Genomic DNA, 286883 nt, shown 5'->3' on the forward strand with positions numbered 1-286883 from the left:
AGAAGATCTGTAGGGCCACAGTTTCCCCACCTATAGGACTGAAACTGTTGGCAATATACCAGCTCAACTAATTCCTCCCTCGGGTAGTCAACTGCCCTAAAAGTCATGTTAATCAGTGTTATGACATGTTATAGATAGACTTACTGATTTCGGCAGTCTCAGGCCCTGGGAAAAGAAATTGGATAGGTTACAAATTGTGTATAACAGTAGACCATAACCACTTCACTGTGAAATATACAAGTGGGTCCTAAAACAAAATGTTTTGGTGTATCCTCATGTTCTAATAGAAGTGTTCCTGTCTAAGATTCTCGTCAGCCAGCCATGCCCTTCTTTGCCTCACTCCATTCCATTCCCTATGTAGTTTCCCCACCACCACCTCAAATGGCAGCCAACATTCCATAGCTATTCCAAGCCTCATGGGGCTGCTTTAAGGCATGTGTTTTTGTTTGTTTGTTTGTTTGTTTGTTTGTTTGTTTGTTTGTTTTAAAGAATTTGTACTTCTGGGAACCTCAGGGGTTCACCAAACACACTTAATACCACCCTCTTGTTTCTCTGTTGCCCCATTTTGGTTCCTATTCTGTCACCACACTGGCTGCAGTAATTGATTATCAGTTAAAGAAATTCATGAATTAAAAACATTTAGTATTGTGAATCAATAGTGCGGAGCACTTTATAGTGTTCAAAGCAGTTCACATAAATGATCTTCCTGCAATCCTTACAACAACTATCTAAGACTGGCCTGCACAATTGTCCCTATATTCCAGATGGAGACACACCCGGGTGGGAATTAAACTGGAGATTTTCAGTTGATTTAAATTCCTCTCAGACTTACCAGGTTCTTGCGTCTGGCCCTCTGAGGGAAAGAAATCAGATAGGTTAATGTGAGTATAACTGCACAAACATACAAGCACAAGAAGAGTCTGCTGGATTGGGGCATTGTCCCATCTACTCCAGCATCCTGTTCTCACAGTAGCCAACCAAATGCCTGTGGGAAACTTGCAAGCAAAACCCAAGCAGAAGAGCAGCACTCTCGTCTCCTGTGATTTCCAGCAACTGGTATTCAGAAGCATACAACTGCAAATCGTGGGGGCAGAGCATAGCCATTACGGCTAGCAGTTGCCAATAACCCTCTCTTCCATGAAAGTTTTAAATCCTGTTTTAAAGCCATCGTCACCTCCAGTGGGAGTGAGTTCCAGAGGTTAACTATGTGCTGTGTGAATAATTACTTTCTTCTACTCTGTCTTGAATCTTCCAGCATTCAGTTTCAGTAAAGTACAGCATTTTAATCCATCTATCTTTCTGTCTATCTTTCTGTCTATCTATCTATCATCTATCTATCTATCTATCTATCTATCTATCTATCTATCTATCTATCTATGCAGTTTATTATCAGAACTCCTGAACTCCTGTTCAGGATTCCAGCCAGCCAGCTATGCACTTTTTCAGGTTGCTGCAGTCCATATCCCCTCCCTCCTGGTATTCCAGATTTATTTTCCAACCGACACTTAATATTCTCTGGCATCTGAGCATGCAGTTTGGAGATTTCTTCCTCCCTACCCCCCACTTTAAAACACACTTTAAAATACCTCTGGGTTTTCCTGAGCATGCTGATAACACTCTCTCACACACCGCTTTCCCTGAGCATTGCCCTTTTTCAGCTCCATTTCTTTTGGCACCTACCATCTGAGTTTGCTATTAGAGTGGCTTAGGTAAAGTGTATGCTGGAAAATGGATTCATTACTGGAAAAGCTTTCCGCTGCTCAAATCTATACCCACAAAGATATATCCACAAAGGTTCATTTACACCCATTGTGTTTCATAAATGTATTGCCACTAAAACTGCATCCAACAATCAGATTAATTACTCAGTGATGATGACACTAAAACTTCACTTGATTAATACAGAGAGAAGTTTTAATTAGCAGAGCTGTGATTTATGTATTTGTCAGCCTCTTTGGGCTTTAGTATAACACTGCAATAGGAAACGAAATTTCCTTTGAACAGTGAGTTGTTGCTTCTGCTTATTAATTCATAAATTACTTCATACTTCCTTCAGTATCTTTAAAACGTACTCATATTGAGCTTTGGGTGAGATGTAAGTGCATTTAAAAATCATTAATGAATGAATTAATAAAGCTTAGAATTTAGACAGCCCTCTATAATTTTCAAGCTCTTCTCATAATTTAATTTTGTAATTCTTACAACAAGCCTTCAAGGTAGGCCATAATTATTGTTCCCCATATTTCAGGGCTGAGGCTCAGAAAGATTTAAGCATTTTGGGTCACTTAACAATACTTAAACAAGGAACTTCCAGATTTTGCAGTTCAGACACTACACTACACAAACTCAACTAATCTCTTCCCACCCTACCCTAAGTGGTTGACTATCATGCAACTTCAACAAAGGTACTATGATGATTTTAAAATAAGGTTAGATTACTGATGAACTTACTGTATGGAATCTTCTGGCACGCTAGAAGAGAGAAATTGAATAAGTCACAATGTGAGTACTGACAGCAGAAAATAACCTTCTTCTTTTGCTAAACTCTACAGAATTCTGCAAAAGGATAATAGTAAAAGCAATTGCCGACTTACCCACAAGGGCGAACAGGAGGGCTAGGACTATTCCCCTCATGGTGAAGGCGAATGATAGCCCTCAGCCACAGTGGGCATTTTATAGGGAGATCAGCAGTGTCACATGATCCATACTGATCAAGATTTTGCTGAGCATGCAGATGTTTATCTCTCTCAGCAAACTTTTCTTTTGGCAATTGCTGATTTTTTAAAAAAATAATAATTTTGGGGGTGTAGATTTCCTCATGTCCAGCAGTCATCTTAGGCATCACTTTAGGTGAGAGAGACATTGACCTGGTCATTCTAACCTAACATATGATGCAATGGTTTACCTACTGACAAATACGGATAAGTTATTTTGAACCTTGCACCTACCATTGTATAGTCAAACATCTGGTTAACCACTGTGAGAGCAGAATGCCATACTTTCCAACATTTCTCTGATGAAAATAGGGACATCCTATTATTATTATTATTATTATTATTATTATTATTATTATTATCATTATATTTATACCCCACCCATCTGACTGGGCGGCTTCCACCATATAGAAAAGCAGAATAAAACATTAAAAATTAAAAATTTCCCTATAAAGGGCAACCTTCAGATGGCTCAGGGGTCAGATAACTTCATACCCTCCAACATTTATCTGATGAAAATAGGGATATCCTAAGGAAAAGCCAGACATTCTGGGATCAAATCAGAAATTGGGATGGCTTCTGTAAATCCGGGACTGCCCCTGGAAAATAGGGACACTTGGAAGGTCTTGGATGCTGGATTAGATGGGCCTTTGGCCTAATCTAGCAGGACTCTTACTCTGCTATAATAATAATGTTATTATTTATACCTCACCCATCTGGCTGGGTTTCCCCAGCCACTCTGGGCAGCTTACATCATATTAGTATGTCCCTCTCACTCCACTGCAGCCAGAGCTGGGCCAAGACATTTTGGCGCCTTAGGAGAACCCACTCTGCCAGAGAAGAAGGAGCGAGCGATGATCTACACTGAGAACAAGGGTGGGGGAAGACCAGCAGCACCTCCTCTTTGCCCAGAGGCAACATTGTGGAGGGGGCTGCTGATGTGGCAGCAGATGTGGCCTCCAAGGAATGCACCACAGCTGAGATTGCCACTGCAGCAGCAACAGGGGGCAATACATTCCTTAGGGGGTGGATCTTCTGCCCCTGAGGCAGTCACCTCACCTTGCCTCATGGTAAGAGGTAGCCTCCTTATGGAGAAGGTGCAGAGCTGTTTGATGGAGCAAGATCCTTTTCTTAACATGTTGAAAGTGGAGGGACTGAGAAATACCAAAATATAAGAACTGAAAGGTGTGGCACAAATAGATGGACAAGACCATGGAGGGCTTTGAAGGAGCCTGTGAAAGATCTGGGAGATGGCAAGAAACCTGTGCTGGGAACTTCCTGCGACATCTTGTAGTCTAGACCATCTCCTGTCTGAGGCAAAGGTCAAGATGGTGCTCTATCCACTCCTTGTTCAGAAGCCGGCTGGATTAGCAGTTGATTCTTACTTGAATATCTGGAGTCTCTTCCACCACTACTGAAGACAGCAGGTTAGGTTAGGGGGAGCAGGTCAGGCACACAGCTCTGTCCTCTGTCCTCCATTGCTTCCCGCCTCATTGCACCCACCGCCTGAGGCAGCTGCTTGACTCTGCCTGATGGTAGGACTGGCCCTGATCAGCGCAACACAATAATTATTTTGGCTTACGTTCTGGACAGAGGCAAGAAGACTGAGGTGAGCTAATGGATTAACAGAGAGGAGGAGGAGGTTGCAGGAGTCAAGGGTCAGGAATGAACAGGAGATGTCAGCTTGAATGGTTGGTTTTCTTTAGAGGGGTGCTAAGGGAACAGGTGGTGGGGCATATTTTGCTATGTTTTAAGGAGAGAAGTGACAAAACTTGTTACAAGGAAATAGTGGCATTAGACATAGAGAAAGCCAAGTCAATGGTGTCATTCTCAAAAAGGATGGAGAGACGAGTGGAAGCCTTGTGCGTAAAAAGGAACGTTGTAGTTTGGGACATAATGAGTCCATACTCTCCAACATTTCTCTGATAAAAATAGAGACGTCCTATTCCATAACAACAACAACAATAATAATTTTATTATTTCTACCCCGCCTACCTGATTTGGTTGCCTCAGCCACACTGGGCGGCTTCCAACATATATAAAAAACATAATAAAACTATACAGGACTGCATTCAGATGTCTCCTAAGTGTTGTAGTTACTTAACTGCTTGGCTCAGGGGTCACATAACTCCATACCCTCCAACATTTCTCTGAGTAAAATAGGGGCATCTTATCAGACCCTCCAACATTTCCCAGTTGGAAGTCCTAAGAAAAAGCAGGACATTTCAGGTTCAGGTCATAAACCGGGATGGCTTCTGTAAATCCAGGACTGTCACTGGAAAATAGGGACACTTGGAGGGTTTTTGAGTCTGAGGCAGGCAGTGGACAGGCATTCAAGGACCATGTTAAATGATGGCATGGCCAGGCAACTGCCCAGACCCACAGTCCAAGAATGTCCACCACTGACCATTGGCCATCCTGGCTGGAGCTGATGGGTATTGGGAATTCATCAACATCTTAAAGGAAGATTTGTGCATTAACTTGTTGTTGTTGTTTTTCTAAAGAATGTACTTTAGATCTTCTACAGCATTCCCCTCCCCCAAAAAAGATCCATCAATAGTACTATTGCAAAAATATGAAGATACAGGCAAGGGAAAGGGGGTGAACAGATATTTACATGATTTTAAAATTTGATATATAAATTCATAATCTGCCTCTCTGGGTTATTTTCCTCTTCAGCAACATTGCTGCAATTTGCAGTGTGTCCTTTTATCACCGGTCACAGTGACCAAGGGATTACTTTTTTGTCTACAAAAATATTGACAGTGATGAGCAAATATTGTATCTTCCATGAATGCCAAGTTATGTAGGTTTCCAGAAGAAAGGGGTATTGGGGCAATAGCAGGTCAGTGAAAGCTTTCTCTGTCCCCCCAAAGGCAGGTCATTCCAGGGAAGCAAAGAACCAAGACAAACCAGAGTCGTTTGTCCATCCAGCTTCATTGCAGCTGAATATAATTGCTTGCGGATTATTCAGTGTTAATAGTATGGCTAAATTAAAATTCCATCCCAATATACAGGACTCCTGTTAGAAATATTCCACCTTTAAAATGAATGTTTTAACTGGTTGAATTGGCATCAAGTGGGTTCCTTTATTAGATAGGAACATGTTGAGCAGCAATTCCTGAAGGATCATTAAGCTATTGCATGGGTAGGCAAACTAAGGCCCGGGGGCCGGATCTGGCCCAATCGCCTTCTAAATCTGGTCCGCAGACAGTCCGGGAATCAGCATGTTTTTACATGAGTAGAATGTGTCCTTTTATTTAAAATGCATCTCTGGGTTAGTTGTGGGGCATAGGAATTTGTTCCTTTTCTTTTTTTCAAAATATAGTCCAGCCCCCCACAAGGTCTGAGGGACAGTGGACCGGCCCCCTGCTGAAAACGTTTGCTGACCCGAGCTACTGTTTCCGAGCACTGAAGGTGAAAGGAAGGAGTTGGTGTCTTGTGCTTAAAATTTACTTCTTGGCATTGATATTGGCTCTGAAGAGGGCCTGAAACAGATGTAAGAGTCCAACTGGAATATTTTGATCGAAGACCATTGTTAGAATTCTATGTGGTTAAATTTCTCATTTAAATTGATATAATCTAGTACGTGGGAACAAGCATTAAAAATAGAGGTCATATATCATTTTTGCACTGTGAGACAGCTTCCACTGGCTATCTCTAATTCAAGGTTGTGTAAGGAACCAGGAACATTTCAGCATATGTGGTGGACTTTAAAAAGAAAGAAATGTTGCAGTTTTGTACTGGGGTCTTTGCAGAAATTACTAAAGTGCCTGGACAGCAACTACTGAAATCTCTGGAACTGGTGGAGTTAAAGATTTTTTTCAAAACAACATGGATTGTCATTTCAAACCTCTAATGGGTTGTCTTCTTGTAGCTACCTAGCTGGTTGTTGCTCAATATTGGAATATTGGAAGGTGCCACATTAGCTAATGGTTATAAAATGGCTTGGCAAGTCGCTCTGGTGGGAGAAGTAACAAATATGTCTGGTTAAAGGAGCGAAATATATACTTTTATGACGAACTGGCACTCTTTTATTGTTCATACAAGCAAAGATGAGATACAAAGACTTTCTGGCTGGTGTGAACATTCTGTACTTGAATTTTAGTCCTTCCTGATGGGCTGTATTGACAGATTAATGGCCAGGGGTAATGGACCTGTAGCCCACATCTGCATACATCCTCTACCTCTGGACTAAAGTGTGACTAATTTACAGCGACATCCTACACGTCGATTCAGAAGCAGGCCCCATTCAGTTCATTGGGGTTTACTCCCAGGTTAACTGGATATAGGAGTGCAATCTCAGACTGTAATTCTTAGTGGGGTGGACTATTGTTGTTAATTACATTTATATACTGACCTTCATCCGTAGATCTCAGGGAGGTTCAAAATGTAAAATTACAATATAAAAACCACCAAATACATAATAAAAATAAGAACAAAGGGAAACCAGTAATCCCCCTGCACTCCCACAAACAGATTTGAAAGGCCATAGGAAATTAATCAGCCAAAGGCCTGGTTCAAGAGGAACATTTTTGCCTGGTGCCTAAAGGTGTATTATGAAGGCGCTACTCAGGCCTCCTTGGGAAGAACATTCCACAAGTGGGAAGCCACTGCAGAAAAGACCCAGTCTCATGTTGCTACCCTCTGGATTTTTCGTGGATGAGGCTCATGAAGAAGGGCCTCAGATGCTGAACATAGGGCCTGGGGAGGTTCAAATGGAGAGGCGTTATTGCGGTCCTGAGCCGTTGAAGGTTTTATAGGTCAAAACCAGCCCTTTGAATTGGGCTCTGAAACTAATTGGCTGCCAGTGCAGCTGGACCGGGATTGACATTATATGCTCTGTCTTGCTCCTGTAAGCAACCAGGCTGCTGAATTCTGCCCCAGCAGGTTTCCAAGCTGTCTTCAGAGGCAGCCTTATGTATAACACGTTGCAGGATTCTAACCTTGAGGTGTGTGGAGCAATGGATTGGCAACTGTATCTGAAGTCCTACCAGCACTTGCTGGCTAAGTTAGAAGATGTGATGGGGGCGGGTTGAGGTGTCTTCACTCACCATGTTTCCATTTACCTTTTGGGTTTATCAAGTTTGCAGATTATCTGAGAATGACCTAAACTGAAAGTTTGACTGATGTCAGTGTTGTGTTGGCAAGTTGGGGAGCTGACAGGTCAAGAGTGTCAGTTGACCAGTCAACAGATTGCCCGTTGTTTGATCACTGTCAAATATTCTCAAGCATTCCATGAAGCCAAGAATGTCACTGTGTCAAAAGCAGGCAATGTGCTTTTTTTATTTAATGTTCTGAATAAGGAGCTTCCCTGAGCACGATGATGGGTGATGTAGCTGCCTTTCCCCCACACCGGAGGGTGAGGCATGTCCACAACACTCTGCTGCCTTGTCTCTTGTGGTGCTCTTTCAAGATGTGGGTGTTATTTTGTGTTACAAGTCACACCCTCACAACTGCTATTCCAAATGTGGTCATTGGCCCAATACAGTGAGTGACCTCTGCAGTAGGTATATGTCTGCATGCACACCATTAAAAAAGTATATCGGGTCTTCTCTCATGTAGAAAAAATAATTTTGTGTGAATTGGCTCCAAGTCTTACATTTTAGAAACCCTGGAAACTTGCAAAAAGAATCGCGTAGTTCTTGTTTGTTTTGCTAAAATGCATTACATAATGCAAACTGTGTAGCGGAGAGATACCGCAATGCCTTTTCACGGAAAGAATCAATTCTAAAAATTATATTGCATACAAACAAACACAACTTTGATTCTTCAAGCATAGATTCATGAGCTGGTGAAACACTTAATGCTTAGCAGTTAGAATTCAGAGGCCAGATGGAAAACCTTGGCAAGCCAGAAGGAGCTCCATCATAACCTACCTCCGATTTGGTACAGTGCTTCCAATTGATAAATAAAACACCAGAATCCATTCATCTGTATTTTGTAGAATACGCTTATTACATTTATTTTGCAGATGCATTTTAAGGTTCTTTTTCTCTGAGCATTAAAAAAAATCCCCCATCTGTAAACATAGTTATCACAATTTAAAAAAACAACACCTCTGTGACAATTGGCATGTAAAATACTATGATTTTTTGGGACCTGTGAATTTAATTTCATGGCATTGACACGTTATCATGTTTGTGTGTGTGTGTGTGTATCCATCTATGTGCAAGCTAATACCTTGCTTTTTAATTTATGAAAAGAGGTAATCCCAAAGTCACACAATAAATATAGAACCTGCCGTGTTAATCACCTGCAATATGCTGTACATTCAAGTTGGGGGGGGGGAGAGTTTCAATGCCAGTTACACTTGAGACGCAAGTGAATATTCCCCCATACTAGTGCTAAAAGCACTACTAGTACCTGAAGTAAAAAATACAATTTCACTATCAGAAGATTCAAACATTCCTTCCATTCAAGAACCTCTTCTGTTCTAAGAATATAATTTGTTTCAAGACATATATTTTTAAACAGCCTTTCAAAAGGGTACAGACAGGAAAGGTCCAAAGTGAGGGCTGGGATGGGGGGAGGGGAGAGAATCCTTAAAAAGCCACACATACAGCACAACCGCTATCAATGTCCGCTGATTGATTCCATGAAAAACAAACACCCTGTTTCGCCAAACGAAAGTTTATGGACACATCCAGTTAAGCAAAGAGAGAGAGAGAGAGAGAGAGTGTGTGAAAGAGGTCCGAGAATCTAAGGCAAGTTATCTATGTGCTCTGTGCATAAGTTTGCTGGCAGTAGCATGTGCAAGCTGTCCACATCGTCTTGCGCAACGGGACTGGCATCAGTAGTCTGCATCTTCCTCAACTGTTCCTTTCTAACCTGGCTTGGCTTTCGGTCATCGGGCGTTTTATCCAGAGGAGCACTTGAGGCGAAGGAGAAACAGAAACAAGAAGAGAGGGTCAAGCACATTAATTTGGAGGAGGAGCCCTGGCTCACGCAATTTATGACACCTCCCCCAAGACAGGCACCGTTTACCAATTCTATACGGCAATTATATATGGCAATGTACCATTGGGTTCTTCATTTTCTACCTCCATGGTGCAAGGAATGGCCCATGCCACGCAAAACACAGGGCTGGTGGGATACAATCGGCTTGGTCTACATTGTGTAGACCTGCCCTGCCCTGAACAATTCCAACGACAGCTCTATGGCCAGGTGTGCGACAATAAACTTGAGGGCCGCTGATGGGAGTTTCTGGCCGAAAATGTATGACACCATTGTTAAAACAACTGCACTGACTGCCCATTTACCACCAAGCCAGGTTCAAGGTTCTTGTATTGATTTACAAGTCCCTGAACAACTTAGGTCCACTCCAAGGCAACTCAGGGAACACCCTGAACCCTTATATCACAGCTCAGTCACTGAGACCCTATGCAGGAGCATTGCTGACCGTTCCCCAAGTTGGTGAGGTTCGTGTGACAAGAAGAAGAAACCAAGTTGTGAGTGTCATTGGCCCAGTATTGCGGAATACTCTGTCAATAGAGATTCATCGGGCGCCTTCTGTGACAACTTTTAAATGCCTGCTGAAAACTTTTTTAGTCTGCCAGGCCTCCTGTGCAGGCAATTATCAGTACTCCCCCCCCCCACAATGGTTTGTTGATGCTTGTTTTAAACTCTTTTTTTATTTTATATCTTTTTAATATTGTAAAACCACTTTCATGTGATTTAGTGGTATTTAAATACTTTTATAAGTAAATACAGTCGTACCGCAGAAGTCAAACGCCTTGTGAGTTGAACATTTTGGCTCCCAAATGCTGCAAACCCGGAAGTGAGTGTTCTGGTTTTCAAAGGTCCTTTGGATCCCAAACATCTGAAACAGGTTCCGATTGGCTACAGGAGCTTCCTGCAGCCAATCAGAAGCCGCGCCTTGGTTTCCAAAAGTTTTGGAAGTCGAACGGACTTCCGGAATGGATTTCGTTCGACTTCCAAGGTACGGCTGTAATAAAAAATAAACTTATGTTGGAATGCCCCAATTCATTGCAGAATTAACCCATCTCCCCGTCAGACTTCTTGCAAGACCTTGTGAGAACTGTTAGGGAGGGGTTGTATTATATTTACTATTATATTCATACCCCACCTTTCCTGAAACGAGTTCAGAGTGGCAAACGTGGGTCACCAACCTTCCCATTTTAGCCTCACAACAACCCCCCACTTGGGCTGAGAGAAGGCAACTGTCTCAAGACCATCCAGTGAGCCTCATGGCCGAGTGAGAATTTAAACCCAGGTCTCTCAGACCCTAATCCAACTGTCTAACCATTATACTTGTTGAAGCCAAAAAACAGCTAAGAACAGATTACATAAGAGAAAGAACAAGGGTGCCAACTTGAATAAATATTGTGGGGGCCCAGGGAAGCATAACCAATCACATGACACAGTGCACACACCCCATTTGGGAATGCCCATCAATTTTATTGGGGGCCAGCCCCCTCAAATATTTTATTGTGGGGGTGGAAGCCCCCACGGCCCTTAGGAGTTGGCTCCTATGCAAGAGAACAATTATTACACAGAGTCAAGTGATTCTAACATCTCTTGGAACAAACATCTAATCCAAAAACTGCTGAGGTTCGTGAATATTTCTACCACAGCCTGTTAACTTTTTAATGCTGTAGGGAAGGGAAGGCAAAAGTGACAGAATAAACGCGGGTACCTGTTCTCAAGGATATGCAGAGCTGCCTGACAAACATCTGAGAATTTGGAGGCATTGGTCATGTGGTTCAGTTTCTTTTGGCGATACCTGAAATTTGCTAATGGATAATCCGAGTCGGTACCTGCAAAACAAATGTTGCTTCTTAGGAAACAATAATGCCAAATGCTGTCAGAGCTGGGAAGCTACTAGAGGTTTGTTGGTGCAGCGAGCAGTTCATTAGGAAGCAAAATAAAATCATTGCAGTACACCGCCTTGTCCTTTATCATGTCCTTTACTTAGACTAAGTGTATACAACAGAAATCCAGTGAACAATATTGCACTTATCACCACAAATTTAGTCGTAGAGATTTACAGCTAAAGGTAGGCATTTCTGCTGTTAAAGGGAGAATGAGTTTGTGAAGAGTTTTTTATAAAAGTCTTACTTCCCCAGAAGGCACTTTGAGGTTTCGTGTGATCGCATTTATTTTGGTCAGGAGTCATACTCAAGAACTGTTGCTTCAGCCAAGTCCCGCGATCCTCCTCAAATGCCTTCCTCTACACCAAGAGAAAACCCAAAATTACCACAACAAATCAACATACATCTTGGCACTATACTTAATAAATTAACTGAATGCAGGCTGTTAAAGAAGATCATAACATTGGTCTTCAGCTCGAGGTCCCCTTCTGCTTTGGTTAGTGGAGGTATCAAAGGTGGGTTATCTCCCACTCACACAGGAAAGCATGGACCATGCAACTTCAGGCACTGAACCTAAGCTCTCCCCACCCCACCCCCCATAAGTTTCACATCATGGCCAAGTCTGCAGCAGAAAAAGCAGTTTAATAACGTACATAATGACCTGGCTAGGAGACCATGAAAGAGCCTTCTGCGCAATTTGATAGCCAATTTAAGCTTAATACATCTGCACCCCAATCAGAAATGAACTTCCCTGCAAGTACCAACATTCCATTCTCTGTTTGGTGAAGGAGTTCTCTCTCCCAAGATGGAATACGTAACAGGCTCTATTAAATACTGGGTGGACAAGTGGCTATTTACAAAGGGAGGACAACTCTGGGCTGAAAACACTGCCTATGGCAGCGGTTCTCAACCTGTGGGTCCCCAGATGTTGTTGGACTACAACTCCCAACATCCCTGACCACTGATCATGCTGGCTAGGAATGATGGGCATTGTAGTCCAACAACATCTGGGGACCCACTCAACACTGGCCTATGGGGAGATGCCTGAGTCCTAATTGTAGCATCTTGTGAAGGTGCTTATCCAAAGGCCAAGTTGCTGCCTGGCAGCTTTCCAAGATGGCAGAAGACATTTGATTGAGGCGGCAGCCACACTGGTGGAATGTGCCCCTATATTCAGAGGTGCTGGGATGTGCTGTGCTTCATAGGCCAAAGCTAAGCAGGCTTTGGTCCACCTGGCAATTGCGGGGCTGGTGACCTTTTCCCCCAAGGAGGTGAGATGGAAGGAAGCAAGGAGATTGTCTCTTTGAATGATGTGTGCCAGGTTTTGCTCAGCAGCAAGAGAACATTTGGGGCAACAGAAAAGGTTCAGGACATGAGGGAGTAAGAGCAAGCTCCTTTGAAAAAGAAAAATGTCCTGTGAAATATGGTGTCGACTTCAAAGACGAAAGAAGGATCCAATCTAAGGACTATTCTGCTCTTATGAAAAACACACAAGTTGATCATAGTCTTCTAACTTGAAGGACGCAGAAGCTTTAACATCACGGATTTTCATAGGTTCAAAAGATTATAAGGCAAAAGGAAAGAAGAAATGAAAGAGGGAGAGGATGCCTGAGAACAAGCAGCAAAGAGAGAGAATTTGGATCCACTCTGAGCAAGCGCAGGAAAGAGTGAGAAAGGAGCTTCTAAGAGATGCTTAGTTAAAAGAAGAAGAAGAGGAGGAGGAGGAGTTTGGATTTGATATTCCGCTTTATCACTACCCTAAGGAGTCTCAAAGTGGCTAACAATCTCCTTTCCCTTCCTCCCCCACAACAAACACTCTGTGAGGTGAGTGAGGCTGAGAGACTTCAGAGAAGTGTGACTAGCCCAAGGTCACCCAGCGGCTGCATGTGGAGGAGCGGAGACGCGAACCCGGCTCACCAGATAACGAGTCTACCGCTCTTAACCACTACACCACACTGGCTCACTGGATCTAAACTCACACAATCTCTGCTTTCCTGTAGTAAGAGGAAGAAAAAAATCTGCTTGCATACCTCCCACACTAAACAGAGAAGGAATGCTATCGCAAAGTTTTAGAGCTTTTGCAGAGCTTCGCCTGGAACTGTGGTGCTGCTGAGCACGAACTGTACAGTGGTACCTCGCAAGACGGATGCCTCGCAAGACGAAAGAGTTTTCCGTTTTTTGAGTCGTTCCGCAAGACAACTTTCCCTATGGACTTGCTTCGCAAGACGAAACGTCTTGCGAGTTCTTGCGAGTTTGTTTCCTTTTTCTTAAAGCCGCTAAGCCGTTAATAGCCGCTAAGCAGCTAATAGCCGTGCTTCGCAAGACGAAAAAACCGCAAGACGAAGAGACTCGCGGAACGGATTAATTTCGTCTTGCGAGGCACCACTGTAAGCATTTAAGAGCATCCGAGGTAAATCAGGTCAATGGCTCTTCTAGCTCAACATGCCCTAGGCCAACCCAGGGGAACCCACAAGCTGTAATACTTGCGATGGTTGGAATTAGAACCAAAGGCTGACCAGACATCATACAGCAGGCATGTTTTAGTGGGGGGTGCAGATCTATAAATACAAATAGATAAATGCAAAGAAGCTGTAGCTAGCTGCAGCTCCCCTAAACATGCCCTGCCTGCTTTTGCTTTCAAACATTTGAGTGTTCATTCTGTGGTAAACAGTGGACACAATATGAACAAGGCCTGCTACACAGATCAGCTCTAGTTCCTGGTAATTTGATTTACCTGAGAAGCACAGAAAAAGGCTGCTCTCCAGCCTTAGAAAGCACAGAATCATTTTGAGTACCTCAAGTCCTAGCCTGATAGCAGCCTCTGTAAAACTTTTGCGCTCTCTCTCAAAGTTCTTCTTCTGTTCCCGGAACAGTTTCCACTCCTCCTTCAGCCTCTCCTTTTCTTCCAGCAAGTAACAGTCCTTTAGCAACATATTGGTGTCATCATCACATGGAGAAGTTAGCTGCTGCTGCACGTAAGTATTGGGGGGGGGGGGGGAATGAGAAGTGATTATTTGGAAGCTACTACCTGGGCCAAAATAAAGTTATCTTTAGTTGCCAGAAAAAGTCAAAATAAACTTGACAATGATAATTAACTAGGTGTTCTACTAGGCCAAAAACTCAGAAAAGCATGTGTTGGTGGAAAGGAGGAATCTATAAACTGAACTACTGAGCATAAGAAAAAGATTCCATTTCAATTCAGCTGCTCTGTACTTGGAACATTATGTAACCTGCAGCATGCACAAAAAGTTCTAAAACTAGTCAATTCAAAGTGCAAGGAAGCAGGGCAGCTAGAGTTTTGTTTTCCTTGCCCTCCTTCCTAAAATTAGTTCTGAAGCACACCAGGATACAAAAGCCTGCATAATCCCCTTCAGGAATTTGTGATCTTGTTCTTTTCCATTTGTGCCAGGATCCAACAATGCACAGGCAAGGCAGACTTCTTAAAATCATGTTAAAATGTGCACGTTTTAAAACTGTTTGTAGATTTGTATTATTATTATTTAATTACTACAGACCTAAAAGAACATGAGGAAATTGTTAAGTGGAAAGCTAAGGCTGAACTACTTGATACCTCTTGCATACTTCATCTAAGACCATGCATCTGAGAAGATGCTTACCTGTAAGAGCTGCTGCTGAGTTTTTACCATCTCTTTGCACTGCTGAATTTCCAACTGCAGCCTCTCGACTTCTAGCTCATGGCTCTCTCTTGAGATTGTATCTTTCTCGTTCGGTGACCCAGAATGCACATGCGACACTGCAAGTTTGAAAAGTGCCTTCTGTTAATTTCTGCCTTTTTATTAAGAAATACCGTATTTTTTGCTCTATAAGACGCACCAGACCACAAGACGCACCTAGTTTTTGGGGGAGGAAAATAAGAAAAAAAATATTCTGAATCTCAGAAGCCAGAACATCAAGAGGGATTGCTGCGCAGTGAAAGCAGCAATCCCTCTTGCTGTTCTGGCTTCTGGAATAGCTGTGCAGCCTGCATTCGCTCCATAAGACGCACACACATTTCCCCTTACTTTTTAGGAGGGAAAAAGTGAGTCATAGAGCAAAAAATTCAGTAGTTACTGAATTCGTTCTAGAGGAGAAAAATCTAACTCTACAAAGAATCGACCATTTTTAATAGAAGTCAATAAATTCCGGAGGTATTGCAGCACAGATCATACTCACCAGTCCTCTGTATAATGGAAATAGAGAAAACCAACACTCAGTTGTCTGTTAAATTGCTCAGGTTCTCTGGGGCTACATGGACTCACTTAGTCATTAGATAAATAGCCAGCATTTCTTTCAAAGCAATTATGCCAAAAGTCCAATGAAGGCATTAGCAAGGCTCCAAAAGACTTGAATGGAATCAGAATTTGATTGTTTACTTAATGTACAAAGGAAAAATCATAAAAAAGATGGGCACTGGACATTACTGAGTTTGTTAGGGGCTGTAATATACAGAAGGAGAAAACTTTAGAGATGGAAAGCAGAAGAACCCAAAATGCCTGAAAATACAGGATAACAGAAGTGCTATTCTCAAAACTTCTACAACTGAAAGAACTGAGATAAAGTGTCTGAGGACAAAGGAATTTTTTCCATTAAAGTCAAACCTGCTAATAATGCTTGTGTGATTATGAATTAAGTGATTTGTAAATAGACAATGGTGTAAATTTCCCCCCCCCCCCCAATTCCTGAAGGGCATAACGAAATTTTTCCGTCATAATATATCTGAAATAAAATGATTGTACTAAATGCAACTTTCTTCTAGCTGTTCCCCTGTAGTAAGGAAAATCCAGTTTCTATTGCTTGAGATGGTTTGTAGTGAGGGATCACAGCACCACTAGAAAACAGTATTAAATAGGTATTTCCATAGCAAGTGCTCAACCAACATTACAGAAGGATTGAAGATGTCACAAGTATGATGCAGGTCTCTACTTTTACCTTGGTTGTCCAGGTTTTCAACATGATTTTTCAGCATTCTCCACTGTTTCCGAATGCTGTTAGCAAGCTGTTCACGCACTGTTTCACAAGAAAGTTCCCACACATTCTCTTTATTTCCTTCTCCAGAGTCCTCCTCCACGTCTGAGAGAACCTGAAAGGAAATGCCTACTTTAGAAGATATCCATGAAGCAACAGTGGTTTCCAAAAGTGTATGAGCTACCGTATTTTTCGCTCTATAGGACGCACTTTTTCCCCTTCAAAAATGAAGGGGAAATGTGTGTGCGTCCTATGGAGCGAAGATGCCATAGCCCCGCAACCCTCTCCCGGCTGGAGAGGTGACGCGCGGCTATGGCAGGAACCTCTACAGCCCCGTGTCACCTCTCCAGCCGGGAGAGCGCGCGGGGGGGGGCTAAAGCAGCCCCCCGCAACCCTCTCCCGGCTGGAGAGGTGACGCGCGGCTATAGAGGCTCCTGCCATAGCCGCGCGGCTATAGAGGCTCCTGCCATAGCCGCACGTCACCTCTCCAGCCGGGAGAGGGTCGCGGGGCTATGGCTTCTTTAGCCCCACGCGCGCTCTCCCGGCTGGAGAGGTGACGCGCGGCTATGGCAGGAGCCTCTACAGCCCCGCGTCACCTCTCCAGCCGGGAGAGCGCGCGCAGGGCTAAAGCAGCCCCCTGCGACCCTCTCCCGGCTGGAGAGGTGATGCGCGGCTATGGCAGGAGCCTCTACAGCCGCGCATCACCTCTGCAGCCGGGAGAGCACGCGCGGGGCTAAAGAAGCCATAGCCCTGCGACCCTCTCCCGGCTGGAGAGGTGACGCGCGGCTATGGCAGGAGCCTCTCCGCTGCTCCCTGACCTGCTCTTTGGGGCTGGTGGTGGGCTTCCCCCCGCCAGCCCCAAAGAGCAGGTCGAAAGGAACCTGAAGCCTGGAGAGCGAGAGGGGTCAGTGCACACCGACCCCTCTCGCTCTCCAGGCTTCCAAGGTAGCCGCCTGAACGCACCTTAAACGGCACCTTGTTTTAGAGTGGGAAAACAAGAGGGGGAAAGTTCTCCCCCTCTCTGTGCAGCGCCTCCTGCTGCTTCACTGAAGGGGCGCTGGGCAGAGAGGGGGAAAAATTTTTTTTCTTGTTCTCCCCCCTCTAAAACAAAGTGCGTCCTATTGTCCGGTGCGTCCTATGGTGCGAAAAATACTGTAATTGTGGGGTTGTTTGGTTCATGTTATCCTACTTTTAATACTGTTGATTTAGTTTGTGTTTTAACGTAGATGGTTTACTGTAAATATTTTGATTTTAGTGCTCCTCTCTATTTTGAGAACTTTTTTTGAGTTGAAAAACAAAGATAAATCTTCAAACAAATATACATAAGTTTATTTCTTCCAGAAATCTCTCTTACAGTTACAACATTATGCTTTCCAGCATAGGCTATTCATCTACACAGTTATTTATATGCACAATGTGTACACCTCTTCTAGAAAACCACTTAAATAAAAGGATATTTCCATAGCCTTTAACCAGCATCTCCTACCAGTTAAGGCAGCTCAGAATTCTAAAATCCTGTTTTTCTGGACACGATGCACTCAGAACTGGTTGTGAAATTGCACTGGCTCCAAAAACTTTTTTTAAAAAACATGTTTATCTCAAATATACTGCAAAGGCAGCATAGAACATTTCAGGAAAATAGTACTTTGATCATATATTTTTTTTAAAAAACACACAAAATATAATTCTTCAAAGAAGATACATGAATTCAGTCCCCAAGAATCTCCCAATTTCTCTCATGCTTTAAGCCTGGCACCCTAAGTCACTAGTTCCAATCCTATAAACCAGGGTGTTTCTCGTGGCAAAATAAAGCAATAACTCCATCTACTGAAAGTAAAAAAGAATGACACAATGTGTTCAAATGTTATAGTGTTAAATGTTATGAAGACTGTCAAGTGACGCTTTAATAACTATGGAAGCAGTGAAAGTAACTGGCAGATACAAACACACAGAGTAGATAGAATAAGAGGAGTCAAATACCAGGGCAGTTTAGCTAGAGTTAATCTGTTTTGCAAATCTAATCTAGCTCTGAAGTTTGTGTAATAATGGGAAATATTTTTAAAAATGAAATGCTGCTGGCAGGAATTTAATTTCTGGTTTAAGAGCAACAATTCCCACATGCCCAAGTTAATGAAAACACACCCGTATATATAAACTATGCTCTCCCACAAGGAACAGAAATCTGCTATTCCTGTCTTGCAGAAAATAAAACATGTGGAGTTAGAGCCTGACTATGGCACATTCTGAAGTCAACAGGAGAAGTTAGGTTATTTATGACTAATTCCCATTGATTTCAACAGGACTGTATGGTTATCTTAGTTCGGAACTACTCAAGTAGCACCTGGTGGAAGATGCAAGTCTAACCATTTAAAAGATGAATCACAGAAGACAAAAGTGAGAAACAATTCATACGATCTCATGATACAACACCTTACGGTGAGATTTTGTTTTTGTGTGTGTGTCTCTGTGTGTTAAAACTTACAGTTCCATTGCCATCTTCAGACTTCTCCTTGGGTTTCTGCTTCTGTGATGGAAGGAGAGAGATTATCTCCTTCTTCATTTGCTGAAGCAGCTTTTTGAGCTCAGCATTTTCTATCAGAAGCTGTTTCTGACGCTGTTCATACTCGTTTAAGAGAGCTTTGAACATCTCCTCTTCATTTCTGAAAGCAGAACACGCATAGTAACTAAGCATGAAAAATGCAAAAATAAAACTGTGTCGTGAGCAAAAATAAAGCAGTAAAAGCTCTTTATCATTAGATGGTGACCAGCTCACCTCGCTTCTGTTTTCCCAGTTCTCCATGCACCTCTTTTGCCATCAACTCTACCTACATAGTTTAGAACATCCATGGCTGCAAGAAGGAGAAATTAAAAACACATTTCAGACACCCTAGAAGATGACAATTGACCATACATTTTGTATTGCATTACGCTGTGTGAAGTACAGAAGCCCAAGTGAGTGAGACTGTGTCATTACACTGTCCACTTTCAGCCTCATGCAGATAGACATTGGCAAGTTGGCACTGGTTGTCGTCCTTGCTATGTCCGAACCTAAACATACCAGAAACATCCAGTGCCGTCTACCTGCCAACCCCGAGTTAGGCTTCATATCAAGTTAGGTTCTGAGAAAAGCAATATACAGCCGTACCCTGGATCCCAAACACCTTGGTACTCGGATGTTTTGGCTCCCCCAACTCCGCAAACCCGGAAGTGATTGTTCTGGTTTTTGAATGTTCTTTGGAATCTAAACATCCGACGGGGCTTCCGCAGCTTCCAATTGGCTGTAGGAGCTTCCTGCAGCCAATCAGAAGCTGCACTTTGGTTTCCAAACGTTTTGGAAGTCGAACGAACTTCCAAGGTACGACTGTACTGTGTTTCTTCGAAGGTACCACTTTTCCTGCACTATACATCATGATGTTTGGACAATGCAACCTGAGGAACAGTCTTCCCTAAACTGCCAGAATTTACCAAAATTTAGGAGTTTCCATGCCTATCAGTTTGGAAACAAAAAGGGTAATGACTGATCACTTAAAACTAGAGTGCGAAACAAAACTGACCAGCCCCACCCCTAGAAAAAGATTTAGAAGACATACTCATTTTTTTATCTTTCTTGTTCATAAGAAGTTGATGAAAGCGCTCCTTCAGTTTGTTGTATTCTCTTTCTTTCCTCTTCATATCATGATTGTACTGGGTGGCTCGACTTGCAACAATGTTCTGTAGTTTCTGTACCTACAAAATGCATATTTTTAAAGAAAAGATTACTCTTGATTTTGAATTAAAATTCCTGCCTAATATGAAACTCTTTAGATCAGTAATTCTGCTATTGATGCAGCCAGAAATTCCAATTATTGGTTTGGATGCAATTGTGCCACTGATTCTGGAAAGCTCTTTGATACAGTGGAAGCTTCCTTATGCCAAATAAAAGGGGAGGGGTGACCCACATATTCTCTTTTGCCTACACAACCTTCCCCACTGTTCCAAGGGGTCCTTCAAAGTAAAGTTACCAGACTTTTTTCAATGAATCTGGGGACACTTCTCAACTTCAATGGATTTTTGTATGGGGACTGATTTGTAAATCCGGGAACTGTCCCCAGGAAACGGGAACATCTGGTAACCTTACTTCAAAGCTCTTGAGCAGATTTAGAATAAAAAACTAAGATGCTAATAACCCTTGAATCACCTCCATTTCATTTCAGAGTTAATAATCGTGAAAACAACTTCACTACCTTTGGTGTGAAACTGAAGATGAAGTGCAGTTTCCTAGAAATGTGTTTATTTAACACAAAATAGGTGGGCTGCTGGGTTGAGTAAAGGTAAAAGGTAAAGGACCCCTGGACAGTTAAGTCCAGTCAAAGGCGAGTATGGGGTGTGGCGCTCATCTTGCTTTCAGGCCGAGGGAACCAGCATTTGTCTACAGACAGCTTTCCAGATCATGCGGCCAGCATGACTAAACCACTTGTGGCACAATGGAACACTGTGACGGAAACCAGAGCACACAGAAACACCTTTTAGCTTCCCACCACAGCAGTATCTATTTATCAACTTGCACTGGCGTGCTTTCAAACAGCTAGGTTGGCAGGAGCTGGAACAGAGCAATGGGAGTTCACCCCGTCGCGGGGATTTGAACCGCCAACCTTCTGACCAGCAAGCCCAACAGGCTCAGTGGTTTAGACCACAGCGCCACCCGCATTGAGTATGCCAGCTCTAGCCCCTGGTCGTGTCACCTTCCAAATTGCAGAAGGCAACCATGTGTACTTGTGTGGGAAGCTTTCGCATTTTAGAACCCCAGAAAATCAGCAGCCAGTGCTGGTCAGTGATGATAGGAGTTGTAGTCCATCACCATCTGGAGGGCTACAGCTTCCACACTGTCAATTACACAAGCCTGCTGCAAACACAGGTTTCAACAACTCCACACCTAGTGAATTTCCTTTTAAATGAAAGGCTGGCAATATTCTTTAAAAGTTCACTCAGTCTAGCAAAAATTATCAATGCCACTGGCCATCAACGTACAGGCTGACTAACCTCATCTTTTTCCGTTTTTAGCAACTGGTGTAGATTCCTGTTTTTGCATTGCAATTGCCTGTCCCTTTCTTGAAGTCCAACTATTTCTCTTCTAGAGGTTTCCAGCTGCTCCTGTTAAAAAAAAAAAAAGAGGGAGAGAGGAGGTGACCCACAATTCACTCTCACAAGTTTACCTGAAACACAACTGGCTGCTGCCAAACTACTGAGATTGTAGTGTTCGGTCACAGAAACAAACACTTAGTATTAAGCGATTGGCTTCTATTAGTCTGAACCCCAGGGCATTAGCACAACAGCTTACCTTCACGGAATGCATTGAAATCAAGTTCTATGTTCTTCCGTATTTTAATGAAGTTATTCAATTTGCCTCCAACCTGCAGACCTGGAATAAGGAGGGACTAATCCTAGTTGCGACCCTGCACGTTGCACAGCACACTCTGCCTTCTGGAATTAATTCATTAACACAAGGCTAGAAGTGGTAAGGCTGAGAGTCATTTATACTGCATGCAAAGTGTGCTGTGTTAACCATGCTGTGTTAAAGAGAGAACCACCAGGATATCTACCATAGCAAGTGGTTTTTTAAAAAAGAGAGAGAGATGACCATGCTCATATAGAGATAAAAGTGCCATGAGTGCCTCCATAAAATGGCTGGCATAGGCAGCAAAAAAATAAATATAAAATATAAATGTTCCAGTACTCCTTACCCGTGAATATTGTTGCAAAAAGGCCCTGCCCGTAGCGCTGCTCTGAATTAAATAAAGCGCAGTGCTATGAAGACCCAACCAAAAGGATATGGCAGTAAAAGGCCCCCTGATGTGAAATGCAACTTCAAAAATTTGCTCTAATCGCTATGAGTTTTTCATCTGATATACACACAAAAAAATACATGCCTATATCGTGGCACACAGGGGAGCTAAATGTTGCGTCCATGACAAGGCTGAAGCGAGTTCCCTTACAAAATACTGAGGGCATTCTAAGTAAGTCAGTTGACATCAAAGCACACATTTAAAATATTCTATTTACCTGCAATAATAAATCCAAATTCTACTTTAGAAAATAAATAGAAATCAGACCAGGTGATCAGCTCGGTATCTCAGAATAATCTTCGCCTATTGTATGCTACCAAGCCCAATTCAAGGAGTAAGCATTAAAAGCAAAATGACTCGGGGCACAAATATTTGAAAGAGCCACCTCTCCCTATTTGTGCCCCTTGTGCTAAGGTTATCAGGAAAGGCCCCTCTCGCTGTTCATTTCTTAGGGAGCAATCACTGCACAATGGCATGAGAAAGCACCTTCTCTAAGATGGCACCCTGCTTATGGAACTTCCTTCTCCTTGGAAAACAGTTTGCACCATCATTAATCTTTTGGTGCCAGTTAAACACTGAGTTGCCTGGGCTTTAAGAGGGGGTTGATCCGAGGTGGACAGTGGTAAATGGTTGGTTGTCCGCTTGGACTACTGCAATGCGCTCTACGTGGGGCTACCTTTGAAGGTGACCCGGAAACTGAAATTAATCCAGAATGCGGCAGCTAGACTGGTGACTGGGACTGGCCGCCGGGACCACATAACACCGGTCCTGAGAGATCTGCATTGGCTCTCAGTACGTTTCCGAGCACAATTCAAAGTGTTGGTGCTGACCTTTAAAGCCCTAAACGGCCTCGGCCCAGTATACCTGAAGGAGCGTCTTCACCCCCATCGTTCAGCCCGGACACTGAGGTCCAGCGCCAAGGGCCTTCTGGCAGTTCCCTCATTGCGAGAAGTGAGGCTACAGGGAACCAGACAGAGGGCCTTCTCGGTAGTGGCACCCACCCTGTGGAACACCCTCCCTTCAGATGTGAAGGAAATAAGCAGCTATCCTATCTTTAAAAGACATCTGAAGGCAGCCCTGTTCAGGGAAGTTTTTAATATTTAATGCTGTACTGTTTTTAACATTTGAATGGGAGCTGCCCAGAGTGGCTGGGGAAACTCAGCCAGATGGGTGGGGCATAAATAATAAATTATTACTATTATTATTATTATTATTATTATTACTGTTATTATTATTATTATCTGCTGTCATGCTGCATTCTGATATGTTGGTGGCGTTTCAATGAATTTTATGGCTGTAACCTGCCATGGAATCAAGAGCAAACGAGCAATCCAAATAAAATAAAACAAGTAATAATAAAATGTTGCACCTTTAACTTAGTATAGCTGTTCTGCAGGTGGTCCATGTCGCTACCCAGTTTTAGATGCTGGGTTTCTGTTTCTTCCTGAGCTCGCAGAGTCTTGCGCTGAAGCAGCAGCATGTCATTCACACAGTTTAAAACCGATACCACGTTTAACTCTTTGCCTCTGGAGTCTGCATAAAGCGAAGGGAAGCCCAGCGTGGTCAGCTCCTAGCGCAACAGAACAAATTCCTTTTAAACCAATCTCTGGCAACATTCAGGTCTTTATCAAACAGAGTACTATTTCTGCCATAAGGAGCAAATGGTGGGTGGGTGGGTGGGAGTGGCACATTCATTCCTCAAAGAGCATGCTTATATTTGCTACACAATTAAGTCAATTTACCCTGTTAAGATAGGAGAGGCTCTGTTCAACATTCTCTTCTGTGCAGAAGGCACTGAAAAAGCTGTGCGCACTTTTGGACAAAGGCAGTGGTGAGCAATGCGCTTGCTGTGCACTTAAGCTTGAGGGGGACATGTTTCTGCCTGAGGTATACCAAGTGATATTATCTGGAGAGGAAAAAGCAAAATATTACAAAAATATTACCAATCGTTTTTGTTTTACTCAAACATGTATACCCATCATCAGAGACCATTCAATTGGTTTCAAGGCAAGTGTAATTCCTGCGTAACAAAAATAAACAATACACAATTGAAGAATTTGGATGACTAACCAATGGCAGCTAAACGTTGGAAACCGAGAGCTATGACATCCAGCAAGCTAATTATAAGAACAATTCCAAAAGATTTGTGGCAATCTCTCTCTCTGTGAAGCTTTGCATCTGATTAAATAACGAATGTGCTTTCCTTCTTTCTTATGTATAATCAATACGAGTGACCCTGTAGATACAGTATCTTATACCTTAACTTTCCCCAACAAAGCTTACTACGTTAGTCACAACATTCTGAACATACAAGACATTACAATAAATTTTCTGTTGATTGTTAGATGGAAATACTTAGCTACCTCTCTCTCTCTATATATATATCTATATCTCACAATTCTGCAAAAACCAACTTTCTTCAGCAAAACACATTAGAAGCAGTTACATAGTTATGCATTTCCATTTTAAAGATTAATTTAACTATTTTGTATACAGACGGTCAGTCTCAACTATCAACTGCTAAGATCTTTTAATAATTATAATCAACCCTTCCTGCATTAAGACATCCAAAATTTAACTTATGACTTCAATAATTCACCTGGCGACAGTGCTGGCACTGTAACAGTGTTCCAATCTCCCATAGCAACTAACGCATCCAGAGAAACAGATCAACTGCTTCAGCAGAGAAGCATTATGAGCCACTGCGGGTTAAATCTCCTACGTAAGCATCTCCTAAAATAGCAAGAACGTTTTAGATTAACGTGAGTATTTAAATCAAATGAGAGGCTAAAGCAGGCACAGAAGGCATTCTATGTAGTTAGAAGCCACACTCTTTGATTTTCAGATCCATGGGCCTGGCTAACAGTTTATAAACGCATCACCATACAGAGGTTTGCGATAGTTAGGTAAACCTCAAGTTACAAATCAATACTTAATCATCCATGTGAAGAAAAGGAAAAGTAACAGGGTTGCGTTAGACAAATTGCCTTATCATCCGTGTACGGCAAATGGGCTCTTTAAGCAATGAAAGGGTTTTATACATTGGAAGTTTATCAATATGCAATCACATCAACTCTGTATTATTCACAGAGGGGGGAAAATAGAAGCATTCAGGAATCGGTGTTAATTCCTCCCCCAAAAAGTGTGCTGCACAAAGAGGGAAGAGACATTACTGACAATATTTCCATGATTTTCAAAACTGGGAAGAAAATCTGATTCACTCGAGGTCAGAATATCACATCAGAATTGAACAAAGTTGTTAGTCGATTTACCTCTATTCTTTTTTTTATGCTACCAAGCCAATTTTGCGTGGTGATTACTTCATCACTCCATGTAGCAAGAAGTATTGACGGCGTCAGGGTATAAACTTCAGAACTAGCTCCCTGAAGTGGAGAAAAACATCAGCTTAAGCCACATTCATAGGAAAGAGGAAAACCGTCTTAAGGAAAATAACCCCGTGGTGACTTTATAATATGCTAAAAGTGAAAATGGAAATCATGAGCCAATCCTCTCACAAATAAAAGTTTATAGGGTCCAAAGTCTCCTCTACCCAGCTACCTCACCTCTGGTTGTAGCAAACTCTCTCATTTACGCATCCATGCTCAAAAGATGCATAGTGGCTACCTATATTTTATGTAAGAGAGATGCTTTCTTGACATTGACATGCCAGTAGCTATTACATTTCTAGGCTCACTTCCTCCAAAGAGATCAAATTATAGGCGAAGAAGCAACCACTGACCCATGGTGACCCAGCAAGTTTTGTGGCCATACAGTGATTTGAACCCAAACACCACACCACACTGGCTTTCAATAGCCCTAGAATGAATTTATAATTTTGGGTAGTACAAAATTCAACCCAATTTAACAGTCACCAGCACTAGATGTTACTTAACTACATTTGTGTTGTACTGCCCATCTATGTTTCCTGTCACTCTATATAACATACAACAATTGATTGGTTTGCGTCAGTGTGGATTTTCGATTTGTGCCTTAGGATTCCCTCCCCAGGAATAAATATTTTCACAGAACAGAGTGAACACAGGTAAACACAAGGTTGAATTCAGACTATGAGAGTTGCAAATTTTAACTGTAGGTTTAAAAACAAATTCATATTGACAGCTTTACTGCAAGCCTTTCCATGCAGACCAGCTTGATTATAAGCTCATATGGTGCTGTAAATTATTTAGACTTGATAAATAGGTTTAAAGTGAGATTTTGGAACCCCGGCTAGTTCAGAATTAAGTGACAGAAGATAAATAGGTTCCTACAGCACTACAGTGCAATCACATTACACCATCTGCCTTTTCAATACCACATGCTGTGTCATCCAAAAAGAAAAGAGGCTTGCTCCAAGTTCTTAAAAACACAACCCCCTTTCCGCGGCAGCATATGTACCTCCCCTAACAGGGTTCAGATTATTTTGCAAATGTTGAGACAAAGCATCCATAAAAGAGTTGACATCACGTAACTTTATTTCAAATCTCGTTCACAGCTGCTCATGGCTTCAGAGATTAACCATGGGTAAGGATGTATGTTAAGTCATTATAGGAGACGGTGTTGCACACCATAACTAGGAACAGCACATGGAGAACTGTGTTCTAAGATTAGATTGCAAAGAGAGTTTATAAAAGCTTAAGCCTTTCATTTGGCAAGTAATCTCCTTAATAGACAGCTCTGTTATCCGGATGAAACAAAACCAATTTTGCAAAGGATGATTTAAGGGGCCACAGAAACGATGCAATTATACAACTCTATAACTAACATTAAAATTTTCTAACAAGCTCTTTGTTTGTCTCCCGTATGTTTTATACTAGATGTCTGGGGAAGCATGAGTACTAAGCATAAGGTAGCAAGAGGAGGGGACAATAAACAGTTTTTCTGCAACTGATGGACAATGTCTTTGCTCTATAACAAGAATCAGCATGCAATCTCCGGAAAGATCTGGGGAAACTGGACTGCATAAAGGCTATACAACCACACTTTTAAAAAAGCCTGGTGGATAAATATAAGTTTAGTAAGTACAACACTATCATTTCCATTTGTCCTTCTAATGCTAGATGATGTTGCTATTTTTTCTTTCCACCAGAGCTAAGAAAACGCACAAGAACCACACTTCGCAGCTCAAGCACAGTGTGAACTGGAAAACAACCAGGTGTAATCCCTGTGACATACCAAACTAGCAGACAACCTTGACTGTCCCAAGCAATGATTAACCAGATCCACAAACAGCTCGCATCAACTTAAGAGGGGGGCTGGACTTAAATCTCCAAAAGCTCGGGAGTGGGGGGGAGGAGAGGCAGGGAATCCAGTTTGGCTACTTACAAGCAGACAAGAGATCAGAACTGGACGAGATAGACAGAGCGAAAAAACAACACGTCACCACAGGGGATTTAGGGATTAACGCTCTAGGCGGAGCCCCACCCCATCCCACCCCGTGGGCGGTGGAAGCGCACGTGGGTGCTTGAGACCCCTGTCCCCAAATTCTTAACCTCAGGGTCGTGAGGGTTCTGCATTGCAAAGAGAGTCCTGCATTGCAGAACGGGGTTGGACTAGATGACCCTCGTGCTCCCTTCCAAAATCTACAATGCAGTTGCAGCTCGAGCTAGCACCCCCCCCCCGCAAGGCCCGCTTCCACGTGTACACCGCCTCCCTATGCATCTGTCTCTCCCCCCCCCCGCCCTTGGTATTATTTCCTATTCTCCTTCCCTCCCTACCCCCCACCCACCTCGGGGTGGGGCGGGTGAGCTGCCGCCCCCCAAGCCCAAACCTGCTCCTGGGGCAACTCCGCCCCCCCCACCCCACCCCCCGCTGGGCTGAGTGGCAGCTGCCCTCCCCTCACCTGCCAGGCACCTGGCGCTGCCCACCTGCTGCTGCTGCGAGAGGACAGGGGGGCGGGGCAAGCTGGCGACCTCGGCTGCTTCTACCTCCTTCGCCGCCGCCGCCGCCTCCGGCACTAACCGACCTGGCCCCGCCCACGCGCGGGCTAACTGCGCGGGCCCCGCCTCCCCCTTCCCCACGCGGCGCCCCATTGGCCGGGAGGTTGCTAGGAGACCTTTCAACAAGAGGCCCTGGGAGGCTCGGCAGCTGCTGCTGAGGCCGCCGCCGCCACCGCCCACCCTGCGCGCCAGAAGCGCCTTTCTCACCTGTTGCAGCGTTCCTCTGAGAAAAGGGGCCGCTTTGCATTGGGAGGCTAAGGCTATATAGAGTTTCCCAGGCTGCAGTCAGAAGAGATGAGTGTTCTGGGAGGACTAGGGAGCGTTTTAGGGGGGGGGTTGGGGGGGGACCACAGGATTCAAGTGATGGGGGGGGAAGTGTATTTTTATTTTATTTTATTGAATTTATATACCGGCCTATACCGTCTCAGGGCGGTTCACAAAATAAAATCAAGATGTAAAACCACAAAACACATAATAATAATAATAATAATAATAATAAACACAAGCCAACAGCCCTCACCCCACAAAAAAAGGAATTTTAAAAGGGCATAGGATGTGTATGTGATGTGCTCGCAGTTTTATCATGATTAAAAGCTCTCCAGGGAGAAAGGAGAGAGGTGGTGACTGATTTCTGTAACCGAAACTCCTCCCCTCTGAGAAAATTTCTAATAATTTTTGTTTCGCTTCCCAATATAAGTACAGTGGTACCTCAGGTTAAGTACTTAATTCATTCTGGAGGTCCATTCTTAACCTGAAACTGTTCTTAACCTGAAGCACCACTTTAGCTAATGGGGCCTCCCGCTGCTGCCGCGCCGCCGGAGCACGATTTCTGTTCTCATCCTGAAGCAAAGTTCTTAACCTGAAGCACTATTTCTGGGTTAGCAGAGTCTGTAACCTGAAGTGTATGTAACCTGAGGTACCACTGTACAGCCGTTACCTTGAATTTTATTTTATTTATTATTATTATTGCATTTAATGATAAACTTGTAGAGTTGGACAGGAACCCCCAGGGTCATCTAGTCCAACCCCCTGCAATGCAGGAATCTCACCTAAAGCATCTGTGGCAGGTGGCCATCAACCTTCTTACTTAAAAACCTGAAGAGAGTCCACAACTCAGCCACCCAGTTCACTCTTTCACACATATAAGATGCTTTGCACCAGTTTTAGTACTGGAGCATTGCAGCAAGAGCAAAATGCTGGCCAGGTTGCCGACTGTTGCCACTCTAGTTGCTTGCAGTGTAGCAAAAGCAAACACCACTAGCCTGGTGGGGCATTTCTGTGGAATTACTGCTGTGTTACCTGGGCAGGTGGAAAAGTCAGTGCAGTGCTGGCACACTTCTCAGGACCACCAGATTTGGCTCCAGCAGTGTGTTCCCTCCATCCTGACCTTCCCCTGCCCACCTGGTCTCTCAGCATCCAGGTAAGTGGCAGCCACAGCCATGGCAGCTGCTCCTGCATTGGGGGGGGGGGAGGAAGTTATGCCAGTCACGCTGTTTAACACTGAGCCCTTCCTCCAAATAACAGTTTGGCAAAACTCCCTCAAATTTCACCGCCCATAAAAAAATGCAGAGAATTTCAGAAGGTTATTTTTTGCTCTGTTCTAAACTGAGATCCAGTTTCTGAAGATCAGGACCACATCCTACTTTTGACCTGGCAACTGAGTTTAGTGTAAGGTAACCAGATTTCCCCCCCAATGAATCCGGGGACACTTTTCAATTTCAATGGATTTTGTATGGGGACTGATTTGTAAATCCGGGGACTGTCCCCGGGAAACGGGGACGTCTGGTAACCTTAGTTTAGTGGGAACGACTTCCGAGTAAAGCTGCAATCCTATGAAGTGTTAGGCATGCTATGGGCTCTGAGATGCATCTGAGACCCACATGTCCATAGGAATGCAATAAGGGTGCCAGCTTTAAAAAACAAAAGAAAAAACATAACATAACCATCTTTTGCATAGTGCTTGATCTGCAGCAGTTAGCAGGTGGTCTTGTTTGTCTCCATGCTATGGCAACTTGACTTGCTAATCTCTGTATATCAAACTCCCTTTAAGTGGGCAATGCTATTGTTTTCTTTGTTTTGTCTGGCAGCTCTATATATGAGTCACCCATTACATTCTGGAAGAGTGAATAACTAAGGTGTGATCCCTGTTTTCCTTAAAGAACTTTTATTTCTAGAATAAAGGAGAATGCTTTAATGTTCTTCAGTCTGAGAGCCACCTTCAAGGTTAGCCAATCCTGTGAGAGCTGATGTATGTGTACACACTACATATAGGTTAAAAAAAAAGGTAAAGGACCCCTGGACAGTTAAGTCCAGTCAATGGGGACTATGGGGTGAGGTGCTCATTTCGTTTCAGGCCGAGTTAGCCAGTGTTTGTCTGCAGACAGCTTTCCAGGTCATGTGGCCAGCATGATTAAACCGCTTCTGGTGCAACTTGCACTGGGTGCTTTCGAACCCCGTTGTGTGGACTCAAACCGCCGACCTTCTGATTGGCAAGCCCAAGAGGCTCAGTGGTTTAGACCACAGCGCCACCCACTCCCCTTATACACTACATATGCACACCACACATATGACACACACACGCCCTCTAGCTGGTAATTTTTCAGGGTTTAAAATATTGTAAGTAACAGTACTTCTCTTGCCACATGTCTGCGTGGCATTTAATAGAGTTGGAAAGTGTAGGAGAAATGGCATATTACTTCAGTAAGAAAGGGTACCAGAGAAGGCACTGGCAGGCAAGCAGAGGTGCCTCTGACATTCAAGCAACCTTGTGCTCTGCAGATAAAAACTAATTTGTTTGGCTGTGATTCTGCAACTAGTGTTTCAGTGTTACAGCACTGAGCCTCTGTTATCTTTAAGGTCATGGCTGCTTGTTCTTACAAAACATAAGGGAGTTTACTTTTCCAGAACTTTTTTTAAAAAAAGAACACAACTCATATAACAATTAATTAATGGATTGCGGACCATACAATTAATCAACTAAGATTTATTTAACTGGTTAATAGTCTTATACTTTGTACATAGCAAATTTCTGCACCACCCCATGGCAGCTGCTTTGTGGCATGTTGCAAGTTCCATCTTGTACCCTATGCTATTTAAAAATCTGCATGAAATCACTGGGTGAGGTGGTCCGGAATTTGGGGGTAAGGTATCATCAGCATGCTGCTGTTACAAAGCTCAGCTTCTTCCTTGGTCTCATGAGACCATCTTGGTTCTGAGTCAGGTTAGGGGTGGGCTAGATGAGGTCGAACTGAGTGAAACGTAATCCAGAAAACATGGGTGCTGATGGTGGGAGTTGCCTTGTTCTAGATAGAATTGTATTTGCCTTAAGGAGCAAGTCCACAGTTTAAGAATGTCTGGATCTGGCATTGCTTCTGAATAGCTCACATGGCAATTAGGGCTAGGAACACTTTTCACCATCTTTGTTTGGTGTCTGCTGCTGAGAAATAATGGCCCTCTAATGTCACTCATGCCTTGATATTCTTCACATTAGACTATCGTAATGTACTACACACACACACACACACACACACATATATGGCTGCTTTTAAAAACCATGTGGAAACCGCAGTTGGTCCAAAATGGCTAAGACATAACAGAATAATCAGTAGCCTTCCTTCTACATACATAACATCTGTGTCTGAATATTTGCACTGGCTCTGAATTAGTTTCAATCAGTGCTTTTTTCTATTAAAAAAAAATGTTTAGGGGTACTCTCATTTTGACTCAAGAAAATCACCATTTTATAGTTCAAATCGGGGAAAATAAACACAGTAAATGGACAAAAGTACAAAAGATTCGCAAAACGCTTAGGGGTATGCGTACCCCTGCGTCCCTCCAGAAAAAAAGCACTGGTTCATATGCACAACAAACATTGAAGAAGCTGATAAAAGGGAAGAGGGCAACTATGTGAACACAATGTGAAATTTAATCTGTCTCTTGTTCCACACTAGAACTATTAGTTTCTGTTTCTTAATTAAAAACAAAAACAAAATAGAAAATTTGTCAGCATGTTAGTGCATCCCTCCCCCCTCCCCACCCCATACATACATTTATGTATGTGATTCTGAGTAATATACACATTTCGGCAAGCAATTTTCACTAATAACATGCATTATTATATTTTATTTTCATTAATATCTGCATTTTGTGGGCATGCACACTAATACATGCTTTTTTGGTAAATGTTATTTGGCTGAAGAACTGCATCACAATCTGGAGAAGAGCAAATTTCAAAGGATAATTGTGTTTTACTTTACCTAATTCCCACTTCTCCAACCAATATGCAGTTGTTATTAAAATTCCAACCAAATCTAATTTCTTCATCATCACTACTTTCTGCTAATAAAAAGCCTCCACAGAATGCATCTCTGTGGTTATAAAGAAATCCCAGGCTTCCGGGTTGAAGTCAGGATTAGAAATTCAGACTGTGAAGGGTTTGTATTTCACAATCGCTGTCTTAATCTGAGTGTGCATGTTTTATGGTTATAGTTTAACTCTACCAAAACTACCTAGGATTTCATGCCCCTTGCTGAGACTGTGATATTAGTGATGAGAGTGATTTTGCAGAGGACAAAAATTATTGTCCAAAAGGCCAGTTGAATAATTATTCCTAACAGAATAGCATGAGCAAGATACACTTGAAATAGCAGATTCAGTGAAATGCAATCAGTGCTGGCAAAACAGACTTCAAAAATAAGAGGCATGTGGCACAGAGAACAATTATTAACTGTTCTAAGTTTTCTCTTGCAGAGGCTGAGGTCCTAAACATGGGCACTCAACCATTGAGAAACTAATAGAAGGCTTTTGCATTTAAACTGAAGAAAGGAATCCATATAATCCTGCGAAAAGAATGCACTTTCAGAAAGTGCTCTGCTCTGTGATCAGGGGGTCAGTATCGTTTATAAATGCTTCTGCAGTAATCTAGAAGGCTATGTTCATTTTACAACCCTAGAGATTAAATATATGGCCTCATGGTCTTGCAAATGGAAAATCCATACAGTATTTTGATAGGGTTTTTAATACTGCAGAAATACTAATCTCCTGGAATGGTCATTGGATATTAAATGCTTTGCTCTCTGAACTTACTCCCTGAGCTACACAACATTATAGCTATTCTTGCACCAGAGGCAAGAATTTATGCCCCAGCAGTTTGGACCAGCTGGCCTAGTATATTTCTATGAAGTAGGGTATCATAACCTGATTCCTTCCAAAGAAATTTGCGAAAGCCTCACAGTTCATTGTGCTAGTTGTGTGATCCATAGAAACATTCCTTTCTAACCACTGTTATCAGCTTACACTGAAGTGTAAGATTTGATTACCCTTGTGGTACAACTGTATGGGAAGCCAGTGAGTTAATACAGTACAATGTGGGGGTGCAACAGGGCATGTGGACAAAGTATTTTGCAAGTCCCTTGTGTCTTCCACCTGTGTTCTGTCACACCATAATTATTTCAAATCATACTTCTACTTTCTTGTTTTCTACTTCGCACAAAGCCATTTCAAATGTTTCCTTAACTTTACTGTGTGACAAGGTTTTGTTATTTAAAATAAGCTCTTTATAACAGCCGTTGAAAGAGCTCTTAGGTTCACCGGTACATTTGATCTGTTGAATGTGGCTGTAGGTTTCACTCTATGATCATAGCACTGCACTCTGTTCGAAGGCTGCCAACCAAGAGGGAAGACTCTGGAGTTGCGGCGCTCATCTCGCTTTATTGGCTGAGGGAGCCGGCGTACAGCTTCCGGGTCATGTGGCCAGCATGACTAAGCAGCTTCTGGCGAACCAGAGCAGTGCACAGAAACACCATTTACCTTCCCGCCGGAGCGGTACCTATTTATCTACTTCCACTTTGTGCTTTCAAACTGCTAGGCTGGCAGGAGCAGGGACCGAGCAACGGGAGCTCACCCCGTTGCGGGGATTCAAACCGCCAACCTTCTGATCAGTAAGCCCTAGGCTCTGTGGTTTAACCCACAGTGCCACCTGTGTCCCTTCCTTAGGACATCCCTATTTTCATCTGAGAAATGTTGGAGGGTATGGAGTTATATGCCCCCCCCCCCGAGCCAAGGAGATAAGTAATTATCTGGAATGTTTGTTGACACAACCTTTCAGATCTTTAGTCACATCCTTAATTGAAGCAGCATAATATACTGCATATGTCTCGTTATAATTCCAAAACTAAAATATGAAATATGCACAATATCGTAAGATACCATGGATATCTCATACTTTAGTCCTTGGTTTAAGAAAACAAATCTGTGTAGAAAATGGGGAAAACTAAGGAATTTCATACAGTGGCCAAATAACAAGCTGCCAAGGAAACCTTCATTATAAGCTCCCCGGGGTTACGAAGAAACACTCCACAAATAGTTTGTTACCAATTATGCTTTGTGAAAAGAATACATTGTTCAAAAATATACCACCGCCACTAACCCAGTTAATAGAATGGTCATTCCTTTGCGAACTTGGCTTCTTACAGCATTTCCTATTGTTCAATTAGAAGTTGCAATAGACACATTCCTCAAATATCTAAAGGTCTGCCACATGGAAGATGGAGCAAGCTTGTTTTCTCCTCCAGAGCCTGGGAGCCAGTGGATTCCAGTTACAGTGGTGCCCCGCAAGACGAATGCCTCGCAAGACGGAAAACCCGCTAGACGAAAGGGTTTTCCGTTTTTGAGTTGCTTCGCAGGACGAATTTCCCTATGGGCTTGCTTCGCAAGACGAAAATGTCTTGCGAGTCTAGAGATTTTTTTTTCGCTTCCCCCCCCCTTTATCTAATCTGCTAAGCCTTTAATAGCCTTTAATAGCCTTTTAGCAGCTAATCCCCTAAGCCTTTAAGCCTTTAATAGCCGCTAAACTGCTAATAGCGCTAATCCGTAAAGCCGCTAATAGGGTTGCTTCGCAAGACGAAAAAACCGCTAGACGAAGACTCTCGCGGAACGGATTAATTTCGTCTTGTGAGGCACCACTGTACAGGAAAGGAGATTCCAACTAAACATGAGGAAGAACTTTCTGATAGAAAGAACTGTTTGACAGTGAAGAAGACTGGCGTGAGAGGTGGCGGACTCTCCTTCCTTGGAGGTTTTTAAGCAGAGGTTGGATGGCCACCTGTCATGGATGCTTTAGTTGAGATTCCTACATTGCAGGGGGTTGGACTAGATGACTCTTGGGGTCCCTTCCAACTCTACAATTCTATGATTCTTCATAATGCAGTATTAAACTATTTGGGGGGTGGGGTAGGTGACAGTGCAAATCTACAATGGGATTTCTCTTCCCACGTGCACCCTGTTTTGTTCCACAATCTGCTCCCAGGGCAGGTGGAGAAGAAGGGGAGTAAGTTTGCTTCACACAAATAAATCCCTGTTCTGAGGGAACATTTGCCTGAGTGGCACATTGGATACACACCATACTCACAAAATTACTCAGTCAGATTCTAAACCAGGTTTGCACTTGGAATTTTCATGGAAGTGCAACACTGAAGACTGGACATTCCTAACAACCCTGGCAGCCCTACCATTATTAATACTTCAGGGCAAAATATTGTTATGAGTTTTGGGGGAGGGGGAGTAGGCTACATGTGAGAACCTTCCAAGCCCTGGATCCAGCAAGTGTTAAAATATAAGCCAGGCTAGCTTCCTTTTTTGAGGTGATTGCCTGGGTGATGGGCCATTAAGGGGAACAAAGGAAAGGGGCTCTCTGTGAGACGGCAAGGCAAATGGGTGGTTACAAGACAAAACCAAGGTTTAGAGTTGAGTTGCAGTGATGTGACTTAGAAGAAAAGCAGCAAGCTGGAGAGAGAATCTGAGCAATGTTTGAGAGCAATGCTTGATTTCTGTTTGAATCCAAGGCTGTGGCTATGGGAGAAACAAGACTTTCTTGTGGTGTTCATGCTGCGAACCCCTCCATCGTAGGCTCAGGTTGTATATCTGTGTAAATAAACCATATATCACAAAGACACCACAGTCTCTACTGTGTCTTGTTCCAAAGAAGGTTCAAGGGATGAATTCCTCCCTTCCTGCATGCATTCCTATTTCCGACCTTCCCTCAGTGGTTGCTAATTAGATTTTTATTTTTTTAAAAAAAAGGTGATAATTGCATTCCCACAACTAATGCTACGTTTATTTTGGTCCTTGGTTGAGGAATGAGCAATCAATAATATATGTGTAGCTTTGGCTCTGACGTGACAGAACTTGCCGGTAAAAGGTGTAAAAAGTTATGCAAACAATTAGATCTTTACACTTACACTTGGCAATAAAATGTTTTCGGAAGTGAGAAAAGATGCTTTTGTGCATCTTGTTAGATTTGGCATATTTTATCATGTTTGTCATGCAGATTTAGAGCAGCAAAATCAAAGCATTGGAGAAAACAGACAATTATTATTCTTATTTTTAAAAAGACCTAACTCCTAGAACAACTAAAATGGTGCTATTAATAAATTTTACATTGGAAAGGTATTATAACCTAAAACGTGTACAAATCAAACATATCTAACAACTGACCTTTGAGCCTATGACATGTCCCATCATAGTACACATGACATAATTTTGGTTAGTACTGGAAGATAAAAATACTGTGTAAACAGAATACTCAGGGCAAATTAACTTGGGACAAAGACAAACTTTTCAACATCAAAACCTCTGGATACATTCCATCAAGTTCATTCCACTGATTTGATTGGCAATTGGTGGAATAGCACTTCATATCCATGACTGAAAAACAGGAATATATGGAAGCGAATATGCCAAATTTGTGTGCCTAGTTTTTGCATGAAAAAGGCCATTTCCCCCAGTCTGACTTGGGTTCCACTAGTGAACAGGGTGTTTAAGAGGAAAATGCCTGGAGGAATAAGAATACATGGAGTTTAGGAAGGGTCCAGGTGTGTGTTCAGCTTCCATCGCCTGCATGTCTCTTTCTCCAGAGTAAAGATACCCAACCCCTTCCATTTCCCCCTCATTAGACTTGGTCTCCAAGTCCTTCATCATATTTGTCGTCCTCTTCTGGACATGCTCCAGTCTGTCACTATCCTTCTTAAACTGCAGTGCCCTGAAATGGAAACAATCCTATAATTTGGACAAGGTCTGAACAAAGCAGAATTGAAGGACCTTTTTATCTGGGTGTCTTTTCCTAGCATTCAAATAGCAATTTACTGCAGTTGGGAAAGTGCTGCTTCTTACCCAAAATTGCACATCCATTGCACTCATAATATTGCATTGACTGAAGCTGACCTGTTGACCAGCGCCTGTGATAGCATCAGTGATCAGAAGGACACTTATTTCGCTACCACCAGGCGTAACTTCCCCCTAGGTAAAGGTTAAGGGACCCCTGACCATTAGGTCCAGTTGTGTCCAACTCTGGGGTTGCGGTGCTCATCTTGCTTTATTGGCCAAGGGAGCCGGCGTACAGCTTCCAGGTCATGTGGCCAGCATGACTAAGACGCTTCTGGCGAACCAGAGCAGTGCACGGAAACGCCGTTTACCTTCCCACTGGAGCGGTACCTATTTATCTACTTGCACTTTGATGTGCTTTCGAACTGCTAGGTTGGCAGGAGAACTTCCCCCTGCCACCCCCTAAATATTTGGTTGCACATTTCCAGCAGCAGAGATGGTGACTGGCACCCAGATTCCATCCAAGCAAATGCATAACAATGTGGTGAAATGTTGCCTATTCACTTTTTAGGAAAAATACAGTGACGGAATGAATTTCTCACAACACACATATTCGCTTCTGCATCTGCAGACGTGGGCAAGCTCAGGAAAATAACCTGTACAACTCATCTATTTTTACTGGAGCAACAGTGGCCCCCTGTGGCCAGCAAGCATCAATGAGGCTGTCCATTCCCCCTAGGGATCGAAGGAAATTCAGAGCCTTAGTCATCATTGCTTCATGGTTTATGGAACCCTGCATATCTCAGCCTCTGCTTTTTAAAATAAGGGGAGCAGACGTTAGACAGGAATGAAAAGGAAGTGATACTTTATTGAGAACGGCAGTCCGATAGAGGTTATCTTTGGAAGAATTGAACATTTGTAAAGGGGACTGTTTCTCAGTTGTGTACTGCTGGCTTCCACTAAGATTAGGTGGAACAAATTTCAGACTGCCAGAAGCAGAGATGAGGGAGAAATTTGATTCCGTTTGCATTTTAATGAGAAACTATTTAGTTCACACTTTTTAAACTGACGTGGGAACCAAATCACAATTATCCTTTGAATTCTCTAAATTTTGCAGTGCAGTTTTTAAACCAAACAATGTTTCCAACCAAAAATACACATACTAGGGAGAAATGTTCATTAAAAATTGGACATGAGTGAAAATAGCATACAGATAATCATTACCTTGGGGGGGGCTGCTTGGAAAATGTGTATATGGTCAAAACAGCATGCAAAAAATGTGTATATTGGGATAAAGCCACACGAAAATGCTAGTGAGGATTAATTTACATGTAAATTACTGCAGAAATGGAGTGAAAGATACCATGATTGTTGTCAGTTGGATGTAACACTGAGGAATGCTTGCACAACAGGTGGAGCAAAGGCAGAAGCAATTTTTGTGATTAGAATACAGTGGTACCTTGGTTGTCAAACTTAATCTGTTCCAGTAGTCCATTCAACTCCTGAAACTGTTTGAAAACCAAGGTGTGGCTTCCGATTGGCTGCAGGAGCTTCCTGCACTCAAGCGGAAGCAGCGTCAGACGCTCGGCTTCTGAAAAACATTCACAAACTGAAACAGGGTTTGCAGCATTCGGGAGCCGATTTGTTTGGGAGCCAAGCTGTTCAAGTACCAAGGTACCACTGTAAACCATAATCTGTGGTTTTCTGTGGCATGTGAACTGGGCCAAAACAAAGAAAAATCTGATTCCTAAGTCTACTACTAGGGCCCTTTGCTTCAAAGCGTTGACATGATGCAGATTCCTTGGAGTGTTTGCACAAATCTCTTCCTCAAAAGTTTTCATTAAGCAACTGTCATATATAGTAAAGGGGTAAAGGGACCCCTGACCATTAGGTCCAGTCATGGCCGACTCTGGGGTTGCGACGCTCATCTCGCTTTATTGGCCGAGGGAGCCGGCGTACAGCTTCCAGGTCATGTGGCCAGCATGACTAAGCCGCTTCTGGTGAACCAGAGCAGCGCACGGAAACGCCGTTTACCTTCCCACCGGAGCGGTACCTATTTATCTACTTGCACTTTGATGTGCTTTGGAACTGCTAGGTTGGCAGGAGCAGGGACCAAGCAACGGGAGCTCACCCTGTTGCAGGGATTCGAACCACCGACCTTCTGATTGGCAAGTCCTAGGCTCTGTGGTTTAACCCACAGCGCCACCCGTGTCGCTGTCATATATACTAAAAGGCTAAACAGGCTGATCTGAATGTGCATCCTCTTCCTAATGTAATCAATTGTCTTATGCCCAAATCTGTTTTTCAGCAGGGAAGGAATGCCATTATTGCTTGCTACACCCTCATATTAGTAACTATCGCTGAACTGAAAAACAGAGTGAAGAACAGCATGTACTCCCTTCTGCTGAGTTAAAATGAAAATAAAATCGGATCATTTGCATCCATCCGTCACAGTTAACATTTGTGAGACTCAACTAAGGCAGCGATCCGAATCTTATTTTGATATCGAATAAAGCAGCAGACATGGCAATCTCCTTGCCGCGCAGAGTAAGGAAAATTGATCTGACTACACATCAGGATCAGAGGCTAGACAAGAAAATCATTTTACACAACTTTGAGGGTGTGTGGGAGAGAAGATAGTACAGGCATAATATATGTAATAGTTCTTGTCGTACTTTGTGTAAAAAAAACCCCCAACAACCTCCAAAATGATTTCCCTGGAGTTGTGGAGCTGATCTTTCTGAATCAGAGTGACAATTATCCATTGCTCTTATTACGTAAAGAATCAGAGTTTGTATTACTTCCCTATGACTGTAAAACTGAGTTGAGGTTTAGTATGGCAATATTCCTTATTTATTTTTAGAGCCCATAAGTATGAACTAATCCAGGACATGTTGGCACTGCTGCAGATAGTACCACGATAAAATAGCCAAAAATATAGCAAATTCTTTGACTTCCTCCCACCCCAATGTGGACTTTAGTATTTGTAAATGATCATGACCCATATGTATGTCTTGCCCGGAAAGTGCTGTTTATACCTGTTGTCTGTATTATGCCCTCGGACATAACACAATTCCTCTGTTCAAAAGAAATATCTTCCCCAACTCCTGTCATCTTGTTGTTTTTATCAGTTTCAACCTGTTTGTGTTAAGGGCTAGTGTTCAAACAGCCTCGGTCCAGTACACCTGAAGGAGCGTCTCCACCCCTATCGTTCAGCCCGGACTCTGAGGTCCAGTGCTGAGGGCCTTCTGGCGGCTCTCTCACTGCGAGAAGCGAAGTTACAGGGAACCAGGCAGAGGGCCTTCTTGGTAGTGGCACCCACCTTGTGGAATGCCCTCCCATGAGATGTCAAGGAAATAAACAGCTACCTGACTTTTAGAAGGCATCTGAAAGCAGCATTGTTTAGGGAAGCTTTTACTGTTTGATCTTTTATTGTGTTTTTAATATTCTGGTGAGAGCCGCCCAGAGTGACTGGGGAAACTCAGCCAGATGGGCAGGGTTTAAATAAATAAATTATGATGATGAGTATTATTATTCCCCAAACTTTTCATACTTAAAAAAACACACGATTCTTGCGTAATATTTGAATTTTAATTAACTCAAAAAATCAAATCAATATAAAAATTGTATTTATTGAGATGCCAGGTAAACTGTGCAAGTGTCGTTGGCATGTGTCTGTCTTGAGAGACAGTGGAGTGCTCCTCTGAGGGTGAAGTCAAACTGCTGCGTTAACAGCACCAAAGCAACCACTTGGGGGCGCAAGCCTGGGCAGTGTGATTGGAGGTCCTAGGCTTCCCAGATAACAAGACCCCACTCCTGGCCTCACTGATGTGGTCCAAAGGTAAGCAGAGCCATACGTTTGGCACCAGCTTGGCTGCAGGAGTTGCCAGAAGGAGGTGTACAAGACGTCATCCAAGTGTGTTAGGGACTTTACTCTGGTAGGGGTTACTCCTTAGGCTTAGCCTGTTCTTCTCCTGAAGATATCCCTCAAGGCAGTGGAGGTTTAGGGTCAGAGTTAAATCTTCTCAATTTGATGGGCCCCGTCTGCCCATCACTTCCCTCTACAGCGCATGCAGAAAATGCCATCTTGACCATTGGATCCACTACTGATCTCATCTACTCAATCCGCCAGAGCCTGTCTTCGCATGCAGGGGAAATCCTTAGCTCAACGAGGGTTCAAGACCCATCAGGTACCTTCACCTGGTTTTGCTGGCCAGTTCCTGGGGTATGGCTGCTGCTGCTGTTGCATGATGGCAGCTTCTAGAAGCCATAGGTGAGAACTGAGTGCAGCTTGAGGACCAAAGATGGACAAACTACCCCACCAGAGGTACTACCCCTCCCCATACACCCTGTGGAAGTTGTTGCATATATTCCCCACTTTTCCAAATCAGCGAGATGTTCCAACAGAGTCACTACTGTGGAGTTTAATTTCCCAGTAAGTTCAATGCTGATTCTAAAATTATACTGTTTCCCAAGAATCTGCACAAAACACCCACATACCTAGAAATTAAGGACCTGGGCTAAGGCAATATACACGAAAAGGGGGGGTTATAAACATCACAGTATATTTATTAGTAACATAATAGAGAGTGGAAATACTGTAGCTTCTAAATTTAGACTGGATGAAGAGTGGGAAATAATTCTCTCTAGAAAAAGGCAACATGAACATGCTTTTTAAAGAAATTACGGTAAGCTTAATTCAAGGAAATGTTTATTTGGGTCCATGCACTTTGGAAATTATTTCATTTTAGCTAACTGGGAGGGGACGGGCTGTGCCTTCTCCTTGCTCAAGCACTGCAGAAACTAAGCTTTCAGTCCTCCGTGGTGCCATGGTGATGTTCAACATATGCATTCAAATAGATTAAATTAGGCAGATAAGTCATAGTCAGAGGAGGAAAATGAAATGTGAGGTTAAAAATAGCAACATAAGATGAGTTACGGGAACATAACACTACAGATCTATTTATTACCTGCCTTGGTTTCATGTTTTTTTAAAAAATATTCTAAAACTGTGCTATTGCCAATCTCATGCCAATCTCTATGGCAACAAGAAGCAATAGCTCTCAGCAAACTTTTCACAATGCCTTTTAGATTCCTTTGGGGTGACAGGTCTGTTGGTGGCATCCGAACAGCAGCAGCCCAGGCAATTATGGGGTTAATTTCCAGTACAAAGGCTTCTGGCTCAATACAGACCCTCCAAGTGTCCCTATTTTGTAGGGACAGTCCCAGATTTATAGAAGCTGTCCTGGTTTCTTATTTGATCTCAGAATGTCCCACTTTTCCTTAGGATGTCCTTATTTTAATCAGAGAAATGTTGGAGGGTATGGAGTTATACAACACACACCCCCCCAGCCAAGGAAATAAATAATTATACAACCTTTAGAAGACATCTGAAAGCAGCCCTGTACTGGGAAGTTTTTCTAAAAATGTTTAATGTTTTGTTATGTTTTTATATATGTTGGAAGCTGTGCAGAGTAGCTGGGGCAAGCCAGTCAGATGGGCAGGGTATTAATAGTAGTAGTAGTAGTAGTAGTAATAATAATAATAATAATAATAATAGGCCATATTTGTTTGGGGGTGTTATAGAATATTGCGTTAAGCAAATGCTCTCCCCACTTCCCAATGTATTTCCCCACCACTTCTGACAAAAGTCCAATTTTAGGGAGAAGATGGTTTATTCCGCAAGAGCACCAAATCATTTTCAAGTATGCAACCTGAATTTGCCAGTTTGTGGTGGAATCTCACTGAAAATCGAGGCAGTCTGGAAGTGCCCCAACTTTTCAGTATAAAACATTTAGCACCCCAGAAAGAGCATAGGGTTTCTGTCAAATATTGGTTTGCACTGTTTTTAGATTATTGTCTTAGCACATATTGTTTTTTCAAAAAAAAAACCCAGCCTCTTATTTTGAACACTCACAGCATTTGGAAAATAAAGATTTAACGTTTTAGAGATGCCAGGTATGCGTAATTTTAGTGGAAGTCAATGATAGTTGTTAAGTACATATTTGCGTGTTCAGACCCAGAAACCTCCCCCCTAAATAAATTCACACTTGACTCAAAATTTTGGTTTTGGTTTTTGGCAGAATTTAGGCCACAATTTTATTGATTACAGAAGGTGATTGGTTGCATAGGCTCTGGTTCGACTAGCTCCCTGCCATGCAGGTAGCGCTGACCCAGGGTTCCAGCACAGGTCAGCCTAGGGTGAATACCTGGATAAGCAGAAAGCCGGGAACGGGCTAACTCCACCACCCAAATGTCCCCCTGGACTCAGGCACAGAGACAACCGCATCTCAGGAGTTGACCAAACTATTGAGTCCCTGGATTCCTTTTAATGGAATACCCTACACATAGGGATGGCAAGAGCGTTCTCCCATCCCTAGCACCTGAACCAGAGCCTATCCGCAACCTTAAAAGTTGTGAATTGCTACACGGCAGGCGAAACCCAAATGGCACTTTTTTTCTTTTCTTCTATGTGATTAATCAATAACCCCTTCTCAAAAAGAACCATTGCATAACCGACCTAAGCAGGATGATTAAAAACTGTGTGGAAATAATTTACTACCAAAAGCTTGACATGTGAGATCAAGAAAAAGAACAAGGGCTTTTGATGGCGCAGCAACAAAAAGGGAGTCGCCATTTTGATGGGTCTTGTCGAAAGATTTATCGGGAGGAGGAAGCTTTGTTTTCATACTGGATTCCTGGTAGAAACTGGTAGAACCTCCTCGAGGACTGAGAAAGAGGAACAGACCTGCAAAAAGTGAATAAGTAGACAGCAAGAATGCTTTTCTTTATGGAAGCGATGAAATACAGCGGCTGTCTGAAATACGACTCTTGGACAAACGGAAAAACCCACACAGGAATACAAATTTGTTTGAACCTGTTTATGGAGACAATCAGAGGCCACAAAGACAAAGAGAGAGGAAAAATATATGAAAACAACTAGAAGAGATGTGGAAAACAGCAAGAAAGGATTGGACAGAATTTTGAACATTATTTGGACAGATTTGTGGACTTTTAAAGCAGTAGCAATAAGAGGATTGGACCCCTTTCGGAACTTGAAATATGGGTACCCCCAACAAAATTTAAAATTAGGCTCTGTAATTCAGAATTTATGTGATTTGATTTGATATGATTGGTCTGTTAATAAAAATTATTTAAAAAAAAACAACAAGGTCAAGCGCGAGCCCTAAATATAGGGAGAGGTGGGCGGGTTTTCTGAATGCACACGCTGAAAGAGGAAGCTCTGGGTCACGTGCATGGGCATAAATAGGTCCCTCGAACTGTTTGGACAGCGTCCCATTGGCCAGATTGCACCCAGCTTCAAGGGACCTACCAATCAGGTGTTCTGGTTGACCAATTGTACCCACCCACAACACAGGGTGTTGGTTTTCCAGGTCTCACCGCAATACGTGCCTTCTTTAAGGGAGGACCCGATTAATCCCTTCAGATAATTTATGAACCAGAGATTAGCATGAAAAGAGAAGGCAGAGAATACCACATGGAAATTGCCAACAATGTAAGCTTCTCTCGGAAGTGAATAGCTTCATAATGTCATTTAGAGAACACCAAGAAGTTAACAGATGTGTGAAAAGCTACCAGGCCAAAGTTTATATTTCTATCCCGTCTTTTTAATGTGATACATTACTCAGTGCAACATACAGCAAATAAAAATATCACAATTCTTCATAAAGCTACAGTATAAACCACAAGCAATTACTATAAAATAGAGAAAGGCTTGGGACGCAGGTGGCGCTGTGGTCTAAACCACAAAGCCTAAGGCCTGCCAATCAGGTCGGCGGTTCGAATCCCCATGACAGGGTGAGCTCCCATTGCTCGGTTCCTGCTCCTGCCAACCTAGCAGTTCAAAAGCACGTCAAAGTGCAAGTAGATAAATAGGTACCACTCCGGCGGGAAGGTAAATGGCATTTCCGTGTGCTGCTCTGGTTCGCCAGAAGCGGCTTAGTCATGCTGGCCACATGACCCAGAAGTCTGTGGACAAACGCCGGCTCCCTCGGCCAATAAAGCGAGATGAGCGCTGCAACCCCAGAGTTGTCTGCAACTGGACTTAACGGTCAGGGGTCCCTTTACTAGAGAAAGGCTCAGCAAATTAAAAGCAGTATTTATAATCTAAAAGGTTTAAACCAAGAATAGTTTAAATGTAGGTATTGCTGGACTACAATTCCAGTGGGATGATGGGAGTTGTAGTTTGCCCAAATGTATCTGGAAGACCACAGGTTCCCCACCCCTGGTTTAGATACCAAGAAGACACTTCATAATGAAGACACTTTGGGGGATGACCAAAAAGGGTTAAGTTCATTACACAGCCTTTCCCAACCTAGGGTTCTCCAGATGTTTTGGACCACAACTCCCATCAGTCCCATCCACCATGGCCGATGGTCAAGGATCCTGGGAGTTGTAGTCCATAATGGTGGTGGTGGAGGAGAAGCTCCATTAATGTATATATGCATTCATCTACAAAGGACCATGCCAACCACAAGGAAGGAAGTTTAGGAAGTGCACCCACCTTTCCCCTTACTTCCATAAATGCATTATCCCAAAGTCCTCACGAAGCAAATAAGCCTGTTCTTCCTTCAAGATGTGGCGAAGAACACCTTGCACTAGGCTGGCAGGACGACCAGGCCTTTGTTCCTTTCTCGAATCCATCATTCTGAAAGGCAAAAGTAAACAATTACACCCACTCTCCTTTCCCTGGCAATTTCATGCCTGCCGCCGGGAAGTTAATCACAAAGTTACATAGTGGCTGAATGGCCTTTTGCTTTCATGAGCAGCTCCCACCATGCAAATCTGTCAAGGCTGCGTTCTCGTTCCTGACATATGAGCTTTCCATTCTTTCTGCAGAGCAGCCACCGTCACTGAAACTCCTAAAGTTTCAGAGCTTCCGTCGGGCAAATTCACAATGGAAAAATACATGCACAGAGAGAGATAGAAACACACACATTGTCCCCCATCAGTATAGTCCTGTTTTAACAATCTCATGCTTAATCAAGTCATTTTTATAAATATTGAACTGGCCATCCTCACTGATGCAGAATGACTGCATCATTCCTTTCTACTTGCATCCCTCGGTTTTAGGTTCCAGCGATGCAAATGTTTATAACGGGTGTAAGTTTTAGGCTCTTCATAACCACGAACTGCAACTGATGTAAGCAAGGTAGCATTTACTCAAAACATTCTTTGTTGTTTTCAGTTTTATTTATTTATACTTATTCAAAGGTATTCAAAAACACAGACCCATTGCAAAGTATCTTTTCCAATTTACTGAGATAAAACAGTACTTAATCCAAAGAGAGAGAGCAAAGTCAGAAGGAATAAAATACAAGAAAAAGAGAAATCTAAAGAAAAGAGGAGAACAAAAGCTGCTGTGTCAAAGCTGCTGATTAAAATAATTTAAAATATATTAAAATTGTCCCAAAAAACCTTTTGCAGAGACATGGTAGCATGCAGGGTGACACCCCCCCCCCCCATGTCCTTTCAGGGTTATGTATGTGGGCAGGTGGGAGAAATAGGTATAAGTGCAGCAACTACATGATTAGGAAATATGATAAGGTTTGCCTGATATCTGTGGAGCATCAAATTCATGTTCTCAACAGGATGAAACTACAAAGGTCTCATGACAGAAATGACCATATGTTGCAGCATATATTCAAAACAACAAAGAGACAGTTCACAGTATGAATATCTGCAATGAGGTGAAAGCTGGAAGATATTACCATCCAAAACATCACCGGGTACCAGTGATCTCTGTGTGATTACTTTCCAACAGATGTCGAGGAATGACTATGCCCTTCCGCCTATGATGTTTATCCGAAAAAGAAATGTCAAGCAAACATCCTCTTAGAAGTGGGAAAATTCAGCCTCACCATATTTTCCACCCTCTCCTAGATCTGCCTTCCTCACTTGAGTGTCATCAGGATTGACCTTCATCTTGCATTATGTCTCATCCATGAGTCATTCTCCTATAAACACTGGGCTACATAATGACTAGATGCTGACAAGAGGTTGTAACGCAAAGGTCGTCAACAGCTTTTGAAGTATTGTCAGACAAATGGCCTCAGGTTAACTCGCAGGGCCAAGGCACTTTGGCACCTGAGGCAGGAAATTAAGTATCTACTACCATTTAATCCTGGCTTCCCCAATATGGTGCCCCCTCTGGATTTTGTTGGACTGCAAGTTCCATCAACCCCAGCTAGCATCGGGTGCCAAATTTAGGCCAGTGCGGGCGGTTCCCTCACACAGGGTGCTGAGCCGAGGTGGCACACAATTGAGAAGATAAATAACTGAGAAGATCCATTTGGGGATGCCAAATTTTGGCCTCACACAGGGCACCATACTATGAAAGATTGCCAGTGTCCACTCAATGTGTTCTGTGTGCTGAAAAGGGGGCTTACATTTCCAACGAGTGGACCTGAGTGAAACCTGTCTGTTCCGCTCCACCTCTCCAAGGATGCTTGCCCCTAAGCCTGCCTGCCATTGGCCAATTCAGCAGGCAAGCTAAATTCAAACTTCCTGGCTGCTGGAGTGCCGGATTGGCCAGGATTCCCCTGACTGAGGCAGCCCTCCACTGGGATGCTTCAGGTGAGGTAGTGCCGGCCTGCAACACTGCCCCACCTTGCAGGAGGTAAACGGATTTACTTTAAAAATAATCTGTTCCACTCTTCCTCCCAAAGGAACCCAGGATGGCAGAGTCTGCCCATTAAGTGTTTGTACACCACCATCTACAAAGCAGCTCGTAACTATGAAAGCCCGTCAAGAGAGTATTAATACAATCTTAAAATAATTGAATACAGAAAAGCAGCAGTAATAAACACAGTAAAACAGAAGCAAAACCCACAACTCAGCTTGCATCATATGAACCAGGGATTCCTCTTCCTGTTCCTGTTCCTTTCTTAAACCAGGTTTATATCTGGTCATTCTGAATGACAGCCTTTTGTCATGTTGCTGTTTGGAACCGCCAAGGCTGGCAAAACCTCCTCTGGTGGATCAGCTGTCAGGCAATCATTCTTAGAGCTAATGCCTTTCCCAACAGCTCGTTGTTTGGGGGCCTCTAATAGGCCTAATGAACCGAGTCTCCCAAGAGAGCTCCATTTACACAGCCACTGAAAACTAAACAGCACTGAGAAAACATATTACAGGGAGCTGTCCATTGCGTGAGGTGAAAAGAAATGGTGAAAAGAAAAGGGTTATTATTCAAATGAATAAAATTCACTTTGATTTCTAATGGTTGCGGTCTTTATGTTCCTGTTGGCTATGTCCAACCTCCAGGTTCAGATTGAAGCAGCATACAGCTGAATATAGGGGATGCGGGTGGTGCTGGGGGTTAAACCACTGAGCCTAGGGCTTGCCGATCAGAAGGTTGGCAGTTCGAAACCCTGCAACGGGGTGATCTCCAGTTGCTCAGTCCCTGCTCCTGCCAACCTAGCAGTTCAAAAGCACAAAGTGCAAGTAGATAAATAGGTACCGCTCCAGCGGGAAGGTAAACGGCGTTTCCGTGTGCTGCTCTGGTTCACCAGAAGTGGCTTAGTCATGCTGGCCACATGACCCGGAAGCTGTGTGCCGGCTCCCTTGGCCAATAAAGCAAGATGAGCGCCGCAACCCCAGAATTGTCTGCGACTGGACCTAATGGTCAGGGGTCCCTTTACCTTTACAGCTGAATATCAGCTGCCAGGGAGCAATTGCACGAGACAGCCTTCTGCCTTCATGTCCTATTTTTGTGGGTTCCACCAAAGTCATCCATTCAACTATTTCAACATCTTCCACATGGTGCTTCTCACCTCCCTGATTCATTTGCAAAGGAAACCATACCAAAGCCATTTTGAAATCATTGCAGGCCTGCAGGCTGGGACTGTCTTCTTTCAATTAATTGCCTGGAAGCCACTCTGGGGGTCTTTGGGCCTGAATTGTGGGGTACAAAAGCTCTAAATAAATACATATAGGCAAGAGCATCATTCCAAGCTCTTAGAGATAGCAGCCTGCCAACAACAGGGGAATGGCTGTTGCTCATAAGGAAAGGATCTGCCTTGCATGCTGATGGTCCTAGCAGTGGTGTTGCATGGGTATCCGCTGCCCAAGGCGAGGCAAGCATTGCACCCCCTAGTGGATGGGGCAGCTGGGGTGGAGGCACGCACCGGGGTTTCTGTGCGCAGAGCCCGCAAGCCACGTGGCTGCCACTGCTGATGGCACCTTCTCAGCTTGCCGACCCCCGCTGCCTCCCGGCTCAGCCATCCCAGGAGTGGGGTGTGTTGATGTCCCTTCATTGGCCAAGAGGAGAAGGAAGTGGCGCCCCAGACCCGAAGGCCCAGACTGGGCTCAGCTTGCGTTCCTTTGGCTCTGGAAGGCGGCAGGAGCTAAGCCACGTGGCCTTGATGAGGGGTGCCTGGATTGTGTCCCTTTCAGAATTTTGTGCCTGCGGCCACCACCCCTCTGCCCCCCCCCCCGCCACTGCCTAGCTGCATCACACCTGATATCCACTGAGGACAGAAAGTCCCCTGAGCACGCAGGGTGGGTGGGTGGGTTTTGGAAGTAGGCACCCATTACGATGTGCATTGATAGTACATGCCTGCTTCTGGTGCCCCACCAGGCACAAAGAGTGGCTCTCTAGTGGCTTTGCAAAGGAACCCAGCGTTCCTTTGTAGTCGTTGAACAAAAACATGCAGTGGTAGACTTTACGCACTGACTGAACACTCCTGAGTTGAGAAGTAGGAACGTGGCAAGGCGTGAGTGCAGCAATGACCCTACACCCTGCAAAGGTTATGTGTGAACTGACCCACAACTTGTGATCCATTTTTAATTCCATTAATACGTAAGTATTCTAAAATCTGTTTTGCAGAACGAGAAACTCAAACGTGGATAAGGTTTCTCCAGGTCTTGCTCAAGCTTACAGAGACATCTTGTGGCTAAGGTTGGAACAAATTAGAAAGGCAAAAGATGGTTAGTAAGTCAATAGGTTCCACCCTTCTGGTGGAATGTTATGGCACTTTGATTTTTTCAAGAGTTAAAAACTGGATATAGAATTAAGATGGCGGTTTCGAAATAGAAGCGAATGAGCATTTCACTCCAAAGGTTCCACCTCTCTTGTTTCCTTGAACATATGTATATTAAGTACAATCTACTAGGAAGATATGGGAAGATATGGGCGGCGCTGTGGGTTAAACCACTGTGCCACTTGGGCTTGCCGATCGAAAGGTCGGTGGTTCGAATCCCCATGATGGGGTGAGCTCCCGTTGCTCGGTCCCAGCTCCTGTCAACCTAGCAGTTCGAAAGCACATCAAAGTGCAAGTAGATAAATAGGTACCACTCCGGTGGGAAGGTAAACAGCATTTCTGTGTGCTGCTCTGGTTTGCCAGAAGCGGCTTAGTCATGCTGGCCACATGACCTGGAAGCTGTCTGCGGACAAACGCCGGCTCCTCAGCCTATAGAGCGAGATAAGCACTGCAACCCCAGAGTCGTCCGCGACTAGACCTAATGGTCAGGGGTACCTTTACCTTTACTAGGAAGATATGCACATACAAATGAATTTAGTTAGACTGTTCGACGGCTAGGATGAATGGTAGAGAATCAGAGAGCGACCTCAATTAATTTCAATAGGAGCTCTCCTACCCATTATCTGTTCCTATATATTGTTTTATTGTTTTATTTTAATGACAAACCCAGCTTTATGAGTTATAATATACAGGATCTGAGTGTTTCCAGCAAAAGTTTGATTCTCAAGAATTGGCATATCATCGTAAACACACAGGGATTTGATGATAGAAAGAATAAAATTGTAAGATCGTGCATCACAGCAACAAACAACAACAACATCTGACATCTCCAAGAAGGTAAATGCTTTGTGTACTTGATAGCAGAGCTCGTTTTGAAATTTCAAGTTGTAGCTAAGAGGATAACGTGCTTTCCACGTAAACAGTTTGGGAGCCAAGAGTTTTAAAGATGTCCCTCTGTTTGTTCTCCTGTAAACAAAGAGGACCACACTCATCTTTGCTAAATTGAAGAGTAGAAGGCGAACTCTCATAGAACTATTGTCCACATTTAGACACGCCAATAAGTGTCCGTGGAACTTAAGGAGGAAATGTGTTTATGACTGTTTGATATTGTGCCGTGACCTCGAAGGAACATCTTTATAAACATGCATACATCAATAAATTATCTGTCTCGCGCGTGCTTGCACAAAGATGCGAGTAACCAGGGGGGAAAAAATCCCATCCCTCCTCGGCAAATTCTGTAGGAGCAGGCATATGGAAATTGTATAAGGTTTTCTCTACCATCTCTGGTATGGCCTCCTTTAAGGGGATATCCACAAACCAAAAATAATAAATAAATAAATTATTATTTATATGCTGCCCATCTGACTGGGCTGCACCATCCACTCTGGGCGGCTTCCAACAAATTAAAACACAGCACAACATCAAACATTAAAAACTTCCCTGAACAGGGCTGCCTTCAGATGTCTTCTAAAAGTCAGATAGCTGTTCATTTCCTTGACATCTGATGGGAGGGTGTTCCACAGGGTGGGTGCCACTACCGAGAAGGCCCTCTGCCTTGTTCCCTGTAACCTCACTTCTCACAGTGAGGGAACCACCAGAAGACCCTCAGAGCAGGACCTCAGTGTCCAGGCTGAATAAATAATTCTAGTCGGCCTACTAAGTCTCCACTCCTGTGGCAACAGGGAGTGGGGGGATAAAGGTGGTTGAACCACCACATCTAATGCTCTACTAGGCTTTTCCCAACAAGGTGAAAGTGTGTGTGGAGAAGAAATGCTTTCCCCTCCCCTTCTCATTTTGCTATTTCATTCTCAGGGTCATAGGACTGCAACCTAAAGAACTGTTTTTCTGGGCATGTTAAAATTGCCTTGAGTTAAACCGGCTGGAAATATATTCAGGATCAAAGCAAAAATAATGGTCTTATTTACTCGATGGGGGGGGGGGGCTCCAGAGGAATGTTCTTTCTACGAAACCTCTGGAGTCAATTTGGGGAGGGTGTGGGGCGCACATGAGGGAGAAGAACGGTGGAAAGTCGCTCAGTGGTACCTCGGGTTAAAAACTTAATTCGTTCTGGAGGTCCGTTCTTAACCTGAAACTGTTCTTAACCTGAGGTACCACTTTAGCTAATGGGGCCTCCCGCTGCCGCCGTGCGATTTCTATTCTCATCCTGAAGCAAAGTTCTATTTCTGGGTTAGCGGAGTCTGTAACCTGAAACATCTGTAACCTGAAGCATCTGTAACCCAAGGTACCACTGTATTGTGGTAGCAGTAATCCTTGCAGTAACAGGATGACTTAATTGAATGCTGCTCAGAGAACAGCCAGGATATCCATACCTTGCTTGTGGACATCTGCAAGTTTCTGGCTAGTGCTCTTGGACACAAACCAATTCCTTTCCATGGACCTTGGGTCTGATCCTGCAAGGCAACTCTTGCGTGAGGAGGGACATTCTTGTTTTTGTTTGGTAACCGTTGGGTATTTGATGAATAATGTGCAACTTGGGAACTATATGGACTGTTGGATTTTTTATATATATTTACTGAGGATTATATTGTCCTCTTGGGGATTTTCCTTTTTTAATGGGAAACTCAATTATGAACATAATAAATATATTACAACAGAAAGAATTTTGGAGTGGCAGATTTGGAAGGTGCAAATGACAAGAGAAAGATCCTAGGGAAACAATGAGAGTCATGGGGGGGGGGGAGCAGAGCACCTAGTCCTAGAAATGGCAAGGCAAGGATGCAAGAAATGCCCAGAATCAGGGTGTACTACAAAGAGAACATTTTGTGACCACTTCCTGGCCAGGACACGAGACACACATCCCTTGAGTGCACACAAATGTCTCCCTGCATCTCACAGTGCAGACCAGAGCTATTTTCTCACATCCGCATAGCACCGCATTCTTATTTTCCAGCAAAGAACAAAGGGTTTTCTCCCCACATCCTCCCGCTTTTGCTAACCGGCTCCCTGGGCTGAGCTACCAGAACGAATGCCGGACCTTGTGTGGCAAACTCCTGGAAAGGGTTGGCTGCTCTGGCAGGCCTCCCGGTTTAAGAAAGAGTAAGCTCAGCAGGCTTCAATGCTCTTTTGGTGTCTCTCCACACACACACACACACACACACACCCCATTGCTTCAGGGAAAATTATTACACCTTGACTTAGTGAAGCGCTGGTGGACAGAGGCTGTGTGCACATTACTGACTTAAAACACAGCAAGCCTGGTTTTTCACTCTCTTCTGTGTTTCAAATCACATCTGCATGTTGCTGTACCCACACAGGTAGGCAGAGAGCAGGGCCGTCTTAGCATATGCACCGCTGGGGTGCAAAGATCTGCCTAGCACCCCGAAATTTAATTTAAAAAAGGTAAAGGGACCCCTGTCCATTAGGTCCAGTCGCGGACACTCTGGGGTTGCGGCGCTCATCTCGCTTTATTGGCCGAGGGAGCCGGCGTACAGCTTCCGCTGTTTACCTTCCCGCTGGAGTGGTACCTATTTATCTACTTGCACTTTGACGTGCTTTCAAACTGCTAGGTTGGCAGGAGCAGGGACCGAGCAACGGGAGCTCACCCCGTCGCGGGGATTCGAACTGCCGACCTTCTGATCGGCAAGCCCCAGGCTCTGTGGTTTAGACCACAGCGCCACCCGCATTTAGTTTAGCTGCCCCCAAATTAACTTTTTTTAGGGGGGGCGAACTCAAAGTGGTTGAGCTTTTTTGGGCACTGGGAGAATCGCTCACCTGTAACAACAACGACGCAGCGGAAAAAGCTGCTTTTGTTTCCTGCCTTGTCAAAAATATTTGACACTACAGAGTAAGAGAGCGAAAGGGGGGCGGGGCAGGGACTTTTGCGCCATTGCTTTTCACTACCACCGATCAAGAGTGACCGGTATACAGTAGGTATACATTTGGTGCCCCCCAGAATTTGGCGCCCGGGTACCCCAGGGTGATGACAGCCCTGGCAGAGAGAGCTTGATAACGACTTCATGTGACTTATGCATTCGTATCAGATCAGATTGGGGGAAATGCATCAAAACTCAGTACTTCTCAAGAAGCTACAGGATAGATGCGGATTGTGGCTAACACTATGTGTACATACTAGCGGTGGAGTGAAGAGTAAACTGGGAGTGCCAGAAGCCAGACGTACTTCAGTGGGGAGGGAGTTCCAGAATTTAGGGGCTAAAAGGACTTTGGGAAATGATATATAATGAATTGAAAAAAATGTTTAAAATAACTTTTTCTAAAAGACCAGAAGCCTTTCTTTTAGGAATTGTAGGTGCCAAAATTCCAATGGAGCAGAAAAGACTTTTTATGTATGCGACCACAGCTGTGCGGATGTTATTGGCCCAGAGATGGGAAGAAGACAAAGTCCCGACCAGAGAAGAACGGCAGATGAAGCTGATGGATTATGCCGAAATGGCAAAAATGACCGGAAGAATCAGAAATCAGGAAGACCAAAATTTTAATAAGGAATGGGGAAATTTTATAATTTATCTTAAAAACCATTGTAAACAGCTAAAATGGTTGTTAGGATTGGAATAATACTTGTAGTTTAATGGTGACCTTTGGAAATAATGGAGATATAATAGATTTGGATTATTATAAAAGATGCAGGAGGAAATGATTAACAACAGGATCCACAAGGGGGAGGAGGGAAGTCTAGGAGATTCTTTGGAATCTTGTTTTCATGGTGTATGTTGGTTATACGATTGTAAAACTTTAATCTGAAAAATCAAATAAATAAACTTTTTAAATAAAGAATTTCGGGGGCTACCACAGAGAAGGCCCTATCGTGGGCCGCTTTTGTGATCCTGAAATTCTGAAGACAGCGAAACTACCAAGAGCAGAGGCGCCAGCTTACAAGGGCGATTAGGGAGGTTAATGTCATATGCGTGACGTCAGGACATTGGGAGGAACTGAGGGTGGAGTCCAACATGGCAGCTGTGAGGTTTCAATGGCTGGTGGCTCCTCCCCCACCTCCTCCTGGTACTACCACTGGTGGGAGGCTGCTTCAACCCTTCTTCCCTTCCACAGAAGGAGGAAGAGGAGAAGGAGCCAGCCACAAGAGTCAGCTCTGTGCTTCGCCTCTGCCCTTTTGGAATATTGAGAGGGGCTGGCCCAAACTCAAAAATATAGGGGGGCCAAATAGGCTCAGCCCCCTGGAACTGGTGACCCTGACCAAGAGGGACCCCTCGGCTACTCTTTACACCATGAAATAAGGCCACCTCTGATAAATTTGATCATTTAGGCATTGCGCCTTAAATTCTGTATGTAGCTTATTTATTTTTTTAATATAGCAAACTAACAAACTGCTTGCTCAAAAAAAATATCTCTCTCCAAGTGATGTACTAATCCAGTGCTTATGGTGGAAGAACAATGACAGCATAGCGATCAAAGCTCCCACTCTGTTCGAATGGAAGAATCCCCCACAAATGTATTTGCATGTGATATATATTGTTCCTTATTGTCAGTGAAGCAACAGGGTGATTAAGGCATGATCCCTGCACACAAGTAAAACTGGTCTGGTTGGCGGATTGGATTGCCCTTTTTGGAAGCCTTCTTTTGTTTCATTTTACCTACCTGTAAAATGGCAGAAACTCTGATGGTTCTATTGTGCCCCATACGTGATTCATAACCTTGTCTGCAAACGTGCAGTCCCAACAAAAGCAGGCAGTAAGTTCCAAAACAGTGTCTCGACAACAATGATATAAATTGGAGCACGAACTTAATACTGGTTGCTTGCAAAAGCATTAGGTAACCGAACATCAAACTCTTTGCTCTTGGTTATTTATTTTCACTTAATGAAGGCAGGGAGTCCATGCTTAGATTTCCCACAGAGATCTAGCCAATGAATCAAATGGAGAGGTGTTGTCGAACCAACAATACACAACCTTCGACGTTTTGCATTGTAAGCAGACGCAAGTCCTCGGAAGTGGGGTTTGTTTCTGGAAAGGCATCTTGCAGATTTGCCTGCAGAGGAACAAAAAAGAGGCAGAGTTTCCCAGGAACAAGGATGAATAAAAAATGGAAAATTGATTATACAAATGTGTCCGACAAGGCAGGGAACACACGGCTTCCCTCTTTCTCTGTGTCTGTTTTATTCTTTATGGGGCAACCTACCTTTAGAGGCAATACATGCATTCGGCATTGCGAGCCAGATTTATATAGGGGATATATATTTAGAGCTTGAAGCTAAACAACGGCCACCCCACCACTTATATTAGGAGTAAGCAAGTAATTCTGTTTACAAATATGGAGCAGTTGCTTCTGCAAATGGAAGCCAATGGCCTGCATGATGACTTGCACCCCGCGAAGCATCTTTCCTAACCGCTAAACTTATGTTATTGTTTTGGACAGGAGAGGCAGTTTTCTCCTCATCGTCTTGAGCTGCCCTTTAAAAAGGCATGTCTACCGTCAGAGAGGGACGCGGGTAGCGCTGTGGGTTAAACCACAGAGCCTAGGACTTGCTAATCAGAAGGTCGGCGGTTCAAATACCCATGACGGGGTGAGCTCCCGTTGCTCGGTCCCTGCTCCTGCCCACCTAGCAGTTCAAAAGCACATCAAAGTGCAAGTAGATAAATAGGTACTGCTCTGGCAGGAAGGTAAACGGCATTTCCGTGCTCTGCTCTGGTTCGCCAAAAGCAGCTTAGTCATGCTGGCCACATGACCCGGAAGCTGTATGCCAGCTCCCTCAGCCAATAAAGCGAGATGAGTGCCACAACCTCAGAGTCGGCCACGACTGGACCTAATGGTCAGGGGTCCCCTTTACCTTTACCCTTACCATCAGAGAGGACTTCTCGGGGATAGGGTTGTGGGAGAAGGGATGGGGGTCTGTGCTCTGCAAGGAGGTGGTGGTGTGTTGGCAGCCAAAGTTCCCACCAGATAGTTTTGCGCACACACACGCACGTACACACACACACAATTATGCATGGCATGGAGAAAGCAGATAGAGAAAAGCTCTCATAACACCAGAATTTGGGGACATTAGAATGCTGAAGGTTGAGAGATCCAGGACTGACCAAGGAAAGTACTTCACACAGCTCATAAACTATGGAATTCGCTCCCACAGGAGACAGTGAGGGACAAAAGCTTGGATGGCTTTGAAAGATTAGACAAATCCATGGAGGAGAGGGCTATCGATGGCTACTAACCTGGATAGATAGGTTCCACTTCCACAGTCACAGGTAGTTTATAGAAACCACAAGAAGAGAGGTTGCTATTGCACCGAAGTCCTGCTTGCGTGCTTCTGCCTGTAGGCATCTGGTTGGCCGCTGTGAGAACATGGGGCTGGACTAGATGGTGTGCATCGGCCTGATCCAGTTGTCTTTTCTTATGTTCTTACACGCCCTCAAAACTCAAGCTCACCACAAATACGCACACTGCACATTATTGTTCGGTGGCAGGCAGAGAGACAGGGCTTTGCCGGTTTTCACGTCTAGAGAGTGGTCCTCTACTGAATCAGCACATTGGTCCACCTAGCCCTGTACTGCAAAGTCTGACTGGCTACCACTCTCTAAGGGCAGAGCTCTTTCCCACTGCTGCTGATTAGAGAAGCTCTTTACACCCCTGTTAGCTATTAACATCCCACAGGGAATAGAAGTGGCAATCAGGAACGGTAAAAAACACCATTTTCTCACTCAAGAAGCATCATTTAAATAAATATTTTGCCCCTCTGTGGTTAATCAACTCATTTTTTGCCCTCACTTGGACTCTCCAACACTGAACACGCTCCCTTAAACATGCCCATATTTCATTGGATGCCAGGATAAGTCACTCATTCTCCATTCTATTCCAGAGGGAGGCAGTGAGTATCTCTATCAATGAACAAGTGTGATGGTGGCTGATGAAGGTTTCTTTGCCCCAATCATGGGAGACCGGGGGGGGGGGTACACGTTCACACCATTTTGCATTCCTGTCTCCCTTTCTGCTCTTTTTAAGATGTAGCAGCCATTTGTGTGGTGTCACTCGCAGTCCCTTTGTGACTAGCGCCTGTGGCGTTATCACAAAATTCCAAATGTGCCCATAGGTCCCAAAAGGCTGGCGAACCTTTATCTGTCTTGTGTATGAAGACTTGACTATTTAAAGACCCAAAACAGGATTTTGACAAATCAATGCAAGGAAGTAGAAAATCTTTCTGAACAGCAGAGGAGGGACACACACACACACACACACACCATTTAAGACCAGGTGGAGAAGGCTGTTCTGAGGAAGGGAGGTGAAGTGTGATTCCATACCCTTCAAGTGTCTCAGAAAAACTGGGACATCCCCTTTTTTCTTGCAGGAGAACAGCAGCCAATTTGGGTGCTGCGTTTTTGGGCACCATGCCCCAAAAAGCGCTTTTTGGGTGGAAAATTGCGGCGTGAAATCATGCGAGATCACGGCTTCCAAAATGGCCACCGTACTCTCACAAGAAAAAAACAGGAAGGTGGCGTCCAGGAACTTGGTGTCCCACATCTTGCTGTCACGGTACTGGAGGGTATGTGATTCTGCTGAGTAATAAGTCAACAATTCATTAACAAAGAGTGTAGTTTTTTCTCTTAAATAAAGAGTTAGCTCTTGTAGCATGGATATATTTTTATTTCCGCATGCTTCACCATCAGTGTGCATGATGGCACCTTGCAGATTTACACATGCAACATATATGAGTCCCTGCTCCCAAGGAGCTTACAACCTGAAACAAACCACATGGAAACCACAGACAAAGGAAACAACAGACAAGAGAATGGGAGGGAAGAACGTGGACAAGTCTCATTGTTATGTACTTGAAGCTTGGTTAAGAAATTTAAGAAGACAAAGGGCACACAGAAAATGTTGGTTTTGAGGAGGGCTTGAGCCAAGGGATAGAGGCAAGGCCATGCATATGTTCATGGAGCATATTTAAGGAACAAGAAATCTTATCACTGGCCAAGGGTAGTAAATGTGGGAAAAGTCATAGGGTGGGCCAATTGCTCGCTCCACCCTATACTTCAGCTTTGTTTCTCATCATTAAAAAAAAGTTTTGCATGCTGGTTGATCAAGAACAAACCATGTCCTCTTACCAGAGCGAGTCCTACATGGCAGTCAGCAGTGATTTATTTGATGGAAAGCACAGCCAAATATTTGAAATTGAGACTTCCTGCTCCCACCTACACCTGCTGCACACATTCCAGTGGTAGAGCCCTCCGGGTGTCTTCACTGGGGTGGGTGACATTTGGCGCGCTGCCCACCTGCGACTCCCAAGCCTACCCTGAGCTGTCGGGGTAAGGGGGGAGCTGTGCCACTTTCATGGCAGAATTTCCCCCTTCCCCTTTCGTTTTGACAGCTTGGGAGAGGCTTGGGAATTGTGGGCGGGTGGTGCACCAAATGTCCGCCATCAGCGGCTTGCTCTGCCCCTGGCTGCAGGGCATGCGCACCACTCCGTGCACCCAAGCTGCTATCCCGCGCCTGGGAGGGCACCCTCTGTGCCCTGCCCCCCTCAGGTCACACTCCGCCCCCCTCGGGAGCGCACCCACCCTCAGCAGTGTGGGCATATGCATGTTCCAGCAGTTTGGAGGCAAAAGGGAGAGGCATGACCAGGCAGTAGTTAAGAGGATGAAAATCCATCATGAGAGAGGATGGGATCTTTGTACAGCAGGCACCTGAAATGGAGAGACAGGTTGGTGATGCTATAGGACACGGGTGTCAAACACAAGGCCCGCGGGCAGAATCCGGCCCGCCAAACCTCGTCATGTGGCCCGTGTAGCCGCCGCCGGCCACCAGCCTTCACCTTTTATTCTCGCTTTTCTTTTCTTTTTTGACACAAGAAAGCCGCCTCTTCAGCACATGCGCGGCAGCCTACAAGCCAGAGAACGTCTGCCCTCTAGCGGCGCCGGCCATTCTGATGCGGCCCCCGATGAATTTGAGTTTGACACCCCTGCTATAGGATAATAGTGAGTGATATGGCAGTCAGGAGAAACTGGACCTGCAAGGGCGTGCACAGGTATCAGATGAGAGCAGCAGACTGATACAGAGATGTATACAATTTTAGATCTTGGTTACACTAATGCGAGCCAATGACATGCCTAATAAAATAGAAACGGGGCATCCTGCAATTAGGCTTTCAAATTTTCACATTGCACCGTAGGCTGGCGTTGTTGTTGTTGTTTTTTGACTTCTAAGTTGGCTAGCTGTGTGGAACTGGGCAATCTGTATCATGAACAATGGACATCATTCCTTCAAGGCTTAGCCTTCATCTGCTGGGCCCCAGGAGATCTAACATCAAATTCCGGTCTTAATTCTTCTTGCCACAATGCCCTGGTGATAATTATTTGGCAGCAGTGACTGCAGATATCTCTGAACACAGATAATCATTTTTCAAGCAGGTGTCGTTAAGAGAAAAATACTGGGCTGATGGACTGGTTTAGGCATGCTATTAAGCCAGACCTAAGTAGGCCTGGAACTTTGTTTATTTTTGTTTTCATACAGGGAGCATGCAAGAAGAGAAAGTGCAGTTTTCTCTCATTTGACATACTATTATTTTGCAATCCTAGGAGATGCATAATTTTAAACATTCATGAATTTGAATAAATTAGCACATGCTAATAAGAAGTGGTATTTCTCTCCCCAAGGTAGGCGGCAAATTCTGGTCCTGTTTTCTGGCAGCGTTTAGAGGAAAGGTGTCTGTATTGCTTCTAGAAAAATCCCAGTGTCTGAATATGGTCCCCCAAACAATGAGGTACCCAAACTCAGATATAAAGCATTGCATTTATTTACAATTCTGGACCATCGCCTGAAGTATACCACTGATCTCACACACAGTCCACAGGAGATAAAACCACTTAAAAAGTACAGTGCGAAAATTAATCTATGCACATAAAAAAATACTTTGAAATAACAAAAAGTATGATCCCATGCCTTTGCAAGAAGTTTTTCCCTCACTAACTTGAAAGGATTCAATCCATAAATCACAAAGTGCACATATATTCTTGCTTATGCCTCTGTTATACAGGTCTAACTTTCACCACACAATAGTCTAAATCCTTTTTTTTTTTTAAGCCGGGATTTTTCAGAAACTCAAATTTAATAACCAAACTTCCAACGTCTTTTGTGCTAGCAACTCAGGCCTGAACTTGTGACAGCTGAAAGGTAAGATCAGAGGCTTAAAAATACCGCCATCAATCCTCATTGTCCCACCTTCAACTGAAGCAGTCAGTGATTATTTGGCTTGTTTCTTTAAGAGCAAACAGTTCTGTCCCTACAAACAAGTCACAAATGTTGCATACGCACGGAATAATATGTTATTGGGGGACTGGATGCCTTTGCGTGCAATTAGTTTATTGCAGAAATCTCCTGAACTCCCCCACCCCATAATCACAGCTTGGAAGGAAAATCAGGATGCTCAGAAATCATTACATTTACTGGGATGGGGCAGGGGAGCCAAATAAGACCTGTTTTGGTTTTGCAACCCTGTTACGCCATAAAAAATATTTATAAAAATGTTTACTGGAGGAGCACAAACACCATACCACACAGGAGACTGAAGAGCCCAGTCCAATATATGGTTACTCAGGAGCAAGTCCCACTAAGTTCAAGAGGGCTTTAGGGCTGCAATCCAAAGCAATGAATATCATTTGGAAGCAAACCCCCACTGAGCAAAATGGCACATACTCCAATGTAAACATGCGTAGGGACAGGCTGCAACTTTGGTCTGGATCTCACAGTATTGAATAGCCCTCCATAAAACAACTAAAATAAAATAAAATAAAAATATTTCCACGGAGAGAAATAAAACATGACTCAGAAAGCTAGTTTACAACTCTTCTGCCTGATATCCTAGTTCTCTATGTGGAGATGATAGACAGATAGATAATAGATATAGATAGCTAAGCATTTAGATGTGAGAACCAGCCTCATCTCAGCAGTCTGTAGTGGTATACGCCACACACAGCGGTAACTTGGCCTCTGAAGAATGAGGACTCCACAATGCCGGTTGTACAGTTTTCCAACTTTAAAAACACACACTGCAGAATAAGTCCACTCCTTCTATTCTTCTCCATCCCTTCCAGCATATTCCCCCTCTCATCCAATAATTATTTACAATGATGTCAGGCCACACTGGGGTTTGGGTTTCCTGGCACACAGAGTATACACTTCTGCTGTTTCGGGATTACGAACTCAGCTGGTTCAGTGCTCAGTCTGCTTGCATCCGCTGCACAAGCCACAGTCCACTTCTTAAGGAGGAAGAACGAGAGAGTGTGGCTCAGGTGTTTCCTTTGCCACTGACTGTCCCTTGGGTGATGCCATTTTCTAAGTATTGACTAGAGGTGTCCATACTCCTGTTGAGCACCGTGGAGGGGATCCGCGAAGACCGGCGCTCCGGCCTCTCCTCAAAAGAGCAGCAGATCATGCGCCTCATCGTGCTCGACATCTCGTCGTCTTTGTACGAGTAAATGATGGGGTTCATGACAGAGTTCAGAAGGGCCAGGAGGAGGAACCACCGCTTCACATTCTGTACCTCACAACGAGTGCAGTTCAAGCCGTCGAGAAGAAGGACGACGAGGCCGGGAGTCCAGCACACAACAAAGGCACCTATCAGAGAGAGAAAGAATGGATGTGTTTGTTTGTTTGTTTGTTTGTTTGTTTGTTTGTTTGTTTGTTTCAATTTGTTTGGATTTGTTCATTTGTTTGCATTTTGCTGCATTAAGCATTTGGGCTTAGGGCAAGACAAAGAGGACTACATAGCCTCCAATCTTCCTCAGATGAAAACAGGAACATTTCTCACTCGCCCCTGAACTGACGCCCTTCAACCTCCCATTTTTTGCCACACAGACCTCCCCCTGCCACAGAGCATTTACATCACCACTACACCAATGGGACACAGAACACCCACCCCCCACTGTCTTGAGAAAACCACTTAATCCAGATTTTATTTCATTCTTTGGTAGATTTACAAAACGAAAAACATGTACCAATAAAGTGGTACCTCGGGTTAAGTACTTGATTCGTTCCGGAGGTCTGTTCTTAACCTGAAACTGTTCTTAACCTGAAGCACCACTTTAGCTAATGGGGCCTCCCGCTGCCGCCGTGCCACTAGAGCATGATTTCTGTTCTCATCCTGAAGCAAAGTTCTTAACCTGAGGTACTATTTCTGGGTTAGCGGAGTCTGTAACCTGAAGCATCTGTAACCTGAAGCATATTTAACCCAAGGTACCACTGTACATAAATTTTAGAAAGGAGCAAGATTAGACATGGACATACAAAGCATTAAAAGAAGAAAAGAGACTCTGCTCTACTTCCCCTTTCTTCCCGCCCAGGGCAGCCCTACCCTCTGCCTGCCCCTCAGAGCCAGCACATTAAGCGGGACTGGGCCTTGCTGACGATGGCAGCCTCTTCTCCTCATTGCCTGCACTCCAGCAGTTGCTTCAAGCTGCCCAAGGGAGGAAGCTGGCAGCAGCGGCCATGGAGAGACCATGGGATGCTTCCTTCACAGCCGTCACTGGAGGAGGCAGCTGCTGCTCAAGACAAACACTGGTTTATCCGTCTCCCCAACCTCAGCAACCCTGGTATATGCATGGAAAACCACGTTGCAAAATTCAGAGAAATTTGGATTTTGAAGGATGGCTGTGTTTCGATTTGAGCATTGTTTCAAAAAGTGCAAATTTGGGAAGTTCACCTTCAAATGCAAACCGAGTCGAATTTCTTTCTTGCAATAAGTTGAGAAAAACTGTGGTTTGTCGCCCATTTGTGATAGAGCAACAACCCGTTTGCAATATTTATCTCCTGTCTCAAAACACCTCCCAGAACAATGTGCAGACCAGCCAAGCATGCAGGTTGGTGACGCTGGTCAGAATCTATGAACCAACACACAAGAGCACTGCATTTCTTTTATTTCATAAATTTGTATTTCGTTCACCAACAACCAACAAATCAGAAAGACTAAAACCACACAGTAAAACAGACAAACTCAATTAATATTCATGGAACAGGCTAATTGTATCGCTCTTTCATCTCTGGTGCCGGCATTGCCGGTTTGTCATTCCATGCTTCTTAGTGCAAAAAGAGAGAGAAAGAGAAGGAGGGAGGGAGAGAGGCCAGAGCTAATGCACAAACCAGCATGTGCTTAGCTCAAGCCACAATTGCTGCCTATTTTACAAAAATAGGAAAATTACAGCTCTGCACAAAAGACAGGCTGCAGAGGACGCACAGAGGAAGTGCTGCCCATTTATGTGTTGTTGTTGTTGTTTAAAAAAATCAAAGTCAAAAGCTTACATTTTAGGAAGCCTTTTCCCTTCTCCCCTAAAGCCGGCAAAGAAATATTCCAGCAAGTTATGCCAGCGCTCTGTTTCCCCGCCCACAAACCATGCAAATGTAGGGCAATGGAAACCTAATCTGAATGGGGACAAGAGTTCAAATCCCAATCCTGCAGTCACCTTGAAATAGGCAGCTTTATTTCAATTCCCCTATCAGTGTTGCAGGCATTGTAAAAAATGCGTATGGCGGTGAGACCTAACTGTGGGCAGATCAATGCCGTAAATTCAAAGCACATGCCGTTCCTCAAAGAATCCTGGGAACTGTAAGTTTGACACGGGTACTGGGAACTGTAGCTCTATAAGGTGAAAACTACAGGATTTGGGGGGGGGGTTGAGGTGCTTTAAATGTACTTTAACTGTATGGTGTGGCTCTGCCCTGTCCCTCCCTGCCTTCCACGTACAGGACAAGTCCAAGGCCAAGTACATCTCGATCACTTTTGAAACAGCTACTCAGTTCATTTGCACAATACAAAAAATGTCAGTGTAAGCTATATAGACGTAAGCGATACGAATTTATACGGAGAGAGAGACCTTTTTATTTGCTTTTTGGTTTCTGCAAGCATCATTTCTGCTCAAATATAAGCATGTTAGGACAGACTGCCGATCACTCTTCAGCTTAGCAAAAACCAAGGTCATGTGTGGACTTGCCTGGAATGTCACCTCCTTTCCTTTCAAAAGGCTGCTTTGCATTTTTCACTGGGATGCTTCTGCGCAAGCTACATGCAGTGAAGCATCTAGAACATGAAAAAAACAACAACACTGTGTTGCTGGATCAGACGAAATATTCATCCAGTCCTGTCCTGTGTTTTTAAGAGCAGCCAACAGGAGACCGCTGAAAGCTCACTCAACATGACCTCCTATTCATCCTTAGATGTGAATTCCTACCATAGGTGACATTTCCATTTACAATCATACCTTGGAAGTCGAGTGGAATCTGTTCTGAAGGTCCGTTTGACTTCCAAAACGTTCGGAAACGAAAGCAAGGCTTCTGATTGGTTGCAGGAAGCTCCTGTAGCCAATCAGAAGCCACAGAAGCCCCGTCATACGTTCAGCTTCCAAAAATAGTTCGCAAACCGGAACACTCACTTCCAGGTTTGCAGCATAAGGGAGCCAAAACGTTCGAGAACTAAGCTGTTTGAAAACCAAGATACGACTGTAGCTGCACTGGCTAAATAGACCTTTCCACCATGGATGTGTAGCTCAACGAGGTCTGAGCATGCTCACAAACTTTTGAGAGTCTAGAAGAGTATGGAAGAGTAGTGAATTTCATGAGACAACAGCACACTTTATTTTCTTGCCTGCAAACCTATAGGCAACTGATTAGGTGATCCTGAGTTCTACTATTATAAGAAAGGAAGAAAATATTTTATTTTATAAACCTCTATATCATGATCCAGCCGCCACGTAAAACACCTACTTGTTAAACAAGCCAGCCACGTATCAACCCATTGTTGGAAGTTGGTTTGTTTTAAAACTGATGAGTGTGCCTTTTAAACCACGTTTCGTAGTTCACATGGCAAGGAATGAAACTGAAAGCACAGTGAATTCCTGATCACCTGGACTGCTTAAAGTGCAACTGAATACTGGTTTATTTCTGCCTCCTGACTGCAGGGGTAACATGAGAGGGGAGTGCTTGAGCCCAAAGTATCGCCTAGGTTTGCAAAGGCTTCTGAACTACCGGTAAACCATGGTTTGGCATTACGTGCACATTGGACCACTGTGCCTCTATTCATAGATTACTTGTGCAATTGATTGATTGTACTTATTAACTACTTTAGGCTTCATTTCAGAGGAAAAAGCAGGGAACAACACAACCATCAAACGCAATGAAGCATCTGCTGAGTGGATATTTGAATAGACAAGCGGTTATCTGTATCACTTTCTGCTAAATCTGGATCTGATCACGTCAAGGACAAAGAAAAAGCTGGGGACTATGGAATTGTGGGTTGGGATCCATGCTGTGTTCTTAAGGGAAACTCAAGTGGGAGCGGGGAATCATATGGGGAAGGGAGCAAGAAGAAGAACAAAAGGGTCGATGATAGGGCTCTCCTCTATCTGTCCAAGGGTCAGAGTAACACAGACATTGCACACGTAGGTCAATGGAACTGGCAACCACAGCAAGTAATTTCTGTCTAACGTTATCTAAATTTCTCTACCACTCACTTGGGTAAGCCTCCCAAGAAGACAGCTATCATTATCCAAAGATATGAGAGTGCATGATAAAATTGACTCGGTGGAAATATTTGCTAGTCAATCATAATAATAAGACAATGAGCGGATAAGAGTTTTTCTTCTTTTTATCGTAATTCTGGGACACGGGGTCAACCAATAAAGCTGAAAAGTGTAGATGTGGGCCAGGACAGAGGAAGTGCCTCTTCCCACTGAGCACAGCTAAGCCAAGGAACTCACCACCACAAGATGTAGTGAATGAGGACTATCAAATTGGAAAGTTTTTTGTAGGGGAGGAGGATACAACTATTGGTGGCTGTAAAACAAGATGAGAGGCACCATGGCTCTGAATGCCAGCTGCTGGAGAGCAGTAGAATAAGAGGGTCAGCTAGCCCTTATTTATGGATCAGGTTAGCTCTGGAAAACAGGATGCTGAAAAAGGCAGCCTAGAAAGGGTTCTTGTAATCTAGATGTTGGTATCACGTTGGAACAGAAAGAAGCAGGCAGAATGGCAATAATGCAGAACTATTTCTGGTCTGTTTTCTAGGAAATGGAAATATGAAATGAATTCTCACACAGGCTACAAGTCTAAACATCTTCAACGGCTGACAACCAGAAAACTGTTTCAGATAAAAAGGAAGGCACTCAAAATAAATTGAAGGCATTGTGACTAAAATACGTAGTTTCCAGAGAGTGGAAACTGTCATTTAAAGAAACCCAGCTAGATTCTAATCTCCCAACATAATAGGAAAAGGAATCAGAAACATCTGAAAAGCAACTGGCATGACGTCTGACTGGAGTGAAAATGCTGCTCTCCTGAGCAAATTAATAGGCTATAGCTTACTGTGAAACTAAGCCCTTATCTGGCCCTGCCAAAATTTATGGAGAGCGTTGCCATCCATTTCGGTATGAGCTGGGTAAAGTCACGGCAGTGCATTATTTTACAAGCGGTTTGCACCAGCGGGCTCTGCTTTCCCACTGAAAGGCAGCAAAACATACTTGAATCAGTGCAAATATGTGCACTGGGAACCTTTCATCCAGAGGCAATTGCAATTCTTGTTAGCAGTACTTATTTGAGGAAGGCTTATTGGGTATTCGTTCTACTTGCTTTCCTGCTCAGGTATCTTTAAAAACTTAGTAATAAAAACCAATTGCCGCTACAAGTTTTCAGAATTAGGGTTGAAGCCCCCTTTCCCTGGCAAGACTCTTTGCCCCTGTAATGACTGCAGAAATTCAGCAACTGAAGTTCTCGTTATCACTGTGTATTCAGGCCAGGAAAACAGTATTCGCTTCTTAAATTTCAGCCCGCCATGCTGCTGGTAAAAAGTGCAATAGTTTTGTGGGTGGGTGGGTCATAGATATATAGAGTTCAAAAGCTTACGGTAGGTATTTAGGGTTGGATCTTCTCTGTATTTAAAAACTAATTTTTAAAGGTTATGCCTCACTGTAGCACAAGGGTAGCAGTCTTAATAGGATCTGGAGGGCAACACGTTGGCGGTCCCTGATTGGCACCACAATCTGAAATGGCATCAGAAGGCCTCAGGCTATGCAGAGAAAAGTTAGCTCTAAGCAAGGATTCTCCACTGACAAAGTCAAAAGGGCACAATCTAGGTCACCGCCAAGATACAGCAAAAGCTAGCCGGAACTCTAGGAACCGGAATCACCAAAGGCAAGTTTGATATTGACCCAAAATAGTACCCCACTCCCCACTAGGTGTACAGTGGTACCTCGGTCTATGAACAGCCCTGTTAACGAACTATTTGGGCAACGAACTCCGCAAAACCGGAAGTAGGTGTTCCGGCTAGCAAACGTTGCCTTGGAAGCCAAACGGTGGAAGGGCACCAGCCTCTGTAGGGAAAGCGCACCTCGGTTTACGAATACTTTGGGTTAAGAACGGACTTCCGGAATGAATTAAGTTCGTAGACCGAGGTAGCCTGTACTTCTTTGTCCTCTCCCTTATAAGTGAATGGATGACGTTCCCTCATACAGGAAAAGAGGAAGTACTGCACTGAGGGGGTTGAAGATATGCCCCTCACAGTGGACATGTTCCAGCCATCAGGAGATGGGAGGCACAATGCATCTGTGCACATGCGCACGCACACACACTCACACATGAACAAACAAACCACAAAGCCCCCGAAATACAATTATCTAGGTACATACACACAACCAAACCATAAAGCCCTTCTTCCATTTGTAACCTGCTCCTTGTAGTAGTATAGTTAAAAGTCACTAAAAAGAAATTCCACACCCTCTAACTTTAGAAAGTCTTTCTCTGATATCAGAAGTGTGGCCATTTATTGTGGATTACTCAGCAGTAAGAGAAAGGTTGCTTTTTACTGTGACTTCGGCATTCCTGAAGAAAAATTATGGGGCTAAGAAGCCTGAACAAACCATGGCTCAAAACACATCTTGATGCTATAGATGCGTAAGATTTGACAAATAAGAGAGCAAAGCTTTTGCTGGGACTGTGTTGGTTCTGGTATCCTGTAACCTGTCTCCCAGCATGTCCAAACAGGCAGGGAAAAGAAGGAGAGGAAATGTAAACCACCCAGGGAAGAAAAGAGAGAGGCGTGGGAGGATTTCTAACCTCCCAGAATGCACATCATGGTTTTGCTTTAAGCAAACAGATTGTGTTGCCTCCTACCAATGGTAATAGTCAATAATATAAGACTATATGGGGTAGGGACATAGCTCAGTGGTAAAATGGTAAGTGTGTTTTGCATACAACAGGTCCCAGTTTCAATCCAAGGCATCTCCAGGTAGGGCTGGGAAGAATCCCATCTGAAACCATGGAGAGCTGCTGCCAGCCAGAGTACACAGTACTGAACTAGATGGGCCAATGGCTTGACTCAGTATAAGGCAGCTTGCTATGTCCATCTACCCCAGTGCTTCCCAAACTTAGATCTCCAGCTGTTTTTGGACTACAACTCCCATCATCCCTAGCTAGCAGAACCAGTGGTCAAGGACGATGGGAATTGTAGTCCAAAAGCAGCTGGAGCCCCAAGTTGGCGGGGGGGGGGGACTGCTCTACCCAAAGCTATCGTTTTGTATCTACTAAAGTTAGCTGAATTGACCCAGTGGAAAAACAAACGTGCCTCGCAATGGGACAGCTGTATTGTAGAAGACAATCCCTACTTTGAATTCACTATGTCAACCACAATGTATTTGTTTAGATCTAATAGCTGGGTCCCCGTCCCCCTCCGCCTTTCCCACACATACTTTGTGTTGCGCTACGAGAAAACAAGGCCTCCTTGAGAAATTCTGATGCCAGACCTAAGCAGCGAAGTCCTTGGGTCTGGCATTCAATAGATAAATGGGCGAAGCATTCGGACTATGAAAAGAGAGGCCGTCCTCCATGTTACAGATATCTTGCAATGTTACAATAGGGTCAGTAGCGGTCTCCCCCAAGGCACAGCAATGCTTTCTTTTGTTACCTCCTGTGAAAAGGACATGGCATGGTTATGAAAGAAGCTATTCGGTGCCTGACAGGCAATCGCAACATGAATAGCAGCCATGGCAAGATGCTCAGGGTCACCTCATCTCACTTAGCATTCCTTGACTGTTATAATATTTGCACTGCACACTGTAGATGCCCAAGCCGGTGAGAATGAAAATTCAATACTAGATTTGGTTTGGATATAAAGGCGTTCTGTATAACAGCCTTCCCCAACCTTCAACGTGGTGCCCTCCGGATGTTCTGGCTTGCAGCTCCCATCAGCCCCTTAGCTAGCATGGCCAAGGACAACAGGAAGTTGTAGCCCAAGATAAACAAGAAGGTACTACATCAGGGAAGGAAGCTGTAGTTGGAGTCTTCCAATCATGGGACAGGGTTCACCTGCCAGTAATTAGAATAGAGGCTCTATCTCAGCAGGTTTTCAGAACCTGGGCACTAGGGACAGAGCAATATAATGATTGTGAGGAGAATGAGCTCTGGGGAGAGGGAATGGGTAGAAGGTGATACGCTTTATAAACAGGGGAAGTTAAGATCTATCACAGTGCCAATAAACCACCAGAGAGATTCTAGACTGGCCTTACTTATAAAAGGACTGCATTTCAAGTTGGAAGGGACCAAACCTTCCTCTTAATACTGTGGTTGAATTGCGGTAAAAGGCACTTAATGAAACCCCCAAGTTCCACACACACCCAACTCCCATCCCCATTTTACTCAAATCATACCCATCCTATAGCCTTCCTAAAGCTGTAGCTGAAAGGATAACCACAAAAAAGGGTTAAAGGGCCAATCTATGGAGTAGATTGAACCCATCTCAATATTTTGGGACGCAGTGAACAAAAGTTAACAAGCCCACAGATTGGTTGGTTTATTTATTTTTAAAAACCAGGGCATCAGCCCAGCCACATCATTTATGGCCAGGACATTAGAGTGAAGGGTGTGTAAGAAATTTATTATTATTACTATTATTACTATTATTACTAGCCTGACAGAAAGAGTGAACTAGCTTCTCTTTCCCTACCCACCCACCCCCCAAGTTTACAAGAGTTGATGTGCCTGGAGGCAATTCCAACTCATCTCAGATGACCATATATTTAGGTTAAAGCCTGATTCCAACCTAATTTTTTTCCTTGTACTACTACCAAGTATACTAACAAGCTTCATATAGTTTGTGAGACTTTGGGCTTCCTCTTGGGATCTTTTGCTCTTTGTTGCAAAGCTGTTGGTGCCAATTAATGCAATCAGACATATTGCTGCTATTCCTAGTTCTTAGGTTTCCCGTCAGTGTATCCACCACCTGTGCATGACCTAGGGATGGGATTAAAATTCAATTCAGCTTGTATTTAAAGCTATCAAATTCACACTTTATGAAACAATATGAGAACCAAAACGCAACTTCTACAAATTTTGTGATGCAGTTCACTAAACAAATGCTGACTAAAATGCATATATTAGAGGAAAGTGCATAAAATGAACATACAATATTAATAAAAGAAAAAAACACGCAAATTATGCATTGTATTAGGAGAAAATGATTGCAAAGAAGTAGTCAATACTGCATGTAAAAATGTGTTTATGAATTCACACTAAAATGCTAGTGAATTTTCCTGGTGATTTTATTTTTGGCTGCAGAAATGTGGAGAACCGAATTTAAAACTGGAAAAATGAGGAACCGAGAGAGCCAAAATTGACAGATCTGTCCATCCCTGTGCATGACTACCACAAACCCTAGAGCAGAATAGTAGGGTTGGGTGTGAAGTCAAGCTATCAGCATGAATGTCAGAAACCCTAAAGGAGGAGAAATGCACAAGCCACCTCCTAAGATATTGCATTTGAAGAAGGGAGGGTGTTGTTACCATACCTCACATTTATAATTTTTCAGCATGCTGTGAATGCAAGAAGCTTGCAGGTAGATACATCCTCCATCTGCAGTTTAAATGGCTCTGTTTACCCACTTTGTAAACTAAAGCTGGTTATTATTCATAAGCAGCCTAATGATTCATAAGCAGCCCAAGGCCAATAATCAGGTCAATGGCTGTGTAGGCCTCCCATGGCACCACGAACATAGATCCAAGAGAAAGGATGAGGCGTGGAGTAATAACACCCTCTTGCAGCTGAAGACACATGGTGAGTTTCCATCCCAACATCCCAGAACCCCCATCCTATGATAAGGACAAAGTGGGCCCTAATCACTGGAAATGTAACCACAGGTGGCTCAACCAAGATCTACCATCCTTCTCAAACTGAATGATGATGATACAACACAAGCACATCTGCCCTCCACATCCTCTTACCTAAGACCGCCATGACTGTCTTCATAAGTTTCATTGGAGTCCTCCTGCGGCTGATGGATCCACTTGTGTGTGGAGATAAAACATTCGTTTTCCTCTGGACGTACATGTAGATTCTTATGTACACCACCACCATGATGAAGAAAACCCCCAGGTTGGAGACGGTCCAAAATATCAAGTAACTCCTGCTATAAATAGGAGCCAGCGAAGAGCAGGTTGAGATGTCACACAGGCAGTTCCAGCCCAAGGTGGGCACTGCGCCCATGAAAATAGCTATGGCCCAGATCAACAAAATGAAAAATGTGACCCTCTTCTTTGTGAGGTTGCTGTGGACCCTCATCCGAACAACAGACAGGTGGCGCTCAACGGCAATGACTAGCAAGTTGGCCAGAGAAGCCGTCAGGCTAGTGTCCAGAAGGCCCTGTCGCAAAAACCACCTGTTAACAGTTAGCGTTTTGGAGACTGGGCCAGTGTTGAACATCAAGAATACATAAGCGATGCCTGCAAAGAAGTCCGCAGCTGCTAGGTTGGCTAGCAGGTAGTAGAAAGGGAAGTGGAACTTCTTGTTTTTGACCACAGCGGCTATGACCAGTGAATTGGAGATGAAAATGAAGAGGCAAAAGAAGGCCCCAAAACATAAGACAATGACGAGAGTTGTCCCCGTCCACTCATCTGCTGTGGCTGTGTTACTCATGTTATAGAAGAAGTCCATGCGTTTATCATAGTGACATTCATTCATCCTGGATTAGAGTATGGCATCCTAAGGGGGAGAGAAAAAGAAAGGTTAAAAAAAATGGAGGATAGGAGTGGTGCCATCTTGGAATTGCCATGGATAAGGAAGCTGTCCCAAACAAATATTTCTCACCTTCAAAAGTCAAATCATGCAACTACACAGGTTATGCGAAGCAGGCAAGCTAAATCCATTTATGTGCACATTTATGCCTTTTACTCCGGTTTCAGAACCTTGATGTTTTTAGGTAGAGTCCTTATATGGAAATGCCCCATTTTAAGAGTTCCTACACGCCACAAGCAAGCCACGTGTCAGACTCCAGATCCAAGCATATTCAACACTCTTCCAAATGAATCAGATACTCTTTGTCATTTTATGGCAAGACATTCTAAGTGCCCGTTAATATTTAAAAAAACAAAAACCCAGAGTGTAAATTAAATATATAAATGCCTTTACAAACGGCTTATTTATGTAATTAAATGTCCCAAATGTCCCGTCCATGGATTTAATCACATGGAATTTACTAAATTTATTACATTTCTATCCCACCGTATTGGTCGCAATATCAGGCACATATATTTGATGTGATGAGCAAGAGGCACCTGAGCCTTTCCCAGTTTTACTAAGGAGTCCTGCCCCGTTCTTTAAGAACTCCCGAGCCTCAGGGGAAACATTTGGAAACCCTTCAGGGCAATCAATCAATCAATCAATCAATCAATCAAATGTTTAAGAGATTAGGAGTGGCAATTCTGCCGCAACCTTAAAAGCAAGTTCTGTTTCACTAGGAGTCGTGTTTGTTATGTATATTTGCATATATTCTCTATAATTTGTATGCTAGGTAATAATTTTCACTCTCCTAGGTTGCTAGCTTTATTTAGGCACACAAGAGTCAGCTAAGCAGGCGTCGCTCGCCGCTTCTAACTTAAAATGTGCACACTGTGTGCTAATTGTGACACAGTCACTCAGGTTCTGCGTTCCTCCCAGAGCACATGGGCAGTTGGATGAAAAAGTTGACAGAGCTCCCACACTTCCAACAACTGTGTGGAACAGAGGTGAGGGCAGCCTTCAGCTTGTGAGAACCAACTTCATTTCACCGCCCCCCACTGAACCCCAAGATCTAACTGGAGCCAGGTACAAAAGATGTCCACTTAGAATTAAAGAACTTTGTGACCAGGAAATAGTTCTAAATCCCAGAACTGAATGGACCTTGCAGCTCTTCCACACAACAATCCAATCCTGGTAACCTTTGCTTCCGCTTCCTTCATTTCAGCACTGTAATGTGGAGGGACGGGGGCATTTTGTTGTTGTCATTGTTAAATACTGGGAGTCTAGCATCCTTGATGGTCAACTTCAAATCATCCAAAGATCTACCACCCTACCTTCTGTCCACCCCAAGTATAGGAAGTGGCATTTCAGCAGGTGTAGTATATAAAGCCAGGTAAACCTGCTGAAATCCCTTCTGGTACACAGTGGTGAAAGGTGCAAGAAGGAAATGCTTTGCTAAGCTTGAAGCCGTCACCTTTGAGTCAGGTAGGCCATTACTTTTGGGAAGAACAGCAGACCTGCCACAATTTATGCAACTAAGGCCTCTCCTTATCCCTCTATCACTTGCGAACCATAGAACTCACAATTTTCCTCCCTAGTTGCTATAGCTACTCAAATAGCACTAGTGTTGCTCATTCCCTACCAGTCTGATCCTGTCCTCTTCTTGTTCCTGTCAACAGTGTGTTGGCAAGCGCATGAAGAATCAGGTTCCCTGTGAGGTAACTTCAGAGTTTGAAGACTTAAAGGAAGAGGAAGGAATACAGTAGCCAATGGTGAGGGAACCTGTGTCAGCCAGAGGACTGCATTTTTTTGTTTCTGGACAAGCTTTTGTGCAGAGCCAGAGGCAACAAATTTACAATTTACCTTTGTATCATATGCTGGTTTCTACACAGACCTCTCATCCCTCATCTAGGCGAGCGAAAGATATCATCAGAGTTCAAGGGCACATTCCAGTCAGGCAAAAAAAAACACACTCAAGGAGGCTGTGAAGCAAGACTGCTGAGGGACATGGCCTCAGGAGAAGTGGTGTGGTCTGGGGAGAGTCCTGAGGGCCAGACAGAGAGGGCAGGAGTCTCCTTGGGATACGAAGCCCTCTAAACAGAGAGGATGCTTTGCTTGATTGAGCAACCTATAAAGCCTTGCCCAAGGTAAATGAACAGAGGAAGGAGGCCTCCAACAACCATGTCAAGAATCACATGTGTGCTGTTAAGCTTCCCTGGGTCAGTCCACCCAAACATTTTGGCCCTTTTTCTGGGCCTCAAAACAACTGAATCAAAGACTAGCTGGTGACCTTTGGGGCTCCTCTGAGCCAGGCCCTTCCTTGTTGAAGAAGAGCACTGGACCTCCATGACTGTGATCCATTGGAGCTCATCTCCACATGCTCCTACTTACCCAAGGAAGAATTGCAAGGTTGGAAAAGGACGGGCTCATTTGTTTCATTGTGGGATTCCATGAAAAATCTCTGCCACCCCTTAATTTATATAAAAACATAATAAAGCATAAAACATTAAAACAAACTTCCCTATACAAGGCTGCCTTCAGATGTCTTCTAAAGGTTATACAGTTACTTATCTCCTTGGCTCAGGGGGGTCGCATAACTTCATACCCTCCAACATTTCTCCAATGAAATAGGGATGTCCTAAAGAAAAGTCGGACATTCCGGGATCAAATCAGAAACCGGGATGGCTGCTGTAAATCCAGGCCTGCCCCTGGAAAAGAGGGACACTTGGAGGGTCTGATATTGGTGGGCACCAATGTTACTTTTTCCAGAGGTGTGTTTGAATGCACAGCCTTTAAGGTCAGGTGGAACTTATGTTATTTGCAGAGGAGGGTATAAGCAATCCCTGTCCTGTCTAGTTTTCAGGACTCTGGGTAATTCTGTTGATATTGCCTGACCAGAACTTTCCCATGGCAGAAACACCTTGCCTGCATTGTTATTCACAGGAAAAAGAACATGCTGCCTGTTCTTTACAGACACTGTGTACTCAACTTCCTGCTTTGCTTCTGCTGTATTCTCACAGAGCCACCGACCAGGATTTCAGCTGAAGGTGTGTGTCTCACCACCCCACATGCGTTTCAAGTCCTGAAGTGCACAATGGATAATGATATCATCTCTAGAAAGGTGCTCATCTTGCACAGTAGTGCTTCATGCCCCTCACATCCCCTGCAAAAGGCTTTGGGGTGGGGGGGCAGAACCCCTAAAATGGCATACAGGGTGGGTGGGTGTATCATTCTGTCTGGCAAGCCGAACTGCTTGCACAGATGGAACAAATGCAATGTTGAATTGCACCCCGTGACTTGATAAGGAGCCTTCCCAAGATACAAAACTGGGAGATGGGAAACAGCTATGAGGATTAGTCTCCTTGCATTCTCAGCAACATGGCCAAGCTCATGGGTGCGATCAGGGGCATACGAAGGGGGGCGGAGGGGTGGTCCACCCTGGGCACCACTCTAGGGGGGTTGACAAGATGGCCAGCTGCCCCCCCTCCAGCTGTAGAGCAGCCGAGGGCGCACACACAGTTAGTATGGGCGCCGCTCGCGTGGCGTCTGTACGGGTTGCCGCGCATGCGCAGTCCATATGGACGTGCGCTGCCAGGTGGTTCGCCCCATCCCTCGGTGTCCCACCCTGGGTACCAGAAAGGGTTCCTCTGCCACTGGGTGCGATCACACCTTTTAAGTCAATAGGTAACTCAGAAGAAGCAGCTGCGTGGAACTAGAGGAGCTACCAAGAACGCCAAGAAAACAACAACATAAATGTGAAATATGAAGACAAACGTTTTGATTGGGGTTTGATAATGTTCCTTTCACATAAAGAAGTGCTTGCTGGATCAGGCCAAAGGCCCCCCTCTTGCACAGCATCCTGTTTTCACAGTGGTCAACCAGATGCCTGTGGGAAGCCCTCAAGCACAAATAATGTGGTCATCTTATACACACAGCAATGAATCATTAACTTTCCATTTAGTGTAACAATGCAAAATGCAAATTGATTTGTAGGGAAAGGGTTTGCAACCGGATCTCTCTGATGGAGTGCTGGTTCACAAAATTAATGGCTTTCTTTTTCTTTCTTTCTTTTTTTAAACACTAGAACATGCAGGCTTATTCTTTAAGAAGAAGAAAAAAAGATAAGTATATCTTTCCTGCACTGGAATATGCAAGATTTCTGGTAAAAATGAAGACACAAAACATTTCTGGATTCCATACATACATACATACATACGAATATCTCAAGGGCTGTCACATAGAAGAAGGAACAAGCTTGCTTTCTCCTGCTCTGGAGGGCTGGACTTGAACCAACAGCTTCAAGTTACAAGAATGACCGCTCCCCACATTAAATGGGGGCGCCCTTTGCGTGGTCGCGCGCAGCCCCCTGGACCCTATGCAGCACCATTAACACAGGCTTGGCTTCACCTTCCCCAGGTGGGGTACCTGGAGGTCTCCACCTACCTCAGCCAGTTGCCCAATCCCGCCTGGGGAGGTGTTGCCAAGGTGATCAGGCCAGGTAGGGGGAGGGACCACCCTGCCCACACACTAGGGGGAGGATCTTACCTGGGAATCGTGACTAAACATGTGGGGAAACTTTCTGACAGGAAGAGCTGTTCAACAGTGGAACAGTCTCCCTTGGGAGGTTGTGGACCCTCCTTCCCTGGAGGTTTTTAAGCAGAGAATGGATGACCATCTGTCATGGATGCTTTAGCTGAGATTCCTGCATTGCAGGGGGTTGGACTAGATGGCCCTTGGGGTCCCTTCCAACTCTACAATTCTATGATTCTATAATTTATAAAAAGATAGAGTTGGGGGGAAATACTTTGTGCAATATTTATTAACATTTCCAAGAAAAATAACTACCTATGAAAGTGTGCCAAGAGTAATAATAATAATAATAATAATAATAATAGGAAAAATAAATTTATAAACAGAAATAATGGAAAGCAATAGCATTTTTTTAAAGCTGGTTTTCAAAGGCAATTCTGCCAAGTGGGCAAAACCTCAATTGTTCAAGCATCATCAGCTGTTTAAAAGACTGGATAATATTTGACCATGATCACATAACATCTGACAAGTTAGTTTGATTGGTGTGTTGGCCAATCGTAACAATGTCTATTGAATACTGCAATTATTTAAATATATTGTACAGAAGATACCTTTGAATAATCCAAGTGAAAAGCAGTCCACAAGTGTGTCTTATCATCACTTTATTACTTCCCAGGCGTGAGTAAATAATTAAAAGTCAACAGAGGCGAGCCACACACGGAAAGACAATATTATGCAATGCTAATGTTAGACATTGTGGGCCATTTTTGTACCATACTCCTCTAGTTCAAAGCTACTGCAGCCATGCTAAAACCTGTTAAGGGCAGACACCCAGTACATCTCTAGTTACCACAAATTTAGACTCTGGAGACTTTCATAATTTAAGATCTTCTGAAATTACGGTTTAGGAAGTCTATACATGGTATCTAACCTAGAAACGTCATGACAAAGCTTTCATTTAAAGACTCCCGGAGTTGAGGACTAAATAAAGAGTTGGCATCTCAGCCTGTAATGAGGAAATATTCTCAGCATTTAAGACATTATAAAGCCGGTCTCCATACTATTTACTAAATATGTATGTGCCAACTCCTTTCGTCACCATCATATCCTTTCCCCCTTAAGCTTTGCTCTTCACCCGGGCAGTATATACCAAGAGCAGGATTGGAAGTCAGCAGAGATTACTGGATTGAGCCTTGATTGGGATGACTGGATACTTCAATATGTCGGCCAACAAAACAATACACAGCTGTGCAGAGTCACCATATCTCAGCCTCTTGTCTTCTAGTCTAGACAATTCAATACAGAATCAGTTGCAAAGATATTGGTACTGGGAACACAATGCAAATGAAGCTTTCCTCCCCCCCCCCCCAAAAAAAAGCATAAAGGATTTCAGAAAAGCAGTTTCATTGACCTGTGGCAGCAAAAGCACACTTGCCAAGATCCAGAGGGGACATTCCATGCTCAGAAACTGGGTTGTACACCTGGGGGAGCCATAGTTCAATGGTAGCGCATCTTGCTTTGCATGCAGATGGTCACAGGTTCAAATCCCAGCCATACCTCCTGCACTCCGTTCTGCAGCACTGTTTGGCGCCCCTGCAGTGTGGCACCCAGTGTGACCACACCGGCCTTGTGGGGATGATTGGGCAGATAATTCAGCAAATAAAAGTGTCTTCTGGAGGGGTTGGTGGGGAGTTGATGAGCAGAGTGGGCGGGGTCACAGCCCCTCCGGTATTCCTATATCTACACTGCCCTCATTACAGGAGTTTGTGCATGCATGTTTGGGCCACTGCAAAAGTTGCACCAACCACGCCTGCAAACGTTGTTTGCATTCTGAAAGCAGGAAAAGAGCCAAAGTGATTTTTGATCTCGTAAAGCCACGAGCAGGCGCCTTCAAAGTCCCTGAAATGTCTTGATTACAGTGGACTGAAAGTAAAATAAGAGTCCAACCTAGACAAATCTAGGATTTGCAGCCTGGTACAGGGTATATTTTCGTTTCGCTTTCCAGTGCACATCCAAAACTTATATAAAGAGAGGAAAGATAAAAATACCCATGTTGCTATCAATAGCCATCAAGCCATAAGCACTATATCAAGCATGTTTTCCTCTATTTCACACATTGCATAATTAAGTAGCTGGAATGAGTTGGGAATAATGTCCAGAATATTTCATTGGAGAATGTGACACGTGTTGTAGAATTTTAATTCAGAATGTTCCTAGTTTGTTGTTGCTTTGGCTTTCAGACAATATCTTAATTCAAATCACAGGTGAGACACATTAAAAGTCCAATATCAATGGAGCTGATAACAGAAAAACTTCATTTGAGTTGGTTGGGCATATCCACACCACACATGGTATCCTGGGAACTGCGGTTTGCCAAGGGTGCTTGGAATTGTAGCTCTCTCTGGGTGGGTAAACAAGAGTTCCCATAATTCTCTGGGGGAAGCCATGTGCTTTAAATGTACGCCATGCATGTGACCAAGTCTGAGTCTTTTCTCATGGCAGAGAATGTTTCTTCCAGTTGAAACTATTTTTTACACGTGTGACTAATCTTCTGCTGCCCCAGTAAGTATAAACAAGAATAAAGATAACATCAACTGTTCATCTCTAAGGTGCTACTGGAAGGAATTTTTTATTTTGTTTCGACTACAGCAGACCAACATGGCTACCTACCTGTAACATCAACTGTTCTGACACAAATTAACAGTATCGGAAGTACTCTTGTTCAGATCGCTGTATGCAAAATCTTATTCTTCCTACACTGGAAGAATGAAGGGCATGTAATTTAAAGTGGAAAAGTTTACACTGTTGACTTGTTCTCTTAAGCCCTCTTGAAGCAGGAGAGGGGTGGGGACCCTTCTTCAGCTGAAGCACCACATTTTTTCTCACAAATAACCTTCTGAGCGTCAGAAGCAAACGGCTGGCAGGGCCAGAGGCCAAGTGGGTGGGATCAGAAGCAAAAGTGGGTGGAACGATGGGGTTGACTCTCACCTTTGCAAAGGAGGTTGCAATCAAGCCACACAAAAGCTAGACGCTTCCACCTGCCCGCCAATCTTGCACCATGGCAAACATGCAAACGTGAATCATTGTCATAGTTTGGGGCGTATTCCATCTTGAATGTGGGCTATGATGAGATCTGAGATCTGGCCAGACGGAACTGGGGGCCACATTTGGCCCATCAGCTACAGGTACCTCAGTCAGTAGAGCATGAGACTCTTAATCTTGGGGTTGTGAGTTTGAGCCCCATGTTGGGCAAAAGATTCCTTTCATTGCAGGGGGTTGGTCCTTGTGGTCCCTTGAAGCTCTGTGAAAATTGTGCAAATCCTGATGTAGAAAAAAAGGCAGGAAAAATATGCTCAGCAGTAAAAGGATGATGTGCATGAGGAATGCCGAATCCTGACCCAAACCAATGGCTGCCTCCTCACTGCGCTCTCTCTCCAAGCACTTTATTCGCAGCTGGAATGAGGAAAAGGAGCACCTTGAGACATAGACTGTAGGCAAGTGAGCTGCAGGCAAGGAATGAAGTCCACAATCCCTGAGGCCAGCTAATTATGCTACCAAGTTCTGTCCCCTTTTTGTTTAAAAAGAGCCCTGTTTAAACGAACGGTTCCACTGCCATCACATCTAGCTTGGTCCTCAGACTTAGGACTCAGCTCCATTAGTCAGAAAACAGCGTTTTGAATGCATTATAAGCATGCAACACAGGATGGCGCTGAAGAGCAAAAAACATTCTTTGCGATTTTCCATAGTGTTTTTTTTCTTAATTAATTTCTGACTTATTTATAGCGTCGTGTCCCCCCGTCCCCCCGTGTGTAGATCCACCCTTAGTGAAGGGACAATTAATGTTGTAAAGAAGTAATATCCAGCCATTCCCAGTAACACACTTACAATGAAAAGCCACCACAAGCTGCAAGTATTGTGTTACAGAAATTTTACTAAAAATTTCTCAGACAAGCATGTACTTTATTTAGTTGTTGTTTTTTTAGGTCATTTACGCACCACCCTTAATTTGGAAAATCTCGGAACCGTTCTCAAATCCAGAGCAGTTTAGAGGGTAGACACAATGCAAGTAGCAAAACACACACAGAGAGAGACTTTAGCTCCTGGCTATATCTGATAACACAGTGAATTCATCACTGTTATCGGCCTCAGCAGTGGCGAACCTTAGAGCATTTAATCTCCACTTGGTGCCACTCTATTTCATGCATCGATTAGCCAACAATTTGCCTTGCAATAGGCATTTGCCCACAAGGCTCAGTGACTTCAAACTCTGGCTTATAATCAATTACGTCTATTTGTTAGCTTTCCCGCTCAACAGTAAATGGAAAAGATTGCCGCGAATTCATTGGCGTTATTATTGTTGTTGCAGTCACAATTATTATTTTATGTTATGTACCATTAGCCAACTTCCAAATGAATGTAGGTACAGAGGTTAGGGTAGCACGGCTGCTTAAGTGTATAATACTTTGCATGGCTGACAAAAAGAGTCTCATCCTTAGGGACACCGTTCCTTAAAGAGCCGCCCTCTGATTGTCACAAGGGAGGTCCAAGATAAGGGAAGAAGCCAACCCTTTGCATCTTATCTGCGGCCTGACAATGCAACGAAGAGCCCCGGCTCAATCCCAGTCTGCAGTCACCCAAATGAATGATTAGGTTTCAGCCTTACAAGTCACCCAGGATTATTACTGAATCCTGGTTTAAATATATCTGGCTGTCCAGGCACTCTTGTAAACATATATCCCGAAAGAAGGCAGTTCCACTCCTGTTAGTAATATTATCTCTCAGGGTTGGAGCCTTATTGCAATTCTTTCCACTCTCCAGTAGCCAAGGATTCAGCCTTTTCCAGTGCTACTGCCTGCCCATGAAGTGAGCTGGCTAGCGATCACAAAGTGATTGAAAAGGCGACTGGGACAAGGCACTCAGCGCAAAAACAAAGGCAGCGCCGCAGCCCTAACTTAAGACAACCTGTCTATTGAGCATTCATTCTGACTGGTTTGCACAGAGTTTGCAGGGAGGTTATACAACATCAGCTGTTTATTGAGCATTTGCCAGTACAGTGGTACCTCGGGTTAAGTACTTGATTCGTTCCGGAGGTCCATTCTTAACCTGAAACTGTTCTTAACCTGAAGCACCACTTTAGCTAATGGGGCCTCCCGCTGCCGCTGCCCCGTTGGAGCACGATTTCTGTTCTCATCCTGAAGCAAAGTTCTTAACCTGAGGTACTATTTCTGGTTAGTGGAGTATGTAACCTGAAGCGTATGTAAACCAAGGTAACACTGTAGTTCTGTTGTGCAAGAGCACCATGTTCACTTTAATTGCACAAACTGAATTTGCCAGTACGTGGTTGAATACCACCCTCAAATTAGCAACCGTCTGGAAGGACCCACTGTCTGGATTTTGAAGAAGAAGAAGAAGAAGAAGAAGAAGAGTGTGTGTGTGTGTGTGTGTGTGTGTGTGTGTATTCTAGCCAGATTAGCATTGCAGTCAAATGATGGATGCAGGAACTGCAAACAGAGAGAGGGAGAGGGAGAGGGAGAGGGGAGAAAACACTTTTACATTGGCCCCAAGGCGGTTGGATGAATAAAGCAAAGGTAAGAGCTTATGCCAGAATGGCTTCATCAGAACCAAACATGTTGCAGAGGAAAATCGAAATGGTGGCGCTCAATGGATTGTGGATTAGGATTACCAAAAAAACCCCAAACATCTGCTCTAGCTTGGCTGCATCAGAGTCAGTCACAACAACAAACAGGCATTTAGTAGCCCAGAGACCTGAGCGTATGAACATGGGCAATTGCCTGCTGCAATGATACACTTACTCTGAAGTCCATACATTAAATTAAACACACTTCTTCTTGGTGGTGGTGATGAGAAGTTCATTCTTCCCTTGTTGGCAATCCTGCCAGCTTTGCTAACAAGGCAAGGGCAGGTCACGGCTGCTCCCATCTCTAATTGCACACCTGCCCTCTCCCTCTGAACGCAGGGGCGGATTTGGGCAATACGGCAACCTGAGCAAGGACAAATTTTGGCACACACACCCAATATGACAAATAGGTTTCGTTATTATTTTGCGCCCCCTTGGCTCGGCGCCCTGTGGGGGGGGACGACGACAGCCTGCACTGCCCTAAATCCGGCACTGCTGGAAGGCTCTACCTCAAAGGTGAAGAAACCTGTGGCCCTTTAGATCCAACTTCTCCCATCAGCCTCAGCCAGCATGGCCCATGGTTAGGAAAGATGGGAGCTGCCAGTCTGGAAGGGCCCACAGGCTCCCATCTTCGCTCTACCTGCTGGAAAAAAAGCCTTCTCTCTTTGGGCAGTGCTGAAAGGAAGCCTGGTTCTAGCTGGGTCACCTAGAGGGAGCGAAAGGTGACCCCAGGAACTCCACCAGGAACTCCAACGGAGGAGCAGCCACCATTTCTGTCTGTTCACTCACACTTTCACGCTCTGTCCGGGCAGGGTGATGGGGCCCAATCCCCCAAACAGCACCACCCAGAAGCATGGACAGAGGCAGGGGATGGCTGCCCCCATCACCACCACAAAAACCAAGTAAATAAATAAAAATACTTAGAAATTGTAGAAAGATTTTGACAGATTTTTCTGAGCTGCCTTGGGTTCCAAAGAAAGTAATTTGAAACAACTGCTGTTGAGACATTTCCTTCCGAATCTGCTAGACAGAGGAGGGCGACCGATGGGTGTCCTGGCCCCCACCCTAACATAAATCCTGGCTACACTCATGCTCAGAGGAGAGTGCATGCAAGCAAATCATAGAATTGCAGAGTTGCAAGGGGTCCATAAGGGTCATTAAGTCATGCAGGAATCCAGGCACGGTCTCCCATCCAACTTGGAGCCGCACCGGACCCTGCTTAGCTTTGCAACTGTGCTAGCATCGCTAGGAGAAGAAGGGAAGCTGCTCCTTCCGTGACTCAAACTGCGGAGAGGAGAGAGGCGTCCCGCGTTCCCGATCCCCGCTGTCCTGTCGCTCCCCACTGTCCCGGAGAAAACTCTTTTTCCTTGCTTTGCACGTTGTCCACCCACCTCCTCCTCCGCGCGCGCCTCAGCTGGGCGAAGCAACAGTTTGGTCTCCGCGCGAAGCCAGAGGCGCTTGAAGAAGGCGGCGGCGGCGGCGGCGCTCGAGTCCGGATCCCCGGGCAGTTCCTAGCTTCCCACGGGGACCTCGCTTCCACAAGTGGAAAAGGCGCCGAGAGGGGAGCCACAGGCGTGTCAGTCACCCTTCTCTCCCCCCTATTACCTCCGAACCCTACTCCCTGCCCGTCTCCCCTCACGGCAGGGCGCAAGCCCCTCACTCACCACAGCAGCCTGCGCGCGCGCGCCTCAGTTGCAGCCTGCCCGCATGCCCGGCTGGCACCCGCCACGCCGCCCGCCCGCTCGCTCGTTCTCCGGCGCCGGCTCCTTCCCGTCAAGCCGGACGGTGCACGGTCGGCGTTTTGGGCGGCTGCGGCCCCCAGAGCCGCCGGCGTGGGCGTGGGCTGCCTCCTTCCTCCACCGAAGGCGGCGCGAGGGCGGGAACCCTTGGGCGAGCCGAGGCGCCCTCCGTCGGTCAAGGCTGCCTTCTGGGCCGGCGCTGGGAACGTCGCCGCGCGGTTTCTTTCGCAACCTGCCGCTCTCGGGTCCTTCCCATTGGGCCCTCGGTGGTTTGTTATGGTTTCATTCGCAAGCGGAGGCCTGAGGAACTTCTCGCGGCGCTGCTCCCGAGCGAATGTGGAGCAAGGCGCAAGGGCAGCAGCGGCAACGGGAAAGCCCAGTCGCTGCTGCTTCGCTTCCCTGCCTGCTCCCGCCTCTTTCCTCCTCCTCCTCCTCCTCTCCCAGTCCGTCACAGCCACGAGGGAAAAACTCCTGCTCCTCCTCTACATTTTCTTCTTCTTCTCCCTTCCCCGCACTTCACATGCGTGCATACTCAGTCAAGACTAGCCCCCCAGGGCAAAGGGGGCAGTGCCCCACCGAGACCTGGGCCTGCCCTCACCTTCTTACCTCCAACTGGTCCAGGGATGGCACTTCCTCGGCGTTGGTGTTTCACTTGTGAAATGGGCCTTGGTGAGGATGGGGGCAGAATTCGAATGTGTGCCCATGGCTCTGGCGCCACCTCCTGTAGGGCTTCCTGCCTGGATGGGGCATCTGTCATGGACGCTATAGCTAAGATGCCTGCATCGCAGGGGGTTGGACTAGATGACCCTCAGGGTCCCTTTCCAACTCTTTAAGATTCTAGGATTCCACCCTACCAGCCCCCGCAGCTCAAAAGTTAAGCCCCACGGCTAGGGCATGGGAATTACTTCATGCGACAGAAGGGAGGAGGTACCTTCAGTCCTGTCTTAGCCTCTGGAAATTTGCATGGATGGCAGGTGTGCCTTGCTGCCCCTAATGCAGCAAGATTTGCAGCCATGTGGAAAAGTTATGAACCAGACAGGGGCTGAACTGGCCACCCCGGTGCAATCACCTATGCCCAAAAGGCACTCTGCTCCTTTGCACCTTGCCAGGACTTTGAGGTCATCAGAGGATGCCCTCCCCAGGTGCCACGCTTCTCTGGTGCGCAGTATTTGGGGACCCATGCAATAGTGACACTTGATTCTGGACTGCCCTCCATTCTCAAGTGCAAACAGCAGCAGCGCCCATGCAAGTTTTGCCACTAGGTAAACATGGCTACTCACCCAAGTAGTTGACTAAAGTGATACCCTTCGCTTGGCTGGTGCAGATATTAGTATATTGTCTGTTTTTACATTAAATTGTATGTAAATGAAATGTTGTTTTATTGCAGAGGTGAGGAACCTGAAGCCCTTCCAGATGTTACTTGCACTCCAGCTCCAATGGTATGGCCAATGGTAGCCCAGCAATATCTTTGAGTGCCACAGGTTAGCCACCTTTGTCTTTTTGTGTTATTTTAATGCTGTTTCTCATTCTGGGGGTTGTATGAACAATGAATAACATGTTACAAATAGTGTAAACAGATAAGCAGAGCAGCCATGCCCAGAGGCAGTATGGCTCTGAGTACCAGATGTGGTGGACCAACTACTGGAACACAGAACGTTTCACTAGCTAGACTTTGGTCTGAGCCCTCACACAGCTCCAGTCAATATGCTCAGGTACTTGCTACAAGCAACCTCTGCCTGAGACCCTGAGGAGCTGCTGCCAATCAGTGTAAACAATATTGGGCTAGGTGGATAAATAATCCAACTTTGGCCCTGTTCCCCACTGGAACCCTTTTTATTTCTCTGTGTTAGTTCTGTTACATAGAGTTGCCTTGGCAGCTTCCAATGTTCCTAAAGCAATTCTTATGCCTTTCCTCACCCAACCAACACAGCTATCTCCTTTCTTTGAATTTTTACTACCCCCAACTCCCTTTTTAAAAGCCACTTCTGTTTTCTAATTCCTTTCCTGCTTTTTACACAAATTACAATTTTGGTTCCGAGATAACTCTTACTCCCATAGAGACTCAATGAACGAAGGGAAATGAGCGCACATTCTCAGAAAACTTGCTAAGTGGCTATATTGATGTCTGCCTCCACTGTGGGACAGCTCACAGCATGAGCTAACAGCAAGCTGTCTTGCTGGTTCTTGCAATGGGCAGAATTAAGAGCTGATCTAAGCGCCAGGCATCTTTTTGACTTTGTACCACCACAAAACGTAAAGAGCTGACACGAGACTTTTGGCAGCCTACCTCTCGATTTTCTTTCTGGTTGTTGTTATTGTTACAAGACAGACAGCAATGAACATGACAAGTGTTTTCAGTACAGCATTAATTTCCAGCTCTTCCACAGTATGCCTTGAAACATTAATCTTGCCAATAAGCAGCAAATCAAATCAAATAAAGGAAGATGCTGTGTCTTCGCTTTTCAACAAATTCAATTAGGAAGCACTGAAAGTAAGTATCGGACATTTGAGCTGAAATATTCATGCGCTGGAGTTTCAAAGCAAATATTTATGGAGACCATCCGTAACTTTATCTAAGCAAGAAAACCATGAATGCTAGAAACCTAAATAAATATGAAAGCTGTGCTCTCACAAAGTTCAGCAAGAAATTTCAGGTCTCATAAAAGTGTCAGCTTTTCACATCCCACTAATATAGAAGGTCCTTCTCAAGTCCAACATCCAGTGCTTTTTTCTGGGGGTACACATACCCCTAAACATTTTGTGAATCTTTGTACTTTTGTCCATTTACTGTATTTATTTTTCTCAATTTGAACTATAAACGGTGATTTTCTTGAGTCAAAATGAGAGTATCCCTAAACATTTTTTTAGAAAAAAAGCACTGCCGACGGGCTGCAGGAACATAGAGCCAGCAAGAGAGGTTTCAGCTCCCCATACCTGTGTGCCTCTTTTTGAAGCTAACAACAGACTACACCCTATATATGACTAGGCCAGACATGCAGTTAAACAAACACTGATACAACCATCAAGCCCAGTTAGCCCCGTTGTAGACCCAAACAAAGACTCGCCTACCTGACCAGTATCTCACAGTGATCTTGCCCTTGCGTTTATTGCTCTTATAAAGTCAGCAAACTGGATTTGATATCTTTGCTGTTAGGTTAATCTGTAGTTGAGTCGTGATAGAATCATAGAACTTGTAGAGCTGGAGGGGATTGCCAAGGGCCATCTAGTTCAAACCTCTGCAGCAGTGCAGCTTCACCGTACGGCATGTGAAGCTACGGAGAATCAGTGGTGCGTGAGCTGTACCTCTGCAAGATTCACTCTTGCTCGGTTGGCAGCGAGCAATCTTGCCCACACCAGTGTTTTACCTTGCATTATTACATGCTTTACCTCGGAAATGTTTTAAGGCACTAAAGAGAAATGAAACCTCTCCATTTATCTCTTCAGTGGAAGTAGCTTCCAGTAAGTTGGAAAATAATAATAATAATCATAATTCTTTATTCATACCCCACCCATCTGGCTGGGTTTCCCCAGCCACTCCTCAGATACCTTTTTTTGCCGTTTGTTGAGGATGTAATGCTGTGGGCAGAGAACCTGCGTGTGACTGCTTGGGGGGGGGCTGAAATTCAAGGGGGCCAGAACCATCCCAAGCTATCCACTTAGGATCAGAAGATGGGTCAGTGTCAAACAGGCTCCAATATACACCCAATTCTGGTTGCCACAACATCCTCTTCTTGTTGTTTAAAACATTGTGCAGTCAAGGTATGTCCAGCCAAGCATATGCATGATTACAGTTGCTCAATTTTATTATTTTTACTTTTAATATATATTAACCTTTTCTGCAACAAAGTGGTGCTTAATCTCAGCTACGTGTCCATGAAGTTGAAATGAAGGTGCAAACATGGTGTGGTTTTTTTGTTAATCTGTATATACACACCACAGGGATGCGGGTGGCGCTGTGGATTAAACCACAGAGCCTGCTGATCAGAAGGTTGGCGGTTCGAATCCCCACGACGGGGTGAGCTCCTGTTGCTCCTAGCAGTTTGAAAGCACATCAAAGTGCAAGTAGATAAATAGGTACCACTCCGGTGGGAAGGTAAACGGCGTTTCCGTGTGCTGCTCTGGTTCGCTAGAAGCAGCTTAGTCATGCTGGCCACGTGACCCAGAAGCTGTACGCCAGCTCCCTCGGCTAATAAAGCAAGATGAGTGCTGCAACCCCAGAGTCGTCCGCGACTGGACCTAATGGTCAGGGGTCCCTTTACCTTTTTATATACACACCACGAAATAGCAATTGGAATATATACCAAATAGGAATACTCAGGTGGATACTAGCTATGTGTATGAGAACTCAGAATCTACATTGAACTTCAAATCAAGGAGACTCTGTCTTAACACAGACATAGAGGGGGGGAAACCCCTGTGTGCTATGGTACGTAATTGTTCCATTACATATTGTAAAACAGAAGGTCATTTTAGTTATTAAGATGGAAGGGCTGAGAAGACAGCTTCGTTGCCAAGGTTTGTTCAACATTCCATATATAATTTAATTGCCCCTGAGAACTTTGTGGAACTTCAAAAACAGAGCAAAGCCAAATTTAAGTCACTTGGATCAGCCGAATTTATGAGCATGTACTTCACTGAGACTACTTGGCTCAGATTTTAAAAATTAATCTTCAGCATTTCTTAAAATAAAATAAAAAGTAATGCAAGTCCCCACTTGGCGTTGTGGAATCCAAAGACCCTCCCCTTTGGAAAAAAACAACAAACTATAGCACAGAGGTTTGATAAAAGTCACACACACCCCCGGGGGTGAGGGGTAAGCTTCACAACTTTAAAACCTTATACAGCTTGAATTCACATTCATTTTCTCTTTTGCATTTGAAAATGTAATGACAAAATACTAACTAGTTTGTGAGGAGCAGGTAAATAAGTCTAGCTTGCATTGTGGTTTTCTCCATTATCACCTCCAGTCTCATCTGTCAAGTTTGCTTTCAATAAGCACCATTTCAGCCACTTTAAAAAAAAAATCATTTTCTCTCCCATTAAGCTGAATAGTGTAGCTCACATTACTTAAAAGCTGTGCAACTGCAAAGCGTTTTTTGCTTGTTTGTTTGTTTCAGCAGGATGAGAACTCTGGATTATGAATACTTCTCAGTGGAGACAGACTTATTGCAAACTTATCTGCTGTTTGCTTATTATTATAGGCAGGCTGGCAAAAGGCTCATGGATTACACAGTCAACAGGGCCACTTTCATGCCACTCTACATTTCCTGTTGCAACTCTGATGCCACAGCTTTCCTATTTATTTTAATGTTTCTAGCACTCATTGTTTCCATATCTTGCTTGATAAAACTGACAGTAGCAATACCAAAAGCTGGAAGCGAGAGGGTATAATGTAACAATAATTGAAAAGCCATAAGCCGTACTGTAACAGGGCTGGATAATATACTCTTTTGGTATGTATACATTTAGAGGTAAGTGGAATGCTCTCCCCAGGGAGGTTTGCCTGGCGCCTTCATTATACTCCTTCAGCCGCCAGGTGAAAACATTCCTCTTCAACCAGGCTTTGGCTAACATCTTAAACCCTTTTAAAATGTGTTTGTGGGTGTGGAGGTTATTGATTTGTGGTGGGGGTTTTTTGGTTATTGCTTTTATCATGTATTTTGTGCTTTTATATTGTGTTTTTATGTTGTGAACTGCCCTGAGATCTGCGGGTGGATGACAGTAAATAATAATAATAATAATTTAATCATAATCATAATCATAATGTATCTGTTCAGATATTCTGTTCAGAAAAAATTCTTAATAATGGCAACAAAGAGAGGGCTTCGTGTAAATTTATCTCTGAAATTTCATTCTGTTCGTCCCTACCCTGACAACAACCAGTCAGAATTCTGTGGCCACTGAGAATTCTCAGTCATGATTAAGCTGCTGCTCTTTTTCTGAAAGATTTTTGTAGTTCTGCAAACCTGGCATTTTCCTGAGCCTGTCAGAACCTTCCTCTTGTGCACGAATGCTGCGACTCTGGCTACATTACACTATCAGCGTATAGGAAACTTGCTGTCAATATATACAATAGTATTTTGTAGTTAGTTAGTTGATAAGTGGTCCAGCCATAAAGGTAAAGGTAAAGGTACCCCTGCCCGTACGGGCCAGTCGTGTCCGACTCTAGGGTTGCGCGCTCATCTCGCTCAAGAGGCCGGGAGCCAGCGCTGTCCAGAGACACTTCCGGGTCACGTGGCCAGCGTGACAAAGCTGCTCTGGCGAGCCAGCACCAGCGCCGCACACGGAAACGCAGTTTACCTTCCCGCTATAAAGCAGTACCTATTTATCTACTTGCACTTAGGGGTGCTTTCGAACTGCTAGGTGGGCAGGAACTGGGACCGAACGACGGGAGCTCACCCCGCCGTGGGGATTCGAACCGCCGACCTTGCGATCAGCAAGTCCTAGGCACTGAGGTTTTACCCACAGCACCACCCGCGTCCCTGGTCCAGCCATACTACATCCCTATAATTATATCTGACAATGACGAAATCTGTGTATGTCTTGCTATATGAGAAATATTCCTGGAGTATTTTCATTTGAAAAACTGGAAGCATCAAGCAGGTTTCCAATTTGAAAAAAGACACAAGAACGACTGAGTGAATTAACAATGTCTATTCTGGAGAAAAGGGCTACTGTGGAAGCAATCAAGTCAGTAGAATACTACATTTTTCCAGAGTCTTTTACAAATATGTAAGATAAATGGACAGTTATAAGAATATATGATCAATACTGAATCATTTGAAGTCTGAAATTCCTAACTCTGGAGGTTTAGGGTACTCAGACTCTTATGGTTAATGTCTTCGTCCTGAAGATAGCTTTTCCTCTGTCATTAGGCTTAAACCCAGATCATTTATCATTTCCTTTCTGCAGCTGATCCAGTAAAAGGCTTTCAATGAAAAGGCGGGGGGGGGGGGGACGGGACAAGAACTGGACTAGACCAAATGTACTCACAACAAAGAGCGTCATAGAATCGCACTCCATCACTGGAGTGGAAACTTTGCACATTTATAAATACAACCGATTTGGGACACACATGTGGTTGTGCTACACCTCCCCATCTAAAGCTACTAAAATGAAACTGTCTAGAAGTAAATAAGTGGCAGAATGACACCACCCACCCAATCTTGCTACTTGGTTATAACACTCACCTGTACTGCTCACCTCACTAAGGCCATGAACCGGTACATTAAGTTTGTTGTGTGTCTCCCCCACCCACCCAAGATGGCAAATGACAGCATCCCTTTCTGGTGTAGCAGCAAACTAGGAAAGTTGGTTTGCAGAGTTCAAAGCGGTCTTGCCTCTCCCCTCCACTGCATCTTAGGCCACAGTTAGGGCTAGTTCTCAGATTTCTTGCTGCTACAGAGTGCTGAGTCATTTCCATCATTTCAATTAAACTAACGACTTTCATTCCCTCAACCTTTGAAGATGATTCATAGTAGGACTGCAACACATTTCTCCACAGTGGCCCTCCAGCTATCGAAAGCATATTCCATGTGGAAATTCACAGCATTTTCATTGTGCACTGGGGACAGCATTTTTTATTATTATTATTCCTCCTAGTTTTTAAAGGAGGACACGCAATGCTAACACTAAATTAGATTTTTCTTGGGGGTAGGAAAAAAATTGTATACTCTTCTTTGCTAGATTAACCTGCACTCACACTTGCCCAGATTTCATAAAACAGAATCATGTTAATTATTCAATAGTGTGTGTACTCATTATCCTAAGTCACCATAGACAATATTTACATTGGAGGGCAGGGATACAAGTTTATAAAACACAGTAACAGATCAACCCATCACCCAAACATTATAAAACATAATATTTCCCTGAAGAACATACCAATAATTCCGTCTTAGAAGTCTCTGGACTGCAATTCCTAGAAATTATAGTTTGGAAATAATCTGAATAAAAGCAATTGCAAAATTGTTGATTTTTCTTAGATGTGATCCAGACCAATATAGCTAGAAATTACTGAGTTCAACTCTTCTCCCAGATTAATGTAAAGAGTTAAGTAGCAAGATTGGTCAGTATGATGAAACATGCTCTCAGCTTACCCCCTAGTTTAGGTTATAACTACTCTTTTGAACCACAGTCATGTTTCTAGCACGCCCTCCTCTGTCTATTAAATAAGGCATAAGGCGCTCTAAGTGCTTTGTAGAAAAGCACTCAAAAACCGATCAGGTCAATGAGATTTTCAGCTTATTAATTGCCTTTGCACTTTCTCCAATGTTACTTTGCCATTTAGGTAAGTTACGATCCTCCAAAATACATTCGAAATTAACTTGGAACATTTCATTTCCCTCCTGAGTCACTGCTTTTATATAACGGTGCATAGTACTTGACAAATCTTCCATTGTTTTCGAATCAAAAGTCTTGGTTCCAATTTTTGCATTTCTTTTTAAGGGCAGTTTCCTTCATTTATTCTAAGGGCAGTGGCATGTTTATTTACCTGTTTAAATTACTTCTAAGATACAACTGAAATCTTCTTTTATCCTTCAGTTCTGATTTATCTTATCTAGTTCATATATTTTATCTTCCATTATTTTACCTGCTGCTGGAGAACCAGGTAGATTATGCCTTCATTTAAGATCCTAATAGTTTTTATTTTTCATGCTGTTTATAATTGCAACTTCACTACTAATTGCTGCAACCCCCTTGTAACAGATTTCATTGTAGTCCCATACCACTGTTGCCTTTAAGGTAGTATAGTAGTGGATTGTCTCTTCCATGTTCTTGCAAAGTAACTTAAAATTAAATCTCCAATTGGGGTGTCATATGGAGACTGAAAATACAGAATTGTGCTGTCATGAGGCATGTACTAATATTTTGTATACCCTGGATGCAGACTGGGCACACAAAAAGGTTTATAGAGGAAGAAACATAACTTATTTTAGAAAAGGAGCTGTGAGTGCTGCATAGAAGGTATACTACTAATGATTTGGACTGGGAGCCCTCGTATGGATATCTGCCAAATCAAAGCAGCACTTTTGTAAAAATAAAATAATAATAATAATAATAATAATAATAAATAAATAAAATTGTAAACATTTCAGCAAACTACCATTCCTCATTAGGACTGGGCAATATATTGATACCTATATCATCCAAAACTGGTTTGAAGTCCATTATCGTGATATCAGTTTCATAATTTTTGACCTAGCAATATATATCTCAAATCATGGTGTGTGTGTGTGTGTGTGTGTGTGTGTGTGTGATGCAAAAATCACAATGAGGGAAAAACCATGAAGCCAGCCAATGTTTCTCTCAATTTTCCCATTAACTCTTGTTGGTTCAGCTCTCCCCTGGCTCCTACAGGGGGCAGTGAATCATAAAAGCAGGTGCCAGCAAAAATCACAATGCGGGGAAAACCGTGAAGCCAGCCAATGCCTTTACATAGCTCCATCCTTATTTCAGACATTGTTTATATGGAGTTGTTTAACTGGCGAAAAAGCACGATGTTGAAAACCAGATATGGCCCAGCCCTATTCCTCATTCAAGGTTAGTCTGCATGTGGTCTCCAACCACCTTTAAATCACCTTCCGTTAATATTAGCAATTTTTGTCAAGGTCTTTCTGAGAAAGTCCCATTGTGTTACATTGGGGCTCTATACCACAGCTATTGTGATGTGCTTTCCCCCATAAACCCTTGATAGTGACAGGTACCTGTAGGGGTGCCAATAACTATATGGCACTTAAAAGGGGAAATGACAGTATAATATGATTGCTATCCCATGAGACTTTTAAATGCCAGATGCAGAAAAGTGAAATCCTAATTGTTTTTGTTTCGATGAACATTGCCAACAGTTAACACGGCAAATTTCCTGAAGGCAGATCATGCTAGGTTCTTTCCTTATGTACTGGGCAATAGGATCTCTCTTGGCTGGGTTTCCTAGACCTTTCATTTTCCAATAAACCCGTTTTCAGTCGCTCTATCCACTGTCATTATTGGGAGTTGAACTGAGCTTGAACATAATAAAATCTACAAGAGTTCACTGCCTGATATATAGCAAACTTAGAACAAACACCCACCCATGTAACAAACAAAACGGAAAAGCTATTTTGCTCCAAAAGATACCAAGGGCTATCACACCTCTTGCAAGCATCTGGCTAAGCATAGGCTAAGCTAGGCTAAGATCAGCAGGTCCTGATCTTTCCACAAAGCCAGTCCCACCTGCTATGCAAGTCCGACTCTCAGATATTAGCGCGTGAGAATTATCATCAATACATGTGTCGTTTTCACTTCAATAAAAGGTTTTATGTAATGGGAAGGTCCTTGCATTCAGGGTTTCCTAAACTAATTTTCTCGAAACAGCTTTTTAAGCTCGTTGCCTTTTAAAACTTTTAGCAAAAGCACGGGTTGTTTTGGAAAAATCTGGTACAAAACCTGGTTATTATTCACCTCACTCCGAACTGTCATTCCACTCTACCTAATTCAAAGGGTTATTTAATGGGGGTGGCCTAAGGAAAAGAAAAGAAAAATTCACCCCCTGCCACCAAACGGATAACAAAGAAAAGGGCCCCAATTTGGCTGGTTTGCTTGCCTCCCTTCCTTCTTAGGGTGCAGGCTGTAGCCTGTGCTGTTGGCTCCCCCTCTTTTGAATTTACTGCTAGGAGTCACACAACCTGCCTTGACTTGCCATTGTTTCTACTGCAGATGCCAGGAAAGACTTGGGTCTCTAATACCAGCTTTGAGGGTTTATAATTGCCTTAAAGTTCAAGCGGCTCACCCAAAGTTCCACCCTCCTTCTCAATCCCGCATTGTCCTCACCTGCACTACTGCTTTATACCTGGTGGCCAGTGGTTACAAGCAGACAGTGAGAGGTGAAGGAAGGCTGGGTAGATCTTGATAGGAGGCAAAGCCCCCTAGGCCTTCCTGGCTGAGAGGGTCCTGGTGGGGCTCTATCATCCACCGGTGGTTTTAGGGTGCAGCCTCTTTTCTGCTTCGGAAGCCAATGAAGAGCGAACAGGTCTCCCATTGCAATGGATTTGTAAAGGATTTGCAGGCAAGTTTCATCTCCTGGCCAATGTAAAGAATTGCAGCCTCATATAGATGCAAGGGGACAATAGGGATGACACACACAATGATTGATTCTTTGTTTGTTTTAAAGGGGGGGGGGAATGCACACCTGGCTGAGTGAACCTCAAATGACCAAACAGATTTTTAGATCAATTTCATGAAACAAAATCCAGAAAGAAGAGAAAGCATAATGGTACAAGTTTTGCATAGGTTTAAAGGGAAAACCTACATTTGTAATTCCAAAAAAAGAAACCTTAAAAATGAATCTCCCGAATGGTACTGTCACCAAGAACCGCAATATTCTGTGTTCTTTTAGGAGGTGAGTTTCATTTAAATATTTTAATATAAAAATACCTAGAAAGCAGGTTGCAAATCAAGAAGTGACCAAATGATAACCGATTCTCTGAAGTTCATTGACCACGACTTGCAAGATGATCTATTTACAACTGAAGCAAGAAATGGGCATCAGCTGTTGATGAAATGCTAGCTCAAGATGTACAGTTTTTGAGCTTTCCAACTGTGGACTGCAGGACGACTCCACCACTTCTCTTTATAAAGTTGTAGTCGTTGGTTCGTAGAGGGGGGAAAGAACCACATGGCGGTGGTTCTACTGCAGTTCAGGAGGCTCAGCTTTTCCCAGCAGTTACCTCCACGTGTGCAAAAAATTATGCCAGCACCACCCATCTTCAGTTAATAAGTATCAAGTTGTCATCGCTTTTCCGTCTGCAGAAAGAAGAAGTTCACCGTTTCAGATGGATAATAATGAAAAGACAAGATAAAGCGCTAAAATCTGTAGCTGCAGCTGTTTTCTGCGCTTCCAACCTCCTCAGTTATCAGTTCCTGGCAATGATGAGTCCCAAGCTCTGCTATCATCAGTCCCTTTTCATATATTTACAGCTCTCTTTGGATGTTCCCTACATCCAGAGTTCATGAAAAGAGGCAAGAGGGTTTCACAACACATTCCAGATGTTCAGCAGGAATCGCAGGTGGAACATCGGAAAGTTGCCAGTCAGGCCATCGGTCTATGTAGCATGGAGTAGTCTGCATCAAGTAGCAGCAGCCCCAGACTAGGTTACCTGCCAGCAACTAAACCTGCATACAAGGCAGATCCTCTCCCGTTGAGCCACAGCCCTTCTGTTATGTACTAAGCTTGGATCCTAGAACAATAGGCAAGTAGGATCCTAGACTACAACAACTGATTGGCTTGCAGGAAAAGACCAGTCAGCCTCCAGGAGGAAGTTAACCAGCCTATTAGGCTGGTAGGATCGTAGAATGCAACAACTGATTGGCCTGCAGGAAAAGACCAATCAGGCTCCAGGAGGGAAGCAGAATCAGCCAGTCAGACGGGACTCATTGTGTAAATAATGTATATAAAAGCCTGAGGTTTGGGGGCCAATTCAATCACTGTTTTACAAGCTGCAACAAAGAGCATGAAATCACTACAGGACTCCAAGTATATTTCACCTTCCCTGCTATGCACCTACTATGAGGAGCCAAAGACTGGCACGACACCTTGGTGTAAAGAGAGACAGCCAGCAAAGACTGAATATTGGACAACATGCATCTCCAGGGGGCATTTGTGTGCCCTCTATTTTAGTTCAAGGCTAGCGCATACATGTTCGGTGTCAGCAAACAACTGCTATGCTCGAGAGAGAGAGATGCAAGGAGAGAAGTAGGGCAGGAAAACAAGTCCGGTGTGCTCTGCCCTTAACCTCAAGCTGTCCTTGGACAATAAGTACAGGACGTGTCTATATGCGGCTATTTAAAAAGTTATCCAAAATGGTCGAATATTGCTTCAGTATTGATAAGCATTTCCTTTCTTTTTTTAAAAAAGAAAACTAGTCTTTAGGCAAGCTTCCTCAACCTCGGCCCTCCAGATGTTTTTGGCCTACATCTCCCATGATCCCTAGCTAGCAGGACCAGTGGTCAGGGATAATGGGAATTGTTGTCTCAAAACATCTGGAGGGCCGGGGTTGAGGAAGCCTGTCTCTAGGGATATTGAAGGGGTTATTTTAAATGTGGCATTTTTCAGCTGCCGTTTGGAAGTCTTGCTTGATGGAGGCGAGTTGTAAATATTAATACTCAAGACTAAAAGACTTTAGAAGAAAAAAAACTGGTTGGTTCCATATGTGAAATCCAGCACTTACTTCCATTCAACCCTTCTGCTGCTTGGTCCTAGTTGCTCCTGGAGCCCCAGTGCTAGAGCAATAGTAGATGCCACAGCACTCTTAAATTTCAGGGTCTTGGGTTTTGAGCCCTATGTTGGGCAAAAAGATTCCTGCATTGCAGGGGGTTGGACTGGATGACCTTCATGGTCCTCTCCGGCTCTATGATTCTGAATAAATGTAACTGAAAACAATCCTTTTTTTCCTATGCAATCACTAAGAGAGGTATTCTGGACAATACACCTCACAACCTGTTAGCTTCCTGGTGGGCAGCCATGTCCTTAGCACAGTTGCTCCACAAGAGGAGAGATTTGCATGTGATCCCTTTCTTACCCTCCATTGCTAGAAGAAGCCACTTCCAAATAGTTTTATTACTTATTATAAATATTTATCTACCGCTATACCAGCCAAACCTATCAAAACAGTTTGTAACAGTGAGATAAAACAATACAAAAAAAGTTAAAAAAACAACAAGGTTCAAAACAAAGACCAGTAACCCACTGTGGAGAATGTACTCTTCTGTCATGGAGACTTTAGCTGCGATCCCTGCATTGCAGGTGGTTTGACAACATGACCCTTATGGCTCCCTTCCAACTCGTATGATTCTTAACTGCTTGCATAAGCTTGGAGGAATTTAAAGTTTCCAGCAGGTGTTTAAAAGCTGGCATAGAAGGTACAACAGCAGAAAAGCCAGGTGGATACCTTAACCTGAAAGCTCTTTACAAAGAACTCTTTACAAAGAATGTATTTTTCGCTCCATAAGACGCACCTAGTTTTCAGAGGAGGAAAACAAGAAAAAAAATATTCTGAATCAAATGTTGTTGAAGAGGAAGGAGGAGGGAGGATCAAGCTAAGGCATCACAACAAGAGGCACTGTGCAGCTCTCCCTCTTGCTGTGCTGGCTTCAGCAGAGCAGTGCAAAGCCTCTTCAGCGAAGCGGGAGGAGGAACGCTCCGACTTCACTGAAGAGGCTTTGCGCAGCTATCCCTGAAGCCAGAACAGCAAGAGGGATTGCTGCGCAGCTCTCCCTCTTGCTGTTCTGGCTTCAGCGATAGCTGTGCAGCCTGCATTCGCTCCATAAGATGCACACACATTTCCCCTTACTTTTTAGGAGGAAAAAAGTGCGTCTTCTAGAGAGAAAAATACGGTATGCAGAATTTAAAGGAATCTGAAGAAACAACACACTGACCTCTTGCAGCAGCAGAAACTCCTGAACGTTCGTGGCTCTGTGCTGTATTCTTCACTGTTACATTCTTTTAGGAATTCTTGTAGGTCTGTGTCTGGGAAACCAATCAGTTGGTATTTCTGAAACAGGAGTTGGAGGGAGGGGGGACAATCTGTTTAGGAAGCCACTCTCCGTTTCATACTGCTCTCCCGACTCTGTATATCACAGGTGGAGAGGAATGGGTGAAGTCACAGCAGAAGCTTGCAAGGCTAAACCAAGTTGTAGGGTTGCGATCAATTTTTTTTCTTTTTATAGTGCACGCTGTAAGGAGGGAGATAAAAATGCTCTCCCCTTTGCATCCTCTTATTCTAAATAAAACAAGCTCAACCTGCAACATCAGTACAAAACTACTAATGTTCTTATGCATGGGCTTGACAAAATATCAAACAGTTTGCTGTTCCTGCTCCCTATATCCTTTCCAAGACACACTCAGCCAGGCTACTTTAGTACAGGGTTTTCAATACTACTGTTCAAAACAACCAGGGCAGGGAAGACAGCGGTATCTTCTGGCTTTCAGTGTCTTTTGAGGCTGTGCAGCCAAAACAGGACTGCCCAGGCCCATGCAGAGGTGGGGGGGGGGGGCAGCCGAGTACATTTGCCCTGGGCCACAGAGGGGTAAGCTGGCCGGGGGGCTCCCGTCAGGGACACACCGCTTTTTTTGTTTGCGTTTATAACTTTATTCCAACAAGACTTCCGCCCCTGGCCTCAGATAAACTCTACATGGGCCTGGGACTGCCTTTACCTGCTTCCCGCCCTGTGGAACGCCCTCCCACCAGATGTCAAAGAGAAAAACAACTACCAGACTTTTAGAAGACATCTGAAGGCAGCCCTGTTTAGGGAAGCTTTTAATGTTTAATAGGTTATTGCATTTTGGTGTTCTGTTGGAAGCCGCCTAGAGTGGCTAGGGAAACCCAGTCAGATGGGCGGGGTAAAAATAATATATTATTATTATTATTATTATTATTATTCCTGCCTTATTATTACAGCAAAAGTTGGAAGAGCTGAAGTTTCATATTCAATGTGGAGAAATAGCTGTCAAATAGCTTAATAAAATGGAACATTAGCATTCCCAAAAATAGAGAAACCTTAGTTTTGCAACTTACTACAGACAGAGATTTGAAGGTTCCATCACCGTCACATATGGTGCATGCCAGGGCAAGCGAGTGAAATTGAGAGGAAGCCAATTTTCATGCCCCTTTTAACAAACTCTACCTACACAGTTACATACTTTTAAGGAGCAACAACAAAAGTTAGTAAACGTTATTGAAGTCCAGCTCACCATCTGGGAACTTCTTGTTACTTCTTGAGCTATAGCTCATCTCTCTTGATAAACACAGACTCAACAAATTTACCTTTATTGTATCATATGCATCCGTAATAAGGGCAATGAAAAGGCTGAGGATCATGTATATGAAGAGGCTAATGAAGGAAAACAAGTAGAGTCGGCTGAAGAGCCACACCAAAGTACTCTTTTGCTGGATTTGAGCAAATGTCGCGAACATGTCATCGCCGTTGACCAAAGAAAACAGACACTCGGCTACCGTGTTCAGGTCTTCAAACTAGAACGCATGAAAAACTGGCATTAGAGACAACTGCACTTGAAAGAATCAAAGGCTCGCTTTATAAAATCTTTCTTTAAAACCACTATAAATTGACGTGCACAGGCCTAAATATCATTCATACCTCTTAAGTCTGAACTGAAAAGCCAAATGCCATCATATAAACGGTGTAAAAAATAAAATCTTTGTTCAGAAACCGCCTACTGAGTTAGAAAATAGTGCTGGGACTCTGTATAATGCACGTGCAAAGTCTTATAAAGAACAATGCGCCTTTTCTGTCAACGATTTCAGCAAGATCAAATTTAAACTGCTGTTTGAAGGTATTTTGGACCAAAGAAGAGGATGAAAACGCTTGAACTTCTGACCCAACTACCAAGACCGGTCTTCTTTCAATGAAGAGATCATGTTCACAGTCAATGGGCAACTGTGATACAAGACTGCCCTCTTGTGAGAAACCTGAGGGTGAGCCACAGACAAAAAGCCCTAGTAGTTTTCTGTTCCTTCCTGAGCAAACTTCGTTATTTCCTTCGATTTTCTTTTCCAGTAAAGAGGTTTGCTTAACAAAACCAAGTGTTGCGAGTTATTTGGACTCCAAGACATACACGCTTCATTCAGAACGCAGAGTGAAGCATGCATATACAAATAAGTATCTTGAATGCAGAGTAAAGGTAAAGGTAAAGGGACCCCTGACCGTTAGGTCCAGTCGTGGCCGACTCTGGGGTTGCGGTGCTCATCTCGCTTTATTGGCCGAGGGAGCCAGCGTACAGCTTCCGGGTCATGTGGCCAGCATGACTAAGCCGCTTCTGGCGAACCAGAGCGGCGCACGGAAACATCGTTTACCTTCCTGCCGGAGCGGTACCTAGTATTTATCTACTTGCACTTTGACGTGCTTTCGAACTGCTAGGTTGGCAGCAGGAGGGACCAAGCAACGGGAGCTCACCCCGTTGCGGGGATTCGAACTGCTAACCTTCTGATCGGCAAGTCCTAGGCTCTGTGGTTTAACCCACAGCGCCACCCGCGTCCCAGAGTATGCACAGCTTAATTTTTTTTAGTGGGCTTTGAGAACTGTGCTTCAGCCACACCTAGAGAGCACTGTGTTTGCTTACATGTACTTTTTACATTATCCCAGTTACACAAACTGAGACACCCACATACCTTGTCGTGGTATGGTCCTAAAACGATCCAGCCACAAAAAGTATATCCGAGGTATATCATCCCAGCACAGCAACAGAACCTTAGCACTTTGGGCAACGATGCTTGCATTGTTAAAATGAGCACCTATGAAAAGAGGAGAGTGTTACTTTCTTTTCTTGGAAGAAAGGCGGAATCTAATCCATCATTGTACCCACGGTTGTAAACATGTTTTTCCCAGGTAGTCTCCCATCCAGACATTGACCAGACCCGGACCTGCTTGTCTGAAGTAAGGTGGTGTTCTCACACGCATTAAAAGAAAGGAAAACTCCACTACGGAATTTTTTTACTCTAGTGCTTACATTATAGGTCTGGAAGTAGCCTAAGTACCGAATGACTCCAACCCAAACGAATAAAGTAGACGTGCCAAGCAAAATACTGCAGACATCATAGCTTGTAAGATTCTGGAAGAAAACAAAGGAAAACAAGATTTTGCACAGTTGATTCCTCCAAGACCTCAAAAGCATGGCTTGGCAATTTAGGATTCCCACAGCAGCTGCTCGAGAACAGGCCAAAATATTTGTGACTGGTTTTTTAGGGTTTTTTAAGGCTCACCTTGGCTTTTATTTCCATTTTCATGATGGAGCCTATGATAGTCATCACATCACTGATAATCACCAGGACGTACCACCCGTTTAAGAACTCCAGGCGGTCTGCGTTGCACACGTGGCGATTATATCGCTCCAGGAAGAAATTCACAAATCTCTGTTTTTAAGCGTTGAGAAGAACGATTAGAAAACTCCCACTCTTTCAGAGCAGAAAACCTACTTACTTCACGTTACTAGAGTCCACCAAGTGACTATAACAGGTATTGCACTAAATTATAGAGTGGTTTTGTTTCACGACTATGGATGGCCACCAGAAGATTGCGAAAGATAACTAAATTTTATATTTGCCATAAATGTGTGGGCAATAATTCCTTTACACAGCACATGGCCCCTTACTGGTCTTGTTGTCTAGTCTAGCATACTGTTCTTACAGTGGCCAACCAGATTCCTTAAGCCCAGAAGCAGGGCATGAGTCCAGCAGCAGTACTCCAATTCTGTTCTAAACTCCCCAGTTGAAATATACTCTGAGTCGAGAGTGGATTTCATGCTCTTTATTCAGCTCACAGTGGTGAGGAGGAATGGAAGTTCCCCCAGAATGTCTGCTTTACAGTGGTCCCCGCAAGACGAATGCCTCGCAAGACGAAAAGCTCGCTAGACGAAAGGGTTTTTCGGTTTTGCATTGCTTCGCTAGACGAATTTCCCTATGGGCTTGCTTCACAAGACGAAAACGTCTTGCGCTTTTTTCTTAAAGCCGCTTGAAGAGGCGCAGTTGCGACGGACCGTGCTTCGCAAGACGAAAAACATCGCAAGACGAAAAGACTCGCGGAACGAATTATTTTCGTCTTGCGAGGCACCACTGTATATACATTATTTACACAATAGGCTCCACGTGATTGGCTAATTCCAGGATTCTCCTGTAGGCCAATCAGGTTGCAGATTCACTTCCACCTGGAGCTGGATTGGATGGCTCCTGTGGACCAATCAGACAGCTGCATTCTAGATCCTATTGTTCTAGGACCAGACTGCTGCATTCTGGATCCTATTGTTCGAGGACCAATCAGACTGCTGCATTCTGAATCCTATTGTTCTAGGACCAATCAGACTGCTGCATTTTGGATCCTATTCAACTCAGTACATAACACCAATTCTGTTCTAATCTACTAGTATTCAAAGGTATGGTGCCTCTGACAATGGATGACAGCCTTATCCTCCATGTTGCTTGAGAGACAAATCCAAAATTGCCAATAGTACAGCCACCATAGAGAACTCCTGACTAAGCTACAAGGCAGATAATGCCAGACAAATTGTTCTTACTTTATTTCTTGTAGGTTCAGCCCATCCTTCCTGTTTTAGGATAGGGTTTTGGGGTTTTTTTTTAAGCCAAGCACACATCTACCACAAAGACAAAGGTATGCTTACTTTTTGCAGTTTCAGAGCAAGAACGATGGATCGCGTGCAGAGGATAAGGGAAGCGATGCAGATGACAATGACAGCCCCATCAAAAACCAAAAGATACTGTGTGTTTTTCTGAACTATTAGAGGAGATTAAAAAAATGCAAAATTTAATCAGCATAGGGGTGCTCAAGTAATTTAGAGAGAAAGTCTAAATTACATTCCCTTTTCTTTCAGTAAGTCTTAAATGAAACAGAGGGCTGAGAAGCAAAAGAATGAACAGGGAAAAGTTATTGCACATCTGTAGGTAGACCACCTCTTCCAAAAAGCAAAAGTATTTGTATTCAACTCTAGCTACACTTTGATTTGCAACAAGGGTGGATAAAAATTAATGATTTATTTTTTAAAAAAAAATCAGGATTTTTTATTTAAATCGGATTTTTTAAAATTTAAATTGGGTTTTTAAAATAAAATGCTTTTGGAGGGAAAATCTTTCTAAAGATAGTTTTCTATTTAAGTTACATTATACACTGGTGTCACGGGATGCGAACGGGATCCGTTCCGGAGCCCCGTTCGCATCCCGAATGGAACGCAAGATGCGACGGCACATCTGCGCGTGCACGGGTCGCGTTTCGCCGCTTCCGCACATGCACATGACGTCATTTTGAACGTCTGCGCATGCGCGAGCGGCGAACCCCGGAAGTAACACACTCCGATATTTCCGGGTTGCCACAGAGCGCAACTTGAACGCGCTCAACCCGAAGCACATTCAACTCGAGGTATGACTGTAGTTCAAAAACTATTTATCAGGAAATAAGAATTGTTTTTCATGTGTGCTAAAACTCTGTGTAAGTTTTTTTTTAAAAAATTGTTTAACCACATCAGTTAACAAACATGGATACATATGCCACAATGTTATTGTTTTAGTTAAACAAATTGTTAAAATTGTTATTAAGGAAATAATTGATTTTCCCCTTCCAATATAGTACAGTGGAACCTCAGGTCGTGAACGTGATCCATTCAGGAGGCACATTGGCAAGCCGCAAGGTCAGCAACCTGCAGCACCCGTCTGCGCATGTGCAGGTCGCAATTTGGCGCTTCTGCGCATTCACAAAGCGCGATTTAGCTTTTCTGTGCATGCGTGAGCGCCGAAACCCAGAAGTAACCTGTTCAGGTAGTTCCGGGTTCGGCACGGTGCGCAACCTGAAAACAAACAACCTGAAGCGTCTGTAACCCGAGGTACCACTGTACAACAGAAAAGTTGTCCAAATATAAACAGTTAACTTATTAAACCGCACAATAATTTCATAATTATCTGTCTATGTATTTCTAACAGTATAACCAAATCAGTAATTTTTTATATAACTGTAAAAACTACTCTGAAAATTTATTATTCTAAAAATGAAACCTTCACCTGGTTGTAAATATTAAGATTATACCAGCAAGAATAAGTCTTTCTGCAAGTGATTTAAATCAAGTCTTACTGACTAGTGATTTAAATCATGATCCACCCTGTTTGCAACCTGCATCCAAACAAAATATTCTTTTAACGCCTCCCCCTCTACTGCACTACCTCAATTTCAGATGGTCAGGGCTGATGCTTCTGTAGCCAAAAGCATAAGACAGAGGTATCAGAGCAAGCTTAAGTTTGTAGACCCAGCAAGGACTAAGCCTCTGCAGAGTATATTCCCATTACAGACCCAGAATTTTAAACAGGTCGCTCTACCACCACCAGCTTTTTTTAATTTCACATAGTTTTAAAGGTAAAAAATAGTAATTATGATCTGCTGTCCAGGTAAGAGGTGGTGCGTTTTGCTTTCGGAACAGTTAAACCAACTTTGCTACAAAATTAGTTAGGATTAGCCCACCATTGCTGGGCTAATACAGTGTTTGAGAGCATACTTGCGTAGCAAACTAACTCCATATGCCCCACTGGCACAGACAGGCTAGCAGGATCACCTTTGCTAGCTGCATCACAATGTCGCTGAACAAGCCTGTCCCTGTGTAAAAACTGCTACTTGCAAGAAAGTTAGCTCTGCAAATTGCCACAGTGCCACCAGCCCCTTCGCCAACTCATCAGCGAGACACACACGAAAATCCCAGGCTTCTTTGTGTTCATCTTCGAACATGGATATAGTTCTCTCACACAGAGATACTTACGAGAGCCAGTTATGTTCCAGTCTTTACATTCTTCAATATCAGCATCCGTATCAAAAAATATTTTCATTTTACCACTGTGGGCTTTATTGTTAAAAGTAATCTGTTGAGATAAATGTTGTTGTTTTTAATTTACTTGCTTGAAGCAATACAGCATCGGTGTGCATTACTCACGCACAGTGCTTTTTTTCCCCCCAGAAAAAGAGGTGCCAGAGCTCACCATGAACTTCTCCCTTGTTCTCTTAGAAGGGCAATGGTGCCCACATGAGATGTGTCGGAACGGCACTTCTGGAAAAAAAGGCCCTGCTCACATGTATCAACTTTTACACATCTGAAAATTTTAAAATCAATATACTTTGTGGGCAAAGACAGACCCGCACCTTCCAAAGGCCTGACAATCATGTCGTCTCAAACCTACTGTGGCCGGAAGACAGAACCAGCCATTAATACCCTGCAGATTGGGAACTATAAATTGGATGCTAGGTTAGACCTCCTGTCCACCAAACAAGGCAGAGCATACGTGTAACACACACACACACACACACACACACACACACTGCTTTCCCAAGGGGTTTGGATAGAAGTAAGAATTGAACTGGGATCTTTTTAAACAAACATGATTTCACATGGTGTCTCCAAAGAACCACCATCCAATTTAAAGACTGCGCACTAATTTATTTATTTTTAATCGCACATCCAATGCTTGCCAATGGCACATAAGCACCGATCCAAGGCACATATACTATGTAAAAAGAAAAAAATTGAGGATCCATGAGGGTAACAACAAGGCACAGAACACATCTGTGGACACGTAATCTATAAATTTGATGGCAACCCTTGTAAATAGTATGGTGATCTGTAAGGATCCATGTCATTCATTCATTCATACATACACATTACACACACACACACACACACACACACACACACACACTCTTTGGCAGCGCTGGAAAACACCACATGTGCTATTTTTTTGAAGTGACATTACAAAATAATTTTTTACATTTTTGGGGGGTACATGTCTAATAGGGTCCCTTTCGAAAACAGAGGATGCTGGCAATAAAGCTAAAAGTTGTTCATTTCTTAACAGGTGTAATAGAAAAATACAGACAGAACCTTTCAGACACTCTGTGCCCAATTATGGCAAATATGCATTTGGAATAAGGACTAAAACTGAATGCGACAATATTTACAACAAGAAATGGGTAGAAGTGTTCTCATCCAATATTATATCACAAGGTTGGTGTAAATATCAGTGATTTTTACTGTTCTGTCAATGGAAACAATTGCAACCTGTGATTTGACAGTGGCTAAGGGAAATGTGTGGGCAGGGGGAATTATGCACTTTATGTTACAAATGTTTCATTGGATCCAATGTGTGCATGTTCTTTCTTTCCCTCACCCCACCCTGATTCTTCTGGAATTCAAATTCCTACCCACCCATCTCCTTTTTCAGTGTCCCATATTGCTCCCCTTTACCTCCTGTCCATAGCTGTCAACTTTTCCCTTTTCTTGAGAGGAATCCTATTCGGAATAAGGGAAATTCCCTTTAAAAAAGGGAAAAGTTCACAGCTATGCTCCTGTCCTCTTGGCCACTCTTTGCTGATCCAAACCTGGAGCTAAAGAGGAAGTGTAGAAGACTGCCACTCTACCAACTTCCTCCTTCAGCTCTATGTACTTTTCAAGGTGGGGGCGGGGAGCCTATGGAACTGAAAAGGAACTGAAGCCCATCGTAAGTAATTTAAGAGACAGGATCCCATTGTCTATGTGTATAATAACAAGAACAGCACTTACAGTATTTTCAAACTCATAGCAGTCAGGCAGTTCACGAGAATGGATGGTTTGTAGATCAATGCCTTTCAGTTTGAATGAAATTATCACTTGTATCAGCCTGGGTGCAAGAAGATACTGTATTATGTTAGGTTCCCCCCGCTTCTTTAGAAACACAAATAAAACTGGTGTCCCCAAACCGCACTTTACCTATAAAACTCAAAGTTGAAAAAAGACGAATTCTTAAAGTGGCCCGTTTCGTCGTGTGGTTTCACAACAATGCATTCTGGAAGTGAAAGGAAAATCCAAAAGACATAAATGCATTTCTAATTGTACCACAAGGAACCTAGAACTGTGATCCTAGAGACATCCACTTGGGAGTAATTCATTTTAGGACTATTAAGACTATGGAGGATTATGCAGCAAAACAGCAACCTTTTTGACCCCAGGGTTTAACCCCACTTTGCAACGCCATGCAATGGCAAATCTCAAAAACAGTCTGTGTCATCTTCTGCATGTAAATAGCACGCTACTTCTCTATCCATGCAGCCCATAGCCTATGCATGTCTAATTCCCACCAAATTAGCAATGAGGAACAATAGGCTCTGTCTCTATATAAAGCGAGTCCATGCAGACAGTGAAACTGCTCCAAGAATTTGTTCATCTGTATTAGTGTGCCACAATGGTAAGGAGTTTTAATATACATTGGGGGCAGAATGGTCATATGCACGGGCTCACAGAAGTATACTGTAGCTCTTGGTTTTATACTGGCACCTCCATCAAGACACAGATGCAACTTTTAGTGCATGTGTTCAAATATAAACCCCAAAGAAAGAAACCTATGGTGCTGGAGACTCTTGAGAGTCCCATGGACTGCAAGAAGATCAAACCTTTCCATTCTTAAGGAAATCAGCCCTGAGTGCTCACTGGAAGGACAGATCCTGAAGCTGAGACTCCAGTACTTTGGCCACCTTATGAGAAGAGAAGACTCCCTGGAAAAGACCCTGATGTTGGGAAAGATTGAGGGCACAAGGAGAAGGGGACGACAGAGGACGAGATGGTTGGATAGTGTTCTCAAAGCTACCAGCATGAGTTTGACCAAACTGTGGAAGGCAGTGGAAGACAGGAGTGCCTGGCGTGCTCTGGTCCATGGGGTCACGAAGAGTCGGACACGACTAAACAAGAAAGCAAAAGCAAATTCACAGGAATACCTGGAACTTCTCTACAGGTTGGTAAATTGTAGTGTGCTGTAATCACATCAAGGAATGGAAGACTTGTGGCAGAGAGATGCCACAGCTGCATATTTTTTAACAGATAGGAGCATTCGCAAGAAGTAACAACATGATAAAAGCACTTGTAAACAGCCTCAAAGTATAAAATGTGTTCCCTGATGTAATGGGAAGCCTTGAAGATTCTACACCTTCATACACCTGTTTTTTTAAAAGCATTGGCAGCTAAACTGTACATAAAGAGTACAAAACCTGTATAAAAACAGGAGATATAATGGGATTCAATTCCTCCTTCATTAATGAAGTTAGACCGATTTTCTCCCAGAGAAAAAAAAAACATTAGCACCGTACCTTCTTCAACTGTGCTGTCTATGTGCAAGGTATCATTGGAGGAAAGTACTGTGCCTTTCTTATACTCTTCTTTACAAATCTTTAAGCCTCGCAAGTCATCTTCATCTTGCTCATAACCAAGGGTACCCAGGGATATATTCTTCAGTTGCCGGTACTAGTTGAGAAGCAAACACACAAAACGAAAACACTTCTTCAGAAAGGCTGCAAACCCGTAATTGCAAAACCGTATTTTCAAGTGATATGCTAAGAGTACCTGTTCACATCTGGAACGAGTCGCTGGTGAATATGGGTTTGAAAGTGGTTGTTGCTACAACCCAGAAACTGGCACATCTAAAGCAATGTGAACTATGATGTTAAACTCTGTGTGTGGATGCCATAAGACGGATGCTTACCTGATCGACCACAAAATGTATGCTATGATAAGCATCTTGCTGTGTGTACACACTGCAGCTGTAGTCATCCTCATCAATGCCAGAGTAGTTTCTCAGAAACAGGTGCTTGAAAGCCATAGTGTTCTCCTCTTTGAAAGAAACCACCAACTGGTTGCTCAGACCAAAAAGGACGAGCTTTACATAAATGAAAAAAGAAAGAGGTAGATTCTGTCATACATAACACAAACCCTGGCTCACTAAAACATGATTCAGTAATGTGGGAGCAAACATGAGGCCTGAAAGTTGCTGCTTCATTTCATGTACCAACATCAACAATTCAGTCCTGCATATACTAGCCAGGATATTAAACTAATTTGCTCCTGATTTAAGAGCCTGGGGAGTAAGCAGACTTTGTAAAAACAAGGATTCCCCACTTAAGAACCCTGATGTGATCAGAACACAAGGTAAACATGTGAAAGGGAAAACATGCAATTGTTTTACAGCTAAACTATTGTTCTACCACTGAGAGAAACTATAGTTCAGCAAGCTTGGATTGTGGCACATTGTTTAGGAATTTGACCACTGGTGACTGGAAACACAGAGGGAATTATATGATCAGGTCGTTCATTTCTTGACCTCAATCCCCATTATAATATATTGTAAAACAAAATGTTGCGTCTCATCTTAAGTTGCTGTATTATTTGCTATGGCATGAAAAATGTCAAGATTTTGTTAGAGATTGGGTGCCGCTTTATGAAGAACTGTATTTACCTTACTGTAAAGTCTTTACCGTTAGCGACTGTAAATGCTTCCCTTTCTCCCCTCATGCACACAAATCCAATTAGCACTCCACAAAGTTCCATGTAGAGGCCATGTCTAGCATGACTGTCAAAGATCTTTTAAACTGGAAAAGCATGGGAATGTACCATATTTTTCGCTCCATAAGACACACCTGACCATAAGACACACATAGTTTTTAGAGGAGGAAAACAAGAAAAAAAAATTCTGAACGAAACAGTGGATGTCTGATTTTTGTGGTTCATGCTGTGGCCACAGACATGATATGTGATTTGATGGTGAGTTTGGGGTAGCCCAATGCAAAAATCCTGAGAATCCATGTGGACCTGTGCCATTGCGGCCCCACAAAACAGTGGATGCGTGATTTTTTGATGCAGGCTGTAGCCATGGGCATGCTATGTGATCTGATGGTGAATTTGGGGTGACCCAGTGCAAAAATCCTGAGGATCTATGTGCTTTTACCTCCCCCCTCCCAGGCAGCCTCCTTTATCTCTAGAGTCCCTTATCCCTCCCGATCGCTTGCCAATCAGCTGCTCAGTGGTTTTGTTTCAACACCCGCTTCCCTCTTTCTAAAAAAAAGAGGCATGATCTGCCTTTTGCCCCTGGGCAATTCAGCTCCAGGGACCACGCATTCGCTCCATAAGACGCACAGACATTTCCCCTTACTTTTTAGGAGGAAAAAAGTGCATCTTATGGAGCGAAAAATACAGTACTTGGATTCTAATGAACATAAACCATGAGCTATGGCTCCCCCCCCCCCCCCCCGAATCATCTACAAATGATCTGAAGGAACATAAGGAGTACACACAGTGTCGCGTATTAAATGAAATACGTGGTTTTTTAAACCACTTTAGGCATTTAAAGTTGCTGGCCTTTTAAAGTTTTCGTAAGGGTAAAAAGATGCTTGGTTGACATCTCTTTGATGTTTCATGACCAGCGAGAAGTGAACATCTTCAGAGTAGCAGGGAGGAAGTTTTGTGAATCTAGAGAGGCTTTTCCATAACTAAGTCTTCAATAATTCTGAACGTAATCATGTAGGCTTAAGAATCCGATGAATACTCCCAGCGATCTTAAATATCTATGTAGAGCTTAAATAGATAAACCAAGCACTTGGGAGAATCCATCTCTACCACGGGGCAAAGCAGCTGGGGAGTTGAACTGGTTCTACTTCTGCTCTTCGCAGTGGCCAACACAAGCTAAATTAACTCAGGTTTGTACAGCAGCTTCTACTAATCTCTTTCTATCTCCCCCTCTCTTCCATCTTCAAATCGCCACCAATTTTCTGACAGTAAAGAGGTAAAGGTAAAGGGACCCCTGACCATCAGGTCCAGTCGTGACCAACTCTGGGGTTGTGGCGCTCATCTCACTTTATTGGCCGAGGGAGCTGGCGTACAGCTTCCGGGTCATGTGGCCAGCATGAATAAGCTGCTTCTGGCGAACCAGAGCAGTGCACGAAAACACCGTTTACCTTCCCACCGGAGCGGTACCTATTTATCTACTTGCACTTTGACGTGCCTTCGAACTGCTAGGTTGGCAGGAGCAGGGACTGAGCAATGGGAGCTCACCCCGTCACGGGGATTCGAACCGCCAACCTTCTGATCGGCAAGTCCTAGGCTCTGTGGTTTAGCCCACAGCGCCACCCGCGTCCCTCTTCTGACAGTAGCAAGCAATAAAAACCGGAACATCCCACAAGAAGCAGACTTGTTATAGTTGTTTTCCTAAAATTAGCATTACTTTTAAATTATCACAATGCATTTGAGAACATAAGAGCCTGATGGATCACGCCAATGGCCCATCTAATCCTGTATCCTGTTTGCACAGTGACAGCCTGTGTGAAACTGGCAAGAAGGACTTGCGCACAAGAGCACTCTCCCCTCCTGTAACTAGCATTCAGAAGCATAATGCCTCCATGGTCCATGGATTTTACATCTTTCCTGCCCATTCAAGAACTGACAAGTAGGCAGAATATATTTTATTTTTTTGAACTCTAAGAGGAGGCCTGAATGTGCATTCATTTTATAGTTCTAGGTTTATAATTCCAAGCAGCACATGCTAAACCAGGGCAATCAATTCACTTGACCACAAAAGATTAAAAAACACTTTTTGCAATACAGTGGTACCTCGGGTTACATACGCTTCAGGTTACAGACTCCGCTAAACCCAGAAATAGTGCTTCAGGTTAAGAACTTTGCCTCAGGATGAGAACAGAAATCGAGCTCCGGCGGCGCGGCGGCAGCAGGAGGCCCCATTAGCTAAAGTGGTGCTTCAGGTTAAGAACAGTTTCAGGTTAAGAACAGACCTCCAGAACGAATTAAGTTCTTAACCCGAGGTACCACTGTACAAAGGCTGCAAGAAAGTGACCCCAGGTGGAGAAACACAAAGTACGGTATAAACTTCATCCTTCATACTTACATAGCAGCATACTGCAATCCAGCATGAAGGGAAAAGGGAAATATTTTATTACTGTAGTGATACATCAGCACTGTACAGAACGCTTCCCTCAAAACTGTTCCAAGACTAAAACTCAGCACGTTCTTAGACAAACTGCTCCTATGACCCTTTAACTTCAAAACTCAGCACTTGTATATTCACATAAATACGTTGCACAAACTTCTGAACCCTCTCGCCTTTTGTAAAAGTTTGATGTCCCTGAGAAAGTGCCAGGACAATAAATACACTCAAGTGGGGGGGAGGTGCACAGAGAAACACAATGAGAAGCTACAAGGGGAGAAAGGGGTATTTGTAGGATACATGAGCTCTGCTTCCCTAATGGGAGGAGGAGGAGGAGGAGAAGAAGAAGAAGAAGAGGGGGGGGCTTGTTGCAAATTCCTCACCGGCGTTTTCGAGACATTCTCCATGGCTGCTGAAAACAGGGCATGAGTGCAGCAGCAGTACTCCAATTCTGTTCTAAACTCCCCAATTGAAAAATACTCGGAGTCAAGAGTGGATTTCATGCTCTTTATTCAGCTCTTAGTGGTGAGGAGGAATGGAAGTTCCCCCAGAATGTCTGCTTTATATACATTATTTACACAATGGGCCCCACGTGATTGGCTAATTCTGGGATTCTCCTGTAGGCCAATCAGGTTGTGGATTCACTTCCACGTGGAGCTGGATTGGGTGGCTCCTGTGGACCAATCAGACTGCTGCATTCTAGATCCTATTGTTCTAGGACCAATCAGACTGCTGCATTTTGGATCCTATTCAACTCAGTACATAACAGCTGCCATTCTGTTGACCCCACATGTTTACAAAAGTGTGCAGAGCCTTCTAAGAAACTAGCATAGCTCTATCTTGGGTTGATTCTGTGCTGAGCCACTCCCATGCTGTCAAGAACATGGCACTGCTCGCCATCCGTACATTTCAAGGCAAGGCTATCAAGACAATCCTTCGCAACATCTAGCAGCTTATTCTTACCCAGCATCCAACACACAGGTTACTCCAATAATAAGGGAGGTGCAAGGCTGGAGGTCCCCCAAATGTGGAAGCCCATCCCTGTATGTGGAATACCTTTCAGGCATAAAGCACAAGGAACTATCAGGAACTAAGGCTAAAGTTCCAGCAGAGTGAAGTTAAAGGAAGAAGGGAAAACATGCATAAACAGACAAATTATCATGATCTTAAGCTGAATGCCATCCAAAAGAAACATTAGCAACCTGGAGTCACCGATAGGACTGTTCATTTACTTATTCATTAGGCATGAAGAAACAATATCCGATTCCGTGCAAGTAAATTTTTTAAAGTTACCTGGGTAGTAACCAAAACTATCTTCAAAATCTGAAGTCCCAGTTTCCATGGTATCTGACGTCTAGCTCGATATTTATCACACGGATTCATGAAGTAGAACTTTAAATCCTCTTTTAGGGACTGTTCTTCTTTAAAATCCATATCCAGCTGCGTCATCATACTTCTGCCACAAACAAAAGGTTGAGGATTTAAATTTAACACATCTTAACATTGTGCATACGGATACTCCATACCATCGTTGAAAAGCATTAAAGAATAAGGCCTTCGCATTAAAGAGAATGAAGGCACATTGCCCCAGGTTCCAAAGGGAAGGTTTGTTTCATCACACCTTGTCAGCCTGCTTATACATCTCTGCTGGCATTTTAAAAAATAGCAGCTAGTAAACATTAACATAAAGTAAATCAGATTAACCCAAGATAAGCCGAAGTCTTCTGTAACCTAGATACCTTTGTAAGAAGACTTGAATTGTTCTTAGGATTTTTCAGACTTCTTTCTGCAAAGCAACTTCAGTATAACCAATCTGAGCTATGGGCTAAGGTCCAAATTACGTATTATACACAAGGGGAGGGACGCTTCAACCCATTTCCCAATCCAAGACAACTTCCAGCCCTTGCCTGCAAGATTCCATGCTTCTGAGGGTGTGCAATAGGGGAAGAGCAGAAGAAAAGCAGAACAAGGGGAATGTCATTCTGCTCTCCCTATTTCGCCACTGAGAATCATGTGCATTGTTCACTCCCAAATCTGAGGTTTAGCAAAAAAAAAAAAAAAAAAAAAAAAAGGAAAAAGAAAGCAGGCTGTGAAAAATTTCCTTGCATACAATTGCATAAGGTACAGTTTGGTTCCTAAGACACTGGGAGGAAGGGTTCTCGCAGCATGTTGTTGACACCTTACCAACAGAAAAGCAGCCGAGACAATTTCGTTTCCTCTAACCTTTTTGCTATAACTAGCCCTGTAAAGCTGCACAAACGTCAAAGCTATAAAAACATCCCGCTGCCATAAAAGGAATTATTGAAGCCAAAGGTCTCTGTGGTTGTGCATTAGCCAAACAAACCCAGAACTTGCCACCTATCTCACGACTAAAAATAATCACACTGAAAGACCCACTGTATTCTCTGGTGTGAGAGCAAACACAGCCTTCCCGGAAAGTCCTAAATAAGTACTTAACTCAGTTCTGCCCTGCCAGTTGCAGAGCACTGAGCTGTGAGCACAGGAACAGCACCGTCTGCATGGTGCTCTGGGCAGGAGATATGCATGGATGGAGTCTCAAGCAGAGTTTGGTATGTCACAAAACACCAGCTGGACAACTACAGAATAAGCCAAAGCCGTTTTGAAAAGTCTGTGGGTTCCTGTGTAGTTTTCATCTTGTAATGCCCACGTCACTTAGCTTCAGAGGCAACCCCATCCATCCAAACCCACCGGTTTCAAAGATGTGAAATTATCCAAGATGCCAACTCACGGCTTGTAGTAAAGATCTGTGGTGGCATCACGCTACTGTGTCTTCTGATGGAGAATTTGAAAGGTTTGAACAGAAGCATTCACATGTTACATTCGTGACTCCAGTCCCGATCCTGTTACAACTCTCACCTACTTGCAAGACACCTATTTGAGTAACATCACTTGGTGCAATTACCGTATTTCAGTAAAGCATTATATAAATGCCCAAGTCTTAACTATGGGAGCAAGATCTTACAGGCCTCCTTGTGGGTCTTTTGCTTCTTCTGCCTTATCAGGCCAGACCCAGATGTCATCAGCCTAGTTGGGTAAGTTACCATTCATTTACCAGCTTTCAGGAAGGCTGCCAAAATCTCTGAAGCAGGTAGCTTAAGTTTGCTATACTCTCTGCGTCACTTTTTTTTTTAAAGAGGAAAACAGGAAAACAACCACCAAAACAACAGCCAACTCAGTAGAGCAAAAGGCTGCTAATCTTAGAGTCGCAGGTTTGAGCCCCACATTGAGTAAAAGATTTCTGCATTGCAGGAAGTTGGACAAGATTAGCCTTGTGGTCCCTTCCAGCACATGGAAAGCATAATGCTGGTGGTCAACAAAAGAGGTTTAAAGACTGTCGCAAGGCAAATCTAAAAAAATGTAGTATAAACACTGACAACTGGGAAACACTGGCCTGCGAGCGCTCCAGTTGGAGAACAGCCTTTACCAAAGGTGTCATGGGCTTTGAAGACATTTGAACTCAGGATGCAATGAGAAACGTGCTAGGAGGAAGGCACGCTTGGCAAATCCACACCGTGATCAGCTCCTGCCCGGAAACCAATGTCCACACTGTGGAGGGACGTTGGATCCAGAATTGGCCTCCACAGACACTTATGGACTCATTGTTAAAACCGTGTTTATGGAAGACAATCTTACTCGGCTACGAGTGATCACCAAAGAAGAAGAAGAAGACAATTCTATTATTGAAACACCAGGTGAAGTTTGGCACACTTTTTCTGAATAGCCCCAAAACACCATTGGCTGCCTGCTTTTGAGCAACAAGACACTAAAATCAACATCTGGGGATTGTTATAGATTTGGGGGAGACCCCTCTAAACCCTAGAAATTAATAAATGGGAGGATTTTGATTAATTGTGAAATAGATGAAAGTACAAGTTGCAGAACTGTTCCAGTTGAAATAGTATATTAAAATCAGCTAACTTGAAAAAGGGTACCTTAGCACCAAACCTTTATTAGGTTTATTTATTAGCTGTCCTTGCACTTCAAAATTCTACTGCATTAAAAAAAAAATTTCCCTCTCCCCATGGACCAACAGTATTGCCTACACAATTTGATGAACCCTTGATTTCAATTTGGAGAGGGTGGGGAGGGCAGTTTAAAAATAATAAACGAGAACAGATCACAGCGCAGCCCTGTCGACGTCTACTCCGGAGTAACCCCGCCAAGTTCAAGGGGGCCAACTTGCCGCTTCCGCCCCTCCGCTTCAAGGAGCGTAGTTTCCGCGAACCCACCTCCCCGCGCCCGCTCTGCGCTCACCTGGTCACCCCCGTGGGCAGGTAGCCCAGCGCCATGCCGCTGCGCGGAGACGGGGGCTGGGCGCCTCCTCCTGCGGCTCTGCCCGCGGAGATGTACTCAGTAAGCCGCGCGGGACTCATCGCGGAGGAAGAGCCCGGCCGGCGAGGGCGTCACGTGGAAGGAGCGAGGAAAAGCGAAAGCTGCGGGCGCCCTCGGCGGCCGCGCAGCCCCGCGCCGCCTGCGCGCTTGGGCGAGCTCGGAGCGTCGGAGGACCCGCTCCGTGCGCGCCGGAGGGGACGCTCCGCCATTCGGCTTTAAAGGCGCCCTGCCGCCGCCCAAGGTGAGGAGCTGCTGCGGTCAGCTGTGGGCGAGACGCCGGCTTGGGCTTCCCTCGACGGGGCGGGAGGCCTTTTCGCAGGCGAGAGGGAGATCGGAAGCCCGTGGAGTCGGGAGAAAGGACGGATCCCCAGCGGGTCTTGGCCCGTCCTAGGCGTGCAAAGGCGCAAGCAGGGGTGCCAACTGGAATAAAAAATGGTGTGTGTGTCAGGTAAGCCCCACGCTGCATGATCATCACAAGGCACAGCGCATGCACACCTTTTGAATGGGAATGCCCATCAATTTGCTCCCCCCCCCCTTAGCACATTTTGTCAACTAATGCACCTTAACTGTTTGGAAGGGAGCCCCCATGTTATGTAATGAAGTTCTCACCCTGGGCCAGCAGGGGGAAACTGTAAATAGTTTTCACTCAGGTCCACATATGCAAATAAGGGATTGAAAGTGACGTTCAGTGATTGGATAGTTACAGAAAGTTGTTACAGTTGTGTTGTAGTGGAGCTCTATATAAGCAGGCTGACTGAACCCTTTAGTTCTGTTCTGGCCTGTGAATAAACTAGAGCTGTTTGAAGAATCGCTGTGTCCTCTGATATGTTCACCCACAACTTAACTTAATAAGGCCGTTTCAGAAGCCAGAGTCTAAAATGTCCTAAGGGCACGTCTAGAATTAATTCCCATTTGGTTTAATGGGGTTTGCCATAGTGGGTGGGAGAGGACTACTATCTTGCAACCTATGTGGGAGCTTGCTGGACTGACTGGTAGATGGATCTTGTGTCTCCGACAACAAGGCTTTTGCATTCTTCCTTGGGCCCAGGACTTGAAGACTTTTAAAGTGCAGAGATAAAAAAATAAAGATCCATATGCTTAAACTGTCCACTCCTGCCATAGATGCAGCTACGTTAAGAAAATCAATTTAAAAAGTATAACTGAGGTCATGCCCCGCTTGCATAAATCCTGTCTACACCCGTGGCTCCTGGCACCGACGAAATAGGTCTAAGCAGAGTTTCCCAAATGTAGGTCTTCAACTGTTTTTGGACTACAACTCCCATCATCCCTAGCTAGCAGGACCAGTAGTCAAGAATGATAGGAATTGTAGTCCAAAAACAGCTGGAGACCCAAGTTTGGTAAACCCTGAAAAGACCTAAAGGCCCCAAACAGAGCATAACATTGGCCTGTTAGGCAACTCTCTTATGAATACTTTGTAGAAATCACAGGGTGTTTTTAAAGTCTTGTGTGTGTGTTTTGGAGAACCCAAAAATAATTTTTGTGAATGCAATGGTTAAATAAGATAATCTGTTTATATATATATATATATATATATATATATATATATATACACACACACACACACACACACACACATACATATGTATATATATATCAATTTGTATTGGTATGCCTGTTAGGAGACAGGATGTTTTGTGTTGCTGTGTTCCATGAAGTGGGACTATTGTCTTTTGTTCTTTCTCTCTTTGATGTCTGATGAGAAAGAGGAAGGAGCTAAGTCAGAATGCTACGAGTGTATTACAGTGGTACCTTGGGTTAAGTACTTAATTCGTTCCAGAGGTCTGTTCTTAACCTGAAACTGTTCTTAACCTGAAGCACCACTTTAGCTAATGGGGCCTGCTGCTGCGCCGCCAGAGCACAATTTCTGTTCTCATCCTGAAGCAAAGTTCTTAACCCAAGGCACTATTTATGGGTTAGCGGAGTCTGTAACCTGAAGCGTATGTAACCTGAAGTGTATGTAACCCAAGGTACCACTGTATATGTAAATAAAGTAGATTAGCCAAAATGCTGAGCTACTGAGTTCTGTTACGCAAACTGCGAATACTCTGCGAATCCCTAAGTGTGCTGATGCTTCTTGGTATCAGCCGCTGTGATGTTTGGAGAACACTTTTGAAGCTCCGACCGACCAGGAGGGAGAGAACATGCCAATCAGGCATGTGTCTCTGCCAGGGTCCTACATGAGAGTAGGACGATCTACACTGTCTACACGATCTATACTGACTGGCAGCGCTTCTCCAGGATTTTGAATAGGGGATCTTTCCTAGTCCTTCTACCTGGAGATGCCAGGAATTAAATGAGGAACCTTCTGCATACAGAAGAGATGCTTTGTCAAAGAGCCGTGACCTTTCTCTGATTAGGTAAGTCCCATGGACTGCAAGAAGATCAAATGTATCCATTCTTAAGGAAATCAGCCGTGAGTGCTCACTGGAAGGACAGATCCTGAAGCTGAGTCTCCAATATTTTGGCCACCTCATGAGAAGAGAAGACTCCCTGGAAAAGACCCAGATGTTGGGAAAGATGGAGGGCACAAGGAGAAGGGGACGACAGAGGACGAGATGGTTGGACAGTCTTCTCGAAGCTACAAACAGGAGTCTGACCAAACTGCGGGAGGCAGTGGAAGACAGGAGTGCCTGGCGTGCTCTGGTCCATGGGGTTACAAAGAGTCGGACATGACTAAACGACTAAACAACAACAACAATACAGCTGCTGTGGGACAGGATGGTTGGACAGTGTTTTCAAAACTACCAACATGAATTTGACAAAACTGCGGGAGGCAGTGGAAAACAGAAGTGCCTGGCGTGCTCTGGTCCATGGGGTCACGAAGAATCGGACATGACTAAATGACTAAACCACAACAAAATACAGCTGCATCTAAAAACTGCACATGGCAAGTGCTATTTTATGAAATGCCAGGATTAATGCCTCTTCTAAGATGCTGCAGTATGATGTATAATTCATCACGGAACTCAAATGACACAAGATGTGATTGCAACGGCTTTCCAGATGGATTCCACAAATGATGGTCTGTGGCAATGCTTCTATTCTTCTGCTTAGTGTATGTATGTGTGGGGTTTTGTGTCAGCATCACTTGTGTGGGTTCTCTTACTATTCGCTTGTTGTATTTCCTGGTGGTAAGAGAGGTTGGGGGGTATCCTAGGGTGTGGTTGGTTGTCTTTGGTTGGGTGTAGTGAGATTTGTTTTTGTGTGAGTGGGGTAATGTATGTGTGTGCTTTTGGTTAGCCGGATTGATTAGTATGGTGCCGGCCGATTCTTCTTGTTGTCTTGCTGGGTTGTGTACAGTGGTACCTCGGGTTACAGACGCTTCAGGTTACAGACTCCGCTCACCCAGAAATATTACCTCAGGTTAAGAACTTTGCTTCAGGATGAGAACAGAAATCGTGCAGCGGCGGTGCAGCAGCAGCAGCAGGAGGCCCCATTAGCTAAAGTGGTGTTTCAGGTTAGTTTCAGGTTAAGAACGGACCTCCGGAACGAATTACGTACTTAACCCAAGGTACCACTGTATGTGTGAAACGGGGACCTAACCTAACAATGTATGCGACACTAATGTCTCAAAACAAATGAAACTGATCCGTAGAAAACACAACTTGAAAAAAGAGACAATGCACGTATTTTTGTAAACTAAGAAATCTTTAATAAAAAATATATTAAAAACAAAACAAAACAAAAAGCACAAATGATGGTCGTCAACAGCTAATAACCATGATAGGCTAACAGAGCATTTCTGCTTGAAAATAGAATGCATGGGGGCAAACAAATAGAGGTGGTGCATTTAATTCCTTGAACAGGGCTTGAAATTGTGTGTGGTGCCTACAAGAGTAGAACGGACTAACTTGCCCCAGAACATACAGGACGTTAGCATGAGTTCATGTTGCCTCTTTGTAATGCCTGAGTAAGGCATTTCCTTCCATTCTCAAGGTCTTAGTTGGAGTAAATAACCTGTAAGATACCTTCTCACTCTTTAAGACTTCTATGACAAGCAGGATTCAGCAGGTGACACTTTTTCACTCCATGGTAGAAAAAGGCACATCTTTTTTTACTTTTAACCTGTTGGATAGGTGTTAAGAGGCACAAGAGCTGTGTCAGAAAGTGGGTGAAAACAACCCTAAAATTGGCAGTGGTTAAGTGATACGTGATGAGGCTTAAGCTTGCCTGGAAGACATGACTTTGAAGTCTTGTTCCTTCATTCCAACCAATAGAGGCAGCTCGGCTTACTTAGTGATAAGATAAAAGTTCTATAGCCTTAAAAATCTAGTCAAAAGAGGAAGGTCATCAGGAGGCACCAAAAAGACAACAGAGAATGCGGCTGCCTAATATTCTGCAGGAAGAAATTCCAGAGGCTAGGTGCCAGGACTTGCTCCCAAATAAAGAAATTCTGGTGCACAGTAACATTAAAAATAGAAACAATTGTTTTTGTTCACTGTTGCTGCTTTCTTTTGGTGGGCTGCAATCTGGATGATAGGCATAAAGGATTTTAGTGGTAGGTGCAGCTAATGTTCTTTGTAATAATGCAACCCTGCAGTTTTATGATTCCGCTTTCTTTACCATTCTCTACAAACTTGGGTAGATTCATTTCAGCCAAACTGCAACGATAAATATTTTCCAAAATACAAGAAAGAAGCAACAAGAAAGTGCAGGTTGAACAAAAATTTATTCTCAGTGTCAATATTAATTAACGTTCAAGTTAAATACTTAACCATAGCATCCTATAAAATGTGAACAAACAACACATAATGTTTTCCAAAGTTTGTACACAGTACATAAAAAGTCTTTCTGCTCATTCAGTAGTACTCTGTCATGATTGTTGCTTTTACATCTGAAATATTTAAAAGTCTAAAAATAGATTTCCTTTATTTTTTCACATTTGCTTTCCCAGTAAATACAATTTAGCAAATAAGGCATCTATAAAAGTCGGGTTCCACATAAAGGTTTCGGACCAGTGTTTAGCAGTTCTAACATCTAACACAAGTTGCAGAATTGTTTTAAGAGCTATATTTAGAGTAGTTCTATGTGCTTGCCCACTCTTATGTTATTGCAAATAGTCTGCAGTTGTTTAATTATAAAGGCTTGAAAAATTACACTACATTTGCAATGGAATGTGTTAGGGATTTCCATTACTTAGTGTTCACATCTCTGACCACCTTGTTTCGTGTTAATGGATGTGAAACACAGGAATGTCCCTCCTTATTTCCAGCGAGTGTCTATCCTGGACTCTTTGTCAACTTAAATCAAAATAATGGCAGGGAACATCAGCCACTAAGACTTTGTTTACACCACATTGAAGAAACCTGAACATGCGTGTAGCAAATTAGAAAGATTTTTATGTGGTTTCATCAACTAAGCTGATAAAACTCCTTTTTCAGAAGGATGGAAATCCTATTTTCCAGCTACTGTTCCTGCTAAGTGCTATCAATTCATTTGAGTGTTTGAGCGGAACTGTCTCCTTCCTGTGAGTGGGACCCTTCAGGTGGGGTATCTACCAGCAGAGACTGGGGACCTGTAGCCCTCCAGATGTTGCAGGACTATAACTGGAGGGCCACATGTTCTCCAGGCCTGCCATAAAAGGAGGCAAATTCTATCTGCGTGATTTCTGGTGGAGTGTATAATACTCTGCCTTGCCAACCCAGTTTGCTAGTTCTCACTGTCATTGGTTTAATCTTTTCTGTCTAGCCAAAGACTACAGCAGTTTCCACTGATATTAGAAGATTTAAAGGGGAGAGCTTTTCTGTACCTAACACAGAACTTTCTATAGGCTGGATAATACCCAGGCTGTCCATCGTGGAGCAGTTTTTTCTGCTCTGTTGTCTGAAACAGCACATGCTCGAGACACCAAATTTGCAGATGTGTTAAATATAGAACTATTTTCTGCACACACACACACACACACACACACATGCACGGACCTGCTGGGTCACACACTGCCATAGACCAAGTGCAGAGAAACATTGAATTGTAATTCTTGTGCTTTGCAGTTATATTTTTAGCATGATTTTTTCACTTTTAATACCATGTAAACTCTTAATTCTTCTAAATATATTTTCTTTCTTATTTAATTATGCTTCTTTGTCTGGGGCAGGAAAGGCCAATATGTCGCCCTCTCATCAGCCCCAGCAAGCGAAGCCAGGGATGGCAGCAAACATGGGCTGGGGATGGTTGGAGGTCTAGTACATCCAGAGATTACCATGGTGGCTAGCTCTGGTCTAGAGTCTTTCCATTCAACTCATCCAAACAACTTCTAGTTTAATGCACTAAGACACTAAGCTACATCTAAATACTGGGTACTTTTCAAAGTGGGGTTTTATCAGACTGAAGCCCAGTGCTACTTTTCTAGAAAAAGAGGTGCCATAACTCACCATGAACACCTCCCTCATTCTCACAGAATGGCAACAGCACCCACCTGAGAGGTGCTGGAACTGAGTTCCTGTGAGTTCCCTCTGAAAAAGGCCCTCCTGAAGCCCATTAGGTTTTTACAAGTTTTGATAGTCTCTGCACCCTCACTTTGGCCCTGACCCATTGGCAGCATCAAGAAGGCCACTGCCTCAACTTGTAATGCAGATGTGTACACAGAACTAAAACAAACAAAGCAGTTTTGAAAAACACCTAGTGTCCTTAATCATTAGTGGACAGTATTCACACATGGTGCCTGTAGGACTATGATAGTAATATACCTATATTCAACAATGCTTCTAAACCCAGGCAATTCTGCTTTGATTTTTGCTGAAGTTCTAATGAATGCACTAGGAAGTAATTAAAGTTAGCTAATCTTGCAAGGACCTTCGTGGGTGTTTTGTGCCTTGTGTACAGGAATTTTCTCTTTGATGGTTCAGTTAAGTATCTGTAATGAGAGCGCCGTCCAGGAATCTCCGAATATATTCAAGAATTCTTGCTATTCTCATTAAGACCTTGAAAGGGGGGGGGGGAGGAATCAAGATTAGTTCCTTGGAACACAACTAATGGAACAACTAAAACTATAGCATAGTTACCTGGAAATAAAGTCTCAGTGAACTCAATATTTATTTCTAAGTAAACTTGCTGTAGGGTTGTACTGCATGTCTGATAACTGAATTGATTGTGCATATAAGCAGTTTCGGCTGAGCTTGGTGTCCTCAAAACACCGTATCATTTGGTTTCATGAAGAAATACTTCTTGTTTTGTGTGAAAGACATTATGTGTAGTGATACATGCTGTGGCCCATTGTTATGGCCCTGTATTAAAACCCTTCCCACAACATGTTTCTTCTTAATGCATCGTCTGGATCCCTCATGAACGTGCCTTAAGTTTGGGGTCATCAATGTGGTACCCTCCACTCCTTTCTTTTGATACCTGCCAATCCCAATTTTTGGATTTTTAAAAATTTACCTCAGGCTACCTTGCTGGAAAGCTCAGATTTCCAGTGACACACCCTTTCCAATTTGTTTCCCCCTGGATGCCTCTTGGCCCCCCACAGGCCCAGAGATATTCAAAGAACATAAAGCAGACAGGGCGATTTGCTGCTCTGTTTGTTGGCAGCCCCAGTTGCCTTTGACATGGGGGTGAGGAGCGAAATGTTGTTGCGCTGCAACTCTCAACATCCTTGAACTATTGACCAGCACCGGGGGAGGGCAACCTGCCACTCAGGGCACATTTCCCCATTCACACCCCCGTACCTCATTCTGGGCCTGCATACACTGATGCAAGTGGGAGACTTTCGCTTTCCAGATACCCAAGAATCCTATCCTGCCCAATGGTTAATTTTTTGCTACTCTCAGATATGCTGCTTCAATGCAAATCTGTGTGAATACAGGTATAAATGACTATGGAGCATATGTTATGCATTTCTAGCTAAACCTGGTGTCGTTTGGAGCTGCCCAAAGCACATTTCTGGATGGTTTTTAAATCCCCAGGCCCTTATAGCTACACTAAATCTGCCCTGGAGGGGGTATCACATTTAATAGCATAACAGGCAAATGCAATAGTTCAGGCATAGGCCTGATGTTTGGGGACTACAACTCCCATCATCCCTAGCTAACAGGACTCAGTGGTCAGGGATGATGGGAGCTGTAGTCCCCAAACATCTGGAGGGCTGAGTTTGCCTATGCCTACAGTAGTTGGTATTCGAGGAGAACTAAGTGCATCTTGCAGAAGGTGTATAATACAGGGTGGCTCAATGCTTATTTTGGAGTATAGAGTAATACAGGCACTCCCCCCCCCCACCTCCATATGTTTGACTCGTGCATGACCACGCATACACGCGGCACCAGGAAATAATTCAATTCATACCCAGAAATGGTAGGAGAGAGTGTGAGAGTCCTTGTGGCTTGCAGAGACACCCTCCCCAGAGCCCAAAGAGTACATCAGTGTGGGTGGAGGAAGCTTATGAAAAGACAGTGGGGCTTTGTTTATGCTGCTTAGCCTCCCCAACTAGCAGCTGGCATGCAGGGAAGTGCAGCAGCAGAAGCTGTTTCCCTGCATGCCCCCCAGCCTCCTGAGCTTTAATTCTAGTTGTGGATATTTCTGGATACGGTATTTTTTTGTTGTGGATTGAAGAGAGAGCAGCAGGGAGGGCTTTTAGAGGGTGCTTCCCCACTTCACGCAGGTTCATTTATGTGCGTGGGGGCCCGGAACGTAAGTGGGGAGTTGCCTGTATAAACTTCAGTTCTGTAATCTGGCAACTGCCAAATTGGAAACTGTAGCAGCCAGTTCAGTTTTGCATAATCGGGGTGGAGCAGAGAGCACAAGCTAGCAGTGATACTTTCTTGAAACAACTCTCCATATGGGTTTGCATTTAGTCACTAACCTTTTACAGCAGCAGAAGATTGTTACAGGGCCTTCGTCTTCTAACCTGTACCTCCCCGAGTTTGGTAGATCTTTGCACTGTGCTACGAATGCACGGAGCTCTGTCTCTGGAAAGCCTTCTTGCTGGTAGTGCTTTTTTAAAAAAGTGGTGTTGTTAGCATCAATGCACGGAATCTCAAACAAACCACTGTACGCAAATCAGTGGAGAGATGTAATTTTAATTGTTATTCAGCATACCATTTCACCTGTTGTTTTTAAAAAGGGGGGGTTGGAGTGCTGTGGGTGGACTTGCTGGGTAGAAAAATTGGGCTAGGGGAGAAGGATAAAGTGGTTTATTTTATTATAAAATATTTTTATATACCTGTCATGTAAACATGCAAAATGCACTTTCTTCAAATCCATGGGAGACGAATCTTCAAAGTATGAAGGAAAATCATATTCTTGCAAATGCTTTCCCACCTCCCCACAAAACTCCAAAAACAGGCTAGAGATTAGGGCAGCACATGCACAGTGCCTTGATGCTTGCCTAAAAAAATCTGCTGGTACTAATTCTCAGCTGCAGACTCCAAGGTCTTTCTTTATAGGGAGGCAATGTCTGATGCAGATAGATGCTGGAGATATAATGCTGAAAATGCACTGCATATGATGCAGGTGTGTCCAGCGATAGTTTCCTTTGGGTCTGAAGTTACTGTTGGTATTAATTTTGTCCTGGAGAAATCCTAGATATTTGCAATGTCCACGTACTTTTAAATTATATCCCCGTGGTATGGGAACCAACAGCAGGACAACAAAAGTGTATTTAGAAAAACCTTCTGGTTGCTGGGACTTAAGACTTCAAGTGTTTGGGAAACCCAAGATCTACTATGCAATTCTCCAAGTACCTCACTGCAATTGTTGCATTGGAATGTATTCCCTATAAACATTTGAATTCATTTGGATATCTATTGGGATGTTTGGATGGCATATATAGAAACATATGTTTAAACTGAGGCTGATTTATTTTGTGGCCCTTGACTGCTTTATGTGAGTTGGTGTTTTCTTCTACGGCTTCTCTTTTTCTTTCTCAACTCCAACGCTAGCAGATGAGGATTTGTATTTAAGTATTTACATTTTTAAATGGCAAGTTTAATTAATAAAGAAAAGAAATAAAAATTCTCAGCTGATAAAGAGTTGGAGGAGTCTGAAGTGAAGCAGGTGGCATCCATCTAAGGTAAAGGTAAAGGGACCCCTGACCATTAGGTCCAGTCACGGACAACTCTGGGGTTGCGGCGCTCATCTCGCTTTATTGGCCGAGGGAGCCAGCGTACAGCTTCCGGGTCATGTGACCAGCATGACTAAGCCGCTTCTGGCAAACCAGAGCAGTGCACCGAAACGCCATTTACCTTTCTGCCGGAGCGGTACCTATTTATCTACTTGCACTTTGATGTGCTTTCAAACTGCTAGGTTGGCAGGAGCAGGGACCGAGCAACGGGAGCTCACCCTGTCGCAGGGATTCGAACCACCAACCTTCTGATCAGCAAGCCCTAGGCTCTGTGGTTTAACCCACAGCACCACCCGTGTCCCTTCACCTGCCATCTACTTCCCTTCAAACCTAGAGCCTATAGAGGAAAAGAATGGGGCTCCTTCCTTCCACAAGAGACCAGCTGCAATCTTTTTGCTGAAACAAGATGTTTTGGCTCAAGCAGCCAGACTGCAGCAGTTGTCCCCAGGGCTGGCCCCCTCTATAGCAGTGCACCCCAATCCAATTAAGGGAGAAGTTTCTTAATAACTGGGGAGTGGGAGAAAAACATTAACATTAGTTCCCTACAAGGAAATAATAATAATTAATTAATAAAATTTTATTTATACCCCAGCCATCTGACTGGGTTTCCCCAGCCACTCTGGGTTGCTCCCAACAGAATATTAAAAACATGATAAAACATCAAACATTAAAAACTTCCCGAAACAGGGCTGCCTTCAGATGTCTTCTAAAAGTCAGATAGTTGTTTATTTCCCTGACATCTGGTGGGAGGGCATTCCACAGGGTGGGCATTACTACCGAGAAGGCCCTTTGCCCGGTTCCCTGTAGCTTCACTTCTCCCAGTGAGGGAACTGCCAGAAGGCCCTTGAAGCTGGACCTCAGCGTCCGGGCAGAACGATGGGGGTGGAGATGCTCCTTCAAGTACACTGGGCTGAGGCCGTTTAGGGCTTTAAAGGTCAGTACCAACACTTTGAATTGTGCTCGGAAACCTACTGGGAGCCAATGTAGGCCTTTCAGGACTGGTGTTATATGGCCGCTGCCCGTCACCAGTCTAGCTGCTACATTCTGGATTAATTGTAGTTTCCAGGTCACCTTCAAAGGTAGCCCCACATAGAGCGCATTGTAGTAGTCCAAGAGGGAGGTAACTGAAGCATGCATCACTCTGGAAAGGTTCACACATACCTTAACTGTTTCATAGGTGTCTGTAATGAGGGCAATGAAGAGACTCAGAACCATGTAGATAAAAAGGCTAATGAAAGAGTAGAGGTAGATCCGACTAAACAGCCAAACCAAGTAGCTTTTCTGCTGCATCTTTGCAAAAGTAGCAAACATATCGTCTCCGTTTATCAACGAAAAGAGACATTCGGAAACCATGTTCAAGGAACGGAACTGGAAGAGAGGAACCAGAACAAAACAAAAAAAGATAGGTGTTTGTTTTTGACAGATTAGTGAAGCAATTTCAAACAAACATGTTATATACCTTATTGGGGATGTGTGGGTCCCTGCCACACATAGTGTACAGTAAATACAGTGGTACCTCGGGATACAGACGCTTCTGGTTACAGACACTTCAGGTTACAGACTCTGCTAACCCAGAAATAGTACCTCTGGTTAAGAACTTCACTTCAGGATGAGAAGAGAAATTGCGCAGCGGCGGCAGCAGGAGGTTCCATTAGCTAAAGTGGTACCTCAGGTTAAGAACAGTTTCAGGTTAAGAATGGACCTCGGAACGAATTAAGTTCTTAACCCGGGGCACCACTATAGTAGATCATTTGGACAGTACTTTAATACTATCTCCGTATACAGGGCCATACATAGGAATGGACAGGCAAAATTGGAGTCCCAATCAGAGGTAAACTGGGTGTTATGGGCATAATCTAATTTTGTGCAGACTGCCACTTGTGCAACAGAACTCCTGTCCTTTTCTGGTGTGCCTCCAAAATATGTTACAGAGAGTCCTCCAACTCTTCGCAGCAGATTCTGAGGCTGCACACAAGGCTGCAGGGGAGAGGAGAGGACAGTGAAATCTTGTTACACAAGCTGAATGGGATTCTTCTTCTGCACAGACAGCTTTGGAAACTACTCTGTGTTTGGGGCACGCTGCCCTAAATAAAATCCACGCGTGACTTTTTCATCTCCCTCAGTAGGTATGGTTTTTTATGGGGCAGAAGGAGCTAAATAAATTTATATGCAAGGCTTAAACGAACAAACAAAAACCCCTAGATTGCAATACCTTGACGTGATATGGGCCCAGCACAATCCAGCCGCAGAAACAATAGCCCAGATAAATCATAGCAGCACAACAGCAAAATCGGATGACGTTGGGCAAAGCCGCACGTAGTGTCAAAATAAGCAGCTGCAGAAAACAAAGCAAAATGCAAAACAATCCAGTATTGCCAATCAGACTTCAGCCCTGCATTCAGTACAGCTAGATAGCAACAGGAAACAAAATAAAGACCAACAGCATGGAGGTCCTAGGTAATCCTTACATTGTACTTCTGAAAGAAGCCTAGGTAGCGAATCACTCCAAGCCAGACGAGCATGGTGGAGGTTCCCAAGAGGATGCTGCAGACATCGTAGCTGGTTAGACTCTGTACGAAACAGAATTTTGGAACGTTATTAGCTGTTTAGTATAACTACCCAGATTAGGTATAATAGCATTGAATCTTAGTAGCATTATGGTGGTGATTGGGAGGATGGGAGCAAGGTAGATCTGGATCACAACCTGCCTCCTTATCGAACACCTGTCTTGGTGAGAGGTAGCATTTGATAAGATACGTGGACTGCATTTTTTACAAGCTGTCCTAGATAAAACCCTCTCTATTCCCTTTAAGACAGGAGGCACCCCAGATCTGCCAGACAAAAATCAGGGGAAAACATCAACTACTTTTGCAGCAATAGCAGACAGGTAAGGCCATTCCTTTTCTGAGGGGTGTCACTATGACCCAGGTGAACAAGGAGCCTCCAGAGACTCAAGGTGCACCGGAGAGATGAGTAGAGCTGCTTCTAGATCAGGGTTCCTCAGCGGTTTTTTGGACTACAACTCCCATCATCCCTAGCAAGCAGGACCAGTGGTCAGGGATGATGGGAACTGTAGTCCAAAAACAGCTGGAGACCCAAGTTTGGGAAACCCTGTTTTAGATGAAATTAGTATTTGGAAAGTGGTGTGTATTAGAACATTTATTTAATATACATGCACAACTGACGATATTCCTCCACGTGCCCAGAGATGCTTCCGGCTCCCACTTCATACCTTAAACTATGGAACTCGCTCCTACAGGAGCCAGCGATGGCCTCCAAGTTGGATGGCTTTAAAAGTGGATTAGACAAATTCATGGAGGAGAGGGCTATCTGGCTAGCAGCTATGACGTCTGCCTCCACAGTTATGGAAGCAGCAATGCTTCTGAATACCATTTACTAGAATCTGGTCAGCCTCAATGTAAGAACAGGATGCTGGTCTTGATGGGCCATTGTCCTGTCCAGCAGCATCTTCTTATCATCACAACATGAATGGGGAGAAAAGCAGGCAAAAGATATTTAGGCGGCAATCCCTAGACCTACAAAGCTGGGAGTGCGCCCCATTGAACTTAAGACTTATTTCTGAACTGACATGTATAGGATTGCTGTTAACCTAGGATGCCAAGATATTAAAGGCCAGTTGAAGAGCAGAGGAAACATTTGTTTCCTGTTCAGCATACAAGCCTGCTACCTACCTTAGCCTGTATCTCCATCTTCAGCGTAGAACCAATTAGGGTTAGAACATCACTAACTATGATCATGATATACCAGCCATTCACAAATTCCATCTGATCCGTGAAAGAGACTTCTTTCTTATAGTGTTGTTGGAAGAAAGATACAAATTCCTGAGAGAGGGGACACAGACATAGAGAAAAAAGGGGAAGAATTGTATTATATGAGAAGCTGCAAACGACAATACACTGGAAAGTGCCGTCCGGCAAACCCTAAACTCACCCTCTGCAGACGTACTCCTTTAATCACAGATCGTGTGCAGAGAACCAGGGATGCTAGGCATGTCAATATGACAAAGGCGTCAAAGATCATCATGTAGTGTGTGTTCTTCTGTACTGGAAGAGAAAGAGGGGGAACCCCTAACAAACTTGTAGGTAATAATCATTCCCTCCTCCACCCCATTCTCATTCACACCAGTATGTTTGTGTAGGTCAGAGTAGTATCTTACAAACATAGACTGGCCATGGAAGGATATAGCAATATTTGGAATTCATTTTTATAAATACCATATTAGGCTAAGGGCTAATAACTTAACCACAATAACGTTTCATTTTATTTTGTAATGTATTGTAATGTATACAATTTCCTTTTCATTTTTTGTTCTTTTCTTTTCTTTTGAAACAAAAAAAGTTTATAACAATTCCAAATACATATCCATTTAAAGAGATTTCTCTGACTCTTGTGACCACCCCAGCCCTTCCATGTGAACATTTTCACCTACATATTATTTCCTAATCTATATTTTGTATTCATATTATCCATAATACCTTTTACATTACAAGTGATATTAAAATCCTGCTAATGTTTTCATCGGCTTACAGTGGTCTCCTAAGTAAGTTATAAATTTTCCCCATTCTTTTATAAAGTTTTTGTCCTCTTGGTTCCTGAGCTTTCCAGTCAGCTTTGCCATTTCAGCGTAGTCCATCAGCTTAGTTTGCCATTCCTCTCTGGCAGGGACTCTTTCTGCCTTCCATCTCTGGGTTGGTAGCATCTGTGCGGCTGTTGTCACATACATAAATGTTGTTTTCTACATGGGTACTATTCATTTTTGTGTCTTATCTTACTCTGTGCACTTGTAATTATATACTTTTCATTTTTCAATAAGGTGTACATATATATTCTCTCTCTCTCTCTCTCTCTCTCTCTCACACACACACACACACACACACACACAGTTAGTGTGTGTTTGCGTATAAAAGCCAGAGAGACCTGCATTGGGGGCCCCTTCTGCAATCACTACTGAGAGAGGTCCTGACTTCAGCCCCAAAGCCAATGGCAACAGTTTTTTTATTTTAAGAGAGTGTTAAATGTCATCTTGCTAAATAGTTTTATGCCTTCCTTCTCCTTCTCAAATATGTAACACCAACAATATCCATAAACTGCTTATCTTTAAAAAGTGCTATATGAAAAGTAGCCCTTAGCAATGATGCTAAGTGAGAAGTCTATTTCCTATTGGGAGACTTGTCCTCAATGGAGATGAGGTTTCTATTTTTCGTTAATATTTGGATCATGGTGCAATTTGGGGTGGCCAAGCAATTCTACTAGTTTTCAGCGAACTTGAGGGAACATGCTCATGAATATGAAACCTTCAAGGAAACAGTCAAAGCTGATACAGGGTGGAATTCATCCTCTCCCACCTGTTGCGCTGATTGAATTTGCATTTTTTTAAAGACCTGGACATTAGATGCATAGAAAACCTTGAATATGAGGTTTTTACTTACGTGATCCAGAAACATGCCAGTCTTTACATTCCTTAATGGCAATATCGTTGTCTAGGCTAATTTTGATTCTTCCACTGTGTGCTTTGTTATCAAAGACTATCTGTGGGGTCAGAGACAAAAAAGCAGTTATCTATTTAGAGAGAAAGCTCTGAAGCCATATATCACACTGACGTGCCATTAAGACAGACTGGATCTGACAAACATTCTTCTAGCAAGAACACATTGGATTGAAACATCTTACGATTCCCAATTGTTTGCTCAAAAGAAAGAACATCTGGTGTCTGCCAGATGTTGTTTGCTTATAGCTTCTGTTGGCCCCAGCTAACATGGCTAATGGTCAGAAATGATGGGAGATGAACCACATCTGGAGAGTGCCACCTTGGCTATTCCTGGTTTAGCTATAACTGCTGCACCATGACAGCCAAAATTATATTCTTGAAAACAGGCCTGTAGTTGGCGCCTAGACTCCTTGGGCAGCTGGCAATGCCCACAATAGATGATTGACTCAGAATCGTCTTTTTCAAAAATCTCTTCTGTGCTTCAGTTGGCACCAGGCAACTAGGCTTGGAAGCCACCATTTTAATTTCCCACAGTGCCTTGGCAAAAACCCAGCTCAGGGATAGTGGGAGGAATTAAAATAGCAGCTCATTGGCTAGCACTGACTGGAGTGCCGCTGCCCAACACCACCAAGTTGGCCTGCCAGGACCCAACATATAAGTGGTCCCCCCTTCCCCCCTCCCCCTCAGCACTTCTGCAAGGATGCCCTTAGCACACTGATGAAATCTTTGAAGTCAAAATAGCTGAACTGCCTCAAGGAAAATGGGGCTTCGGTACTCTTCACATCTCCTCAACTCCTCAACATCTCCCTTGGCTATTATCACTTTGTCCATGTCTCATCCTCCATATCCTCCACCGGCAAAATCCAAGTTGTAATGGAAAAAGAAACATAAATTTATACTTCATAAACTGGATATCCCTGGAGCGCAAGTCCATACACTTTACCTGTGTTCCATATGCTTTAATATTGTTTAATAAGTATTTGCAAATGGTGAACCAAACTATTGATGTTAAAATAACAGAAATGATCCTTACCACATGACTTGGCATCTGGTGCCCCTTGCAAGGGATAGCTTCAGCCCCATGATTTGCTAGGCCCTTTCTGCCTCGCACATCTTCTTGAGGCTTTGATGGGCTCCTGGGTTCACATCACCCCTTCTCCAACCCACCCTTTGGAAAAGCTGGTTGGGGCCCTACAGCAAATGGGAACATTTGAACCTGAAGCCTGTACTTACTGTCAGTGTGAAATCATAGCAATCTGGTAGTTCGTGATGACGAACCGTCTGGAGATTGATAGCCTTCAGTTTGAACGTGAGCTGCAGAGTCACAAGTCTAGAAGAAGAGTTTGGGGATTTTATTTCACCATTACCAACAACAACATGCGAGCACACCAGCAACTGAGAACTCCCGCCTCACCTATGGAAGTCTAGAGTGAAGTTGAAAACATTCTTCCCCAGTGTCCTGTTTTCCAAAGGCAGCATGGGTTCCACATAAAAGCATTCTGTGAGGAAAAGACAAGACAGATTTTGTGGGAAGTACTCGGCATCTCACAAGGCAAAGAAGAGTCTAGATCAGTCTTTCTCAAACTTGGGTACCCAGCTGTTTTGTGACTACAAATCCCATCACCCTTAGCTAGCAAGACCAGTGGTCAGGGATGAATGGGAACTGTAGTCCAAAAGCAGCTGGAAACCCAGGTTTGGGAAGATCCTGCTGCCCACAAGGGTAGGCATGTTTGATTTGACATGCATTGGGAAGCTCTCCCTTTGATTAAGTTACCCACCGTGTAACCTTTTCTCCCTGCACCGTGCCCCAGGAGAAGGAAGAAGGAAGTGGTGGTTGTGATCTTGGTATACAGCCACCCACAACTTCATTGGGCAGTTAAGGATAAGCCCCTCAGTGTCAGGACTGCCAACATGTTTTTCAAATGTGGGGTAATGCTGAATCAATGTGAAATGGGCTCTTATTTCAGAATGAACACCAGTTTCTCAATCAATAAATAAAAACCAGGGGAAAACAGCAACACAATGGATCTAGATTATGTATTTGGGCTATATAGTGGGGGAGCAAACCAAGTACTTAAGTCTCCATTGATTCTAGAATGAGATGGTGTGTGTGTACAAACCTCAAGAGTAACAGTTGGTATTGCATATGAGTGATGACAGGAAATTGACCTCTCCCCCCCCTTTCTCTCTCTCAAACACAAGACTTGAGTAATAAAAATATATATTACCAGTTTCGATTTCTGGATCAATATCAAAAGTGTCATTTCCAGGACAAATGGTTCCTCGCTTGTAGAAGTATTGGCATATGGCCATCGGTGTCTCTTTGGCTCCTCTCTTCTCGTAGGCGTGATTTCCAACAGATATGGTACGCAGCTGTAAATACTAACCCAAAACTGACAGATGGTTAATGAACCCATATGAACCTGCCTGACAATCAAGAGAAAGCTCAGGTGACTCTCTCTCCATCCTGTTGATGCACGATATCAGATAAGCAGCTACTGGAGGCAGGATCATCCCAGTGGTGGTTCCAAATGTGTGTGGAACATCCTCCCTTTGGAGATATTCTGGTCCCCTCTCTTGGTTTTTAGGTGATCAACTGGAGTCTAAGTCTACAAAAGTTTATGCCATAATAACATCGAGGTGCCACAAGACTCTTTGTTGGTGTTCCTGCAGCAGGCCAGCACAGATCACCTCTCTGGAAATATTATTTAAAATACCTTCGTTTCAACATGCTTTTAATGTTTAATTTTAAATGTGCAGCTTTGAATGCATTTTATGTTATTGGCTGCATTAGGTTTTTGTAACTGTAATTACAAAATAACATTTTCTATTGTCTTGTCTTTGGTGTTTATTCATTTTGTAAACTCTTCTGATTTTCAGAAATAGGTCATCCTCCTGTCAGGTCAAGGGAGCATCTGAGGGCATCCAGATAAATGATTAAATCTACATAGATAAATTTAGTGTTTTCTGAGCTATGTTTGGTTTCACTGGGTTTAGTTAAATTTGTATGGACAAAGTCGAGATCAGAATCTGCATTTTATTGAGCTTCTGTTTGCCTGCTTCCCATAAATAAGGGAAGAACAAGCAATTAGGACAAAGATGAGCAGTTTCTTTGCCCTTTAAGGATTTTTCACAGGGAGTTTCACAAGAGAAACCCAAATAGTTGAAAACCAGCAAGTGACTACAATTGTCCTCACAAAAAGCACACTAAGGCATGCACCAATTTGAATGAGACTGTATCTACAGGCTCTTGAACTATGGTAGTTTATCAGTGGGAAGGAGTTTCTGGAATTCTGACTTGGGAATTAAGTTTGGCTTGTGAGGATGATGTTATCTATTAGCTATTACTATGCTCAGATGCTGAAGACAAATAACAGCCTGCCTGTGACCCTGCAGAATTACTACAGAGCCGGCCCTATCATTAGGCAGGATGAAGTGATCACCACAGACAACTGGTTTGGGTTTCTTGAAAGGCCAGCAAATGGTTAGGTATTTAATCATTCTTGGATTTTTACAGCCAGAGACAAGGAGGAGCGCTTTTTTGGGGGGGGGGGTTGCCTTAAGAGCCAAAATAACTTGACTGGCCTTATGTATTCTGCACCTAGATTGGCAGCATTTGCTACTCTGCCTCAGGCAGTACAGTCTCTTGGGCCACGTGGAAACAAGATGGGATACAAGGAAATCCTTATATTGTTAGCCTTGCCAAACAGGTAGGTAGCCAGACAAGGACGGAAGCAGGTTCCACATCTTAGCTCCCAAATGTTGCGGTGAGAAAATGGTTTTCAAGCTGCTATCAAAACAAGTGAATGTCCCAGATTTGGGCTCAAGTAGACTTCTTCACCTAAGCCAGGGGTGGGGGACTGGGTCAATCTGGCAAGGGGGTTCCTTCATCTTGACACACCCATCCATGAGCTAAGCTTAACAGGTGGGTGGGGCCACACACCTGCCAGTCACCTGACATCACGTGGTCCATTTTTAGCCTGCATGGTTTGAAATCAAACTCTGAGCGGCAAAACATTCTGCAATGCATTCATCTGACTGTCAGCACTTGAGAAGCCTTGTGCAATATGTTTTTCAGGGACCACGGATCAGCCATTATCTGCCCTACACCATACAGCTGACCCAAGTCCTTTTTAGCCATTATCACTTGAGGAGTGAACACTGGTACGGCAGAACTGCAGGTACATTCTTTTGGCCTCACTCTCTGTAACCATGCAAACTAGGTGAGGGTCCCTACTTCTCTGTGGAATGTGCAAGACACCTCTGCATGATTTTGCTGAAAACAAAGCAAAAAGCTGAATGAGTCATGCAGCTCTGGGGAAGGGCTAAAGGTCTCCCTCTTCAGACAATAGCACAGAGATGGAGGAACCTGTGGCGCTCTAGATGTTGCTGGGCTCCCAACGCCCATCATCCCTGACCATTAAGCTCTGCTGGCTGAAGCTGAAGGGAGCTAGAGTCCAAGAACACGGGGACAGGTTCCCCATTCCCTGCAGAAGCACCTGAAAATAGGTTTTGTGTTGAATAATTTTGTTGTACGATTCTGTCTGTACAGAAAGTCTGTATAGTCAGTGTAGTGTTGGACTAGGAGCAGGGAGACCCAGGTTCAAATCTCTAATCTATAAAGCTTAGGTGACCTTGGGCCACTCAACCCAGCCTGTCTCACAATTTTGTTTTGAGGGTAATGTATGAAAAGAACCTTGTACTATGTCAGTCTTGAGCTCCTTCAAGTAAAAGGTGGGAGAAAGGTGTAAATAATAATAATAAATTTTATTTATACCCTGCCCTCCCCGGCCAGAGCTGGGCTCAGGGCGGCTAACACCAGTAAAATTACAATAAAAACATAATGGGGGGGGAACCAATTTATTACAATATGGGTTAAAATACAATTTAAAATGCAGTCTCATTTTAATAGTAGCCCATAGATCAAAACCATAAGGGGTGGGAAATATAAGAGTCAGACTGAGTCCAAACCAAAGGCCAGGCGGAACAGCTCTGTCTTGCAGGCCCTGCGGAACGATGTCAAATCCTGCAGGGCCCTAGTCTCTTGTGACAGAGCGTTCCACCTAGTCGGGGCCAGTAAAAAAACCATAAAATTAAGACAACAGATTTGTCCTACTACCCATTTTCTGTGCAATTAATGCTCACAAATGATTTTAATATGGAGTAGTTGCTTGGGTTTTTTAAGCTAGCTTTAAATTTCATGGGAAACGGCACCCTTGGAGAATAACCCCAGCTGCTATATTTATTGTATTGTAAATTGTAGATGGCTCATAGGAAGTGAAGTTACCTGATTTATTGCAAAATAGATCTGATCATAGACATCCATCTGCGTATAAACTGCATAGGTGTCATCCAGTCTGTCTGTGTAGCCTTTCAGGAAGAGATGTTTAAAAGCCACTGTGTTCTCCTCTTTAAATTCCACTACCATTTGGTTGCTTAACCCAAACACTACCAGCTGAAGGCAACCGCACACAAAAAGAAAGAAAGAAAGAAAGAAAGAAAAGAGAGCAAAAGTTGTTGTTTTTTATATTCCAAATAATTTCAGCTGGTTAAAAACTGCACATTTCTACACAGATCATTTCCCTGCGTGGACAGCTATGGCTAAGACCGTATTTATATTTATCAAATTTATATCCCACCCTTCCTCCCGAAAGATCCCAGGGTAGCAAACACACATCTGTAATTTAAAATAAAAATGTATTTAAAAACAGTGAAAAACATCCTTTTAAAAAATGAAACACAATAAAACATGTACCGGTAACCAATGATGTGTCTGGATAGGCCCATTGAAAACGTTTTCAGCAGGCATCTAAAATAATACAATTATGGCACTTTACCATAAACATGGGACGCGGGTGGCGCTGTGGGTTAAACCACAGAGCCTAGGGCTTGCCGATCAGAAGGTCAGCGGTTCGAATCCCCGTGACGGGGTGAGCTCCCGTTGCTCGGTCCCAGCTCCTGCCAACCTAGCAATTCGAAAGCACGTCAAAGTGCAAGTAGATAAATAGGTACCGCTCTGGCAGGAAGGTAAGTGGCGTTTCCGTGTGCTGCTCTGGTTCGCCAGAAGCGGCTTAGTCATACTGGCCACATGACCCGGAAGCTGTATGCCGGCTCCCTCGGCCAATAAAGCGAGATGAGCACCGCAACCCCAGAGTCATCCGTGACTGGACCTAATGGTCAGAGGTCCCTTTACCTTTACCATAAACTGCAACCTTATTATTCTCTTCGGTTTTTAATATGATTTGGCAAAAAGTTGGTAAGGTAGGAGTATATTCTCAGTTTACTGGGTGTATCCCTCCCTGGTTCCAATCCGCTGTTGGGCATTGAAGGCAAGCAGTGGATTTCCTGCAAATTTAACCTTCACATCTCTCACTCTCTATTTGCACGTAGAGCTTATTATCTGGGATCTGCAAAGGTGAAGACAGTGCAATGGCTATAAAACTGACTCTAAATATATGTCAGCCGGAGGCGCTTTGCAGCCTGAGACAAAGGACAGTATGACACCCCCTCCCCTCTCCATGTGCAGAAACTGACTGGCCTGGAGGTTGGATTTTGCTCCCAACACTGTTGTGGAAGGGTCAATTTTGCAACCAAAAAATAACCATTGGTGACAATACAGGCTACGTACACGCCATATATTTTAAAGCACATGGCTTCCCCCAAAGAATCCTGAGAACTGCAGTTTGTTGAGGGTGCTGGGAATCTCTCTGAAGATACAGTCCCTAGGATTCTGTGAGGGGGAAATGTATGGTGTATAGTTGTATACTGTCCACCATGCTTGACGCAACAAGACAGATTAGGAGGCCCAGGGCAGGGCATGTGACAACAAAAGGAAGTGTCTAGATCATGGTTTCTCAAACTTGGGTCTCCATCTGCTTTTGGACTACACTTCCCATCATCACTGACCACTGGTCCTGCTAGCTAGGGATGATGGGGATTGTAGTCCAAAAGCAGCTGGAGACCCAAGTTTGGGAAACCCTGATCAAGAGGGCTCCGAAAGAACAACCGGGGGTAGCTCCCACCTCTCACTTTGCTTAGTGGCATAGCTGGGTGTTTATTGGTCCTCCAGTATCAGAGGAGATTATTTTTCACCCAAACTTCCATAATTTGAAACACTGAAGCCATTTCCCTTTTATTTCAAGTATTGACATTTTCCATCAGTATTAAAAGTACAGTGGTACCTCCGGTTGTGAACGGGAGCCATTCCGGAACCCTGTTCGCAACCTGAAAGGAACGCAACCCACATCTGTGCATGCATGGGTCGTGATTCGCCGCTTCTGCACATGATGTCATTTTGCGTGTCTGCGCATGCGCAAGTGGCAAAACACGGAAGTAACCCTTTCCGGTACATCCGGGTCGCCGCAGGACGCAACCTGAAAAGACGTAACCTGAACCAAACGTAACAAGAGGGATGACTGTGGTTCCGGAAATGTATTTCTCAAATGGGTATCTCAATTCAGTATCAATAGCCTCTTGTAGTCACGTCCAAGCAACATAAGATGGTTTTGGGGATTTCTAAAAGGCAACTTGCAGCTTTCCCATTGTCTCTCACCTGGATAGTAACCATGGCAATTTTCAGAAGTTGTATCCCAAGTTTCCAAGGCTTCCTCCCCCGGGCCCAGAATTTTTCACAGGGGTTCATGAAGAAAAATTTAAGTTTCCTTCTCAGCTGATCTTCCAGAAGCAACTCCTGACACATTGAAGGGCGCCTCTTGTAGCTGTAAACGTTTTCATCATCATGGGAACTGCAGCTGCTTACAACCACCACTTCAGGGTTTTCCATTGCTGGAATGTGCAACCCAGTGATTAAACCAAAGAGACATTAGCAAGCTCAGAATTACTAACAGAAAATATTATACTTGTGGTTAGGAGCATCTCTACTATATGAGCTGGACTGTCGTCTCCATGAAGGAATCATACAATCATAGAGTTTTAGAGTTGGGAAGGACCTTTGAGGGTCATCTGGCCCAACCACCTGAGGCAGTGGTTCTCAAAGGGTGTGGCATGCCACACAGTGGTGCAGCAGGAGAGGATGGTGTGGCAGGAAGATTCAAGGACCATCAAAGAAACTTTTAAACATTTTGGTGTAGCATAGTATCAGAATTTTATTTTATTTTTTAATTTGCAGAATCTGGACAGATACATTTTCAAAATGAGAACGAGAACATCAAATGATATTGAGGATAATTCTCGTTTTGACCCTGAACTGCCGTGTTGTGCTGGAGAGAGCGGGAGAGAATGCATTAGCTATTCTGCTGCAGTTCTCCACAACATGGTGTTGTGAACAGGGATTTTCAACTCTTGACAAATATGAAAGATCAGAAGAGAGAAAGCCTTCTTTGTGCTGATGAGGAGATGAGAGTTTGTCTGTCTCAAATTAGACCTAATATAAATGAGATTACCCGGCAAAAGCAAGCTCATGCCTCTCTCATTCAGTTTGAATACGTACATAAGGTACATATGTAAGAGGCTCGTTTATAATTATATTTTGGGAATGGTCCCATGTTCTTATGCAGCTGCATTGTTTTTATACTTTCTGGATGTCCCATGATCATATCATAAAGTAGTTGTGTTCTATGTTATACATAGTGAAACCTCGCTTTCACTAAATACAAATCGGTATCAAGATAATTATTTGCAGAATACAGATTCTTTAAAAGTGAGGAAACTAAAGGGAACTGCCAGGAGTTGGTTTCTTTTTGTTTTCCAAAGTATTTCTTATCAATAGAAAGATTTGGTGTGGAACGAGCAAATTTTTGTTCTGAAACTGTGCCCCAGAGAAGAAAGAACTACTTTGAGAACCACTGCCCTTAGGAATGGCACAGCCCAGATGTGTACAGTGTAAAACAGAAACCAGATATATACACTCATCCCAAGGACCAGCCAACCCATATGATCAGGCTTATTAGGTCATCAACTAAGCACAGCAGGGAAGGGTGACTTAGTTAAGAGTACAGAAAAACTAATTCACACACAGTTCCCATGCTTCACTCACAGCACTATTTTTAGAGATGAGCAACAGAAACATTTTCCATAAACGCTGTATTTCCACATCTTGATTTTTTTCTGGTTTTCCTACTAGAGTTTGGATACAACAGAAGACAGATTTCTTAAAGTGGGTTTAAAAAAATAAAAAGCTATGCAAAAAACACACCCTTGCATATAAATTCTTAATTGGAACGTATCTGTATTTCTTGTAATACGGGTCATCAGATCAGAGTGTTCTTTATTTCTTACCCGCATACAATTCCAAGATACGGATTGACTAAATCAGCAATCCTGCTGTTCTCCAGGTATTTGTTGTGCTCCAGTTTCCATCAACTTCAGCCAGCATAGACAATCATCAGGGGATGCTAGGAGTTGTAGTCCAGCAACATCTGGAAAGCCTCGGGTTCTCCATCCTTTCACTCGGGGTTTCTGAAACGTGGGTCCAGCTGTTTTTGGACTACAAATACCATCATCCCTAGCTAGCAGGAACAGTGGTCGGGGATGATGGGAACTGTAGTCAAAAAACAACTGTAGACCCAAGTTTGGGAAACCTCGCTTTCACTAAATACAAATCGGTATCAAGATAATTATTTGCAGAATACAGATTCTTTAAAAGTGAGGAAACTAAAGGGAAAGTCTCTCTTTACCCCTGAGTTTTAAATTACTAACTTATTTCTGTGACCAGCAATGAGGCTGTCAAGCAGGGAGCCTGGTGCCTTCTGGATATTGTTAAGGCTAGGGTGGCCTGTAGTCAGGGATGAAGGAAGTTTCCGTCCAGCAATTTCTGGATGGGCACAGGCTCCCCAACACTGCAGTAAAGGGAAGGAAGCTCCTTGGAAATCTTGGTTGCAACTGTGCAGCTCTTTGGTCCTGCTTTAGATTTAAGGTCTCCAGAAAGTAGAGTACATCTGGCCAATGGAGAACATCCCCTTTGCTCTACTTGTTACACAAATGTCATAGAAGTGCTTACAGCTTGACCGATGACATTGCTTCTAGTTCTCCTGCCCCTATCTCTTGCAAATGGTATGTGAATTATTTAGCGTTTTACCTGCAGCAGTGACCAAAATATGCCAAGAGCCTACAAGCAGTGTGCAGTGCATTCGTTTAAGAACAGGTATAGTTCAATCCGAACGTATGCTTAGAAGTAAATCTGATGGTGCTTTTCCCAAAGGAAATGCACATTGGATGACGGCTTTCAGCAGGGAAGTAATCCCACTAGGGGCCTTAACTTTCAAGTAAACATACATATAATCAAGTTGTGAAAAAATCACAAAACGCTGACCTGATCTCTTTGGGTCATTTAGGCTGCAATTCTATACACATTTACCTGAGAGAGTATGTTCCATTAAACCCAACAGGACATACTTCTGAGTAGACATGTATAGGGTTATTGTAATTGCCATTATAGAAAACAAGAACAGCTCAATTTTTGGAAGAAAATTCTGCACATGTGAGAAAGCAGCTGCTAATCTACAAAGTAGTGACTTCGATTCACTTTTTGCCAAACCAGGGTCTGTAACTACAGACAAATGCAGCAAATTTCTGCACTAGATAGAGGTGCCTAATTTAGCTCTTTAAAAATATGTTAACATGCATGCAACCTGGGCTTGAAAAAACCCACAAGGCTGGCTATGCAGCTGATAAGTGCCAACCTATGTCAACTCTCTTGTCTCCCTCACACACCAATTGATGGAAACAAGGGCATTGCAAGAGTGGCACACATTTACACAGGAATTGATGTTCTGTTCATTTTCACGGTTGATAGCATGACAAGATACGCAGCACGGATACATGCAAAAAATTGCTAGCTAACAGGAGCATCACACAGCGTCCCTAATGTAGCCATAAATGACTGCAATTAAAATTGCCAAATGTGCTGATCAGGAACATTTTCATGTCCAAAGTTTCCACATTTTGTGTTACCGTTTGAATGAGAAACTTTGTCATGGCCACATGGGCCACATGGGTAAAATCATCAGGCATTTGGAGTGATTACCCACATTTCTGCAAGGTTACTGGATATACCCATATCAAAGTCCCACATCTACTGATATAGAGATTGTAGGTGGAGACAACAAGCATGTTTCTGTTGACTTCATCTTCACCATCCCAGCCTCTCTTAGGAAGGAAGCAAGGAAATCAATGGGGCATATTCCCAGGTAAGTGTGGTCAGGATTGCAGACAAACTTTCAAGTATAAGTCATTGTACGAATGAATCAAATTGGTTTTAATCAGATATGTGATTAAATCTGCATAAGCTTACATGACTAAAGAATAGTTTTGAAACAAAGGAAAAAAGCCTGGGTATAAATTATCCAAAATCCATGAATAAAACAAATTGATACTTAACTTTCATTTTTAATTGTCCATTTAATAGGGGTCTCCTTTTAGTCAATTGCAAGACGCTGAATCCAATATATTAACCAGTTAAAGGTTGCAGCCCCATCTATTTCCAGTGCCACCCCTCAACCCTGAAAATCTGACCAAGCAGGCTATGCCTCTGAACATGCACAAAGTGCCTTTCCCTCTATCAATAAGTTCCCTCCGAAGCACTGGAGAAGAGAAGCAAGGATCCCTGGGGGCATCCTAGTAAGCACCTTCCATTTCATAGAATCATAGAATTGGAAGGGACCCCAAGGGTCATCTAGTCCAACCCCCTGCAATGCAGGACTATCAACGAAAGCATCCATTTCCATATACCAACTGATCATGGGAAAGAGATTCATTTAAAAATCCTTGTGCGCGGCCACCTGCCTGTCTGATGCTCAGCTCCAAAATCCAGCATCTTTGAAGAAGGGCCACAAAACGAAGCGGGGAAGGTCTGTCTCTCCTCCCTGCCCCCACCCCGGTTATATGACCTCCGCGGGATCTTCAACCAGGAGGAGAGCCTTTCCTTGCCTCGGAGAGAAAGCAGGAGCGCCCGGACTGACCTTTGGAGGGACGGCGAGAGAAGCAGCGCATTGGGGCGCCTGAGCCTCCCGCGCCTCTCCCTTCCATGCGCTCCCCCCATCCGTGAACCAGCCTCTCCGGGCGACTTACTCATTGAGGCGGCCCCAAGCGCTTACGGACGCCGCCGGCTGAACACGACACCACCAGGGACGCCGAGAGAGAGAGAGACCTCCTCGCGCCCGGGCGCAAAGCGACACCTGATGCCCGCGGAGAGGGCAACGCGCCACCGCCGCTCGCTCACCTGCCCTACCTGCCGGGGAAGGGCGCGCGCATCGCCAGGAGGAGGAGGAGGAGGCGGCCGGCGCCTCAAGGGGAGTCCGCTTTCATCCCTGCTGCCGCGGAGGAGGAGGAGGAGAGGAGCGTCCTCCTCAGCAGAAGGCGGGACGGCGGCCACTCACTCCGAGCTGGTGCCGGCGAAGCTGCCCGGGCGCAGGAACTGCAGCGGCGCAGGCGGCGCAGGAGGAGGACGCGCCACGTGACTGGCGAAGCGCGCTCCTGCAGCAGCAGTAGCAGCAGCAGCAGCAGCTTGGGCCTCCGCCTCCCTCAGGGGAAGATAGCCAGTGTGTGCACAAACTAGACCAGAAATGCCGCCCTACTTACCTCTCTTCATCTACAGCAGCAGCAGAGGTCCAAGTTGAGACACACACACACACAAATGTTTGAAGGCCCTGGGTCCCCCAAAGTTAATGGGCATTGCCCAGTGCAAAATTTACCTATAAAATTAAGGGGGAAAACTGGATGTACATTTCCAAGTGTTTTGTGTTGTGTATGTAGGCTCCTACGACTCCTTCATGGATCACCGCCTTGTCGTGGTGAAGGGGCTTGAATAACTCAGAGAAGCTATGAGCTATGCCGTGCAGGGCCACCCAAGACGGACAGGTCATAGTGGAGAGTTTTGACCAAACTTGATCCACCTGGAGCAGGAACTGGCAAGCCACTCCAGTATCCCTGCCAAGAAAACTCCACGGACAAAGACAACAGGCATATAAAAGTTACGACGCAGGAAGATGAGCCCCTCAGGTCGGAAGGCGTCCAACATGTTACTGAGGAAGAGCGGACAGGTGGGTGGGAGAGAGGAAATTTATAGCACCCTAGGAATACACCCATCCTGGCAGAATGTGAGCTGCATTTACTATTGTAGACTAATTAAAAGGTACTTCCAGCAAGTATCGAGAGTCAATACTTTAATAATAGACCTCTGGGAGAAGGGAGTGCCACAATGGTTGTTCAGCTAAAAATAACTTTCTAAATCCCTTTTGCTGTTTGAACTTGTTGTACTGATGTCATAAGGACACTTGTGGTAGAAGAAATGAGGGAAGGCAGTATCTGTAGTATACATAGTGCCTAATAGACCAAGATCTGCCCCTTCTTGAACGGTGCCCAGGGGGTTAAAGGTGGTCAGATGCTGGAAGAAAGGCAGTGTGTCCCCTGTGACCTGTCTGGGTGAGGTGGCAGGCCATTAACCTGCCTGGATAGCTCAGTTGGTTAGAGAGTGGTGCTAATAACGCTAGGGTTGCAGGTTCAATGCCCATATGGGACAACTGCATATTCCTGCATTGCAGGGGATTGGACTAGAGTCAGACGATCCTCAGGGTCCCTTCCAACTCTGCAGTTCTGTGAATGAAACATATTATAGCTATGGAAATTCCATATCAAGTTATCAAGGGCATCCCCTCGTGTTCTGCATTAAAGCAGTCAAGCCTCTAGTTTATGGCCACATAAACTCCAGGTTTTAGATTATGACTGAATAGCATTACACACTTGCACTTTTCTCATAGGATACGGGCTGTGGAATGCATATCTGGCCATCACTGCCATCTGAGCTTCTTCCAGGCACACCTGCAGACCCAGAAGCACTCCAAAATAGCAAACTTGGGAACATCCAAATCCTGTCTCCTCATCTACACACAATGATTCTTATGACCTCTATTCAGCTTTAGTTATCTCACCTACAGCTGGTGTCCCACCATGGCCAGATTTATTGTTAAGCTCATAATGTGCAGTATATTTCCACCTCGTAATTATTAAAATCCCTGAGGAATCCAAGAATTCCACAGGGCAGAAAGGTGTGATTTCAAGAGGGCTGAAACCCCCACACTTTGTAGTTTAGAAATTAAGCACAAGATGGATAAGTACACAAAACTTCCTGTAGTTCTTGCTCTCTACCCAGGAAATTCGGATATGGTTAGAGTTATTGAATAGTGAAGGAAAGGCTCTCTACACAGTCTGTATTGGCATTACCGTTACTTCGTAATTAATGTATCAATGCAGTATAGCTTTAGGGAAACTTTTAATGACTGTAAATCATCTTCTTTTTTAGCTGTAGGTTATTGCATTACCCATGACAATCAATTCAGAAATTCAAGATCAGTCTCACTGGTACCAAGATGTCAAGATTTATTCATTTTATTCGTCATAGCCACCGTTTTAAAATGATGACCAAATGATAAGATTAGAAATAGAACCCAAAATAAGTATCAACCTGGGCACCTTGGAATTTGTTTTTGTTATTAAAAAGTCTCTGGAAATACATTGGTGTTATAAAGATGTCTGGAGATATGTGGTTTTTTTAAAAAGATGTTGTACAGTCTTTGTGAAAACATTTTATGTAACAGCAATTGTGTCAGTTGTTCCTCGTTCTCTCTCCCTCCCAAATTCAGGAAAGAAAACTGCATGCAAGTTTAGTTCCTGAATCTTTAATGAAATCTCCTCTTCGGTCACAAAGTAACAATTATAGGGAGCAATCTCTTGCTAGGGGAGAGCTACTCTGAATAGCTTCCTTTGACTGCATCTCCGCAGATGTAATCCAAATAACGCTCAAGTATAATTAAGCTCTTGAAAGTTATTAGATGAGCAAGTCAGCGACAGAAGCGAAGGCATATTTTGCTGCAGTGATCCAGCCGCCTTCTCTTTTTTTCCCAATGGCTCAGCACGTTTTATCTTTCGAAATAAAATTGAAAATAAAATACAAACGCTTCAAGGATAGAAAAAAAAGAACTGCAAGCTGAAAAGTGGACGTTTGGTACTTCAAAGGAAGCGCCAACAACGAGCGCCAATGAATCGCACCCCAAAGCCTGCGCAAAAAGAAAACTACGATTCCCCCTCCTCTTTCCACCTGTGGTTGCGAGAAGGCCAAAGCAATTGCATGCTGGGAGTTGTAGTCCTCTCGATGTTTCCCAGCGTCGTTTGTCAAAGCGTCCAATGGCTCTTTCCTCCAGGAGGGGCGGGTTAAGCCCGTCGAATGCTTATTGGCTCTTGCAACTGCCAGTCTTTAATAGCAACTGTTGATCATAGCAACTGAACGACGCCTGCTGTAGGAAGGCGGCATTCAGATTGGGAAGCGGACGGAGGGTGGGGGACGCTGCAAAGCAGGTAAGGAGCGGAGAGGAACCGGGCCAGTGCAACTCCGGGCGGGGGGACAGCTGCGTTGGGGCATCCCAAGTCGCCCGTGGAGCCAGCTAGGTCGCTGACCGGGAGCTTGCAGGTTGCAGCCAGAGTGTGCAAACATGCCCTAATTCTTTATCCGTGATATTCCTTCAAAGGCTTTCGTTTCATGGCAGTCTCATCTAATTCCTTAGAAATGCACCTTCAGCAGTGCTGTGCATGCCTGGTTACCAATCTGAATATACTATTGCACCCAGTGCTATTTTTCTAGGGAAAAGAGGTGCTGGAACTCCTCATGAACGCCTCCCTTGTTCTCTTATAATGGCAATGGCGCCCACCAGTGAGTTCCAGCTGGGGGGAAAAAACCCTGATTGCACCCACTGCATAGATGGGGAACTGATGGCTTGCTCTCATCCTGTCCTGATCTAAACACTCAGCTAGCCCATAATTATACTTCAAGTTTAGCTTGGCATCTGTTTATGTGAACTCAGGGCCGACCTACACTGTGCTACTTCCGTCTGGCTTAAGGAGGAGGAAGACACAGAATTGCTTGATTCAGGGTTTCCCAAACTTGGGTCTCTGACAAGAGCAGGAGACTCTTCATTCATCTGGCAAAGTCTTTTCCAGAGCTACTGACTGGGAAGAGGCTATTGTGAAGGCTTATTGACTACAGTGGCAGCACATTCACACAGGGAATTTACCGATTAGTTCAAGACTAATCAGCTGCACCTGCAAGTGAAGTGATCATTTTCAACACATGTGTCAGGGTAGGGGAATTACAGAGTCAAGAAAAGTAGTAATCTGCATAGGGCAGATTTGGGGAACCAGTTCCTCTCAAAATGTTGCTGAACTGCAACTGCAGTTATCCCTGGCCATTGGCCATGCTGACTGGGACTGATGGGAGTTGGTGTCCAATGACTTCTGGAAGGTCACACAAGTTCCCCTGTCCCTGACACTGAGGAATACTACACAAAACCAGGGTTTTTTTCCACTGCAACTCAGTTCCAGCACCTCTCAAGTGGGCACCATTGCCATTATAAGAGAAGAGTGGAAGCATTCATGTTGAGTTTTGGCACACCTCTTTTTCTAGCACTGCACAAAACTGATCCTAAAGAAAGGAAGGGAGGGGGAAATAAATAATTAAATCACACATTATGGTTGCGGGATCAGTAATAGGTCAGGAGATATAGCCTGATAATGGCCCAGAAAAACTGGTTGATGTTTTCTCAGTCAGAGTGACTGGTTGGGAGAGATATGAAGATTTCTCAAGCATTAATTTTGCATGTGACATATGCCTGTCACAAAGATGTTTCAAAGAAGGCAAAGTTTTTTTTTAAAAAGAGAACTAAAGAATCTAAAAAAAAAATTGTTTCGATCTGCACTCAAAAACCCTTACTATTCTCTACCCCACATGGCATCTATAAAACATATATCTGTAGTGAAAGTTGCTTAAATTTGTTTCTGGGTAAATCTGAAAAAAAATGTACAAGCAGATTACTTCCAGAGGGTTAGTGATATTTTGCTGCAGCAAACGAAACCAAAGAAACCTGTGGCGCTTTAAAGTTTAACGAAAGTATGGTGACACAAATGTACGTGGATTGCAGTGCATTTCATCACATGCTGCTGCTTGTCTGGCAGTGATATTCTGAGCATATTTCCTGTTGCAAAGGCACAAAGTAGCACAGCAGTCCAATGCGCAATGTAAATCCATTCAGTAACAAACATGTAAAATGATTATCACCTGCAGGATTACTGTGTGCAGTTGTGTAGAGAGCTACAGCCTAAAATGATATGACCATGGTCTGCAGCCTCTGATATTTAGTACTAAACCCTCTCTTTCATACAGACCATGGTGAAGATCCCCCACTTTCATTTCCAAATGATACAGGATTCCATTCCACATGATGCAAAATATTGAAAAGATTAACCTGACTTGAGTACTGTTATCACCTTAAGTATATTAGCAGCAAGGCCTTCCTAGGGCAAGTACACAGCAGTTGTCTTCACAGGAAGCTCATTGGAGGGGCTGGCTGGCTAGTTAAAGGACACCTGTCTTATTTTGTAGTTTTCTGCTTGTGTAGAGATTATCCCCATAGCAACCTTGTGAGGTAGGCCAGGCTGAGAGACTGTGGCTGGCCCAAAGTCACCCTGGTTGAAACCTCGTCTCTCCGGTTCTGGCCAACACACTAATCTCTACATCACACTGACTCTCTTTACCCCAGTTTTTAACAGCGCTCTCTCTTTCTCCTCTTCCATTCATGATGCGCTCACTGAAATTGTTGAGTTTCTCCCCATTCATACCTTCATTTCCCATTACCTGGATTCACAAACTGGGTTTTTAGAAATTATGGGCTTTCAGAAAAAAATACCAGAGGAGTCATAGAAATATATTGTGTGACTGCTGTACAAATTTCAAGGTTAAAATTAAAACACTCAGATATTAGATCACTTCAGTACTCAGATATTATATCTTTTCAGACTTTAGCTGTAAAAATACGAGGCAGTTTGTTTTCTGACAGAAGCATGGATCTTCAAGGACTGAGATGTCAAGTACATTTGTTAAAAAGAACTTCATGTTTTACACCTGTGTATTCTGATGATTCAGTTCTTTCATAATGAAATAAATTACAGTCTTTAATGGGTACTGCACATAAACGTGATGTTTAAATAGTTCAATCTGGTCACTGATTAATCGTTCTTTCTTCTTGGTACAGACATCATCCATGTCTTTGCTGATAACTAATTAACTTTCCTCCCCTTGAGCACCTAGCAACATGGTAGTTTAGTTTCATAAAGCTAACTATTTCAGCCCATTAGATAATTAGAAGAACATACTTCTCTGTTTTTGTTACTTTTATGTCAATACAAAATACTTAAATACAAAGTTAACAGCCGCCTGTAGTTCTGCTAATGCACTGTCAGTTCTAAACATTATTTCATGACTCAAGATTTAGGTTGGCCAAATGCACAACTACAAACACCTGGGCTAAAACACTTAACAGTTACCTTTTGCTCAGATGACAGTGTCATGGAAAAGTGTTTTTAATTAGCCCAAAGCTGGGGGGGGGGGTTGAGCAAAATATAATTATATTTTTGAGCTGCGGTTCCAAAAGACCAAACATTGTCTACCTAAATAAAGGTTGTAGGGAAACAGTAGAGGCCCTTAGGAGCCTTGGTCACTACCTATTGGGAATTTTTTCCACCTCAAGTGAACTGCATTAATTTTTATCATTCTGTTCCACAGCACTCATGTCAAAGAGTGCAGGAGGAGTTTAAAGAGCTGTTCCCTTCTATTGACTCAGAGTAAAAAGATTGTGGCAGGACCTTTTCATAAACCACACCCTCAGATCTAGTTGTTCTTCTGTAATCTTGGTTGTGTCATGTCTGGCTGTGGTTACTGAACTAAGGGAGTTATTTAACATGCACAAAGCTATTGTGATTATTTCGCATATTACAGGGCAGAAGTTCTAGCACTTAAAATAGGTCCTGATGGTTGAGGGTTCACATATAACCCTGTGAAGATGCTCCTTTGTGCCTTCCACCATGGACCAAAATCATCACGCTTCTAGAAGGCTATGTCTGTATTTGAGCTTTTGGGGTGTGGTTCGTACGATCATGCAGTTTCTATTTTGCCCTACTTTACATAGCTCTGGCTATTTCTTAACACTGTCTGCCCAGCCATCCAACATTATTGATTGTAGCCATTAGCTACTGATGCTGTATTAATGAGCTCCTCTGACTCATTCTTGATATCTGGTATTTTCTTTCCGCTTTCCAAAGTTTCAGCACTCAAAAAGAAGGATCAGAGTTACATGCATTTTTTAACAAGTCAACAAAAACAACACACCATAGCTTTAGGGCATCCGTTTGATAAGTAGCTGTTTTTAGGAACTTTCTGCCTTGCCTTGTAAACCGCTTTTCTAAAATTAGCTCTGTGATTAATCTCAGAAACGCCAGTGTTGTCTTTGTTCATGTGACTAGACTGTTTGGATGACTTGAGAGAGAAGCAAATCACATGTTCCAATCTGTGGTTATTCCAGTTCTCTGTAAAGTGGTGATTGACAGCTTCCCTAGCCACCAATTTGATGCTTGGGTCATCCTTTGTGATTTTTCCGGACCCTGGAAGTATGGTTGCCATCTTTCAAAAAGAGAAGATCTGGACACAAAAGTTGTTGAGCTTTCTTTGGCAAAGTTTGTCTGAGTTTTCCTGGACATTTCAGCAATTTCCACTGTTTCTGGGGCTGGATACCACCTATGTCTGGGAAATTCTGGACATATGGCAAACCTACCTGAAAGTCACACAGAGAAAGAAGAGAGTATTTGCTCAAATCTCTCCCTGTGACATCAGGCTTAGCACTTAACTTGGGTTGGATTGCATTCTATATCTCCCATCTCTTTTGTTATCCGCTTGTTAGAATTCGGTTTCTGGTATAGCGTTGGGTTAAACACGGTGACACTTTGAAAAATAAATAAAAACAGTGACTCAAATTATAAAGCTGCTATTTCGTTTCCTGTTATGCACATCATTTCCACATGATGGTGCTGGAGTTATTCCCCCCCCCATACACTTTAAAAAAATCTTCCTCCATTCATCTTTTCTGTATAAGCAATTCATTAATGCTTTGTTCTTAAGAACAGAAGCGGCTGCTTTAGCAGAGCTATGATTTCTATTCAACTAGCTTGCTGACTTTAGCAGCCCCTTGCCTAGACCCCTGTCTTATCATCGTGGAATCACTGAGTTGTAAAGGACTGTGCAGTCAGTCATTTAGTCCAACCCGGCTTTGCAATTAGGTGTGTTGATAGTCTCGGGAGTGTTAATGAAACAGCATGTAACCTAATATATTTGCCCTAAGCAACCTTGCAAGGTCACAGAGGGACACTCAAATAGCGCATAGCTATGCTCAACCCAAGGAGCATCCTCTGTACTTTTTTATTATTATGCAACCCTGCAAGCCAAGGAGATAAGTAACTAATATGGCCTTTAGAAGACATCTGAAGGCAGCCCTGTATAGGGAAGGGTTTTGGGTTTTTTTAAGTTTAATGTTTTGTTATGTTTTTATATATGTTGGAAGTCACCCAAAGTGGCTGGGGCAACCCGGGCCTCTGATGGACAGGGTATAAATAATAAAACTGTTGTTGTTTGTTGTTACGGAATAGAATATCCCTGTTTTCATCAGAGAAATATCGGAGGGCATGTTACAGTTGTACACCACCCTTCCTCCAAAACTAGCCTAGAGTGGCAAATCTGAAAATCAATTTCAATACAGATTCAGACTCGGAAAAATCGGAGGGAGGCAGGAAGGCTTGTTGGAAGGTATTCAGTAGGTGCCAAAAGAAAACAAAGATGGTGCCTTTCAGGGAAGGGGGAGGCATTGCACAGCACTAAAGGCCCAATTTCTTGTGCAGAGCCGACCCGCTGTTAAGATGGCATCTGCAGGAAGCCCTAGCCTGTTGAGCACAGTGATCAGCTGGGTATATAAAGAGTGAGGCTATCTTTCAGCTATTCTGGTCCCAAGCTGTATAGGGCTTTGTTCACCAAAGCAGTATCTTCAGCTTGACCTGGCAGCTAATTGGCAACCAGTGCAAGTCTTTTGACATTGGGGTGACATGTTGGCAATGTCCCGCCCCAGTGAGTGGTCAAACCACTGCATTTTGCATCAGCTGAAGCTTCCGGACCAACCTCAAGGGCAGCCCCACAAAGAGTGCATTGCAGTAAACCAATCTGGAGGGGACCAGCACATGGATGACAGTGGTGAGGTAAAATGTACTCCTAGTCTGGGCCTCTAGCGATAGAGGTGAAGCCAGGAGCACCCCCCAGACTATGAACCTTCACTTTCAGGAGGAATATGACTCCATCAAAAGCAGGGAATGCACACTCGGAAACCTCAGAGTCAGTTTATTGGACCTCATCCAGGCTGAGTCCAGGCTCCTTTGCAAGGAATTTTGGGGTGCAGGTTTTTGGATTTTACCGCTTGGAGCAGCAAAATTACTTGGGCTAAACTGAAGCAAACATCGTTCTGCCTCAGTAGCACAAAAGGCAACCTTTGCCTTTCAGCTGTTTTGGACTACAACTCCCATGTCTCAGCCAGCACTGTCACGCAACTAATGGGATGTAACTATCATGTTATGAATGAGTTTTTAAGCCACCCCCCTGAATTCCGCCTCATTATCCACATTGATGTGCCATCTATTTTCCAGGCAGAAATCTTTCAAAATGGCTGAAAGCGCAGAGACTCCCGTACCGCGTTCTGCTCCTGGTTCAGCGAAGAAACCTAAAGCTAAAGGATCGCCGAAACCTAAAAAGTCGCCCAAAGGATCGCCAAAAGGCTCACCCAAAGGGAAGCAAAGAAGTGCTGGTAAGTATAATACTGCAGAACTGTGGAACTAAAGAAAGTAATTTGTCGGGAATTTGGATGCCAGGCAACAATACGTGTGACAGTATGCCCAACAACATTTCTCTGTGATGTTTTCATGTACAGTCGTACCTTGGTTGTCGAACGGAATCGGTTCCGGAAGTCATTTTGACTTCCAAAAATGTTTGACAACCAAGGCACGGCTTCTGATTTTCTGAGTCTCCTGCAGCCAGTTAGAAGCCATGGAAGCTGCGTAGGACGTTCGGGTTCCAAAGAACGTTCACAAACCAGGACACTCACTTCCGGGTTTGTGGTGTTCAGGAACCAAAACGTTTGAGTCGCAAGGCATTCGGGATCCAAGGTATGACCGTACTCAAAAGCTGAAGGTTTTCAGTTATTGTTGATGGCTCCCCCACCCCTCCATTTCAGCTAAGACAGCTCCTTGAAAAGGCCGGGGCGAAACTCAACATGTTGCAGAAGCGAAAGTGGTAAGTTCAGTGGGTTGGGTCCTCAGAATAATCAGATGAAGGAAGCACACGTGGAAGTAAGTTGCACCTTCCCCCAACCCCCTCTTCACCACAATCCCCTGCACTTCCTGAAAAAGTTGGAGGATTGGGCAAAATTGGGTAGCTTTGCATTGGCTTTGTGGTTTTAGACAGTTCTCCCTTTTCCCCTACGGAGTCTACCATACCCCATCCCATCCCAAGCCATGCCAAGTTCTGTGATAGGAAAAGAGGGCAGCAGTAGAGTTGGGAGGGCAGATGCACACATGACTCGCCCCTCCCCCCAAAAAAGATCCTGGAAACTGTGGCTTCCCCTTCACAGAACTACAGTTGCCAGTACCCTGAACAAACTAAAGCTCCCAGGATTCTTTGTGAGGGGTGTCACCTGCTTTAAATGTGTGTTGGTTGTGCTTTAAATGTATCAGTGTAGACCTGCCCTCCCGAGTTTTTAAAACTTTCCTTCCATGACTTTTCTTCCATTGTGTTTTTTGGGATCCAATGCGTTGTTGGGAATTATTAGGAAAGGGCTGAAAATGTATCTGCCAGTATTATGTACAGAGAGAGAGAGAGAGAGAGAGAGAGAGTTTGGCCACATTTGGAGTAATGTACATTTGGCTGTTATTATCTTGTCTGGGGAAAATATATATATATATCATACAGCACTGGCTATGAAAAGAACAACCGAAATGATAAAAGTGCAACTTTAAAGTGTTTGGGGGCCTTTTAATTCAGGAAAAAATATTTTGTGGGGAGCATGAGAAAGGTTTATAAAGTTGCGAATGGAAGAGATTTTAGCAGCCGCAGCCCCCAGGCTAGAGCTCACCCACTGAAATTGATTGACGAAAGGAGGTTTTAAAATGGAATTCAACAAATTCATGGGGTATACTAGTCCTCATCATTTTATGAAACCTCCAAGTGGAAACAGAATTATAGCTTTTTTATTTTAAAGCGCCTTAAAAATGTACTGTACACAGATCAGAAGCATGAGATCGTGTCCACAGGCTTACAGTCTAAAAGTCATGAGGGAAAAAAGGGATGGGGAGAGAAAAGGAAAACAAGCAAACTCAGATAGTGTAATACAGTGTGACCTCTGAATAAGAGATACTGGAGAAGACAATGGTGTGAGTGGGTTGTTCATGCCTTCGGTTCCAGAGGATACTTGACAAGAATTTGCCCTTGGTCTGCTTCAGCAGGGCTCTTCTTAATGTTCTTATGCTAAGACCCCACTTTATCTCATTTCAGCAAAAAAAGATGAAGAAGTGGATTTATCGATGGCAAGCATGGGTAAGTTCGACACGGAAAAAACAGTTTTTGAAGAATATGCAGCAGACATAGAGTCTTAAGGCCATAAGACTAGCTGTGAAAGGGAAAAAGAAATATTTCTCTTCAGAAGCTGCATCTTCTGCCTTTTAGCTATGGGGAAAATAACACAGAACACATGTCCGTTTGAGAAGTTGTAGGAAAGAGGAGCAGATCATTAGCTGGGATTCATAAGTGCTAAGTAGAATACAGTAGAATACAGTGTACAGTGGTACCTCAGGTTAAGAACTTAATTCGTTCTGGAAGCCCGTTCTTAACCTGAAACTGTTCTTAACCTGAGGTACCAATTTAGCTAATGGGGCCTCCCGCTGCCGCAGCCACGCAATTTCTGTTCTCATCCTGAAGCAAAGTTCTTAACCCAAGGTACTATTTCTGGGTTAGCGGAGTCTGTAACCTGAAGCGTCTGTGACTTGAAGCGTCTGTAACCTGAGGTACCACTGTATCTCATAAGACATTTAGTATGTGCAGCGCAATGGTTGGGCTGGGATCTCAGAGACTCTGGTTCAAATTCCCTTTTGATCATGAAGCTCAGCCGGCGACCTTGGGAAAGTCACTGTTTCTCAGCCTAAACTACCCTACATGGTTGTAGTGAGGAAAACATGGAGAGGGGAGAACCATGAACTCCTTGGAGGAATGGTGGGATAATATCCATCTATCCATCTATAGGGCCCACCATTTTTGTCCTACTCCATTTGCAGAAGGTTTCTGGCCATTTGTGTGGGCTTGTGGGTACTTTCTGCCTCAAGCGAAAATATCTCCAAGCCGATTTCTCTTGGGGCTCCTGGTGCCAAATTTACGAAAGCGCCAGATATCTCTCTCCCCCTTTTGTAGGTTTTAATGAATAGCTGCAGTTGAGCAGGTGCAGTGGAGGACCAGAAATGACAGGGCTTAAGGGATAAATGTAGGGTTTATGAAATGTAACATATTAAGTGAGAGACGTTTGCTGAGGGATTTAGATTTCTGGATGAGCCGGATTAAAATAGGATTTAGCATTTTGTCAGTTCAAAAAAAAAAAAAAAGGGATTAAGTGAGTGAAGACTTTCTCCCCAAAGCATGTGTACGTAAAGCTTATCAATATTCCCAAATTTATATTTGTAAATGCCTAAAAATTAAAAAAGCCTGTCCTTGACATCTTTACGGACATAAATTCCTTCACCCTGAGCCACTGAGCTCTTTTCCATCCATAATATATCCACGGTGGTTGCCTCGTTAATTGCAATAAAGGGGTTTCGTTTTAGGGCAGCGTACATCAAGTATGGAAAGAGTATATGGCAAAAGAAGTAAAAAGGTATTGCTCTGAGGGGGTGGGAATCTCGTTTAATTTCACTGACACTTGTAAGGGTACTAAAAGTATCTAGTTATACTTGTTGAAGAATTCTAGAGTGTGTGGGACAAATTGGTACTTGAAATACAGCGAGCCTTTTAAGAAGAGGTGTTTCTGTATTGTTCTTTACTCTTTCAGGCCACCCGGAAATCTTCCCCTTGGTCCTCACTGAGAAAACTCAGGAGATATTTAATTGCCGTGCTGACATCGATGTCACGGCGGAAAACCCTCACAAACTTTTGAAGAGAGAGGACATCATCGATGACATGAAAGCAAGAGCTGCAGTTTCTGACTTCCATCCTTTCAAAAAAATTATCTTAGTGAGTTACCCTGTCGGGGCATGTTGTATACCGGGGGTTGTGCTGGAATTCGGTAAACTGATCGCCTAACTTCATTTCACTTAAGATTTGTTACTCCTCCTGGCAAACAAAGTCCTTTTGAGCACAAGCTTAGAAGTGGCTGTGATGGAGGCATGAGGTTCACAAAAGGAGTGCCCAACATTAACACGGATTGTGGTGTATGTGTTGCCCACAACAGTTTCTCTGGTTTGTAAATGTACCTATGGGCCCCAGAAATGACCCCTAGTATATGGTGCGGGATGAGCAGTTGTGATCTAGAAAGAAATCAGTTGCATTGGCAGGCAGAGGGCATTCTAGAACGTAATGGGAAGAAGGAGGATACATTGAGGAAGAAGCTTAAGGGACCCTGCTCCTCTGAAGCAGTTAGTGCTAGACCAAAAACGTAAGCAGAGAACCTTCCAATCCATCAGTATTAAAGTGATGTCATAGAATCGTAGAATTGGATGGGACCCCAAGGGTCATCCAGTCCAACCCCTTGCAATGCAGGAATCTAAACTAAAGCATCTATGACACATGGCAATCCAACCTCTGCTGAAAAACCTCCAAGGAAGGAGAGTCCACAACCTCATGAGGGAGGCCGTTCCACTGTACCAAAATGATTAAGGTTTTAAATGACAATTTTAGTGATCAAGATTTAATATATATTTTAAACTGCTGCTATATCTGAATTGTCTCTGTTATACCCAATTGCAATTCAATGTATTCCTGTTGTGTTTTATGATTTTCCTGATATTGTAAGTGAGCTGGAACTGGTCAGTGACCGTAATAATAAAATTAAAATAAAAATTCAAGTCTTGTAAGGATTCAACCATTTAATATCCATTAAAGCATGCCTAGTTTTGACAGGAGAGATTATCGTTTGGAGAATGTACTGGGCCGTTCCACTGTTGAATACCTCTTACTCTCAGAAAGTTTTTCCTGATGTTTCGTCGGAATCTCCTTTCTTGTAACTTGAATCCATTGGTTCGAGTCCTAACCCCGCAGAGCAGGAGAAAACCAGCTTGTTCCCTCTGCCATGTGACAGCCCTTGAGATATTTGAAGATAGCTATCATATCTCCTTGGTCTCCTTTTCCCTAGCTTAAACCTATCCAGCTCCTTCAACTGTTAGTTATAGTTGGATGTAGAAATCATTTAAAACTGCTTAAAACTTTTCAACTGTTTGTATTCACACAGGAATATCCTGGGGAAGAACTTCTGGTAGTCTTTGACAGGGAATTAAAATATGGGCAAATATTTTATCTTATTGCGACTGAAGAGGCCAAGGAAAGCATTTTACATGTAAGGCATTTTTTTAAAAAAAAACAAAAACTGCATTTATCTTTATTTGTATCGTATTGATACACTTTGTATTGATACCTTTGCAAATATTTTTCCTGATAGCCTCCCGAGCCAGAGGAAGAGGAAGGGGAGGTCAAAGAGGGCACCCCAGAAGAATATGTGTACAAGCCTCCTGTATGGAAACCTTGGGTCTCGCTTGGAAGTGAAAAGGAAATTGAAGAAGAATCGGTTAAGGAAAGAACGACAAAGGTCAGTCTTCCTAACAGTGTCTTATACAGTCATACCTTGGAAGTCGAATGGAATCCGTTCTGGCAGTCTGCTTGACTTCCAAAACGTTTGGAAACCAAAGCGCGGCTTCTGATTGACTGCAGGAAGCTCCTGCAGCCAATCGGAAGCTGCGAAAGCCCCGTTGGACGTTCAGCTTCCAAAAGAACGTTCGAAAACTGGAACACTTCCGGGTTTCGATTGTTCGGGAGCCAAGACATTTGAGAGCCAAGGTACGACTGTCTACTTTAAACAACAGTCTTAAATATACTATATTTTTAAAAGCAATAAACTGTAGGATCCTGGATTGCCCAATTTTGACTAGAAATCTTTCAGATTTCAAAGCCTGAGTAGGGAGTGGATTTAAAAAGCATCTAGAAAAACAAAAACCTAACTCTTACAGAATCTTTGCTAGCCTTGGCCAAAGTGTGGATTTTAAGCAGAGAAAATGAGGTGGTAACCTGTGAAATACTCCACAGAAGAGGACCTCTGGATGTGGATGAGAAGGTTTGGTGAGAATACTTGAGACTACTCCACCAACAAACTGGTCTCATAACAAGCCCGTCCCAAGAGTTCAGTTGTTTCTTCCCATGGGGGAATGATGAGCATGTTGAAAAATGGTCGTAAAATCAGATCAAACGCAGGTCCTGTAAGAGATCTTAAAGATCTGTTATTCTCTATTTTATGGCTGTGTGCCATACCCTCAAGACAATGCACAAACGTATAAAAACAAGAGTTTCCATTGAGAAATATTTTGGCTGAAATTTCAGGTTAAATATAAGATTTCTCGGCGGCAGAGAGAATTTGGGGCTCGGGTTAAATTTCACAACAGAAACGCTTCGGCTGACCCTAAACATGGCTACGTGGAATGTACGAGTTATTTCGATAAGAACTTTACCATTCGGCAGCTTGAGAAAAATGTTGGCACTCAGGTTGTCCCGATAGTAGAAGAAACAGGAACTCAAACAAAATGGTAAGTATAAGACCCTTTTTTATATATTAAAAAACCATTTTAAATAATTTTAAAAAAGAAACAATGCCCCCATTAATTTCGGGCCAGGAAATTTTCTGTCATCTGAATGGAGGGAAACCTAGAATCAGGCACCTTTCACTTTTTAAAATTTACTTTCAAGCAGAGCAGTATGAAGCAGAGTGCGCCATTTCAGATTATTTATTTTTATTACATCATGCCTTTCTTGCCTGATGCGGTTCAAGGCAACATACACGGGCTTCCTACTTGGCCGCCCATCCAGTTACTGACCAGACTTATACCTGCTTAGCTTTAACAAGGATTGCTAACCACAACATGCTGTTATAGCACTAGCATAGCACTTTAATAGTCATGGCTCCTCCCCACCCCCCCCATGAATCATGGGAACTGTAGTTTGTTGAAGGTGGTAGGGACTGTAGCTCTGTGAAGGTTTTCCTAACAACTCTCAGCAGCTTTAACAAACTATATTTCCCAGGATTTCTTTTGGGGGGGGGATTGGGGGGGTGGAATCCATTACTGTTAATGTGGTATAATAGCACTTTAAAGGTATGGTGTGGTTGCAATATTATGCAACTTCAGATCATTCCCAGGGATATGTCTTCTGACTATTACCTGAGATTATGTACTTCAAACATCACTTCCTAACAAACGACTACATTTTCTTTTGTGAGGATGGGACTAGGCACAATATTAGATGGGTCTAATGCAAAAAAAAAAAAAAGTTCTTCTCCACTCCTCATATTTTTTACTACTATTATTCATTATTTATTAAATTTGTATACCACTCTTCACCCAAAGATCACAACATAAAACTACAAAATGCGGACACAAAACACATAACGAAACAAAAGCAAACCAATACCGCCCCCCAACACATTCAAAAGGCCATAGAATGTTAATCAGCCAAAGGCCTAGTTATGTAATGAGGGCACCAGGCGAGCCTCCCTGGGGAGAGCATTCCACAAATGGGGAGCCACCGCAGAAAAGGCCTGTTCTTGTGTTGCCACCCTCCGGACCTCTTGTGGAGGAGGCGCATGAAATCCTTCTCTCCGCTGCCACCGGTGAGCCAGGTTTGACAGGTCCAAGCATGGCTTTGCCTGCCCCACAAATGATGTCTTATATGCCTTCAAGCGTAGGCCTAGTTAGGCCTACAGGTCAGAGAGGCTGCCCACAGCTGGTTTAGCCAGACTTACCTGTGTGCTTTCTCATCTCCCATCAGTAACAGATGGTGCTGTGGAGCAGGAATGCGGGAACACTGGGAAATGCGTGGCATACACAACTCTGGCTAAAGGAGGAAACACTCTGTGAAGTTTCGTCAATTCTGCCTTCATTGTTTTGGATTTTCCTTTTTTCTTCCCAAATTTTTCTGAATAGTGTGTTTTCACTCGCCTTAGGACCTACCCCAAAAATGCAACAACACAGTATTTTCCAAGGGACTTTTCAGATGAAGAAAAAGAAAAGTATTTGTCATCGGAAGACCTGAAAGACTTCATTGTCTCTGTGGCTTTAAGGTGAAGTATCAAGGTCCACTGAAAGTTCTGTATGGAGACGTAGGCAAGATTTCTTGCAGTCATAAAGTATCAGGATAGGGTGACTTGAGGAATACTCAGCCCAAGAAATTATATATAAAACTGTTGATCTTGAAGACTTCCGCTTTCCCTCCTTAGGGTTCTTAATCTTTAAACCAGACAGCCCTTCAAACAGGGAACTGTCCTCTGTAAAGGAGGACACATGACCACTCTATAAAGCACTTGGACATATTTTTATTTGCAGCATCTTGAGCAGCTCCTGGTGTCATGTAGAATATGTCTTCCTCTCAAATGTGTGCCCTAAGATCTGTGTAATAGGTCTGGAGCAATGTTTCTCAAACTTACTGGTAGGTCTCCAGCTTTTTTGGACCACAGCTCCATCATCCCTAGTTAGCAAGACCAGTGGTCAGGGATGATGAGAATTGCAGTCCGAAAACAGCTGGAGACCCAAGTTTGGGAAACACTGGTCTACAGTATCAAATAAAGAAGCCACGGCACATAATCCTTTCGTGCTAGTGACACTATTTTTTAAAATTAAGAGTGCATCTTCCCCGAAATAACAAATCTACGCTATACCACGATTTGAGATGCAGTATCTGATTTTTTTTATTAAAAACGAAACAAAAAAACATGTCCCCGTTCCAGAGTTGAAATAGCACTGCAGCAGAATGAGATCCTGAATGCCTTCTTTGACGACTGGAAAGCCCTTGCAGAAGACGAAAGTGGCTTTGCAGGCAAGTCCGACGTTTCCCTCAAGGAGTACCAGTCATTCACAGACTTGCATTACCTCAAGGACAGGACCGTGAGCTGCGTCTGCTGGCACCCAACCATTTATGGTAAGGTTTGCAGAGCGTTCGGTTTGTGGGCAGAAACTTTGTGAGGGTTGTTCTGAAGTCTTGGGTTTAAAGATTAGCCACTGTGCCCATTCCACTGGCCCTTTCTCTGAACAAATCAGCAGCACAAAGGAAAATGAGATGAGGAAATATTTTGTAACGTACTAGCACAAGGGTAGTCAATGTGGTGCCCTTCAGATCCTGTTGGATCTCAACTCTCCCATAAGATGCAGCCAGCAGTCAATGGCTAGGGATGCTGGGAGTTGGAATCCAACACATCTGGACTGCACCACATTGGCTACCCTCGTTTTAGCAAACTTGGGTTACCTCACACTAGGCAAGCTGTAACAGAAATGAAAGTGAAACGGATGTTATTGCTGCAGTCTCTTAAGAGTCAAGCTGCATGTTAACACCAGTGACGTAGCATGGGGGGCCCACAGGGTGGTTGCCCCAGGCCCAAAATTGTTAGGGGCACAAAATTTCAACACCCGGCACTGCCTCAATACAGGTGTGGGCTTCTGTTGAAAATGGCTTCTCCATGCAAACCAGGAAGTGAGCTCTCCAAACAATGGAACGACTTCCTTTTCTTATTCCTGAGGCTGCAACTCTTGGGTGATACAGACACTGTTAGGCCATTGAATGTGCATGTGTACTCGCATCCGTTTCCCCCCCCCTCACAACCCACCTTCCACACGGCCCCGGGCACCGGCAACCCATGCTACTTTAAGACTCCTGCTGCAGGCAGGCTAGAGCCCTGAGCAGAAGTGCTCCACTTAAAGCAGTGTCTGTAACGACTAGAAGACTGTGGGCAGAGTAGACAAGAGAGTTGTTTCTTCACTGCCACCCCCACCATCGCATTAGGTGGCCCAGAAACTTGATTAGTAAAAGGCTGAAGACAGCCAAAAGAAAAACATTTCTTCACGTAACACTTGTGGAATTCACTTCCATCAAGAAGTGAAGGTGATGATTAGCTTTTAGGATTTGTACCTCTTCTAAAACACCCCTGGGCAATTCTTGCCGCAATTTCTGACAGCGTGGTTGAGTGTGGACATGGACCACTTTAAACAGACGCAAAGTTTTACCCTTGCAAAAGGTGAAATGACATTTGTCTTCAATCAGGGATTATCGCAGTGGCAGTAACAGAGCGGCTGTCTTACGAGGAGCGGGTGAACAACTCTGGGCGACTGCTCTTGTGGAAAGCACCAATTCTCTTTTGGAGCTTCGCAGACCCAATTCACCCCCAGGTATTTAAAGGAGGGCTTGGGTGTTTCTGAGGTGTTTAAAGAACAGAACCAATAATTTCAGCATAAGACTGTCCTCAGATCTGATCTATTCCTCCCTGGATATTTATGTTTTCTAGCTGATGCTGGAGTGCCCTGAAGATATCTACTGCTTTCAGTTCTCCCCAAGCAATCCCAACATCATTGCAGGAGGCTGTATAAACGGACAGGTTAGGATTCCATTACTTTTCAGCTCCTTATTTGCATTCACAACATACCTCTTCTACATCGGTATTGTGGAATAAGATGCTCCGGCAGGTTTGCAGATATTTGAGGGACCAGCAAGGGCTAAGGCCCATGCAGGGTCTGGTCATTCTCATCTAACCCTCAAAATCTGAGGTTGCCAACCTTTTTTGGGGTCTGTGGTCACATTTGCAAACTAGAGAAAATGCCAGGGGCATCACATACACGCCACAACCAAGCACACACTGCAACCTGTTCTTTTGGTGACAGCAGAATGCTTCCTTCAAGCCTAATTTCAGCACAGGAGTAAGATCCTATGGCTGCCAGGGAAGACCTCTGTGGGTCCAGGGGTGCCTGGGGGCGCCGCATTGGCCAAGCCCTACTCAGAATGCTAACATTGCCTACTTGAGTACTTTGAGGCCTCACTAGATGTTGCATCACACCCTCGTTTGGATAATTCAGGGTTTATTGAAGTACGCCTGGAATCCCCATGCCACTGTGTGGGACTCCTCAGTACCGGAGACATGTTAATGCTTTTTTAAAAAATAAAATGATTCCCTTTCTATTAGTACAAAACAGATTTCTCCCCGTGAGCTCAGCTGGCCCTCTCTGCATATTCTGTAGAGTCCTATTCTACCCTTCCATCACGTGGCACATTAAAGTGTCCATTAAAACAGGACAATCTGCCTTCTAACGTGTCGTTTCCCCTCTCTGCCCTCCCATTCCAGGTTGTACTGTGGGACATTTCAGCATATGAAGAGAGGTTACGAAATGCGAAGTCCGGTACAGGCGGGAGCAAGAATACCACAGTTAACATGGTTGGTACTTGTAAAGATTCTGCTTTTAGCGTTCCGTATCATAAATTCCTCAAGGAACCACTGAGAATTGCTTCACATTTTCTTCTGTGCATGGATGAAGTTGCAGGCTTTCCAGAGCACTCGTTTGTGTGCACACAAGGGTAACATAGGAATAAGGGGCTGGAAGTGGCGCAGATCCACCACGCTCGCTTTCTGGCAGGTGGGTCGCTGTGGCTTGCCAGAAGGGGAGAGGAGGTGGCGGGAGAGAAGCTAGCATGCTGCAAATGCCCCGCCAGGAGCATGAGATGGGCTGTTTTGGTGTGCTCATGTCACACTGACGTCCCTGCCACCACATTCCCTTCCCTTTCCCTTCTCCTTTAAGCAACAGCAGCCCACCTGCCAGGAAGCTAGTGTAACTGCTCTGCTCCCTCCTCCCAGCAAGATGCTTCTGCAAGGCACCCCAAAGCTACAGCCATTAGCAATTTCCATTTTTGTGACCACCAGGGAAAGTGAATGCCCAGTTCCCACATTGCATTTGTTTATTGCATGCAGTTGCTCCACACTTCTAGGTGGAGAAAAGTACCATAGGCCTGAGAATGTACACATTGCACCGTTTATTATAGTTTATTGAAGAAACAAGTGTTCGAAATTTGTAATGATCCTTTCAAGGGATCTAAAAGGGACTAGTTCAGGTGTAAAAGGAAACTGTGGCTTTTAGTTGCCCCTGAAAAACATACACTCATACAACATAGAAGTATTACCCTATTTTTCTATGTATAAGTTTTCCCCCTAAAAAATAATGTCAATCTTCCCCCATTTTCTTAAATCTGAGTCTCCAAAAATAGAGGGCATCTTTATACATGGGGGCATCTTATAGACGGAAAAATGTGGTAATTTTTTTCACTCAGTTCCTAGAATATGGGCTAGCTAGATAGGTCAGGTTGTATCAATGAATTCTTGGCAGTCCCGCCCCCCCCCCCCAGATGTATCCAAAATTATTCACTATGTAAACAGGAATGGCAAGTGGATGCAGGAAGCAATGTCCACCAGGAAAGCATGGAAAAACTAGAAAGAGCTGGGTCATGCAGTGGATGCAAATGACAGCTCAGTCGGTAGAGCATGAGGCTCTTAATCTCAGGACCGCAGGTTCAAGCCCTGTGTTGGGGGAAAGATTCCTGCATTGCAGGGGGTTAGATTATATGCAGGGAGTTGGATAACATATGACCCACGTGTCCCTTCCAACTCTCAACATTCTATGATTCTGTCATGTATGGAAATTAGTGGACACTAATTTGTGTTCAATTTCAGCCAAGTTTCATGCTGGAACAACAAGTTGGGAAGGAGCCGCACTTGGTGAGATACTGTGCAGTCTCTTCCATTGAATATGGCCATAAATCAGTAATAACAGATATACAGTGGTTGCCAGAGTTTTTTGAGGTAAGAGTCCATCGTAAGTATTTCATAATGCAAAAGAGAAAAATTACAAATAATGCCTTGTTACATCTGTATTACTGTCTGGGACCAACACAGTGATCTACACTAAGCAACCCATGCATCTTAAGCTCAGTATTAATTACCCATGTAATTTCAAAGGGCTGCTTCACACCATACTACTTTGTTTTGTTTTGATGAACGAGATAAATTTAATTATTGCATAAAAAACTCTGCATATGCTTGTAACTCGTGTGTCTGTGTGTGTGGTTTCCCTTGTGCCCTTTAAGAAAAACGCTGTGTGATATGGATGTTGAGTGTGAATTTCTAGCCTGTCCTCATTATGACAGCGGCTATAGATAATTCCCGTGTTCCAAACACTTTTTACATACATTATTTCAACAACCCTTTCAACAGCTTTGTAAGGTAGGCCAAATGATTGTCATGCTGCAGTCGAGGGGGTATGGCAGTGGTTTGTCTTAGGCGGCCTAGTATGTTTATGAAAGAGGCAAGATTTGAATTAGGCCCCATCTGCTCTATACATTGACAGCAGCATCATGCCAGTTTAAACCTTCACGGCCTCCCCCAGATAATCCTGCGAACTGTAGTTTGTTAAGAGTGCTTGGAGTTGTTAGGAGATCCCTATTCCCATCGCAGAGCCGCAATTATGTTCTTAACAGCTGGAGGGCCACAGTTTCCCCATCCCTGCTGTTGAGCATGCCTGCTCCAAAGTACTTGTATAGCTACTGCATTTTGTATTTTTGTTTCTAATAAACATTGTTTTACTTGCTATTTCTAAGGTCAACAGAATGGGCACTATGTTTGAAAACAGAGCTGGAGTTTGTGTACAGCTTGTCACCTGCTCACCAGACTGGTAAGTATTTCTTCTTCTTCAAGGTTTATTACGCAAGGCCCAGTTAAGCTGTCACAATCTCCGACTTTTAAACCATGGTTTATTGGTCCAGGAATGAGTTGTGTGCCTGCAGGCTCCCTCCTTGCCCATCCTCTTTGCTCCTGCTCTCCTGGGGCTTGCTTTGGCAAAGATATCCCGATTTCCTAAATCACACTTTCCTGTGATACCATAACCAGGAAAGTGTGGTTTGGCAGTGTCTTCAAACAGATTGTGACTTCTGAACCAGGTTGATAAGGTACTGTCTTCACTCTTTCTTCAATTCCCTCTATTTCTTTCCATTGTTTGGTGTAACAACTACTCCTTTTGTGTAATAACTACAGAATACCAATAGACGAGCGAAGAGAATCCTGATGTCCCATACTACCAATTAAGCTGTTGAAAAATGTTACCTGCAAGGTTTCGCTTTATGGAATCTTGCATAACTTTTTTAAAAAAACTTACTTTAGCACGAGCATTTTCACATAAGAGTATTCTTCAGCAGCTCCATTACCATTGAGTTTGCACATGCCGTGGAGTGTCTAGATGTTAGATTTAGTGTGTTGGCAAAGGAAGACTAAGAGCAGGAAAGCCTCTCTCTTTCACACTGGCATGCGGAATAGTCCTCTAAATAGGAGAGGCTTCAGAGACTGACTTGCATTACCTTGCCCCCCATGCGTTCAAGGTTAGAATTTGTGACGTGCACCCAAGCTAACCACAGCCAGCCTGTCACATATGGAAAACCCATCAAGATGCTTGAAAGATATTTTTTCATGCTACCTACCTGAAAACTGCAAAAAGAGGATTATCAGATAGCTAAAATGGGCTGCGTTTGGCTTGGAGGATGAATCACAAGTTGCTCAGGGCTGGGTGAGAGTAAGAATCCTCCCCTTTTATTGTACATTAATCAGTGGATTTAGGGTTTTCTTCTGCTCATTTTGGATTTGATATCCTGCTTTATCACTACCCGGAGGAGTCTCAAAGCGGCTAACATTCTCCTTTCCCTTCCTCTCCCACAACAAACACTCTGTGAGGTGAGTGGGGCTGAGAGACTTCAGAGAAGTGTGACTAGCCCAAGGTCACCCAGCAGCTGCATGTGGAGGAGCGGGGAATCGAACCTGGTTCACCAGATTACGAGTCCACCGCTCTTAACCACTACACCACACTGGCTCTCATTTTACTTCACCACCACCTCCCAACTTGACCTGTTTCTGGTTGGCACCCCAGTAGTGACTCACCTTTTACCCTGCCGGATGCTCTCCGTTTGTAGCTTATTGTAATCCTTTTGACACCCCAAGGGGCTCCTTTTTCTGTGACATGTTTACCGGATGTATTCGGCTGTTCCTAAACAACTGCTATCTCACTGAAAGCAGATGAGGCAGGCTGGATCTGCAACCTAACTTTTATATCATTGTCTATTCCTCCACAGCACAATATATTTTTGGGATCTTCGAGCCCACAGGCCTACTCTCCAGCCTTCAAGTGAGAAGAAAAAGGAGGATAAGCTGATTTTGGCTCCCCCTGATGTGCCTACTACCTTCAAACACCTGGATCTCTGCTGGAGGCCTCTCATTAAGGTATGGGGCTGTGAATTTAGGAAAGCCGCCAAGGTGTATTGATAGGGATGATGTGGCTACAGCATATAGTTTTATTGTTAATTTCTCCACCGTACCTTTCAATCTCCTCAAGGCACTGAGGTTTCTCTCTGAGCAATCTTATGTTTCGGGAAAGAATTATTTAAAATTGCATGTTCAAATTGTCCCACTCTGCAGCAGGTGGATAAACATGATTTATTTAAAAACAAGCCCTACCCAATCCACACGTTCCAAAAGAAAATGCAAACTGAAACGCAGCCATTCTTCGAAATTCGCACAGCTCTGAATTTCGCAGTGCAATTCTCCAGCCGGGGAATGTGTACCCAAAAAAATTGCATCCCTAGGGTAAAGTGTGCATTCGTGAAAATAGCAGGCACAAATGCATTATTCTGGAGGGAAACCTGCATGGAAAATGGTGTATATTAGGCAAAATGACATAGGAAAACGTGTTCATGGGGAGAAATTCATAGTAAAATGCTGATGAGTACACATAAGGACTTTCCTTTTTTAAAAGAAAATGCAATCTGATGTGGAAATGGAAAGGAACTGAACTTATGAATGGAAAAATGATTTGGACAGCAAGTCCCACAGGGACTGATGGGATTGTAGTCCAAATCGCCCGGCAGTCACCAGGTTAGTGAGGGCTCGCGTGGCACAACTATCGCATCTGATCTCTTATCTCAGTACCACTGAATGTGTAAGCTGCCTTTCTGTCTGGTCACACCTGAAAGTGATGTAACTTTTAACTCAAGTTTCTTTGTGGAGTATACGGTCCAACACTCTTTGTATCTTAAAACAGGTGAACCTGCCCAAGACAGATACAGGTGCAGAGTACAGCCCTATAAAACTTAGCTTCAGAGAAGAGCATTACCATACCAAAATTCAAGGTATATATATATATATATTTACATTATATATACATGCATTATATATAAATATGGACTGATGCCAGCACATCTCCCTCCACCTGGTTTCTACACCATTCAGGGTTGCCCCGAACCCTCTGGGGAGAGGTTTGGGAGGGGGCACAGGAAGCTAAGCTTTCTGCTTGCAAAACCTCTGGACCCTACACTATACCTGTAATGTGGGTGCTTATTAAATCTACTTTTTGTGGAGAGAGGGAGGGAGCTAGGGGTGCAAACTTGAATATAAAATTGGGGGCCCAGGTACACCCCACCCCACATAATCGATCACAAGACATGTCACACACACAACATTTTAATGGCAATGCTCATCAACAGGGGGAGGCTGATTCCCTCAAATATTTTATGGGGGGGTGTCCTTGTTCCCTAAGTGTTCGAGAGAGCACATTCATTAAATGCCATACATGCTTCCCTCGGGACATGTCTATTTGCCGTAACATAACCTGGTGAAATTGACAGCAATTTCTCTCATAAAACACGGAGAAACATACCCATTGAGGGTGTTAGATAACAATTCTCTATTGAGAACTCCTCTAACTCAGGGGTGGCCAACTCCCAAGAGACTGCGAACTACTCACAGAGTTAAAACTGGCAGTGATCTACCCCCTGTTTTGGGGGGTTCAGGTCAAATTTGCTGAGGTATTTTTGGGAAGGGCGAAAGCCCAGATTTTTAGGGGTTCAGGGCAAAAATGTTGAGCTTTTCTTAGGGGAGACAAACTTGTTGAGCTGCTTTGGGGGAGCCAGTGATCTACCGCAGACGTCCAGTGATCTACCGGTAGATCACAATCTACCTGTTGGACGTGCCTGCTCTAACTGAATAAACTGCAGGACAATGACAATTCTGGAATGTGGATTTCCCACAGCTTGCCACGAGGCTTTCACCTTCTGCCCACCTGAGCAGGTGGTAGATGGTAGATGAAAGGCATTAATTAATGGGAACGATTGCTGTGCTTAGTAGTTGTTGTTTTTATTGCAAAACAGGTAAAACGATAGCAATGAGTGAGTAGGAATGTGGAAAGTTTCGAGAGTTTTTGTTTATACGATTTGCATAGTGATTTTATCCACATTCTTCCAAAGACAAAACACAGCCCCAAGTCAAACAGGAGGCACTTGTGGAAAAGTTGCCATATAGCGAGATACAGGCCACGTCCATGAAACCTCTGAAGCTGCTAGAAAATGTCACCAGCAGCTTTTTTGTTGGGACTGAGGTAAGTTGGACATTTGGGTGTACAATTGTTGTTTACAGTGGGGGAGATAAGAGACAACTGGAGAATGCAGGGCCTGAACTTAAAGGAAAAGTAATAACCACACCATAAAGTGTTTTGTTTTTTTCAAAGCGCCTCTTAAACCATCCCAACATTTCTTCTGCATTCTCTCAGTTTGCGGCCCATCGTAAAAACAAGGCATCATGCAGGAAATTGTTTTGATTTTGCAAACACTTTTGTATGCTTCAAAAGAGATCAAAGCTCAGCTAAAAAAATAAATAAATTGTGACCAGTATTTCACTTTATGGCATTGCAGGATGGTGAAGTCCTTTATACTGACTGGAAGATGGAGAGAGATGGGGACTCAGGAAGACTGCTCAGTATGCTTTGAATTTCTCTGGGTGGACAGGGATTTGGGTGGCTTTTGTTTTGGTTTTTTAAACTAACCAAGGACAACACAGTTCTGAAAAAAATCTGCATGTAACAGTTTCTTCAATCAATGTTAATGTTACTCAACTGAACTGAGTTTAACAGGATATAGTAGTGAGTTTGGCATTAGATAGGTGTTGCTGAGTAAAAGAGAGAGGGAGAGGTAGAAAAGGCGAATAAATGCTGAGAACACTACTACTACTAGCAATGGGGCATGGGGGATAAATTCAATTCTCTTCGCATTTCCAAAGCAAGAGTTAAATCAAAACGAAACCACTGTTGAAAATTTACACTTCCCCAAATTGTGCTGTGTAGTTTTCCAGCCAAGCGATGCTTTAAAAAGTGCATGTCTTCAGGGTAATATTGCTTTGCCAAAACATATCAGGAGAAATCACATGGGTATATTGGCAGAAACGCCTCACAAATTTTCATATGGACTTTAAATTCTCTTCGCACACTGCAGCAAAGGTTTATTACTCAAGGAGATACATGCATGTATTATTGTGCTGCAGGGTTCAGATGAGAACAGATTAACAGAGGAGATTTCAAAAACTAGATGTAGGTAAAGGAACTAGTTAGATTAGGTTCAGGGGCGATGCGAGGGGGTTGCCTAGGTGGGGTGTCTGAGTCCTGGGAATTTTTTGTGCAGGGAGGACCTAGATTTCCTGACCCTCCTTTAAAAAATAAACAAAAAACTTTTGAAAAACTTTGCTTAAAGGGCAGTAGGGCACACGGCAATGTGTGGGGCTGGTAAGACCCAATCTACCTTCTTTAATTTGCACAGAGGAACTATATGTATTTGTGCAAATATGTGGCTTTTGGACCTGTACTTTGAGACCATATTCACATCTGCACACTTATGCCACTTTAAACAATCGTGGCTTCCTCCAGAATCCTAGCAACTTTAGTTCATTTAGAGTCCTGGGACTTGTAGCTCTGTGACGGGTATCCTAGCAGTTTTTCTCTTTATCCTGACCTCTTTAAAAGGCACAGAATAGTCACTTACCAACTAGTTCAACACCTTGCAAGAGCCAGATAAAATGTGACAAAGAGACAAATGTATGCACATACAAAACAGAGTCTTTCTCTCTCTCTCTCTTTCTCATAAGGTCAAAAGCCATCCAACACGTACATCATCCATGATGGACTTGTCCATACTGTACAGAGGTCTCCGTTTTTCAAAGACATAATTCTCACTGTTGGAGGCTGGAATTTTGCAATATGGAAAGAAGGTGTCACGGTATGTTCCTCTGGAATGGGAAATCCTTAAGAAAGGGGTGACAAGTCCATTCCAAATGTAGCACAAGGTGATTCAGAAAGGTGTAAGGAACAGGTAGGAACGTGTTTTCAGCTGTTTGTTTGGGGGGGGGGGGACATTGACCTGTTTACCTATTTCCTTTGATAATTCTTCAAGAGAAGTTTCCTGCAGATTGTTTATATGTATATGACTCCTCTCAGTGAATATAACAGAATATTTTAAAACCAGCCATGATTCTCTAATCAAGAGCTGTTATAGCTCAAAACATATTGGATATTTTTTGCAAGAAACAAAAACATGAAAACACCCCTATTTCTTGCACCTGTTTGAATAATGCTGTGCCCCACTGATTCAGGACATACTGAAGGATATTCTTCAGTTCCCCACAGGTGTAGAGGTTTCACTATTTCAATGTATATGCATAAATTCACGATGCAAGCGTAGCTTCTTCTGCCAGCAGAGTGGAATTTATCAGTGATGAATATCTGATGAATTTATCAATTTATCATATCCTCATGCACCTGCCATAAACTGAGGATACAGATCCCCAATAAATTTCTATTTTAATCTTCCTGTATTCTTCAATTGCGGTTAAGCTACCCAAATATAACAAAATCCTTTAAAAAGCACTCTCACGTAGAATTGCAACTGGTTGTACAATGTGTAAGACTTGTCAACATAATGATTAAAAGTTGATGAAGAGTTTAATGGGGATTTCCCCGCAGCTCCCATTTTAATGGGATGGGATGGGAAAAGGCAGGAATACTCAAAAAAAAGACAGGAAGATGGAAGTGTTAGGTGAACAATTTTAATCTGGTATTTGTTTCATGCAACTATTTTCCTTTTGGCCTTTGCTTTTTTAATGAAGAGCGGTCCCCTCCTTGAGTCAAGTTGCACAGCAAAGAGATACACTGTTGGGCACTGGTCCTTATCAAGGCCAGGTGTTTTCTTCATTGGGAGAGAAGATGGAAATATTGACATTTGGGACCTGTTGGAGAAGACTCATGAAGCGTCTCAGACCCAAAACGTCTGTATTGCACTGATTACTTGCATCAAACCCTGGATTTACTCTTGTATGTCAGTGTACCGTATTTCTTATTTCCTTACTTTGAATGTAACTTTGCAGTGGGTCGGCCAGGTTAGAAAGAAAGGCAATGTTTAAAAAAAGGAAGGCAATTCAAATGGACATAACTTGTATCACATGCACAGTTGGCCATAAGATGGCAAGGGAAAGGAAGAATAGGGAAAGCAGCAATGAAATTTTGCCTAAGTCTGGTAGTCTAGCATTGCCCTCCGTCTTCAGCAGCTGAAAGTGGAATGCGTGTTGAAAAAAAGGCCTTGGGTGAACTACACATTACAAGCAGATGCATGAAACAGAGTCCAGGTGCCATTTTTTAAAATATGAAAAGCTGCTTCAGGAGCCACTCCCAGGTGGCTTTCTAGGGAAAATCATTTCCTGACACCCCGTGTGGTTTCACATTCCTGCTCTCCCCCTTGTTTTGTCAGCACCAGTTTCCAGCCTACCCAAATGGCCTTTTATTTTGTTTTTAAATAGCACTGGGACTCAGTTGCACATATGTAGAACATGTAGTTAGCTCTGCAGTCAGACACGTAGAGAGTTAATCTTTTATCTTTGGATGTTAGAAGTCGTAACGTTTTATTGTGATATTTCTGTACAGTATGTATGCACAATGAGATATTTGCTCCTGCTTTTAGCTCTCTCGTGCCGAACCATAGCTGTCAACCTTCCCTTTTTTTTGCGGGAAATTCCCTTGTTTCAGCGCCGTTTCCCGCTGCTATCCCAGATTGTTAGATATCCTGTAGACTGTCTCCGGGACAGGTGAGGCTACTGATCCCTTATTTTCAAATCTGAAAGTTGACAGCTATGTGCCGAACTCTGAACAAATAGGCTTATAAACTGTATTTTGGGATTCCAGTTTAATAAGGTTTGGGGGAGGAGCAAAACAGGACAGGCAAGGTGGCTAGGAAGAACATGCGAAAGATTGAGTTCCCAAATTGACCCTTACAGCTCATTTGCTCTCTGCCATAAATACTAAACACAAAAAAATCCTTCTGTGTTTTGTGTACAACTCCTTCTGCATTCTCTGTCTTCTCTTGCAGCGAAGCAACACTTCTTAGCAGTATCCGACGACTTTGGCACCCTGCATGTTTTGGAAATTTCGTGGACATTAAGCCACCCTTCCCTCAATGAGGTTTGTAACATGTTCCAGAAACTTGGCTGGGGAGTGGGGCAGGGGAGCCGCAAACAAGATTCCTTGCATGGGGTTCTAAGAGTTACATGTTGTAGTTGGCTTGGCATTGCAGGGGGTGGACTGGATGACCCTTGGGGTCCCTTCCAGCTCTATGATCTGGTGGCATAGCAGAAAAAAATGGATGTGCCATTCATTTAGACAAGGTATGATCGGAGGTGCAAACACAATGGTTTGTTGCATTTGTGTAACAGTCATATATCACAAAGCTGGCAATTGTGTAGTGAGGCTGGAATAATAATAATAATAATTTATTATTTATACCCCGCCCATCTGGCTGGGCTTCCCCAGCCACTCCGGGCAGCTTTCAACAAAATATTAAAATACAGTAATGCATCAAACGTTATGCATCAAACAGGGCTGCCTTCAGATGTCTTCTAAAAGTCTGATGATAACAGAACTCAATTGGAAAACAGGCAATTACCTTGGCCAGCCGCTTTGGTCGGGGAAGAAGACCTAAATGCAGCCTCTGATTGGCATAACTGACAAACTTCTGGCGGCTGGATTGAGGGAGAAACTACATTACCAAGAAACTCATTCGTTCTTTTCTTAAATTAAATTTTAATCCCACTATTCTTCTGAGCAGCTCAGACTAGGGAAGGTACATGGCTCTCCTCCCCCCCCCCCCCCATTTTTCCACACATCTGTAATATGGAAACCTGGTTTGGCTCCCATAGCTGGAAATGGGGCAACTGTGTTTTTTTGTTGATGGATATTTAAAATGTCTCTGTCATAATCTAAAAATGTCTTGGAATATCAGCGTTCTAGTGTCCTTCATTACTTTGAGCGAGAAGTCAAACATCTGGAGTTTTCTGAAAAGCGGCGAGAATTCAGAGAGGAAGAAAGAGAGAATATGGAGCGTGAGAATATGATGAAGAAAACGGTAAGATTCTCTTAAAGTGACAAAAAAAGCTAGGAGTGCTAAGGTTTTGAAAAATGTGCCTATTTTTCATGTATTCTATTTATTTTCCATTCCTTTAGTTTATAAGCAGTCCAACCCTGTGCAGTGTAGGGCAGCTAAATTTAACCAAAATTATAATTTAAGGAAGGTTTGGTCTTCCTCTTCCTTCATTTGGACGTTACACAAAACCATGGTTTGTGATAGCCACAGTTAAGAGCACCATAGTTAGTACTAACAGTGCTTTGTAAACTGGCTTCAATTAATGGTTGGCTCCAGTGCTATTTTTCTATAAAAGGAGGTGCTGGAACTCACCATGAACACCTCCCTTGTTCTCTTACAGTGGCGATGATGCTTACTTGAGGTGCCGGAACTGAGTTCTGGCTGGGGGGAAAAGACCCTCCACAAAACATGGTTTCAGCATTAAAATAAGCAATGGTTTTGCATTGTGTCTGAACCCAGCCTCTGTGGGAAATGCTTTTGGAAGGGCATGTATTGTATGCCTTTGCCAAAATGTAATAACTATAATGTAAAACATAATAAACCAGAGAGCGGTGGGGATTTACTGTTATGTAGAGATAGTATTTGAATTTGTAACTCACAGCCCACAAAGGCACAAACGAATTTGTAACTCACAGCCCACAAAGGCACAAACGATGGCATCTGTACAAGGGCATGTGACATGCCCCCCCATCACAGAGAGGTCTGGAGGGTGGCAACAAGAAAACAGGCTGTCTCAGCATGCTTTTCATTATGTTTTTATCATTGATGTTCTGTAATGTATTCTTAATGTTGCACACCATCCTGGGATATTCTGATAAAGGGTGGCGCTGTGGTCTAAACCACTGAGCCTCTTGGGCTTGCCAATTAGAAGATTGGCAGTTTGAATCCCTGCGACGGGGTGAGCTCCCGTTGCTCTGTCCCAGCTCCTGCCAACCTAGCAGTTCAAAAGCACACCAGTGCAAGTAGATAAATAGGTACCGCTGTGGGAGGAAGGTAGATGGCGCTTCTGTGCACTCTGGCACTCGTCACAGTGTTCTGTTGCACCACATGACCCAGAAAGCTGTCTGTGGACAAACACCAGCTCCCTCGGCCTGAAAGCGAGATTAGCGCGGCAACCCCAGAGTCGCCTTTCACTGGACTTAACCGTCCAGGGGTCCTTTATTATTATATATCATTGTCTACCTAATAGGCTATATTTTAAGGCTTTGAGAATTAACTTTCTCCCTCCAACTCAGAAAATGTATTTATAACTTACCCCCTCCTTCCTTGCAGAGAGCGATAGGTGGCCAGCGGTCAAGAGAATTAATGGAAGAACAGACAAATCAAGATTATACAGAGTTTTTGGATCTAGAGAAGACCATTCTGACTCGTCTTGGGGTACTGAAGGTGCCAGACAGATACGCCTCCAGGACCAACTAGCTGCGTAAGACACCACTGTCATATTCAGGACAGCGTAACTTGTTGTAAGCAACATATTTAGAATGACACTGAGCCAAAGACATGGGAGCACCTGAGGAGACCCTTGTGTGGCTTTGAAAATTTGCAATGCAGGAGAGCTCCCACAAGCCAAAAGGACCTGCTGCTGTACTGTTCAATTTGCAGCTTGTCTTTTTTTTTTTACTGTAGGACTGTTGAAAATGCCCCCCTCCCCAATATGGTTGTAGGTGCTGTTCCTCCATACCTCTAAACTATGTATCATAATAAATATACAGGTAAGCAACATTTTCACACATGGCTAAAGGTGCGTATTGACAATAAAATAATAATTGGTTTTGCATTAATTAGAACCTGTAGCGCCTTAATGCAAATATTAAAAACAACACTATGTTAATATGTATGCCCATTAAGTGCCCTGGAATACAGCATAATATGGAAACAGCAGCAATGCGAGGAAGCATCACATGTAATCATTTCAGACATCTGGAAGTGCACACAAACATCAAGCTTCTTTCCAGATCTACTACATATTCAGTCGTTATCACATAACATTCTCTGTGTATGCTAACAGCTGACCTCAGCAACACTTCAGTTTTCAAAGTGACTAAGGTTGATTTAGGCCAGAGCCTTTCCAAACTTTTCACATTGGTAACACACTTTTTAGATCTGCATCATTTCGCAACACAGTAATTCAGTTTTACTAGCAAACTGGAGGTTAAACGAATGCTGAATGAAAAAATGGGTGCCGTAACAGCCATGACTTAACGATTAACAGTAAGCAACCAGCCACACAAAAGTCAGCGGTTGCTACAACCCCTCCACAAATACATCATCTCCCCATGTAGCCAAGCAAGAGGCATAATCACCATTCAAACTCACCTGCAGTCACTGTGCCATCAGCTTGTTTATTTACATAGTTCTTCTGTCCAATACACATTCTCAACATATGAACATCAGGATGCACAAACTGCAATAGTAAAAAGATTTGTGTTGAAGGGAGCACCTTTCCCTTGACACACAAAAGCAGGTCACCGGCTGCTTGTGCTGCAGCAGGAGAGCAGCTTTAACCCCTGGAGAAGTTAAACAACAGCTTGACTATTTACCTGTGCAAAGGAACAGCAGCTGATTAATATTAATGTCGCTCTCTTATCGGTTGGGGTGACATTTTTCATCATGCAGTGCTATGTTACCAGGTCAGGTGCCATCAGAGACCATTAGGCAGAAATGAAAGGCTTCAGAGAAGGGCAGGTTAGACTCTTAAGAGGGTGAATCCACACTTTCCACAGCCTGCTGTGGTAGCAGAGGCTCCTGTCAGACAAGTATCCATACGGTCAGGGCAGAAAGTGGAAAGACACATGGAGACGGTTTGCAAAGCGACTCTTACCGGTCTGCAATATTCACTGCTCCTGTCTAGCTTTGATCAGTGAAAATAACAATTACCGTTGGGAATCATAGAGTTGGAGGAGACCTCAAGGGCCAACTAATCCAACCCCCTGCAATGCAGGAATCTCCACTGAAGCATCCATGACAGACGGCCATCCAGCTTCTGTTTAAAAGCCACCAATGAAAGGGAGTCCCCAACTTCCCAAGGGAGACCATTCCACTGCCAAACAGCTCTTCCCCTCAGAAAGTTCTTCCTGGTGTTTAGTCAGAATCTCCTTCCTTGTAACTTGAATCCATTGGTTCGAGTCCTACCTTCCAGAGCAGGAGAAGACAAGCTTGCTCCACCTTCCATGTGAAAGCCCTTTAGATATCTGAAGATGGCCATCGTACCTCCTCTAATTCAACAATCCATAGTAGATGCTAACCTGCTTGGGGCACAGGAAAGTGATAATTAGAAGCTGGGAAGAAAACATTTTTTTTAAAAAAAGTAACAGAAGATCTAACAGTATACAGTGGCCAAAGACTGTTTTAGGTCTCCGTCCTTTTCTCCCCAGTCCAAATGATCTTTCAGTCACCAACTCTTAGATCCTCTCTCACACACCTGGTAGCAGCATACCTCTGAATGCCAGCGGGGAGAGGGAAGGGCTCTTGAGCTCAGATCCTGCTTACAGGCTTCGTATAGGCATCTGGGTTGGCCACTGTGAGAGCAAGACAAGGTACCTGTTGCTCTGATTTACCAGAGCTCTTTTTATGTTCTTACATGACCCAGACTGTATGCCCAAGGCATGGTTCCAGACAGCACATTCAAATATCACGAGATGATGAACAAGTAACCCCTTAAAATATGTTTACCCACCTTTCTCTTACATACGCAGGCAGGCTAAAGAACAGCAAAGGTGGATTCCTGCCACTACCTTTTCAATAAACTCTGAAGTATTTGCCACAATTATATATATATTGTGAGAAACGTGCTTCAAATATCACACATGCATTTTGTGTACTAGACTAGCCCCCCTAAAACATTAGTGGCCTTGAACGACCAGATGTGTCCCCAGCTTATCAGATTTAGAGATTTGTGCTGCAAAAATCCAGAGGATCTATTTTTATACGAGAAGTTACCAGCTATTTTTAGCATACCAATGTAGCTATCTCTGCCGCCTGCCCTCCACCCACCCCCCAACCCCAGGGCAGTGAGGAGGGGACTGGCTGGCTCACCAAACACTAGCTTCCTTAGTGTATTTTGCAAAATAAGCTACCAAGGGCCCCCAAAAAATGAGCTGGAAGGTTCAGCCTAGGTGAACAAACTTGGGGCCTCCATCTGAACCATATGGTGGAGGCAGGGTTAGATCAATAAACTTGTACTTGACAATGTTCCATCTGTCAGCATTCAAATATGAAAGGTGGACAGAGACAGATAACAAGAGGCCACAGTTCAGTAGTCTCTGTCAAATGCACCTCTCTTTATTCACGAGTAAGGAATATGGGGTGGCTGCACTTAAGGACTGAAGAACAAAAATGCCTGCAAACAAAAACTTCACTATTGTTGGAATTATTGCACTGCAAAACGCTTCCACACCAAAAAAAGAGCATTTTTTAAAAAGTTTATAAAAAGCACATGCACCCCTTAAACTGCAACTTTAAGAATGATCACATGAACCATTCATTTGCACTGTTGCATAAACCCAGACAAACCTGCCGAAGATGCCAAACACAGATTAGCTCTGCTGGCCTGTTTGCACCATGCTGACCTCAAACCCCCACCCCACCACCTCCCGCACTCTATGCCTGCCTGCCGCAGTAGTAAATCAGCCGGATGGAAGGCAGGTAAACAATATGGGTTCACCAAGATATCCGCTACTGGCTGACCGAGAATCTTCTCTTGAAAAACTGAAAATCCTAGACACGTCTGTTAGAAGATGATGTTCATCTTCTTTCCTAAAGCAAGCAAGCAAGCTGTAATCCTTGCATTTATTGTTGTTTGTTTGCAATCTGAATCCTAATCCTATTCTTTATGGGGGGTACGACTATGCCTGATTGCAATATGTACATAGAGTGTATCCTATTATATAAACTGTTACATAATATAACAAGGAACAGCTTACACAAACATATATCACCAGTTTAGGTGGCTTGAACAACAGACAGAAAGCTGACATTTGGTACAGGTTTGGGGCTCTTTTGCATTCACACACTTAACCAGCTACGGACTGAGGGTGGGGTGGGGGACTGCAATACCAGTCAGCAATATATTTATGCTGGTAAAATGTAAGCTGTATTAACCAGGGTAGAATCCAGGCATTCCTCTGTTCTTAATAAGAGCAGGAAACATTTACATGCATGTCACAGAAGGTTCTAATAAAGTGAGCAAAAACCGCCAAGTGGGTCATCATCACAGTTCTTAATTTCCACACATCTAATTTGTAAATCATGCAGGCACACAATCTACCTCTAAGCAGGGATGTGCTGAAGCCATTAATTTAAAACAGATTTGAAGCCATTTAATACATGCTCTCAGATTGCATTTCAATTTAACAAATGCATCATTAAATTGTTTCCTGACAGATGATGAATTCCCATTTGGGAGACACAAGTTTTCACATAAATCTTTTATCATTTGTGCTTTCTTTCAGTTCTAAAATAATGTATATGGAAAACGTGCATCTCTCCCAAATGGCCACAAACAATTGCTACAAAGAAAACAGATAGAAATACCTCTGACGTGGTGAACTTAATATTAGGCTTTCTTAAAACTAAAGTTTTTTGTTTACTTGTAGTATAACAGAAACTACTGGCCAAAATGCCAAGACGACATGAAATCTTGAAATTTGCTAACAGAATTAAATTCAGTCACTGCTCATACATTACTGAGTTCCACAGCCTGTTCTATGGATGGGAGAACAACCATGAACTTCCTGTCATGCAAGGCAAAGGCCAGGGGTAGTGGCAAACAGTGGCGTAGCGTGGGTTGTCAGCACCCGGGGCAAGGCAAGTAATTTGCGCCCCCTAACCCGTGGATTTGCACCCCCTAACCCTAACCCCCAGAAGTTGCGCCCGGTGCGGCCGGCCCCCCCTGCACCCGCTACGCCATTGGTGGCAAAGCAGCCATTTGGGCACCTGCCAAGCCTTGCTCTCCTGAAGAAGGTCCGTTTCCAATCCCTAGAGCTATCCCCCTTCCATGCTTGCCCTGAGCATGGTAGCAACAGCAAAGGTAAGTTGCCTTGAATTCTCCCTGTAGGCCAGTAGTGAAGAACCTGTGTCCATCTAGATGTTGTCAAGACTACAATTCCCATCATCCACAGCCAGCTTCATCAGAAGGGATGGTTGGAGCTGGAGTCCAGCAACATCTGGAAGACTACAGGTTCTGCAGCCCTGCTTATAGGCAGATGTACAGGTTAGGCCCAATGGAAAAGTGAAAGTGAATGGCAGGTGGGCACAGAAGTTCAAGGGGGGGCAGTGAGTGCATCCCCCACCACCCTTGGAAATGGTCTGGATGAGAAGCATTTGCATGTACAGTCATATGCACAATGGCCTAATTTGTGTGATTATTCCCCCTTCTAACAGATATGTTGCAGCAGGAAGGGGGGGGGGGACGATGACAATAGAGTCCTTGTGTGCTTGTAGCTCATTAGGCCTCTGGGAAATTGATCAAATTACTCAACAACATGATGTTCTGGCTCAAGATACAATGTGGATAGAGTAGAATTTTACTCATTTTCTGTTGGGAATTTGTATGTTCAAAAGCTGTTGGAAAGCTAAACATTCTGATAGCATGTCTGTGTGTGCTAAAAGGGCACTGTGATTTTCACAACGCGACAAAGTAGGCTACTTCCATTCTCATTATGCAAAAGGCAAGCATGAAAAACGCAAAGCCCATTATTGAGCTAGGCTCTCTCTCTGGCCCAATTCCAATCATCTATCCACTGAGACATGGAGGCTTCGTTTGTACATCCATGTTCATTGCTAGACAACTGCAACATCAGTGGCTTTCCTGTGTGAATGAGACACCACAGGCCCAAAACTACAAAACAAGGTTTTGCTACTTATTCTGACGTACAAAAACTAAAGAGTTTTCCAATGTTGAAGTTCTCATTTATCTAAAACTAGTCAGCGGAACAACACAAATGCAGAAGATCAGAAGCAAGCAGATCAGACAGGCAATGGGTTTTCAAAGGTAGAAATGGTAAGTTGCCTCTGGGAAGATGTTTGGAAGGAGACAATACTGTACTCCATCTCTAGCAGGGTATCCCAGAGGATCAAGATGGTAACAGAGAAGAAGGCCGTAACATTAGGAGCACTTTCACACTGTAAACTTCAATGACCAGGCAGGTCTATTATAGGAGACACATCTTCAGCTGAACTCATTCCATAACAGCAAAACATTAAACCTGGCTTGGTAGCAAATGGCAAAACACGTGCTATAACAATGCAACAATTCACACAGTGAGCTGGAAAGAAATCTGTTTCTGATAAACTACCTCTGGCTGGGAAGAAATAGCACTGAAATCGCCACTCAAATTCCTGCATGAGATTAGGCCTTCATCCTCCCTCTCAGTTGCTGAGCGCATTGAACGACTAGCCCTGAAAAATATGAAGGAAAACTTATATTCACAACCACAGCAGATTCTGTGTGGGCAAATACATTTTCAAGGTATTATGTGGAATCAGAAATGCATCCAACTTATCTTCAAATAATGGCAACCAGGGGTTTTTCCAGCTGGAACTTGCTGGAATTCTGTTGCGGCACCTCTCAGGTGAGCACCATTGTCACTCTAAGAGAACGAGGAAGTTGTTCATGGTGAGTTCCTGCACCTCTTTTCCTAGAAAAATTGCACTGATGGCAACCTTTTACAAAATGCAACCCATTTTTATTCTTAATCCAGATTTTATTCAGAATTAACATTTATATTTTTAAAAATAATCCACTTCCTGTACATATATACTTTTAAAAAAATACATCAGCTTATCAATAAATGCTTCAGGTTAAAATTTCCAAACAGTACCTTTGTTATTTAATTGCAATGACTGTATTGTGTACTGAGACACTAACGATAATAAATTAATAAAAAGGACACTGGATAAAAAGTGGAGATATTTAGGAAAAAACGTGGCAAAAAATTCATGCACCAAATTTGTGCATCCTATTGTAAATAAATAATAACAATAACAACAACAGTAGCCAGACAAAATATAGGAGGGAAACAAACAAGTTAAAATAGCATTTACATAAGGTCCATAGGCCAAGAGAGCGGCCGCTAACATAATACAGGAGAAAATGAAATCTTACAGTGTGTCAAGATCCAAAGCACTATTTAAGAAACCTTTGCTGACTTATATTTTTAAAAGCATTTCCATTTAAAAACTTACTCATCTGCATTATTAATAATGCAGCCTTTTTTAATGAGGCAATTGGTTGTATAATTTTTATTGCTTGGGTTTTATTGCTAGACAGTGGACAGAAGTTGAGTTTTCATTTATATATTTGCATAAGACCTGCAATTGCTTTGGTTAACTACTAAGATAGCCAACATCCGAGGACAAGCTTAATAAACGTTTTGTCACATTTATCCTTCTAAGGGAAGGGCTGAGGAGCTGTCAATAACACTCATTTAAGACAACTGGCAAGATAAACAGTAAATTGATAGTCTCATTTAATACTTATTTAATATTTCTGGTATGAGAGCAAATATTAAGAACTTCAAAATGCATTCAGGACCTAGATACATTATTTTTAAAAGGCACTTTCTCAATTCACATGTCAACCTTTAAAAATAGGATGGACTTTTTTGGGGAGGGGACTACAGCCATTTAGCATCTACTAAGCTTTCAGAACATCTAAAATATCCCACTCAAACCAATATGACTACTCTCCTCCTTTTTTAAAAAAAAACAACAGGCTCTCTCTGTTCGTATACCTTTGCATCAGATACCTAAGAGCTATAGTGTTTACTACACGAGTAGACCCAGGAGGCTACATTCTGGAGTCCTATGTGCTCTCTTTCCAACAATTTGTGTGCAAATGAAGAGCCCGTTGACACCAGTCTGGCACACACAATTTATATGCAGTTGGGTGTGGGAGCGTTGGGATTGTGAATACTTATTATGCAGACATGTATAATATGTGCTGCAATTGGATTTGTACCCCCTATAAACATATCTCCTACCGTACAACCTGTGCCCAGATTTTCAAGTGGTATGGACTACTTGGTAGCAGCTATATATATTGTCCTAAGGCCCATTCTACATGCCTATTATAGGGCTGCCATACGTCTGGATTTTCTCGGACATCACTGGGATTTCAAAGGCAGAAATGACGTCTGTCCAAAAACGCATCTTTGTAAAAAGCTCAACAACTTTGGGGTTTGTCTAAAAAAAGCTCAGCAAGGGTGTATGTGCCCTTCTCCTAATAGTAGGCAACCCTACTATTAAGAGAAGGGCACATACACCATTGTAAGACAGTCCTCCCACAGAACCTCTACTTAACGAGTTCGCATCAGACAAGAAGGTAGACCTGCATTAGCTTCAACACTATGGCTGAAATCCTAAACATTCACCACTGAACTCAGCAAGATGTAATGTCGGAATAAGAATGCCGGGGGTGCTGCCACTGGTAAGCTATGGAATACAATCACAATTCAACGGGAGTCCCCCTACAGTAGTATCGCTCTCTACTTTTGTGGTGATGGCAGGGTGAGACACAGAGATTTTTCCTGACCTGATCCATGCCAAGGTCTCCTTTAAAATCCTATGCAAGCTCTAGACACAGTGGATGGTTTTCACCACTATGTGGGGAGCAGTGGCCACATCCCGTACTTCTGAGTTCTAGCAGCCAGTCTGGCTAACATGAGACACTGGCAAAACTCTAGACAGGGGAGAAAAACCCCAAAACATTTAGAGTGCCTTCCTCAACTTGATGCCTACCCAATGTTGTTGGAGTCTGACTCCCGACAGATGTAACTAGCATGGCCAATGGTTGGGGATGATACAAGTTATAGACCAAAACATCTGGACTACAGATGCTGAGGATGGTTGATTTAGAGCAGGGTTTGGGGAGCCTGCAGTCCTCTGGTTTGTTCTGGACTACAGTTCCCATAATCCCTGATCACTGCATTTGTAGTCACAAGGACTACAGCTTCATAAACATGGTTCAGCATAGGGATCTGCACTCTTGAATTATGTTTGCTACTTGAGGCTGAACCAGAAAACATGTTCAGTCTTTAAATCCATCCCAATTTAAGTCTCATGGAGTTTTTTTTGTGTTTGTGTGCATCTAACTTATTCTGAACGTTTGCCATTAACAGAGCCTTTGATCATGCATGAGATACTGCTCTGTCCATTGTTTGCATCTGGCTGAACTTTGGAAAGGGTTACAGGGATGTATATTTGGGGGGAAATTTGCATTTTAAACAATATGCATATTTGTGAGCCACCACAGTGTGAAATTTGGACTCTGGGAAACAATCGTTCCCATTGCCAAAGCCTCTCTAGAAATTCTCAAAAACGTGGAAATTGCACGATGAGACAAGGACACATTATCTGGGAAAGTTACGCACTTGTACATCTGAGAGATATCAATGTCGACTTCCGGGGTGGCGCCACCGGCAATGGCGGACTCCCTCTGAACTGGAGGGACTAGCTCCGCGGGAAACGGGTCTTCTCCGCTACGGCAAAGCAGGGACCCTTTTAAAAATCACAGGCGGATGAAGCCTGTGACCATTGGACTCGGCGGGCACCATTAGCGCCCCCCCAACCCACTAAGGAACCCACTAACGGGCTCCGAAGTGAAGAGGGGGAAGTGGCGCGGTGCTGTGAGTCAACTGCTATTTCCGTGGAGCGAAGCCGCATAGCCGTTGCCGGAGAGCGCTGCCTTTTTCCTGGGACAATTTGGACTTTAAAATAAGCACCCGTGAGTACTTAGACTTTGAACAATTGGACATCAAATAAGGACTAACGAGCAGAAAAGAATTGGATTTTAAAAAACTTACTCTAATTTGGTACGGAACGGGAAGGTCTAAACAGGAAGTCAGCCTTCCGTTCCTTTGTAAACAGAATAAAGCAAAGACAATTTAAACTAGAGCTCAGAAAATCGTCTTTAAAGGATTGGATTTCACCATTTAAAATTGTGGAACCCCCCTTCGACAGCAGGAGAAGGGGGGGGATCTTTTTGGACCGTTTAAAGTGACTTTAAAGTAAAGTAACTTTCCTCCGTCCTGATCCTGGAGTGGGGTGTCAGGACTGACATTTGAAGTTCATTGACCAAAGACAAGTGTTTTTGACAGATAGCTAAAAGAAGAGAAACATAGTGATTTCACTGTTCCCCTTCACATTTTAAAAGAATATATATTGACAAAGTATCTCAAAAAGGGAAACTTTGTTGCAAGAACAAACAGAAGTTTTCCCCCTAGAGGGAGTCTGTGAAACTGTAACTCCAGGGAGCCGGCAGCTGTTACAGATTACAACCGTGGGAACAGGCATCTGACCTTGCAGGACAATGTATTCAGAAGCTTTGTTGTGTGCTCTCTATAAAACAAATGCCCTACTGGAACAATTACACGAGAAGGTGAATTGGATGGCGACTTCGACTAGAAATTTTGAACAGGCAGTGGGAAATTTTGAACAGACAGTGGGAAAATATGTGGAGCCCACTCAGGAATTAAATCAGGAGTGTGTCTTGACAGAACAGGCCCAACAGGAATATGAGTTTTCGGATTTGACAAATGAACTTGGAAAAAGCCAGATTTGGAAAGGAAAAGTTTGGTTTGGCTTGGAAATGGGGGGCTGGATTGACCCCCCTATGCCGGGACGTTTGGACTTTTCAAATATGGCAATGGGCCGTGAGATGTTTGGGTTTGTGGGGGCTCTTAATTTTGGAGGGTCTTTGAAACATGCTTTTAAATACTACATGGAATTCAGTGTTGAATATGGAAAAGGGGCTGATCTGTCGAGAAGGGTTAAGAACATTGTCAAGCTGGAGTTACCACGAGCAGGAGACAAGGGAAAATACAGTTACAAATATGAAAAAGAGCTGCAGAAGGGACATGGAAGAGACTTGAGGGCCTCGGATATAAGGTTGCCAGGTTAATGGGCTAGATCGACGGGATAATAAGGACTGACAAAACCCGGAACCAGGAGGAAGGGACGTTGGATGAAGATTGGATTTGTTTGTATCTCTTTTCTCTACCATTGGAACTGTTTTATAAAATTGATGAATGTTAGAAAAATGTTGGAATGAAATTACTTGGCTTTAGCAAAGATGTTTAAAGAATTATGAAAGAATATTATGGTTATGAGAAGTTGGTAAGGATAAGATTTAAGCTTTAAGCTTTAAGGTTTATTTTATAGAAAGATAAGATTAAAACAGTTTAGGGTAATGTAATGACAGAATATTATGAAACATGGAAAGGATTTGCTGGGATAATTAATAACTAGGATACAAAGAAAGGGAGGAGGAGGAGGTCTAAGAAAGAAGGCAATGACAGTTAAGGATTTGAAAATAACGAATTTGTTTTTAAATGTTTTTAACGGTTTGTGATGTATTTTGTATTTTTCTCTTTTTGTGACTTTTTTTAAAAAAAATTTTACTCATATGGTGGGAAGGGGTTTGGTGTCCCCCCCCCTCTTTTTCTACTTTGTCAACTATTTTCTTCTGCTTCTATTTTATTTTTCCTTTTTTGTAACACTTTGAAAATTTCAATAAATATATTTTTTTTTATAAAAAAAGAGAGATATCAATGTCATCTGTGGCCTTCAAACTCCTCGCAGGTATTCAGCAAGTCCCTTCTGGTCCGACCCATATCCACTGCTGCTTAGCTGGCCATTTATTTTGGCATTGCGCGACACACATTCCTTTTAGAAGTTGTGTTCGTATTCAAATCTAAAACAGCCCTTTCCTGAAGTACCGATGATTACAAAGGGTTTGAGGCAGGCAGCAATTGCTCTTCACAATGTCTCATAGAAATTGCCCTGCAAGGCTCTCGTTTCTTGACTTGCGGCGAGGGAAAGGGAAGGCTGGAAAGGAAGGGGAGGAATGCAGTGTCCTCCTATTTCTGACAAGCCAAGTATGCTGCCTGTAGATGCATAATGCACGTGTCTTGCAGGAGAAGGCATGATCTCCTATGCTATGTTCTATAGGAGGGATAGGGAACCTTCCGCCTGCAACTGAACTTAATCTGGCTCCTTCCTGCTTATCAGCTGGAACAGTTTAGCAGGGGGGAAGAGAGGGAAGACAGGGAGGGCTATGGTGAACTCCCCATGCACAAGCATTGTACCCCAAATGGAGTAGATCAAGCCCAGTGCTTTTTAATATATGTATATAAATATGTACAAAACAAAACAAAAAAGTTAGAAAAATATTTAATTTCTTTTCACTTTTAAATAATTGCTGGAAAGTGTTAATGCAGGAATACATTAATATTTGTACATTTAAACGTTTTCATATATAGCTATATAGGTATATATAAAAAGCTTTTTCTTTTCATAGCAGCCTTTGCATTGCAAGTGAATAAGGTGTCAAAATATGGTAGAAAAAAATGATCTACCTACAGTTTGCGCTGCAAATTATCAGGTAAGCAGCAATGTTAATCCTCCCTTTCTGGGAAAACATCTGTACCAGGGCTAAAGTTTCATGAACAAATGAGTGCTGTTCCTGCTGTAACGTAGACAGAGATGGTGCCTTGCGTACCTTGCATAAATTGTCCAAACTTCCTAAGTGCATAGTACCGTGAAAGGGAAACGGAAATTCTGCAATCATCTCACGAAAAGTAACGTACCATTTTAAACCCAGAAGGGTCAACCCGAAACCATCCTCAACAGAGAAGAAGGAAGGGGGAGGAAAATTACAACAAAGCAATAAACAGATTGTGTAATATGAATGCACTAAGCCCACGGTGGATCAAAATCACTGCACGATGCAATGGAAATAACAGCACCCGTCTCTCTTTTGGGGAAGAAACAGGGGGTGGGGGGAAGAGGCAGCAAAAAAAGAGAGAGGAGGTATTGCAGAGGGAAATTACTTATCAGTAACTGATGTTGAGCTTGTTTTTATTGAGTTCCCGTTCCAGGTTTCCTATCAGAGTATCAATGCTTTCCTGCAGATCTTTGAGGTTTACTCTGTGGTTCCCTGCAGAATCCATGGCTTGCACCGTCAAATAGGCCTGAAAAGTGTGTTCTTTGGACATGCAATGGGGCCGTTCAGTGAGCTTCTCCGAGCCATCCACTCTGCCACCGTCATCGCCACTTTCGGCATCTTCCGAAGGAACATCATCATAGTCTGCTTCGTTCAGGGCCTCCTTGGGGCTGACGAAGTAGCTCTCCCCACAGCCACTCCAGTCTCCGGCATAGCGGTTGCTTGAAGGGCTATCCAGTCTGGCTGGCCGGGACCTGAGGATGCCTGACATCTCAGTACTGCTCAAGTTCAACATCTGAGGCCGCTGCTTCTTAGGTCTCAAGTAATTCACAGACGACTGCTGCTCAGACAATGCAGATTCCTTGACGGCTGAATGTTGCACTAAGACAAACAGCAGTTTTAAGACATGTTAGATGAACGGTGTATATTACAAGAAACCAACAGTGTTAACATTTGCATTATTTCTCTCTATTTATCTACAATTGGAACATGCATGTATGCATGCACACTTAACAGCCAAAACATTCTACTACTGGGGTAGTGGAGCTAGCTAGTAGTCCTATATTAGGAGGGGGAAGCCTGGGAGAAAACGTTCCATCTCAAAACTATCATGCCTTAGTCCACCTGCAACCGCAGGAGTCTGTTAAATTTTCTAAGCGCCTCAATGAACTCTGCAAGTTAATCACAAACCCGCAAACGCAACACAGTTCAAGTGAGGGCTGGGCTTTCATCAGCCATCCACATTCAGCTGTGTAAGACAAAAGCAAGGCCCGGCAAGTGTTAAAACAGCTTGCAAATATAGCCACCACTCTAGAAAGCTGACCATTTTGGATCCAAGTGTGTGCAAAGCCAGCCGAAGCTTTTCAAAGGTTTCTTTCCCCCCCACCTCTAAGCAGCCATATACTCCAGCTCAGAGACAGTGGTGGGGAATACATGCAGCACACATCTGACAATTTTTGTTACCTGAACTCATGGATCTACACCCCAAGAAACTAAGTCTCCTCTGGTTACTGGCTCCCTATGGTTAAATAGTACAAATGCTTTATTGACAGCTGACAGTTGAATATTTCAACTGTAAAATATCTTTATCCCATGGTGCTTCTACCATCATGCCATTTTTGTTCAATTTTAGCTGTTTGCTGGCTGCAATACGGAACATGAAAGGGGCATAATTCCTCCCCCAAATGCTTAAATACTTGCTAAGGTTAGGGTTGGGCGACATATCGTCCAAAACTGAAGTCCATATCGTGATATTGGTTTCATAATTGGTAATTATAATGTGCGTGTGTGCGCACGTGCGCTATACAAAAATCACAATGTGGGGAAAACGTGAAGCCAGCCAATGTCTCTACATAGCTCCATCCTTATTTCACGAATCATGGTATGTTGGTATATTGCGAGGTTTAGCTGGCGATATATAACGCAATGTTGAAAACCAGGTATCACCCTGGTGTGGCTAAAGGATGAGGGAGAAGGAAAGGCTATCAACAGAGAACGATGGAAAATATGAAGGTTGTCATGAACAAGAAGAAACTGAGGGGACCTGGTAGCAGTGCTTGAATTTGGGAGTGGGTTGAGGGGGAAAGCGGGCCTGTCGCCACCACATTTTGTGACAGGGGCCGACTTCCCAGCTTCTGTATTTAGAAGTCTACAGGAGTGGGGCACTGTGATTTGGAGAAAACTGATGAAAGTCTGGGGTGGGCCTTGTGGATTTCATGAGAGGCCTCTGCTACCTTTCCCCTCACAGTTCAAGCACTGAGTAGGGTAGACTAATCCAAGTCTGGGGAAACATCTTATTTAGGCATGAAGATGGAAGATAACTGGGCTAAGAAAAAGGGGAGGATAGGATCATGCATGGCATGGCGGACATATGGAAGGGGAAAGGGAGAGAGTTAGACCTTGTTATGCTTTGACAGTTTGATAGGCAGAAGGGGTTTTCTTGCATTTCATACTTTAAAACTACAGTTTGAGCCTCTCACATGGCATGTGTGTCAGATATGATTCTTGCTAATATGGGAAAGGATGCAGACGTTAACGTGACAGAACATTCTAGCAAGTGTAGGTTTGGCAACTGTATTACAGAAAGCCAGTGTTTTTTGAACTAGTTTTTCCAACCGTGCAAACTCCCCATCTGACATCCCACACTGAAAAAAGAAGACAAATGAAAACACAGGGACCATCTCCCCATAGATACAGTACATGGCCAGACAGTCCAAAGGCCTTTGCATCAGTGGCGTGCCATGAATTTTTTTGTACAGGAAGAGTTAGGGCCAGAGGTGCCAGCTTGCCAGGGCAATGGGGTGACATCACACACATGACGTCTTGATGTCCTGATGTCACACACATGGGCATTGTGGACAGAAGCTTCCTGGGAAGGGGATGCCAGGGCTCTGACAGGATGCTGGAGTCCTCCTGCCTGCTTCCCAAAGCTGAGAATTAAAAAAAAAACAAAAAAACAACCCCACAACAAAGCGGCAATTCTGCAAAAGCTGCTCCTTCGGCCAGATGACTTAGTGGAGTCAAAGCAGAGTGATGTTGGCAGTTGTGTTCATTGTGCTCTGCAAACAGCAGAATGGTCTCTGCCAGAGCATTCCATATTGTCTGCAGAATCAAGTTGCCAACCAAGGAGCCTTTTCAGACGATTTCCAGATGGTCTAATTCAGACACACTTCAGGCCCATAGTTGGTCAATCTGAAGGGCTTGACTAGGAGATGGAGGAGTTTAGTGAGGAAAGCAACAAGGGACTGAAAAATCTGTAGTAGTTTTCTGGATTGGGGTATGGAGAGGATCCCTCCTCCCTTCAAGTTCTCTGAAGATGAATATTCTCTGTGTCTCTCATGTTTTTGAGGGAAATGGTGAGTCTAGCTACCCTTCCAAGAAAAAAAAAGGGGGGAAATGTTTCCACTGATGAAATATTGATGTTGACTTGTGTTGAAAGTACGCGCTCCTTCGCTTTGCAAGACAAGGTCAGATTCTTTGCAGGGTCACCAGATTACAAGAGCACACTGCTGTGATCCTCAGCCACGTAAGTCACCGAAAACCACCAGAGAAGTCACCACCAAGAGACTCAAAAGTACAACCGTAGAGGTCAAAAGTAAAAAAGCAGGACATGTTACCTGCACAAAAATGGGGAATAGGAGATTCTCTCTTTTTTTAAAAGTAAAAATTGCAGACACAGCATTTGCAGTATTATGTAAAGAGTCAAATCCTGCCCATAAACAGCACACTACAAGCTGGGAGCCCCCTGCAAAAGCAAGCCTTATTGGTGGGGATATGTCTTGTTATTAGTCTTTAACAATTCGGCTTTTTTTCTTTAAGAAACCGGGAGTGGGGAGAACTCTTTGCAGCAACAAAAGCTCTTCTGTTTAGGCTTTGCTCTCTTAAGGCAAAAGGGTCATGTGTTAAACCTTAAGTGCCAGCGTTGTTGAGCCTTCCTACTGAACAAGGAGCATGTGTTTTCCATTTAAAATTTTAAAAAACCCACGAGGAGCACAAACATGGTTATCTAGTTTTTCAAATCCATCAGAGCCGTAATCTTTGAGAGTCCAAGCTCTGGCTTTTGGCTCCTTCGTTGGAACAGAGCTCACTCTACAATGTTTAATTAAATTCTTGAAGAGCCGAAAGATGCTGTACAGTATCATGCCTCTACAAGGAGTTTTTGCAATCCTCTCGTTTGTGCCATGGTTAGCTTCCTTGACAATAATCACACACAAAAAAAGCATTATATGGCAAAGCAGTCTCCATACATTCTGTATGTTTATAACTCCGACATTCAAATCAGAGATTTATAAATCCTAGGCAACCAGCCATAGCCCTCATTTCCTGGGCAAACATGAGGATTTGTCCAATTACGGAGACTATCTCAGCTTCCACTGACAGCACGGCCACATCATGGTTGCAACGAACAGACCTTGAAAGCAAGGCTGCGAGTTATAGCTAGCATTATACATGTGACCACCAGAAGATGCTGTTGCTTAGGAGCAGACACATTACTCTGAAGGCACTTCCTTCTTTCAGCCTGGCCTGCCACAGCAGTTCGGGGAGTAGCTGCCTTGAGAGGTTTCCGTTGTACCCATTGTGGGAAAGGTGGTGAATGAACTTGTACAGCAACTAGGGCGTTGCAGAAGCTCTCAGTGGTAAGGAAAGACAAAAGCAAGAGCACCAAGAAACAGGGACCCAGTTGGGGGGATGCTCCTTGCGCTTAAAGAGCAGCAAACAGGGAACTTGCACTTATAGAGCAGCTCAGGGGACAGCATCAACAATGGTATTTCGTGGCACGTGGACAGCAAGTGAGCGCTTCTAAACGTTTGGGGTCAGTTAAATATTTTTGTCTTCATTGCATTCGTGCAATAGTCTCCTCTACCCCCAATTCAGTGAAATTTAATTGCAGATCTGCACTGCGTCCTGCTTGCTGGACTCATAGAATTATAGAGTTGAAAAGGACCCTGAGGATCATCTAAGTCCAACCCCCCGCAATGCAGGAATATGCAGATCCCCTTATGGGGATCAAACCTGCAACCTTGGCATTATCAGCACCACCCTCTAACCAATTGAGAATGTTAGCACACAACTCCAGACAGCTACGTTGCTATGCACTGGGTGGATCAACAGATGGATGAAGAATATTCCACATTACTGCACAGATTGGAAATGGAGATATTGTTGCTACATAATCACTGGAAGGCCATAAATATCCATTTCTAAGAGTGGGCTGGGCTTTCAGTACATTACCAATCGACAGCCTGTAGCACAGTGAAGCTAGGGTTCTGCCCTGAATACCCAATCTTTCCTACCATCAGGGATTGATGGTAGAAACTGGTAGAACTGGTAGAAACTGGAATGGTAGGAGATGGAAACAATTTCTAAATGTGGTCTAGGCACCCAAAAGGCAGTTGAAGCAGACTTGCCCCATCCACTCTATGGTCCATATCAGCAACGACTGGAACCAGTGGGTAGCACAGGGGGACCCTCCATCTCCTTAGGAAAGCTTCAGATGACTCATCTGATCTGGCAAGTGATGCCACAAACCTATCGTGAAATGAGTTTCACTTGATCACAGCTGACCTTAACAGTTGTCATTAACCAGTCTTAGGATCAAGCCTTCTTAAGTGTGGCTCATTCAAAACTACAAAAAGGCAGACAATCGAAAACACACTTATGCAGAAAATGAGACAGTCCTCCCAGTACACAGCCTTTCACAGACTTGCCTACTTAATCTGCTGCGATCATCAGCTTTATTCCTGACTACTGAAGCAGTTCTGCTTGAAATGGGATTAAGAGCTTGATATCAAATATTTCTGGCTCCGGAAAGCATTCTGGAAATATTCCTAAGGCATAAGTTATTTGCTGAGGCACCAGTAATCGGCGATGGAGAAAAATACTGAGAGAGTGTGTCTTTTGCTGCAACCACTAGAACTATATGGTGATGATGAGCATTCTGAAATATCACAAGCAAACTCTGGCTTCATACCTAAAATGGCATTTTTTTGCTATGCTATACATTGGGGGTGGGCGGGGGAAAGGAACACTTCAACATTCATATTCTATTTATCCACTTCCTTTCCTCTAGTTGGCATGCCAAAAAATAAAATAACCACCACCAATTTTTATTTAAACCCTTTTGCATCACCTTTCTCAAATAAACTCAAGAATAATATACAATAAATAAGTGAATACATAGGTTAGAACATTTCAACTTCCCCATAACACAGTTACTGACCTTAAGGTGGCCATTCTCAAGCAAAGGAACTTCAGGTGGGAAACTCCAGCTTGATGCCTGCTGAATTACAACTTATGAAGAAGTTCGGTTCTATCACCAGCAGCCTGAATCAAGGTAACTCTGCTATAGGTGTGATTAGCTTACTCATGCCTGGATTGTGTATTTGTGTTACCATCAACACTGCTTTGTGAACGGTCCTTGTTATGACATTACATACATTTCGACTTTAATGTAATTGTCACACTATGTAATTTGTGATTTTCATTTGCCCCTGACCTCATTGCTTATAATACTGTTTCCTTCTCTACAACAGGTGTGTGTGTGTGTGTGTGTGTGTGTACATACATATATACACATATATATGTACCTATACTTTCCCGTTTAGGGTAATGCTTCATGCATCAGATGAAGTGGTCTCTACTCTGCAAAAGCTACCGTAGTTTTCGCTCCATTACACGCATTTTTTTCCTCCTAGAAAGTAAGGGGAAATGTCTGTGCGTGTTACGGAGCGAATGCTTCCCTCCTCCGTGGTTTCCAGCGGGAGAAGAGCCGCTGAATGGGGAGGAGAGAGGGACAGAGTGCCTGCTTCTTTAAAGGAGCAAAGCGGGAGGGGAGAGGAGCCGCTTACACGAGTGTAAGCGGCTCCTGTCCGGTTGGCTCCTTTAAAGCAAGCAGGCACTCTGTATCTTTCTCCTCCCGCTTTGCTGGAAATAGCAGGAAAGATTTTCAACTCGCTAAACGGGGATTTTCAGCTCGCTAAGGGGGGGGGGAGGGAGAGAAGCAGAACCTGCTTGCTTTAAAGGAGCCTACACTCGTGTAAGCGGCTCCTGTCCGGTAGGCTCCTTTAAAGCAAGCAGGCTCTCTGTCCCTCCAGCAAAGTTTTTCAGCTCGCTAAGGGGGGGGGGGGGAGGGAGAGAAGCAGAGCTTGCTCCACGCATGCTCCTTGTCCCTTGAGTGCTTTTCCTTCCTTCCCCACTTAAAACGTGGTTACAAAGCACAGATCCACATGGATCCTCAGGATTTTTGCACTGGGTCACCCCAAATTCACCATCAGATCACATAGCATGTCCATGGCTACAGTTTGCACCAAAAAAATCATGCACCCACTGTTGCCTGGGGCCGCAGCGGTGCAAAAACGTGGTTACAAACATGGATCCACATGGATCCTCAGGATTTTTGCATTGGGCTACCCCAAACTCACCATCAGATCACATGTCTGTGGCCACAGCATGAACCACAAAAATCATACATCCACTGTTTCGTGTAGAATATTTTTTTTTCTTGTTTTTCTCCTCTAAAAACTACATGCGTGTTATGGTCGGGTGCGTGTTATCGAGCGAAAAATACGGTAAGTCGTAATAAATGTGCTAAGACACTCTGGTTTGTTTGGTTTTTTGCAGCAACAGACTAAGACTGCAATCCAAATCTGTCCTGGCTGCTGCTACTGAGGCCCTGCAGGCTGCTTCAGGCTTTTCGCTGGCCAGTGTCGGCCCTGAGAACAGCCTGGGCTCTAGTGGGGTTGGCTCAACACTGCCCTGCCCTTGGAATGCCTCATTTGAGGGCAATCCACTGGGCAAACCGGTGGGGAACCAGCTGAGCTGGCAGAAGTGAGCCTAGGAATGCCTCCCTCCTCAGCCCAGCTTTGGGGTTTGGATTACAGCCCAACGCAGCTCCACCTCTGCAAATAAAGGGTTAAATTATTTCCAGATATGCTCCTCTAAGACTTTTACCTGGCCACAGCTGGAGGAGGTAATGCAAAACCTCTATGTGTTTTTTGAAATCCAAGGCACTGGCAAGCTCTTCCGAATCTGTGAAAACTCTGTTGTTGTGATTGGTGGTTTCCTGCCGCTGGCTCAGTAGCACAGGCCCAAAACACACAGCTAAGTTCTGGCACGTCATTCTGTTTACTTCATGGTACGAAGCCACCAATTTCAGATGGTCCAACAGCATCCTTAGAGTAGCCTAAAAATAAAATAAAAATGGGGTGGGGGTGGGGAATAATTTGAGTTAGTTAGCTTCAGGGTGGTGGTGGGGGGAGAGGGTTTTTGTTTTGTTTCTAATCCTCTTGAAGAATCGGGCCTTTTCACATAGCCACAATATCGTCATTTATGCACGATGCCAACAGTCAACAGAAGATAACCTTTCGATAGTACCTTTTTGTGTGCCACGTAGAAGGGCGCAGATAACTGGTGTTTTTGCAGCTGTTCTGTAATTCCTTCTCCAGGAAAAATTTGCCAAAGAGCCCTAAGCTGCAGTCCTAAGCACACTTGCTTGGAAATAAGCCTAGTTGAAAACAGTGGGATTTTCTTCCACATAAACATAGAATTGTGCTTCATCACATACTTGGGTGCATAATCAGTCACAGATGGGCCATTTTAGTTACAGTTTAAAAAATCTTTAGTATGTTTTATGCTCACACTGGGTCCTCCCCCTGCTCTTTGGAAGAATTATAAAACACATTTGGTCTCAAAGTGAAGCTTTAGCTATCAAGGAACTGTTTTATTGGCACAGCAGCCCATAGGATTAAGGGCAGAATTATAACCATAATGCCAGCACAGAAATTCCACATTCCCCCCATAAACAGCCCTGCAGGTAGACTGCAGGGGGCTCTTTGCCTTAGCACTTGGCTCTTCAGCAGTGGGCATCGCGATAGCAAAAAGCAGAGCAATGGATCTACCACAGCATGCATGGTTTCCTTTTGCAGGTGTGTCCTTTTCTCCAACTGGTACCATCACATAATTTTCCCTTATGCCAACAACAGCAACATATGAGAGTTCCACCACGGAACACACCTGGCCTGGTATCCCTCCAGGATGTTGTGGGACTACAACTCCCATCATCCTTTCTGTCAGGGTGGGTGTCAAGTACAGGTCAGCGATAACTCACACGGTGGCAGTAAATTTAACTCTCTTCATTCAAGGAAACAAGCTCAAGAGGCCAAGCCTAGTGAGCACAGCAACACTTCCTGGTAGATCTTGCCCCAATGTGGCAGTTGCAAGGACTGAAGGTCCACGTCTTCCCCCAGCTCCCAAAGTCGCCTCCTCCCCCAGTTCTTTCCCAGACAATCTGAGGCTCTGTCATCTTGCGTGTCTTTGCTCCACCCTCTTCATACTTCTTTGGGTTCTGGGAGACCAGAAGGGAGGTGAGGTGATTGCAGCAAAAGGGTGGGCTTCAGCACCAGCCTGCCTCATCTCTGCCTCTTGGCCCCCTCCTCTTGGATAAGGAAAGGGTAAGAGGCCAGAGGAAAACATAAATATTATTTTTAAAAATAAAGCTTTGGGATTAAGTAACTCAACGTAGGGGGGAAAAGTTGCCCCTGTCTAGCTGCCCGAGCATAAAATGGCGCAGCTGGTTCCCTTCACTGGGAAGGTTAGAATGCCCACATGTGTTGGCTGTGTGTGAAATTAATTAAGCAGCAGTCTTTCGTTAGAGGTGCTTGAAAATTACAGTGGTCCGGGGATAAATAGTCAACACATGGCAGCTTAGCAAGTCAATAAAATCATTGTCTCCTGATATATTCAGAACAGGCACACGCATTATTGTTGACTGTCGGTTAAACATTCACAGTGTTCGGCTTTGCTCAAAATCAATGGGCCTTTCCATCAGCATTGCTGAACAATCTCGCCTTTCGTTTATTTTCAGTCACTCACAGACGTTGCACCATCTCATTCATAAACAAAATGCAGCACTTTACCATTTTTAAATTACTATTTGAAAGCAACCACACAGCGCTTGCCAAAGCTGCTTTTGCCGGCATGGGGATCTAAAAGGGGACATGCATGCCTAAGAGAGAACTGTTGGGAGATTTGCTTTTTTATTTTCCACTGTGGAAGACAAAGCCACTGTTCAGTTCTTTTTTAAAAAAAAACAACACCTAGTTTCTTTCTTTGGTAGTGGGAACTGTAGAAAATAAACAAATAATTAAAAGCAGAGCTGTAGCTGCAGGTGTTGTTTGCTGCCATGTATATGTTCTTTCTTTGGCTCCCAGGCCATCTGTTTACATGGGAATGATCTGCTAAGATAGAGCATTAAGTTGCTGTGCTTAGCAGATGATTTTAAACATCTGCGGTCTAAAGTTCGCTTTGCTCACTACCGGGGGCATGGCGACAGTAGCAGAACACAAGCCTTCTTGCAGGACACTTGCAATCTATATTATCTAGATGCCAAGTCTGCAGGTTAGTTTCCTAACACACTCACACATCCATCTCTAGCGCGCGCGCACACACACACACACCAGGCAAACCAGGCAAACAAGAAGCATTATCAGAGTTCATGGATCTATTTGAGAAGGATTTCCACACTGGAAATGGAAGGTCTGTGAGAATAGTGGTCTCTTTAACACTCTTAACCCAGCACCCTTAAAAAACTAAGGTTCTGATCATTCTATTCACTGCGGTGGAATTAAATTTCACACAGTTTAATTTCAGATTTACAGGCATCTCTCCCCATGCAGTCTAGAGAAATATGGTTGTCATGATTTCAGACTGGATGCCATTATTTAATATTGTTGAGGTTCTGTATGCCCTGGTCCTTAGGGTGGATATATTATTGATTTTTTTTTTATAGTTTAGCAATCTCTGTGGTTCCATAATAATTTGAAAGCTAATAAAAATATTTCAAAAACAAAAACCCTAAGTTTCCCATAATTCTTTGGAAGACGTCCTGACTGTTTAAAGTAGCACATTTAACTGCTTTAAATTTATAGTACAGAAGGAGCCACACAGAGAAAAATGACTTCAGAACTACATAGTCAACTGGACCACATTCTACCTCAGCAAACTTCACGCCACTCTCAGCCTGGTTGCTAAGCAACAGCTCCACCTATCCCCTCGACTAGTTGACTTTAATACCAATAAAATTAAACCTTTAATTTGCACATAGAATGATCTCTGCTGTTGCACCTCCAGCAATGCCAACATAAATCTGGACAGAATGTCAGCTAACACTATTTAGCAGCATGGAAACCCAGCAATGCAAAGACAAAAACGGCTTAATATAGCCATGAATAAGAATGGGTTCACTAGACTGATCTAACTACCCACTTAGCAATATTTTCAGACGCCCCTGTTGTATGATTCATGTAGTCCAACATCTTATGGAAGAGCCCATTTGTCTCAGGTCATGACGCAATCCGTTTTCTTTAAAAAGGATTTGGAATTTACTATGCCATCTACAACAGATCAGTAAACGATACTTACCTTCTCAACTTCTGGAAGGCAATCCAAGAGAGCCACGGTGTGCTCAGAATCACCAGGGTTATTATCACATCCATTCGCTGTCATTTTCAAGGGCTTTTTCACCATGGCATCTAACACAGCTTCGTAGAGTTGTTTGGTTATCAAGGGGGAAGGCAGCTCTCTTAAATAGTCCTTGAGAACACCTTCAGAAGAGATGCAGACAAGGTGCAATGAACAAACTGCAATGACAGACGCCAGCAGGCACCTCCCTGCACACACTGTGAGCATATGTACAAAGCACAAGGGTACCACTCCCAGAGCATCCCAGGACCTCAAGACATGTATGTATGAGCATATATCCCAAGGCATGTATGCATAAGCACATGTGTTACAAATGGCCCATTTTGCATATTACAAAATCCTGCTAATAATTCCAGTTCTCGGATCTCGCAACAATTTCTAATTCCGATTTTTAAACCTTCCCTCACAAATTCGGTATTCAATGTTTGCTAATGGATGGATGGCCAAAAAGAAAATAGTATCTAATAATTAAATAATACGGGGAAGCTGTCACAACACTATAACACTTTCCATTTCAACATCCGATGAGTTATGCCAAAAATAATTCCAATAATCTTAGAACTGGACATTCAGGGTAGAATGCAATGACTGGGACATTTTCCTTTTCTGCATATTCTGTTTTCCCATTTTGCTTTATCCTCTTTGATAGTGCAATACTCTTATGGAGCATGGGAGATACCTTATGCTGAGTCCATATCCTTAGTGTTGTCTACAATAATTGGCAGTGGCTCCCTAGAGGGCATTCCTAGCCCTAGTGAGGGATGCCACTGACTGAACTCAGGGACTTCTCCATGCAAAACCAATGTTCTATCCCCTGAGCAATGGCCCTTTCAAGACTACCATTCACCATATCAGGAAATCTTGTAGTACCAGTTCTTGAATAGCGGCAGAAGAAAAAGTTCTGTGTTAACTTTACCATTGTGATGCTATTCAAAGCCCAGAACTGGCGCTCACACAAAAAACCACACCCTAGGGAGAGAAATCTTTACAGCCTGAAGCAGCTGCTCAAACCTAAAGCAGCAAAATGAGGATCAGCCGGGCTGGAGGGAAGAAAATGAAGCTTGCGTTTAGAACTTTTTACACTGTGGTTGGGTCTATACCCACAGAAGAACAAGGTGGCAGAATGGATTATATCGTGCTTCAAGCTAGAAGTGGAGCATGCTGCTTTTAACCACCCCTCTACCGAACTCCACCACCCCCTAGGAAAACCCAAACACATACCTCCATGGAAATATGAAAGTAAATCATTGAGGAGAAGAGTTCTACTCTACCTTTTCGCCTACTGTGCTGATCAACTTGAAGCAAGCTCTCAACACATTGGAGAATTCAAAAATTTAATCCCCCCGTTTCTAGCAACCTCTAGTCTGAAATGATATCTTCGATTCTACTGCCTCGTCCTGTTGCATCTGTAGACTGGACCTATGATGCCATGTTCCACAGGAGTGTGGAATATGTTGTGGAAGAGAAACTGCATCAAGGAGCCAGCAGACATTTCACCCGCAAACCCAAAATAGAGGGTTTTGGGGGTTTGTGTTTTTTTAGCAACTTCTGAATTCCTCTGCTACAATTTAGGACGGTTTGTTGTCTATAGGTCTCTTTACTCTTGTTAGTCAAGTGTACAGAGTTTTAAATGTGGTGATGGGTGCTGCAGGGCTGTGCACTGTGGTTGCCATAGCTTCTGTAACAGGGACCTTTCACTATGTACATCACACAGCTTCCACATATTCGACTGTTCCCCACTGAGTAAGCTTTGGCAGACACAGTGGAGGCAGGAAAAGCCATGCAATACTGGAAACAGAGCTAAGCAATCAACCCTACCCTTGCCCTCTCTTCACATAAGTAACATGCCAAACACCAGCAATATTTTATCACACTAGGTTTCCCCCCTTCTAATGCACAAGCCACTACAGGAAACATAGAATGATGAGCGCAAATGCTAATTTCAATGTAACAGGTACTTGTGAAAAAATAAATCCTTCTGTCAAATACATAGCATCACATCCCTGTGCAAAAGTATTTCATACTAGCAGAAATACCTGGCATTACAAGAGTAATTTCATACTAGGAGAAATACCTGGTGTTATGTACTGAAGTTCTCACCCTGGGCCAGCAGGGGGATACTGTAGATAGTTATGCAAATGAAGGATCGAAAAGTGACGTTCAGTGATTGGATAGTTTTGTATGCAAATGAAGGATCGAAAAGTGACGTTCAGTGATTGGATAGTTTTGTATGCAAATGAAGGATCGAAAAGTGACGTTCAGTGATTGGATAGTTTTAGAAAATGGCAACAGTTACATTGTTCTGGAGCCCTATATAAGCAGGCTGACTGAGCCTCTCAGCTTAGTTCTGTTCTGGCATCTGAATAAAGAAGAGCTGTTTGAAGAATCGCTGTGTCGTCTGATATGTTTGCCCACAACTTAACACCTGGCATCACTTGAATTTTTTATTTTATTTTTAAAAAATCAGTGTAGTTTTAAAATCAGTAGTTAAAATCAGCACACTTTTGAAAGGTTCAGTCTGCCATCTTGCTTGGAAATGGTGTCCAAAGATACAAAAAAATATATATGCTCCTTTAACTCAGGAACCAACCAGCATGCAAAACCTGGTTATGGTATCTTGAGTGGTGTTTAAATGCCAAGTGAACAGAAGAAGACAAACAACTTTCCGAGATAGATAGTGAGATCTCAGACACTTTGTATAGTTTGCTTTGTAGATCATGTAACCTTATTCATTTCAGGCCCCAACATTTTGCTTTGAGAAACTAAAGTCAAGCAGTCAAGTTAAAACAAACTGCATCCCCAACACAAAATTCTGCAACCGTACAAGCTTTAAAACTACTGCCTCCCCTTTTTAGGAATACCCCAAATGGCAACCAAGATATTTGTTTTGTGCTACCAAGTATCTAGGCTCAAAAATCCAAGCACCTAACTTTATAAACTCTTAAAATGGCAGCTCAGTTGTTTAAATTGGGGGCGGGGGGCGAATGCAGTGGTGCACGGGACCTTTTTTGTATTGTTCTATAACTCATGGCCCAACTAGTTAAGCACAGCCTGCTCTTCAATAAATAGCACCATTTAATGTAGAATGAAAACAAAGAGAACTGAAAATAGGAAGCCGAGATACCAGTTTAAGTATCTGCCAAATAAAGGCCTTGCTAATCCTCGAACCATGACAGAAATACCACTGCTGAGTGTTCCTTAACAAAGCAAGACTTGTTGCAAGCCTCAGTGTGCCTACCACAAATCCTGCCCTATGACCCAACTGTAATGTGAACTGTGTTAATTGAAGACTTTGTTAAGAGCAAAAATCCTTAAGAGTAAAGTGAGGGATTCTATTCTCACTCTTTGTTTGGGGAAGGGGGGCGTGCTGCTGAAAAAGCCCTAAAGACTACATAATTTTGATGTCAAGGAATATTGGAACCAGCCAGAATGTAAAGGCTAATTGTTTAATCACAACATGACACTAAACAGCTCTTTATGAATTCCACAGCTCCTAAGAGGCCCATCTGACGCAAGAGTCTTCAAACCTTGCTAGTAAGTGAGGAGGGTTTGATGGTTACTTTGCAGGCCAAAGGGATGCATTTCACACAATTATTTCAAGTCTAGGTAGGCCTAAATTTACAACCTCGACAAGCAGTGGAACCAAATAGAAACTGGTCTTTGTAAATCATGGTTTGGGAATATAGGGAAACAGGGTGGGGTGGAGATATCAAATTCTGTCCCCAGAATGGTTAAAAAAAAAAAGTTTTGCAGACAGCTCCTATGCAAGCTATAGGAAAGGAATCTGTCCTGTATTTTATACACATTCAGTTACAGAGGCACCACTTGCAATGTCTATTCATAGCATCAGCATTGAGTGATGCAACAGAGTAACCTGGCATTTCCTTCTCAAAACACTTTCTCCTGCTTAATTCCTGAACAGAATAACTTGTGAGCCCTCTGACCCACATCCCCTTTCCAAATCCTTTCACTAGCTGAGCTCTGTAAGAGACGGCAGTTATTTTTATGAAGTTGCCTCTCCTGACAGCTGCGTTTTTCTTGATACACCACTGTCCACACAGAACTAATTTAGGCAGCAAGCAGAAAACACATACCTCCCCCAATCCACCTCATTAATTTCCCATTTTTCTGACCCACTGAACTGTTAAGTGTATGACATGCTTTACTCCAAGATGAGAATTCACATGGCTGGAAGCAGCAATGATGCAGCAATGTCAGAAACCAACCAGGTTCCAAATCCAGCAGAACACATTATTCTAAATCACATGTGCATTTAATTGCTTGCCAGCCAGAGGAGCATTCCTCAGTTGAGGTTTAATAATTAAATGCACATTCCTTGACCAACTGGAGTTTTCAAAGTAAAAGAGTGCCTTTTAGAGTCTTAGGGACACCCCACAGTTAATTAAAAAGTGGGAATGGGGGGAAGAGCATCAAATACGAATCAGCTTTTAAAAGAACTACGATTTATGCTGAGGTTTCAACAAAATACTTTTAACAAGAACAATGTGTTTTATCATACACATGTACACATCAGCCTCAATATAATAAATGTTAAGAACTAAAACCGTCCTCAATCCCAGCCGTGAAATTGCACCCATTTCACTGATACACCATCTGCACCATCCAAATCAGTAAATATGTATCTTCTAAAAACAGAATTTGCTGTTTGGAGTTAGCACCCAAATAGTCATACCCTTCAAAGCTGTAGGACAGGTTTCTAGCCCTCCCGGTTGCAAATGCCTACAAAGTGCCTGCTGAAAGCTAATACAGTGGTACCTTGGGTTAAGAACTTAATTCGTTCTGGAGGTCCGTTCTTAACCTGAAACTGTTCTTAACCTGAAGCACCACTTCTCATCCTGAAGCAAAGTTCTTAACCTGAGGTAATATTTCTGGGCTAGTGGAGTCTGTAACCTGAAGCGTATGTAACCCAAGGTACCACTGTAACTCAATGGAGAGTTGAATTCTCCTGACCTTTAAAGGAGTCACAAGATGAGCTTTAACGAAAAGTATGAGCCTCTGTTGCGTTTCCCTGGTTACCACTAGCCCTTTTGGTTCCTACTACCCTTCTAACACAATGAACACCTCCCATTTCTGTTTCTCCTTCCCTTTCTCTTTATCACAGTGGTCAACAACTTCTGGTTGGCCAAGCCCGAAATGGTAGTCGCGAGTCCACCTTCTGCCAACCCTCCCACCAGCGTTGGCAGGGAGAGTATGCTGCTGGCAAAAGCACTACACGGGCGACTTTGTGCCCAAGTGCTTCTCCCCTGTGCAGGGCAGCCTCAACGCTGGGAGGAATCCGGTTCCTCACCAGAGGGCAGTGCCGCCCTTGCTGTGGCAAAGCAAAAACTGCTGAAACCTGCTTCATTGTATCTGATCTTGTCCGAAAACAAGCAAACCTTTCAAAAACCGGAGTCTACCAGCACTCTTCTTCTGAGAAGGGGATTCTGATTTTGCTTAAGAAGCATCCGGTTTGGATTTCTGTTACAGCGTATACAGACGGCCATTATTGCTCTCATCTATTGAAACAAATAGCACGGCCTTATCTGAAGTGTTGCAGGGCTTACGAGTTTAAACACATGCTGGCAAGCAGCACTGTGCGTACTGTCAGGCTGGCGGCCTGGCTAGCCCACAGTGCTGTCTGCTTTGGCTGGCAACGCTCTCTAAGGTCTCAGGGAGCATATTTCCCCAGCCTTGCTCCTTTTAACTGGAGATGCCAGGTCCCCTGAACCTGTGGACATCTGCATGCGGACAGCATTCTCTTTACCCATTGAGTTATTATTCCTCTTTGTTTTTGCTGAGCCCCCAGCCGATTTCAACAGGTGCTGCTGAGGCTCGTTTAGGCTTTTGACTAACGACAACGAGAGCTAGAAAAATGTCCTTTTTTTAAAAAAAGTGAAAGCTCATATTCTTATGAACTCAATAACAACACACACATCTTACCATCCTTGCATTGGGATTTAAAGACTAACCATTCAGCAGTCACACACTCAACTTGATCCAGGCATTATTGGAATTTGTCATTAGCTGGGGAACAGTGTTTTTTTGTTTTGTTTTTTAAAAAAGGGCTGCCACGAAAATGAAGGATGCAGGCACTGCAATGTTTGCTGGAGAGTTGAAGTACAATCGTACCTTAGTTCTTGAACAGAATAAGCATTTGAAAACCAAGGCACGGCTTCCGATTAGCTGCAGGAGCGTCCTGCAGCCAATTGGAAGCCACAGCAGATGTTCGGCTTCTGAAAATGGTTCAAAACTGGAACACTCACTTCCGGGTTTCTTTTTTTTAAGAATAATTTTTTATTAACCGACCAATCACATCAAATCAAACCAAATTACATAAATTCCAAATTACACAGCCGAATTTTAAATTTTTGTTGGGGGTACCCATATTTCAAGTTCCGAAGGGATCCAATCAACTTCTTGCTTCTTACTGCTGTTTTAATGTCCACAAATCTAACCTTATGATGTTCACAGTACTATCCAGTCCTTTCTTATTATTTTTCCACATCTCTTGTTGTTATTTTCATATATTTTTCCTTTCTCTTTGTGACCTCTGATAGTCTCCGCAAGCTGGTTAGAACAGTTTGTAATCCTGCGTGGATATTATTTTTTTTATCCAGTAGCCATATCCAGACGTTTTCCATATAACATCACTTCCATACATCAAAACAGTTTTAGCATCATTAATCTTCACCAATCTGCCTCCTTTCTCAAAACCTCTGAGGAGATTCACTAGGAATGCAGTCTGAAACCAAGTCCATTCTTCCTCCCAGCTATAAATCCTTTGGCAAGATGGCGACTCCGAATTAATTGCTGCGCCATTCCCAAAAGCTCTTATTGCTTCTCGGTCTCCATAATGCATACTTTTGGTTAAAGTTTATCTCCACACAGACCTTAATCATCCTGCTTGGGTCAGTTCAACCGACGGTTCTAATGAGGAGGGGTTCTTGTAAATCACATAGAAGGAAAGTAAAAAAGGTTTTCCCCCCCCATTCAGCCCCGTTGTCAACATACCCCGCCTTTGGTGTATCTTCATCATAAAATATTCCTGTTTCTCCAGCCCGTCGTCTTCTTTCACAGAGTTCACTTAAATTAGCAGACTTCACTCCCATTCTTCACTTGAAATATGTGCATTTGCTTCTTTTGTAATTAATTATTCCAAATTGCTGCAACTAGTGTGCGATCAGAGACAGCGTCCAGGAGAGCCGATGTCCACACGGGGGCATTCTGCCTAGGGCCCTCACCCCCTTCTTTCGAATTAGGGGGTGATTTATGGGCACAGCAGGCAAGGGCAGTGTTCCCCATTTCCTTGGGGCAACAAGGGAGGCTGCCTACTCCCATAACAGCCTCTTAATTACCCCGTGTGGGTCAGAGAGATGGTATTGTCGGCCATCTTCCAATGCGCCCCCTAGTGGCCCCCCTCACTTCCGGGTTTCGATCGTTTGGGAGCCGATTTGTTCGGGAGACAAGGCATTTGAGATCTAAAGTATGTCTGTAACTGGAATGTTCACCAATGCTCAAAAACAAAACCACATTTAAATGTAATATATAATCATGCTATGGATGCTAGCCTAGATGGCTATTTTAAAAGAAGCATTATACCAGGGGTGGGGAACCTGTGAACCCCACCCCAGATGTTGTTGGACTACAACTTCCATCATCTCCAACCACTGTTCATGCATTCCACGTTTTAGACAGATTAATGCAGGATAGGTCTATGAGCAGCTGTTTGCCATGATTGCTAAAGGAAACCTCCACGTTACAAGGTAGTGTACCTCTGTATACTAGATACTGGGGAAACACAACAGGCAAGACCTACTGATTTCTTGCCCTCCTTGCAAGCTTCCGAGAGACCTCTGCCTGACTTATGTTGGAAACAGAATGCTAGACTAGATGGGACTATTGACCTGAGTCTTCTATGTTCTCATTACTGCGCAGTGCTACAAAGCCTGGCCTGTGCACACAAATGAAAGCAGAGCAGCCGCAGCAGCTCAAATCAAGAGAGACAAGATTGAAAGAGACATTCTATTCTCAAAACGGCTGTAATTCAGATGGCGTTCCTTGAAACTGTCCATCCCACAGGAAATTCCACACTTGAGGTTCGCTGTCATCCAAGATGGAAAAGGAGCACAAAGAGCAATTTTCCATAAAAAGGAATCCATGAGCATTTCTATTCAGCTGAGGGGAAAGTTTAATCGGAGATTTCAAGAGATGAATCAAGACAGTCCAAGCAAGGTATTCAGATTCATCTACACCAGAGGAGACGCTCAGAACTGCTATATTTTATTTCAGCAATTTTTGCTGAACTTATAATGGACAGGTGCAGCACTGCCTAGACTCAGAACACAATTTAGTCAAACAGGCCCTAGTAAACACACACTTTGAACCTTGTGGGGCTAACACTTGGAGGTTGAACTGAAGTAGCAAGATGATGTGTGAGGAAAGGGTTAAGGGCTCATTCCCTCCCCCTCACTTCTCTGACCTAAATTCCCCTCAGTTTGCTCTTTTAAACAAGACTGTTAACAGGCACCAGCATGAAGTGTGCAGTTAGACCCCCAAGATAAGCAATTCCGATGTCATAAAAGTTGTCCCTGTTGCTAAATCCTAAAGCAGCTCTAAAATCTCCTCCAGTATTCCCATGGCTTCGTGACCCCTGAAAACTACCTGGGGAGGACAATTCCAGCAGCAAAGTTAGTCAAAATATATTAATTTTGTTCCACACTAAGCCAAACTTGCAATCTGAGCAATTCTCTGTTTGATACTACATTCTCCAAGCCATGTCCATTTTGGATCCTGGGTGGGAGTAGGCCTTGGCAAATAACAAGATGAAATAGCTGTAAGATATAACCTTCATGCCCCCAAACCCAGCCAAAAAATAACACCCAGGATTGTTCCGATGGCATAATCCTGCCCTATGCATGCAGAGGTCAGCATAAAATGGAGCTCTCTTCCTCCCCTTTCTCAGCTGGCTCTTACTGGTCAGGGAAGTTAGAGGGTTCTGTTGATCATGTCCTGAGCATTTCTGGTCTCTTAAAAAAACAAAACAAAAAGCATACTCTTTAAAATGTCAGCTTCATCCCTGCCTTACATAGCCAATGCAACTACTTACTCTGGGCATTTTCCCATTTCTGTTGTAAAGCATACATAAACAGAATGTTGTGACAAAAGCTCATTCTCATCAGATAAATGGGAACCAGCCCTGATCAGGAATCCCTAAGCAGATGAGCACTGAGGAACTGTCCAAGCTGAAGACCCAAAATTCCACGAAAGCTCAACACTTACTTTCAGGTCTGCGCATGTTTTTTGGAAGCCGAACGTCCAACACAGCTTCCGCAGCTTCCGATTGAGCACAGAAAGCACCTGCAGCCAATCAGAAGCCACGCCTTGCTTTCCGAATGGTTTCGGGAGTTGAACAAACTTCCGGAATGGATTAAGTTTGACAACCAAGGTACCACTGTAAGGATATCTATGGCTCCACTTGTAGACTACCAAAATGAAAATAATTTTCACACTGACATTGACAGACATTTTAAGCATATTCTTCCTTTTTAAAAACAATCATCAAGGTTTTTGATTTTCTTTACCTGTTATCACATTTATATCTGGGTACTGGGTTTCACAGAGGGTAACTGCTTTGCTATCCTTCTCAAATGCCTCACGAAGCTCTTTCTTGACAGCTGCTGAGCCACATAAACGGTACAGGCCAACAACCTAGAAGCAAAATCATAACCTTACAACATGGCACAGGTTTGCCACCTAAGAAATACGAAGGTTGTAAGTTAAATACCAAGCACAAACACAGTTTTCAGTAAGCCCAGTAGAAGCATCAAGATATTCATGCAAGATCCCCAAAGATGCTTAGAGACATGCAGATTGTATCATTGGCACGCAGTATGAGTTCATCACTAGAAAAAGACATAAGGGTTATCAATATTCTATGGAGTACTCTGCCAGAGATATAACAAAGTAAATTAATATTGTTGGCATCCATCTGTCTCGGGAGACAATGGAGGAGTGTGCCTTTGGGGGTGGAGTCAAACTGTTGGAAGCCTGGAAATTAGTATCAGGTGATAAAATAAGCTGAAACTGAGAATTACAAAGGACATCAGTTTGCTTCTTTGGAGGCAATGAATGCTTTCTACATAGATAGCCAGTAGGCAAAATCATCTTTAGGCTATATGTAGCAAAGTTGTTTGGAAAATTTCCCCAAAGGCTCCTTTATTAGGAACCCATAAAAGGCTTAATAAATAAGCCACAGGGAGAGAAATCTCTCTCTCTCTCTCTCTCTCCACTCTTGGAAATTCAATAATCCCATTATGACCAGAGGACGCAATAACCTCTGATAGCAATTACATGCTCTCAGCTTATCATGTGATGACTGTAATTCCCATAAAAGCAATAAAACATTTAAACTTGCCCTGTGAGGAATCTATCCATCAAAACTGCTTACTACAACTTCATCTTCCACACTGGGACAGTAAAAACTAGCTGTTTTGTTTGTTCAGTTTTGTTTAGATTAGCACAAAAAACCCCCAATTAATTTCACTACCACCATATTCCAGGTTTGGAAGTTCCTGAGGCCAGAGGAAACTTAGACCCACAATAGATTTGTTGGCGTTCCAGAAGGCACAGACTGCTTTTACCCCTCCACTTCTTGTATCATAAAAACACATCATGTCTCCATGACTGCAAAGAGCAGGAGAGAGCAGCCTTCATCCCTCTGCAATGCAGGGGTACTACCCCAAACTAAAGAAGTGAAGGATATGGTGCATCCAACAAAGACAACATTATTTATAGCAAAAGTAAAGAAATAAGGGTAAAGCTCTAAGCAGCAAAAATTAAATGCAGAAGAATGCAGTGGTTGTTATTTTTAATTAAGTCTACCTGGCAGCCTCTTTTTTCAATCTCTATAATGCACTTCTTCATCAACAGGGGCACCATCAAGCCTACGTTTTCCTTCTCCACAACCTTCCGAGCATCTACTCCAAACATTACCGGTTCTCTTTCTCCATCTAGTCCATTGAGAGAATTCTCCCACTGCTCCAGGAGGGTCAGCTTGACATAAATAATACCTCGGGGCTCCAGCTTTACTGCCAACTGATGAGTCTTTGTCACCCGAAAAAGAGCAGGGAGGACCACCGTCCCATGGCAGCAGACCCGGTTTTTCCTCGGTGTGGGCTCCCAGCTGAAGACCACCAATTTCAAATGCTGGGCGTTCTCTATTTCTATGTTGAAAGTGTGATCCATGTCCAAAAAGGTCGTCCTGCACGTCAGCAAGGCAGTCCTCGCTTTGTTTACCGAATCTACCTGAATGGCGCAGAAGACGTCTCTGGAGTCCATCCTTGGCGGTTTCAGGTCCTCCGCGCCATAGAAATGGATGCTCATGAGTCCAGATATGTACTGGGAACATTTAGGTTGGTCAGAGAAACTGTAGTGCCTGAAAGCGTCAATGTCTATTTCCGACTTACTACCGTTGCTGCTTGGGAATGCTTCCTTTCCTCCTTTCCCAGCCCGGCTTTCGAGGCCGTGCTTCCCTGATTTTGTTATAAGCTCAGGAGAGTCTCCGTCGCTGAGGTAGCCCCCTTTGCTGGAGGATTTCAAATTGCCACTGCTTTTCTTTTTGTAGTTGTGCTGAGAGGACACGCTGCTGTCAAGATGGTACCGGCTTATGACGTTCCTGCTGGCTGCTGCCGTGATGTTCCCGGAAGAAGGTAGCGACCCGTGACCTATGACCTGGCAGTTATTCTTAAGCAACGAAGAATTGTCCGTGCTACTATGGCTTGAATTTCCCTTGACACTCAGCTTCCTGCTCAGCTCTGGCAATTTTTTCATTTTCATGGAAAGTTTCCTCACCGTTCTCGGGGATTTTATTTTGTCAGGGAAGGACCAGTTTATCGAACCACCTTTCTTCAAAGGGTTAGGACTCGGAGGAGAACCTTCTGCCACTCCCATCTCGGACTTGCTTGCAGACAAGATCCCAGGACCTTTGCAGGGGTGGGGAAAAGAAGAAAGGGACATATTAAAAATGAAGGGAAAGGATACTTTAATTTAAGAAGCTACTAATTTGCCAGGACCTGAAAAAGGTATATGTGGTATTATTCAGGACAACGCAGAGCATCAGATGCTCCTACAACATGCTCTGACCTATGGGCTGTACTTTTCTGCCTTGTTCTGCCAAAAGCAGAACCACACAAGGAACCTGCCCCATCCTTCCCTTAAGAATCTGCCTCGGAACAATTAACCGATCCCTGCCTGTTATGTACTGTTTTGTCTCTCTGCATTGCCTTCTCAGACTTGTTAATTTAGCTTCTTTCAGAAGAAGAGACTCCTGGATGCAACTGCTCTGTGAAAGCAAGTCATTTGGGGGAAAAAGACTCCTGTGCCTTGTCTGCCAGGTCGAGCCACTGGAAAAGAATGGAAAATTAAAGGGGACCTAACTTTGCTCTGGGACGTGGGTGGCGCTGTGGGTTAAACCACGGAGCCTAAGACTTGCCGATCAGAAGGTCAGCGGTTCGAATCCCCGCGACAGGGTGAACTCTGTTGCTCGGTCCCTGCTCCTGCCAACCTAGCAGTTCAAAAGCACGAAGTGCAAGTAGATAAATAGGTACCGCTCCAGTGAGAAGGTAAACGGTGTTTCTGTGCGCTGCTCTGGTTCGCCAGAAGCGGCTTAGTCATGCTGGCCACATGACCCGGAAGCTGTACGCCGGCTCCCTCGGCCAGTAAAGCGAGATGAGTGCCGCAACCCCAGAGTCGGCCACAACTGGACCTAAGGGTCAGGGGTCCCTTTACCTTTTTTAAACTTTGCTCTAGAACTTGCATCTTTTAAACAGCTGCATCCCATTTTAGCGTAATTTGTCCCCTCTTATCAAACAACCATGTCCCCCTCTGCTTCTGATGGGCATGGTGGAGATGGAATGCTTTTGGAAGTCTTTTAACAGTTCTAACTTGCCTTGCTTCTTCAAGCCCCAAAGTGCCCTCTTCCTTTCTTGCACAATGCCCCTTTCTGTGTGTCACGGAAAGCTGCTGGCTCCCAGGTGATAGTCAGGAATTAAGAAAGCATCCAGTGGATTCAGCAAAGGATTACCAGCTTGCGTGCTGATCCAGGATGACTGTTCTTTTTTTTAAAAAAAAAATTATCATAGCCAGGAGAAGAAAAACTGAGCATTAATCAGAAGCCCTGCATCCTGTGGTTGCATGAGGGCATCATAACAAATTAAGCTTTATTACGGTAAGCCTAGGTGAGTCTCGAGGAGGAGATCGGAAGCTCTGGCTTCTGTTTTGACTAACTACAGGGTTTGGAGTAATGTGACCTCTAAACCGTGGTTAATCTTAACTATGGTTTGCTGAAATAAGCCAGCTTCCTAACACCTAATTTCTCCAGTAAAACTATTTTTATCTGCCTTGGCTTTTCCAGATGACCTGTTTATTGAGGGTTCATCCCGATTTGTTTGCAGAAAGATTAAATGATCAGCATTTAGATTTTTTTCCCAGAGAGCCTGGAAAACGTTGCAATGAAGCAAAAGTTATACCACACTTTCCATTGCATTTTCCTTCACTTTCCATATCAGAAAGAGTCTGACCTTTTGAGGAAGCAGTTTCGTTGCACAAGAAGCTTCCAAATCAGCTTTAATTTCACAAGCTGAATTTGCCTGTATATGATTGAATCCAATAAGAAAATAGCAAAGAGCCTTCAAGTTCTCTTATTTACTATTGTACATCACTATGATATCTGCTCATGTTTAGCAGTTTGTAAGTTTTCCAAATAAATAAGATAAACGGTGCATGATTTTTGTTGGGTTCTGACAAAACAAGCTGTAGTTAACGAAAAACAAAAGCACCTGCTCTCCTTGTGAGTTACAGTTTAGTGCAAAGTCTCAATTGGCAAAGCATGGTTTGAGATCAGCCAGCAAACTAGAATCCGAAACCATAGAATATGTTTCAGCTAACTGTTCTGATGTGAATTTTTTGAACTGACCATAGTTGTTATGCTACCTTTGGAAGCTCTTGCACCAAGAAACAAGACTGCCGACGAGATGAAAAGTAAAGCAGGCATGTATCTCTAAAAAAGTTGGCCCATATTCTGGGAACTCAAACAACAATCTGGAAACTAAACTATGGTTAGTGCGAACCACTCTCTCTAAACTGAGAGAGAGAAACAGTGGCTTTATTTCGATTTTCTCTCTTTGGATTTACAGAGCTATATCAAAAACGTAATTCACATTTTCATAATTCACAACAACTGGCGAATTCACAGAACTGGTCATAATTCATAGGAACTGGTCAGGTGAGATTCTAGAATATATTACTGTCTTTCTGACAGTTTCTCTTTAGCAGCATCTGCTACCAACCGCTTCCTAATTTTTGTTATCAGAGCAGACTCTACTGAGGCTGCGACTTCACAAGAAGCTGTTAACAAGACAGGTGCTCCACTACAAAGTTATTTCATCTGGATATTTTGGACCAGCAGCTATTGAGTGTACATGTGATTACGTTACAAAGAACCCTTCCACCACCACTGCCCCAATCCAAAAATCCCATACGCCTCAGAAGTCGGCATACTTCCAAAACTAACAAAATTCTCTCATGAGCCTTTCATAGACCAACAGGTTAACAAATGCCTATTTGTCTAATTTTAGCAATGACCATATTTTGGACAGAATAAGAATTGAAGATTCAATAACATTAGCATTGCCCAAGAACCTACTCTCATGCCAACAGAGACTCAGGTGAAATATTATTCAGTTTATCCTTTTGCTTATGATGTATAGCTGCTGCTCACTCCAGGACACATGCAAAGGTCATTAGAAAGCAGTTAAGTTAGGATTCATAACAAGAAGAGTTTCCTTAGTTTCGAAGGCTATGCAAAGGGACCAGACTGAGCCACTAGGCCATCACTTCCTAACCTACAATGAGCAGAGGGACTGCGGAAGTACTTCCATCAGTCACAACAACAAAAAGTTCAAATAGTCACACTGCATTCTCACTTCCGGTGATAAAAATTCCTGCTTGAAGGAAAAATAAAATGAGTTCTTAAACAACACTGTAATACAAAATGACTTCCTCCCTCCCTTTTTTATTAAAAAAAATATGCATCAAGTATTTCTACTAGTAACTATGTACTGTACATCTTTAATGCACTTTGCCTAGAAATACCAAACCTGTTGACTAATCACACAGGACAAAGCAGGCATGATTCTTCAATACCCATTCCACGTTTCATGTTAGAAAACGAAGCTCAAGTTAAAGTTCATCAAAATTCTTCAGGAAGATGAATAACTCTCTTCCCAGATACAAATTCACAAGGAGCTTCATTTTTTAAAAAAAGACCAAAAAAAAAAAGTTGAAAGAATACAATGCTGCACAAAGTCTGTTTTCCAAATGCCTCAATGAATCTTCTTGTTTCACCCAGTTGCTACGCTTCTGTTGAAGCTGTTTCCTTGCAGGGAACAGACTATTTCTAGCACGCCTGCTGTGCTTTTCTGGCAAGCAGCTCGCAAGAAATGCGGGTGTTTGATAAAACCGGACAAAGGCTTCCCTTGTACTGCAAATCACAGCGTAGTCCCACTGGTGGCCTGCTCTGGAGCCTTCTATAGTAATCAGTGCCATGCTTTCGCCTGCTAACATCAATCTTCCCTTTCTGTCAGAAGCCTCTGGCAAAGGCTTAGGAAAGCCAGCCAAGATATTAGAAAACTTTCCTCGGCTTCATTACAGCTGAGAAGTCAATCTTAACATTCTTGACGTTTTCCCGTCTAACTTCCGGTGGCTTCAGTCCTTTTCTCTCCCCTCACCTAAATTTGTTAGACAAATGACGTTGATAGGGCAGCACTGGAATTCTTCCTGGCAGCGTGGCATCCGTTTATTACAGATGTAGATGTCAGAGACATCTCTGTTGCTAAACCGTCTAAGTTGGTTATACCTTTTCCATATGGTATCCATGAGGAGGTTCAGGCCTTCTTCTCATGGCCCTACATGCATGTTCAAGCTATTTTAAAAATCAATGCTACCGTATTTTTCGCTCCATAGGACGCACCCAACCATAGGACGCACCTTGTTTTAGACGGGGAGAACAAGAAAAAAAATCTCCCCCTCTCTGCTCCGCGCCCCTTCAGCGAAGCGGCAGGAGAAACGGAGCCCCTTCCTTTGGTGCGCACCAACCCCTCTCGCTCTCCAGGCTTCAGTAAAAGCAACGCGAAGCCTCCGGAGCGTGGAGGGAGCGCTCCCTCTGCGCTTCGGGGGCTTCACGTTGCTATCGCTGAAGCCAAGGAGCCTGCATTCGCTCCATAGGACGCACACACATTTCCCCTTAATTTTTGGAGGGGAAAAAGTGCGTCCTATAGAGCGAAAAATACAGTATATCTATTGTTACAGGCACTGGGTGCCTGGCATGCGTGTATGACATCACACAGTGGGAGGAGACCGCAAGGCCCACCACAGCCACAGGGATGCTCTGCAGAGCCTATCACAGGCTGTGGAATATTAAGGGGGCCCAGCCCACTCCTTGAAAATTTAAGGGGTGCCCTCAGCCTCTCCCAAGATGGCGCCCCGTCTATCTTACTGCACACACAGTGTGTAGAGCAGAGCTTTCCAATCTTTTTATGTTGGTGACACACTTTTTAGACATGCATCATTTCATGACACAGTAATTAAGTTCTACTAGCAAACACGGAGGTTAAACTTATCCCTTTCCAAACCTTGGGAGGAGCAAGGGGAACATTTGTGTGACACACTGCAGCCAAAACATCAACATGTCACGCCACACAGTTTGGAAAGCTCCAGTCTAGAGCGTTTGGTATTTTGTTTTACATTGCTAAACTTTACTTTCATTACTGGCATTTAGCCAGTGACCCTCTGCCTCTGAACTGCACCTTCCCCATTTTATGGTAAAACCTTGCTAAATTATTGCGTAACCTCGCTAAAAGTTGAATGTGTGCACAGGTGAAGTGGAACAGAACAGTGATCAGATGATATGTGAATGTGCAAAAGTCTGAACAGAAACACACGAAGGTATTTCTCGCATTAGTTGTAAACTACTGTCTATGACCGTTCCAAAGTCAATCTAATTCCGCTTTGAAGGCATGACTGCTGTTTTGCTTGAAACAAATGCAGAATGTAGCTTCAGTACAGGCTGGAATAGCACTCCCTCAATGGAAACTCTACTCATGTGCCTCAAGCCACTAGTCTCCCATCCTCCTGAAGTAGCAGCTATTTTAAAATGGCTATCACCTCACAAGGATGACTGTCTCCAGCTGCTCAGGAAAGAATGAGGTTAAGGAGGGACACCTGCTTTCAGCCAAGGAAAATGGGGAAGGAAAGGATGGATGCAGGAAAATATCTGGGGGGAGGGAAGCTCATCCCCTTCAAGAAGCCTTGGTTGGCACAATCCAGTCCCCCAGTCCTTCAGAGCACGAGTTCTGCTCCCAGAGTCTCTCAACCAACCAGAGTCTCTATTGTAGAACAAACAAATATTTTGCTTTTGCTGTATATTGTCCTTTATGCACACTGCTCTCTGAAAGTGAGGGTGGAATTATCAAGGAGTATTATATAATGGAGAATTCACCTATGCAGTTCCCATTGGGACAAACAGAAACACTGCTGTGATTTTTGCCACATCCCATTTTCTTTCCAAGTGCATTATCAGATATTTGCAATGAAAAGCAAGCGCTTGGGGAAAAACAAAGCCTTACAATAAGGCGGCTTTGGTGGTTTTTTTGCCATCATAAATATGTGTGCAGACACTCACACACAAGTAACAGAGAAAGAAAAGGCAGCTTTTGCGGTCAGTTTAAATTCATCATCTTGGCACAGAGGTGTCTGCAAGCTTTTCTATATGGCACCTGGGGTGAAGGTGGGGAACTACACAAGATTATAAACTGCCTTCTGCAGATAACACAAAAAGTGAAGATAGCCACGTTGGGCCGTGAGCTTGTGTTACCTAGTTTTTAAAAAGTTATAGAGCTTCTGCAATAAAGCAATTAAATGCACAGCCGCACACCAACAAGCATCACATGGGAATCACTGTACTTCATAAAGTCAGATCTCATCTCATCTACTCAATCGAAGTCTATTTAATCCATCAAGTCAATCCTAATTAAATCAACATGTACACAACTCTGCTCAGATGCAGAAAGGCTGACTCAAATTAACCCCAGAAGTCAATACTCAAGAGTCTTCAACGTGCTCCCCCGCCACCAGTTATACTAAACGGATACAGCTATTGTCTTGGACCGAACACTGTCATTTGGTCTAATGCAAACTGGCTATATAAGCACCAGCCTTCTGTTTTCGAAGGAAGTCTGCAGGGATATTTATCTTTCTCCTCCCACAGCTACACATTCATACAGAAATCCTTACAAACTCTGAAGCTGTAGTTCTTATATAAAAGGCAATGCGTTATGGTAAAAACAGAAAGCTTTTTTATCTAAATATGGACTACTCGGCTGCAGGATGGAATGCAAAAAATGTTCCTTTCAGTACCTCCTGAACTAAAAATACTGTTCTCCCTTTTTTATGATTTGAGGAAGTCTTAAGGATGCTAGGTATAATTCAGTAAACATTATCTCGGAAAACCTCAGCAGCAAACACTATAGTTAAGATGGAAATAGCAATAGAGAGACACTTATTTTCAGAAAGCTTGCAATTGTCTAAAAAAGCGATTTCCTCTACGGCAGGCAGGCAGGCAGTTAAGGATTGCTGTTTTTTCTTATGAGAGGCCTGCTGCTTAATTCTGGAATGGTTAAAAAAAATACGGCATAGCACATACAGGAGAATTCTGTACCAAGAAAATAAGACAGTAAAATGCGAGTGCCTTAGAAAGCATGATGAGTATTAAACAATGTGATGCTTACTGAGAAGCCAACTCATGCAGCCTTTCTGCGGTCACGCAGTTCAAGACTTCTGTTTCAGCAGCCCTTCAGGAGGGATGGTTCTGTTGCCAGGTTTAGATATATACATGCAGAGTTGGAAGAGAAAGTTGCTTTCTTTGTAAAGGGGCGGCAGTATATCATCTGCCTCTCGCTGGTTTTAAAAGTCAGGGAGAAGAGTTGAATGAAAAATGGACAAAGCACAACTGTCGTTGTGAACAGCACAACCATGCCAAGTTCACCCTTCTGCACTGGCTAGTAAAAGTTATCCCGTGTCCTGACAACATCACGCTTTGTGTTTTTTCCCATCGGCAACAGTCAGATGTAGAGCAATGGCAGGAAAGGTAAGTTTCCCTACGTTGTTGCAAAGCTTGATATTGAATGGCGTGTTTGATGGCAGCCCTATCTTGATTTGCAGGAAAGTAACAATAAAAATCATACTTAGTGCAAATCAGAACCTGGAAAGATATTAAAGACATTTATTAGTAAGTCCCCTTGAAGAAGCGCTACACAAAATCCCGTTTGCATGCAACGGTTAAGCTGTTTAGTCCCCATTACGGGCAACAAGGATGATTAGATGATATTCCAGATCTGCCAAAAGGTATTCTGGGAAATATAGCAATCATATCCGTTGTGCTGTTATGGAAACAGGTCAATTATGGACTAGGAAATTATTTCAAAATCAACACTCAGCATAAAAACTATACATAAGCTGGCATCTGCCCCACCTCAAAGGATATCCCTTTTGGGGGTGGGGTAAATATTTAGAAAATCACTAGGCAGAAGACAGTAACAACCAGCTATGATTGAAAGGCATGAAGACATTTACATCCCACTTCAGAGTAACTGCATGTGCTACTCAGTACTACACATTCATACAAACAAATTGATTTGCCCTGCTGCCCTTTATGTGACAATTTTGTCTGGAGGAGCTGTCATTTCAGCTTTGACTGAAATTAACTGTAGACACCTTAACAGGATTAAAAGAATCACTAAGTACTCCTTAGCAATAAAGCCAATTACGTAACAGCAGGGACTCTCTTCATCAATTATTGCATTCAATGTGATTACTATTCAATGTACACAGAGGCAAGGCTGCATTCATTAACTCAATACACAAGGAACAGTATAGGATAAATTTGCAATCAATTTCAACAGGGTTCATTATAGGCACCACAATCATGAACCAATCTTGATTTAGTTAAGCAACAAATTTTCCCCAGCGAGTTGAAAGCCTCTATATAATTTCCCTTAATTCAAAAACAAACTTTAATCTATCAGAAGTCCTCTGCCAATACTTGTGGGAGCTATGTATGTATTAAGAAATTGATCCATGAAACATGGCATAAAATGCATGTAGATTTCCTACAGTGGTCATATTTACACCTTCCCAGCTTGCAAATAAAGTATATATTATGATGACCTCATAGCTAGTATGTCTCAAGCATAACTGTGCTGTTGTAGAAATTAAAAGCACACACAAAATGGAATCCCCCCCCCCCTCCTTGATCCATGTCCATGTTTTCCGTTTCTGGTTTTTAAAAACAACCATGAGAAGCAAAGCCAATTCAGAAACAATGTTAGGCATATCCCTATAGACAGCACCATTAAGACAAATGTTCATTAAGTTGTAATGGGCTATATGTGTTATATAGTTTGTTCTAAGAACTGAACAAAAATTAAAATGTTGTCAGTTCTACGCAAACAAAAATCAACGGCAGATCTCATATTGTAGGATATAACCAATTCCCAATCGTGGCTGAAAATAGTGTTTCCACAAACCTACTAGAAGAACGATTGGGAGAGATGTTTCTACATGAGCAAATGAAAGTTTCAGAATTTGTTACAGAAGAAACCCAAAGTAGGCCTAGTGAAAATAAAGCTTTCTAAAAGAGTAAGTCTGATTTAAAAAATCAGTTCATTTCTGAATGAAGATGCATTGATCAAGCTGTATGAGTGAATTAATGCTTATGTAAGACTTGAACTTCCAGAGAAATGGGACGTTCAGCTTACCCCAAAATGATAGCTAGTACTACCTTATGAAATGTAATATTTAACAACATCGCTGTAGGTTAAATGTTTGCACTCCTCTTACCTCCCAAAGTAACTTTCAATGTAGGACTATCTTCCACTGCAAACCCAGTCTGAATACTGCACGTAGGCTTTTGCTTGTGTACTTGCAAATGTTCCATGGAATGTACACCATCTACTTCATTAATTTCCCTGGGCAGAGTGTTTCCGACACAGTCTAGGACGTGTGCAAGGCCTTCGTTAGGCCTTACGACTTTAACCAAGTCATTCCCAGAAGGCACCTTGCAATTAATGGCTTGAGGGTCCAAATGGTCAGCATTACAACCAGGGAAATTGGGCTCATCGTCTTCAGGGATAGGGTTGTACCATATTTCTCCTTCATCATCTGCATCGTTATCATCCCCAAAATCTAAAGTACAGTTTCGCCGTGCCAAAGAGCTTGCCCCGTTCTCAACAGTTCGTACGCAACCAATTCTTCTTTTAGGGCTTTCATGCCCTAGAAGTTTGGGGAAAAGGTGAGGCATCTTCGGCTCAAGCAGTGGGCTGGGTGATTTCTGTCTCTGGTGCGTTTCTCTTGAAATTTTCTTATACGAGTTTCCTTTTTCCAAATTGGGCACCCTTGGAGAACTTTGATGTAGCCAGTTACGTTTCTTGGACACGGTGATGCTGGCAATCCGAGGCCTGCACTCAGCGACTTCGGTGGATTTGAAGTTCTTAAGTTCTCTTCTGCTCACCGATGGTATGTACACTGTTTCAATCAAATCTGTAACGGACGGGGAGGAGGGAAACAGAGAGAGCAAATTGTAATTGCGGAGTGGGATGGTCTACAGCAGCACATTGCAAGTGTCCAGAAAGCCTGAAAAAAACTTCTGTTTCATAGAAGTAAAGCAGCCAACTTGGTGCCCTTCCAAAGAGTTTTGGACTACAAAACCCATCAGCCCATCCAGCATGCTTTACTGGCTGGGGCTGATGGAGATTGCAGCCCAAAACATCTGGAGGGCACCAGGTTGGCAAAGGCTGACATAAAGGTAAAGCTCTGGTGGAAACAGAACTCCCTTGATTTTACTTTCCCCCTTTTTTAAATCAAAGAACTACATAAACTCTGTAGCTATACATTATACACACATTATATCCATATACAGGCATAGCTCAGCATACAGGCATTCCACACAGTTTCAATATACAGCAGGGATAGCGGGCAGGGAGGGGGAGGCTGTATATTTTGATGGCTAAATATTCAAATCTGACCAGATGCACAGACCCGACAGCAATAAAAGTCTTGAAGTCACTACAAATGGTAGGACAGTCATGTCTGAACATGCATCACATTCCAAGTGTGCAGACACAGCGAGAAAAGGATCTACCCCACCCCCAACCCAATATCAGACACTGCTTGATAAACATTAAGTTAGGGACCATGCTATAATGTAGCTATCATGGCCCACCAAGGGACCAGATTCTTGACTAGTTCAGATTCTTTAATCCTTCTGGGATGAAAGTAAATAACCAGAGAACAGATTTATGTGAGATGCATTTTTACAAATGTCACTCTTCCTATGTTTCATAAAACAAACATTTATTCTAAAAGAAAGGGGGGGGGGGAATGTTTTTAAAACTTCTGTGCTCCCAGTGAATACTATACTGTACAAGGGGCACGGGGGGGGGGGAATGATGCAATCATTTAATCATGTATTATTTCAGTGTTTCATGTCTTTTCATTCCTCCAGATGTGGTGAAGGTTCCCTTTTACCCCTTTTCTGGCCGCTTGCAATTATTCGTCAGGATCATCTCTCTCACACTGGCATCCTACTCTTCGTCCTAAGACCCCAGAGCAATTTACAATAGTAAATACACAAAACAATAAACAAAACACAGTATCAGCAATACAATAATAAAAAAAGAACAGTCGGCCAGCTTCCTGAGATCCAAGCATCCTACTATATTAAAACCTGGTGGAAAAGTTCTTCAGCAGGTCGTGTCACGGTGGACAACGTTGGTACCAGTTGAACCTCTAGGGGCATCGCCTTCCACAACTGCACTGCTATTACTAAGAAAGCCACCTAATGCTCAAAGACTTGCCTTGGGCTACCATCATGGCCTCCCCAATAGTCCATATGCTAAACAAATAGTCACTAGGAATATCCTGTAATTTTACTAGAACATGGAAGCGGGGTTTAAGAAAAGTTTCGCCGTGTTACTGTCTCCCTATGGAACACATTAATATTTAAGGTTATTGGCAAAAAAATTGTAAAAATAAAGCCATTAGGGAGAACAATTCCCATCAGTCAATCAAACTCGAGGTTACGACCAAGAACAGAACAGAACTTGACTTCATTTAACTTTACCCATGCTTCCATACAACCTATTTAAGCAGACAGAATTCATTCTACCTATTTTTAAAAACGCAAAGGGATAAGTTCTTTGTTAAAATACTACTACTACAAATAATAATCACTCGCTATGTTGGTTTATATACCGTATTTTGTTATTACTCGAAATCTGAAAGACTAAAGTCTGCCCCTGTATGGGGCAAGAAGCATTCTTACATCTCAACCCAGATTTCTGGAGTAAGTCTTTTTCTTTTCTTGTGACTACTCAAGTCTGTACAATTAACAGGCACCTTGTAATTATGTGCATTTTAACCTTCCCATGTCTGTAAAACAATACACAGAATGTAATACCATTGTGCAACCAATGCTTAGAATGCTCTGGCTAATTATATTTTTCTGAAGCAGTGTTTTGCAATAAATCTAGGAGGATTTAGAGCAATGAAACTTTAAACCAGGCATAATCCTAAAACAGAACTTAAAACAAAACTGGGGAGGGGAGAGGCACCCTCGAAGAGCATTTTCCACTGCAGCTATTCCACACACACTTATGTGGAAAAGTTAAAACATGAAAGAAACTGTACTAAAAAGCAACTGCTTCTTTCAGTTAAGATTAGAGACCACACACTGTTAAAGAGGAGTATTTGAATAATTAAGTTGTTAACGTTTAACTTACAAGCTGGTTCATTCATTATAAAAAGCACCGATACCTGCTAATGCAAGTGACTATTTCACACAAGCACTGTTAACACCAAAGTGGACATCCTGGAGCTTTGTTAAATGCCCGGGCTTTCCTGCAAGATCTAGATTGATCACAGCCATGGCTGTGGGAGAATGGGCCACTTTAGGGTACTGAGGGCCAGTTGCCATGAGCTGCCCCTGGGGGCAACATTTGCAGAGGAGGAGGAGAATCCCTTCTCTTTAACTGCCCCGTAGAAATGAGAATTTTGACAGGAGCACTTGCTGAAATTCCCTTTCCTGCACAGTCTGTTTCTTTACAACTGGGCACCTTAGCAAGATACACATCTCTGTGTTTGTAGGACCACGATGCAATTCACAAAGGTCCACCCTATATTAAAGGGACAAGTTTTCCCTCCTCCATTAGGGACAAGTTAGGAAAGCTAACAGCCCTCCGGAGAGCAGATTCTCAACACATAACTCATATCCATAGCTACTCAACATTAATCACACATGTACAAACTAGACCTAAGGCTATGTCTAGTTTACAAAAACAGCAGAAGCAAGTTTAACAAGGGCAAAGCACCACAGTGATCCTGTAGATTTATTGCAGCGATCCTAATTAGAAGTTATTTAAGGTGGGGGGCAGGGGGTGCTAAGATGCAATGACAAAGTATATTCAAACCCTGTGTAGTCTTTGAATTGTGCGATCTTATTACCTGGAAGTAAATCCTGCTGAACACAATAGGGCTTGCTTACGAGGAAGCATGCCTCGGTCTACACCAGAAGTTCCCAAACTTATTTGACCTACTGTCTCCTTTTCAGGAAAAAAACAAAACAAAACATTACCCAGCACCCCCCAGAAAATCTACCTTCTTTACGCGAACAAACAGAAAGGTGCAGTGACAAATTTGTGTTCTTTTATGTATCTATATTTCTACCTACGTTCTACAACATAGTAAATAAAGATGTAGTTGTAAACAACAGATGAAACATGTACAGTTTTTCAAAATTTTCTTCTCTTCATGCTTCCACTGCCCCTTTATTTTTATTCAATGCCCCATCCCAATTGCACCAGAGGTTACTACCCCCCCATCGTTCCAGTACCTCCCCCCAGGGGGCGGTATCACCCACTCTCGGAAGCATTGGCCTACGCTGACATACAGAATTTGTTTGTTTCAGAAATACTTTCAATCAGCTGCGCACACATTGTACCTTTAGAGTACATGCAAAATGCATTACTTTCCTCAAGAAATTCTGGGCACTGCTGTTTAAGGATTGCTGGAAATTGCATCTCTGTGAGGAATAAACTACAGTGCCCAGAATTACTTTGAGTGAAAGAATGTGCTTTAAAGACATAGCAGGTACACAGGTCACAAAATGTGGTCAGTGGTGTGCTAAGTACTGATTTTTTGTGTGTGACCTGGGCACTGTGGAGGGCGCCTTTGATTTAGTACAGAACACAACAACTGATTTAAAGTGGGTGCCATCGTCCCCCATACTAGCATCTTTAATATTTGTCTCTCCCCACACTTTTGTGTCTTGAGGAACTAGATAAGGAAATACAATATAGGATTTATTGAGCTGTACTGTTTCTAGGATGTTAAGCAGAGGGGATACAGCAGAAAATGGTCCAGAACAACACAGAGGGCCAAAGACAGGTTGAACAGGTGGAAAGGACTGTATCCCCCTCAGGATAAACCAATCAAAGCAACTAAGCTACCCATTTAAATTAGAAAGCTCTTTGATTAAGCATTTTGAAAATCTTCTAAATAAATAACTCAATGGAGCTGCTCTAAGCATGACTCAATTTGGATCCAATCCAGCGTTCTGTTGAACTTGAAGTATTTCACAAAGGAAACTTACTATAGGCTTGCCCAGAAAAAGATAATTAAGCACTTTCCGATTATTATTATTTTTATTATTACAGTGGTACCTCGGGTTAAGTACTTAATTCGTTCCGGAGGTCTGTTCTTAACCTGAAACTGTTCTTAACCTGAAGCACCACTGTAGTTAATGGGGCCTCCCGCTGCCGCCGCACCACCGGAGCATGATTTCTGTTCTCACCCTGAAGCAAAGTTCTTAACCCGAGGTAATATTTCTGGGTTAACGGAGTCTGTAACCTGAAGCGTATGTAACCTGAAGCGTATGTAACCCGAGGTACCACTGCATTATGATCATCATCATTACTATTACTCGAATCTGTAGCTTCTCATTTCTACATACAATACTGGACTATCCACAATAATGTGGAGTTTATAGAGAAATTAAACACCAAGGGACCTAGAAACTGAAAGCTTACTTCATATACGGGCACTTTAATAAGTGAGCTATTAACACGGTTTAGCAACACGTTGCGAGATTAATGTATAAAAGGGAGGCATTTTTCTGGAAGCATCCATGTTGATTTGCCAACCCTCCTGGGAATGTTTCACCCCCTCAGGGCCAATAGAAATAAATGAGGCAGTGGTGCTTGACCAGATAACATTAACATGTTCCTCCCCACCCCACTGTGCTTTCCCCCCCACTCCCCCCTGTTTTTGTTTTGTCACCGGAATTGTGAGGTGTACTTGTGAACCTGCCACTGGGCAGAGATTTCAGGGGTGGGAGGGAGAGATAAAAAAAGAGAAGTATTTTCCACGATACTTCTTGTACTCAAAGTAACTAAACATTTATGGTTAATAAGTGTCACACGTCCATTAAGATTTCACGCAGAGGTTACAATTTAAAACAGTAACTGGGGCGGAGAGAGACAAATTGCATTCCATACCAAAAATGACTTTTCACACTGTATTCGCAGCAGGGGAAGTGCTACTGGGCAACACTTTGCTCTGCAACTTGGGGTAAAATGAGGACTGTTTAAGAGGCAGCTCCTCCCCATTGGATTTAGAGTAGCACTGTGCCAGGTAGGCTCCTCCTCAAGGCTTTCTTACACCAGAGAAAGGGGTTGCACAGCTGCAGCTGGCTCAAACGCTGCAAATGTGGCAAGTCCTCAATATTTAAATTCTTCTCCCAGCCTAAAATAAAACAAGCTCCCTGCACCTGAAAAACAGCATGCAAGGGGAAGTGTTAGTTAGGATGGAACCTCTCTCCTTGCTACGCCAGCTTTCCACCTGCAGCGATATTTGATGTGGAAAAGCCCTCCCCAAAACTTACCTTTGGAGAAATCGAGACTCAGAAGCATTACGCCTTTCCTCCCCCCCTTAATTAATATTTTAATGGCAGCAAGCATTTTTAAGTTTTGCTGTATTGAATGGGGGAGATCTATGCAACTGCTTAACTCTCCCAATGAAATAAGTGAGCTTTAAAAAAAATCCAGGTTGTGCACTGGAATAAGGAGAAGTTATGGTTACTGTACAGTATTTCTTCCTATTCTACATGTACTCTCCTTTCCTTTAACTAACCTACTTGTGCTGGTCTGCAAACACAAGTGACCTCATTTTTGTGCGTGTGTGTGTTTTCCCTTCATGTGAATCCCACACACTACTTGCAAATTAGTATTTGGCATGCAAACTTTACGAAAGCCTTGTCTCTTTCTCAACACTCTGCATGCCTGTTATAGCAAACTTGCTATTTTTATGCAATACTGCTTCACATGCCATAAGCATTAGTGGTATACTCCATCCGGCTCAGAAACTGAGACTATTTTGCCTTTAGCAGAATGCAACAGAGCAGGTGAGGCTTGGAGTAGGCCTGCTCCTTAATTAAAATAAACAAAGGCAAGTCTCCTGCACCTGAAAGCAATTCAGCCAAGTGAAGCTTTTCCCAACCATGGAGATGCAAGGGTGAGGCAAACTGCACTGAAGTGTTTTCTTTCTATCAAGCAGCTGTTAAAAGCACATCACCACTGTCCGTTAAAAAAGAAGAACAGAGCAACTCTGGGGAGCCTTGCAAACCCCCAACCATGGGAAAGTGAGGAGGGGGGAAGCGGTCACCAAAATCATTACCTGTCAGCAAGATTCTTTGGTCTGAAGGGGATCCTAGGCCCTTTCCACCTTGACCCCTCAAGGGGGCAGGAGGCGGCGTTGCTGGCCCCTCTTCCCTGCCCAGAGGTGGCCCGCAGGTCCTGGATGTTTTTGCGGGAGACGAAGACGACGGAGCCCCCGCTGGCTCGCTGCGGCCTTTCATGCCCAGGGAGAGGAGGCGTCCTTTGTACATCCATTTCTGCAGCTTCCGGACCGTCACGGCGGGAGGCTTGAAGGGGCCGCCGTGGGTGCCTGCCGGAGGGCGCACGTGGCTTCTGCCGCCGCCGCCGCCGCCCCCCTCCGCCGCCGCCGGGTCCGCGGCACCCTTCAGCGCCCCCGCCTCGCCCAGGGCGGCGCACAGCTCCGAGCCCAGCAAGCGGCCCAAGTCGTCCCGCGGCAGCGCCGACGGATGTCCCTCGCAAGCGCTCCGGCTGCCGGGGCTTTGCTCACAGCTGCTGCTGCTGTGGCCAGAGCAGCCGGCGGCAGCTGCGAGGCCGCCGCAGCCGAGTCCCCGCCTGGCGCCCAGCCGCTGCAGCAGGTGGCCCCGGGGCGAGGGGCCGAGCGCGCCGTCGCTGCTGCACCTCCGCAAGGGCGGCGGTCTGGCGGGCGGCTGGGCAGCGGGGAGGCTCTCCCAGCTCTTGCTGATGCCCCGGCGCCAGGCGGGGGCCCTGCCGGGGCCTTGGGAGCCGAAATCGGGCGCTCGCGACTGCGGGGACCCGTCCCCGCACGGGAAAGACCAGCTTGAGGCATCGTGGCTCCTCCCAGCCGAGGAGAAGAAGGAGGAGGAGGGCGGCGGGTGGGCAAGCGGCGGCGGGGAGCGGGCCCCGACGACGGGGCTAGCCGGGGGCAGGTCGTGCATGGCGTGGATCAGCAGGTAATAAGCCTCCTGCAGCTGGCTGCGCAGCCGGCCCGCGCTCTCGCGTGCCTTGGTGTGGCCGCCGCTGCCAAGGGCCACGCTGCCGTCGGCGTTCCCCTGCGCCCGGCACGCCACTTTGGGGCAGCTCCAGCCGGGCAGGCTGTGGTTGTCGTAATAGTCCTCTTCCTCGCTCCCGCCGCCCCGCTCCAGCGCAGAGCCCGAGTCCGCCCCCCGGGGGAAAAACGACGACGACGAGAAGCAGAGCTCGGCCGCCGGCGGGGGCGCACGGAGCCCGGGCGGGCTCGGCGGAGGCAGCTGCCGCGTCCCTTCCACGCGGTTCTCCGGCAGGCAAAGGCGGGCTCCGGGGGCTTCTTCCTCAGGCGCCGCTGCCGCTTTCCCCCGCCGGGACCAAGCCTCCGGCTCCTCCAGGTGGGGCGCGAAGCCCCCGCCGCTGCCGAGCGCGCACGGCGCCCCGTTTCCCGGGCGCGCCAGATTCTGCTGGGCTCGACTTCGAAGGGCGCCGCCTCCGCTGGGGTGCCCGGCGGCTTCCCCCGCCGCCCCTCGCTGCGCCCGCCTGCCCCGCAGCTTGGAGAGGGTCCTGCGCAGAGGGTCAGCCATGCCTGGCGCTGGTCGTCGCCTCTCTCCGCCTGGGGGCTAGTTGCTGGGCGCCGCCGCCGCCGCTGCGCGCAAGGGTCCCCCTGAGGGAGACGGCGAGCGCGGCAGCCCGGAGCCCGGCTGGCAGGAGCGCCCCATGGTCCCCTCTCTCTCTCGCGCGCGTCCCGCTCTCTCTCTTCTTTCGCGGCTGCTGCTCACCACATATTTGGCATAGTTGAGCGGGGTGAGAGGGCGCCCTGCAATGCGCATGCCTTGCTGCCAGCAGCTGGGCTGAGCGCTCTCGCAGGAGCCTCGCGCACACGGCCTCCCGCCGCCGCCGCCTCCTCGTTCCAGCCCCGAGGCTGCACAGGCTGGGATAGGACGTCGGAGAACAACAGGAGAGGCGAAGTTTTTCTTCTTTTTTCTTTTACCCCGCGCACCTCCTCCCCTCCCCACGCGCAAGGGCGGGGCGAGCGCCGCTCCCTCTCCCCTCCTTCGCCTGGAAATTAACCCTTTAAGTGGCCCCTCTAAGGCACCTACGGTACTTTGCGCGAGCCTCAGTGAGCCTACCTTGGGCAGAGAGTTGGGCTTAGCCGCGAGCCTGCTTCGCTTTCTTCTCCCTTTTTCTGGAGAGGTTCCTCTGCCTTTGATAGCTAGAGCCTAGGGCAGTGGTTCTCAAAGGGTGTGGCAGGAGAAGGAGATGATGGCAAGTGGCTCAGGAAGATTCAAAGAATCCAAAAACATTTAAACGTTTCAGTATAGCATAGCATAGCAATAATTTTTTTGGGGGGGAGATATACAACCACAGTCTCCAAGCCTTTCTTCAAAGAGCATTGGCTATTTTTCTGCACTACATGCTGGTGTGCCCCACTACATGCTGTTGTGAACAGCGATTTTCAACTCTGGCAAATAGGAAAGATCAGAAAAGAGAAAGGCTTCTTTGTGTTGATGAGAAGAAAGTTTGTCTGTCTCAAATTATACCTAATACAAATGAGATTACGCTGCAAAAGCAAGCTCACACCTTGCACTGAGATTGCATACATACTTATGGTACATAGGCAAGCGGCTCATTTATGATTATATTTTGGGAATGGTTACTGTTCTTATGTAGCTGTACTTTCTAAATGTCATAAAGTAGTGTTCTGTGTTATAAATCAAGCCCTGCCAGGAGTTGCTTGTTTTTTGTTTTTCAGTGTGTTTCTTATCAATAAAATAAGTTTGGTGTGGCAAGAGCAAATTTTTATTCTGAACATGTGGCCCAGAGAAAATAGTTTGAGAACCCCTGGTCTAGGGGAAAGCACCCCTTTCACCTGCCTGCCACAACCATACCACCTAGATGGAAGCAGAAGGTGGAGCCAGTTTAGGGTCTCCGCAGGTCCATGTGGGGCAAAGGGAAATAGATCTGCCATGACTCCATGTACAAGATCCTACTTTTACTTACCGGAAAGTCGATGAGAAGAAGAAGAAGAAGAAGAAGAAGAGTTTGGATTTGATATCCCGCTTTATCACTACCCAAAGGAGTCTCAAAGCGGCTAACATTCTCCTTTCCCTTCCTCCCCCACAACAAACACTCTGTGAGGTGAGTGGGGCTGAGAGACTTCAAAGAAGTGTGACTAGCCCAAGGTCACCCAGCAGCTGCATGTGGAGGAGCGGAGACGCGAACCCGGTTCCCCAGATTATAAGACTACCGCTCTTAACCACTACACCACACTGGCTATGTGTGAAGTTATGACCACTCATTTGAAGGGCTCTAATTCATGGAAGGCAAGGCTGCCAACAGCTGCTAAGAACCATGGCTACTTGCTGGGAAACACGGGTGCAGAGAGAACCGTCAAGCTCAAGTCCTGCTTGCAGACTTCCCGTGGGCATCCTGTATGCTGCCGCTGTTAGCCCTTGGCCTGATCTAGCAAGTTTCTTACATTCTTATGCCTCAGCTCCCCCATCTGCACAATGAAAACAAATGGGTCTGCTTGCAGGGTTGTAAAAATAAACTCAATGCAAGATTTTAAAACATTTTCCAGGTTTGCAAGCGTGTTGGAGGACGGCCCAGCAACAGGTAATATGGCAACTTTGGTATTACAGTGGTACCTCAGGTTACATACGCTTCAGGTTACAGACTCCGCTAACCCAGAAATACTGCTTCAGGTTAAGAACTTTGCTTCAGGATGAGAACAGAAATCGTGCTCCGGCGGCGTGGTGGCAGCAAGAGGCCCCATTAGCTAAAGTGGTGCTTCAGGTTAAGAACAGTTTCAGGTTAAGAACGGACCTCCGGAACGAATTAAGTACTTAACCCGAGGTACCACTGTACTCATATCAGGCTTTGTATCGGCATATTATTACGCAGATAGAATAGATCCCTCGTTTCCCCACACAAAAGGTCCTTCACTGCTGGTGAGGGGAGAGCATCCTCCCCTCCACTTGAGGGCAGCAAGCCAGCCTAGGAGGCGCAGGAAAGTCCACACAGGATGTGTGAACACCCAACTCCCACCAGCCTCAGTATGTGAGGAACACTGGACATTGTGGTCCAAGAACACCTGGAGGGGGACAGGTTAGGGACCCCTGTGAAGTCCAACATCTCATCAGTTCTCTCCACTCTTCAGCATCCTTTGCCTCACTTTGACTAACGGGCCCTGGTGCCTTTGCTTTGGAGAGGTTCGTATTCAGCAAATGTGGCTTCTCCCCCAGGCAGAGGCTGGATTTCTCCCTGCCGTATGGCCATGCAAGCGAAGGCATTCAAGTGCTTTGGAAAATGAGAAAAAAGGGAGAGAAATTATAACGGGATTCTAGCGAGGATTTATGATTCTAGCAGCAAGGATTTTGTATGTGAAGTACTGGAAAAAGAAATAGATATCCCCATCTGAGGAGAACGGTCTATTAAAAAAGTTGGGAACTGGCCGCTTTTAAATAAAATCGCCTGGATCCTTTGGGTCTGACGCGAAAAGAAAAGAAATAGATCTGAGCAAGAACCAAAAACGTTTAAAGAACTTTGGAATAAGCAGGCAGAGCGAGCACAGGATTACTTATAATCCTTTTGCAATTACATGAGAAAATTATATGCAATTCACTAATGTATGTTGCTCCTTTTTTCTTTTCTCTGGATTATAACAGCAATTATTGTTTATTCTGGTGTATCCATGCAAATGGCAGCTATTGTTTGGGTGCCTGTTTGTTTCTCTTTCATTTAAAGTAATATATGGAAGCCCTAGTTTGATTTAGAAGTCACACTCATTGCCATGTTTTAGAGCCGATCTACCCTTGGGGCAGTGGTCTTGTTTAATTTTTTCCTAATCAATTGCAACTTGCAGTGTCCCTTTTCGGAGCCAACACCATGGAAAAGCCCTCAAATGTCTCTGCACTGCAGTCTCCGCAATGGAGCGCTACACTTACCTGCAGTTTCAATGTGACCCTTTAAAAGAAGGGAACAGTTGGACAAAATAGGCACTGTTTGGGGATGACAACCATCCCCGCGCCCAATTGCCACCACCAGCCCCTTTTTTTGGCATTGCAGTGCCACCTGGCAGGCAGGAGCAGCCTTGGGGGCCAGCTGTTGTCTCCTGACCCTGATAAGGTTAGGCAAGGACACTGCCCTGTCACACTGCGTCCCCAGGGGCTGGAATCCTCTCTGCCAAAGGGAAATTGCAAGCTAAGGTCAAAGACTTACTTAGTCTGCAACTTGTCCCAGGAGCTGGAGAAATAGATGAGTTGCCATTTTCTGCTCAACATTGGGAATTTTGAAAGCCCCTAGAATAGAAGCGAGTTGCCGTTTTGATCAGTCGTTAAGTACTACTGTATTAAGAAACAAGGCAAAATTGTGTTATCTTTTCCCTCCTTATTTTGGAAATTTCTCAGAGGGAGTGACAGAGCTGATGCTGTCCAGAGTGGTATTTCAATTGTCCAAGAAGGGACTAAGGTTATTATAGATTGGTATCATAACTGGGCTGTTTGTTAGAGAATAAAAACAATTACTTAGGGCATGGAAATCAATGTGTGTTTTTTTTAAATTCTTCCTTCTGTCACATAACATTCCTTAAATTAACACATGGTGAGCAATATCCATAATGACTGTTAAGCACATTGGATTACATTTACTTATGACTTTGGCTGTACAGTGGTACCTCGGGTTACATACGCTTCAGGTTACATGCGCTTCAGGTTACATACGCTTCAGGTTACACACTCCACTAACCCAAAAATAGTGCTTCAGGTTAAGAACTTTGCTTCAGGATAAGAACAGAAATTGGGCTCCAGCGGCGCGGCAGCAGCAGGAGGCCCCATTAGCTAAAGTGGTGCTTCAGGTTAAGAACAGTTTCAGGTTAAGAACGGACCTCCGGAACAAATAAAGTACTTAACCCGAGGTACCACTGTATATGCACTATATTTTAAAGCACATTTAAAAGACCTGACCTGGGAATCCTGGGACCCGTAACTTGTTAAAAGTTCTGGGAATTGTGGCTCGGTAAACTACCGTTTTCCAGATTCTTTGGAGGAAGTTGTGTTTTTAAATGGGCTTGTGTGCCTGCAGCCCTACTCTTTCAAATCAATTGACTTAATTTACTTAAATCCATTGACCTGAATGCATCAGCTCTGGGTATGGCTAATGTTGAGCATCACCTGCTATGGTTTTGTTTAAAACTAGCAATAATGTTTAAATTTGATAATTAACTATGTAATATACTTGTGAGCATTTTCTATTGATTATTTCTTTTTCTTGTATCCAGTATTTCTCAACAAACATTGCAGAAAAACACAATGAAGTAACAGGGGTTAGTGGAGCTGCAGAGAGTATTTTTCCCTTGTTTGCTTTTGTGTGAGGATAGGGAAGGAGAAGAGAGACAAGTGCAACAGCTGGTCTCGTATAACAGAAGAAAACGTGCTGTGGAATTGGTCACAAAGTGGTTTTTGAAGAAGAGCCTTTTGAACCGCTGATCTTAAAAATTCTGCAGTGTTCTCCCACTAACACAACTTCATCTTGGGAGCTTGTTTGATTGAAGACATTGAAATAGGGATGCCAGATGTCCCTTCTTGAAAATGAGTAGCCTTTATGCAAGCCCTTTTGTTGCAGAATACACTGCCAGAACTCCCTGCAGCACACTGATTTACCATCAGCTGGTAGAAACGTTTTATGTAATCCAAGGCCTCGGCTACATGGTAAATGGTGCCAAGGGACCAGATTGTGTCACCATGGGTCATCATTTCATTCACATGCCCATTTTTGAGACTGAAGTATCCTTCAGTATTCATATTGCAAAGCGACCCTGTAAATATATCCCCAACTAATCCAAAGATGCAGACCTAAGCATAAAAGTACAACATGTTGTACATTTTCTCAAAATAAGTATCAGAAGTATTCCATCTACCGGATAAATGCTGACTTCTTTACTGAAACCAGTATGTTTCTTTAAAAGAAAAAATCCAAGCCATTTTTTTTTATAAGGCAAAAAGATGGTTGATCTTTCCCTGGGACAAATAATGGCTTCAACCTATCTTTCCTTTCTCATTTGAAGGAAAACATTGCTCTGTGTCTTTGTTTTCTTTCACAACAGGGATAGCCTGGATGGGATGGGGGAAATACAGTGGTACCTCAGGTTACATACGCTTCAGGTTACAGACTCCGCTAATCCAGAAATAGTACCTCGGGTTAAGAACTTTGCTTCAGGATGAGAACAGAAATCGGCGGCAGTGGGAGGCCCCATTAGCTAAAGTGGTGCTTCAGGTTAAGAACAGTTTCAGGTTAAGAACGGACCTCCGGAACGAATTAAGTTCTTAACCCGAGGTACCACTGTAATTAGAATCTTATTAACCTAATAATGTATCTTTGAAACAGGGCTGAAAAATATTCAGTATGGTGATGATGTATGCCAATGGATGAATTATGGATCCACTCATAAGGAGCTGATAACACACCTTGCTTTCATGTAGGGTGACCATGTACTGTATCCTACTTTACAGAGGACAGCAGTTTATGTGAAGGCTGTCTGGTCCAAGTCCACTTTAGCTATGTTTAAAAACAACAACGGAAGGGAGAAAAGAGGCCCTGAAGTTGCTCATCAAAAGTTAGTGCTTAGACAGTAGATGTTAGCAAACCATGTCAGCATTTACTCTGACGTTTTGGTAACAGGATTGTCAAAGCAGTGACATATTGAAAATTAATGTTGCTTACTTGTGAATGGTTCCGTTCTTTTGTGACTTGGTGTTAGGGTGCCCCCGTGGGGTGAAAGAAAGGCTTATCAATGTAACACAACATTAACAAAAATACTGCATATTGGAAAAAAGGTAGCACAGATCAAAAGGGTTTCACAAGCTAGGATGTAGCAAAGAACCTGTTTTCAGTGGCAGGACTGGAATACTTGATACAGCAACAGAGAAAAAAGTGCTTCTAAGCAAGTAAAAAATATTTGCCATTCACATCTGAATAGCTACGATCAGTGTTTTAGTTTTCGGTATGGTGTTAGTTGAGGCAACTGCACAAAGTGGGATCAAGGAGAAGGGGGATCCAATGCACAATAATTATTTTATAACTAGGGCGGGAAACAGTGTGGTATCTTGCTTTGCATAGCCAGAGCTTTCAACATGAGCTGGAATCCAGCCTTGGAATACATGGCGCAAAACCAAGGAGGACCCGAGAGCATTATTTATTTGTCATTCAATGTCTTGCCTGCCTTCACCAGAATTTCACAGGGTGGGTTACAACAATTTTTAAATGCAATATTAAAATCAGTGGCTGGAATTCAGTGCCACACCATGACAGATGTTCCATCTGCACAAGCACAGCAGCTTGCCAGACAAAGTGATCTGTTCTGCACACTGTTCCTGGGGTTCTCCTGATATCCCCCACCTCAGAGCAGACATATGGCACATTCCTTCACTTAACTGAAGACAGTGGGAACAAATGACATGTTACTTCTTTTGCATCACTAGAGCATCAAGATATCACTTTACGATGATTTGGCATTAAACAAAATTTGAAAACCTTGTTGTGCAACCAATAGTCAATTGCTACCAATAGATAGCAACAAATGACTATTAAGAAATGCAACCAATAGTCAATTGCTACCAATAGATAGCAACAAATAATTATTAAGAAATGATCCCATTGCAATAAAAGGGAACTTCCCAGTAAGTTTGTTCAGCTATGGACTTTTTACATGGGCACAGGACAACAAGTGGTAACTTCAGTTTGCAAGCACAGCTTAATTTATAGGAGCATGATCCAAACATAAGCATGTTTAAGTCCCTTTGATTCCAGTTGGAGAGTTTTGCAATCCTCTACACACCTGCCTGAGACGGAGAGCAAGTTTCATTGAATTCAGCGCAATTTACTTATGAGTAGACATGAACAGGATTCCTTTGTGTAGCCTATGTTTATGAACTTTCATAGGCTCGCTCTGTGACTTAGCAGATTGCTTCCAGCAAACTGGTGATTGCAGAAAACACTTTAAAAAATCACTACCCTATATTTGCAAATAAATTTAATTTTTAAAAAATCAGATCCCATTGAGGTCCTGTGTTGAATGGACTGAAGCCAAGTATTCTAGACCCGTGTTAGTGTTTTCTTGTACAGGTACTGTAAAAATTAGGCTTCCAACAGCAATCTAGGAAATAATGCTTGCCCATTCTGAAATTCATCTCAGGACCTTGTGTTTTGATTCACCCATCGTTACATTAAAATAATGCTGCTAAATGCCTCAGTACAGATTCAATCAGATACTTCTCTAATAAGATGCAAGTAAGATTGCAGTCCCCGCTCACTTGCATATTTTGGGCGCCTCAGCTATCAGATATGGCACCAACGAAGTGAGAATATTAATGACTGCCATAGGCCTGAAATTCAAGACGCTTGCAGTGATAAAAGTCTTCAGCAAAGCACAACTCCATGGCAAAGGAAGAACAACAAAAAGCTCACACACAAACTGGTTTAAGTCTCTTGACCCACTGGCTGTACTTCATTCCCAGCTGTAGGAATTACTCCAGCGTAAGTGGTTTTAAGTCCCGCAGCTGATATTGAACTGAAAGCAAGGACACCTTGCTGAGGGCTAATTTCGATTGAGGTAAGGAAAAATTAAAGTGGCTTGTTCAAGACGGCTAGCAAACAACTCTGAGTGACCTTGCTTCTCCTTTTCCAGGGTCAATTCTGTCTCAGCATATCTCTTTATGCAAACTGAGCCTTTTTGAACTGGTGCACAACAACGAAATTTCAATGACACTGGTGTTCTGCTCTGTTTTTAAATTGATCTTGATTTTAAAATCACCCGTTGTGCTTTACTCAGCTATCTACAGCATATTACATTTAAAATAAAAATAGAAATTCTGCATACTATTAACAATGCCCCTGTATTTGCTGACCAGATTATAGTCAATATTAAATGGCCTTGGGACAAAAAGAGCAGGTCGTTGAAGGTTGATTCTCATATCTACTCAACCAGGTATGTGCGCTTGGCTGGCTGCCGATTCTTAGCTGCAGTTTTGCTTTTTAAGGTTTTCGCTTTTAGGAAACTGCTTGAAAGCAGGTTGGGATGGGGAAGAGTCCTGCCTGAAACCCTGAAGAGCTAGCTTAGTATTATGTGCATCAGGAGTGGAGGACATTTTTTAGCCCACAGGTTGGCGCTGTGGGTTAAACCACAGAGCCTAGGACTTGCCGATCAGAAGGTCGGCGGTTCGAATCCTCATGACGGGGTGAGTCCCGTTGCTCGGTCCCTGCTCCTGCCAACCTAGCAGTTCGAAAGCATGTCAAAGTGCAAGTAGATAAATAGGTACTGCTCCGGCGGGAAGGTAAATGGCGTTTCTGTGCACTGCTCTGGTTTGCCAGAAGTGGCTTAGTCATGCTGGCCACATGACCCGGAAGCTGTACGCTGGCTCCCTCGGCCAATAAAGCGAGATGAGCGCCACAACCCCAGAGTCGGCCACAACTGGACCTAATGGTCAGGGGTCCCCTTTACCTATCCTTCCAGGAACTGCATTCCAGTGATGGGCAGAGCCAACAGAAAAAGTGGGTGGGACCAAAACAGGAAGGACTGGAGCTGGCACGCATAGAGCAAACACCCCATGTACCCCCACTTTTTATATATACAGTGGACACTCGGGTTGCGAACGTGATCCATGCAGGATGCACGTTCACAACCCGCAGCGGCACGTCTACGCACACGCGGATTGCAATTCAGCAATTTCGGCGGGCCCGTAACCTGTAAAAACGCAACCTGAAGCATCTGTAGCCCGAGGTATGACTGTATATATAAAAAAGTACCAAGGAGCTTGTATGTTACCAGTGACTGTGGATGCATACAAGGCTATCTTGACTTCTCAGCTTACCTTACTGAGCAATTTGGAATATGTTTATTCAGAAATAGGTCTTGCTAGGTGCAATGGCCTTTATTCCAACATTAGCATTTTCAGACCGGTAGCACTGGTGTCATTTAGGCTTGCCTGTCTCCAAATCATCATCATCAGTTTTTATTGGTCAGCCAAATACAGGTTATAGCAAGCAAGCAAGCAAACAAGCAAACAAACAAAAACAAACAAGTCTCAAAAACATAGCATATGTAGTTTAAAACATATATAATACACATCACAGAAATACACAAATAATGGAAAACTCGGGGCCCAAGAAAGGATTCTTGGGCTTTCCTGAATTGAGAGGCTGTGTTAAACATAACCAGTCTGTTTGAGGTATTACCACCATACCTTTTAAAAAATAGATTGATTTTAGTGGGAGCTGCTGCAACAAAATGTCGCAGTGCAGAAGGCTCCCAGGTTCCAGCCAACTATGGCCTTTTCTACCCTGCTCCCCCTTGTTTTCTGCGCTCACTCCTAAGAGTCAGCCAGCCTTCCATGGCCACGGAGCATGCAGAGTCCTCATTAGGATGTACTTGGGGTCCCTCCGGCGGCCATGTTTTTCCTTTTCAAGTTTTGTGTAATTCTGGGGGGAGGGGGTTTCCCAAACCTATTGTGTGTGGATGGTGGTGCCATTTTGATTACATAAGGATAGGAACTTCAAGAGTGGATTCATTCTTAGGCTGCATATACACCATATGTTGAAAGCACATTATTTCCTCAACAGAATCCTGGGAGCTGTAGTTTGTTAAGGGTGCTGTAGATTCTAGCTCTGTGAGGAGCAAACTACAATTCCCAGAATTCTTCTCTCTGTGTGTGTGTGTGTGTGTGTGTGTGTGTGTGTTGGGGTGGGTGGGTAACATGCTTCCAATGTGCTTTAAATGTATGGTGTATGTGCAGCCTTAGTATAAACTAGTTGGCAGACCACAACACAATATTGCAGTATATTCCTGCCATAGGGAGGGGTCTTACCTGGGCCTGTGGTTGGGAGCGGGGGATTAGCATAAAGGACAGGAGGCCCCTGTTCTAACTTGGATGTTAAGCCATGTACAAAATGTATTTTTTATTTTATTTTTAAGGTTTTGACCGGTTAAAAGAGCAAGCAGTTTGCACGCAAGTCAACAGAGCCTGAGGTTTCAGCATGCAGCCTGAGGAGGCAATTTAAGTAACCTGACCTTTGCTGCAACCTGAGAGGTGTGGGGTGTTTTTTGACTGGGAATCCAAATCAGCCTCAGCTCCACCTCTGACCTGCAGCGTTAACAGTGGAGCGCAGTTGCCTGGCTAGTGGAAGCTACTTGCGGCACAGGCCTGCAGCCTGCCACAGGGGTGTAACAATGAACTGCCCTGCTGGATTAATGCACACTGGCTCAACCTGCAGCATGGGGATAAAAAAACAGCAGATAGCATTGCCAGATTTTTGGATTCTCCTAGTTTCTGCCCAACCGGCATCAGGGTACTGCAGAGTAACGCTGCCAGGGTATTGTAAAGGACTCAGCATCTGCCCTGCAGTATTCAGTGTGACCTACACGGTTCAGTGTGTATAATGAACTGTATTTGCTTTGAAATGTACATTAGTAAGGTTCAAAAAAAAGAAATAACATCAAATAATCAGTGAGTTCGAAAAAGCAGGATTTTTACCCCTTTTGCTGCTACCTTACGTTTTCGTTTAGTTTTGATTTATGAGGGGATGGGGGGGGATACACACTGGGGCCCAATCCTGGGTACATCAATTTCTCAATTGATTTGTATGGACAGTTTTCGTTTCCATCCCTCAGGACATTTGAAAACAACTTTTCACTGTGAGCCAAGAAACGATCTATCAGTAGAGATGGAGAGGGGGGTCATTCCACACTTTCTATCATCATCTCTTCTTTCTTCCGACCATCCCAGTCACTTCATTCTATTTCCACTTCAACCCAGATACCAGCTTTCCCCCCCTACAGACATTATATTTATCCGTATTGAGATGTTTTAGGATTCTAGCCCCAATTTATACTTTTTTCTCCTTATTTTGTGTCCCTACAAACTTTGGGACTCCCCCAAGTCTACTAATACCTCTCACTTCGGCACACGTAACATTTTTGCCCTATTCTTGTGCATTTTTTAGTCTTGCACCCCGTGAGATGTGCATGGCCACACAAACACACATTTGCTTGTCATAAAATCATAGAATTTAGAGTTGCAAGGATCAACCCAGCGGATCAACTAGTCTATCCCCCCTCAATGCAGGGATATGCAACTGTCCCATACGGGGACTGAACCTGCAACCTTGGCATTTATCATTACCACACTCTAATCAACTGAGCTCTCCAGGCTTAGTTCTGTTTAATAAACAAAAAAGTAATTCAAAGCTGAACAAGAGAATGTAGCTATGGCGGCGACAGCATCGCCCGGAGCATTTATACCGCCGAAAACCATATGCTGCTCTCTGTTTAGGTTAATGAGAAGGGTTATACTGCAGTATGAGCCAGAACAAGTCGTCGCCATCATCATCACCATGTTTCCAAACCCACTCCCCTTCAAAAAAAAGTTTGTAAAAGTTGTACAAAAGACTGTGGATTTATCTTCGCAGTTTTATACGAGAGCTTGAAGGGGGAACCATTTCTGTGGCTGTATGTATTTCGTCATTTGCTAATTAGGGAGTATATTCATGAGCTGCATATGGGCAGTTTCAGTAATATACATCGAAAGGCTGTAAAGCCAACAGAAAGAGAGGAAGAGGCAGAGAGAAAGAGAGAGAGAGAGAGAGAGAGAGAGAGAGAGAGAAGTAAAAAGCTAGCAAGCAAGCAAAGTCCAAAGCTTAAACTCAGACTGCCTGGAGGCATATGGAATTCTACGTCTGTTTACTCTGCCATGCAATTAAACAAATGAAATATTTCACATATGAGTCACAGCTATGTTAGACATACACATAGTGGTTTTAAAGTGGGGGGGGGGGAGTATTTCTTTACCGAAACCAGAATGGGCGGGGGGAACCCTTTATGAGCACATAAGTTCATTCCTTGCATATGCAACGCCAGTGCTTCTGTGCCACAGCAAAGGGCTGGAAAAGCATTTTCGGTATCAGAGTATAAATAGTTGCACAGAAAGTCTTTTGTGTGTGCAGCAGGGTAGCTTCTAAGAACAGATAGCCATTTGTATTGTACCTTTTTAGGGAGTTCACAGCTCTTCAAATACATTATCTCGGCTCTCTTTACGACAGCCCTGTCAGTAGGCCAATGTTATCACCTCCGTATCACAGAAGAGAAGCTACGAATGATAAAACAATTTGCTGCCTATAAGGCCACCTTCTGAAGTGATGGCACAGTTGAGATTTGCACTGGGGCCTTAGAGTAGGGTTAAAAGAGGACAGTGCTGACTTTATTAGTTTATGGCACGTGGCTCACTTGTGCTGACCTTTGAGGGGTTTGCTAAGGCTAGGTGTCTGCTACTGAGTTGCCAAATACAACACCGGAGAGTGTTCATGTGCTTTTGAAAGCTGCATTTGTCAGAAGTCCCCTCTTTGCAACCATTAAAAGCATTTGAGCTCCTGCTTCTTTTACTGAACCCCATTACCCTAACACATGGCAATCAACTACCGGCAATTAAAGAGCTTCTGCCTAAGCAGCTCTCAAATCATGGAAATAAAAGAGTCACAATAGAACCACGCACACACACATTTCCCTTCCAACATTTCTCTGATGAAAATAGGGACGGCCTATTAAACAACCACCACCATCACAACAACAACGATGTTATTATTTATACCCTGTCCATGTGACTGGGTTGCCCCAGCCACTCTGGGCAGCTTCCACCATATATAAAAACAAAATGAAACATGAAACATGAAAAATTTCCCTATACAGGGATGCCTTTGGATGTCGTTGAAAGGTTGTATAGTTAATTATCTCCTTGGGGGTTGAAAAACTCCTTACCCTCCAACATTTCTCTGGTGGAAACAGGGATATCCTAAGTACATTCCGGGATCAAATCAGAAACCGGGACATCTTCTGTAAATCCAGGACTGCCCCTGGAAAATAGGACATTTGGAGGGTCTGCATGAGAAAGCGTGAAGCAACGGCATTAAGATTTTCCATCCTAGATAAATATATTTAGCTGACTCTGTTGTATACATGCAATCAGGTCTGCGAAGCGTTCTGTACCCCCCGCCCCACCCTAACCTCACAGTAAGCCTGGTCTTCAGATGGTGATTGCTGTTGAGAATTTTTAGACGTCAAAGATATTCAAAATATTTGCATTCCTCCGATGGATAAAAGCACTGGTTTATTCTAATCTCTGCTCTAATAGTTTGATTTCCCAGACATCTCTCTTGGCATAATCTTCCCTATTCATTCCTAAAGCACTGGCAACATTTCAATAATTTTTTTGGGGGGTGGGGGGAGGGAGGGAAATACCACATATGCACTAATCTCTGTTTATAAACTCATATGCCATTTGGAAAATTAGAGTTGGAGTCCAGAAACAGCAAGCTCACAAACGGTCCACTTTGCCTCGCTGCTGAATAGCTTGTTTCAGGCTTGCAACAGCTGGAATATATTTAGAACGTCTATTAATACTAATAATTAAAACCAATTTCTTTCAAAAAAGCAGTTCTCCCTTTCTGCCAAAGATGGAAACAGATGGGTTAGGAAACGCTGATGGTTGTTTTTGAAAAATGGTTTGCCATCTACGATCTGGAGTGCATGTGGTTGCTTCTAGTGCTGTTTAACCCTTCAGCAGGCAGTATATAATGCTGAACACAAACACTGATCCACTGTATTGCCATTTGAGGAGGTGGTGGGGTGAAGCATTGCTTGATCTGAAAGCAAATAGAAACCCTAAGATACAGGAAACCTTCAGACTGAAGAATGCACCTGGGAATCACCCATGGGTGTGGGTGTAAATTTCGCCCTGTAGGGACCCCCAATCAGCCACCTGCTTTCTTAATTTGCCCAAAGTCCTTTAAGTACTGTAGCAACACCCCTGCCTGTATAACTTGATCTGGGGTGTATAACTTGTATAACTTGATGTGGAGTGTAAGAGAAATCCTGATCCCAAAACTGACCTCTACGTTTGATGACCACATCACCTTGTGGAGCATAGGAATGGGAAGGCTGGTCTAAAAAAAATGCAATTAGAGGGTAGCATTACGGAAGGAAATCCCAAATGGAATCTGGGTGAAACTTGTGGGGAATAAGGGTGATGTTATTGTTTTCTTTGGACCCGAAGCCACAAAAGGAAATGAATGTCGCATAGGCCACTGTGGACCAAAACCTGATTTTTATTTTTATTTTTACTAAGGGTTGTCCCAGCCGCCTTTTTGTTTAGGAAGTTCAAAAAAAAACTTGCTGGGATGGAGCGCAGGTAAGAGCAGAGGCATGATACAAGAGAAATCAGAAGCTGCCTGGTTCTCCAAGAATGAGGGAGTGTTCTTAACACATCAGGTGTGTGTGTGTGTGTGTGTTGGGCATCAGGTCTGAGAACTCCTCCAGTTTAGAGGGCAGTAAGAAAAATTCAGAACTCATTATATGATGTATATTGGGATATATCAGGCTTCCTCAACCTCGGCCCTCCAGATGTTTTGGCTTACAACTCCCATGATCCCTAGCTAGCAGGACCAGTGGTCAGGGATGATGGGAATTGTAGTCTCAAAACATCTGGAGGTCCGAGGTTGAGGAAGCCTGGGATATATGATATATTATGAGAATATAACTCATTATATGATGTATAATGAAATTAAAAAGATATTCAAGTTGATGTTTCCCAAGAAATACAAAGCTTTTCTTTTAGGAATTATAGATAACAATGGTTAATTTATTCATGTATATAATGACAGCGGCATGAATACTGTATGCCCAAAGAAAGGAGGACGGAGAAGTTGCAATAAAGGAAGACTGGCTTTTGACAAGGATGGAGTTTGTAGAACTGGCAAGGTTAACAGCAGAGACCCAAATGATGAAAAATTCCTTGAGGACTAGAGACCTTTTATTTTGTCTTTAAAGAACTACTATGGTGGGACGCGGGTGGCGCTGTAGGTTAAACCACAGAGCCTAGAACTTGCCGATCAGAAGGTTGGCGGTTCAAATCCCCATGATGGGGTGAGCTCCCGTTGCCCGGTCCCTGCTCCTGCCAACATAGCAGTTCGAAAGCACGTCAAAGTGCAAGTGGATAAATAGGTACCACTCCGGTGGGAAGGTAAACAGAGTTTCCGTGCACTGCTCTGGTTCACCAGAAGTGGCTTAGTCATGCTGGCCACATGACCCAGAAGCTGTACGTCGGCTCCCTTGGCCAATAAAGCGAGATGAGCGCTGCAACCCCAGAGTCGGCCATGACTGGACCTAATGGTCAGGGGTCCCTTTATCTTTACTTATGGTGAGATGAAAACACAAGCAGGACTTGAAATATGAGCAATAGTGTGAATTATTAAGACAATTTGGTTAAATAGTATATATGAAATATGCAGCATTCAAGGGTAATAAATATGGAAAGGGAGGATGGGAAGTCAATGGATAATGTAATTTACAATCTATGTTAAAAAAAGGGGGGGAGACAAAGAAAAATACAGAACTTATTCCACGCTTGCCAGCTCTTGGGTTAACAACTCTAAACACGTTGTTCTAAGCATATTCCAGTTGTGTCACATGGTTATTGAACAGGCTGAACTGTGCGATAAAAGAGGCATTCCCTACATTGCAAGTCTTTCTGACTTGATGTTGTTGCATATTTGTGTGATGGATAGGTCCCTGTTTGGGCACCTATTGGCAGGTCAAAGCCTGCAGGCCTTGAAAGGAAGAATCTCGGGAGACACAGACAGACACACACACACAACTGTCTTAGGCAGCTGTAACCTGCCGGGCCTGTTTGGTAGCTTCCCTCCTCCTAACTGTTAGAGCAAGCAGAGAAAACTCCCCAGGAGAAGCCAACCACCTATGTCAACAACAAAAATCCCTGAAATAGTAAGCGTGGCTTTTGAAAACCTTTAAGCAACTGCCGATTATTTATTTATATTTTTTAAATGGCATATGTTCTAGGCAAATCCCTGTGGTGGTTTGAGGGGAAATGATATTGATAAACCATATCCCCCATCCCAAATGCTTTGCTTTCAGCTGAAGAACACTCAGAGCAAGGAAACCATTTTATTTTTTTACAACTGACTCAGACATGGTTTTCCAAGAATAAGGTTGCTCCTGCAACGATCTTTGGATAAACACAACATTATGCAAACGGATTCCCTAACAAGCCACACTCTCTTTGGAACCAGAGCCTGAGATTTGCTGATAAGAAGAAAGTGGTAAAGATAAATTTCTTCTGCATAGAAATGTCTATTATGGGATATAGTCAGGCATTTTACAGGGCTTCAGGTAAATGCAACATGCGCACTGGCTCCTACTGCCATGTGAGCTGGTCTTTGACCATAATAAATTATCTATCTATCTATCTATCTGGCTCCTACTGCCAAAGGTTATATCATCCCTGCCCTAAAGGCAGAATCCAGCCTTCAGCAACCCAGTGTTACACCATACAATATGCCACATTGCCATGAGGACAGAGATGGGGTGGGTGGGAATCAATCATTAAACCCATCAAACTGCAGCATGCCAGAATCAGAAGATACCAGCACTTTCTCATGCCAGATAAGTAACACAATGCAATTCAAGGAGCAGTTCAGTTAGCCACATGCTCTAAGAGAAGATGACAAGGGGATGGGGGGTTTTGCCACCCAAGCCAACCAGGGGAAGATGCCTTTATTATCCGACGTTGTGATGAGTGTGGAGCGAAACTCTTCCGTGCCACAGAGAATCTTCTAGAGCAGCCTTCTCCAGCCTAGGATCTTACAGATGTTTGGGGCTACAACTCACGACCACCTACCTGAGACGGACGGCAGTCGTAGTCCAAAAAAAGATCTGAAGAGTGGCAGGTTGGGGAAAGGGGGCCTTAGAACAAATATTTTGAGGGCCTCTTGCATTCTACAACGTCCATATCTCATCTCAGAGGCTCTCTCAACCTCTTACTGCCAGAGGTAAGAGGTAAGCCAACCGAATACTAAGATGTTAATAGGGGGAGAAGAATCCTTCTGGAGCCAGGTGGGGTGTCAGGGAGACACCGATGAAAATGGAACCATAGTCATCACCTGTCCCAGTTCTGTATATATTGACGGCCATGTGGCTCTCTGCTTCTGTGACATCACCACTGTTCAGGAACCTCTTCCTATTCTCCATCTGAAGCTTATGAATGGACGGCTTGAAGTTACCATTTCCCATACCGATGTTCTTCATTAATGCTGATTGTTCTCTCCACTCTACTGAGTTTATAGAGTGCCGTCATGACCCTCTCTTTCTAATCAAACCCACTTGTTCCGTGTGAATACTTTATTTCAAGCATTGCCCTCCCTGTTCCACACCGTGATTCTGAAACAACCAAAAATAATCCAATGCACCTTCCAGGCTCTCGAGAAGCAAGCAAACACTATGGTCTTTTCTGTGCAATAATTGCTGATTTGTTGTTGTTTAGTCGTTTAGTCATGTCCGACTCTTCGTGACCCCGTGGACCAGAGCACACCAGGCACTCCCGTCTTCCACTGCCTCCCGCAGTTTGGTCATGCTCATGCTGGTAGCTTCGAGAACACTGTCCAACCATCTCGTCCTCTGTCGTCCCCTTCTCCTTCTGCCCTCCATCTTTCCCAACATCAGGGTCTTTTCCAGGGAGTCTTCTCTTCTCATGAGGTGGCCAAAGTATTGGAGCCTCAGCTTCAGGATCTGTCCTTCCAGTGAGCACTCAGGGCAGATTTCCTTCAGAATGGAGAGGTTTGAGCTTCTTGCAGTCCATGGGACTCTCAAGAGTCTCCTCCAGCACCATAATTCAAAAGCATCAATTCTTCAGTGATCAGCCTTCTTTAAGGTCCAGCTCTCACTTCCATACATCACTACTCATACAAATATGCAAAAATGCAGCGACACAGAAGTGTGGCTTAAGAGCATGATGTCCTGGTTATAATATTAATCCCAAGAGTAATTACACAAAGAAAAGACAGAAGCATGTAACAATAGTAATGTCACCTCCTAACAACTCTCAGTACCCTTGGCAAACTACAGTTCCCAGGATTCTTTGGGGGTAGCCTGCTTAAAGTGGTAGGATATCTATTTAGATGTTTAGTGGCGGGGCACACAGTTTTACTGTTTCTTCTTGAGGTGGGGAATCTTTCTTCCACAAAAGGGCAGGGAAGTGGTGAGCGGGGGGGTACAAAGCCAGAACTCATTCACACATACATATGTCATGCCTCATTCTCTGACTCTCTCTTTCTAAACGCCCCCCCTCCCCTTAGAGTACACAAACAGCTGCAGAAAAACTCAGCGAGGCTTCAAGTGGAGAGTTCACCTACATTAAACATACACATGGTATTTCCTGTTTATCTTCTTTCTGGCCCACAGAGAGACTTGCAATTTTTCAATTCCCCGAATCCCACTAGCTTCCACTGTCTGGGTGAGGACTATCAGTCAAGTGAGAGGAGTGGAAGTTCTTTCCTCCCCTTGTATCCCAGTTCCCTCAACTTTTGATACTTCTCCCAAATTCCTTTCCCTCAGACCTCCCACCACAGACAGAAGACGTCTATAACTGCTTTCGGCTAAGTTTATCTTGTTCCAAGACTGCTCAAGTAGCCCGACAGGGAATGCTTTGCAAGGGCAGTAGAAAGGGAACAAAAAGAGGCAGGGACTTGTTCATACTCTCTCCCTCAGGGCAGACACAGAGGGGACCATCATTACCATACTGTAATATGTTGGTTTGTTGAGAAATGTGGAAAAGCTGTGCTGGAATCTAACGCAGAACAGATAGCCTTGTGCTAATTGACAAAACCCACTGGACCCTTCGAGTTTTCCTGACGAATGCTGAAAAACAATTATCTCAACCTAGTGAGGACGTTTACGGGTCTTTATCATTAAACTGGACTTGGACTTGGCAGCCCTTTAAACAGGGGACTGTCCTCTGTAAAACAGGACACATGGACACCCCAGCAGTTAGTAGAGAGCTACGAGGGGAAATAGAATTGAACACAGGAAAAAGGGTGGATGTCAAGAAGCAGGGCTTTCAGATATCAAACTGAAGCAACTATTTGGCTGCAAGCTTCTATTGTTGTTTCTGAAACTTCTAAAAACTGTATAGCAAATAGATAAGAGTGAGAAATCCCTACTCCCACAAATAACTGAGAAGGTCAAAAAGATAACACATCCCAATTTAGTTTTAAATACAGATTCTGGCTGCCATCATCACCCATGCTTTTGTTTGCATGTTACATTTGGGCAACGTATCCCTAAAATCTCTGAGTTAGTCTGTGTCCAGGCAATATATCACATGGCCCGTGTGTGTGTGTATGTGTGTGTGTGTGTGTAATGTCCTATATATATATATATATATCGGAAATACACAGCTTGGGTAACCAAAGAAGTAATTGCCTGAATGAGAATATCCTTACAGATTTCTCAAGACACAGCGTCCACTTCCTCATAAAGAATGAATTTCAAGCTGCACAACACAAGTACTGTATGATAAAATATCCGCAGTATTCCCTGTAAGTTGCCCTTGGCCAGAAAATAAAACAGTATAGTGTTAAGGGTATTTTTATTGCCTGAAGTAAAAACAGAGTCCACTTGGAAGAACAGCAAGCTACGCCTAACTGTTAAATCCTTCACTCTTCAGAACAAATGGCGGTAAAGAATGCCCTGAGGTAGAACGAAGACTGCCACTGCAAGCGGAAGAGACTGGCAGATTTCCAAATACGGATGGACCACAGTTCATTTGCATAAAAATTAAGTCACTTCCAGCTGTCCTCCTCTTCGGTGGTGCAGGTGCAGACTCAGCATGCAGCCGCCTTTGATGAGCTCAACCAATGGCAATGGAGCTTTTCAAGGACTGGGACCTGTGAACTCCCCCAACAAAAATCAAATCAGGGCACCATGTGAAGGAGCTGCAGTGTCATATTTCTCAGATACCGAAAACAGTTTTGAAGCATCTGTGAGTCAAGGGAATTCCTGTGGCTGTGCACCTAGAGCACTGTTTGGGTGTGGACGCTTCATGTTTGAACCGCTGCTCACTTTGTGGCCTCGTCTCTCAGCCTAACCTACCCCTGAAGACCTTCAACTTGTCTGGGTAGCGCATTGGCGGCCAGTGCAGTTCTTTCGGCAGTGGCGTTGCACGTTGTTCAAAGGACCACCGCTCCTGTGATCTCATTGCACCCTTCTGCACTGGACGCAGCTTCCAGATCAGCTGTAAGGAGAGTCGCACGCAGTGTCCTGGGTGGAGGTAGCTGAGCAGTTCTGCCCTAGAAAACTCCCAGCATGCTCGCTGTCCACACACACCTGACTTCTGCAGGTTCTTAGGCTGTCCTGCATCACTGTACCAGGGTAACATCCTAGATGCTGGGATGCACTGATGCCACATCGCAAGCCATGCCACCGTACCAGCCACTGCACCTGGTAACGTTTGGCTTGTGGATGAGGCCAGACCATCTCAGGACGAGAGTATCTTGTGAGACCCAGGTGGTAGGATGTAGTTGGGAGCACGTGACTAGAAAACCAAGGACCTAGCATCAAAAATCAATTCTGCAGCCGGCACCTGATGCAATGACAGCGGAAAAGTGACTAAAGTAAAGGTAAAGGGACCCCTGACCATTAGGTCCAGTCGTGGCCAACTCTGGGGTTGTGGCGCTCATCTCGCTTTATTGGCCGAGGGAGCCGGAGTACAGTTTCCGGGTCATGTGGCCAGGATGACTAAGCCGCTTCTGGCGAACCAGAGCAGCGCACGGAAATGCTGTTTACCTTCCCGCCGGAGTGGTACCTATTTATCTACCTGCACTTTGACGCGCTTTCGAACTGTTAGGTTGGCAGGAGCAGGGTCCGAGCAACAGAAGCTCACCCCGTCGCGGGGATTCGAACGGCCGACCTTCTGATCGGCAAGTCCTAGGCTCTGTGGTTTAACCCACAGCTCCTAGTCATGTTTTAAAAAGGAAATAATATGTACTAGGACCCAGGATATTGTTCAGCCCAACCCTCAATGTCCAGCAATCAAACCATGGTTATAATCAGATCGCCTCCTCTCTGCCATTTAATGAAATCATCAACAACATTGCTGAAATTTTAACAGTTGCGTTTTCGTTGTGTTTACAAGCCGTCAAACAGTGAGAGAGGTGCAGAATAAAAATGCTCAGTCAATGAATGGATTTCTTTAGTCCTGGCTTGTTTAAATGAACCTCAGTACCTAAACCCCATATGACTCAAATAACCTGATTACAATTAAGTGCTCGTTTTATGGACTTTAAAAGGAAGCAGACTGGCTTAAATCTAAATCTAGTTCATGGTTCAGGAACACGCAGAGATTTATCTAACATTCCACAGTTGCTTCCTGGGACATCTGTTGGTGAGACATTTGCCCCAGGGGGGGTGAACTGCTTTGGTTAACCTTTGGCCTTTTAAGTCGCAACACAGAGGCAATTTCCCTCACGCACATTTCTTCACATCGAGTGAGGCAATTTTACTCCAGGGTGAGAGAACCAGAATGTGCCAACTAAACATGCACAGCTGAGGCACTGAGGAGGGGTGCTGCAGGAAATGCCCAAAAGAACAAAATTTGGAGCAAATATTTTGAAACAGTATAACAACAACCCTGAATTTAAAGCTATCCACAAATAGAATGTACCATATTCTTTGCTCTATAAGACGCACCAGACCGCAAGACGCACCTAGTTTTTGGAGGAGGAAAACAAGAAAAAAAAATATTTTGAATCTCAGAAGCCAGAACAGCAAGAGGTATCACTGTGCAGTGAAAGCAGCAATCCCTCTTGCTGTTCTGGCTTCTGGGATAGCTGCGCAGCCTGCATTCGCTCCATAGGGGACACACACATTTCCCCTTACTTTTTAGGAGGGAAAAAGTGAGTCTTATAGAGCAAAAAATGTGGTACGTTTCTATCTGGTATTTGCTCCACTTCAAACTTTGGATGCTCCAGTTGCACAAATAGTTTGTGCAGGACAAATTGTCAAGAATGATACTTTGTGTGCACGCCTCTTCTTTCCCCCAGTGTTGGTTTTATGAGCACCCAGCTGTGCCCTGACACTAAATAGAAGATGTAAATAAGGAGTTCAGGTCTGAACCCCCAAAACACCATTTTCAGCCTCCACAAGTAGCCATAACTTAAGGCTGACATGGCTATTTAAACATATTTATTGGGTGAAGAAATACAAACACAGCCGCTTGAGACACACAAAAGCCATTTCAAGCAACTGGCTAGAGCAAAAAAAAAAAAACGGAACGTTGCAAAGACCGTTAAGCAGAAACAAAAGCTCCAGGTCAGAGGGAGCACAGATTCAAGACAGCAGGTGTGCAACCTTCAACAAGGAGTTAGTTGAGTGGAAAGTTATTTTCCTCCCCTCAGTCAAAACAAATTCCTGCCCTATTAAAAGCACCGCTTCAAATGGAAAAAAACATCAATTTAGCACCTCCTAGTGGACTCTCAAGGAAATGCAGAATAAAAACTTTGTTTTCCTGCCAAACTATTGATGATGATGATGATGATGATGATGATGATAACAACCACCCACCCTTCATCCAAAGGTCCCAGAGCAGGTGATAGCAATTTAAAATGCAACATTAAAAAAAAACCAGTTCAAAACAACTTAAACTCATGAAAATACGGTGGGTCCTCAAATACATACCTCTCAGGGCCAGGTAAGTGGTACATCTTCAGCATTTGACAAAAACTTCATAGTGAAGCTGCTAGACCGACTTCTGTGGGGAAAGAGTTCTACAACTTAGGGGCTGCTTTTATTAGTCACTTTTTTTCAGAAAGGTTTGCTTATTCAGTTCTCATATTTAATTTGATGACTTGGTCTGCAACATGCATCGTTATAACTCAAAGAGAATGATGCTTCAACACGCTACAATACATACTGCAGCCAGAACTGCAACAGGGAACAAGGGCTGAGGCCTCTGCCTTCTGACAAGTGCGACAAATGGCTTATTTAGCTCAGAAAGTTAAAGGTAAGGTAAAGGAACTCTGGTCAGTTAAGACCAGCCAAATCTGACTATGGGGTGTGGCGCTTGTCTCTGCTTTCAGGCCGAGGGAGCCGGCATTAGTCCACAGAGTTTTTCCAGGTCACGTGGCCAGCATGACTAAACTGCTTCAGGTGCAACGGGACACCATATCGAGTGCCAGAGCGCACGGAAACACTGTTTACCTTCCCGCCACAGCGGTACCTATTCATTTACTTGCACTGGTGTGCTTTCGAACTGCTAGGTTGGCAGGAGCTGGGACAAAGCAATGGGAGCTCACTCCGTAGCAGGGATTCGAAGCACCAATCTTACGATCTGCAATCCCAAGAGGCTCAGTGGTTTAGACCACGGCACCACCCTCGTCTCCATAGAATTGTCTGCTACACAGAAGGGGAAAAGCTCTCCAGGGCTTCAGACAGAATTATCTTTTGGTTGTACCTGGAGATGCTGAGGACTGAACCTGGGACCTTTGGTAGGCAACTTTTGTCCAGAGCCTCCTTTTTGTGTCCGTGAGGGGAGAGACGTCTGCTTTCCAAGCTGATTGGTGATTCTCATTTGACGCCTGAAAGCACACAAGGATCTGGGTTATTTACTACACTCATTGTTCTCCGAGAACACAGACTGCTCCAGGAGAACATCTGTCCCTTGCAAACATACTGAGCACAAGCAGTCAGCACTTTTTTGTGTAGGCGAAAGCTCCCAAGTTAGCTCTTAAAAGTCAGACCCACTTTTATCTAACCTTTTAGCCAGAGCATATGCTGCATGAATAAGCAGCACCTCTGAAGACAGGCACCCAATTACCATTTCTTCTTACTCCTGGATACCAGATGGAGGAGCAATTGTGGGTTCATCCTAACAAATGCTTGCAAGAAACTGCAACTCAAGTGAAGAATTCTAAAGTGTTAAAATGTCATAGGTACTAAGCAATAACCCCCCCCCCCCCAAAAAAAATATTCAGAGCTTGCAGCTAAGTCTCTTGAAAAGACAAACTGGAGGAACGGTTTCCTGTTACTTTTTCTTCAAACCAAGGCCACAAGAGTAGAGCATGGGCAGAATTGGCTTTCTGTTGGATCAGGGCCATCTCCTTGTCAATCTCCTGATGCTGTCGGACACCAGATTTCAATTTCATTCTGAAGCAGACAAAGCTTGAATTGAAATGGACTCAAGTGCCAAATTGGAAAGGTGGTGACTTCAAGCCATGCCTGCCAAAGAAGAATATTTCCTTTTGAATTCAGCTTCACCGTAGCTTTACCTATTCCGCACCTGAGATCAGGTGATGAGACAGGTAGGTGTGGCTTGGCCAAAGCAGCCTCGTGAGCCAAATGTGGAGGCCTAGAGGCTCTCACGAGGCTTCCAAAGCTAGAGGTTCTCCACCACTGTAATACAAAGTATTACCGTATTTTTCGCTCTATAAGACGCACTTTTTCCCCTCCAAAAATGAAGGGGAAATGTGTGTGCGTCCTATGGGGCGAATGCAGGCTTTCGCTGAAGCCTGGAGAGCGAGGGGGGTCGGTGCGCACCGACCCCTCTCGCTCTCCAGGCTTCAGGAAGCTATCCGCTAGCCATGGGAGACCCAGCTCTCCCACGGCTAACGGAGACCTTGCCGGCACCCAGAAGCTTGGGGCGTGCTGAGCTCTGCACGCCCCAAGCTTCAGGATTAGCGCAGCGCTCCGCTAGCCCTGGGAGAGCCACGGGGCTCTCCCACGGCTAGTGGAGACCTTGCCAGCACCCAGAAGCTTGAGGCGCGCTGAGCTCCGCACGCCCCAAGCTTCGGGCTTAGCACAGCGCACCTGGGGGGGAAATAAAATTTTTTTTCCTTTATTTCCCCCCCAAAAAACTAGGTGCGTCCTATGGGCCGGTGCGTCCTATGGTGCGAAAAATACGGTATTTTTTATTCACTTTATCATCTTGTGTTAAAAAAAATCCTTTAAAATCTGAATGACTGAGAGATGACAGAAATCTAAATACAAAAGGGTCATTGCTTTTTAAATGGTCCCTACACTACTCAGGATAAAGTGTAACTATTGTCTGATTCATATAATCTGCTTCACTTTCCTCGCTGTTCTCAGAAAAAAAGATGCAGACATGTTATAAAAAAATTTGCTGCTGCTGCTGCTGCAGAGATGCTTGATGGCTCTCAAAAGCTTGCAACACCATTTAAGGGAACTAGTTGGTTAAATTCAAAGAAAGCAAGGCGGGGCTAGACTTACAATTAGGCAGAGTGAGGCAACAGAGTTTGAGATAGCAAATGTCAGATATTTTGGAACACTGTGTGTTTGTCCAACATTCTGCTGTTTTCTTGCTTGCGTCCCAACAATGCCTTCTTGTAGACAAAGTCCTTTTCTGAGTCTGAGGAAGAAAAGTCAGATGGCACATCTATGGTGGTAAAAACTAAAAACGGCAAGAAAAGTACAACTCACCAGGTGGTGGGGGCATGGCGAAATCCTATTAAAACATATACAAAGCTTTGTGTGACTCAACACAGATATTCTTGATTTATAGGGAATTATGGAGTTTTTTATTATGCGCATTTTTGTCAGTTTTGGAGTAAGGATACCAGATACACTTCCAAACATATAGTTTTATTTCAGTGACCTATTTACATATTTTACATACATTTCAAAATAGCATCACTATCATCACCACAATACATTGTTGAAAACTTCACCCCTTTAAAATGTCATTTCTTGATTTTAGAAACGATATCTTCTACCCCAATGGTAGTTCAGTAAACAATTCTCACATTTTTTTCAGTTTCATGAATGAACAGAACATTCTGAAATTCCATAGCCCACACAAATATTTACCACAATATTCTAAAAGGTTGTGTTTTAATTAAAAGGGTTCTAATTGAAACATTGTGGGTTTATAGACATGACATCTAAAACAATACCAATCAATGTATTCTGTAATTTCCTGTATAATAATAGAGTCCATAAATGTGCTGTATGGTTGGCAAAGCTTTTTGCTCCCTGGTCCAGTGGTGAAATCAAGGTTCAGCAGATGTTCTACATGTTCAAGAACAAGATTGTCAGCAGTCAAACTTTTGTTCAGTTCATCACTGCTTCTTTTTTCTCATCTGCTCCTCAGGGTCTAGCTTGCGTTTCTTAAACGAAGCGGGCTCATCTTTTTCATCATCTTCAAATAAAAAAGTATTTATAAATGCAAATATATGCATAAGCTTGAGGTTTTTAAAGCCCCATTTACAAAAGCTTAGTTTCAATTCATCTGGCATAATGTGTCCAGTTCTTGGCAACACACTTTGGAAGAAGGATATACAGTGGTACCTCGGGTTAAGTACTTAATTCGTTCCGGAGGTCCGTACTTAACCTGAAACTGTTCTTAACCTGAAGCACCACTTTAGCTAATGGGGCCTCCTGCTGCCGCCACGCCGCTGGAGCACGATTTCTGTTCTCATCCTGAAGCAAAGTTCTTAACCTGAAGCAATATTTCTGTAACCTGAAGCGTATGTAACCCGAGGTACCACTGTAGAATGGTTCAGAAGGTGGCAACAAAAATGATCAGGAGTATAGAAAAAAGTCCTATAAGGAAAGGTTGAGTGAAGGAATTGGATATTTTTAACCTGGAAAAAATTGAGGAGGGACTTGATATTCCTTGAAGTGTGTGTTTTCTGATTTAGCAGACTGTAGGATTACATCCAATGGGCTTAACTTACAGGAAAGTATATAGTTGAACATCAAGTGGGAATTAATGGTAAGAGCAGTTCAACAATTTTTTAAATGAAGTGTTTGGTACAGGGAGGATTGTGCTGACACATCTCTGTGGCCAGTAACGGTCTACAGTCTAGTAGTTTCTACTTGTGAGCATCACCCATTAAGCATGGGGTAAGAATGGAGGTACATTTTTATATATTAAACATTCTAGTCAAAGCTTGCATCTTTAATAGGAATAGCAGTCAAACAAAAAGCACACACGGAAACAAGGGTCCAAAAGAAATCTAAAATAGCAAGTTAAAACATTTATTAGAAGCAGCAATATCCTCCAGTGATTGAAGCGATGAAAAACTCAGAGTTAGTATCAGAATATTCAGAGATTGTCCTGAAGAAGAAACTACTTAAAATACCTCAGAACATGACACACACCTTCATTATCAAAACAGAAAGTCCCGCACATCAGTAAAATCCAACAGACAAAAGTGGCTTTGAAAGTTAGGAAAGCGAAGGAGGAAGAAGAGGAATAGATATTATACAGTGGTACCTCGGGTTAAGAACTTAAAGAATGGTTCTGGAGGTCCATTCTTAACCTGAAACTGTTCTTAACCTGAAGCACCACTTTAGCTAATGGGGCCTCCCACTGCTGTGCGATTTCTGTTCTCATCCTGAAGCAAAGTTCTTAACCCGAGGTACTATTTCTGAGTGAGCGGAGTCTGTAACCTGAAACATATGTAACCCGAGGTACCACTGTAGTCTGAAAATACACGAAGATACAGCCTTGCTGATGCTAAGCAAGTCTAGATCTGCTGCCTTGTGACCACCTGGAAACCCCATGTATGCCATCTTGGATTCCATGATAATAGAAGAAAAGTTGGACATAAACATAATGAAAGTGAATGTCTTGCACGCCCCCACCCTGTTTTTTCCTGCACTATTCAATCCCCATCTTGAGGGGGAGATGCAAAGATTCTGTTATAGGTAAGCATGCAAAAACAGGAAGTGCCTTGTACTTCCTGTGCCCCCGCATTCCATGACAAACAACCCAAACTACTTTCAGGTGTAAAATTGTAACAGGAAAATGATGCTATTTTTACTATTACATCGCAGAAAAAGCCATGGGATGTATTGCTGGCTAAAAGTATGCCTGGATTCAAAAATATACTACACAAATTAGCATTGATGGAAGTATCTAACTGGTGAAGGGGGAGAGATTTAAATCAAATTATTTATATACAAAGGGTTACCTGATTCTACGTGCTCTTGCTCCTCTTCTGCTGGTAAGAAGTTAACTTTGTTTGGATTCCTTGGAGCATCATCACCATTATCTTCATACATATTGGACCATTTGATTGCCATATCAAGCTCAGGAGGTGGTGGCGGCTTTGTTTCTTTGACACTATAGGTTTCAGGGGGCGGAACAGCATGTGTCGTCCATGCCTTGAACTCCTTTGGAGGCTGTTTGGGGGAACAAATTGGATTAAAATACTGTGCTGTCAGAAGACCAGGTGCAGGGACTACGTATCTTAGAATGCATTTTAAATGCATAGGTGCAATCATGGGCCAAAGCTGTTTTGCTCTAATATCTGAAAATATACCCAACATCTAATGAATGAGCAGTATCACTTATGAATAAATAAAGCAGCAACATAGTATCATCAATGCCACAGCCGTTTAGAAATCAAAATGGTTTAAGCAAATAAGCCAAGCCACTCATTACAAGGATAAATGGAGGAGGAATACAACAACATGTAACCCTGATCTAGGAAAAAGACTCCATCTTCATCCCAAATAGGATAAATATGTTCCATATTTTGGATACAAACAAGAAAGCAAACCCCACTGACCAAGGAGTTCCGTATCTTTAATGCTAGGCTTTAAAGCAGCCTCTGGCTCTAGGGAAGGATTGGGGACCTGAAGCTCTCCAGATGTTCTTTGGTGTCAACTCCAACCAGCTCCAGACACCATGGCTAATGGTCAGGGATGATGGGAGCTGGAGTCCAATGTATCTGGAGGACCACAGAATCCCCATCCCTTCCCCTAGAAGGATGGAAGGACCAACACAGGATTTTCATTTAAAAAATTAATTATTTTTATAATTAATTATAAAAATTAAAATATTTAACACTGAGAAGTTGTAAAGAGACAAGTGCTGCTGGGGCAATTGCTATTGCCATAGGCTGGACCTTCAATGACAGCCCTTTCTGTTCCCAGACGAATAGTCAATACCAGAATATCTAGATCTGTGGTTCCCAACGTGCGGCACACACCCCACAGCAGGGCAATTTGATTTTAAAGGGGGGCAATTCGAGAAAGAGTTAAACCAAGTTAATGGCCTTTTAGGCTTCCTCCACATGACTAGGAGTTCACTTTTTGAATAATAAGAATTATCGTATATGTCACAGGATTTTAGAGGTGCTTAGGTGGGGCATGGCCAAAAAAAGGTTGGGAACTACTGATCTAGATGCTATTTTTATGCGTAGCCATCAATTATGCATAGCCATTGATTATAATGTAATTAACATCACACACAACTTTTCAGCATTCCATATGCACCTGAAACTCAGGATAACACATATCCGATGAAGCAAACCAACACTTAATTTGTGTGTGTATATGTGTGTGTATATATATATGTGTATATATGCTCTAGGTGGGGCCTAAAAGTCTCAAATACCCTCTCCGGCCAGGGTCTTTAATAGCCCTAAACCAACCTTTTTAGGCCACAAGCCTCCCCAATAAAATAAATTTAGGACACAAGAAACACAAGTATAGACTGACAGGGGCACACGCAGAGAGAAAAGCTACAGGCCCCGGCAGCGAGGCACACGTAGGAGCCAATTCCTAGGGGCCAAAGTCCCTTCAGCCACCCCAATAAAATATGTGACCCCCCTCCCAAGTTGCCATTCAATAGTGTGCGTGTGTGCCATGTCTTGTGGTCGGTTATCGGGGGGCTTACCTGCCCCTCCAAAACATTTTATTTACCCCTAGATGCACATCATGTGTGTGTCCCTCTCGTATGCAACTCCGCCCTTTAGGAATACATCATGTTAGGTCTTTCCAGCGTGGTCCTCCCCTCGTCGCCCGGCTCTTGCTGCTGCAGGAGAGCGACCCGCTCCCCTCCCCAGCCCCCCGCTTCTTCCCCACCCACCTCCTCGGGAGCTCGCAGGACCCGGCTCTCCCAGTCGATCTCCTTGTGCAGCGGGTTATAGAGGAAGGCCGGCCGGTGGACGCTGCGGAACAGCTCGTCGGGCCCGGGCAAGCGCGGCCTGCCCTCGGGGCTCCCCCTGGGCAGAGGAGGCGGCCCTTTGGTCTCCCCGCCGCGGCCCGAGCCGGGCCCTTCGTCGCCTTCCGAGTCCGAGCCCGCGCTGTCCGAGCTGTCGTCGCTGGCCCCGTAAGCGGCGAAAAAGCCCAGCGGGTCCTTCCCTTCCGCGGCTGCCATGGCGGGGGACCGGTGCGGCAGAAACACCCGCCCGCGGAAACGGAGGGCGAGGAGAGGGAGGTTCCGGGGAAGGGGGGGAACCAAAACACCACCCTCGCCCTCTCAGGCCTGGAGAAGGAAAGAGAGGGGGCGGCCGAACTCAAGCTGCCACCTCGGCTGGGAAAGAACTCTCCTCCTCTCTGCTGCTGCCCCACTTGGGGGAAATATACAGTATATATATCCAGTGTTAATATATAACTTGTGTTGAGGTCGATGGGGGCTCTCACGCCCAAGTGAACGTGTAAGGGATTGCAGACCCTTCAAGTGTTCCTATTTTCTAGGGGCGTCCCTGATTTAGAGAAGCTGTCCTGGTTTCTGATTTGATCCACTTTTCCTTAGGATGTCCCTACCTTTACCTTGGAGAAATGTTGGAGGGGATGGAATAGAACCTCCCTATTGTCGTTGGAGAAATGTTGGAGGGTATGGAGTTTATGTGACCGCCGAGCGGTCTGAAGGCAATCCTGTATAGGGAAGTTTAAAAAAAATAAAAATTCTTTAATGTTTTTATATATGTTAGAAGCTGCCCAGAGTAGCTGGGGCAACCCAGTAAGATGTGTGGGGCATAAATAGTAAAATTATCATTATGGAATGGAACGTCCCTATTTTCATCGCAGAAATGCTGGAGGGTATGGGATTGTAGTCTAGGGAATCACATCCATGCATTTAAAGCACATGGCCCCCCCTCCCCCAAATCCTGGGAACTTTAGTTTGTTAAAGGGGCTAGGAATTGTTACTGAGTGTGGAGTAAAATAGAGTTCCCAGGATTCTTTGGTGGCCGGGAACCATGTGCCTCCTTTATGGGCTGATGATGTGGTGGCTGGGAACCAATGTCTCCTTTATGGGCTGATGTTAATATGTATTGAATTATTCGAAGTAGTTCTACTGGTCAGTGAAGTTGAGGATGCAGTGGCAGAGGAGAAAGTGGGTTGCTTTGCCTGACTGCTACACAATAGGCATGGTAACATGCTCAAAGGCATGTTGACTCACCTTTGTAACAGGTTTTGTCATGGGGGGAGTAGGGGCAGCTGCCCCCCCAAATCAATAAAAATCAGTAGCCGAGGTTCTGCCCCCCTAACAAAAGGCATGCCCCCCAACAAAAATCCTGCCTACACCCATGGGTCCTGTATTATCAGCAAGCATTCTAGCTATTGTACATCTTGCTTCATTTCTCACAGCTACCTAGTTTTCCATGGCATTGTGGGCTCTATGTTGGAGAGGGTGCTCAGCAGCAATAGCATTGATGTCCTTTCACATCTCACCTCTCCATAGTGAGAGAAGGGCCTCAACACTTATCACCAGTTCTCTCCACTGCAGGAGAGTCTGCAGAAGACCATGCTGATAGGTCTTCCAATCCCAAAGGGGGAACAGTCACAATGAGTCGAAACTTCACCAGGTAGTTATCTGAAAGTTGTTTGGAATCTCCCTGCTGCATTCAGACCATTCACCTCTGCCCCTGCAGCAAAGACCAAATCCAAAGTTGTCTCATTCTGTGCGTTGGGTCCCTGACAGTCCCAAAGTTGCCATAAAGGCCAAGAGATCCTACGGAAGCCTAGAATAGGCTCTTCTAATGCTCCTTCCAATGTAATCTCTGCCAATTTCGTCAGGGAGGCTGTAGTGCAGCAGGGTGGATGGTACATTGCATGCATCCCCAATCTGCCTCTTTAGGCCAGGCGTCAGCAAACCTTTTCAGCAGGGGGCCGGTCCACTGTCCCTCAGACCTTGTGGGGGGCTGAACTATATCTTTGGGGGGGGGGAATGAATGAATTCCTATGCCCCACAAGTAACCTAGAGATGCATTTTAAATAAAAGAACACATTCTACTCATGTAAAAACACCAGACAGGTCCCACAAAGAATCCAGAGAAGCATTTTAAATAAAAGGACACATTCTACTCATGTAAAAACATGCTGATTCCCGGACTGTCTGTGGACCAGATTTAGAAGGCGATTGGGCCAGATTTAAAAGGCGATTGGGCCAGATCCAGCCCCTAGGCCTTAGTTTGCCTACCCATGCTCTAGGCCCACTCCAAGATACAGGGGTTTCTTTGTGATGGGAGTCTCTCTGGACCACAGCAATGCCTCATCACCCCAGTCTGTATTAGTATAGCACCAAGTACCTGGCTGAGCAGAACTACACTCAGCCCAGCTCACAATGCTTTATAAACACACATGCCAACCAAGGATCACAATGCATGCATGTGATGAAATGGACTCTGGTCCCCAACAGCTTGTGCTGTAATAAATTTGATGTGTAAAATGCTACAAGACTTTGCTATTCTGTGTGCAACAGGATAGAAAAGAGCACAGACCTGGTTACTCAAAATGCTGTAGTTAAAGGAAAAACTAAGCTTCAAAGAGCAGCGCATTACTGGAGGCTTATAAACCCTTGTACTAGCTGTGTGGTTCAGTTATCCCAAAGCCTCTCTTTTTCAGCAACCATCAACAGCTGAGATTTTACACTGGTCACCTATAGCAGATCCATTTTCCAAAGCAACCACACATTCAAGCACTGATCTTCCACCCAAATATTTCTCACCTTATATTCCAACAGAGAAAGGCAGAGTATGGTCAAAACATTATTTCATTTTAAAATTCATCCTTACATAATTGACTGCAAGGACAACAAAAGCCATTACAGGGAGGGAAGAAAATATTTTAACACTCACTGCCAAATTCATTGATGACCTATCCCAACAAGTATTCTGGTGCAAAATATATTTACAAACACATTAAATAACCTTAGAGTTAATGCCTTATGTAGCCATATAGCCTTACTTGGATATAAAGCTTTTGTTATTTTACACCCTTGCATTACCATAACAATCTGCTAGAATGCATTTGTTGTGGCATTTGGCTAGCATCAACTGTGGTTTCTATAGTATTCTTGAAAAGTTACAATGTTAGAATGAATTGTGTCCAAACCAATGTCAGCCCACTCCTAAGAATAATACTTTAGGCCGATAGTTATGGGTAGAATTAAGCAGAAACAAATCATCACATTAGAAGAAAGATATTCTGCCCAGGGCACCAAAACATTAAGAATTGTGTGAGACCAGGGTCTCTCTCTCCCAGCACTTTTTCCAACAGCAGGCAGCCAGATTTTTCCCGGAAGTCTACAAGCCAAGTATGGAAACAACTAGCCTATTGCTGTACACACACAAGCCTCTAATATGCAGAGTACACAGGTTCTGAACATGGACGTTCCTTTTAATTATCATGGCTAATGTATCAGAGCCTAGTGCTGTAAAGGAACCTGTTGAAGGCTACAATGATACTCCAATTCTGAAATACAACAAAGATATAACCTGCTCTAAATGTATTTTATTGTCAGGTGTCAACAACCCTTGAACAATGCTGCTCAGCAAAGCCATTAAGAACACAGCTGCCATTGAATAGAAAGCAAGCTTAGCACATGTGAGGTGTACTTTAAAAACACACACCACCTAATGACAATTTATTAGAAATTAATGCTTCTCAGATTGCTTGTTTCAAAAGTTAAACTCTACAAGAGAAATATTTTTGAAAGGTTGAGTTTAGAGTTTCCAAACAATTTTTCAGTTCAGTATTGTTTTATAATGGTTGTACCTTTTTGGGTGGGGGTAATACAGCAGTTGTGAACAGTCCGCAATTTACACAGTAGAACACATTATGGTCAGAAATAGTCACAGAAATAATGGCAATTTCCACACAAGTAAATTTTGGATTATATGGGATCACATGCTTGGGAGAGGAATAAACCCTAGTGCAATTTCAAAATCTAGAAAGCCATAAAGCTTTTCAGGGGAAAACATCACACAATATTAAATGTTAAGTTCACAGTTGTGTGAATACAAGGTTTTGTATAACACAGCAACATCTAGAGTAGGTAATCATATAAAGGAACTTAATGCCCTGTAAATCACCAGCATGGAAGTTTGAGTTCAGGCAAGCTACATGGCAAGCAAGTACTTAATACACTGCAACAGAACCACCACCAGATCAGTTTGTGTTTAAGATCTACTGTGTTCTGCAGACAGTGACCAGTGTAATTGACCCATTACCGTCAGATCAAATGTTCTTAAAATATTTGCCTGTAATCCTAATACAGTGGGACTTACTTCTGAGTGAACATGCATAGGAGCAGGCTGTAAATTAGTGTAATTTATTGCACGTTTTAATCCAAGGGCTCGTGAAAGAAAAATGCAGGCACATTTCACAATGCGTTGGTATTTCTGAGACAACTTTTTTTTGACTGGATATAAAAAAAGGCACTGCTTCCCTGAGGTTTAGAGTAGGCATACAGTTACTACAGAAGACAGCAAAAAACACACTACATCCCTGATAATGCCCAGAGCGCAAATACTTTTTAAAGTGTATACATCTGGAATTTAAAAGAATATCATGTTCGTTTCCTTGTACGTTCGCAAATGTTGAGAAGTACGCATCTTTAGTAAAGCTAAGCAACTATAGCATTAGAACAGAAAAGAGGTTTAGAAAAAATAGTATTAAGAGTAGAAAAGAGGTTTAGAAAAAAGTTAATAAAAATGGCAAATCCTGGAAGTTCACAGGAAAGTAAGGCCCCTCTTTACTGCTATCTTCTTTTGCTGCTTCTTTTCCCTGTTAGTTAGCAACAATAAATCCCTTTAGTGGCTTGCAACTAATTCATATTTGTGACAACCTGTTTCACTTTGAGAGAGTAATTAAGCTGTTAATTTTAGATATATATTCAGTATTGTAAAGGAGCCCAAGGCATATATACTAAAACGAAGTAAAATGCCTAGAAAGTTAATGTTTTGATAGTGAATACAAATGAATTTGATTTGTGAAGTGCACACTAATTGCTTTTGAAGATCAGCGGCAATAGAGTATTACTCAGAAGATCATGTCTTATTCCAAAAGAAGGCACTTAACCCTACAGCCTGGAATTTGTTCATGTCACACAAAAACTGGACAAGGCAGGCACCCCATGATACATTACAAAACAACTGTATACTTGGGTTGCAAACCAAAGAATATGTCTCCCTATGTTCCAAGGCTTCTTTACTTCCTGTCAATAGTAACCAAGCAGAACTTACCAATCTAATGCCAACACCAGTGAGATGCAAGACTCACCATCCTCATTCATGACTACTATGTTCATCTCAAAACTTTCCTCGGTGCAAACTTCCCTCCTCATGACACTTCATCAGCACGAATTGATGTAAGTTGGGAGAAAAACTAGGAAGTTCTCAGGAATCAGCAAGCCCCAAAAATCACCAGATTAAATTGCTCTTACGATGCAGAAGAGGATCAAATTATGCTTTCTCGGTATGAATTTTATGCAGACAGTGCATATAGAAAACAGTAGGAAAAACCTCCTTAAAATGTTCAATTGAGCATCATTTTGCCTATATTGTTTTTGAATAGAAAATAACATTTAAAAGCTTTTACACTGCAAAAAAGCAAAAACAATAAAAGCATACAAACGAACATTTAAAATAAGAATTAATGGGGAAACAGTTCAGATTTCTTTTATAAAAAAACTTATAAGATGCAGTGAGCTGTCAAGCTATTTCTTGATCTATTGTGACTTTACAGTTAGACACCTTTTTCCCACCACCCAAAACTGTTCAAGGCATCCAGCATGATAGTACTCAAGGAAAAATATCACTACGGAAGAAGAGAGCGGGATCTTAAAGGCAGGAAAGGACTGTCACTCGAAGTCGTACATGTTTCCTCTTGTTCATTTTGCAATTGTGGCGGAAGAGGTGGGGCTCCAGAATCTCCAGGGCCGGGAAGCGTAGCTGAGAAAACAGAGTTTTCCGTACTTCCAACCTCAGTAATTGGCAAATTCATTGAATGAAGAGAAGCGGCGGATACAAAAGCAGATGTACTAAACTCTTCCGGATGAAGGTAGGTGGTTTCTCTGTCTTTTTGTTTCTCAAAGAGATTAGATTCATTCGACTGTGATCTAGAGAGATTGTTCGATTGGTCATACCCTGAAGCCATGCAGTTGCTACAGTTCAAGCCTGTAATAAAGACATAAAATGTATCACTTGCATACAATTTACATAGTGTGGTGGTTTGTTTGTTTTTTTAAGTCTACAACACTGCCTCTTGAGTCCCTGCAAGCGGTGTTACGAGTACTGGTTCTTATTTTTAAAAATTGGTGTTACGTTGACCACTTTCCAATCCTCAGGTACAGAGGCATGTAGTTGACCACTGTGAGGACAGGATGCTGCAGTAGACGGGCCCTTGGCCTGATACAGCAGGTTCTTAAGAGGTAAAATTAAAAGGCAGAAACCAATTACCAATATAATCCAATGCAACTACCCAGGCCAGACATGAAACACTCAAATAGAAACATATTAAGTTCTTCCACATATCCCCTTTCCAAAGGACACCCCCACCCCCACCCTAATGCTATCACCTGACTTTGACCAAACTAATTCTGGTCAGTAGCTTGTGCCTTAGGTTTATTCATCCTAAGTACGAAAAGAGGACCAAAACCCACGGCTGACAAATGAAGTTTTACCTGGCATAAGTCCCCCGAAATCAGTGGAACACATTTTTGAGCAAACACGCACAGAAGCAAGTTGCATGAAAATTAATTTTTACAAAACCTTTTGGAATAGATTCAAATGCATGTTATTCCATTTACCTTTGAGGCTTTCCAGTTTTTCATTTTTTGCCTTCAAGACAGCATCGGTTATCTTTTCTAACAGGAAGGTCTGTGTTTTTTCCCATCTAATAGATTCTATTAGTGCATCCAGTCCTTTGGGATGTTCTGCTAAGTAATCCAGCAGCTTCCCAGCTTTCTTCCTACTTGAAGATCGACAAGAGATTTCTTCAGTGTCCTCTCTGCTGAGTATTTTTTTTGAACGTAGATAATCAAAGTGTCTTTCTGCAATAATTTTGTCACACAGATAGCGGCGCAATCGTTCCAAAACCTAGCAAGAAGAAATGACAAAGTTAGCAACAGATGAATTTTTCATCTTGTATGTTGTGCTATGAATATATGTGTGGTAGTTCTTGGTGCACATTCAAATACTCATCCTAGCTTTCAAATTGTAACAAATTTCATTAATCACTATCATTGACTAACACACACACACACACACACACACACACACACCAGAAAGGAATCAGATGTTTCAAGTTAAGGTAAAGTATCTGGATGTTGACTACAGAAACAAAAAGGAAATTGCCAGCAAGGGGTTACCAAAGGTGTTTCAGCTATTTCTCTCTTTAGTATTCTAGAGCTCCCCAATCAGCATGAAAGGGGAATTTTTTATCCACTGAGAAGAGGTCTTCTCACCCTTTGTGCACACTGGAGCCAATCCAATTGAAAGGAGGAAAGATTGGCTCCTAGGGTCACTCGGGTGAAGGTCCATGGAAATAAAACTGAGGTGTAGACTCCAAAGCTTAGCATTTAGGAACACTGAAAACACAAAGTGCTTCAGCTTCAAGAGAATGGTGCTCAAATTCTGTTAAGTACAATGGAACATGGAGGAAAGTCACTGTGAAATAAAATATTGCAGCACTCCAAATCATTTATTTGTATACATGCACAGAAAAAATTGTATCTAGCTGAAAAGCAACAAATGGAGATCTGCATTGATGATTGCAATGCATCCCAAATTATTACTATATAATTACGTATATTATGGTGCAATCTAAGAAGAGGAGTGGCTGCGACATCATGAAGGGACCTGCACTTCCTAAATTTGTCATTACACTACTGCTGTGAACATAAACTGTTATTACCCTCTGGCCCAGCATAAAGTAATAACGTACTGAGAGAGATTTATGGTTCTGAAAAAAACATCGTATATTCTACACACAGTATGTGGACTTCATAGAAGGAAAAAATAGAACTAGCAAGAACTACTTTTATTGACTCATACATGTGTCAAGCTCAGAAACAAAAGAGGGGAATTCCTATAAACACTCCAAGAGAAATTCCTACGTAGAAATTTACATCCGAGGGCAGAATGCATGCGATTTAGTGGACCTTCCTTCCTCCTTTTTACTGTTCTTCTAGGACACGGAAGGGCACTCTCCCAGAGACTTTTCTGCAATTCAGAGAACAACCTTCCCTGCCCCCCAACAGTGACATTCCTGTGAGAACATGCCCCACTGCTAGGAACTGCGATTGTCATTACTCACAGCTCTCACCTAGTACAGTATATTTTACGTTCTAATACAGCCCTTCTGACGCAGGTTGAGCAGTGGGGTGGGTGCACAGAAGCAACCAACTCAAAGGGGCTGGGGTCTCTTCGCCCCTCCCCCAATAGAATATTTGAGGGGGCCAGCCCCCCCCCCAAGTTGATGGACATGGCCATTCAAGCAGTGTGTGAGCTCCACATCATGCAATCCATTGTGGGGGGGCGAGGCTTACCTGGCCCCCCCACCTAATATTTTATTCAAGTCGGCACCCCTCAGTGGGTGGTGCACTGGGGACCAAGAGTAGAAGGGGTGGCGGTGGTGAAAGGAATACAGAAACCTCCATTATGCTTATTATTATTATTAACTGAATTTATATACCACCCTATAACCCAGAGGTCTCAGGGGCAGGTGGTTCACAGAATAAAATACAAAACTGCAAAATGCACAATCAAAATAAAAACAACCCAATAACTACCCCACCCCCCAAAAAACCCCACATTTAAAAAGGGCATATGATCTTCACACCATTACCCCAGGACACTATCCATCTTACAGGCCAGAGCCAGGATCTTATCCAAGGCACCCGCAGGTATGCATTTCCTCCTTCTCACCCTCTTGCTACAGAGAATGGGTTTTTTGTTGGGAGTTGGGGGGGCAGACTTTGGTTAGTGGGGGTGGGGCAGGCCTTCCATGAGTTAAGTATTTTTATTTATTTTTATTGATCTGGTGGCGGGGGGCGGGGGGGAGCAGCAGCTACTACGCCCACCCTACAGTGGCAGGAAAAGGCATCTCCCCTTTTCCAGCAGAGAAACAAAACAAAAAGGCGGGAATCTTGGCACAGAGGAGCCATAAACAAACCAGCGCTTTTTGCTTTTTTTGAAAAACGAGAGAACACGGCAGCGTCGGCATTCACTGCCTTATAAACAAGCACCCCGCCACACGACCCCTCCCCAAAAGCTTTACCCCTCCCCACCGCTCTCCCCATTTCCCACGACACGCTTTTCCATTCACACGATACGAACCCCCCCCCCCCGCTTTCCCTCCCGCCCCGCGTGTCTGGAGGGGCAGAGGCTCCTCTCTGCGTTCTCGCGGTCCTTACTTCCTTCTTCACCTCCGCCATTTCGTCGTCCGTGAGCGGCCGCCCGGCAGCCGGGAGCCCAGAGTCGGCCATGGCGGAAACGGCTTCGGAGGGCGACGGTGGGAGGGCGAGAGAGGGAAGGGAAGAAAGGGAGGGAGGGAGGGAAAGAGAAGGGAGCCGCTTCCCCCCTCTTCCTCAGCGGCCCTTCAAGCCCGACTCCCCCGGGGAGATGCCGAAGCTTCCGGCGCCGGGGTGGGGAGAAGCCCCGCCCACCTCTCTCGAGGCCACGCCCACTCGCCGCCGGCCGTGGCGAGAGGCCGCGCACAAGGCTTACCGTTGGCGCAGGCGCGCCCTTCCGGACGCTGCTGCCTCCCTGCCAAATCGCAGGATCATACCATTCGAAGGGACCGCCAGGGGCCATCCAAGTCCAACCCCCTACAAACGCAGGAATCTTTTTGCCCGGCGTGGGGTTCGAGCCCATAACGCTGAGATAAAAGAGGCAGCTCTCTCTACCAACTGAGCTCTTAATCTTATCTATCTAGGCAACTGCCCCCCCCCCGTCCAAAAAAGTAAATAAATAAAAAAATAATTAGCTGAAGTTCCGCGCCCTAATATAAATCGTGGCAGCGCTCTTTAACTATTGCTAATCGTTTCTGCTTGGTTTTTTAGTGCTTATTTTGGCTGCGTTATTAATATTATTATTCTTTCTATATTTATCTACATCTCGCTTTTCTCGCAGAACCAGGAATGTTCTGTTTTACAATTTAGAATACTCATTTAAACATGCTTAAAATACCAGTGACTTCCCTTCTTCTCTTTCCATGGTTCATTTGGCATATCATAAATCCCTTTATACAAACTAAGCCATTCAGTATTCCATCAAAACTTATTTACACTGTTGAATTTATCTTAATGCTGCCAACGTTTTCAAGTGTACACAATTCCCCCCCCCCCCGTCAGAACCAGGATTCAAGGTGGCTCAAAACAAATCTAGAGATAGAATACATATAGCTTAAAACATAAGGTTGTGGTTAACCACTGTTAACTAAAAAATGTAAAATAAAAATAAAAATCATTAGTTCATTTATTCGCCATCGGTTTATATCTACATCAGGCTTCCTCAGCCTCGGCCCTCCAGATGTTTTTGGCTTACAACTCCCACGATCCTTAGTTAGGTGGACCAGTGGTCAGGGATGATGGGAATTGTAGTCTCAAAACATCTGGAGGGCCGAGGTTGAGGAAGCCTGATCTACATCCATAGAGTTGCACAGTACAGTGGTGCCTCAGGTTAAAAACTTAATACGTTCTGGAGGTCTGTTCTTATCCTGAGATACCACTTTAGCTATTGGGGCCTCCCACTGCCGCCACGCCGCTGGAGTACGATTTCTGTTCTCATCCTGAAGCAAAGTTCTAACCCGAGGTACTACTTCTGGGTTAGCGGAGCCTGTAACCTGAGGCGTCTGTAACCTGAAGTGTCTGTAACCCGAGGTACCACTGTAGAATCATGGATCTGCTGCTTCATGGAACAAAAACGTGAACCCAAGGCATAAATCCCTAAGAATTTGTGTTTGACACACACACCCTCTGCATCAAACCACATAATATACATGGACGCAGATGTGCTCTGTGATTTGATGGTGGTTTGCTGGAATCACATACAGTGGTATCTTGGGTTACATACGCTTCACGTTACAGATTCCGCTAACCCAGAAATATTACCTCGGGTTAAGAACTTTGCTTCAGGATGAGAACAGAAATTGTGCTCTGGTGGCGCAGCAGCAGGAGGAGGCCCCATTAGCTAAAGTGGTGCTTCAGGTTAAGCACAGTTTCAGGTTAAGAACAGACCTCCAGAATGAATTAAGTTCTTAACCTGAGGTACCACTGTATAAAAATTCAGAGGATGCATGAGGAACTGTGCTTAAGCTCCATACTGGTGCCATAGTGTTCTTTTTATTGTACAGTCCAAAGACACGGGTGTAACTTTTTTCTTCACTCTGGTTTGGGGAGATGCCAGGAGAAAATCCCAAGTATTCTGTGAGGATCCACACCCTGTAATCATGTTTTTGCACCATGACGGTGCCAGGAACCAGTGCCACACCTGTGATTTTCCCAGTCTAGTCTATGGATATGGAAACGATCTCTAATTTTATAGTGGTTTTGCTGGGAATCTGTACAAAATCATGCAAATTCTTTGGGATGCATGTCTTAGATTCGTGTATTTGGGTGCAGTGAATCTCGGTAGTGGCACCCGCCCTGTGGAACGCCCTCCCACCAGATGTCAAAGAGAAAAACAACTACCAGACTTTTAGAAGACATCTGAAGGCAGCCCTGTTTAGGGAAGCTTTTAATGTTTAATAGACTATTGTATTTTAATATTCTGTTGGAAGCCGCCGAGAGTGGCTGGGGAAACCCAGGCAGATGGGCGGGGTATAAATTATTATTATTATTATTATTATTATTATTATTATTATTATTATTGGTGCAGTCCACAGGTACAAGCATGAACTATAATTTGAAGGTACGTAATTTTAATAGGATCCCTTGTAAAAAAATCTGTAAGAATTGTACTGTATTGTACGTACTTCATTCCACCTGAGACAACAAATCTCACAGACAACTCTCATCCCTCGGGCAGCAAATATACAACAATAAATTAAATAATGAATTAAATAGCTAACCTTTTATGACACCACCACACTATAAGCTTCTTATGGTTGATCTAGCCAGGCCCTGAAGCCATTTTTAAGAGAGATGTGTTTTTTAGTTGTTTCTTTGTTTCTTTCCTCCCTTTTTTACAGTCACATTCTATCAAAGTAATCACTTGTGAAAAGACCCTTTAAATAGATGTTCGTTTTAGCTAGCTAATGTTAACAGATATGGGAAACACAGAACTACCTGAGGAAACTATTGCGGGATTTCCCTTTGTATGCCTACTTGTAAGGCCTTAATCCTGTATCTATTTAAGTCAGTTAGACTTATTTTTGAGTAGTCATGTAAGTAGGATTGCACTGGTAATAATACTTTCTTCACTATAGTCTGAGGCTAGCAGTAATAATATAATATTGTCATATTTTTATATTACTGTGAGTGAAAAAAGTATTTGATCCCCTGCTAAATTTGCCCGTTTGCACCCTGACGAAGAAATGACCAGTCCATAATTTTAATGGTAGGTTTAGTGTAGCTGTGAGAGACAGAATAACAAAAGAAAAAAACCCCAGAAACCATTTTTTTAGTAGATGGTGGAGATTGTTATTTCCACAAAAGTAAAACATGTTTTTGATAATGTCAACCTTCCTTCAAAATACTGACTGTTATACCAAACTATGGGAGATACAATGCTGAAGCAAATTTGAGGAACTGCTAATTACTGAGTGCCCACTAGAGGTCTCTGCTGTTTAACACTTTCACCCCAACAAATCTGTCCCCCCCCAATCATTTCCAGCATTACTTTAAATTCTTATAATTTATAGCTGCTAGATTGAAATTTCCACCTACATTGTAGAGAAAGAGGCAATGGGATAGAAGTGTATGCATGGAGAAAGTGGCTAGATAAGTTTCTCTCTCTCCTAGCACTGGAACTTGTGGACATCATGGGTTCAAGTCCCATGTTGGGCAAAAGATTCCTGCATTGCAGGAGATTGGACTAGATGACCCTAGTGTCCTTTCCAACTCTACAATTCTGTGAATCCATGGCACAAGGCTTGGGGTAGGAGACAATGCTGAAAGAGATATCCTCTCAAGTCATCGTGTTCATGATTTGATGCAATTGTGTGCATACTTGTTGAAGCTGCTTGTGTTGTGTACCTCTGTGTTGAGTAAGGAACTAGCAACCAGGAACCACATTCAGTCTTGTAACACACAACCTCCCCCTGCCCCCTCCTTTGATACCATATCTGAGAAACTCTCTCTGTGTGTAAGCTGTCGCTTGATGAAATCAGTTTTCCTTATCAGGAAGAGGAAGATTTCTCTTTCTTCCTTCTGAAGGAGCTCTGAAAGGAGATCGCTCAGAATGATTGCTGTATCCAGGTCATCTACATGTGACGTTCATAGCTCTTGACTCTTTAGCTCTCTTCCCAGCTCTCTGTGCTGTGCAGGTAGTGGTTTTATTACCACCCCGTTCCTCTTGTAGTCGCTCGATTAATCCTTGACAATCTGAACTTCTGTTGGCTCGCAATCATCAAAGGTCACCTTGAAATAGGTGGCAGACTTTTAAGGAAAAAACACATCGTGCTTGCAAATGTCTTCCTAAATGCATGTAACATTTATTACCTTTTACTGTTCTGCCAGAGATGTTTTCTTGGAAATGTGGCAACAGCACTCATCCCTGCTTTTGCCATGGCTGTTGTCTGTTTCCTTCCACATTTAACTTGGCTTCTGCATCATGAAATGGACCTTCTGTTTTTGATTTACTCCCTAATGCAAATCTCATCTTTCCACAAGGGGACTTTCTTCAGGCTTATGCTTTTCCACGGGGCAAGATGGGAATTTGCAGAAAGTAATTTTGCAATCTTTTACCTCTCACCTTTTACCTTCTTCTTACCAATGTTATAGCGAACCCAGCAGAAGCCTCCTTGGCATAAGACTGCTTCATATGTTCTTATCAGTGGAAGAATGATACCCCACAGGTTGAACCTGCCTAGATCAATCTCATCGATCAGACGACATTGTGGCAGAGAACAGTTGCCATGCGGAAAAATGCTTGCAGGGTACCTTTCTCCAGGAAAGTCAAACCCATGTATTACTGCAGAAGGTAGGCCAGGATCTCTGGTCAGTTAGGATACAATTTTGTTCCCTCCTTGAAATACCATTCTTAAATTGAGCAAAAAAAACCTGCATATTGGATGGCAAGGGAACACAGCAATATACCAGTCCCCAACTAAAAGCACCAATCTCCAAGTGTTTTTAGTTTTGGACAAAAACAAATACACATTGCACCTGTACAATATTAGCTGCAGTACTGCAGTCCCAATCCAACACATACATACCCAGCTACTATTTAACATGGGCCCTGTGTGTTACACCTGTTTGTGCCTTACATGTTCATAAAACTGTGCCAAATTAGCTAAAATCACACTTATATGGTCAGTCCATGGTATAGTGGTTAGAACAGAGCTTTCCAAACTTTTCATGTTGGTGGCACACTTTTTAGACATGCATCATTTCACGACGCAGTAATTCAGTTTTACTAGCAAACCGGAGGTTAAACTAACCGCTTTCCAGCCCCAAGAGGAGTGTTCACACAACACACCTACACATTGCAACTGACACACTGATGTGTTGCGACACACAGTTTGGAAAGCTCTGGGTTAGCGTTAAGGCTGGCAGACAGGATTAAAAAAACTACCATTCAGCCATGAAGGTAAAGTGATTATTTGATAAATAAATCTAAATATGAATAAAGCAGACATGAGAATAGCCTGCTGGATCAGGCCAGTGGCCCAGCTAGTCCACATCCTGTTCTCACAATGGCCAACTAGATGCTTGTGAGAAACCCATAAGCAGGACCCAAGCACAAGAGCACTCTGCCCTCCTGCAGTTTCCAGCAAGTGGTTAATGCAACCTTTACTGTAATATATCAACTATTTGTATATGTGTGTGTCTGTGTGTATAGATAGCTAAATAGATAGATAGATAGATGATAGATAGATGGATAGATTCATTCACACACACACACACACACACCAAAAAATAAATACAAATCTATATATTGTATTAACGTAATGTGATTTATACAGTATGGTAAATGTTACATGTCATGTAGACTTTAATGTTGCATGTTGATAGTCATACCAGCCTCCAGCTGTCACTAGATGGTACTACACTGCTGTGAAAAACTCTTCTCTCTAAATATATCCTCCATATGCTGTTCTTTTTTAGACACACATACACACAAACACGTTTTAATATTATCATATATAATAATCAAATGCAGGTATAAAAATATAAGCAATATACATAGAACAATAATATAGGTTCTTTCTGTAACCTAAATGATTTTGCTATTTTAAAAAACGTAAGAGCTTTATCCTCTCTTTAAAGAAGCAATCCTACACACAGAGTAAGTTCAATCGATCACAGTGGGATTTACCTCCAAGTCAATATTTGTAGAGCTGAGCTGCAAAGTTCTCCGGACTTAGCACGAAATGCTGTCTCAGTTTAAAAGGTATCACATGAAATCAAGCCACAGGGAAGCTGATGCTGATGAAACATTGCGACTTTAGGGCACCTCTTCATGGATGTTTCTCCTTCTCGACTCTCTGCTTCACAAGAGCTCCAATTAGGTTCAAGTACTTACAAATGACACACCAGTGATTAGTGGTGGCCCACCTAGCAGTTCAAAAGCACGTCAAAGTGCAAGTAGATAAATAGGTACCACTCCGGCGAGAAGGTAAACGGCGTTTCCGTGTATGCTCTGGTTTCGCCAGAAGCGGCTTAGTCATGCTGGCCACATGACCCGGAAGCTGCCTGCAGACAAACGCTGGCTCCCTCAGCGTATAGAGTGAGATGAGCACCGCAACCCCAGAGTTGTCCGCGACTGGACCTAACAGTCAGGGGGTACCTTTACCTTTTTTAAGTGTTAGAATAAGTGGAAATGAGAGATGCAGGATATGGGGGTGAGGTGCTCATCATGATCTTGCAAATTATTTCCACCTGAGCACACCAAAGAAGATACGGTGGCTAGTTATTTCTGCTTTGCATTTTCAATATTGACCTGTGTTTTTTCTGTGTTTTTTCAACAGTATTCACATTTATGCACTATTTTATATCAAAATACGATTTTAAACTGCATTTTGCTCTGTTGTTTTAAATTAAGCACCGTGTTGCATAATTCAGAGCATGTGAAAACCAAAGGTAATAATAATAATAATAATGATGATGATGATGATGTTGATGATGTACCCCAGCCACTCTCGGTGGCTATGTTATCTTCTGTACAGGTGCAAGTCTGGGAGGCACTGATCAAGTCAATTCATAATCAGAATCTGAAATAAATCAAATTTATCAAACATCCCTACCTGCACCCTCACCTACAATAAGGGGATAATAACACAGACCCATCTTACAGGATAGATGTTAAGGACTGCAATAATGGTTTATTAAAGTAGTGTGGACATTGCTATATAAGCATTAAGTACTCAAATTATCTAAATAACATTACCAATATAATAGTTGGGAATATTTTGCTTTTATGTACTATGGGTTGGGTCCATTGTTTGTTAAGACTTATCCTAAGACTTAAGACTTATCCTAACCCATCAAAGCTGATGACTGGGGGGAGTTTAGGATGAAGTGCAGTCCTCTCTCCACTGGTGGAGCAGATCGCCACTGATTCATGAGGACTCTGACCTCTCTCCAAATAGTTTGGAGGCTACCAAATGGTCCAAGCAAAGCTGAGCTAAGATGGATCCTATGTTGGCCCTATTGCCAGGTGAGGGGGCCAATATGTTGTGTCAGCCTGGAGCTGGTGCAGGAAAACAACAACAACAAACCAAGAAAACCACCACCCCATTCTGCCTTGAGAGACTTCTGATGCAATGGTGGTTCTGCCACTCTGACCACACACACCCCTGCTCCATGCAGGGTTAGGATTGCTCTGCCCAGCAGCGATCCTGTACAAACTTAATTTGGGACTAGGTGCTACTGAGCTCAAACAGACTCGATTCTGTATAGAACAGAGCCAGCCCTACTGTTGGGAGAGTGAGGCAACTGTGTCAGGCAACCAGTGATGGGGGGGGGGCAACAGGAATGAGCCTCCTGGGTCATACCCTCCTATTAAAGGACAGAGCTTTGTATGCCATATGGCCTGTTCTGCACCCCCCCCCATAAGTAGCCCATTGCCTTCAGGTGCATTATTCCATTGCAATTATTGAAATAAGTTTCCATGGCCATTCTAGTCAGCTTCTGAATTGGGGTGGAATCTTGTCCTTTGCCTCAGGCAGCCAAATTATTTGGGTCTCCCCTAGAGTAGACATATATAGAACTGCACTGCTAGTTCCCATTAAAATTAATGAGACTTAATTTTTTCAATTTTTTCACATTGATTTCACTGTGACCTAAGTCACAAACGAGATTTGTCAGTATGTGTTTTTTTAATGTTTCAATTATGTTTATATCATTGATGTTCTGTTATGTGTTTTTAATGTTGTACACTGCCTTGGGATCTTCTGATAAGAGGTAGTATATAATTTGAATTATTATTATTATTATTATTTCCAACCCAATGTTAAAAAGCAAGGTCTGTTACTAAACTTCACTTCTGCATGGCTGGCAAAATAATGCAAACTTTTGTGTAAACCCAAACTAAGCAGAAAATTCAAGTCGTCTACTGGAACAAAACACACATGGTCCGGGTACAACTGACACTTTATTCCATTGTGATATGTGTGTACATGAAGTACTGAAACTGCAGAAGACGAAACAAAATGGAAAATCTGGATCAACTTTTTCCAGTGTTAACAGACTATGGAATGCGTGGATGTTTGGCACAAAAAAGTGGCCAACAGTATACTGGATTGTAATAAAGGTCTCTCAAAGGTAACAGAGTCTAAAATACTGTGGTAATTTAGTAGTCATATCTGTGCATAGTAAAGCAACACAATGCACTTGATTCATAGTAGATCTCATACAAGCTACACCATCAAGCATCCAGTGTCAAGCTTTCTGGGAGTTCAAGTAAGGTCCCTGATATTTTGCTCACAGCTTCTAACAGATGAAAAAATGCTCTTCAAAAAACAACAACACAGTCAGTCTTTTGTATGGATATGTACCAACTCCTGAGAAACATTTGATTATTACTGAAATGGATTCTGCCCTGCCTATGTTTAAATAAGTGCCAAAGTTGTACCAGAGTTTGCTTTCAGGGAGGGAAAAGGCAGGGAGGGGGAGATTTTGACAGTTCTTCACTAAGCTGAACATGATGTTCTGCCTGAGCTATGATCCCATCTTATGGGACTGTTGTGTTTCGCCTGTCCTTAACAAAAAATGCCACAGTACACTTCTAAAACGGGGCATATCTGTGAAATATTTCAACTGAGTGTATACTTTGTGGTGTGGGTGGGAGTGTAGCAATGTAAGGTACATCATGTATACAAACTTCTTGTTGGCATAAGGAGAGGAACCTTAGATGACACCGATCACATTTTGTCCAACAAGGAAACCCACAAGTTGCATCACTTTCTTCAGCCCCAAAATAAAATAAACAACACAAGGATAAAAAGAAATGAAATGGTAGAGCTTATCTGGGGCTTCCAATTTTGTAACCACCAAAGTGTTTGGGGGGAAAGTGTAAAGTTCTGGGCAGGTCATGGATGACAGAGGAAACAGTGGGACAAAGTAAGTTGCAGAATACAACAGTGCTAGGCTTGCCATCTTTTCATTTAAGCAGTTCCGAACATTGAATTGGGTAGTGCAAGGGAGGTCATTTTAGATTTTATCAGAAGTTAAGAGCCAGCTTATGTCGCTTTGTCCCAGCTCCTGCCAACCTAGCAGTTTGAACACATACCAGCGTGAGTAGATAACTAGGTACCACTGCAGCGGGGAGATAAACGGCGTTTCCATGCGCTCTGGCTTCTGGCATGGTGTCCTGCTGCGCCAGAAGTGGTTTAGTCATGCTGGCTACATGACCCGAAAAAGCTGTCTATAGACAGATGGCAGCTCCCTCAGCCTGAAAGCAGAGATGAACACCGTACCCCATAGTCGAATTTAACTGGACTAAACTGTCCAGGGGTCCTTTACTTTTACCTTACCAGCTGAATCAACAGGTGGTAAATGGACTCTTACCAATCTAGACTACACTTCAGGGAAAGGGTGTTGCATTTTTTAAAAAAAATGCCCCCAACATATACGTTGAAGAATTTTATAACATATCAGGACTGAGAGGAGGCCAGGCTGAACTACCCTCAATGGAAATAGCAGTTTTCTGAATACATGGTTATTTTCTATAATGGAATATTCAATAACAAAGTTCGAAGCAGTGGTGTGTAAGAAAGGTCTTACCATTTGAGTCTACTGATTGTACAATGGGCAATCAGATTGTACAACTGCCAAACATAGGCTTAAATAATTATTTAGATAAAGTTTCAGTGCTTCAGGCCAAAATTAGGTAGATGCGGGCAGTAGCTGAAAGCAACAGCTCCATACCCTTTTTCCTTTTCCCCAACCCCACCCATAACATATAAGGATACTCATTGTGATTATGTTACAAACCTCTAGATATTGAAGGGGAGAATTGGCTTTGGCAATAGCTCTGCATTAGCTGTAGAGTCTAGTTCCAGCCTCAGAAAGGAATTTGCTATGCTACAAAGTTGAACTACAAACATTGATTCCGGAGCATAGATTTCCAAGTGTTTACAAATGCTTCCATGTGGCACACAATAACGAGAAGGGAAATGTACCTGCTGGAAGAATACAAAGTATGCACACATATAAAGATCTAAATGAGTCTCTCTCACTCTACATTAACACCCTTTAAATTCTGAAAATCCCCCCATTGTGGAGGGATGTTTCTTGATACCGGGCGTGATAGTAATTTCCTGGACCATAATGATAAAAATCAGGAAAGCTGGCAATCCTAGAACTGTTGCATAATCAGGCATAGCAATCCATTTTTGTTTGTTTGTTTCGGAAACAATACAGAAACTGGTTTTGGAGCACAACATATGAATTTATCCATAAATAAAATTAATTAAACTATGTGCCCAAAAAGCCTTCAATGAACTATCAAGAGCTCGGCAGAGGCAACCCATCACACAAATTTATACACAAAAAGCAGATGAGAAACATAATCTACAAGTCTTCAATTAGAAAGATATATGCCTGGCGTACTGACAACACAGCTCTGAAGCTGGAATGCAGAGACAAAAGAAAGCATCAAAGATGAAGACCCTTTCACAAGAATTTGCAGATTTTACTTCCGTGGCAAGTGGTCCCTGCATGCCAGTAAAGGAGACTGATTGATTGACTGATTGACAGGGCGTCCACTGAAACATAACAGAGCGGAACTCTCCTCCTTTGGGCTATGGGGCTTGTGTTTGGGGAAGATGACTTCATAACTCTTCCTCTTTCCTCCTTCAGCTGGAGAGATGATGACTTCTTGAAGAGTGGCTTTCTGCAGCTGTTTTTATTTCATTTTTCCTTGCAGGGATATATTGTCACAAAAATCACTGCAATTCTTCCACTATTTTCTCTCTCTCTTATAAACTGAATTCCAAATGGTGAAAGAAATGCATTGCTTTCATATTAATTCCCTTTACCGCATAAAACCCTTCCCATATGAATCAGCACTGCCTCTTTCATGAATGCTTATTTCACTTCACAAATTTCATGTAAACTCATTCTAAGGCTTCTGGCTTGATGGAACATGAGCAATACCTGACAAGTGAATAAGACGCAGTATAATTTCTCATCAAAAGGGAGAAATGAAAGGGCAAAAGAATCACGAACCAGAGAGTTTTTAAGTATACTTAATCCTTCTAAAAGGCAACAGGATGGTATTGGTAGCATTTTCCAGTTTACATTTCTTGGATTCCCTACAAGGTTAAATAGTTTCAGAGATTCTTTCCTTATTACTCGGCTACCCAGTCTTCCTTCCTTCTATGACACCTCAGCAACTAGACAGAATTAGCATTGGAGAATAGTGGCCTTAACCAGGAAGTTGATAAAATACTCAGACCGTATGTCAGCCCTTGGAGAGTTCCTAGTGCTACTTGAGCTAGATAGTATCTCCATACTTTGAAATGACATAACAGGTTTCAAGACAATGCAATTGTCTATATCCTTTGTGTGTGTGGTGAAAAAACATATGACTAAGGCCTTAAGTGTGTTGCAGAATTTACCATAAGAAATATTTCTTTCAGCTGAATTCCATAGTAAACAGTCACACAATTAAAAGTTAGAAAAATCATCCAAGATGTTCATTGTTCCGAGCACAACAACCTGAAAGCTTAGACAGAGTAGTCATGGCAGCCTGCTGGAAGACAACTCTCTTCCTTATTCGAAGGAATACACCACAGTAAAAAACCAAAGCAAAACTTCTGCAACTAGAATTCCTGTAATCTCTTTCTCACTACCAAAACTTCCCAGGAAGTTCACTGTTGGCTCTCAGAAGAACTTTGATCAAACGAAAATTCAAAACAAAAAAAACCATGAAAAGTAAAGCAAAATAGGTGAAGGTGAGATGAAGAAGAAATTTGTTAACATCATTTGTTAAGGCCGACTGTACGGGTGTCAGAACATTAAGTTTGAGATTCACATAAACACGTGGATTATTCTTAGAACAAGATTGATATAAGATTTATTTATGAGCTACCTACCTATCCAGTGGATAAACAAAGAGACCATTGTCTCAGCTTCTAGGATACACTAGAATAAATTTACTAGTGGTTTAAGCCTTGCTGAAATTCAAGACTATCAGAATGAAATCCCCCTGAGAATCCTCCTCTGCAGTAACACTTTTTTCCCTAGGTGCCACCCGCCGTTTGCAATAGATTCTGCTCACGATTCTCTTCTAATGCACTTCCATGGCATGAGCAGCAACACAATACTGTGGAATAATAAAACACAGTACATTTCACACTGCAGCTGGTACTCTAAAAAGGACTCCACAGAAGCCCAGGTTCATGATGCTATCAAATTTCTTTTGTTTTAGTTACCTATAATAGGGATTTCTGGGAGAGAGAAGACAAGAGAAACGGAAGGCAAAGGTAGAAGGGGAGGGAGAAGGAGAAGAAAAAACGAGACACAGAACAAAAGAGAAAAAGTCAGGGATGAATAAAACCGAGGCTGAATTCTGCATTACTCTTAATGAGCACAGACGTCAGAACCAATGTCAGCTATAGATGTTCATTAGAGGCCTTTGCAACATGAGTATTGCGGCCAATGTAGATTTCACATTTACATCAAAAATGGATTGAAGCAAGAACTAATATAAGCCTCATGCGTGATGGCACGCTATGTAAATTTCAATCCCAACAGATGCCTTCAGCAAAGCACAAAAGCAACCCACCTAACACAGGCGCAAAGATCTTGCTTTAATGAGCAAGCATCCCAAAATTCAAGGGGAAATGACTAGAGGCCACCAAAGTGTAACAGTCTGATTTGAGGGCGTGAAATCCATCTTAATGCATGCCCAGTTAAAGGCATTGGTATTACTCTGAGCCCTTTATGTCCCAGCTATCGCTTAAGCCTGAGGTTATAGAAGTTACATGGCAGAAGTTACATGGCAGTCACATGTAGTCCTTTAGTAAAGAAAAACAGCTGTGGATATCTTCAAGTCCAAGTGGAGGAATAAGCAGGGGAGGGGTTGCTAAAGCCTTTCACATCTAACCCCCCCCCCAAATCCTCCTCAAGCTGCTTTTTTACCCACAGGAGAAAATATACACCATAACTTTTCTCCAGAAGGTAGAAAAGATGCTTGAAGACCAATATTTAGTTTTAAAAAGTGGTCAGAAAGGAGAAGAGTTAGTTAGCCCCTTCCTTCTGCCATCTCTCTTTTCTAACATGAAGATAACCCGTAGCTTTGTTGTTGTTTCTAAAGGTCATTTTTTTGGCCATGAATACCTGGGATGGAAGGTAGGCAGATCAATGGGGAAAGAAGACGAGAAAGCCCTTATGGGAACAAATTTGAAATTCCCGTGACGAAGTCAACATCAGCAGAAGCAAAGAGTTGGACCATCGGCCCCTAACCCCTGTATTACATTGGGGTACAAGGTAGGCAGTCATCAGCATACTGCTGGACACAATGCAACAATAAAGCTGGCTTGTGTGAAGGGAGGCTAAATTCAAAAAGGTATACTTTCTCTAGCACCTGTCTGCATGTGCCGTTAAGGGGACTTGACTTGCTTCATACATTTGGAATCCTGCACCTAAAGCATGCCTTGGGAATGAAATGTACACAATATGCACCTGAGCACTCTATAAAGTAGCATTTAAGACCTGGGTCATAAGGTTTGTGTCAGTTAAAAGTAATATTAGATGTGGCCCCCTGTGTCTGCTTTCTAGATCAGTTTCACACCAACTATATAAACCACTAATCGTCATAATGGTCCAGACAAACATGCAGCAGAGTCCTTTTACATCAGAAAAAAAGCAGATATATATATATATATACACACACACACCTTAATTACCACCTGAAAGGGCACCATTGTAAACAAAGGTTAGTAGCACAGTGGTACAGTAGATTGTCAAGGGAACCAATAAAAAGTGGGTACAGATTCGTCTGCCTTGCATGTACGTTATTGCCAGTTACAAGGGAGGAAGTCTGTAAACTCATAATTGTGAAGTTTTATTAATAAGGACAGAACAACAAGTGAGCGCCCCATCTATTTTTTCAAGCTCTGTGTTCGCTATAGGAATCAACATGTGGTCCTTCAGTTTTTCGAAGACCTATTTAGGGGGGGGAAAGAAACAAGAGGGGAAAGGTGTTATATTTGCGAATTTCTTACTCTCACAGAAACGGTTTCTAAGTATTTAAATAAGAGGTTGCGCTGCTAAAATTGTGCTTTGGTTACATATTTACTTATGCCTCCCCCCACTGTTCTGACTTGGAAATCTCTCTCTCTCACACACACAAGTCTACAGCTCCCAGATCACACTGGGAGCACATATTTCAGTCTGACGAGGGCTAAAAAGAGGCCTTTAGGGGGAGCGCTTTCTGGAGGCCTGGTTAAAAACCTCTCTTGGTCCAGCGAATTGTTAAAACTGGAAAGGGGATACAGGGAAATGATTCATCGGAGCAAAAAATGCAAGTGCACTAATGGCGTGAACCAAGGAAAGACCTGCACAACTATCAGGTGATTAAAAATTGCAGCATGTGTCAGCATCACTTATAGAACTGATTAAACCAAACAGTACTACAGTAGCAGCAAGTATCCCAAACCTGCACTCTGAATCCTTTACAGAGCAGAGATGATGGAAAACTTACAAGAGCTATGAAGGATCAACTTAAGCATCAGGAGCTGTGACCAGGTCTCCTATGCTTAGTTATGAAAACACATGTGAATGATACAAAAATGCTCTGCCCTCAGGTACATCCTTGGAAATGGCAACCTTTGTGCCATCACCTGGAGCAGCTAAGAAAAGCTGTTGGAATTCACAGCACAAGACCCATTGCTTAATTTTTTTTGCTAGCACCATGCACATAAAACTTTCACCTTTCCACTCCTTTTTTCCTCTTTAACGCACAGAAGCATTTCGGTGCAAGGGGGAGTAGAAATGGCTAGTATTTGAAGGCATGGCTAAAGTAACGTTCCACACCTTCCCTTACACATCCACTATTAGTTTAGCATTGATCGGCACCTTGTAAGAAGGAGCTTTTATTCTATTTGCTTTTTTACCTTTGCACTTTCTGGATATTCCTCAGGGGCTCGGTGCAACAAGATGTGACCTTTGCCAGGAATGTTTAAATATATACAGTTTGCTGCAGCGTCGTCAGGAACTGTAAGCTTGTCGTAGCGGTGGTCACTCATCTGCTGCATTGTCTGTTATGGAAAGTTAAGATGGAGACCTTTAGAGAAAGAGTTCATCAACTGTAAGGGGGGGAGCTCTTCTGGGGGAGGGGATTACAAGAAATAATTGCACAAAGGTATTGTTTCCGCAGAGAGATTTCTAATGCATACCAAGCACTTCCAAATGCCAAACGTATTAGTACCAAGCAAAGTCACAATGAATTCCATTTGTACCATTTAGGACTGCATACTTTCCAAGATGGCGGAAGGATTTCTTAAAGCAAGTCTCTGAAAGGAAAGGCTGCTACTGTCTCTTGTGCGTTTCCATCAGTTTCTAGGAAAGAGCTATGGCATTTACAGGGCAAGTCTGCTGTACATGTTTACTCAGAAGTAAACCAGCTGAGTTCAGTGAGATTTACCAGTAGGTAAGTGTGTATAGGATTGCAGTTGACAATAGCACATGCCCTCTATGGAAGTTTCAATCCTCAATTTCAGTGACTCAGAATGAAGTGATAAACTAGGCTGGTAGAAATTCTGGACTGTTTCACTTCAGACTGCAGGCAGAAGCAGTGATACTTTTGATTGCCACAGAGGGAGCAGGAGTATAGGATAGGGACCACTATAGGATAGGGAACAGTGAACTAGATGATCCTTGCAACAGATTCATGCTCTTATATGCATTTAGCACCAATTAAATAGATAAATCTCAAGACCAAACAGGTGTCAGGAGGAGGAGTTCTTTTGCAAATACAGTGGTGCCTCGCAAGACGAAATTAATCTGTTCCGCGAGTCTCTTCGTCTTGCGGTTTTTTCGTCTTGCGAAGCACGGCTATTAGCGGCTTAG

General features: G+C 43.6%; 10 protein-coding genes and 2 long non-coding RNA genes across 34 annotated transcripts in view; 1 reads left to right on the plus strand and 11 right to left on the minus strand.

The window, feature by feature from the left end:
- LOC308479543 (vitellogenin-2-like) overlaps positions 1-2634 on the minus strand; it is a gene marked incomplete at its 5' end in the record, with an annotated part of 26469 nt that extends 23835 nt beyond the window's left edge. The window contains 4 exons of the mRNA XM_081010247.1: positions 145-165; positions 833-853; positions 2452-2472; positions 2595-2634. Of these exons, the coding sequence (XP_080866373.1) occupies positions 145-165; positions 833-853; positions 2452-2472; positions 2595-2634 (103 nt within the window). The remainder of the gene's footprint in view (positions 1-144; positions 166-832; positions 854-2451; positions 2473-2594) is intronic.
- A 6697-nt stretch (positions 2635-9331) lies between these two features.
- On the minus strand, positions 9332-25070 carry SSX2IP (SSX family member 2 interacting protein). Of its 2 annotated transcripts, none has more exons than XM_081008668.1 (13): positions 24935-25070; positions 24078-24241; positions 23705-23905; positions 21533-21643; positions 20104-20239; positions 19287-19362; positions 18996-19173; positions 16478-16628; positions 15166-15302; positions 14344-14514; positions 11796-11907; positions 11374-11494; positions 9332-9588 (listed from the first exon to the last, which is right to left on the minus strand). In XM_081008668.1, exons 1-13 carry the CDS (start codon positions 24975-24977, stop codon positions 9417-9419), a joined length of 1773 nt encoding a protein of 590 aa, XP_080864794.1. In that variant the 5' UTR covers positions 24978-25070; the 3' UTR covers positions 9332-9416. The 2 variants fall into 2 exon arrangements, with proteins under 2 accessions (XP_080864794.1, XP_080864793.1); XM_081008667.1 differs by having other exon boundaries at positions 14344-14517.
- Positions 25071-61070: 36000 nt separating this feature from the next.
- Positions 61071-85628, minus strand: LPAR3 (lysophosphatidic acid receptor 3). 2 transcript variants are annotated; one of them, XM_081008778.1, is made up of 3 exons: positions 85151-85628; positions 72547-73303; positions 61071-62908 (listed from the first exon to the last, which is right to left on the minus strand). In XM_081008778.1, the coding sequence occupies exons 2-3, from the start codon at positions 73280-73282 to the stop codon at positions 62580-62582; spliced, it is 1065 nt and encodes a 354-aa protein (XP_080864904.1). In that variant the 5' UTR covers positions 73283-73303; positions 85151-85628; the 3' UTR covers positions 61071-62579. The 2 variants fall into 2 exon arrangements, with proteins under 2 accessions (XP_080864904.1, XP_080864905.1); XM_081008779.1 differs by lacking the exon at positions 85151-85628 and adding an exon at positions 75182-75214.
- A 6236-nt stretch (positions 85629-91864) lies between these two features.
- MCOLN2 (mucolipin TRP cation channel 2) lies at positions 91865-117908 on the minus strand. 3 transcript variants are annotated; one of them, XM_081008691.1, is made up of 14 exons: positions 117769-117908; positions 114787-114946; positions 110266-110439; positions 109874-110027; positions 108504-108579; positions 108318-108414; positions 106527-106626; positions 104394-104506; positions 102982-103131; positions 102729-102830; positions 102391-102513; positions 101029-101235; positions 99641-99756; positions 91865-97009 (listed from the first exon to the last, which is right to left on the minus strand). In XM_081008691.1, the coding sequence occupies exons 1-14, from the start codon at positions 117885-117887 to the stop codon at positions 96973-96975; spliced, it is 1728 nt and encodes a 575-aa protein (XP_080864817.1). In that variant the 5' UTR covers positions 117888-117908; the 3' UTR covers positions 91865-96972. The 3 variants fall into 3 exon arrangements, with proteins under 3 accessions (XP_080864817.1, XP_080864816.1, XP_080864818.1); XM_081008690.1 differs by having other exon boundaries at positions 114787-114949; XM_081008692.1 differs by lacking the exon at positions 117769-117908 and adding an exon at positions 115233-115491 and having other exon boundaries at positions 114787-114949.
- DNAI3 (dynein axonemal intermediate chain 3) lies at positions 112787-178448 on the plus strand. Of its 8 annotated transcripts, none has more exons than XM_081008563.1 (23): positions 112787-112998; positions 154950-155107; positions 156850-156891; positions 158390-158571; positions 159785-159889; positions 159992-160138; positions 160924-161126; positions 162539-162655; positions 163319-163509; positions 164626-164750; positions 164867-164956; positions 165698-165787; positions 167075-167203; positions 167998-168071; positions 169516-169663; positions 170481-170568; positions 171682-171812; positions 172126-172189; positions 173348-173478; positions 174365-174569; positions 175618-175709; positions 176527-176649; positions 177940-178448. In XM_081008563.1, the coding sequence occupies exons 1-23, from the start codon at positions 112817-112819 to the stop codon at positions 178084-178086; spliced, it is 2964 nt and encodes a 987-aa protein (XP_080864689.1). In that variant the 5' UTR covers positions 112787-112816; the 3' UTR covers positions 178087-178448. The 8 variants fall into 8 exon arrangements, 6 of the variants coding, with proteins under 6 accessions (XP_080864689.1, XP_080864694.1, XP_080864693.1 ...); XM_081008567.1 differs by lacking the exon at positions 112787-112998 and adding an exon at positions 118071-118087; XM_081008566.1 differs by lacking the exon at positions 112787-112998 and adding an exon at positions 135827-137611.
- MCOLN3 (mucolipin TRP cation channel 3) lies at positions 122518-145820 on the minus strand. Of its 5 annotated transcripts, none has more exons than XM_081008675.1 (14): positions 145618-145820; positions 140983-141215; positions 138718-138885; positions 135659-135812; positions 134845-134929; positions 134664-134760; positions 133372-133471; positions 131873-131985; positions 131614-131763; positions 130390-130491; positions 130134-130256; positions 129083-129289; positions 126662-126792; positions 122518-124787 (listed from the first exon to the last, which is right to left on the minus strand). In XM_081008675.1, the coding sequence occupies exons 2-14, from the start codon at positions 141211-141213 to the stop codon at positions 124781-124783; spliced, it is 1668 nt and encodes a 555-aa protein (XP_080864801.1). In that variant the 5' UTR covers positions 141214-141215; positions 145618-145820; the 3' UTR covers positions 122518-124780. The 5 variants fall into 5 exon arrangements, with proteins under 5 accessions (XP_080864801.1, XP_080864802.1, XP_080864800.1 ...); XM_081008676.1 differs by having other exon boundaries at positions 145609-145820; XM_081008674.1 differs by lacking the exon at positions 145618-145820 and adding an exon at positions 145458-145597.
- On the minus strand, positions 174422-183996 carry LOC308478760. Its single transcript, XR_013987230.1, has 7 exons — positions 183963-183996; positions 179208-179912; positions 178984-179071; positions 177923-177969; positions 176980-177048; positions 176514-176578; positions 174422-174484 (listed from the first exon to the last, which is right to left on the minus strand). It is a non-coding gene; the product is annotated as an uncharacterized lncRNA (long non-coding RNA).
- A 75-nt stretch (positions 183997-184071) lies between these two features.
- Positions 184072-231690, minus strand: SYDE2 (synapse defective Rho GTPase homolog 2). Of its 3 annotated transcripts, XM_081008521.1 has the most exons (8): positions 229427-231689; positions 222539-223237; positions 212468-213567; positions 211168-211294; positions 201527-201708; positions 198059-198290; positions 191573-191627; positions 190851-190990 (listed from the first exon to the last, which is right to left on the minus strand). In XM_081008521.1, exons 1-7 carry the CDS (start codon positions 230916-230918, stop codon positions 191617-191619), a joined length of 3843 nt encoding a protein of 1280 aa, XP_080864647.1. In that variant the 5' UTR covers positions 230919-231689; the 3' UTR covers positions 190851-190990; positions 191573-191616. The 3 variants fall into 3 exon arrangements, with proteins under 3 accessions (XP_080864648.1, XP_080864646.1, XP_080864647.1); XM_081008522.1 differs by lacking the exons at positions 190851-190990; positions 191573-191627 and adding an exon at positions 184072-184256 and having other exon boundaries at positions 229427-231690; XM_081008520.1 differs by lacking the exon at positions 191573-191627 and having other exon boundaries at positions 189821-190990; positions 229427-231680.
- Positions 184350-187816, minus strand: LOC308478777. Its single transcript, XR_013987255.1, has 2 exons — positions 186569-187816; positions 184350-185381 (listed from the first exon to the last, which is right to left on the minus strand). It is a non-coding gene; the product is annotated as an uncharacterized lncRNA (long non-coding RNA).
- Positions 231691-256798: 25108 nt separating the features above from the next.
- Positions 256799-261432, minus strand: LOC308478751 (UPF0690 protein C1orf52 homolog). The gene is made up of 3 exons (XM_081008852.1): positions 261060-261432; positions 259156-259366; positions 256799-257375 (listed from the first exon to the last, which is right to left on the minus strand). Exons 1-3 carry the CDS (start codon positions 261348-261350, stop codon positions 257296-257298), a joined length of 582 nt encoding a protein of 193 aa, XP_080864978.1. The 5' UTR covers positions 261351-261432; the 3' UTR covers positions 256799-257295.
- Positions 261433-264689: 3257 nt separating this feature from the next.
- Positions 264690-270861, minus strand: BCL10 (BCL10 immune signaling adaptor). Of its 2 annotated transcripts, none has more exons than XM_081008830.1 (3): positions 270627-270861; positions 268008-268296; positions 264690-267375 (listed from the first exon to the last, which is right to left on the minus strand). In XM_081008830.1, the coding sequence occupies exons 1-3, from the start codon at positions 270684-270686 to the stop codon at positions 267017-267019; spliced, it is 708 nt and encodes a 235-aa protein (XP_080864956.1). In that variant the 5' UTR covers positions 270687-270861; the 3' UTR covers positions 264690-267016. The 2 variants fall into 2 exon arrangements, with proteins under 2 accessions (XP_080864956.1, XP_080864955.1); XM_081008829.1 differs by having other exon boundaries at positions 270615-270860.
- Positions 270862-278939: 8078 nt separating this feature from the next.
- DDAH1 (dimethylarginine dimethylaminohydrolase 1) overlaps positions 278940-286883 on the minus strand; it is a 123071-nt gene continuing 115127 nt past the window's right edge. For all 5 annotated transcript variants that reach the window (XM_081008767.1, XM_081008769.1, XM_081008768.1 and 2 more), the window contains 2 exons: positions 285929-286072; positions 278940-284978 (listed from right to left, as the gene is read on the minus strand). In XM_081008767.1, coding sequence (XP_080864893.1) covers positions 284862-284978; positions 285929-286072 — 261 coding nt within the window. In that variant the 3' untranslated portion in view covers positions 278940-284861. The remainder of the gene's footprint in view (positions 284979-285928; positions 286073-286883) is intronic.

Source organism: Podarcis pityusensis (genome assembly GCF_964106645.2).
Source record: "Podarcis pityusensis genome assembly, chromosome: 6".
Classification (NCBI taxonomy): Eukaryota; Metazoa; Chordata; class Lepidosauria; order Squamata; family Lacertidae; genus Podarcis; species Podarcis pityusensis.

Bases quoted from the DNA above. Each gene is read 5' to 3' on its own strand.
- LOC308478751 (XM_081008852.1), bottom strand. From the start codon at position 261,350: ATGGCAGCCGCGGAAGGGAAGGACCCGCTGGGCTTTTTCGCCGCTTAC. The intron at 259,367-261,059 runs GTGGGTGGGGAA...TCCCCCAAACAG, and splicing joins TCCTGCGAGCTCCCGAGGAG to CCTCCAAAGGAGTTCAAGGC. The intron at 257,376-259,155 runs GTAACCCTTTGT...TTTTATTTGAAG, and splicing joins GCAAGAGCACGTAGAATCAG to ATGATGAAAAAGATGAGCCC.
- LPAR3 (XM_081008778.1), bottom strand. From the start codon at position 73,282: ATGAATGAATGTCACTATGATAAACGCATGGACTTCTTCTATAACATG. The intron at 62,909-72,546 runs GTAAGAGGATGT...TCTCTCTGATAG, and splicing joins GACAGTCATGGCGGTCTTAG to GTGCCTTTGTTGTGTGCTGG.
- SYDE2 (XM_081008520.1), bottom strand. From the start codon at position 230,918: ATGGCTGACCCTCTGCGCAGGACCCTCTCCAAGCTGCGGGGCAGGCGG. The intron at 223,238-229,426 runs GTAATGATTTTG...CGTCCGTTACAG, and splicing joins CCAAAGAATCTTGCTGACAG to ATTTGATTGAAACAGTGTAC. The intron at 190,991-198,058 runs GTAAAAGTCTTA...TGTTTGTCTTAG, and splicing joins CCTCCTCCAGCTGTGGCCAG to TGCAACATTCAGCCGTCAAG.
- MCOLN3 (XM_081008673.1), bottom strand. From the start codon at position 144,500: ATGCTTGTTGTCTCCACCTACAATCTCTATATCAGTAGATGTGGGACT. The intron at 138,886-140,982 runs GTGAGAGACAAT...GGTTGCCTTCAG, and splicing joins TTGCCATGGTTACTATCCAG to CTGGTAGTGTTTGGGTTAAG. The intron at 131,764-131,872 runs GTGAGTTTAGGG...CCCCTCTCTCAG, and splicing joins AAGGAGTACGTCTGCAGAGG to GAATTTGTATCTTTCTTCCA.
- MCOLN2 (XM_081008690.1), bottom strand. From the start codon at position 117,887: ATGAGTCCCGCGCGGCTTACTGAGTACATCTCCGCGGGCAGAGCCGCA. The intron at 108,580-109,873 runs GTACGGTGCTAA...TTTCACTTCCAG, and splicing joins AGACAGCACAGTTGAAGAAG to AATGCATTGTTGTGAAACCA. The intron at 101,236-102,390 runs GTATGTGGGTGT...CATGCGTTCTAG, and splicing joins TAGGACCATACCACGACAAG to TTTGAAGACCTGAACACGGT.
- DNAI3 (XM_081008563.1), top strand. From the start codon at position 112,817: ATGGATCACGCCAATGGCCCATCTAATCCTGTATCCTGTTTGCACAGT. The intron at 165,788-167,074 runs GTTGGTACTTGT...GTTCAATTTCAG, and splicing joins AGAATACCACAGTTAACATG to CCAAGTTTCATGCTGGAACA. The intron at 169,664-170,480 runs GTATGGGGCTGT...ATCTTAAAACAG, and splicing joins GCTGGAGGCCTCTCATTAAG to GTGAACCTGCCCAAGACAGA.
- SSX2IP (XM_081008667.1), bottom strand. From the start codon at position 24,977: ATGGGAGATTGGAACACTGTTACAGTGCCAGCACTGTCGCCAG. The intron at 15,303-16,477 runs GTAAAAGTAGAG...TCAAACTTGCAG, and splicing joins TGAAAACCTGGACAACCAAG to TGTCGCATGTGCATTCTGGG. The intron at 14,518-15,165 runs GTAAGCATCTTC...ACTTACGTGCAG, and splicing joins CTCAGCAGCAGCTCTTACAG to CAGCAGCTAACTTCTCCATG.
- BCL10 (XM_081008829.1), bottom strand. From the start codon at position 270,686: ATGGCCGACTCTGGGCTCCCGGCTGCCGGGCGGCCGCTCACGGACGAC. The intron at 268,297-270,614 runs GTAAGGACCGCG...TCTTCTTGCTAG, and splicing joins TGGCGGAGGTGAAGAAGGAA to GTTTTGGAACGATTGCGCCG. The intron at 267,376-268,007 runs GTAAATGGAATA...TCTTTATTACAG, and splicing joins AAAACTGGAAAGCCTCAAAG to GCTTGAACTGTAGCAACTGC.